General features: G+C 33.1%; 16 protein-coding genes across 21 annotated transcripts in view; 8 read left to right on the top strand and 8 right to left on the bottom strand.

Moving 5' to 3' along the window:
- LOC133189106 (poly [ADP-ribose] polymerase tankyrase-1-like) overlaps positions 1-225 on the bottom strand; it is a 2,332-nt gene extending 2,107 nt beyond the window's left edge. The window contains exon 1 of the mRNA XM_061324534.1: positions 1-225. This exon is cut by the window's left edge and continues 420 nt beyond it. Coding sequence (XP_061180518.1) covers positions 1-135 — 135 coding nt within the window. The 5' untranslated portion in view covers positions 136-225.
- A 479-nt stretch (positions 226-704) lies between these two features.
- LOC133188642 (uncharacterized) lies at positions 705-5,580 on the top strand. The gene is made up of 4 exons (XM_061324147.1): positions 705-1,036; positions 1,992-2,741; positions 4,293-4,397; positions 4,729-5,580. The coding sequence occupies exons 1-4, from the start codon at positions 863-865 to the stop codon at positions 5,236-5,238; spliced, it is 1,539 nt and encodes a 512-aa protein (XP_061180131.1). The 5' UTR covers positions 705-862; the 3' UTR covers positions 5,239-5,580.
- A 506-nt stretch (positions 5,581-6,086) lies between these two features.
- Positions 6,087-14,865, bottom strand: LOC133188643 (fumarylacetoacetate hydrolase domain-containing protein 2-like). Its single transcript, XM_061324148.1, has 7 exons — positions 14,695-14,865; positions 14,097-14,313; positions 13,926-13,985; positions 12,001-12,163; positions 9,482-9,590; positions 9,074-9,161; positions 6,087-6,233 (listed from the first exon to the last, which is right to left on the bottom strand). Exons 1-7 carry the CDS (start codon positions 14,853-14,855, stop codon positions 6,171-6,173), a joined length of 861 nt encoding a protein of 286 aa, XP_061180132.1. The 5' UTR covers positions 14,856-14,865; the 3' UTR covers positions 6,087-6,170.
- Positions 14,866-46,274: 31,409 nt separating this feature from the next.
- On the top strand, positions 46,275-52,265 carry LOC133189105 (uncharacterized). The gene is made up of 2 exons (XM_061324532.1): positions 46,275-46,452; positions 50,701-52,265. Exons 1-2 carry the CDS (start codon positions 46,422-46,424, stop codon positions 51,735-51,737), a joined length of 1,068 nt encoding a protein of 355 aa, XP_061180516.1. The 5' UTR covers positions 46,275-46,421; the 3' UTR covers positions 51,738-52,265.
- A 6,216-nt stretch (positions 52,266-58,481) lies between these two features.
- LOC133188304 (uncharacterized) lies at positions 58,482-62,576 on the bottom strand. Its single transcript, XM_061323674.1, has 4 exons — positions 62,485-62,576; positions 62,202-62,301; positions 61,894-61,962; positions 58,482-60,189 (listed from the first exon to the last, which is right to left on the bottom strand). The coding sequence occupies exons 1-4, from the start codon at positions 62,574-62,576 to the stop codon at positions 58,654-58,656; spliced, it is 1,797 nt and encodes a 598-aa protein (XP_061179658.1). The 3' UTR covers positions 58,482-58,653.
- An 8,214-nt stretch (positions 62,577-70,790) lies between these two features.
- LOC133188302 (homeobox protein zampogna-like) lies at positions 70,791-71,691 on the top strand. The gene is made up of 2 exons (XM_061323672.1): positions 70,791-71,085; positions 71,285-71,691. The coding sequence occupies exons 1-2, from the start codon at positions 70,791-70,793 to the stop codon at positions 71,689-71,691; spliced, it is 702 nt and encodes a 233-aa protein (XP_061179656.1).
- Positions 71,692-87,315: 15,624 nt separating this feature from the next.
- On the top strand, positions 87,316-100,579 carry LOC133188641 (uncharacterized). The gene is made up of 6 exons (XM_061324145.1): positions 87,316-87,477; positions 87,940-89,122; positions 97,157-97,433; positions 97,619-97,829; positions 98,506-98,691; positions 99,013-100,579. The coding sequence occupies exons 1-6, from the start codon at positions 87,448-87,450 to the stop codon at positions 99,295-99,297; spliced, it is 2,172 nt and encodes a 723-aa protein (XP_061180129.1). The 5' UTR covers positions 87,316-87,447; the 3' UTR covers positions 99,298-100,579.
- A 1,440-nt stretch (positions 100,580-102,019) lies between these two features.
- Positions 102,020-103,458, top strand: LOC133188301 (serine-rich adhesin for platelets-like). The gene is made up of 2 exons (XM_061323671.1): positions 102,020-103,362; positions 103,452-103,458. Exons 1-2 carry the CDS (start codon positions 102,119-102,121, stop codon positions 103,456-103,458), a joined length of 1,251 nt encoding a protein of 416 aa, XP_061179655.1. The 5' UTR covers positions 102,020-102,118.
- LOC133189104 (heat shock 70 kDa protein 12A-like) lies at positions 103,324-110,580 on the top strand. The gene is made up of 9 exons (XM_061324531.1): positions 103,324-103,634; positions 104,085-104,698; positions 105,050-105,271; positions 105,439-105,634; positions 107,227-107,349; positions 108,247-108,449; positions 108,561-108,729; positions 108,853-108,981; positions 109,748-110,580. The coding sequence occupies exons 1-9, from the start codon at positions 103,484-103,486 to the stop codon at positions 110,221-110,223; spliced, it is 2,283 nt and encodes a 760-aa protein (XP_061180515.1). The 5' UTR covers positions 103,324-103,483; the 3' UTR covers positions 110,224-110,580.
- A 2,212-nt stretch (positions 110,581-112,792) lies between these two features.
- LOC133188646 (pleckstrin homology domain-containing family A member 1-like) lies at positions 112,793-145,949 on the bottom strand. The gene is made up of 13 exons (XM_061324150.1): positions 145,898-145,949; positions 134,022-134,171; positions 133,807-133,866; positions 133,655-133,703; positions 131,704-131,801; positions 131,355-131,447; positions 130,328-130,450; positions 130,091-130,159; positions 129,622-129,683; positions 127,712-127,775; positions 126,202-126,267; positions 120,588-120,668; positions 112,793-115,493 (listed from the first exon to the last, which is right to left on the bottom strand). The coding sequence occupies exons 1-13, from the start codon at positions 145,898-145,900 to the stop codon at positions 115,209-115,211; spliced, it is 1,203 nt and encodes a 400-aa protein (XP_061180134.1). The 5' UTR covers positions 145,901-145,949; the 3' UTR covers positions 112,793-115,208.
- A 3,783-nt stretch (positions 145,950-149,732) lies between these two features.
- LOC133188640 (uncharacterized) lies at positions 149,733-171,411 on the bottom strand. Of its 3 annotated transcripts, none has more exons than XM_061324142.1 (6): positions 171,277-171,411; positions 163,354-163,494; positions 159,991-160,172; positions 155,564-155,672; positions 154,572-154,729; positions 149,733-150,203 (listed from the first exon to the last, which is right to left on the bottom strand). In XM_061324142.1, exons 2-5 carry the CDS (start codon positions 163,426-163,428, stop codon positions 154,601-154,603), a joined length of 495 nt encoding a protein of 164 aa, XP_061180126.1. In that variant the 5' UTR covers positions 163,429-163,494; positions 171,277-171,411; the 3' UTR covers positions 149,733-150,203; positions 154,572-154,600. The 3 variants fall into 3 exon arrangements, with proteins under 3 accessions (XP_061180126.1, XP_061180128.1, XP_061180127.1); XM_061324144.1 differs by having other exon boundaries at positions 163,354-163,459; positions 171,277-171,357; XM_061324143.1 differs by lacking the exon at positions 149,733-150,203 and having other exon boundaries at positions 154,403-154,729.
- Positions 171,412-177,603: 6,192 nt separating this feature from the next.
- Positions 177,604-185,272, top strand: LOC133188637 (1-deoxyxylulose-5-phosphate synthase YajO-like). The gene is made up of 8 exons (XM_061324138.1): positions 177,604-177,790; positions 179,245-179,378; positions 179,998-180,148; positions 181,443-181,616; positions 181,918-182,015; positions 182,730-182,911; positions 184,414-184,553; positions 185,027-185,272. The coding sequence occupies exons 1-8, from the start codon at positions 177,710-177,712 to the stop codon at positions 185,147-185,149; spliced, it is 1,083 nt and encodes a 360-aa protein (XP_061180122.1). The 5' UTR covers positions 177,604-177,709; the 3' UTR covers positions 185,150-185,272.
- Positions 185,273-192,082: 6,810 nt separating this feature from the next.
- LOC133188638 (1-deoxyxylulose-5-phosphate synthase YajO-like) lies at positions 192,083-208,693 on the top strand. Of its 3 annotated transcripts, none has more exons than XM_061324141.1 (8): positions 192,083-192,170; positions 201,425-201,558; positions 203,032-203,182; positions 206,043-206,216; positions 206,522-206,619; positions 207,025-207,206; positions 207,681-207,820; positions 208,237-208,693. In XM_061324141.1, exons 1-8 carry the CDS (start codon positions 192,090-192,092, stop codon positions 208,354-208,356), a joined length of 1,080 nt encoding a protein of 359 aa, XP_061180125.1. In that variant the 5' UTR covers positions 192,083-192,089; the 3' UTR covers positions 208,357-208,693. The 3 variants fall into 3 exon arrangements, with proteins under 3 accessions (XP_061180125.1, XP_061180123.1, XP_061180124.1); XM_061324139.1 differs by lacking the exons at positions 201,425-201,558; positions 203,032-203,182; positions 206,043-206,216; positions 206,522-206,619 and adding exons at positions 192,864-192,997; positions 194,747-194,897; positions 195,255-195,428; positions 195,673-195,770; XM_061324140.1 differs by lacking the exon at positions 192,083-192,170 and adding an exon at positions 200,530-200,730.
- A 2,440-nt stretch (positions 208,694-211,133) lies between these two features.
- LOC133189103 (uncharacterized) lies at positions 211,134-217,441 on the bottom strand. Its single transcript, XM_061324530.1, has 4 exons — positions 217,259-217,441; positions 216,207-216,315; positions 213,270-213,340; positions 211,134-212,418 (listed from the first exon to the last, which is right to left on the bottom strand). Exons 1-4 carry the CDS (start codon positions 217,323-217,325, stop codon positions 212,360-212,362), a joined length of 306 nt encoding a protein of 101 aa, XP_061180514.1. The 5' UTR covers positions 217,326-217,441; the 3' UTR covers positions 211,134-212,359.
- Positions 217,442-228,179: 10,738 nt separating this feature from the next.
- Positions 228,180-258,576, bottom strand: LOC133188636 (uncharacterized). 2 transcript variants are annotated; one of them, XM_061324136.1, is made up of 10 exons: positions 258,532-258,576; positions 242,868-243,029; positions 239,710-239,801; positions 238,754-238,897; positions 237,677-237,845; positions 236,463-237,377; positions 234,464-234,640; positions 231,260-231,348; positions 230,335-230,475; positions 228,180-230,191 (listed from the first exon to the last, which is right to left on the bottom strand). In XM_061324136.1, exons 1-10 carry the CDS (start codon positions 258,559-258,561, stop codon positions 228,484-228,486), a joined length of 3,627 nt encoding a protein of 1,208 aa, XP_061180120.1. In that variant the 5' UTR covers positions 258,562-258,576; the 3' UTR covers positions 228,180-228,483. The 2 variants fall into 2 exon arrangements, with proteins under 2 accessions (XP_061180120.1, XP_061180121.1); XM_061324137.1 differs by lacking the exon at positions 258,532-258,576 and adding an exon at positions 249,699-249,825.
- Positions 258,577-269,745: 11,169 nt separating this feature from the next.
- Positions 269,746-288,358, bottom strand: part of LOC133188635 (galactocerebrosidase-like) — a 20,498-nt gene continuing 1,885 nt past the window's right edge. Inside the window, exons 3-19 of the mRNA XM_061324135.1 lie at positions 286,455-286,523; positions 286,194-286,257; positions 285,140-285,228; positions 284,148-284,312; positions 282,550-282,588; positions 282,071-282,198; positions 280,321-280,438; positions 280,048-280,085; positions 279,492-279,616; positions 278,995-279,134; positions 278,036-278,125; positions 277,841-277,936; positions 277,212-277,353; positions 272,361-272,538; positions 271,506-271,675; positions 270,972-271,048; positions 269,746-270,775 (exon numbers count right to left, since the gene is read on the bottom strand). Of these exons, the coding sequence (XP_061180119.1) occupies positions 270,518-270,775; positions 270,972-271,048; positions 271,506-271,675; positions 272,361-272,538; positions 277,212-277,353; positions 277,841-277,936; positions 278,036-278,125; positions 278,995-279,134; positions 279,492-279,616; positions 280,048-280,085; positions 280,321-280,438; positions 282,071-282,198; positions 282,550-282,588; positions 284,148-284,312; positions 285,140-285,228; positions 286,194-286,257; positions 286,455-286,523 (1,986 nt within the window). The 3' untranslated portion in view covers positions 269,746-270,517. The remainder of the gene's footprint in view (positions 270,776-270,971; positions 271,049-271,505; positions 271,676-272,360; positions 272,539-277,211; positions 277,354-277,840; positions 277,937-278,035; positions 278,126-278,994; positions 279,135-279,491; positions 279,617-280,047; positions 280,086-280,320; positions 280,439-282,070; positions 282,199-282,549; positions 282,589-284,147; positions 284,313-285,139; positions 285,229-286,193; positions 286,258-286,454; positions 286,524-288,358) is intronic.

Raw genomic sequence — 288,358 nt, 5'->3', positions numbered from 1 at the left:
AATGGAACTGGAGCTGATATTTTCCATGTCGTAATAATACTCGTTTGCATTTGCTCCGTTGTTCAATAGTTCCTCAACTTTGACGGGATCATTTTTACAAACAGCATAGTAAAGTTCAGCAGATATATCCTCCATAACTTACTAATAAATAATCTTCAAATTCCAACAGAACACATATTATATTCCGCATAAGTTTTGCAAGAAACTGAGCAGCACGGAAGCGAGGAAGAATTTCCGATAAGCCGTTGTAAATGCAAGGGGATTGTATCAAAAGAGAAAAAATACTCCCGTGCTTTAAAATATTTCTATATGTTACTTTAACAGATTTATTATTGCATCGCAAAGATTATATAGCATAAATAAGAAAGTATTACTCTTATATTGATTTAAATGATCGCTTTGTTTAGACATATTTTGTTGTATGACACAAAAGGATTAAAACATCTTATTTTACAATTCTTCTCCATGTTGAAAAATCTTTTCTTTTAATTCATAACCTTAATTTGTAAAACTGAGTGGTATCGACTGAAAAAAAAATCAGTGTGCGAAGAGTTAAATTGACCTATAAATTAAAATATAATAATTTACAAGAAATATTTAACTCTTGAGAAAATTATGTAAGTTATAAACAGGGAACTTATCAATTATATTCCATCGAATACATGAAGAATTATTGTAGCATGCGTGAAAATTATGGATTACCCGTGAACACATGTCACCTTTAAAGTTTTTTCTTCTTTTGTCACTCACATCTGTTCCACAGTACCACGTATATGTCCAATCATTGATTACGTCGCCACGTTCAAAAGAAACAGTAAGTTTGTAAAAATAAAGTATGTAAAAATCTGGATTTGATTTGATTATGATTCGGCGGAAAGCCAAGGAGTACAGTGGTTCCAGTCTAGAACTAGGTGGTGCGGCAGATCTCACAAAACATGTCCCTATGAAGAAACTTAAATCTATGAAAGCCGTGAAATACATTATTTTAATTATGTTGGGGTTTATCCTACATGCTGGATACAGGTTTCTTACAAAGGTATGACTATTACAATGGTACGTCTCTATCAAAAAGGTACTTGTCTATGTAATACAATGATATGTGTCTATCTATTAAAAAGAAACGTGTCTATTACAAAGGTACATTTATGTCTATCACAATAGTACTTATCTATTACAAAGATGCATGTCTATTACAAAGTTATATAGTTTATATCTATTACAGACACGTAGTATCGGGGGGGGGGGGGGCAGCCCACTTCCCCCACTTTTTTTCCAAACATTACCTTTTACCGTTGAAAATATTCATTATAAGGCTTGTTCCTCCCCCCCCCCCCCTCCCCCCACACTTTTTGTTGCAGTATAGTCAAAACACGGTAATGTTTTACTGTATGAATAAAAACTGGTCATAAAAGAAGTTGGAACCCCCCCCCCTTCCATGAAATAGGATTTTAGAGCTTGACAAGTTTTCTTTTCTTCTTTTTTTTTTTTGCTTGTCAAAGTTTTTTCAGGTAAGTTGCAAAATGCTAATGTCTTTCTATTCTCTAAAAACTGCAAATTAAGGAAATGTTCCCTTTTTATTCATGTAAAAGCAGGCCCGTATAGCAACGGTTTCAAGGGGGGGGGGGGGCTTCCCAAAATAATCTGATAAGAAAAAAACTCATACAATGTCCAAATCCTGGAATTTGCCAGTGAGCGACCTTACAACAACCCCCTACCACCCTGCGTGCTGAACAGTGTCCATCGGTTTTGCACATACAGAATGAGTGAGAACACAAAATTTAGAATATGACAAAATTCATGTTCTGTTTCTGTGTATATTATCACATTAATCCAGTATATAATATCAGGACAAAACACTGATAAACATAATGGACAGACTTTATTGAAAGTATACATGAGTAATAGAATTTCCTGAAAGTAATAAATGAATAATTTTGGAAAAACTATTTTCAAAACCTTAATATTTACTCTTTTTGTAATATATTTTTCAGCCGAACTCACAGGGAGACATAATCGATATCTCTCCTGACGACATTGTAAATAGTGAAGCCCCCAGTAACAATGATTGGGAAGACGAGAAAAATCCATTTATTGAAGAATTAGAGCAAGAGTCAAAGGTCAGAGAGAAATTAGGTGATCATGCAAAGCAAGTTTTTGACAGTCATAGGACAAAGAATACTGTAAGTGTAAAAATTGAAAAAGACTCGGATAAACACAATATAGTAAAAACTGATGAACATATGAAAAAGCAAAACAAACCAACAGAGAAAGTGGGAAAACAGCCTCCCGATAGTTACCATCTTAACAAGCAAATCAAAGACAACATTGTAGATAAGAAATTCAACCCTAGGAATGACAATGAGAGGAAAGATTTAAAAAAAGAAATGGAAATAGAGAACCAGATAGCAAAATTAATGGACGACAATCAGGATTCCCAAAAATTGGACCAAATGCCAGTGGAAGACTATAAAGATCCGGAAAAACCAATCCAGAAAGACCCGGAAGTACAACAGGAATTCCATCAAAAAGCTGAACAGATAGCCCAAGTAGTGAACAGTAATATTCAGAGTTTTGTTCTGTCTGAGGGACATCACACTCACGACATTCCCGCCCTCGTCACCGCTGTCTCGCAGCAGACATTGAGCCAGATTGAACATCTCGTAACCTCCATTCAGTACTTTTATCCAAAGGAGGATATTTATGTGTTTGATCTGGATCTTAATGATGACCAACGATTAAAGGTAAAAGAATATAATAATAAAGGCAGTAAGTAGATATTTTCGCATATTCTAGAAGGTAATAAATAGAAGAATAATATTCTTTCAGTTAAACTTAAAGAATTTGTTATTATATAAAGTTTGTTGAGTTACTAGTGTTTTTTTTTTAATTTGTACACAAGATATTGTTTTGCAATTGGTCAGGAAAATGTTACTTATCCTGGTCTCTGCATATCATGGAATCATTCCTAGCACTCATACGTCTACGTGTTCTGTAAATTCTACTTTCTTTTTGTAGGATGCCAAACTGTATAATTGAATGCACATTAACTTCACCTGTTTTTATATTAATTCTTATAAAGTAGAATTTATTCAAAAATTTCCACCAGAGAATAAATGAAAGTCTTGCTGTGGTCCACATTTCGATATATCGACGACGGTTTATTAATCAACAATAATCATTTTCATTCAGATTTCAACTCGATATACTTGTATTCCAGTGAACTCAAAATAAAAGACACAATAGAAACTGCCACATGTATCTCATACTTGGATATTTTACAGCTGATTATAGACGTTAATGTCTAACTAACAACTAAACAATATACATGACAATCGGGATGGCTTCAATATCCCCTTTTAATGTAGTAATATTCCACAGTCAACTGCATATCGATACTCAAGAGCATGTTCTGAGTATAGGGTCAATTTTTAAACCGAGACAGGCTGCTGACATTTAATTTGATGTTACAGGGTTTTCAACTACCTCGTTTAAAGGTAGCGTTTGACAATTCTATGGTCATTATAATGACTTTGTTTGAATGAAAAACATATTTTTGAGTCGTACTATAACTGACGTGTTTCACACCAATTGTTAGGCCATGGTTTTTTATACCGTTTGCCTACGACTGACTACGAGAGGGCTCACAGCGGGTGTGATCTGTCGATAGGGGATGCTTACTCCTTCCAGGCACCTGATCCCACCTCTGTTGTTTTCAGGGGTCTGTGTTTATGCACTGTTCACGATTTGTATTCCGTCTGGAATTTTTAGTTTGATCACTGTTCTTTATCTTCACCTTTTTCATGTGTTGGTTAAATGATTAAATTTAGAACATTATATGAAAAGTACTAATCTTTTAGCGCGTTTTGTAAAATAAGAAATAAGGCATACAAATGTCTGTCGCATTTACTACTTCATTACTATTACTGTCACTGAGAATACATGTATTCTTGACAGTTTATCCAGTTATTGACAAAAATGTAAACTTTTTATTTGAGCCAGAGCTTAAGTTTGAACCAGATTTTTTTTATCATCGTCACATCAACTCTTTGTAAAAGTTGCAATATAGAAGTCTTGCTTCAGGTGTCCCTTACTTTATGTAAATTACCTAATGAAATGCTTTCTTTTACGCAGTTGTACGGCCCAGGTACCATACAATAATTTTGCTTCTCGTTTAGGTGTGCGAGAAAAATCTTACCTCGTTAACTGTTAAACAAATAAAAGAACAAATATGCGATATTTTTATACGAATATTAGTTTATATATATAGTTTCTTTTCAATTGATTTGTTACAGTTGTCCTCATTCTGCAATGTGCGCATGCGCGGTTTCTGGTTGAATCTTTTCCCCAGCTTTATCCATGACTTATCGAATTTTTACTGGAGACCATTAATTATCCAGGTAATAATGTCTCTTCAATCTGATAAGTATTTATATATTTTCTAATATCATAAAAAATACTTAGGTTACTTACAAGCAGATGCACATTTCCCCCATAAACATATTGTAAAAGAGAGTGTATTAGACTAAGCGTTAATGAAGATCTAAATATCGATTTACTTTATATGTAATGATAAACTACCCTGTACATTTCTGTAATATTATTGATATTTTACTTCTTGATTAGTAACTAATTGATAACAAGAGTAAAAATTTTAAGGGCAAACCACTCCTTTTTCGAATGATTTAAGATTGCTTTGATCAAATGTCTTTTAAAAAAAAACATTTTCAGACAGCCTTAGCGGAATTTGGACACATAACATGGATAAATCCGGGATTCAAAGTTAGTTCCATGGCGTTCAATGATCTCGTGCACAAATCTGAAGAGCCTGGGATCTTAGTCATAGGACAAAACGCAGATTACTCTACATTTGCTGTGACACACCCCAAAATGTACAAATATTTAACAGTGGATAGGAGAGAGTTATTCAAGTCTCCACATATTGAGATGAGGGCAATGATAATTCATAATACAGATGAAGTGATGAACAACTTTATGAAGCTTCTAACGGCGTGTGCAGTTGAGGAACAGTGCCTGAGTCCTCCTGGGGCTGCATCTAAGTGCAGGTTTGATGTGACAGGACGGGAGTATGCTGATTGTCATCGTTATGACGAGTCAGCTGTCAATATTATTCTGAAAAATTGGCTTGGACATAAATCCGCCACATATATGGTGAAGAGTAATTTCTTGCAGCCCATCAATAAGTATGACAGAGCCAATCCAAAGATATGCAGAACTTGAAATCAACTACATAGTGAATATGTTTAAATAACTGAACAACATGCATACGAGTCAGGCTGCTCAACTGAGGAGTCACATTTCTCTTTATGTTAAAGAAGTATCAGTAGTAATTATGGCCATTAGACTTTAAGGCCATGATTTTGCCAATTTATATCAAATTATATTGATTGTTCATATCAGCATTACAAACTAAAGCATTAATGTTTTGAGCCAATCTAATCAAGACATTGCAGAGAAGAGAGATTCACGACAACTTTGGAATTTTTTACAGATTGTAAAAGACAAAACATGTAGCTCATCATTCTAACCTGAAAGTTGAATTAAAATCAATATGAAGTCATAGTCTATATGATGCAGATGGTTACGTTCATCCCAGCAGCTGAGATGTACGAGTAAACCATATAGTAAAATACATTAAGTTATCGTATAGGAACTAACAGTACACCCCTGTCCTCTTTAAATAATTCTTAGAGTTTCTTTTTTTATAAATATATTTCGATGCCATTTCTAACTGAAATTTTCCAGATGTGGTTTGTTTTTCAAAATAATATTTATACCCCATACTTTTACAAAACTATCCCGAAATCAAACGATATTTCCTAAAGTAAAAGTTCATTATTACCACAACATACAAGAACACAAAACGAGAGTCACATGAAAAACGTTTTTTTCTGCATGAAGAAACAAAGCGACGGCATTTCTGTTTTGGTCTACTGATTTTCTGCTGATACATGTACCTCGAGTGTTAATAAAACGTAATCAGGTCCTAGTATTTTTCTATAAACAAAGGCTGGGGAGGGGATCCAAAATAGATCCTCGAATAGTTTAAGAGCAAAACAAACAGGTGATCAGGCAATAAATATTTATTAAGCAGTATAATGAGGACAATTCGACGCAGATCTTCATTTGTAACACAGCTGGGTAGGATCAACTCATACCACTCTGTTGGATATGTTCCCAATACCATCAATATCACATTGCACAATATCGCCTCTCTGCAAAATTGTTATCAGAGTGTTAAGGTCATTAATTTACATGAACTGTCTTGTTAATATAACCTCAAACTATAATGATATTAACAATGACGAATTAAGTTTGATAATAAATGAAAAAAAAATTAAATATAGAAATTACATAAGGATGATCTTTCTTTGTTTTACATTTTCACTAAGTAGGTAAAGATGATGCTTGACGAAGGTGATTAATTTTGTGGAGAAAGCATTTGCCTAATCTGGTCGTTAAAGAGATTAGTACAACTATTTTGAAACATATTACTTTCCAAAACACGTTAGAATACAAACACACCAATACAAACAGGACTGAGTTGTCCCTTTCATATCCGAAAACAACTATATTGTCTGAGAAGACGGGTAAAACTTTGCCTCAGTTTTTCCCCTTTTGTCCCTCGCTTTCATGGAAAGAGGGGGATATAGATTTTGGTTTGTCTTTCCGTCCGTCTGTCTGTATGTCATACTGTCTGTTTCCAGACGATAGCTTTTGCAATGAAAATTTATATCATAACGTTCTATGGCCTAAAAAAGACCCCTATTGATTTTGAGGTAAAAACGTCAAAGTCATAAATTGATACATTCTGTCTGTGTGTAACACTTTCGTTTCTGGGTAATATCTTAAGAACCTTTGAGATTTTGAACTAAAATTGTGTATACCACAACTCTTAATGGCTTAAAGAAGACCTCTATTGATTTTGACATCAAAAGATCCAAGGTAAAGGTCAGAAATCAATACATTGCAAATAACAGTTTCCAGATGATAACTTAGTTTTCATTGAGCTTTTTTCAATAAAATTTAATATCACAACTTCCTATGGCCTAAAGAAGACTTCTATTGATTTTTAGGTCAAAAGTCAAGGTCATAACTTCATACACTCTCTTCTTGTTAAACACTTTTGCTTCGGGACAATATCTTAGAAGCCATTGAGATTTTGCAACGAAACTTTATATTACAACTTCTAATGGCCTAAAAAAGACCTCTATTTTTTTTTTTTTTTTTTTTTTTTTTTTTTGAAATCAAAAGTTAAAAGGTCAAGTTCAAAAATACATACATTACAAATAACAATTTCCAGATGATTGGGTTTTCTTTAGCTTCTTTCAATAGAATTTTTTATTATAACTCCATATGGCCTTAAAAAGACCACTATTGATTTTGAGTTCAAAAGGTCAAAATTCGTACAATGCAAAAAAAAAGGCTTCTAGGTAATAACTTTCCTTGAGCTTTTTCAATGAAATATTTAGCTGCAGAACTGTAGCTCTCCGGAAAAAAAAAATTGACAGACCGGAGACCTACAGTGCTACCCATAGAAAAAACTGTATATTTATTGCGCACAAAAAGTTGCGCTCGGTTCTGGATTTATTTCTCCAAATTCTTAACTCAACTGCAAAAAAGCTCGATTTCAAAAGATTCCTTAGACCTCTGTCAACTACTCTTGCAGTTGACATCTTTACGAAGCGCTTTGGCCGAATTGTCTAGCCATCCAAAATGGCCGTAATAACAAGCGAAATTGTGGATGGTCTTAATTTCAGGCCCAGGAGGGCTATTAACAACGGTTACAGGAAATGTTTTGATGTGGGAATAGTGCAAAAATGTGTTAGGAACACGCGGTCAGTAATATTTAGAAATCGCAGATTAAAAATGCGGAGAAATAAATCGAGAAACAGCGCACTTTTTCGTGCGCAATAAATATACAGTTTTTTTTCTATGCGTGGCACTGTAGCTCTCCGGTCTGTCAATTTTTTTTTCGGAGAGCTACAGTTCTGCAGCTATGAAATATTATAACTCCTGTTGACTTTCAGAAGACCCTTTTGATTCTTAGGTCAAAAGGTCAAATTGAAAAATTGATGTCTTGCATAGAATGGTTTCCTGATGATAAATCGAGTTCTCTTTGAGCTTTTGCAATCAAATTTTGTACCTTTAGTCCATATGACGTAAAAAGACTCTTATTGATTTTGAGGTCAAAGACCAAGGTAAGAAATTTAAATATTGCACACATAGATCAGATGATAACTTAAGTTCTCTGTAAGGTTTTGTAATGAAACTCAAAGTAATAAATTTCTTTAACCTAAAAAAGACCCTATTGACTTTAAGGTCAAAAGATGAAAGGTCAGCGTTGACCTTTATTATTTCTTCATCTGCATATTTTTTTTTTTCATTTTTCCTCTCTTTTTTTCCTTAAGCGGGGGGGGGGGGGGGGCAAATTTTCTGAATAAGCATGTTCCTATATGAATTATGCCATACCCATTGCCTTGTCATCTCAAACGAATTTTTCAACATTTAATAATATTTTGGACCAGTAGTTTAGCTCCAACACTGGCTTCGCGGCAACAATCTCACCAAAGAATGTAAAGTTCTTCCTACCGGTATATAAAGAGAAGGGGGGGGGTTGCATTTTATATCTGGTACAAATAACATTGAGGATTATTTGATTATTTAAATCCAGTAGCAACTGAAAGCATTCAATCAGATGTAAGTATCATTAAACTGACTGACCAAAAGCTATCATTTATTTAATTGAAAATCCATGGAAATGAGATTCGTTTGTTGCAGCTAAGAGATTTTTTGATTGGAGCTTATACAAGCTAAATATTCTAAATGCTGTAAAATCGTGGTGATTATTCTTGATTAATGATTACAGTAAAACACGTTTAAAGCGAACACGCATATAATGAATTGACGCTTATAGCGAACCGTGACTTTAAAATATATTGTGAACTTAATGGATATATAACAAATTACGTTAGAACGAAGCAAAATCGTCCGTTCCTGGCACTTCGCTATAAGTGTTTTTTTTTTTTGTACATTGTAAGACGTAGGTTCTGACCTTTAGGAATTCTGGGGGATTTCTAGTAAAACCCACACCAGGGGGCGTTCCTGTCAACACAACATCTCCAGGCTTCAGCGTGATGAATCTTAATTGAGACATATAAACTGGTATATATACATGTACACTTCAGTTTATGTTTATGATACCTTATCAGCTACTTATTCGGTAATCTTGCTTTTAATCCTAAAATACAGGGAAATACCAGGGTATCAAGGAGAAACTTTTTTCTTTGATGCTTATTTTAGGTAGTAAATTTGTTTTAAAATTGCATAAATGTAACATATTTTACAAGACCAAAAATGACGCCGAATTTTTATCACTTACAACACAACTTATATTAAATTAACCATTTCAGAAACTTTCCTCTAGTTGTTCCTGAGAATATTGGAGAATATTTGTCGGTACCTTGAAATATGTGCGATTATTGCAGCTGACTTGTGTACAAGTTGATTTGTGTTGCTATTCTGTTTGATTATTCCGTTTACTTTGCATCTTATCCCAAGATTATGAGGATCTGTAATTAACCAAGAATAGCGAAATCACGGAACTTGTTTTTACAAAAGTAACTTTCATTTGCTTACCCAATAAGGGAGGCAGAGGGAACTTTTGATTTGATTGGTTGGTATCATTCAATCATTAGTAACTCTCGTGTTCATCACCTGTATCAGTCATTAGCACCTTAGATCACTTTTTGCGTACATAATAAGTTTTCTGCCAAATCAACGCGTTTTTAGCTCACCTGAGCCAAAGGCTCAAGTGAGCTTTTCTGATCAAAATTTGTCTGTTGTCTGTCGTCGTTGTTGTTGTAAACTTTTCACATTTTCATCTTCTTCTCAAGAACCACTGAGCCAATTTCAACCAAACTTGCCACAAAGTATCCTTGGGTAAAGGGGATTCAAGTTTGTTCAAATGAAGGGCCACGCCTTCTTCCAAGGGGAGATAATTAAGAATTTGTGAAAAATTAATGGCATCATTAAAAAATTTTCTTCTCAGGAACCACTGTGCTTGAAAATATGAAACTTATGAGGATGCATCCTCAGGTAGTGTAGATTCAAGTTTGTTCAAATCATGACCCCTGGGGGTCGGGTGGGGCCACAATGGGCGATCAAAGATTTACATATGAATATATAGGAAAAATCTTTAAAAATCTTCTTCTCAAGAACAGCAAAGCCATGATTGGTCATATTTACATGGTAGCATCCTCAGATAGTGTAGATTCAAGTTTATTCAAATCGTGACCCCCGGGGCTCGGGTGGGGCCACAATGGGCGATCAAAGTTTTACATAGGAATATATAGGAAACATCTTTAAAAATCTTCTTCTCAAGAACAGCAAAGCCATGATTGGTCATATTTACAAGGAAGCATCCTCAGATAGTGTAGATTCAAGTTTGTTTAAATCATGACCCCCGGGGGTCGGGTGGGGCCACAATGGGCGATCAAAGTTTTACATAGGAATATATAGGAAAAAATCTTTAAAAATCTTCTTCTCAAGAACAGCAAAGCCATGATTAGTCATATTTATATGGTAGCATCCTCTGGTAGTGTAGATTCAAGTTTGTTCAAATCATGACCCCCAGGGGTAGGGTGGGGCCACAATGGGCAATCAAAGTTTTACATAGGAATATATAGGAAAAATCTTTATAAATCTTCTTCTCAAGAACAGCAAAGCCATGATTGGTCATATTTATATGGTAGCATCCTCAGATAGTGTAAATTCAAGTTTGTTCAAATCATGACCCCCAGGGGTAGGGTGGGGCCACAATGGGCAATCAAAGTTTTACATAGGAATATATAGGAAAAATCTTTAAAAATCTTCTACTCAAGAACAGCAAAGCCATGATTGGTCATATCTACATGGAAGCATCCTCAGATAGTGTACATTTAAATTTGTTCAACTCATGACCCCCGGGGGTCGGGTGGGGCCACAATGGGCGATCAAAGTTTTACATATGAATATATAGGGAAAATCTTTAAAAATCTTCTTCTCAAGAACAGCAAAGCCATGATTGGTCATATTTACAAGGAAGCATCCTCAGATAGTGTAGATTCAAATTTGTTCAAATCATGACCCCCGGGGATAGGGTGGGGCCACAATGGGTGATCAAAATTTTACCTAGGAACACGTAGTAAAAATCTTTTAAAAAAAACTATTTCTTAAGAACAGCAAAGCCATGATATGCATATTCATATTCATATGGAAGCATTCTTAGATAGTGTACATTCAAGTTTGTTCAAACATGACCCCTGGGGGTCGGGTGGGGCCACAATGGGTGATCAAAGTTTTACATAGGAATACATAGGTTAAATCTTTAAAAATCTTCTACTCAAGAAAAGCAAAGCCATGATTGGTCATATTTAAATGGAACATCCTCAGCTTATGTAGATTCAAATTTGTTCAATTTATGACCCCCCCCCCCCCACTCCCCCACTTTTATATTTAAACTTTTCAACCTTTCAAGACTGAACTGATTTCTGCTTTATTCTAGCCATAGTGCTCAGGTGAGCTATGTGGCCCCTGGGCCTCTTGTTTTAAATTAGTCTCAGTCTCGTTACATGAAATGAAATTTTATTATTAAGCTATAAATTAAAGTTTACATACCTTACTCTACGAAAACGAGGAATCAAACGCTTTCTCATACATTTTGATACATCATAAACAAAAGGTGGAGTTCTTTAATTGCAAATTTTAAAAATATGGTTCTTGATTTGCAGCAAAGGAAAAATTCATTTTGGGCAGAGGTTACGCATAAAAAAATTAAATATACCTGACTCAAAACATTGACCTTATGTCCAAAATAAATATACATGTACATGTCATGCAACTTTATTTTCAGAATTTAACCATTTGACAACACGTGCCTTATACGTAAACAATCCTTTAACCATGTTTAACAATGTAGGTACAGTCTAGGAAAAGGCTTACCGCCTATTTCATCTTTTGTAACTATGGCGGGACCCAAGGGACAAAACCCATCCATGGCTTTACCAAGCAGCACTTGTCCGCCATTTTTTCCAATCTGCCAATCTCGGGCAGAAGCATCGAGTGCTACCGTGAAACCAAAGATATGTTCCATAGCACTACTTTCCTATAAAAAAGTCAACGTACAGATCTAATTATGAAAGGATCCGTGAAAATTGACATTATTTGATACTAAAGGCGTAATTTAGTTGAGTAATCGCCCACACAGTAAATGAAAATACCTATTTTGACACATTATAAGTTAAGTGACCACAAGAAAAGGATTGTCCTTGTTATTTACCTGATATTAATTAATAAAAAAAAATGGCACTTCGTTATCTTATTTTCGCAGGAATTCAATTTCTTAAGGAGGGATTCTTCTCTGGTTTCTGACTAATTAAATGAAATACTCAAAGTATATTTGCTTACAAGTCTTTTATATTTAGATGTTAAGGATTTTAAAGATCATATTTTTCTTTCTTTTTGATATTATCATCTGGTAGACCTTTTGTTGTATTAACTTTTTATGTAAAAAGAAAAAGATTAAATCTTTTAAAGGAAAAATAAGTATTACATGATTGGCAACAATAATTTCTGATTCTTAATGACACGGAAAAGATTATGACCTTGACCTTTTAATGAAACGGGCAAATATAATGTAATTGATGTCATTACTTGGTGATATTGTCTTCTTGAATCTGTGAAAATTTCATTAATTTTTAAATATGATAAACACGAGAAGGATGTCTTGTTACACGTGTAGGCTATGTTTCCTTTATCACCAAGTTTCTCAAGCTCACAGAACATCTATTAATTTATCTCACTATCTGGAGGAACATTTTGACATGAATTAAAGGGGGGGGGTAATCAGGCAATTAAAAATTAAAGTACATGTAATAACAAATTCTGTTATTACATAATACTACATTATACGAATAGATGTATAGGCAATCTTTTTTGGCCGAGAGACAAATTAAAATCAATTTGTACAAAGTTATATACGCACTTGAAAAAAATGAATAATTAATCACTGAATGAAGAAATTTAAAGCGGTAAGCGTATACGCTAAACACATTATGCCATTTATGTTATTATGGGTCTTCATCAGAGCGCTACCTATGATCTGTTTCAAAAATATCAGGTGGGATGAGGTGCCATGGAGGAGTGAGCATCCCCTGCCGACCAGTCACATCTACCATGTGCTCCTTCTCATGATCGAAAAAATCCTTAGACAATTCAGTGTGTAAATAATGGCCTAACAATCAGTATGTAAAACGTTAGTCAGCATTTGACTCAATGATAGGTTGTATTTGATGACAAGGTCATTGTATCGACCTTAAAACTTGCGAAATGATGACTTCAAACGAGACTGTTCATATCCTTGTTTCATCAACTTGTTTGTCAAAAGCTTGCCTCGTTTTAGAAATTGTTCATACGTAGAGCATGCTCTTGCATATCGAATCAACTTGCGAAATGATGACTTCAAACAAGACTGTTGATATCCTTGTTTCATCAACTTGTTTGTCAAAAGCTTGCCTCGTTTTAGAAATTGTTCATACCTATAGCATGCTCTTGCGTATCGAATCAACTGGGAGATAAAAACCCCATATGCAGGTGAAAAAGGGTATATTGCTACATAAGTAAGGGAAGCTTACGATTGAAAAATTGAATCATCACGTTTATCATAAAGCTTTGTTGTTAAACAATGCATTGAAAATGTTCTTAAAGAAAGTTCAAAATTAAATTTGAGCTAATATTAAAGCTACTGTAGAACCTGATATTTAGATATAAAGCAGCTAACAGTTCACAAAAGTCTTGATCTACTACAACAAGTAAGTTTTTAAACCATTGTCTTAGCTTCGCCAAATCAGCATAATAGGATGTAATACCTTGACATGTCGGGCTTCTTTTCCGATAACAAATGCTAGTTCCGCTTCCCAGTCTAGTTTCTGTTGATAAAAAAAAAGTCATTAAAAGGCATTTATGTCATTATAGTAATATGTAAAATTCTTACACATCAAATTTGTTGGTGTTATGCCAACATAATTTGCAGAAAATACCTGTGTTTCTCTAGGATATTCTAAATTATCTGTCGGTCCTATGATACTGGATGGAAACTTATTGAAAACCACGGGTTCCGCGGGGACGGGGGCGTTCTGTTCCTCGCAGTGATCCCGGTAATTCATCCCAACACACAGGACCTTCTCTGGGTTAGAAATCGGTGCCACTATCTTTACAGAATCTCGTGCAAGAACACATTTTCTTTTGTCAACCAAGCTAAAATATTTAGGATTTGAGATTAAAAATAATGTCATATTAATTTATATGATAGATATACAAGTATAACTCAGACAAGGCGACTTAAGCTGTTTATAATGGTAAAAACTTTTTTATCAAAATATTGTAATTGAGTGTCCCCTCCCAAATTGATTTACCTGAACACTCTGGAGTCATATTCCTGCTACAGAACTTTGCCAATAATGTAGTTTGAATAAGGACGTTATGGAACCGATTAAAATACCTACATATATGCGTATTTTACAAATATCTTACAGTAGGAAAGAAATCTTTTTTTTAAAAAAAAATTACAAGTCAAAGCAAGGCAAAAACAATGAAGACATTTGAAGGTAAAGATTAAGAATAATAAATTTAACCTACTTTTGGGCGGATCTTATGTTTTCCTCTCCTCCTTCTATAAAACTTCGTAAATCTGAGGGGATTTTTGAATCCCCTGCATGTAAATCTACGATATCCCCACCATCCCTTAACTCCACCCCCACACTTATGCCTTCGTTCCTTAAAAACTGAACAAATCGCATTTAGAACGTCGACTTAACAGCGTCCTATATATTAAGACAATAGATATGGAGCATCAAAATGGCAAAAAATCAACGATTCTGGCCTTTTTGGATAATGATTTTATTTCTTAATATTTAATCGAGATAATTTTCTCAACAGCCAATAAATAGATAGTAGTACAATTCTATTGTCACATAGCTAAGGAACTCAGTCCAAGGTAATATCTTCAGACGTGTGCTGGCTGGTACCGAAGTGTAATCTGCTCTTCTAAGTGCTACTGCTTTTGTAGATGATTAAAAATGTCACATGATATATATATATATATATATATATATATATATATATATATATATATATATATATATATATATATATATATATATATAAGCACTAAGAAATTCACTTTTGTAAAGATACCCACTTCAGCAATCCGGGGTTGAACTCTAGACCTATGGAATCTGTCTTCTAGCAGTACAGGAACAGCGCGCTAGACCGCTCGGCCACCTAGGCAAGTTAAAAAACTTGCTTTCGATGCCGATGGGATTCTCGTGGCGCTGTCCTACACTACACAGTCATTGAGAATGGAAGTGAGATACAGTTATTTGGACAATAGTTAATGAATTAATTTTATTTATAAAGCACAATTTACAACAACTCTTAAACTAATACAGTGTATAACTGCCGTAAGTGAAGAAATATTAATATAGAAAGCACAAAGAAATCCACTTATATATGGATACCCACTTCAGAGACAGAGAGTAACCCCCCCCCCCCGAGAGAGAGAGAGAGAGAGAGAGAGAGAGAGAGAGAGAGAGAGAGATGGGTCCGCTATCAAGGTATTCAATAACATTTGTTGTTTTACAAGGATAATCTGGTGTCAAATAAAAGTTGCAGAATTTTGCACCAGTCCCTAGGTGTCCTGCTGCTAAGTAGATCTTATGTCTTCTGCTAGCTGTCAATATAAGCAGTTTCCAATTTCCCTTATTCCAGATTACGTCAGTCATACTGTGTAATCTTAATGGAAAAAAGACATTGACACGTTTCCAGAAAATAGCGTAGATAATGGAATAATATTTCGTCATTGGATCATGAATCATGACCTTGAAAAATGCCAATGTAAACAATGTAAAATATGTAGAATTCATTGTGAATAAATTTACAAATTAAGTTGGTATTTGTCGATCATCTAGGACATGGGAAAACATTTTTTTAAATGAATTTAGTATTCCAATTGAAGAGTCCAAAGTCATAACCCAGTCACATTTTTGGATATGATTTTAACATTTCAAAGCTCAGTGAACTTGAGTCAAAGACAAATATGCCATAGGAAGCTACACGTACAGATATATATTGCACTAATATTTAAATTCATCAATTTATTTATTTACTCAAATTAAATTAAATTTAGCAAGACAATAGTTAAATGTACACTAAAATGTTTCATGACTTACGTACACCGATTGTTTTAAGGAAGAACTGTCTAGTTTGTTGGGTATACTAGGGCATTAAGTGCATTAATGACAGTTGGAAACGTGGGATAATTTGCATAACGGGCGAAGCCACGTTTCCATCTGTCGTTAATGTCCCTGGGATACCGGACAAACTAGACAGTGATTCCTTATACATATGTATTTATATTTAAATGTGAAATAAAAATATAAATACATATATAATCAAAAATGCTGTTTAACAGAATACAGGAAGCATTTTATGTTAATTTCCATAAGTCCCGGCCTACTGACGTCAGACAAAATGTATTTTTAAAGGCACTTGACCTTTAACTTGGCGAAATTTACATTCAGTTGTAAATACCGAGAGATTATCACACTTGACTTTCAAAGAGTTATCGGAGAGAAAGCACTCAGATATGTAAATATTTTGAAATATTTGCAAAGTATGGAGAATTGTTAGAATTTTCCATAGAAATGTATGTCTGATATGTAAATGGTGTTTCAGAATTCGCTTTCATCGTGGTTTTGACAATGCTACCCAGTAATTATTATATAATTTATAAAAAATAGAACATTTTTATGCACTGTGCCTTTGCACTTAGAGTGATGTTCTCTTAAATAGCAAATGTTAATAGATATTCAACCTTTTTTTAGTTATAAAAATAGCGGTAGTTCTTTTTAAAAATATTTCATGCAAGAAACAGGTTTGATATGAAGTGTGAAATTTATGGCCCCAGGGTCAGTGGTTCTGCGGGAAGTAAGAATGCCTAAAAGTTTGAAATTCACAACCAAGGGTCAGGGGTTTTGGTGTTAAGGTTGGGTTCTTTTGAATATATATTGTGTAAATACATTATTTCTATGAAAATCTTCTCCTCTGCACATGGGTATTTAGCAAACATACTAAATGCATGGTTATGATGAGCAAGGGTGCGTCTTCCGAAAATGTGATTTTTTTGGCCCCTGGGCTCTGGTGTTAGGACGGGGCTATGTTGAATCTAAAGTGAAAATACATTTCTTTGAAAATCTTTTCTGCTCATGGGCATCTACTAGGAGGCAAACAGAGAATAAAGTTGTAATAAGCAAGAGTATTTTTACCATATTTTTTGAAATTCTACACCACTTGGTCAATTTATTAATTTCTATTCTACTGAGAGAAGTTATTCCCCTTTGCTATTCACCTTTGATAGTTAATCACTGTAAATAATGTAATTGAAAGGTCAATTACATTACAGATTTTTACAAGAATTTTTATAATAAGTAAGTTCATAGTTTTTAATGGTCAGGTCGACTTTTAAATGATTGATAAATAAAAATGGGACAAGAACACCTTATCTTTGTACATTACATTTAATTTTCTTTAAAGACTAAGAGAGGTCAAAGTGAGAGGAAATTAAATGGCTTTACTAATAGTGATCAAGAACTATAATTGTTTTGTTTAGCCCACATGGGGATAGTGACATATGGGGGCAAGTACAGGCAAGTAAATAGATCAACTTTAAAATTTGTTACCGAGCACTAAATTAGTTACTTTGATGATCCCTGATCATCCTATTTCTCTTGCTTTTGGGCAACATAGATTCATTTATCAGCTTATTAGTCCCCTACCGGTGAAACCGGAGGGGACTATAGGTTTCCTCTGAGTCTGTCCGTCCGTCTGTCTGTCTGTCTGTCCGTCTGTCCCTCTGTCTGTCTGTCAGTCTGTCCCACTTGGTTTTCCGCACTTTTTTCCTAAACACTTGCAGATATTGGGCTGATTTTTGGTATGTGAGTGTATCTTGATGAGTTACAGATGAAGTTTGCATTTCGTTCCGCTTCATTGATTTTTGACGGAATTACGGCCTTTTCAATTTTAAGGGTTTTCCGCAATTTTCTTCTAAACGCTTTCAGATATTGAGCTGATTTTTGGTATGTGACTTAACCTTGATTAGCTATAGATCAAGTTTGCATTTCGCCCCACTTCATTGATTTTTGACGGAATTATGGCATTTTCAATTCTTAACGGGAACCAGATTATACTTGCCGGTAGGGGACTAGTATTGCTAATGCAATACTCTCAGAATGCTTGTTTGTTTTATTTTATATTCAGAGTAACGTTACATTATACTCAAGTGACCATTAAAACCCTTTGGCCTAATGTTAATAAATTACCTTTGGGGATCTTTATCGTTCTTATAAACCAGCATACCCTATGTAAACTAAGAATTTATTTTTCCGATTTCGCTAAAAGCGTTGTATATTTATTTGGGTCTGTCCGTTTCTACTGTCTGTTAGTAACATTTTGGTTTCGACGATGTCCAAAAAGTCATTTCCTTTTGTAATGAAATTTTATATCATTACTTCCTTTGCCTTAAGAAGATCCCTATTTATTTTGAAGTGGTTTCCTGATGAAAACTTTAGTTTTCTTTGATATTGTGCAACGGAATTTTATATCAAAACTCTCTTTGACTCAAGAAGACCCCTTTTGATTTTGAGGTCAAGGTCTGAAATTCATTGCATAAAGTAGTTTTCAGATGATAACATTAGTAACTGTTCTCTTTGAGCTTTTGCAATGAGACTCAAGGTGATAAATCTCTTACTGGAGAAACTTTTTAAGACACATCCAGATTTTTAAGGCGAAATGGAGAAAAATCAAGGTCGATCGTTCTGTCTTTCTCCTTCTGCATTTTTTTTTAGGTCTCCCACCCTTTTATTTCCTCCTTAAACTGGAGAAATAAATCCCTGATTTATCTTGTTCATTGTTTATCATCAGTGATTTTATTTTGTTTGAAAATATTTATAATTTTTTTTTAAGAGTTTAAGTTTTTCCTCTAAAGTCATGTTCTAAATTTTGAATTTAAATTTTGGGAGTAAATACAAAATTTAGAACATGACACTAATTCACGGTGGTTTCTATGAGTTGTTTTTAAAGTATTATTGTTACTGTTAAGTTTTTAACAATTCAACTGTTACCGTCATTGTAAAATAAGTGTTATTGAATATTTTTAAAAAATTCCAAAAATTGCCTCGAACATTTTCAGTTAATATTTTACAGTGTTTTCTTTTAATAATATTTTTGTTGTTGTTGCAATTTTACTATCTTTGTTTATATTTGTCATAATAAGACTATTTTATTCCTCGAATTTTTGTATATATTTTTTTAATAAATAGTAAGATTGTCTTTCGAAAAAGGGTAATATAACATGCAGGTATTTTTCTGTGGAGAGCATAGGATAAAAACACCTTAGAACAACTCTAAAAATATTAATTTACTTTAAATGGATTAGTTTTTCCAAATGTTGGAAAGATCTATAATAAGTGGTGTCTTCTGGAAGTCTAACTCTTCATGCACATGTAGACTAATTTTGTATTTTATCTTACATATGTTAATCACATTAAGTTTCAAGAGTAATAGTAGGTACTATTAAGCATTTGATTTTGAAAAAATGATTTTTTCAGGAGATTTAGTTCAGATTACATCAATATTAATAATTTTGTTTAAACAGGTATATCATACGGTTAATTCTCTTTAGTCAAAATATATTTTCAATAATAGTATGTACAATTCGTATGTGACAAGTCCTTAACTACGCCGCGGTTGTCTGGCTTGGAGGAATCTGAAGTGATATTGAGAAACTGTATGGAGAAGGTTCAACTATGTAACAACATTTCCAATAAATGTACACAGCTTTTATAAGGCCTCTTCTTTAATATACAGCAGTTATTTAGATAGATACTCCAAAAATGCAACTACATGTAGAATATGCCACTTACGTCTGATAGAGATTTATTGATTTAATATATCATTTCTAAAATCTCACGTGGATAACTTCATGACAAATCATTTTTTTAGTCTTCGCTTATGAAGAATATGATCAATAATTCATGACTGCATTTCAGATACGAAATTTAAGCAAACTCACGAGAAAAGGGAAACCTGTCGACGTGAACGCACGACAACGTGTATATTTTTTCAGTGCATAAACCGCAAAATACTAGTATATCGTGTAAAACGTTGTATTATTATTATAATACTTCTTTTATTTATTCTTATTCGAAGAAATCATCATTTTTATTCTAAAACATATCATTTCTATTCAACAAGTTTTTATTCCTATCCGATAAGTTGTTAATCCGACTCGAAAAATTGTTATTCCTATTCGATAATTTGTCATTTCTATTCGATATCGTGTTATTTCTATTGGAAGACATATGATTCCTATTCCAAATATATCGTTCATATTCGAAAACGTATGTTTCTATTCGATAATTTTGTCATTCCAATTCGAAATTCTCATTCGATAATTATGTGATTTATATGCAATAAAGTTATAAACATGATATTCCTATTCGAAAACATATCATTCCTATTCGAAAACATACGTTTCCTATTCGATGATCTTGTTAAGATTATCGAATAGGAACTGTATGTTTTCGAATAGGAATGATATGTTTTTCAATAGAAACAAGCATTCTGAGAGTATTGCATTAGCAATACTAGTACCCTACCGGCAAGTGTAATCTGGTTCCCGCTAAAAATTGGAAATGCCATAATTCCGTCAAAAATCAACGAAGCGGAATGAAATGCAAACTTGTTCTATAACTCATCAAGGTTAAGTCACATACCAAAAATCAGCTCAATATCTGCAAGCGTTTAGAAAAAAATGCGGAAAACCCTGAAAAATTGAAAAGGTCGTAATTCCGCTAAAAATCATTGAAGCAGAACGAAATGCAAACTTAATCTGTAACTCATCAAGATACACTCACATACCAAAAATCAGCTCAATATCTGCAAGCGTTTAGGAAAAAAGTACGGAAAACCAAGTGGGACAGACTGACAGACAGACAGAGGGACAGACAGACGGACAGACTCGGAGGAAACCTATAGTCCCCTCCGGTTTCACCGGTAGGGGACTAATAACATGCTTATCTAATATGAATCATTTAATTATCGAATAAGAAAGAGAAAATTTTCGAATAGGAATGACAAAATTATCGAATAGGAATGATAAAACTAGAGCAGAGCTCGTTGCAAAGCAACGAGTAGGTCTTCCGTTGGAGCTGCGAACAGGAAGAAGTGACCTTGAGTCAAGGTCATGCCATATTCTAAGGTTATAAGCAATCTTGTAAGGGGTATCAACTTGCAATGTCTCACCAGTAGAAAGACAGTTAAGGAATGTTGTTTCTCCGTTGATGACCTTGAACTCGTTCAAATTTAATCAACATGGCCGTAGGAACCGGGGGAGGGGGGCACGGGGGGTGGGGGCGTACCCCCAATAATTTTGCCGATATATACATTACTATAGTAGACATAGACATAGATACTATAGCTTGTGCCACCTCAATAAAAACGTTGATAACCTTCTTTTTTTTTTTTTGCTTGTCAAGGAATTTTTGGTAGTTGGTGACCTTTTTTTTTTTTGCTTGTCAGGAAATTTATGGTAGTAGTGCCCCCTCAACTGTCAACTGAAAATGTATGGCTGCCCCCCCCCCCGCCCCCCCCCCAAAAAAAAAAACTGAATTTGCTTCCTCGTTTCATTAAAAAAAAATCCTACGTGACAAGTTTGTGTGATCACACCAGTAACATTCAAACACCACTATTTCATTTCTACACATTTAAATCGACACAATCAATCAACGATAATATGTTGACGGTGCGACCGTTGGGGGGAGTGCATTGTTCACTTAATTTTAAGATCCGCCTCTTCAAACAGCACGAGACATTTGGAACGTCTAGACTTTGACGTCTCTTGACTGTATTGACTGTATGTTAGCTGTATTTCCATAAACGAATTTTGAAAAGTGCAAACATTTTAACAAAGAACGTTTAATCTACTATCTGTATGCAATTCTATTAATTAAGGTGATTTTTGGGGGTGAATTTTTAGTTGTTGTTACCGCGCGAACGAAGTTAGCAGCGTCGCTATAAACAATCTAATTCCTAACTCGTTTAATTGTGACGTCACAATCGTTAAACACGACGTTTTGTTGCAGAGCAAACATGATGGACACGTGACTTTCTCGGCCAATCAAATTCTATTTTACTAGTGATTTTTCACTTGTAAGCTAGTTTTCACAGAGGTATAATAAACTTTTTTTTTAGACCATACATCGAAATAAATTATCATAATTTCTATAGTTGTAATTTATTAGGTTCAACTCACTGCTTTAAAGGATCATTGTAAATGTTTTATGCCCGATTTGGATACTGAACAACGTGTGATTTTTGAAACACTGATGCCCCCATATGGCATCTTATGGCAAAAGTTAAAGTTTCTCAAATGCAAGTCAAACTCCATGGTCAAGATCAAAAGATAAAAAAGAATGTTATTACCCAAATAAAGGTCTTGAACAAAGAATATACTGTGAAATATATACTAGTATGAAAGCCACAGCAGCAACAGTTTAAAAGTTATGGCCAAGGTTAATTTCTTTAAAAGGTCAAACTCCAAGGTCAAGGGATCATAATTGTTTGTACTTGAGGGAAGGTCTTAATTGTTACAAGGAATACACATGTGGTATTAAAAAAGCCTTAGCACCAACTGTTCAAAAGTTAAAACCAAGTTTAAAGTTTTTCAAATGTAGGACATACTCAAAGGTCAAGGTAAAATGGTCAAAATTATAGGTATACAATGACAGGCCTTGTCACAAAAAAATTACCTATGTAATATAAAACCCCTAGTACTAGTCATTCAAAAGTTATTGTCAAGGCTAAAGTTGTTTAAAAGTTGGTCAAACTCCAAGGTCAAGGTCAAATGGTCAAACATATTTATACCCAAGGAGGAGACTTATCACAAGGGAAACAGATGTGAAGTATAAAAGCCATAGCACCAACTGTTCAAAAGTTTTGGCCAAGGTTATAGTTTGGTAAAATTTTGCGAAAGAGGATCAAACTCCAAGTTCAAGGTCAAGAGGTCAAATATGTTGGTACCTGAAGGAAGTCCTTGTTACTAGGAATACACATAAGAAATATGAAAGCAGTAGTTCCAACCAATCAAATTTTATGGGCATAGTTAAAGTTTTTGCGGACAAAGAGGCTAACACAGTCTAACAGACAAATAGACAGGTCGACAGGACAAAAACTGTATGCCCCCGGATCTTCGATTACAGTAGCATAAAAAAATGTCGGCGTCTTTGGGTTTTCGCATTGGCCTTAAATCTGAAAATCCAAAGGATTACAAGGTGCATTACGATACGCTTTCACATCATGTTCTATAACCCAGAGCATATTGTCTGCAAGGATAAATATTTAATTCAGTATTTAATTAGCTATGCATAATTATCTATGTTGTTTTAAAAAGGAAATATAAAAAAAAAATATTTGTTTTATATTTTTCGATGTAGAGATATACAGAAAATGTTTTCCAATTTTAAGTCCTATCGCAATACACATTTAAAAAAAGTGTGTGTTGGAGGGGGGGGGGGGATTACATTTTTGCTGGGATTCGCCTATGTATGACCGTAGAGAAACAAAGAGTGGGGAGGGGGCAAGCAGCAACTAAATCAAAATTTACATATTAAAACTACAGCAAAAGACTATTTTCAGAAGGTCTGCCCCCCCCCCCCCCCCGTACAATCCGCACAACGGACCTGTGAAAAAAAATACTGATCCTACATTCAGAGTCCCAGGGCACCAGGAAAGAGTGGCAAAATGAGAATATCGGTTTATATCAGTCTATAAGTCGAATCAAAATATCTTTTCCTCAAGAGTCTTCTTTCTTTGAGTCCATCCCAGTGATCGTGTGATTTATTTCATTTATTTTACGTTCTGTACTGGACTTGGAAAATGAGGACATCTTTAGGTTCCTGAGCTGGCCTTGAAGCCCGCAGAACAGATTTTTTGTGCTTTATGATAAATTCAAGTGATATGTAATTCGGTATTAATTTTGTGTTGATTTTTTAATGTTCATCTCATCAAGAAATATGAAAAATTAATGTTTTAACTGTACATAGTGAGGCATTTTTTGTGTGGAACGATTATTTTGGGGTTTTCACGATTTTTTCATATGGTACACATGATGAGTAAGCGCAATAAATATAATTTGTGGAAAAAATGTCCAACAAGCCCCGGGGTTGAATATCGGGGGGGGGGGGGGGGTCTGTCCACAAGTACCTGTTGTCAAGCCCGTAGAAAGCAATTTCAGTTTTTTGGGAGGGGGGGGGGGCAAATAGAAATTTCCACAGGTACTTGTTCTCGATTTTTTCCTATGGTACACATGATGAATAAGTGTAATAAATATAATTTGTGGAAAAAAATGTCCAACAAACATCGGGGTTGAATTGGGGGGGGGGGGGGGGATCCTGTCCACAAGTACCTGTGGAAATTTCTTGATACATAACAGAATTTAAAAGCATGTATAAGATATCAATTGAAGGGGAGAGGGCACGGCCGTAATTAAAAGTTATATAGAGACTAGGAAGGAATGAACTGTCGTTAAATTTTAATTGGTTAAGAACTACTAGAGCAGAGCTCGTTGCAAAGCAACGAGTAGGTCTTCCGTTGGAGCTGCGAACAGGAAGAAGTGACTTTGAGTCAAGGTCATGCCACATTCTAAGGTTATAAGCAATCTTGTAAGGGGTATCAACTTGCAATGTCTCACCAGTAGAAAGACAGTTAAGGAATGTTGTTTCTCCGTTGATGACCTTGAACTCGTTCAAATGACCTTGCATCAAACCATGACACACTCTGGTTATAAGCAAACCCTATCTATGTGTTACCGACTCGACAAGTTAACACATGTTCTTTCAGACCATTCATCCAGTCAAAACATTCTTTCCTTAGTGACCCTAAATTTAATCAACATGGCCGTAAACCGAGGGGGGGGGGGGGCGTGCCCCCCCCAATAATTTTGCCGATATATAGATTACTATAGTAGACATAGATACTATACTTGTGCCACCTCAATAAAAACGTCTGATTTTTTTGCTTGTCAAGGAATTTTTGGTAGTTGGTGACCTTTTTTTTTTTTGCTTGTCAGGAAATTTATGGTAGTAGTGCTCCCGTAACTGTCAACTGAAAGTGTATGGCTGTGCCCCCCCCCCCCCCAAAAAAAAAAACAAAACTGAATTTGCTTCCTATGGGCCTGATCAAGGCAATGATAACACTCTGTATGATATCAGCGATACCCTTTTGTGTGTTTCGCACTTGACAAGTTCACAGTTTGCATTTATTGCATGATAGTGAGGGAGACATGAAGATTTCTTCGCCCATAAAAAATCATATTCCCAGGTGGCAACATGAAGATTTCTTCGCCCATGAAAAATCATACTCCCCGAAGGCAACGCCCGAGGGAAATATGATTTTTCATTTGCGAAGAAATCTTTATGTCTCCCTCACTATTATGCAATAAATTGTTTATAATACCGAATTAACCAAAATGCAGGAATTACAAAGGAGATCCAATGAATAAAGCAAACATGCATTTGATGAGAACGATATGAAAGATATGTAAGTTACAGGTACACCAATAGCCTCGTTTCATTAAAAAAAAATTCCTACGTGACAAGTTTGTGTGATCACACCAGTAACATTCAAACACCACCATTACATTTTTACACATTTAAATCGACACAATCAATCAACGATAATATGTTGACGGTGCGACCGTTGGGGCGAGTGCATTGTTCACTTAATTTTAAGATCCGCCTCTTCAAACAGCACGAGACATTTGGAACGTCTAGACTGTGACGTCTCATGACGTATGTTAGCTGTATTTCCATAAACGAATTTTGAAAAGTGCAAACATTTTAACAAAGAACGTTTAATCTACTATCTGTATGCAATTCTATTAATTAAGGTGATTTTTGGGGGTGAATTTTTAGTTGTTGTTACCGCGCGAACGAAGTTAGCAGCGTCGCTATAAACAATCTAATTCCTAACTCGTTTAATTGTGACGTCACAATCGTTAAACACGACGTTTTGTTGCAGAGCAAACATGATGGACACGTGACTTTCTCGGCCAATCAAATTCTATTTTACTAGTGATTTTTCACTTGTAAGCTAGTTTTCACAGAGGTAAAATAAACTTTTTTTTAGACCATACATCGAAATAAATTATCATAATTTCTATAGTTGTAATTTATTAGGTTCAACTCACTGCTTTAAAGGATCATTGTAAATGTTTTATGCCCGATTTGGATACTGAACAACGTGTGATTTTTGAAACACTGATGCCCCCATATGGCATCTTATGGCAAAAGTTAAAGTTTCTCAAATGCAAGTCAAACTCCATGGTCAAGATCAAAAGATAAAAAAGAATGTTATTACCCAAATAAAGGTCTTGAACAAAGAATATACTGTGAAATATATACTAGTATGAAAGCCACAGCAGCAACAGTTTAAAAGTTATGGCCAAGGTTAATTTCTTTAAAAGGTCAAACTCCAAGGTCAAGGGATCATAATTGTTTGTACTTGAGGGAAGGTCTTAATTGTTACAAGGAATACACATGTGGTATTAAAAAAGCCTTAGCACCAACTGTTCAAAAGTTAAAACCAAGTTTAAAGTTTTTCAAATGTAGGACATACTCAAAGGTCAAGGTAAAATGGTCAAAATTATAGGTATACAATGACAGGCCTTGTCACAAAAAAATTACCTATGTAATATAAAACCCCTAGTACTAGTCATTCAAAAGTTATTGTCAAGGCTAAAGTTGTTTAAAAGTTGGTCAAACTCCAAGGTCAAGGTCAAATGGTCAAACATATTTATACCCAAGGAGGAGACTTATCACAAGGGAAACAGATGTGAAGTATAAAAGCCATAGCACCAACTGTTCAAAAGTTTTGGCCAAGGTTATAGTTTGGTAAAATTTTGCGAAAGAGGATCAAACTCCAAGTTCAAGGTCAAGAGGTCAAATATGTTGGTACCTGAAGGAAGTCCTTGTTACTAGGAATACACATAAGAAATATGAAAGCAGTAGTTCCAACCAATCAAATTTTATGGGCATAGTTAAAGTTTTTGCGGACAAAGAGGCTAACACAGTCTAACAGACAAATAGACAGGTCGACAGGACAAAAACTGTATGCCCCCGGATCTTCGATTACAGTAGCATAAAAAAATGTCGGCGTCTTTGGGTTTTCGCATTGGCCTTAAATCTGAAAATCCAAAGGATTACAAGGTGCATTACGATACGCTTTCACATCATGTTCTATAACCCAGAGCATATTGTCTGCAAGGATAAATATTTAATTCAGTATTTAATTAGCTATGCATAATTATCTATGTTGTTTTAAAAAGGAAATATAAAAAAAAAATATTTGTTTTATATTTTTCGATGTAGAGATATACAGAAAATGTTTTCCAATTTTAAGTCCTATCGCAATACACATTTAAAAAAAGTGTGTGTTGGAGGGGGGGGATTACATTTTTGCTGGGATTCGCCTATGTATGACCGTAGAGAAACAAAGAGTGGGGAGGGGGCAAGCAGCAACTAAATCAAAATTTACATATTAAAACTACAGCAAAAGACTATTTTCAGAAGGTCTGCCCCCCCCCCCCCCCCCGTACAATCCGCACAACGGACCTGTGAAAAAAAATACTGATCCTACATTCAGAGTCCCAGGGCACCAGGAAAGAGTGGCAAAATGAGAATATCGGTTTATATCAGTCTATAAGTCGAATCAAAATATCTTTTCCTCAAGAGTCTTCTTTCTTTGAGTCCATCCCAGTGATCGTGTGATTTATTTCATTTATTTTACGTTCTGTACTGGACTTGGAAAATGAGGACATCTTTAGGTTCCTGAGCTGGCCTTGAAGCCCGCAGAACAGATTTTTTGTGCTTTATGATAAATTCAAGTGATATGTAATTCGGTATTAATTTTGTGTTGATTTTTTAATGTTCATCTCATCAAGAAATATGAAAAATTAATGTTTTAACTGTACATAGTGAGGCATTTTTTGTGTGGAACGATTATTTTGGGGTTTTCACGATTTTTTCATATGGTACACATGATGAGTAAGCGCAATAAATATAATTTGTGGAAAAAATGTCCAACAAGCCCCGGGGTTGAATATCGGGGGGGGGGGGGGGTCTGTCCACAAGTACCTGTTGTCAAGCCCGTAGAAAGCAATTTCAGTTTTTTGGGAGGGGGGGGGGGGCAAATAGAAATTTCCACAGGTACTTGTTCTCGATTTTTTCCTATGGTACACATGATGAATAAGTGTAATAAATATAATTTGTGGAAAAAAATGTCCAACAAACATCGGGGTTGAATTGGGGGGGGGGGGATCCTGTCCACAAGTACCTGTGGAAATTTCTTGATACATAACAGAATTTAAAAGCATGTATAAGATATCAATTGAAGGGGAGAGGGCACGGCCGTAATTAAAAGTTATATAGAGACTAGGAAGGAATGAACTGTCATTAAATTTTGGTTAAGAACTATTACCTAAACTCTTCACTTTCACATTTTCAATTACAGATTCTTGTTTTTAAAAAGCTATACATGTACATTTATATGTATCTATTAGATGTATTAATTATGTTATTAATCATTTTATCTTAAAGAAAAAGTAAAAATCTCAATCAAACTTGTTCCGCATATTATGCTCTCTGATTCATTACTCAACAGATGCTTCACATACATGTAAGAAGAGAAGACTTCAGACTGCAGGTGTGATAAAGTCACAGCATGCAGCTCCAGCCTTAATTCCAACTTTGTTCCAAAATATTATTATTCAACGCGAAAAATTAGAATTAGCCGAAAGAATATTTTGAATCACTTCGGAAATGCTACCGTAGCACCAGACTGAGTTCACAATATCGAGTGATTTTGATTGACAGGTGTAGCGACGTTGTGCATGCATTTCGTGTAACTATACATGTACTGCAGATTGTGGTTGAAAATAATAAACAAACAGCTTTAAAGAAAAGATTTTGTATACTTTACATATATTTGTTAAGAACCAGTTCATTCATGAAACGAATTTAGTCGTATTATGTGGGCCCATGTTATATTTGACAGGTTGATTTACTAGTAGAAATTCAATGGACCACAGTCATTTAGGGTATTCCGAATCACCCCGCAAATCGCGACTCTCGGTAATTTACCTTAGTTACCGCTGTACCTCGCACGACACATGCACAGGTGTGACAACCAAACAGTCATTATTAGTAAGGTCTATACTTATTGCATACAACAAATAAAGAGGTAAACATAATGCGTTAAGTAAAAGAATTAATTCATTAACTTCCTATCCTTTTCGAAGAAAATGCCCGTGTGGAAACGTTGCATGGTATTTCTCATCGATGTCGTGGCGTTGTTGGTGGATGAAACATGGCATATAAGGTATCGATAGGACGGCAATCTTATAAGCTTTTGTGAGTATTATTTGTTTTTAATAACACCTTAAAAATATACTAGTTATGGCCGCATTTATAGCCCCCTACAGTTTCGAACCACGTGTGTACATGCCCCTAGCCAAATAAATTGCACACGCTACATGTATACTTGTTATATGTCAGATTATTATTTTTTTTTTATAACATTGTTTTTCTTAAATGCAAAGGGTATGAAAGTAATGATTTGACAAAGCAAGAGCTATAATAAGACTATCCCGGGTCCCGGTATACACTTGATCAGTGTTGATCAATGGTGATATGTACGAGTACACGTATGCAGTGATATACGTCATTCTTGATAATCATGAAATCTAAACATGAGTTGGTTTAATTCCTTTTCACAATTTTTTTTATCATCATTATATCATTATTTGGTAGCCCACTCGTAGAATTATGACTGTTCAATGTTAATTTTTTGCATTAAAAAAATTATATAGGTAAAAAAAATTACATAATTATCATGATTATATTTACAGGACAACAATTTACAATCAGGTAATTTCAGAAAGTAATATTCTGTTGGTATTTGCTTTTCTGCATGATCCGCCTCTGAGAACGCTGTTTTATAGTGTGTCTACAGAAGGGAGGGAGGGGGGGGGGGGCTTTAATAACTTAATATAAAAAACAACAACATTCAACAAGGAAATAATTCTTATCTTTTGGTAAACAATACCAACTAATTCATTAATCATAATGTTGTTATCTGACTGTTTTTAGCCATTTACCTGGTGATTCGAAATACCCGGAAGTGACCTGCAATACACTAAAAAGGTGATGTAAATATAACCCCTGTCAAGGCCGCTGTATCGTAGATAGACTCGCCGTGTACTGTAGATTAGATTTTTCATTGAATTGGCTTTCCTTTAATACCAACCAACCATTTATAAACTTGTTAATAAAATCGTTTACAGTCAAAATGTAAAAAGTGAATCGGAATACTCTAAATGTACCCGTTATAAAAACAACTCATTATCAATTCAGTGGACCAATAATTTACTTCAAAATAAGCTATAGATCAATAAAATTGATTTCAGATTAACCAATATTTTGTTGCAAAGATAATGTAAAACAGAGACCGGGGATTTTGTATTTCTCTGTATTTTAAACACTCGATATGCGTACATTTGGGGCGCTCTTGCATATACATGTACACTTGTACATTCGAATTCATGATCGTGCTTATAAAAAGAGCATGTTCTGTACTTGCATGTATGTATGTATGTATGTATGTATGTATATATGTATCCGTAAAACTTTTCGATTTTCCCGAGAATTCATCCTCACAATGTCAATTCAGGTTCCGAAATCACAATACCTTGACATTGTGAGGATGCCGAGAATTGAAAAAGTCACCTCCACTTACAATTATCATACATGTGTACATGCAGTTTAAAACACGAGACAGAAAAATAAATTGTTGCAAACTTAATGGTTAAGTCGGCAATTAAAATGCGTAAAACTTGAAATGAATAAATGCACGGGCGGTAAGGATTGATAAAAATAAGCGTGAGATAGAGTAAAATAAAATAATTTGTAAGATTCGAAATGATTTCAAACCCAATTTTCCATTAATCGCTATGAGTACACAATGTATTTTAACACCGATATGACCCCGACTCTCTGCGGCCACGTGTGCACGAAGACTGGGTTACAAGGCGACAGAGCAGAATGTAAACTGTGCTGTAAGAAGGCGTGAATTATTGTATGTTTAAAAGTATTATTTGATGTATATAGTTTAATATTTAATGAAAAATTTAATGAAGAAACAATTAAGAGACTGATAGTAAAAATTATACTTTACACAAGTATTAATACTTAATACTTCCATCACTAATTGCAATTATTTGCCTTAGCACCTTTTCAATTATAATTGAAATAGAATACAATTACACGGGACAGAGAAATAAATTGTTTGTTTTGTTTTTACTTTAAAAAAATCGTATTGCTGTGTCGACAGTGAACAGGCCGGTAAAAGCGATTAAAATTCGAAATGATTTTATGCACTAGTGTTTGAATTTAAGATTAAATCAAAGATGAGATTAAGTTATCTTAAACTGTTAAAGATTAAAAAAAAAAAAAACAAACAAACAAACCACAATGTTTCATTAGTCGTTGTTTCTACACGATGGATTTAAAACGTGATCACAGTCTTCACAGATATTTGTTTTGTTTACATGGTTTATGACCGCAGGTGGCTGGTCGATGGTGACCTCGGCAACGTGGGATCGCGGATTGTGTTACATAACAAAAAACATCTAGGTGAACATGGAGAACGTAAAATGCGTACAGTTAATGATCATTAATTATTCGAAGCTTAGAGTTTAATATTACTTACATAGTTATATAGATACATTTAATTCCTTCCATTATTTGAAGACGTTGTTCCCTTTAAAACTAAATTAAAAAAGAAAAGAAAGTTGTAAAAAATAATTTATGAGTGAACCACAGAACACGTTTAAAACCTTATTTAGAAGAAAATTAACATTAAATACAGTAGGGTATATTATTTATAGCAAGTTTGTTTAAGTTATACACATGAAGAGTTCTGATTTACTTGCCGAATGAAAACGCTTACCTGTTTACGGGACCTGCTTTTTACCGACATATTACGCAATACTCGAACAAAACAACATTTTTATGAGATCAATAAGGTGTTAAAGAGCAACTTTAATTCCTAAATCCATATCGAAATATTTACCGTTTTTGAGTTATAAAGCGAAAACTTTCAAGGGCTCTAGATCCCTAATTTTAGGGGCCAGCCCCTTTTAAATGATATCAAATGAAAGCTCTTGGAATTATGCACAACTTTTATTCTACATGTTTTAACAAATTATTTTTAGTTTTAAAGATATAAAGGAAAATATGTCAAAATTTTTGCTCTTTTTCGCGTTCTAACTTTTGACCCCTCTCTAGCGCCATTTTTAATGCAAAAATCAAGAAAGAAAAACCGATGTGCACAACTTCAATGCTTCTTCTTTTCAATTTCAAATGGTATTGTGCTCCAATTATTACAGTTTCCGAGCCTTTGTCTGGAAACCAGAGGCATAAAAATTTCAATCAAAGGGGAATAACTCGTGAACAGAAGGTAATTTCCGAATTGTATTACAGTATTCTGAAAGTGTTTTGTAAAGTCTAAAAGCTCTGAAAATTTGAACAAAATCCGTTCAGAAATGAGGAAGATATGAAGCTTTAAAGTTGGCGTCTAGGAAAAAAAAAAGAATAATAAGAATAATCTTAATCATTACAATCAGTAGAAGGTCTTCCGTTGGAAACGGAAGACCTTAATTATCGAATAGGAATCACATATTTTCGAATAGGAATAACAACTTATCGAATAAGAATAACATTTTATCGAATAGGAATGATTTGTTTTATAAAATTAAAATTTTGAATAGGAATAACAAAAAAGTATAATAGCGCAACAATAAATATATAACAAAAAAGTATAATAATGCAACGTTTTACACGCCATAGTAAAGATTTGTTTTATTGATTTAATGTGATATTTTGTATACATTTTAATATTTATTTTTATTTAAAACAATATAAAAGGTCCAAATAAAAGTTACCTGCAATACTTTACACATACCATACCCTCCCCCCCCAATCATCTAAATATTTATGGCATCTATCTCACCGATGAAACATCCATATCATAGTGATATGAAGCAATATTTATATAAATAAAAAATCCAATCCATTTTTGAAAATCACTTAATGCACACGGCAGAAATAAAATGCGCGGGATAATTAATCAATCAGTGCCTCGGAGTGCCATTAATGAACATTGCTGTATTTTGCTAAATACACTAATCATGTACGACGTTTTACGACATGTTGTCATAAACAAATGACACCAGCCGCTGATATTAAAGCTACCTACCCATTTATTGATTTTTCTCCGCCACTGTGAAAAAATCCCAGTACAACCTGGATCAGAAGCTCAGTAACAGCAGTCTACGGGTGGTGAGTATAGCTTGCTTTTATATTATACTAATTAATATACTTGTCACAAAAATAAATTTCAGTTTAATTCAGTGCGAATTTATTAATTTTTTTTTTCAGTTTAGAGCGACTTTCAAACTTGATTTACATTACAAACATTAACCATAATTGCAATAGGAATATAATTTATCAAGGTACAAAAATGGTTCTTACCTTAAAAGTTGAGGATAAGTAGGGATTACCTTGTTACAGTAGTTCTGGAATTTGTCGCTCAGTGTGTCCCTTTGTTTGCACGGGTTTCTCTGCCCTCCGTTACATATGTATGTTTTTTAACACCCCCTCCCCTAGCAAACATCATACTAACTGATGTATCTCTACGACCACAGTTGAGAATTACTAGATAATTCATTCTATAACGAAACCAATAACGAAACTGACTTGATATTTAACACATTCCTAAATCTTGCTCAGATTATGTGCCTTGACCTGGATTCAAAGTCATGTCTCGGAGGAAATGTTCAAGAATCAAGATTCATAGAAACATTACTGTTACTTAACCTATAATGCCTCCACTGCCTCTATAGTAAAGCTAGTTGTGGTTAACTCATAAAAAAAGCCATGGTAGACCGCCTGATGCCCTAACAAGCAGCTCAGTTTGAATTTTTGGGAATGAAATCTAATATTCTTTCGGCAATGAAAGAAAAAATTAATAATTTTCGGTTATGATAACCGACCAGTTTTCAAAATTTTCGGCAATGCAATAACGCCGCACTCGGAGTTCTTGAGTGCTTCGTGCCTTGCACACTATAACCTGTGACGTGAACGGTGTCCAACTATTTTGCTAATAAAATCATGTGATCCAGTCCGAAATTCACTCCAGAAATTATTCCTTTGAAATCTGAGTTGCATTGTGGCACGTCCAACACTAGGTTTCTGCTTTCAAATACAACTAAAAGAAGGTTGTAATAAAATCAAATTGAATAAGCTTTAGACAAGCTAGGAGAACTTGATGAACTTTACGCAGTGCGAAATATGAAATGAGTTAAAAGGCAGCAGATTAGACGGAGAAATGCATCGATAGAATTTTTCTGAATTTTTTACGAATTCAAACATAAAGAATACAAATCAAGGAAGAACATAGAAGTCTATTCCTCCATAAAGTGTGAGCACGATTTTCAGACATTTCGATAAAATCGTTCCAGTATTTGCTTCATTTAACATTAGCGGTCACGGTAGCTTAGCGGTAGGGCATTATAGCTTCGTGATCGGGAGGCCCAGGTCCGATTCTCGTTCGCTGCGCCCCTCAACCCTAAGACTTAAACATATACGTAATTACTGTTCCTTCGATAAGCGTCGGCATTAGAAGTGAATGAAAGTCACGGGTCATTTGGATGAGACCTTTAAAACCAAGGACCTATGCACGTGTCACGGTAGGTGTTGGTCAATAATAAACCCTCACTGCTCAATGGCCCTGAGTGCCGAGTAAAGGTCTAAATTTGAAGCCCTTCACCGGTATATGGTGACTTCTCAACATGAGTGAAAAATTCTTGAATGGGACATACGCAAAACAACATACAAATCAATCAATCAATAGATCATTTTACATTACATTCATTAATCAGTTTAGGCATATAAAATGCCTTATTTTTAACTATCATGGTAATATCCAGGTCCCTGATTTACCGTAACCCCCCCCCCCCCCGCCCCTCCGCCTTCTGTTCGGTCCAGTAAATCTATATCGAGACTAACCCCATGTTATAATAACAGCAAAACAAAAGACATTGCTCTCTGATTTACCAATATTAAACACGCACACACAAAATCAAGTCCATAATTGTCATGTACTAGTATATATAAACTATAATTGTGTTGTTCTGAGAGACAGGCAAAGGGTCTATTTATGCTACCCTATTCTTTGAACTTATTGATAAATTTTATATTGATTAATTTTAAATGCTCGCACATCATGAAGTTGGCATATTACATTCCACAAGCATATCACTTAATCACTATTTAATCAACTCTGACTAATATTCGTTGATCATGACTCTTACTTTTTTTTAATCCTATTTTATATTCCTTGATGTTCATTAATTCAACATGCACATGACATTTTATTAGATTTTTTTTTCCCGTGGAAGCCTATTTTTAATGGCAATAGAACTCTCGCCAAACACCATTGGTACTTTAAAGAACAAAGGGATTTTAAAGAAGTGTACTTTATAAATCATGCGGATTTTATATATTACTACAACTATTGCTAATGATTGAAATAAAACTAAGACAAATTGTTCATATTCATAAGCCTACTCATAAACCATCCTTTCCCCAAAATGAGTTATATGCTTTCTTTAGGCTAAAGTTTTGATCTTTTTTTGGCGGTTTTTAGTCCAATAAATATATAGATATACCGTTATTTCCCCAATCATGGTGCATGGACTTTACATGCATTATAAATTCAACCGACGTCGTGTATAAAATTGTCGAATGATTTTTTATTATAATACGTGGTACAGGGATAGATAATTTCTTAAACGCGAGGTCTGTTCTTAATTCACTTTAGCCGAAAAACCAAGATTAAGAAATAACCCCCCCCCCCCCCAAAAAAAAAGACCCAGACATTTTTGACAAAATAGACATCTGCCCACTTCTTTAATTGTATGCTACCCGCTGACCATCACTATATGACCTGAACAACATGATATTTTGACCTTTAAAAGATGGCCTTGAGTATAGGTCATGACTCATCCTTACGTCATAAGCAATACCATGTTTTAGTATGAATATAATATTTTAATAAAAGTTCCTAAGTTAATACCAGGACATTTTTAATTTCATTGTCCGTCGACCTTGATCTGAAAATTTTGAATTTTTATCAAGGTCATGAGACTTTAAGGTCATGGACAACAACATATTAAAGTTTGAGTCTATTCCAATTATGGGTTCGAAATTCATTGTTCAATAACCTTGACCTATAAGAGGTTTTAGTCGACCTCGTAATATGATTATAGGCTATGAGCAATTATAGCATAACTCAAGTTGTAATAAAGGGTACACGGTTTTTTTGACAGACAGTAAGACGGACAGAAAAAAACCCTCAAAATAAATATGTCTCCTCAGCTTTAGGGGGACATCATGATTTAATCAAGTTTTGTTACAGGAATGAATAAATTTTAAAAAAATCGAATTCTTGTCTTCCCTCAGCCAAATTTTATTTCATCTCATTTTCTCTTCGTACATTTTTAGCGAAAGTGAAATGGAACTTCCCAACTCATTCAAACTCCCTACCGTCAGATTAAAAAAATGCAAATGACATATATTTTGACCTTAATTCATAGTGATAATACATCTGTCCTTCACTGATTAAATTTTAATCACAATTTTCAATGTCCATAATAAGCAAGTGACTTATTATTCACTGACAATTGATTTTTTCTTATTTGTGAAAGACACTTCTGTAATCTGACAGCATTGCTGCAAATTATGACGTGTTTTTCATTTTGTTTTTATCAGATTAATCAGGTTTCATCTATCATCTAACTTCTTCGTATTTGGCTGTCGGGGCTCTCGCCAAGTCAAAGTTTTATCTGAAATTCTTTTTACAAGACAAGTATTAAAATTAAGGTGATAATAATATTGTGTAGATGCTTTCTCAGAATTGTTATTCTACAAAACTTGTATCGCTAGGGCTAAGTCAATAAAATGGTACTCATGCATCGTGAATAAAACAAGCATTCTGAGAGTATTGCATTAGCAATACTAGTCCCCTACCGGCAAGTGTAATCTGGTTCCCCTTTAGAATTGAAAATGTCATATCTCCGTCAAAAATTAATGATGCGGAACGAAATGCAAACTTGATCTATAACTAATCAAGTTAAAGTCACATACCAAAAATCAGCTCAATATCTGAAAGCGTTCAGAAGAAAATTGCGGAAAACCCTTAAAAATTGAAAAGGCCATAATTCCGTCAAAAATCAATGAAGCGGAACGAAATGCAAACTTGATCTGTAACTCATCAAGATACACTCACATGCCAAAAATCAGCTCAATATCTGCAAGCGTTTAGGAAAAAAGTGCGGAAAACCAAGTGGGACAGACTGACAGACAGACAGAGGGACAGACAGACAGACAGACAGACGGACAGACAGACAGACAGACAGACGGACGGACAGACTCAGAGGAAACCTATAGTCCCCTCCGGTTTCACCGGTAGGGGACTAAAAAACACAGCAAAGGAGTGTCAGTGAGGAAAAACTCTGCTTTAATCGGTTGTCTGTGACGTCCCGGGACGGTAAAAGCAATTATTCATCTTCATTATAAAACACTCAGCTTTCCAATCATTATTTGATAAATATTTACAAAAGAGAAAGCCAAACAAATTACTGTAGATTGAGAAATTAACACGATTGTTTTAATTTCACTATATTCACGATTGATAATTTTTCCGCGAAATTAAACCCACAGTGGTATCTGATCACACAAGTATTCTCTTAAAAGGAAGTGATCGGGAAGAAGAGTATATATGTGTGTTTCAAATGTTAAATTTGTGACCTACGTAATGGCACAGAATGTACTGAACAGTCAATTACCTAATAAAAGAATAAAATAATGTACGAGCTAGACTTACATGTACTACTGTAGAGGGAAAGGGTGTATTTGCATGAAGCTGTCAGTGCATAATAAACATAGTAGTCCGTTGCGTCTGGTTACATTTGCCGGATACCTCATATAGAAATCAACTGTGATCACCAGAGCTCACGTTTTCTTTATATGCGCAAGAATTTCATTAACATTCGAAACTGAAGGACACCCTTTCCCTTTAGAGTAACGTTTACTCGTTCATTGGTGTTTCGAGTAAATCTAACTCACACATTAGTTTATTCCTTTAAGGCAATGGACTGTTCTGTACATTCTGTGTCATTACATGTACGTAGGTCACAGGTTTTACACACTATAAGAAATAAGTATCATTTAGTAAGAAGAAACGGTAAAAAAAAATACTACAAGCATAAGTCTTTGATACATTACAGAAGCGTGTAGTTTTGTGCAAAGTGGTTAACAACGAACTGAAAAAAATTCTTGTGTCTGCTAGGCCGGTGGCAATTCTGGAAGATTTCGCAGATGATAGGGACTCTCTATGATATTTTACCCCCATTTTGTGAAATTATAATTTTTTTTTATTTGAGCATATTCTTTTTATTTTTAATTTGCTCTGAAATCTTTATTAGAAATAGCCTTATAGTTAGATAAAGAGCTGTATCCAGTTTCTAGGCTTATTTTGGCTTGTCATGTTTACATCGTGGGGACACGTCAGATCCATGTTCATTCACATAAAACAGATGGTTACTGATGGACTTCCAACTTGCCAATCTTCATTTGTCCATTGTATTCACTTGATGCTGCAATCCAATATGTGTAGTTTGCTATAGCTATACATTTGTATGTATATACGTGTGTATTTTATAGAAATGACAGCCATGACTATCACTGTGTCTTTTTTGCGACTGATTCAAGTTTTCTTGATATTTCTTAAATTCTCTTATTAAAATGTCTAATTTCTAGGGATTTAATTGACTTACATGTATTATCAGAGGAAAAACAAAAATCAGTGAAAGAAAATTTTACCACATACCAAACATCAAAGTAATGATCATGGACGTGATCTCGTTCAGTATTGTGCTTTAGTCCAGTTTTAAGCCGTGTAACTCCAATTGAGTTGATTCTTTCATATCGTTACTTTGAAGTTAGACAAAAGTATACATATAAAAGTAAATAAATAAGTCTTTTTAAATGATCTTCTTTTCATTTTCCAAATCATAAAATACATGGACTTTTTTTGATGTTTTCGATTATGCGTTTGTTTGGTTTTTTAATGTTTTTTTTTCCGTTACGGAAGTTTTTAAAATTCTTGGCCAGTGCATGAAATAAAAACGTTAGTACATGTAACTGTATAAGTGTTTCCATCTTAAAGTAAATGCATTAAAAAATTTTCTTAGTACTTATCAGATTATAACAAATTTCCATGAAGCTGTCAGTGCATTGTAAACATAGAAGTCTGTCGCGTCATGTGTGCGCAAGTGGTCACATTTGCCGGATGCCTCACATGGAAATCAACTGTGATCGCCGAAGCTCACGTTTTCTTTATATGCGCAAGAATTTCATTAACTTTCAAAACTGAAGTACACCCTTTCCCTTCAGAGCAACGTTTACTCGTTCATTGGTGTTTCGAGTAAATCTAGCTCACACATTATTATATGTATATTAGTAAGTCTTTGATACTTTGAAGATAGAGTGTAGTCTTTGTGCAGAGTGGGTAACAACGAAGTGAAAAATTCCTTCGGTCTGATAAGTCGGTGACTGTTCTGGAAGATCTCGCAGATGATAGGGACTCCCTATGTTATTTTACCCCCATTTTGTGGAATTATAAACTAAAATATTTTTTCTTAATTTGAATATACATGTATTCTTTTTTCAAAATTTCTCTGAAAACTCTATTAGAAATAGCCTTATAGTTAGATAATGACTTAGCTGTATCCAGTTTCTAGGCTTGTTTTGGCTTGTCATGTGTTCACCGTGGGGGCACGTCAGATCCTAGTTCATTCACATCAATCAGATGGTTACTAATGGACTTCCAACTTGTCAATCTTCATTTGTCCATTGCATTCACTTGATGCTGCAATCCAATGTGTGTAGTTTTCTATAGCTATACGTATATACATGTGTATTTTATAAAAAGGACAGACTGATATGGCTAGCACCGTGTCTTTTGGCAACTGGCTCGAGTGTTCTTGATATTCCTAAAATTTTCACATTAAAATGTCTTACTGCAGGGAATTAGTTGACTTATTATCAAAGGAAAAACAAAAACAGAGAAAGAAAAATTTACTGCATGCCACACGTCAAAGTAATGATCATGAACGTGAGCTCTTTCAGTAACGTGCTTTAGTGCAGTTTTAAGCCGTGTAGCACCAAATGTGTTGATTCTTTTACCTCGTTAATTTTAAGTTAGACAATAGTACACATAAAAAAGTAAATTAATCTTTTCAATTGAATTTTGTTTTCATTTTCCAAATCATAAAATACCTGGACCATTAATGATTTTATTAATTTCAAGGTCCATCAGTAAGTACATGTAGCTATAGTACTTTGTTGTGAATCACACGTTTCATCGCCTCCCAGGACGGCGTGAGGTTTCTCTGTTGATAAAGTAAATATATTTTGTTAAAATTTTTGTAATTATATTTTTATTTATTTAGGGATGTAAAATATAAATATTCGGAAAATTTTTAAATGTATCAATGTTTTGTTGTTTTTTGACTTTTTTGTTTGTTTTTGTATTTATTTTGCTAACAGCGCAAAAAAAGTGAACAGAATTAGTCTATATAACAGCATAAATATTGTAGCAGGCCTGGAGATAAGAAATAGTGCAGGAACTTAGAACTATTATAATAACCTTCAACTGGCTGAGAAGCATAACATGCTATTTCAGCGAAATAATATTACACTTGTTGGATGTAAATTAAACCATGATATTTTCTCATGGTTTGACTATGATTGCCATCTGTTGATGTGACTATTATCCTAGAATCTTTGCTCCATTCTACAATCACTAATCACGGACACTGTGCAATGTTTGACACAACACTAATTTCTCCTGTCTGTGTTATATAATTTATAATAACAAGCCCGACTCTTTGTCCAATTCTAATTCTTCAGAAATACTTACGATGAAATACATGTAAGATTTGATATTTCTTTATCATAACCTTCATCAGAATTACATCACCGACCAAATACTCATCAGCTAGTATTGATGCTACATCTTGGCTTTCTTTAATTTGTGTGCTCTTCTAGACCAATATATGTCTGCACGTAGCACACTATTGAATTTCACTGAACACCAGGATCAACCGTCTTGAAACCTGTTTGTAATTTTCCTTTTGTTAAATTTTGCTTTGATTTTAATGTCAGGAATCATCCCCAGAATGGCTCTGTCAACTGATAATGTTTAAGTTTCGAGTCAAGATAAGATTTAGGTTATTCAAAGAAGAGAGAGTTACTTATCGAGTTTCAGAGACATCATCTACATGTACACTTTCTTCTTCGCATCGTTACATGTACTGTTACTGAAACGGTATATAGCTAATTCGTAGAGCGATCGCTCCGTGATCGGAAGGTCGTGGGTTCAAGCCCCGGTCGCGACAAAACTAAATCGATATAAAATATGTAGCAACTGTTCCTTCGTACTTTGAAGTGCAAGCTGTGGGTCTTTCGGACGAGACATTAAAATCAAGAGCCAGCGTCACGGCATGCGTTAGCACGCTAAAGAACCCTTACTGCCCAATGGCCATGAGTGCAGAGGAATGGTCTAAATTTGAAGCCCTTCACCGGTATTTGGTGAGAAACAATTTTGCAAGTGACGTACGTAGAACTGCAAATAATTAATCAACTACTAATCTGTATCAGCATTTTCTGTCTTAGATTCTTGTAATTTAGGAAGTTACACTATAATAAAAAAAATTGAAGTAAAGTATTTATGAAAATTATGAATCTTGTTAAAAATTATTATATAAAAGACTTTGAAACAAGCATTATTAGATTAAGAAGGACCATGACACATCCCAAATCAGCCTACGTACGTCGTGAATTCCAACATAATATTACAATATGCATATAGAGGTTATAATAAGGTAAAATAATGCATCTCATACGAATGTGCAAGATTTTGAAATTTTCCTTTATGCCCATGGGATTCACAGTCTGACCTTCTAATGCAAGATTATCATTGTCAACGGAAACCATATAGATTTTAAGTTTTATAACCCTTGTTTTAGAACAATTATATTATTTTTCCTTCCCTCAAAAAGTGAAGGAAGAGACATTTGCCACGTCTGTTGGTATGTCTATCACAATTCACGACCTTTTTTCCTCACTCTGTAATCCCTCTCAGAAATTATTAAGATACTTATATAGTGTCATTTTGTCAAAAGTAAAAGCTACTTGGCAATAAAATGTTGAAATCTATTCAGGAGTATTACTTTTCAGCTTTTGATCGGCATTTACTAAAACATGATCCATGTATCGTTTTTTGTTTGAAAGGTCTATAATAATTTTAAATACTGAAACTATCTCGAAAAGAAACTTGAATGCGTGTATTTGAACTACCTATCATGCTTCTATCATGAGTTAAACTTTTTTTTTCAATGTTTATCGTGTAAAAAAAAGAGAAAAAAAAACTAGTGTATTGTGACCATTGAGCTCACAAAACCCGCTCCCATATGAATATAATGGTAAATTCCATGTTTTGCTTTGTGAAACCCCACATATTTGTCCGATCAAAACGTAAAATAGACACAGTGGTGCATTACACTTGTATGTAATAAAGATTCTGTGAAAGTTTCATTAAATTTCATTCAATGGTAAAGGAAGAGTTGCTGATAAAAGATGGCACCCACAATATTGTAGAAAGAATTGCAGTAGTCATATTTGCTATAGGAAACCCCCCAAAACGTAAAATAGGATGTGCAAAATGGCACTATGTAATAAATATTTTGTGAAAGTCTTAAAGTGTATTAAAGTGTACAAAATACAGTAGTTCTAAGGTGGGATGTAATTAACCTAATTGCTGTAAAAACAAATGAACTATCAATACATCTATTTTTATTTGCAAGTGGAAATAGGTGGAATTGTGATTTTTATAAAGTAGGAATAGGTGGAAGACACCGGGATGTCAAGTGTAACGGACGTACGGTCAGACATCCCATCGCTAAATACTTTTGAAGCGGAGGGTATAAAAATGTGACGACTGATTTGGTTTGGTCTATTTTATGTAATTTTACATCCGATTCGAGAATATTTCCCTCAAGTAAGGCGTTACCAGCTTTAGGTTAAGTGGCACAAATGTTGACCTACACATGTTGCTCACAACGACTAAAATTTAGAATACTTCGTTTCTGTCATAACAGATGAATGCTATATCAAACTTTTCATGTGCACAGCCAACCGATTCGAACCATGTAATGAATAAATTGGTCTACATGTATGTATAACAAAAAGACGCTACCAGAACACCAACTGGTTTTTCATTCCTAGCAAACGCCATATGAGATTTACAAGTGTGTTATTATGGCGATCTCAGACTCAATATCAATCTCCTCTGTATGTCAGTAATGATTAAATTCATCTACAAAACCCTTTAGCTACAATATATAAATATTACCTCATCGTCGCATCAGAAATGACGATGCTCATCATTAGCAATTCATAAAGAAGCATAATGCAGAAATCAAAAATGAGAACTCATTTGCAAACACAAATAGGATATTGATCCCTATTTCCTCTGTGATAGCCTTTCAGGTGAAAAAAATATATGACCTCCATCTTACCGACAATGATGCGGCTGTATTCTCCTATATCTATGGTGTCCGGATAGGGCCATTTGCAAAAGCTCAACAGCGCTTTCAGAAAAACACGCCGTCGCGCTTACAACACAACACGCCGTCACGCTATCACAAAGTTGTGTCAGCGAGTTGTGTGACAGCGCGACAGCGTGTTGTGTAAAGTTGCGTTAGCGCGACGGTGTGTTGTGTGACATCGCGACATCGTGTTGTGTAAAGTTGTGTTAGCGCAACAGCGTGTTGTTTGAAAGCGTGTTAGCGCGACGGCGTGTTGTGTATAAGCGCGCTGACGTGTTTTGTATAATTGTGTCAGCGTGATGACGTGATGTGTGTTAGCGCGACGGCGTGTTTTTCTGAACGCGCTGTTGAGCTTTTGCAAATGGCCCTATCCGGACACCATAGATATCAGTACATTTATTTATTTGGTGTTTTTCTACAACTGAAAAGATCGCTTGTGGGACATTTGCTTGCCGCACTACGCTTACACTTCTGTAGGCTAAAATGCAAGAATCCTGTAGAGCGTACTGTATTGTTTCTTAGTTCATTTTTGGATTTGGCTGTTCCACTGCTCTTCAATTTAATCAAAGTTATTTTTTTTAGATTTCAATCACAGATTTAAATCAAAGGTATTTACAATATCCGTGTTCTCTGGAGCACACGCGGTACGAAGTGCTCTAGCTTCTCCATCTAAGCCAAATTTGTTTATAAACAATATATACATACCCAAAGTCTAGAAAACCTATTTCAGGCGTAGGACTTTATTTAGGTGACCTCAGAGGTCTCCATTTTTGCTGAAACACTAGCCGTCAGCAACTAACTGAACAACTCGCTTATACACCTTAGGTCATGTGACAGGCTGAGGAAGCAAGTTTTCGTTTTGTTGTTCTTTTACGTTCCTTGCGAGAATTCTTCACTCATATGAGACGTCACCAAATACCATAGAGTGACTTCAAATAGACCTTTACTCGGCATCTAAGGTCAGTGAGCAGTAAGTCCTAATCGTGCTAACGCCTTCCGTGACACGGGGCCTAGTACCTTTTTAGAGTCATATCCGAAGGATCTGTGACTATCATTTCTACTGCCGGTGGTTTGGTGAAGACAGTCACTACCTATATGTAAAACGTCTTAGGTTTGACATGGCGCCAGGGAAGAGAATCGAACCCGGACCTCTAGATCACGAAGCAATAATAGTTCGCTCAGAGCACCGAAAGTGTGACTTCTGATTAGCCGGTGTTGTCTGGTAAACCTTTGCAAATCTTTCCCCGGAGTGTTTACTATATAGTAAGCTTCCATCTCGAAATAATTGCTATATAGTAACTTTCCTACCTGAAACTTTCCTATAGAGTAAATTTTCCCCCGGGGAAAGTTCATTACATGTATATAACAAACCTTCCCCTATGTACAGAAATCATCCCCACATATTTTCCTTTTTATATTGATAAACGTTCCTCCTTAATCCTGTTAATTATTCATAATTTGGAATTATGTATACTTTGGAAACAGCATTGTTCGTGGGGGACAAATGTTCGTGGACTTCGTGGGTCACCCTTACCCATGAATTTACAGGAACGAATATTTTGTTGACATATTGATTCATTGAACCACCGTTTAAATGAGTAACCCACATTAACCCTTAAGAAATAAAATGATTCCACATTATTCATCGTGTTTATTTGATTGTTGGTAGCAAACAAGATTAACACAATGGATGAATAGTTTCCGCAATAGTTTTTGCAATTTTGTTGTTGTTGTAAATTAAAGCTAGTATACCTTCGTTCTGCTTAAATATCTTAATTATGAAATTGTGGCGAAAGGGTATCTACATGGGCCATCTTCAGATAACTTTCACATTTACTTCAGACAACGCAATTATGTGCAAATTTTTCTCACAATTTGTCGACTAACGAAATATTTGGTGTGATCTGTTACGGAGGTTTGTTAGTAATATGCTAAAAAAGCACGTCATAAAATTTTATTAGAGATTAATTTAAACAAAGTATCTCTGATCATCAATAGTTTCACAGAGATGAAACTCAGAATACGGGTATTTATTTAAAGCATTTGAAACCATCTATTATGTTATAGTTAAGAATTTATTTCCAATTAAATATATATAATCCGAACTGTTTACGGTTAAGTGGAAGGTTAACTTTGCTGAAGAAACCCTCCACCATGGGGGAGGATTTACTAATATAGTTTCTTCCAGGAGATATTTTACTATGGGTAAAGCTCACTATATGACACCGTTGAGTTCAACGTTGTGTTACAAGTGCGCAAGCAGACTACGTGAATACCACTGGTGATTGTGGAGTGGAACCATAAGAAGTACCAACACAAGGAGAAACCAGAGATTTTCCTCAGTGTAGCAGATGTCAACTCCAGAGTACCCAGGGCACAGTAATAGGACCCCCTTTTGAATCTTGTCTACATCAGTAATCTCACTGAAGCTCCAGTCTACCATCTCTGCGGTCATTGTGGAATGGAACAACATAGTAAGCGGACATCTTCAGGTACGCAGTACTATATATAAAGCCCATCAACATGTCGAAGATCCTACATCATAAAATCGTCCACTTTTTAGTTTTTCATCAAGTTTACCTGTACATGGATATTTTTAGCCGTTCGCCTTGGATGCTAGAGTTTCAACACTCCATCACGGGAAAAAAGGAAGAAGAGATGTAAGACTAGACCAGGTACATGTATCAACAGTTCCGAATTGCACCGCCTTCTATTGAGAGATAGGTTACCTTGCATAAATAATTGTTTCATGCCGTATCTAAACGAGGCTTTTATGGAAAAAAGATGCGGAAGATATGTAAAAAAAATAGAAAAATACAATTTTATGATTGATAAGAAAAATGCAACTTTCTAGTTTTGAGGGTCCATAAGTATTATAAGCTGATTGAGGCATGCAGTAATCTAGGAGTTCATACTTACTGTTCCTATCGATGTCATAGACCCAGTCCAAAAACAAGACAGTATTTGGGGAAAATGTCTTACTGGCTTAAAATTTCAGCATAATCAAATAATGCTGATCCACAAGAAGATGTCTATAGAAAGGGCAATTATAGCATAATTATGTGATATATATAACGATACTCGTCTGTTGTACAGATATACTGTATTTTAATGAATAATAATATAGGTATCATATGAGGGACACCCTTTGAAATATAGAGGTAAAATATCGGTTAATCGAATGATTTATGCCTTTAACGCCCCTTTGACGTACACGTATCAACTTAGGATCTACCAATTTATTCTATTTTGAGAAGAAAACTTTCAATCTCTCAAATGAAATTAAAGGAAATTAAAATGGTTCAGTTCAAAATGACAACCAAAAAAAAAAAAAAAAAAAAAAAAAAAAAACAATTTAAGGCACGTGATTATGCTAAGGGAATGATGAAAGAGCTAGTTATTCGTGTTTCTTTTTAAAAAAAAATAACGAATGTACTCGGAAAATTTCCACTGTTTTCCTACATCAAAGTATAAAAATAGTATGGATTTTAACGTTTCTTTTGGTTTCTCTAATATAAAAGAAGCACAAAAGCTCTAGTATATAGCTTAAACTCTGTGAGGCCTTTTTTTGCATATACATGTAAAATATTTATCAATTAGCAAAGGAAGTGCCTTATAATAAGAAAAAAAATGTTAAGCTTTTAGCAAAGATGTAACTTAGAATGAGGAAGAACTGATTAGCTTGTAGCAAAGATGTGTCTTAGAATGATGAAGAAGAGATCAGCATGTAGCAAAGATGTGCCTTAGAATGAGAGAGAACAGATAAGATTTTGAAAGGTGGATACACTAAAATATTGATGCTTGATTATTGATTCGTTTTAAGCAGCTGGATTTCCATAAATGTCACTTTGAAAGCACAGTAACTATAATGTGTCAATGATTTGTATCTCTCCTTGAAAGAGGATGTGGAACTTTCGTAACGGCATAATTAGCAATGTTTACTATATCCGCAAGGGAAAAATAGATATGAGTTTTTCTAGCAATAGAAATAATAATCTCATGAAAAAAAAATGGCATGATGTCCGCTTTGGATTGTTGAGTACTGGCCGAATCTGCATAAGCATCTACCATTCCATGCGTTCTCTCGAAATTAAGTATTTTAAGCGAAGTTCTTGTTAATACTTACGAAATTATGTTATGTTGAAAACATAATCTATGTTAAAAAAATCTGCGTTTTCCATTGAGATTGAACCCAAACGCTAAGGCCCCTCAGTATCAGTTTATTCACCAAAACTGACTCTTTACCCCTTAAACTACATGTAATTCCATACCATTCTTAATTCTTCGAAATTACAGTCTTTAATACTTTTAACATTCCAGTCAAGGTGAGTTCGATCTACCATACCTATACTGGATTCCTAAAGTTCATAAAAATCCTTACAAACAAAGATACATTGCCAGGTCCAGCAAGTGCTCTACCAAACCCCTATCTTTACTCCTCACAAAAATATTAACTGCTATAAAGGAGAAACTCCAGACGTACTTTGTTCCAGCATATACTAGAGGTTAACGAGGTTGGATCCTGATATTTAAAGTCTTAAACTTTTTTTGTCAAGTATATTTTTAGTTTCTACACATATAGCTTAATTAAAAATCAAAACAAAAAACGGGGGTCAATACGCTTCTTTTGGCGCTACAGTACATTTAATATGACCTTTTTGCACTGAAATTTGTGTCTTAATCAAAAATCACAATCATCTTCGACGTTTTCCCTCCAATGTTTTTATTCAAATAAATCATGGGACAAATTAAACTTTTAGTCCATTAAAAAAAAGACACTTCAAAATTGTGACTAAGAAAAAGTTTCAAATTGCTTCGCATAATCAATTATTTGACCTTTCTGCACTCAAAAAATGTGATTTTTCTGACATTAAAAATTTAACAAGCAAGAAAATTATTTTAAAGTCTTAAACTTTTTCTGAATTTAGGCAGATTGATCAAAGTTATCTTATATATTCAGAAAATAAAAACAAAAGTGGGGGTCTATGACGTAAATTTTTAGATATTACTAAAAAAGTGTTAATTTTATGTTAAAATTGGCTATAAATTTTCTCCTGGACTTTCAGAATATATTTACTATATTTGTCACAATATATTGAAAGAATTCATAAGAAATAATTTAATAGATATTTCAGAACCAGCATAAAACATTTCACTGCAAAAAACAGCTCTGTGTGCAACCAGCGTGGAAAAATAGGAATATAAAATTAACAGTACTGTATATATTTCAAAAGGAGACAAAATGATCATTTTCTCCTAAAAAACCTTCCGCCACAAAATATAGTTCCTGGCTTAATCCTCTTTGAATGGAATTTAATCGTGGTTTTTTCATTGGATATAGTTTAATTTGCATTGTAGAATTCAGATTTAATGTTTGAACTTAAAAATGATGCAGAATTTTATAAATAAAGGTCCAGACCAAAATCTGCTCAAAAGCTCAGGATCGAACCTCCTTAAATCTGTTTGTGATATCTAGGGTTTAAATATTTCTCGGAAAGAATACAAATGTTGTGTCATAAAATTTAATGCTATTTTTTAAAGTAAAGTGGGTCCTTACGCCATGGTTTTGTTAACAGAAAAAAATCAGTCTTTTTACAAATACTTTGAAGAGATTCATCTACTATCAATAAATAAATAAATTTAAAAAAAAAAAAATAAGAAAACTGGAGCAAAGAGGCATTCATATAGAATTTATTTTGCCCTATTTGATTTGTGCATCCTATTTCATAAACGAATAATCTCAATACTTATGACATCGTAGCAGATTTAATATGCATTAATGTTAATGAAATATCAAACATTATTTTTTTTTTTACATGTATGATTGAATTCTATATGTTTTTTCACTTTCTTACTTGTCGAATCACCTTTTTGTTATTCTAATATTTGACTTTCATGCCATTTGGTCAGTTATTTACGTTCAATGTGTATGGAATTTTGATTAATATCTTTTTTTTTCATTGGATTAGATACTGTCTGGCGTCCGTCTGTTGTGTGTCGTCTATATTTTTTTTCAATTTCTGCAGAACCATGTACTGTCCCAAATTCAACCAAACTTGCCACAAAGCATCCTTGTTCAAATGATGAGTCATACCCTCTTTCAAGGGGAGATAATTAAGAAATAGGAAAACTTTGATACGGTCATTTCAATATTTTCTCAAGAACCACTGCGCTAGAAAAGATGAAACTTATGTGAAAGCTTCCTGGAGTTATAGACTAAGTGTATATTCAAATTTGATAAAATCATGACCCTGGGGTGACTCAGATCATTGATGAACGTTTTGGCCCATGGGCCTCTTGTTTATCAGTCGGCAGATTCTAATACCTTTGATTACGAAGTTCTAGTTCATGTTTCGAGTCACAACAAGCAGTGCTTCGAAATACCAATTTTTAATAGCAAAATCATGCAATCACTCTTTATTGCATTATTTTCTTTGTATTTAAAGCGTTATTTCCCATTGTTCAACCCTTCCTCGCAATTAATTTTTGTATATGTTTATGAGCTACCCCTATTTTAAAAGTTCTGGTTCCACTGATGGTTTGCCATGTTAAACTAAATTATCCTATATTCTCATCCTGTACTTACATCCATATTCTCTAATGAAAATAAAGCTAAATTGAAAGTTAAACTCTCAGAAGTAAGTCTAGGTTTTTTGGCCACGATCTCACATGACAAGATAGATAAGTTAATACCCTATTTATAAAAGGTTAATGTGCATATGTATGTTCTTCATTGTCAGATTCAGCAGTTATGCCGAGTGTGATGACAGATCCGTTCGAAATGAATACCACGATGCTTGGTAACACATCTAGCGCTCGACCTTGGCAGGACTACGTAGAGATGACTTTTCTGGGAATCGGTAGTTTGATTGGAGTCATTGGAAATGTCCTGGTCATCAAAGCAGCCTGCAAAGTTGAGACCCAATTTGCTCGACAGATAATGACTCTGTTCTTTACTCTTGCCATTACTGACGGTATAATCTCAGGAGTCAAGATACCCTTGCTTATTTCGCTCAGATTCAAGCTAACGAAACCCATCCTTGTCATTCTGAAATACGTATTTCTGGGACTAAATGCAATTCTTCAGATTACGCTTTGGAAACACTTTTTTGTTGGATTTCAACGATTCATGATCATGTATAGCTTTCCATTTTACCGAAAGTATTTCACCTTAAGAACGACCGTGTCCATCGTGGTATCTCTGTGGTTAATTCTCTGGGTGCTGAACATCGTACTACCAATCCTTGCTCAGATGAACGTAATGTTCATCAATCTCTACTTTGATCACGGATTTCATCGTTCTGCGGTTGAGATAGCTGTGTATGAAATCATTACTGTTGGAATTTTAAGCATAGTTCCCGTTTGCTGCACAGTGTTTTGTCACATTTGGATCGTTTTTAGCATCGTTAAAGCTGGTCTTACTCATCTAGAGAACATCGAAGAAAGCTCCACCTTCATCAGAATCAACATCACCTCCATTCTGCGTATTTTACTTCTGATTGTTTGCGTTTCGCCATTTCTGATCGCAAATATGGTGGATCCCACACACTCATCCATCTCGCAGACTGCGTTCCTCTGGACTGAGTATTTCCTTTGTGCCCACTCTGTGCTAAGTCCCTATCTTACTCTTTGTGACTCGGATTTCAAAGATTCATCGTCTTTTAAGAACTCGACTCACAATCGCCTTAGATCTGCCGGTAGTTTGCGTAGAAGTCGTAAATTTGCCGTCAGTTTCATTACGTCAGGGGATCTGAAAACGGTTAAGCACACTGAATGATACAAAGATTGATACAAAGATCGATTGAAAAGTTTGTAAATGGAAGAAGGTGTACACTTTTAACAAAAAACATCTTGACTTTTTTTGTAGTATTGTGTAAAGATGTGTTGCTTGTTGTTAGGAGTAACGTAAGATTTCGTCCAATATCGTGTAATATCAATTGTAATCAAGAATATTTTTATTCAGCAATTAATCCCAAACAATTAAATTCAAGCATATGTCTGATAAATGTTGATGCAGTTTTGAAGAGCTATTCACACCAATTTTAAACAGTTTTTTTCCCCCAAAAACTCTTGGTTTTTTTTTTTTTTTAAAATAACGTTGTTTACAATATCATCAATATATTCAGAACTGTGATTTTGTAACAATTATAGAATCAAGTAACGATGAATGGGAACACATTTAAAATTGTCGCCTGTAAAATTTATTAATAAATTGATACATTCAGGACATATTACCTTGTTAATGGTAGGTTTTAAATCGTCCAATCATAGCGTGACGCTACACAACATGACTGCTGGCAATTGATAAAACTTTTTTTTTTTTCAATCTAAAAATGATTTTGAAAAGTCTATATTAAGTTTATTTAAAAAAATCTTTTTTAAAGTTTAAAATATTTTACACATACTAATTGTTGCGGATACAATTGCGTGTTTAAAATACTTAATTCCAGACTGCATCAAGAATTGTTTAATTTTCATTATTCTGTGTTTTATAAGAAGTTTCTATTTCCCATGTACTGGGAATTACTTGTTTTGAATTAAAATGGAACAATATTATGAAAAAATTATGTTCATAGTTTTTAATTCATTTACAATGTGAAAGAAAATGCCTCCCATGCAGTTATCAACTAAAATCTCTATATCCTGTAATTGGGAGGCCAGAACTTTATTCCTCTGGTAAGCTGTAAAACCTTTATATTTTTAGACATCAGGGGTCACAAATGAGCTTTTTTAGCCATTAAAAATTCAGAAAAATTTAACGTTTCAATTTTTTCAAAATATAAAGCCAAAATTTAAAATTGTTCTTCAATATTTGGAATGGAGCACAACCTTTGTTCAAAACGTTTATGAACCTATTGAGATTGATAGAACTCTTAGTAATTTCCATTGCAGATATTCAATTTTTTTTTTTGGATCGTGATCTGTGCTCGCATTTCAAACCTTTGTTGAATGTATTCAAACAAAAGTTTTTTTTAAATCAATCAAGAATATTGCAATTTTTTGAAGCTTGTTCTCTATTAAATGGATCTTCAACAGGTGACAAGTTGCTAGGTGACAAGTAAGTAATTGATCCATTTTATGCATAAAGTGAATCTATCTCTTTGTACATCCAGCCAAAACAACAAAGATATAAATACATGTAGCATCGATCTGATGAAGGTGCACATTTGAAAAAAAAAACTGTCTACTAAAGATTTTATTAAGGTTTCTTTAATCAGAAGTTTCTCAATTGGTGTTCACGCGTAAATGTCACATGGAACAGCTAAGATCACGTGATAAGATCAAACCAGTGAGAAACAATACTCATACGTACGAGTACTGTACTGGCTCTGTAAGAATCTTGGAAGATCAAACATATAGTTATTTTTAGTGTAAAAAATTCAACTTTCGATATGCAGAACAAGACCATCGATCTAGAACATTTTTTCTCGTGGATTATGTTACATTGATATATTTGCTTTATTATTAAAACAGATGCACAAATTATTGTCAGCAAACACAAGTAATAAATCTACAAAACGATATACAGGTACTTTTTAGAACTTCATAGTCATAAATTAGGAACAGGTATTATTAATAGAACAGGTATTATTAATAAAACACCAGTATTAGTGTGTCGGCCTGACATAATATAAACTTTTCCATTATCAAATGGTAAAATATACAACAAATTTAATTCCTATTCAATCCTTTTTTGAAAGGGATATCCCCTTGTCATACTCTTACAAAGGTCTTTGAGAGGTCGCAAAGAAAATACATAATATACGTTCATCATAACATGACTGTACTTTTGACGATACAGAAGCATATAAGAAATTATATCACTGTTGAATGACCTGCTAGGAAACCTGTCTGCTTTTTATTAAATAATATTTAATTTGGTTTCTTGTTACCAATAACATCGAATACATGTATTTAAAAATATAAGTACAAGAGGTCATTCTTAGACAAACAAGCTTTGAAATAAAATATCATTCCAAATTAACCTGTTTGTTAGTGCTATCTCGTGAAAAGCTCATTCTCGCGTATATTTGTATTCTTAAAGATTTACATTTCCAATAATTTTCCTTTATAAATTAGAAAACAGTTCATTTTCTCATAAACTACCATTGATAAGAACACGCTTATAGCGAACTGCCAGGTACAGACACTTTTGCTTCTTTATACACTTAAACGCCAAAGCTATAGTGCAAACCGTTTTGTTAAATGGTATAAATAGCAACTCACATAAATGATGTTTATATAAGATATGAATTTAATTTTTGAAAATTCATGAGATACATGAACTACAACGCTTCACGCCTGCATATTTATCGTTTTCAAAGTAATTATAGTCAGATTATATACCTGAAGATCTACCTGCACTTTTCCCGTTTTTACAATAAATGAAAGAAATATTTTACAGAAAGTATGTATTTAGAGAACTGTTGGAAGACAAAATAACTATTTGAGTCTATCAACTCGTTTGTTAAATTGTCTCAACACATTTTAAGACTTTACATCAACTTCCGGTTATGCTTACAGAGTACGATAAGACCAGAGACTTAGAGCATTTCATTCTGAACTTTCTAGTTTTATCCTATACTGTAAGCATAACCAGAAGATGATGTATCCTCTGTAAAGTCTTAAAATGTGTTGAGGTAATATTCGAGGAATAAATGAGTGGTTTACAATAAAGAGGCTCGAAGAAGGACGTCTGGAACATTAGAAAAGAAAAGAAAATCTCAAAGCCTACCATGTCTTGTTAAAGTAGGTTAATGATTGATAGTTAATAAAACACGAGTTTGAAGTTGGGGTGTTTGAAATTGAGTAAAGAAGGGTGACCCCATGTACGAAACAAGTGCCTGTGGATGGTGCCTGAGCAATTTCGTGTAGTGTACTTTATACCTGCCAGCGCGAGAATTCGACCTCACAGGTATTGTGCCATATTGTAATTTTTGTATTTACTCAGCTCTGTTACTCCTCCCGCTTAATTAAAAAATTACAATATGATAACTGCATGTACAAAATACTCGTTTATAATATCTCTTTGGTCATTGCAAATTTCCAAGGAGATATAAAATGAAAATTGACCATGTTATGTAAACATGGCATATTTAGGGAATTGAGAAAAATTGTGTAGTTAAAAGAATCTTTCCCCCCCCCCCCAGTATTTTTATATTTTTCACAAAGACATTCTTAAAAAAGGGAAGGGGTACCCATCTGTCCGCTGTCCGAGTAACCAAACATTGAGCAAGTAAGATCAGTCAGCGTTTGTTTATACTTAAAGAACACTTACTCGCTCCAGGAAACCTGCTGATCGAATACAAACATGGGTTATCGAACATTTAGCTGATTGATGCATACATGTATTTATGTGTTACGAACAAAAGCATAGCTGATATATCATTTAAATGAATATTTATGTGTTACCTCAAGAGAATATACATGACTTTACGTGTGCCTGCATAGACTATCGCTCTACAAACAATGTAACCATTTTGTCACCAATGACAAAAATGCATGTACACTTTCTTGGCACTTATTGCCATTTTAAGATTTGATGGAACATGAACTCAGTAATATGCTGTTGCTCAGCTGTTTCTTGCATCACGTCAAAGAACACACCTCATATATTCAACCCTAGCTACAACAATTTGACTTGCAATTTGAAAAGTCCTATATCATTGAAAGCAAACTCAATTTGGCAACTTATGTTATTTCACTGTCTCGTTTCAAAAACGAAACTGTATTAGGTAATATTTACATTTCCAATGTCTTTGTCCGAGATAAAATTACAAATTGTAAAAATACTTTATTTCTACATAAATCTACTGGTTCATCGATAGGCGCGGTTAAAAAAATCACGTGCGGGGCGGGACAAATAGAGACAGAAGCGGGGCTATTAGCATGGGAATTTGCAGAATCAGGAGCATGTAAATATAAGGAATAACTGTCAGATTTTTTGGATTCATGACGATGATCAATCGATTGGCTTGCGTGATAATTTTATGCATAAACGCCTTCGGCGTTTATGCAAATTATCACGCAAGCCACTCGATTGATCACATCATGAATCCAAAAAATTAGACAGTTATTCCTTAATTAAATATCTGTTTTTGTTGAATTCTTAAATAGTTGTGGTCCGACAAAAAATTAGTGCATTGAAAATTGCTTCAAAAATTTGTTTATTTCGTCACTTTTCAGGTGTCTGTTAAATGCATATAGGCAGTGTCACTTTATGTCATTTTTTTTTAAATTTGTCCAACACTGAAGATTATTGAGTTATTCTTAAAAGTTTTGTGTTATTCTTAGAACAAATGGGGATACCCAAGTCACGAACTATTTCTAAATATTCAAACGCGTCAGGGTATTATATAACAAATTGTGAAAAACAGACTTGAAACGGAAATTCGACACGGAGATCAACATGGTTAAAGACATTTGAAGTGATCACGGAGACGTATAATGGTAATACATATATAAGCAAGATATACCGGTATTAGTAAGTTATGATGTCAGGGTTTTTGCAAAAATATGATAGGCCAAGTCTAAGTCGAGCAGTGAGGGATCTTTTTCGTGCCAACACCTACTGCGACACGGGACCTCGATTATACGGTCTCATCCGAAGGACGGGTCTCCACGTCCCGCAGTGGATTCGAACCCGCGACGTATGGATCATAGGGCTGTCACGAGTACCCGAAATAACCGAGAACCGCGGTCCAAGTTGTTCGGTTCGGTTCCATTTTTCCGGATTTCGGTTCGGGTCTGGTTTATATATAAGAGTCTGTTCAATACAAAAAAATGGCGTCGAAATCGAAGGAATGATGACGATAATGTTCAGTGATAAATAAACATCACAACTGAAATCTACTTCATTCCATGACAAAACACTTGTCACAGAAGTATTAGATAATTATCAAAACGAGCAGGAATTGTCAGGTTGTGGCTAATATTAGGCCAAGTAGTTCTACACACCGATGTCTAGACGTTCGCACGGTTAAGTCTTTTTTTAAATATATTTTAATGTAACAAATAAAGATTTTTCAAGTTAAATTCCTGAAATTAAGGTTTAAAATAGACGTAAATAACCGAACCGAAAAACCCGAAACCGAACCGAAAATTTACAGAACCGACCCGACCCGAAAAATTTTGGAACCGTGACAGCCCTAATGGATCAGCTCCTTACTTTGCGACTCTAGAGCAGACGCTCTAACCACTGCGCCACGCGTGCGACATTGGATAAATGATAATATTTTAAATTTGTTTGAGGAAAATAAAAATTATGAATTATAATTGTTCGTGAGTAAAAAACATTGTAAATGCTGGAATGGATTAAAAAAATAAACCATACAAACACAGCAAGTGAAGAACTTATCAAGTTGATTGACCAGATATGCAATTAAAAAAGTGAGAATTCTGGAATACATGTACATACACTGAACAGGATCACAGAAACGGTAAAGATCGAGGGCAATAATGTTCAAGTGAAGTTGGTCACCATTAAGAATGCAAGAAGTTTCTCTCTAGAGAGATTTGGAATCCAGTACTGTTTCTTTGTTGTTTTTTTCTGTTCAAAGTGCTTGTTACAAGCTTCGTTGAATAAGTGTCTGTCTCCACATTAGCAAAGACAATTGTTGAGGTATTTATAACAAGGAAACAAGATGTGTGCTCGTGATATTTCACTTTAAACAGCTGTTTTGTAAGTTAATTACCTACATTCTCACATATACTCATAAATAAATGATGTTCGAAAGTTACATGTAAGGTAATAATTATCAAAAGAAAACTTTATATTATTATAATATATTTCGGTAAAGAAACGTGCATGGTTTCTTTACCCATGGACTCATATCCTCTTCTAAAAGTATCAAAAAATCATTAAATTGCCATTTTGTGAATCGTTTTCAGGGTTGTATTTTACTCAGATGACCGATAAAAGCCCTTGGGTCTCTTGTCTTAGCTATATTACTTTTTTATGAGAGTGAGTACCATTCACAGTCGCAAAGCGTTTCTATAATTGTTTTTCTTTTCATATCACATACATGTATCCATGATTATTAGCAAAAGCCAATAACGAGATTTATATAGACTGTTACACGTATTACTTGTGGCTGCATGTGTATCATATATATTACCTTTTTGGTAGAGAGCATCTTCTGCTAAATATCTATGAATATATATATACATTCAGGAATGCGCTAAATCAGATCTACCTATGCTAACTTGTATGAAAAATCAATATCTGCAAAATATAGAACACGCTAAATATAATACTTTACATAAATTGTCTCATAAACAAGGAACTGGGCATTAGAATACCTTGGAAAAACTAATTTTTTTCTCTAAACAGATTTATTGTATTTTGTCATCATAAAGATCATACTTTTGACAATCATATAAAGATGACACGAACATCAGATGAGGTTGGAAAGACCGTCAACTCGTATCAGTACTTTGATTATTTAATGTACACTCAAATGGACTGCTCTAGAAACTCTCTCACCAGTGCAATGTTAATTAAAGTATTAACATGAAGAAATTTTCAAAAGTAAAATTGTTTATTTAAACTTCAAGGAAAGGCAACATAAAATTTATTTTGGGAAATCGAGGATATGATTTCATGCATACAAAACATGTTTAATATAATCAATTGCGACGCTTTCGACCATGGCAGAATCGTTTTAAAATTAAAATTGCAAATACCTTATAAACTAACAACGATTTTTATTCTTCTTAATTGAGCATATATTAGGATGCCTAGGAGGTTTGCGACAAGCTGCACAATTTTTAAGTCGCCATGTAGCAAAGTAACTTCCGCACCCAACACATTTTGGTACATTCTTAAATAGATCTAAGTTTGGATCAGTTTGAGAAGGGCTCTCAAATGGTGCACTTAATAGATCTTCAAAATCATCATCTAATGTTGGAAGTCTTCGCCCTTGGTTCAACACATCAGTTTCATCTTCGGATTCATCCGATTCTTCACAACGAACCAAGTATTCATCATCGGGATCGATATCCTCCGTAAAAATTTGCTGTAATGATTCTTTCCTGGTAGAGTCGACACCATTGGAAAAGGAAGATTCTGTGAATTCTAATGCACTCTCAGAGGATGGAATCGATAGTTGTATCTCATCTCCCAGATCAGTATCCATGTTTTCTATCGCAGGTCTTTTGGAGTCAGCAACAACTTCATGAATAATATCTTTACATTCATCCTCATCTTTGTGTGGTGGTGAAGATGACTCTGTGTTACCCTCGACAGCAAGAGAAGAAAGCCATATAGCTTCCACCTCGGCATCTGTTTCACTTCCACTGTCTTCAGATGCATGAGCAATATCATCATCAGAAATATCCGATGTGTATCCAAAATCAGAATCATTTCTCATACTGGGAAAACTTCGAGTTTCGCCTTTGTTCTCCACCAATTGCACATCTAACAACAGGTTGTTCTCTGTAGGATTTTGGCAAGACACATTGACACTTGTTTCCTCTAATCTTCGCAATGTCCCAATGTTCTCGGGCTGCATGGTTCCCTTCTCAACGCTCTCAATCAAGGTTTCCCTGCCTTCTTTGACAGATCTGACATCCAAACAATGCAATTCAGGTTGACTCCATTCTGATTTACCTTTTTCATTAGGACTACCCTCATCTGCACTAGTCTTTGTTGGAATCCATAAGACCTCCTCGTCGGATTCTGTGGATCCTTCGGCAAAATCTGAAGCATACTCCACATTATCATCACTATCCTCGGAATTTTCTTCTATGTATTGACTCCAGACAGTTGGATTTTGCTGTAATGCACCAGAGGAATCGAATACTTTATCTTCCATTTCTTCCACAACATCTTTTGTGATTGAAGCCTGAATTGATTCAGTAAGAATGTCTTTCTCTTGGATAGAGTCTGAATCTTTCTCTGATGTTTCAAATGTACCATTCTCAATGACGATATTGCTGACAGATACATTTGAAGTTTCTCTCGCCGATTCTATCCACGAAGATTCAACTTCCAAAACAGTTTCAGTGTTGCGGTCATCTGATGCATATCCTGCAGTATGAGATGAAGAGGACAGATCGATCACATTATTTTTCACACAGACAATGTCTACAGATTCATTTTCATAAATCTCTCCTTCTGAAACACAGGTTCTAACTTTTTCAGAGGCACCATTTGCATCAAAGGGCGAAACAACAGTTACACTACTTGTATTTGACTTGGAATGTTGTAAATTCCGAACCACTGTGTCCTGAAATCAATAAATAAACAAATACATAAATAACATAAATCAACCTTTAAATTTCTTCAAGAGCGATGAGGTAATACTTTAGCAATCAAGTTATTTTTTTTAAACAAGTGTAAAAAACATGGGTAATTTTAAGGGTGCATGCTATTTTTTATTTAATCGCTCACAAACTCGGTAAAATTTTTAGTTAAAAACAGAACTGGGCTCCACCATGTCCCTTCTCCTTGTGGTTCTAAAACCCAGATCATGCAACTAAGTTTTATGTTATACACTGCTGCCTAACATTTTTTATCAGAATATTAAAGTACGAGGGGCATTTGAAAAGTTCTGAGAACTGCTTGCTAAAATATTAACCATTTCACGGAAGTTTATAAGTTTGATACCATTGAAAAGAGCTGGAAAATTTGCACTTATATTGACGTCACTTTCTTATATTTATGACGTAATAACTCCAAAAATGACGTCAGAATCTCGAATGTTTAGCATACTGAAAAGTCGCGTTTTTTGTCCATATGAGAACATCGAAAAAGTGCTGTCAAAGGCTTCTTTGAAAGGATATTTCAAAGAAAATTTGCATGGATGTAGAGAAAGACTGTAACGATGGTACGGTAAATCAGCAATTCCATATCTCATTTTTTGCTTGGTTAATAAGCACGGTAATTTTATCTATGGCGTTCATAAAAGATTTTTATTTATATGATATAGATGGATTTTCGATCTATTTAATATATAGTTCTCCCCTATATTAAATAAAAGATATTCTATATAAAACTGAAGTGTAACAATGCAGTTTTCCACAAATGTATCTTGAGTATCAGGACTCTTACCGTTTACGAATAGGACGTACAAAAGTCTTCCCCTGGACTTGTTTCTGTGCATATTTTTTTCACAGTATTTCAACTTCGGCGATCCAAAACTCACAATTGCTTTTGACTTTCGACTCAAAAAAATAAAAAATAAAAAATAATTCTGAGTTTCATTGCCATGTACAATCTTATTTATTTTCCATGATTTAAAATTTTCGAACATATCGAGTTACGGTGAGGTCAGAACTACACCGGCGCCATTTTGATTTTTACGAGAAAATATAGGACACCCTTCGCTTAACCTCTCTTGAGCTTTAATCGTTCCCGCAAAATTGGTCAAAACACCTGACGAATTAATGCCAGCAAACTCTGTAACACCGTCCACTATTCTCCTGTTATTGTCAACTTTGTGATTTTCTCACTTTAGCGTTTTTTTTACCCAATGTTTTGCGCGCGATTCGATAATAACATGCTATGTTTGACACACTCTTAAACCATCTCAGAACTATAGGAGCCCCTGAATATAACTTCATATGATAGACATTTTTCCAACTGGCAGTTGTATCTGTTAGCTTGCATCCGAGTAATGAACAAAAGTTGACTTTAGAATTTTACTTCACTGAAATTGCGTATCTTGTTACGTCATTTTTATGGTAAGTATGCTAGACATTAGAGATTCTGACGTCATTTTCGGAGTTATTACGTAATAAAAATTACAAAGTAACGTCACAATATGTGTATATTTTTGTTTTCTGTCCAATAATAGCATATTCAGTAATTTCCATTAAAAGGTTAATATTTTATCAAACTGTTCTCAGAACTTTTCAAATGCCCCTCGTACTACACTTAAGCTACAGAATTAAAATATTCATGAGTAAAATCCTATACGTAGAATACTTACGCTCAGCACGCTGTTCTTTCTGTAGAAAATTACAACAATTATCTGTAGTACAATCCATCCGAAAACAATCTAAAATAAAACCTCCAATAAGAATATTTCTATAAAATAGCACTGCAAAACCACTGCAGAAATGTGTAAAAATTGATGATATTTTGCAGTTTTTCCCTAAAATTTATTTTCTTTCATTGTATTCTCGAAAAAAGTATGAGGAAGAAAAGTAACATATTATTTGAAATCCAGATTCTGATGACATTTGTAACTAATTGTCCTAAACTTGAATTAAGTGAATGAAATGCCGAACACTATACCAGAATGACTCCACAAGACGTGGGGCACACAGATTCAGGAACTCTTCGCAGGCCAAGAGTTTGAAGAATTGTCTCCAGGAATGACTGATCGGGTTCCCGACTGCAAATAAAAATGAGAAAATCAGCTGTTAATTATTTTCTTTAACTAAGTTCTAAGATACTAAACAAAAAAAAGTTTTGAAATAAATATCTATCACTCTTTTCAATTTTGTTTCAGGATTGTTTGTTTTCTTGGAATTAACTCCATTTCATTCTTAAAATACTAGTACATGTATATATTTACCAGTAAATGTAATCCACAAGCTTGTGAGTGGTGACACCAGTCAAAAGAGCATCTGCGCCACCAAAATAAAAAATCTTCCTTTTGTTTGACATTTTCCCTGCTTTGTTAACCAAGGCTGGAATCTTTTACCCGAAATTCGCAGTTTAACCTTTGTGACGTCAAATAATTGTTCATGACGTTGGATTCTTAAAGCTTGTCTTTAAGATCCATTATGACGTCGTAATTGATTTAAACTTGCTTTTCCCCGCACTTTATGGCTAATTGAATTAGACTGTTTGACGATAAGACTTACGTAAAAAATGAAGCATTTTCATGGAATGCAATTTAAAATCATGTGAAAAGTAATCTCATACCAAAATTTAATTTAGTTATTATTACAAGTAATAAAACTAAAATTTGGAGGAGGACGTATAAATGAATTATACAGATACATGTACTTGTAATATCAATTTCAAAGTGTACCGAAAACAATGATACATATATTAAGGATAAATAAGTTTTTATTTCATAAATCAGCAATATTTCTCATAAAGTTATATTCAAATAGGTAACCTGAATAATGTTTACCAGGTAAAGTGAAAGAATGTAGGATTTTGTTGCAATGATAAAAAAATTGTGCCAAATTTTTATAGAATTACATAGAAAACGACAATTTGTCGATTTAATTTAATTTTTGTCATTTACATGTAGGGAGAGGGCTTAATAAGTTTTTAGAACTTGTGCCCAATCCCTTTGTAATTAAAAACTACAATAAAATATGTTCAAACCAGAAAACGACACAAAATGGTCTAAGTACCAAAGAAAACTTACGATTTCTTTATATTTTAAGGATTTGTTATTAATGTCATTTCTATTCAAAATCAGTCAAAAAATATATACCAAGAATGCATCAAATTTTTGTTTGTGTAATGTATCCTTAGTTAAGTTTTAATAGAGTATTATTTTTTCCATTAATCGTGGCGACTTTTGAGGATTTGCAAAAAGCAGGGATATTGGAAAGAAAAAAAAACGATAAATGAATTACGAGGGTTGTTCGAAAAGTTCGTGGACGATGTCAATCTTTGTTATACTACTTCCAAGAAATTTAAAATAAGCAAAATATGATGTGTAAAAATATTTGTTTTGTTGATCTGCGAAATTTCATTCCATTCGATTTAATAGAAATTAATTTACTTCATTTTAAAATCAACATGTTTTGTAACCACGGCGCACACTTACATGTGAAAAATAAAAAAATAAAAAAAAAATGTTTTTTTTAATAATATGTACGTATAAACATTATTAAATAGTTTTATGAATAATTCTCACAAAATGCTTGTTCTTTCTTAGAAGCACGGAACATCGGTAGCAAAGGGATTTTAATCCACCCCTCATCCCGCTATGGGTCAGGGTTAAACCTTGAATATTACATTGAATAATGTTTGCTATATATACATATTGATAGAAAGTGCCGATTTAAGTTTTAGCAAATATCTACATGTAAGATGAATTTTTTTCTTCGATTAACTGTTTTTCTGTTGTTGTTTTTTTTTTTAATTTTATTTACTGAACTTATTTTAAAAAAATTCGATCCTCTCCCTGGTACATGTAACAACATAATGCGCAAGCGCCTGAAGATTACATAATTAAAGGGTAAATTCAGGATTTTAAAGAGTCATTGTCGTCGATAATTGAATAAGTGAAAAAAAAAGGTTCAGAGTAGAAATTTTTTCTACCATATAATGTTTAAAGTATTCAAAGCCAAGCTCTCTACCGATTCGCGGATAATCAGTGAAAATTGATTCCATACTTCTAATTGTTATTTTAAAAAGTAGTAGTAGTATATATATATATATATATATATATATATATATATATATATATATATATATATATATATATATATCTATCTAATCTATCTATCTATCTATCTATATCTATCTATCTATATATATATATATATATATATATATATATATATATATATATATATATATATATATATATATATATATATATATATATATATATATATATATATATATAATTTTTTTATTATTTTTTTTGGTGCAATTCATCAACATAATTAATATCTTTCAAGGGATAAAATTGGTCTTACAAAATTAAAAGTTGCATATTTTGTTCATATTTTGGTTTTAAGTTGATTTAAAAAACATACTGAGTATGTGCTTTTCAATAATATTTTGGGTTGAAAATAGCTTCAAATTGAAACTACATATATCTATCTTTGCAATTTAACACATCTCACAAGATATATGTTCGATGCAAACATTGAATGGTATGGAAGGAAGCTTTTAGGGAAATTTACAAGGTTTCTTTCAAAATGCCTTGTGTTCCTCGTATAATTTTGAATTTTTCCTGCATAGAAATAGCTTTAAGAGATTAAAAAATAAAATAAATATATTTAGAAGCATAAAATAAAATTTGTTGCACAAAACGATTTAATTTCAAGTTACCTTTTAAGTATAATGATACATCAAAATTTAAGTTATCGTTCCATAATTTTCTTATTCTTATTTTTTTTTTAAATCTGTTCCGTCACAAAAAAGCAATATTATAACATTTTAAACTACATGCTTCAAACCCCAATATTTAGTGAATCCTGTTGAGAGAACTTGCATTGGGTGACACAAAGTCATGTAAAACAAGGCACCACTTGTGCTGTTTTTGAATCAGAGGGAAAAATCGCACGGAGATAACATGTCAATGGATATTTTCCTAATCTTCATTCCTTGAGATTTTTATGATAAATTTCTTGACTACAGGATAAAAAATAAGAATGGAGTTTATATATTTTTAACCTTAATATATTCCATTAAAAAATCAATGACTATACAAAAAAATAAATAAATGTGAACGTACTATATTTAAGAAGATGAAATATATGGTAAAAATACCTGTGGTTTGAACATATTTTATTGTATAAATGATATACAAATGGTTTGAACACAAGTTCTAACAACTTACGAGGTTCTCACCATAAATGGCTACAACTGTCAAGGTCTATATATAGAAAAAAAAATATTGATATACAAACATGTTTGTTTTAAACATACATTAATTACATGATAAATATATAACTAACTAGAGTTTTAGAAATACCTGTCAGGTTCTACAAAATGAAAACTATAGACAGTACCTCGTAATAATTCGTATCTTTATACAATCACCAATGACTTGTTTGTAGACATATTAACGATTTAGAGCTTCTCCTTCTACATAATCCACGATTCTTTATTTTACAAACACATTCTTTGAGAGTAAATGACAAATGACGTCTGTTGACCTGGTGTATGACCTTGACGCTTATAATGATCCGCCACCTAGGGTAGGCGCTCGTGGGATAGCTTTGAGTTGATAGCCCCCACAGTAATACCCCAAGTAGTCTGTTGAAGTTTCATACATGAATCATCGGATGGGTACGTATATCCTTGTTCCTTTAATCTCAAAGTAAACTTCGAATAGTTTTACTAAGACACACGTTTAAACAAAAGGGTTAACAGCTATTTTAGCTAGACTTGCTCTTGCAGATAATTAAATATCTCGGAAGATGTTTTATTTGTAAGAGAATATGAGCTTAAAAAAATCGCGTATATAATTTTCTGCACAGAGTTCATTTCTGTGAAAAAAGAAATAGAAGTAATGGACAGTATTTTTATGACCCCGTAATCGAAGATTCGGGGGCATATAGTTTTTGCCCTTTCCGTCCGTCTGTCTGTCTGTTTGTCCGCAGAGGATCTTGCTCATAACTTTCGATTGGTTGGAGCTATGGCTTTCATATTTCACACATGCATTCCTTGTGACAAGGCATTTCTTTGGGTACCGATATATTTGACCTTTTGACCTTGGAGTTTGACCCACTTTTGCAAAATTTTACCAAACTTTAACCTTGGCCGTAACTTTTGAACAATTTGTGCAAGTTATATTTCACATTTATATTCCTTGTGGCAATACCTTCCTTTGTATACCAACAATTTTGTCCTTTTGACCTTGACTTTGTAGTTTGACCTACTTTTGGAAAACTTTAACCTTGGCCGTTACTTTTGAACAGTTGGTGCTAGAGCGTCTGCTCTAGAGTCGCGGTGTAAGGAGTTGATCCTTACGTCGCGGGTTCGAATCCCACTGTGGGACGTGGAGACCGGTCCTCGGATGAGACCGTATAAACCGAGGTCCCGTGTCGCAGTAGGTGCTGGCACGATAAAAATCCCTCACTGATCAATGGCCGTAAGTGCCGAGTATTGGACAAAATTTGCAGCTCTCCGCCGGCAAGTGGTGGCGTCTCCATATGAGTGAAAATTCTCGAGAGGGACGTTAAACAACATACAAACAAACAAACATATTTCACATGTGTATTTCTTGTGACAAGATTTCCCTTTGGGTACCAACAATTTTTGACCCTCGAGTTTGACCTACTTTTGAAAAACGTTAACCTTGGCCATAACTTTTTGAACAATTGGTTCAAGAGCTTTTATATTTCATATGTATATTCCTTGTAGCAAGACCTTCCTTTGGGTACCAACAATTTTGATTAATTTTGACCTTGACCTTGGAGTTTGACCAACTTTATGAAAACTTAAACCTTGATCATAATTTTTGAACAGTTGCCGCCAAGGCTTTCATATTTCACGTTTATTTCTTGTAGTAAGTCCTTCCCTAAGGTACCAATAGTTTTGATTTTGATTTTTTTTTGTCCTTGACTTTGGAGTTTGACATACTTTTGAATGATTGACGCTAGGGCTTTCATATTTCACATGTATATTCCTTGCGACAAGATCTTTCTGTGTGCACCATTAATTTTGATCTTTGACCTTGGAGTTTGACCTATTTTGAAAAACTTTAACCTTGGCCATAACTTATTAATGGATGGTGCTAGGGCTTTCATCTTTCACAGGTGTATTCCTTGTGACAAGACCTTTAAATTTCTTTGGGTTCCAACATTTTTGATCTGTTGACCTTGGAGTTTGATTTGCATTTGAGAAACTAACCCTCGCCATGGAATGCTGTATGGTGGCATCAGTGTTTCACAATCTTCTTTTTTTTTCATTGATCAAATCTATTGTACAATCATGATAATGTTGTGCTGAAAAAAAATCTTGCAGGTCATATATCCATTTAAAATTTGTTTATGATACTAAAACAAAGCAATATTCTACAGTCTTGGAGTTCTTTTAAATGATTATCAGAACAACAGAGTAATTCTTAATACACGAGTAGAATAAAACAAGAGAGGGTGATTTACAAGTAGTGATAGAGGTATGTTCCCAAATTAACAGAACATCTGCTTAATGCAAAAGTGAAAACAGATTGATTTTACTAACCCTTAATATGACAAAGCCTTAAATAGAAAGCAGAATATATTTTAATTGATACCTTTTCGAAATTTTTAATCTAAGAGTAACAAAGAAGTGTTGACACTGAGATTAATCTAAATATTTACAGGTGCTTTTAAGCAATTCAGTCCTCATAGCAATCCCATTTGATCCAAATGATGACAAAATATTGGAAATTTTAATTCCGCCAATATTGAAACTACACCAGCTAGGTTTTTCTGATAGACCTCCAAGACGTTTGTCTTCCAGGGCGAATTTAAGTGGGGATCAAGTTAACTAAGCATAGAGGATATATATGTTTTAGACTTGTTTTTGAATATTTTTGTCTTTGTTCTCCTATGGTTTTACTGAAAATCAAATTTAAGTTACATAATAAAATAACTGTATTTGTCTCTTGTGTTGTTTTATAAATTCTTAGCAGTCTCTAGTGCTCGCATTATGAACATATATATACATGTAAGTGTACATAACGAAACAGAAATGTAAAAGAAATACGTGTTTTTTTTCGCTTTTGTACATTTTGTTTGTAATATACTTTCAATTTAATCCAGAGGCACGTAGTATCAAGGGTGATTAAAAAAAATTCTGTCGAAAAAGTGTGAGGTTTTTTCTTACGAAAAAAATCTGCAACGCCAATCCCATTTATTCTTTATATAAGGCCAAACAAAAAAAATATGTGTGGTTCCGGTTACACTTCCAAAAAAATTTGGGTAGGTAGGTAGGGAATTTTTTTTTTTTTTTTTTTTTTAACAAAATGATTTTCTTAATTTTTTTTAAATAATAGCCTACCTAACACTGCTTTGCAAGTGGCATTTAGATGTGATGTGATAATATACTAGTCAATATTGGTAGGGGACACCTACATGCTAGCTCGCTTTGGACTTAATACTATTAAACACTTGCACTATGTTTTGCAAGGAGGCCGTCATTGCTGAAACTAAAACTTAAACCGGAGCCATTGATGGAAATCGGGGAAAATTCCAGAAAAAATATGAAAATTGCCCAAAAAAAGTTTAGGGTCGGGAGGTATAAAATAGGGAAGGTCGGGTAACCGGAACCACACATATTTTTTTATTTGGCCTAAGTATGAATTGAAACATACTATAAAAAAAGCAATGGCTGACGACTAAAGATTTCCAAGTGTTGAGTATATCAAAAGCTACACTATGCCTAAAACATTTTACTTTTATTAATCTGAACTCGCCCTTATCTGGAAATTGTTCAGCTTCCATTAAAGCCGTCACAATTAACAGCTTCACAGGCTTAATTGACGCTTAAGCGATTATTTGCCTACTCAATGTAATTAGAGTTGTTGATTAGCAAAATAAAAATCACCAAAAGGTCCATGTAATCTGCATCTGGTTAAAGTAAGATGAAATCCACTACCTTCCTCGTGTCGTAATCATGTGATAACAAACCCGATGTAAATAAAATTCTGTACTGAATACTCACAAATGGGGGGATCCTTCCCTTCCGCTGATACGAACAAAGGGCATTAGATGTCACCATTAAAACAAATTTATTGGTTTATAAATGATAATCTGCGATCTTGAGTTTAAGCTACTTGATTTGTTCACATTTTGAAAACGGGAAATTTTGAAAATAAAACAATAAACATTTTAATACATAAAGGTTTTTAATCACTTGACTCGATTAAAGAAAATTTTACATAGCATCACATAGATGATTGAATTAGAGTTGAAAATAAAGTTCTGAGGTTTGTATTATCAAATTCAGAAGTACGTCTAAAATTTATAAATTGATTTATTCATTTCATTCAAAGATAATCAACTTCAAAGTAAATCAAAATAATGCCCTATATAGATTAATATGTAGCTATAGGATCATGTTTGACACAAAAAAAATCTAAATATCATGACTGAATTTTCATGACTTCTGCAATTTATTAATTTATAAGATATGAAAATAATAGGACTTTGGCACATTAAGTTCGGTCCGTATTACATAATACCTTGGCTCTAATGTGTGCTCTTACAGATAAATACTTAAAATAAAAGCGACAAGTGCCTGTTATAGAATCACTACAGTTCTTATCTGATTCCACGGACCTCTCTCTGATCCTGCATGTCTGAGAGTTCGGAATTCGTCGGGAAAGGTTCGGGACCCCGAGCTGACCTCCCACTTATTTGATGATAATCTTTTGACATTGAAACACGGCACTCGCCATTTGGAATTGACTCGTTTATACGTCTATCAAAGTGACATGTGTACTGACAACCCCTTATAGTATCTTCACCCAAAGAGAAAACCTGATAACCATCATAGTTTTATTTTTCGAAGAAGTTTTTAAAACAGGAAAAGCGACGGCCGCTAATTTGTCCAAACAACACTTAGAGAAATGGGATTGAAAGTTTGTCGAGATATCTTCATTATTGCAAGTTAGAAATATACACACAGAAATTCTGTAAATTGTTTCCAAGATAAATTGTTTATATCACATGCTGCGCCTGTTGTCGAACAATCTCTACAAATTGTAAACAAATTAACCCTGAAGGATTAGGACTTTAATCAACACTTATTAATCCATTACAAATTGTTCTTGTAAATTATACCCTCACTTTATTAAAAACCTGCTTGTCTGTTTTCCGACTTTCATCCCACGATCATCAAATGATTTATATTTATTTTAGTTTTCCACCAGAAGGGAAATGTTGAACATTTGTGATCCCTAACCGTCTGCGAAGGAGAAAAGGCATATAATCTTGACGTTTTGAAACTTTTTCACCCTTCTGGATTTCGATTACATTCCATCTTATCTCTAACGTTATATAAATCCCTTTTAGTGGATCGTGGAGCCAATCAGAAAACAGATAAAGCGAGGGGGCGCGGTCATGGCTATTTCTGAAAATAAATATGCAATACACAATTTACTTCTAAAGTACCTTGGAACAATATTAGAAAATTAACAGACTTAGTGTAAATTTTTGCTGTGGTTCAAATTCATTCTTCTGAAAAATGCAAGGACTTCAAAATACGCCTTTTACGATTGAAAATATTCTAAGTGGAAGTGTATTTTCTAAGCCTAAAAAGAAGGAAGAGAAAAGTGATGAAATGTCCTTCAGCGAAATTTCGGATCTACGCCTGAGTTCTGCGAGTCCTGAGCCTGCAGACTGTGTAGATGTGGAGGGTACGGATTCGGATTCAGAAGTGTCCACAATGTCACACGTTACTTCTGTTTGGACATCAGATGTTGAACTCCCCAGGAAAGTATCTCAAGAGACAGAATCTAACCAAGATGCTTTACAAAACCGTAAGTTACATATCTTACATTCTTAAAAGTAGCTTATTTTCTTCTTTTTCTGTTTTCTTCCTCATAGAATGAACTAGATAATTAGGATTTTTCTTTTCCTTTTTTAGTAAGAAAAATACAAAATGTGAAGATACTTATAATTAAGTTACTGGCAATAACAATTACCACAATCAGAAAACCAATATGTTTATAATTTTAGAAGAGAGTGACAGACTGGACGAAGTACAAATAAAACAGATCCTACCATGTAAACCAAGAAAGAAAAGATCAAGAGCAGCGTTTTCGCATGCGCAAGTTTTCGAGTTGGAGCGGCGTTTTCGGCACCAGCGCTACTTGTCCGGCCCTGAAAGGACCGATTTAGCCAATACCTTGAAACTGACAGAGACACAGATAAAAATATGGTTTCAAAACAGACGTTACAAGACAAAACGGCGACAAATTCAGGAACAAACGTGTATAAACACTGCCAAAAAAGCAGACGTGACATTGCTAATAAAAGACGGGAAGCGGATTTATTCTAACGGAGAAGGTCAAAGGTCAATGATATACCCATCAGTACCAATACCGAGTCATCTAGACTATCGTTATTTTTACTTTGTGCAATGATTATAGTTTTCATTCAGTTACGTATAATTTGTTATATAATTCACGCTTAGTTCCACGTGCTACAGACAGTTGCATTCTTTGCAATTTGTGAAGGGAAACATTAAATTTGTACTAGGATGTTTTGCCCACAAAGTTCGATCGTTAAAGTTCTTCACAATGGAGTACCGACTGGCTCTTTCAATGCAGTTCCGGAAATGAAACACTTACTTTATGGGATAACAGAATAGCCTTCTTAATTCCTTAATAAGTTAAGTGAAATCTCGGAAATTAAGTTAGTACCACACGAAACGACAAAGACTTTTTACACTTTGTCACCTTCATAGTTCTCGATGAAAATGAATTCCTCCTGCTAATTAATAAGAAAATTTTAAAAACATACTCTAGGATTTGCACGCATATCTGAAAGAGAAAAAAATGAGAAGGAGATTATACACCGTAACAGAATATTTCATTGTATTTGAATCATGTGTATCGAACGTGACATTTGTTGTTTGTTTGTTCGTTTGTCTATATTCATTCATTTTGCGAAGTAAGAAACACTAAATAACATTTGATTTGGGCATCTTTATCTGTTCAATGTAAGATTATAATAAATAATTTGTGATGCTATTTTTGACACAAGAAATAACCGAATCTCTCTTCAAAAAGGTGATTTCCCTTTCTTTTGGTAAATTGACTCAAAGAAAATTTACATATGTTAAATCATAAAAGTGAATGAAAGATTTATGCTATAACTTGAAATGAGGAAACTTGAAAATATGCGGAAAACACATTGATGCTTTTCTCACCCCACCATTTACAGACACATTTAGCTATATTTCATTGCCACGCCATGTGGTTTCCTATTTATCGTTCCTTAAGAGACTTAGAACGTGTTTGTTTAGCATAATTGAGAATTTTTGCAATAAAAATTTGATTATCTAGTTAAAATTTTCTCATGTAGTATAGTTATAAAGACATGATTGCAATAAATTACAATATTACCGTAAAATGACTTACATGATATATATTTAAACATTAAATATTAAATATATTCTATACAAGAGACATACTTCCGGTAATTTTCTTTTTGGTATCTGCATTTTTTGGTGTTACTGATTAGAAATTATTTTTTTATAGCTTTGTTTGAAAGATGAAAAAAAATTATATACATGTATACCTGAAAAAGAAAGAAAAAAAGTTGGGAAAACTTCTACAAATCTTCAATTTTTACTGTCCTAAATGTTTTGATTATCATCTTAACTGTATCGATTATCGTCCTCATTTTTTTACTTCTATTTTTTGTTGAAAATTAAGCGAAATTCAATGGATGTCAAAACTACAGAGATATTTTACGTTCTTAAATTTTAAAACCATTGCTTTCATTTTCATATTTGCACTCATTAATGAAAAATTTATATTCATTTTTGAAGAGAAACATTAAGAAAAGAAAATAATGACAACAGCAGTAATAATAAAAAAAAAATTCTTCATTCTACATTGAAAATGTTACAATATTTGTTACATTTTGAATGTTACAAATTTATACGCTTATTTCAGCATAGGAAAACTTGTATTTGTAAATATACAATTCAAGATTGTCTGTTATCGGATACACAATTTACGATAATTTTCCTCCAAAAGATATAATACATGTACTATATAAACTTAACTACCCAAAACTTTGTTCGAGGGGCATTTCAGAAAAGCATGTTCTTAATTAGTGTTCCTAGTGCTAAACAAAAGTGAAAGCTACTGATCTTTTAATTTGTATGGGCATATCAGAACTCCGTCATATCTTTTTAACTAACAAAATTTCCCAGGCTTTGTCGTTATGACAATCTTTCTGTGTCATTATAACTTGGGGGAAAATATTGGTAAAGCACTCTATTAGAAACGTTATGAACTATAGTTTATCCTTTATTATGTGGACATGCAATCCGCGATTGGATTTTTAGGATGCTGATAATTTTGTCATTTACAAGGGATTTCAATAATTTCATACTCATAGGCAAGGATTATCCACATTAAGTATAAAAATATATATATAATTATAAGTACTTTTAATTATCATAATCTTTAAATGTTTTTTCTTAATAGGATGCCCAATGTAAAAATTGTATCCTATTTATTGTAATCCTATACATTTTTTTTTATCACGTTGTCAACGCATATGTTACATATACTTGTAACAGAATTCAATGCATTAAGTAGATTTTTAAAGAATGAAAATCGTACGTGATGTTTCCTAGCCATGAAAAAAAAAAGAGTCGAGAATTTTATTTTGTAAGTGTATAGCATACATTATAGTAACTCAAATATGGGAACATGCATTTTTATCTTAAAGGTATCCAATAATGAAAAAATCATGAGAATGTCGCAACATGCTAACATATTTGCTTATCAGAAAGAAGAACATTAAACAAAGAGCAATGTGAAGCCTGATATCAAGCTCCTTCAGATAAGGGTATCCAAAGTCAGTTTGTCAGAAAGAACAAGAGTTCTATATTTCCATAACGTCATTGTCATGCGCTTCAGTTCCCAGCAGTTATCACCTATTAATTATGGATGTTAAACATATTTGCCACAAAGTGGCTCTTTAGAAAGGCACAGCTTGATTGATGGCATGTCGTAAAAATACTTGCTTCTGTAAAGAAGGGTCATTAATGCAAAGGATGATGAAACAAGTTTCAACTCGCAAGAATTTTCAGAAAAATTTCGTTTCCTGGAAACTGCAGCCTGCAGTGATATCTTTTTACCAGCGAGGTACTTTATTTGATATGATTAACAAACAGGGTAGCACATCGAGTATGGTTTTAATATTTACTAACGACGATAAAATTACAGGATAGGATGAACATGTATTTTTGAGTATTATCAAGCACATGACATAAAGATAGGTGAATTTGTATTGTCAGTTACATCGATATTAAATTAAATTTTTAAACTAAACGAACGATGCAAAAACAAAGAAGAATTAAACATTACTGTGATTATATTGATACAAAATGTCCTTAAGTATCAATATCTACTCGCGGGTAATGAACCAGAATTGTGTACGCCTGTTGAATATAGCAAAGGGTTGTATTTTTACATGAAGTATCAGCATACGTTAACTTTTCTTGCAAACTTAAAAATTTCTTATTGATACTGAGGATGAAAAAGGTGAATTAAGATAACGAACAGTGATCGATCTCCAAAAATCAATTCTGTGAAGGGGGCATAAAACACGGACCCCTGGAAATTCCAGAGGTGGGATCAGGTGCCCAGGAATAAATATCATTAATTCTTGTATGAATTCTCATTCAAGTAAGTATTACCATTCAACTGATGGTTTTGTCTTTTATTGTCCTTTAAATTAGCTGCAGTTGTGTACATGTACGTCATTGATACGAAAATCAATTGGACTGAATGATTTTTGGAGATACCTTAATGCAGATTGCAAACATATAAGTCAACTTTCATTCCCCTTGTTATTGACGAATTGAACTCATTACCTCTTAGTGTAAGAAATTCTTCCTCATTGTCTATCTTTAAAAAGTCCATTTCTTTAAACCTATGCCACCCTCTTATTTCAGTTATGGGATTCGACGCTTAAATATATTACATACAAGGCTTCGACACAACTGTGTGCTTAATATAGCGATCTTTTTCGATGTTATGTAATTTAGAGTCCCCTATGTTCTTGTGGAAGAGTGGAGGATACTCATCATCATTTCTTTTCATGCAAAAAATATAACAGAGGCCAGAAAAGAATTTTTTGACTCATTTCTGCGAATGGGAAAATTACATACTGTTGATACTCACACTTTACTGAGGGGAGATGAAACGTTAAACGATGTTGAAAATGAATACCTATTTTTCATTGTACAAACATTTATTAAAATGTCAGGTTGTTTTGGTTGATATTATTACTTTTACGAATTCTATTCAGCTTGTGTGTTATATAAAAAGTATATTAAATTGAATATTGTTCCTCTGATTATTATGTTTTTCTGTGTTTATTTATTTTAAGCTGAAACCCATATATGTAAATATGTTTGGTATAATTTATATGTAGGGAAAGGACGTATTAATTTTTTAGAGCTTTTGCCCAATCCCATTTGTAAAGTTAATAGACAATAAAATACGTTCAAATCAAAGATGCTTAATGGTTTAAAATTTGCTATTAATAAATGCATAATATGAATGTCTAATAAAATGTGACATTTTAATTTTTTAAATTAAATATTATTTATGAATATAAAACACAAAATTTGTAAATATTTTTGTACATATGGATAAAATCTTCATAAAACTAGTTACAACTAGGGAGAATATGTGAGTCAATCATATTTTAAAAAGAAATTGAAATGAAATTGTTTAATTGTTATTTTTTTTCCTATGAAAAATTGGGGAAAAAATCTTATAAAATAAATTGAGAGCTAATATCGGCCTTTTAATGCTGAAACCATAGTTTAAAGGGGATGTCTTAAAGATCTATGAAAAAAAAATTGGTGTGGCATTCCTTCTTAAATTCTTCCTTCAGACTTAGAAATAAATGCTTACTTCAAGTGTTTTACAATTTATAAACTTAATCTCTATAATGTTATGTACAGTACATGTAGATTGAGGAGGGTTCCTATGCACGACAGAGGCGACTTTGGTACAATTTTTTAAGCCCTCAATTTGCTTGACTTTTTTCTTTTTGATTGAATGGCTCTATTACTTACGTGAATGATTTTAATTTTCCCAGAAGTTTTGCTAGGACCTGTAATAAGGTGAACATTTACTCAAATTGCGTTGATAGCCCAACGGTTAATCATTTAACACTGTCCATTCAAAACCGTTTAGTACCTGTAGAAATCTATGGTTAGCAGAGTAGAACCCTGCAACAAGTAAAGATTATACATAGTTTTATTAGTGTTTATTAAGAGTACGTATTTGAACAAACACCAAACGAACGTTTATATGCAATAAGAAAATATGAAATGCCGGGTAATCCGTAGAACAACGAGTGAGTCATGATGCAAGTGCATTTTGGTTACCATTGAAAGTAACGACACGATGTCTGAACAAGATAAAAATTATGAAAATATAGTAAACTGAAAGCATACAAGGGAAAAGGATAGTGAATGTCAAACCCTTATTACATACTAGATCAAATAAAGAATATTTATCTTTTCTCTGCATGTGGATAATTTAGGGCATTAGCCGCACATCTATTTTTCATAACGGTACAACAAAAAATATCCAACTTAGATTTCAAGCTGACATACGTTCCTTGCATGTTAGTAAGCATATAAATATTGTTTTCTGAGTATATAAAATTAAATGCGCAAACAAGCTAATAACGGAATGAACAAACTGTGAACAGGGAAGCAGTATTTTCTGTTGTTTGAAGTTATCGCCCTTATAATTTTAAATTACATTCATTTTTTTGCAAAAATAAACAAATTTGCCAAATCCAATTTAAAGTAAAAAGATCAAGAATAAACATTTTATAATTTTTTTCTACTAAAAGTAAGAATTTTGTCTCTATTCTGGAAAAGATATTTTTTCCATTAATTTTATCATAAATAACTTTGAAACATATATGTATTATGCGTATATATTATAGTTTTTTTTCACAAGGCCTAATAATAAATGAGTCAGACGGTCAAAAAAAAATAAAGAGAGAGGGAGAGAGTGGGAGAGAGAGAGTTTGGGAGAGAGAGAGAGAGGGTTGGTAGAGTGAGTGGGTAGAGAAAGAGACTACCTCTCTTCTACTCTCTCTCTCTGCCCACTCTCACTCCCTCAGAGAGTGGGGAGAGTGGGAGGGAGAGAGTTGGGATGGGAGTGGGGAGAGAGGGAAGGAGAGAGAGTGTGGAGGAGGGAGTGGGGATGGGAGAGTGAGTGAGGAGAGAGAAAGTGGATAGGGAGAGGTGTGGGGAATGGTGGGGAGAAGGATAGGAGATGACATTACCGTGTATAGATTTGTGTTAACGCCTCTTTCTTTGTAAAAACCCTCATTTTGAGAAGGCTTTGTTGACACTAGCAAACAACAAAAGACACTAATCAATCACGTTTTGTGCCCCTGATATCGAAGGTCAGAGGCATATTGATTCAGTCCTGTGTGATATTTTTAAGATTTATATATTTCACATATTTAATCTTCCCTATATTTTTATGAGAAGTTTAAGACTTCATTCATAGAAATTAAAAGATAATTATGAGATCAAATTTTCTTAACAATCGCTATTTTTAAAACTAATTTGGAAGAGTTTTAAAACGTTAATCTTTCTAATAACTTATGAAGAAGAAAGAAGACTTTATTTTGATTTTTTGCACATTAAGATAATTAAAACTGTGGAAACTGAAAATTTTTAAGTTATTATTATTAAGGTATTCCATCCCTAATAGCAAAAGCTTCAATGAAATTGAATACATATCAGATGTGTAGGTGTTGAATACTCAGTATATTTAGACATAATTCCCATTTATTACTATAAACACGGAAGGGTGGGATCTGTCCTTATTTATGATCTTGAATTTTGGTAAGAGTTATCTGTTTTTAATTAATAAAAAAATTAATCTTAAAAACTTATCTGGTAAAAAAAAAAGTTTTCAATTGTCATTCTATTTTTAAAACATTTCTTGTCCCCATAGACTTCAAAGCAATTTTTGTTAATTAATAACTGCTTAGTAAATTACTTTTTTGAAACTTTCTCTCGGTAAATCCTTTTGTACTATAAAATGCTTTAAATTAATATCAAAGTATTCTGTACATGATGAACATTCAAGGATGGAGAATTTGGTCCTATTATGGATGGAAAACCTTAAATGTGATAAAAGAAATCAAAGAAAGCGCGTATTCTTGTTCTAATAGTCAAAGAACATCATTAAAACCTTGTTATGTTTTCCTTTAAATAAGATAAACCACCTTGTATTATTTATGTAAAGTATAGTAATAACCTTTAATTTTGTTATTTAAACTTTAAAGCTTTTAGAAATGAACACTTCATATAATAATACTTTGTGATTTTAATGACCCCTATGTATTTGCCTAACAAAAAAATTCTTTACAAAACCATATTTTATCAAAAAAATGACAGAGGGTCATTATTCTATGGTGTCATTTTTCTACAATCCACACGGAGAAAAATAACCCAAAGGCCATAATTTCTACGAAAACGTGGGTCATTTTTCTACGTAGAATATTGACGGGGGGGGGGGGGTTCAAATTTCTACATAGAAAAATGATCCTCGGTCAATATTCTGCGGGGGTCACTTTTCGTCGTTACATCGGCTCAAGTCGGGTGTACGGAAATTTACACCCGACTTTGTGACCAATCAAATCTCGTGTTACAAGCTAGATAGGAAATAACAACTTTTATATAAGCATTTAGAACATTTTATGTTCTGTCGCTACTATAGGGTGATATTTCGAAAAAATAAGAATAGTTAATTTGTATGTGTATACTATTTAAAGTCATATATGGTGTATTTTTTATAAGTTCAGATTAACTAAAATTAAGGAGATCTTTCTATTTGTTTTATTACTTTATATAAAGATAAGACTTTCCTGTAAATTACACAATTTAAATCAATCACGTTTCAAAGACATTAGAAATTTAAAACAATAACCGATTTATTTACCGACTCCTCATTTAAAAAACAGACACAGTTTAAAGTCAATCTAACTATGGAAACATGAGGTTATTCAAGTTCAAAATCGGGAAAATTTTTTAACTTGAACGTTAATAACATTTATCATGTTTATCTATTATAATACTCAATTTCGTATTTTTTTTATTTTCTAGCTCAGATACGCCATAAATTGCTTTAACTGATATCTTACCTACATTTTTATGCAGTAATACAGATAGTTATTTATCAATTATTTTACAAGTGACTGTGTCATTTTTGTCATAATTAGCGATATTTTATCATGTGCTTGTTGTACTGAGTTATTTAATTATTTTAAAATATAGATTAATTTGAAAACCATTTATTTTACCTTATGCCAGGTCCTTGATCCAGGTTAACATATTTGCGGAATCGTAGTATAATGTCATTTTGGGCAGTTACAATTCGATCCAACATCGTTTTGGAATTTGTGACATAAATTAGATTAGGTCAAAGTTACACGAAGGATTGTTTGTTAAACTGCAGCTTGAATTTAGAAACTCGTAAGATACAAAAAATAAATAAATAAATAAATAGAAATATGCTGCAGAAAATGTCATTTCTGTAATGGTCACAGTATTGAAGATTATTATTATAATAAAACAATACACGACAAAGAAGCAGACACAATCAAAACAAAGATATAGTTTCGTTAAGACGGAAAGCAGTCTAAATTAGATCGTTTGAATATATACACTGTATACCAAGTCTACATTATGTGTACATTTTCGAATATTAAACGGTTAGATATGTTTTTTGAGAAACACCACCAGCAAACGAAAAATTAATATCACTCTACAGATAGGGCCCACACTTCGTTGTCAATTGTTGACAAAGAAACAGTTTCAGTTGGGAGGATAACCCCTCCAGTACCCCTCGGTTTCTATGGGCCTGTATAAAATGGGATTTCCCGAGATAGCTATTTGTCAAAATGCTTACATGCATTCGATAACGAGAATATTTGTTAATGATGCACACCTTTGTGAGGAACATGCAATTTGCTTCTAACGACTGCCTTTTGTATTAAATTATCAATGATTATATCGACTAAATGTTTTTTCCCCACGAATCCTATATATTAAACTTCTACGAGTTGTCGGTCTTCGACTTTGATATTTGTTAAGACTTGGTCATTCTACTGTTGTGAAATATTGCTTCATTACTTTTTTGCCAACTAATGTATCATTAATTATATACTGTTCTTTCTTAACATTCTTAACAATCCATAAAATAAAGTGAACTTTAGTTTGTGAATAAGTTAAAGTTCAGAAACTTCAGATCGAATGTAACATTATTGTGAGAAATCACAGAAATACTGTTGTATGCTGAAACTATCCTAATCACTTAATCGATATTTGCAGCATGGTATTTGATGTTTTCATATTTCCTTCTTTACCTATTCGTAGCAACTTCCTATTTAATGTCCTTTATTCATTTCCGGAGAGAATTAAATAAAATATGTTAAATTGCAGGGAAATCGATTGTCTTAAATTGAATAGACAATAAACATCTGTTGCGGTCATTTTTTCATTATATTTTGCTGTTTTTATATTTCAACACACGGGTCATCGACAATAATGTCAGAAACAGGAACCACCCTGCCATCAAAAGAATTCTTTTACACGTTTTGGTTGTAAACTTTTCAAACACCAGGCGACTGCGAACTTTGTAAAAGGAAACACTTGTATGTTAATGACAGAAGAAGAAATAAGTGAAAATGTTTGATGTTTTATAACTGTGGACAACAAATTTTGATGTTGACATGAAACTTGGTTTTCACAATAACGCTTATATTTAAGTGCGACATGAGATGTCTTTGTTAACGAGAGGACTAAATAATTGTTTGTTTTTAAAACTGAGCCAAGACTTTCTTTTTATTGATTACCTCCTTTATTTCTTTTTGAAGATAAAAATCAAAATTGTTTTTCGTTCTAGGGCGATACATGTTCTGTGTTCTGTGTGTTGTGAAGTTATTGGTACTCATGGTTCGTCCGCTCCAGTAGCAATTTGACAAAGGTTAAACGATTTAGCAACTGTACAAATAGTTCGGGGCTACAGCATTTCTGTATTTTCTTGTGTTTTAATTTCTTGAAATTTTTCGTGAAATCGGCTGTTATAATAACATATTGCCATAAAAAGGAGTTTTAAGTGTTTTCACACATTAAAATGGATAATATGTTTACATTGAGTTAATACTTTTTATGAATTTGTCTTTCTAGTCAGACTTGAATTTAAAGTCTGATTCGGTTGATTGTTAAACTAGGACATTTAATAGCAGCTGAAATGACGTTGATGACAATAGCCTTATATTCAAAGCGGACTATTCAAACCTTGGTCATGTAAGCTATCGACCCAATCTTAGACAAGTGTATGTTAAAGTGGTCGGACAAAATATTTTTCCATATATGTGTTTGTAACACGATTTCTAATTTCATGTTGATGCCTTGGATTTAAGATGCCAGGTTACAACTCTTCTGAGGTAAGTGTCTAATTATCTATCATATAATCACTGTATCTGATCTAGCTAACTTTAGGTACTCCATTCATGTAAGGTTTCACAGATACCTATTTTTGCATTCTTCCTTTGATGTTTTAGTCATGGAATACTTAATTCTCCGCCGAAGCAGTTTCATTGATTGTGCCACTTAGTACCGCAATTTTCCTACTTTTCAGTAAAACTTTCTTTGAAGTTCTAACCGTTATAAGCCGATTTATATTTTACACTTATCTTGATTCCCCTTTTCTTTATATTTCTGGTCGTCCAAGAATGTGAGGTTAAAATCCCCGTCGTTTTCAGCCTCAACAATGTTATCGAAGTAAATTTTTGCGTCTAAAATTGACGAAGAATTTTCAGTCTTTTTATTCAGGATTTAAAGTCAAGCGATTCCTTGTAGACCTTATGCGTATTCTCCTGCAATTATGTCCAAGGTTGTGTCAAAACAAGGCATTTACAAGTTTTGGATAATTTCTAGCTAATTATTTTGTCGTGAACAATCAGGGTCCAACATACAAGAACTTTTTTTCTCAAGAAGATATGGTAGGCATCCGTATGATTTTATTTAAATAATATGTATGATGATAAAGCTATGATTCCATTTCTAGTTTTACATGTATATATATTTTTAAATTTTTTTTATTTCGAATTACAGTTAAAGATAAAGGTCACTGCGATAATTTAAATTACATGTATCAAAGTCGAAACATGGTCTCTATTGCAATACAAAACCTTGTTAACATGCATGCAATTCACCAGTTTTAAAGTTTATACAATCATTATGCATTCAATTAAATGACGACAGAAAATCGACAGAGTTTGATTATAAACTGTATATATTGTAAAGATTCAACAAAGGGCTAGATAGACTAGCCCGAACAGTAGCATCTTTTAAAAGGATAAAGCGTAGTTACGGCAAATTTTTGTCTATTGTTTGATAAAAAGTCAAAATATCAAATTGTGATACAGCAGTTCGTAGCTTGAATAAAACCCCGGATTCAAACCAGTAATGATTTGTATTCAAAGCATGAGCAGAGGTTACAGGAGGGTGAGAGACTTTAATGAAATTGCATCGTTTAAGATTTTTTTTTTAAATTTGAAAAAAAAAAAAAAACCAAAATACAAGCAAATCTATGTCTAATTGTCGTACACAGGATGTGTACATGTAAATACTAAGACATAAAGTAAATTTTGTTAAACTAGCTTTCACTTTTTCTCTCTTGATGCAAAATTTGCCTTAAAATGTGACGAAAATCAATTAAAACTGTGGTAAATTGGAAAATGAACAAATCTGTAACCCTCCCATGATCTTTATGAATGCTAACGATTTAAACAAGTATCTGTTTTTCAAATTTGCATAGCGAAGTATGTATTACTGCCACATTTTGAAATACATTCATATGTAGTAAGTAAAATTAAATATTCACTTTAAATAGTAAATTCCTAAAAGGTGCACGATCTAGAGCTCTTGAGAGGAATCTGGCATTGTATCAAGCAGCAAGTCATTTTATAAGTAGCAAAGAAAACAGAGACTTTAATTTTAGTATTTAGACAAAAGTCATTTTTGTATTGGTGAAGTATATTGGATTTAAACCCTACAATAATTCTGTATAAGTAACGTGTTAAGAAGCTTATACGTATGGTCCACTATTTACTTGTGTTTTTTAAATGAACTCTCATTGGTAAAAGACATTTTGTATATTTGTCTATTTCTGGAGGGACGAATGTCATAGCTAAGACTTCTCAAGGTTAAAAACATTTTGTGGTGGCTCTTATTGTTAAAGTATCCTTCTAGGTTCCTATCCTCTAAGGCATTCGATATCAAACTATTGTTGAACAATGTGTTTTAGAAAACAAAGGCAAATGAACGTTGGTCAACAGTTACTGAAATTAACTTAACCTTACATCACAAAATTCCTTATGATTCGCTTTTCCATGGCCAGATGAAAAAGTCCTAGCTTTTTGTCTCAGTGATATGTTAGACATTGAATTTGTACGACTTGCAGTTTCTAGATGTTGGGAAACCGCATAAAGCACTTCAAAAAGAAGTGAAACTTTATTTTGAGGAAAATTTTAATTCTCCTTTACCAAGACTGCTTTGTGTCATGTTTGGTTGATATTAACCCAGTGCTTCTGGTTAATTTGCTTTAAAAAGTACAAAAGTTTGAAGAAACAAAGACGGCAAAACAAACAGACCAAAGACCGACACTCTGACAAAACCTCATTTAGCACAGTTGACCTAAAGCGTAAAGACTGTAGCCTTTAAAACAAATATCAACAGAATTTATCTTTTTGCAAGAATTTTTATCCCCCCCCCAAAAAAAAACCTTTACCCTTGACGAATCAGAGCAAAATTTCAAAGTACACTAGTACTTAGATTATAATGATCTGAAGTTCAGTAAAAATCTACATCAAATGATAGCCCAAGCTCAAAATTATGAATATTTGGTGGAAATTTTATCCAAAACACAGAGTATGCTAAAATAACCAAATTAATTATCTTTTGATTTCGCTTCAACAAATTATTGAATTATTGTCATTCTATAGGAACTTTCTCACACTTCAAAATAAAAACTTCATGCAAATCAAAAATGTTTTAGATCCCAGAAGAAATTTTATTTATTTACTTTTAAAAATCCCTGTAGTACAAAACAACAAGGTCACCTTGCACCTTAATCATAAGTATAGCATATTTGGATAAAAAAATATTCTTATAATCTTTTGTTGAGGGAATAATTTTTCTTTCGTGATAGATTATATTCTAAAATGGCATCAAAATCATGTAAATTGTTAAAGGTTTCTTCAGGTATTCAATTGTGCTTTTTATAAAATGGCATATTTCAAATATCGTTAATCATGAAACATAAAAGATAAAAAATCGAATTACTCATATCATAATGGGTTATTTTCCATAAAACTTCATAAAGTAGTCGGTTGGTTTTTTTTTTATGCTTTGACAGGAACACAAAAGCATCTAATCATTACAAAGCATGTCTAAACTTTCACACGGATTTTCTTTTTTAAAGAACTACAATCACATTCGGTAAGATCGATGAACAAATTATGAGACGGGATTTTACGTTCCGCGAAGGAAACAAGGTGTATTTCATTTGTTATTATGCGAACAGGTGCGTGTAAACATTTATATAGTGTAAATTAAAGAGTAGAAATTTATTCTATGAAATTTTACCACTAGGAACTAACGAGGTGAAAAGATCAGTGAGATCTGTGTTAGCTCAGAGGACCACACGCTATATTAGAAAAAAATAATAAAAAAAACCCCCCAAAATATTAGCAATAAAACATGAAAATCGAATAAGAATTTAGATATTGTAAGCTCGAAAAGCATTCCGCATCTGTGTGTGTGTGTCCCTGACACGCGAGATATCATCACATTAGCGAGGGAAGGGGCCTTGGTTGCCTGAATGGAGAAACGTAAAGAAATACATACAGCATGACATTATATATACGTATATCTTGACTATGTATCTTAATTAAAGTCAGCAAAATTGAATACCATCTAAGAAACAAGCACTTACAATTGATAAAACCATTCTAACGACCTATGGGTTTAATCTTCCTATACCGCAGTACGTGAATCATCCAGAAGCTAGTTTTATGTCTTATCTTTAAATTGTTTTATTCTGTACGATGTTTTTATCGGTCAAAGTTTTGAAATTATAGTTAATCGCCTGCCACAAAGCTCTGACCGCTGGTCACTTAGACAACAACTTATAATAGATACAAAAGAGAGCAGATTAGCCGGGCTTCTCACCAAACAGCTAAGATCTCCTAAGATGTACACAGTAGTCCTATTCACAAATCTAATCCATTTAAACATCCAAAGACATTAATCGGAAAAACCGTTTAAAATACACAAACAAATAGCCACCACTTTATGCATGTTAATCGCTGGTTCATGCAAACTTACACCAAACTCTCTTAATCCAGTACAATTCATACGCTGGGTACTTGACTGACCAGCTGGTGAAAATGACCAGAACTTAGTATATTAATGTGAGACAAGCAGTCTGGTACACAGTCTCCTTAAGATGGGACCTAGTAGTAAGGATTCGCGATCAGGCAGCGAGAGTTCTGATAAAACCGAGGTAAGACCAGTTTCTTAGAACTCTGCTGTATTTTATCAAATATTAACTCAAGGGGAAATTGAGTAGCTAACGTACATGTAAGTACATGTAGCTTGAGCAATTTGATTTTGAATTTCAATTTGATTTTCCAATAACCTGTTATCAAATCTGTTCCTTATTGTTTCCTGATGTCCATTCTCTATTAAATGTTAGTCCTGCATGGTAGATAAAGAGTTGATCTCTTATGTACTCCTGCTCCTGGAGACTAGAGAATTGATCTCTTATGTACTCTGGAGACTAGAGAGTTGATCTATTATGCACTCCTAGAGACAATAGAGTTGATCGCTTATGTACTCCTGGAGACTAGAGAGTTGATCTCTTATGTATTTCTGGAGACTAAAGAGTTGATCTCTTATGTATTCCTGGAGACTAGAGAGTTGATCTCTTCTGTACTCCTGGAGACTAGAGAGTTGATCTCTTATGTACTCCTGGAGACTAGAGAGTTAATCTCTTCTGTACTCCTGGAGACTAGAGAGTTGATCTCTTATGTATTCCTGGAGACTAAAGAGTTGATCTCTTATGTACTCCTGGAGACTAGAGAGTTGATCTATTATGTACTCCTGGAGACTAGAGAGTTGATCTCTTCTGTACTCCTAGAGACTAGAGAGTTGATCTCTTATGTATTCCTGGAGACTAGAGAGTTGATCTCTTATGTACTCCTGGGGACTAGAGAGTTGATCTCTTATGTACTTTTGGAGACTAGAGAGTTGTTCTCTGGTTGTATGTACAGTTTGGATCGTGGTGTGTTTTGCGAATGCTCCCTTGCTATCCGTGTTGATTTGAGCCACAGACGAATATTGTGAGTGCATAGTGCTAACAGTCATCCTTTGAAGCTTATCCTTTAATTATAACATATAAGTCCTCTGTATGACAAATAAAGTCGACAAGAAAGCTAACTTCTGATTGCATACCTGTACATGTAAGCAACTTTCTACGAAAGACATGCAGTTATACATAAAAAAAGTAAATAGATTTCACTCTAACACCTCATTGTCTTTTGATGTTAATTAAATCAATGCCTAGAATGAGATGTCATTGTCGGTTAGATATGCCTTTTACCAAGCAACACGTGGTGTTTGGTCGATAACAATTGCATTTTAGAACAATTGATAATGGGTTCATTCACTGTTTAAATATTAAAGTTTAAAACATCGTAGAGTATAACATTAACAGACAAAAGAATGATTTAATTAAAAGGCATTTTTGAAATTGGAGAAATCTAAACCTTCGAGAATCCAATTTACAAATGAAAACACAATTAAAGTCATTTCATTTTTCAAATCAAACAGTCAATATTTTCTAAGTATTGGATATATAGCAAAGTCATGGCATTTGATAATATCAAGGACCCTAAATTAAACTACCGGGAGAGGGGTAGAGATTTGTTTCTGTGAAGTCTAAATTTGACGTAACATAAACTCCGGATATTTAAACGACAAAAGAGGCAGTAAGTGGTGCATACGACCAACAGTCCCTCCAGTCTTAGGGATGTATTCCTTTAAATACAAGTTTGTACCGGTAAGAACACTTTGGTCTTTAAGAAGAAAAAAAAAACCCAGGAATTGATTTTTCCACCAGAAATTTGAAGCGGTGATGATATAATCATAGACTGGGTAGCTGTTCCGTAGACAGCACCGTAAAAGCCCAATGACACGTTTTCTGATCAATTTGGTAGAATCTGGAATGCAGCTACCCGAAGGAAACAATGTTGGATGTTGTTATTCAGGCCATGTATTCGAAAACATTTATTGATTTTTTCATTGTGTATTTAATTTTTGAGATACACATCAGTTTTAGCGTGTAAATGCAATATGCTGAATCTAGATTCACAAATATTGACAATTCATTCGTCTTGAAATGGAGATTAAATCTGTTTGTATATATAAAAAAACAGGGTTTTCTTGATTAAAATTTGTCGACATATTATTAGAAGCCAGGGTAAGTTCATGATAATTATGTGCATTTTTTAAAAATTTCTAGACGGAGAGTTCCAGTTCCGGGTCGGGGAGAATGGAACGCATACGGCCGGAGAAAACGCCTCGACAAAGAGTGCAGTCTGTCTGGCGTAACGTTCGCTGGGCGGAATCATTTCCTGACGAATCTCTCAGCATGGAATCTTCGGAATTAACTCCAAACTTTGCCTTACGAAGGATAGTATTACTTTTCGAGACCAAAAAATACGACGAGTGCGCCACTCTCATCCGTCGGTTAAATTGTGTTACTTTTGGAAATATTCTTCAGGAGGTTCCGATGGAGGTCCTGTTAGATTCCATGCCTTTTAGTCTTTCTATTTTAGAGGCCCTCTATGTCAAACTTTATGAAACCACCCTGGAGACATACCCAAAGGAGCACCTGCACATGGACCTCCTCATCAAACGGATGGTGGCTTGTTTCGCCAGAATGTCCCAATCTGGTAACAGAGCTGAGAAAAACTGTAACAGCTTCTATCCCTCGTGCAGGAATATCTTACGTGTTGTTTCTTATGTTGAACCGAATGTAAAGCAACAATTAAAACAGAAAAAGAAGGCTTTAGACAGGTGTTTAAAACACATGGGGCAGCATGGCCTTGTCGAATCGTCCTGTGGAAGCCTCATGAACCTTCACGATGCTTTAAAATTGGAATTAGATAAAATTGTCTTTCAGTATCGAAACGCCTTACAAAAACTCGATGAGCTCAGTCTATCAGCAAAACACCCGACTAGCAGTTCTGTCACGTCCGGTAAAGCTCCTACCGAAGTTAGCCACCAAAGACTCGTGCAAATGACAAGAGCAGACGTTCAAAGCAGGATTATTAAAAACAAAACCTTATTCAACATTGTAGAACCCGCAGTGACAAATCAGTGCTTGAAAAAGTTATTCCACATTTTGGAAAAACGGATTGAATACGATAAAATTGCATTGTTTCATGACACCGAGCTTCGCAAACATTGTGATAATATTTCAGAGGAGGCTTATCTGTCTGTTATCATGAAGCAGTTTTCTCAAGGATACAGCATAGTTTTGCAGCTTTTAAAGGAGGTGTCCGAAATTGATGAGGTAACTTCCGAGGATGATGACGTAGGTATGATTTCCAGTGACGAAGACATAATGACGCCTATCACCCGAATGGACCGATCAAGGACATTCAATGGATTTACGCATATTTTACCCCACAAAGCAAATGGTAAGTGATTTGTAAGCCCAGTTTAAATATATTATATTGAAATTGAAGTCGATTTTGGCTTTGATGACACTGTTGTAAGTATTTTCGGTGGCACAAATATATTTCAAAATTATGACCGTCAATTCATTATTAAGGAGTAAAAAACTGGGGGCAAGAGTCAGTCGCATTGATGTTGGTAAATTATTGGTCTTTATTATATCATAAATCATCATTATATAATTTTCGGGGGAATCTTTTGGGTTGATTTAAAATTCTAACGACCATATCACATTTCAGATGTATTCTTATTCTCTGATTGAAATATCACATATAATGCATGCTTTAACAAAAGTCAGATAGTACTTTAAGACAATTCACCGTAAGACTTGTTTGAATTTCAATGCTTTGTACAACTATTGAATTAGAACATAGATTTGATGTGAGTCAGAGAAATTCCGTGAACGAGTGCAAACACGGATCTCAAACAGTAAAGGACCCTTAAAATTTAATGCATTGAAAATAATAACTAGAAAAGAACTAATAGCGTAATTTCTTTCTTCTTCCATTTAAAGATATGTTGAATTTTAATAATTTTACTCAGGTGAAAATAAACCTAAAATACATATAGATTTATATATAGATTAAATCATATAAGCTAAATTGAGTGCATCATTGACTCAATTAGATAAAAAAAATCACTCTAAAACACAATTATAAGCTTATATCAACAGAAGGAAATTTACAACCAACTAAATCAAATAAATTCTATAGAAAAAGAAATGAGAAACTATTTCAATATATCTCGGTAGCAGGGTAGATTACGTTGTATGTTAAGAGAACAAACGGAGTAATAAATGTAAATAATAAAAATAATACGTGATATATATATATATATATATATATATATATATATATATATATATATATATATATATATATATATATATATATATATATATATATATATATATATATATATATATAATATTAGCGGGGGGGGGGGGGGGTAGATCATAATATATAAATTCAGTTTAACTCAGATTAACTTTGACGTTAATGACGTAATTAACTTAAATGACAATCTAATACCCCATTCATACGACGAAAATTTGCTTATGTGTGCAAATTTACAGATGAGTAAATTTACACACATAAGTAAAAGTTAATTTGCTATGCGTTCAGACGAGATTTATGTACCGTTAGTAAATCCTCAAATTGTCATTTAAAATAAGGAGATGGACGGCTTCATACTTGTGAATTTTCACAGAATAAGGGTATTTCTTTACTATTTGGGTATAGGACTAACTTTTGGATGTTCTTCAAAAAATTAGAAGAAAAGTCCGATCAAATGATTGGTACGACAGAACCGTTCTTAATGACTTAAAGGACGACGATTGGTATGAGAATTTTCGAATGATTAAGGAAAATTTCGTAAAATTTTGTGAGAAGTTGGAAAATGCTTTGGTCCCGGCCCAAAGACTGTAAGAGAGCCGTTGGATGTGAAGAGGGTGGCTGTTGCCATCTACTGGTTGGCGTCTTCAGCGGATAATTAGGCAAAGATAACACAGTTTTTCTTACGAATATATGTTAACAAAGGGTTCCTTTAGTTCATAGGTTTAGTAATTTTAAGATTTTTGCCCTTATTTTTCTGCTCAAATACCAGTTTGATCTCCAAGATGGCGGCCAAGGGAAAATAACTCGAAGGGAAAATGCGTCATATGAAATATATCTATTTACCAAATGCTGACTTGAAACAAGATTGTTGAAATCCCTGTAACATCAATTTATCTGTCAGTAGCCTGCCTCAGTTTAAAAACTGAGAAAGGATGAAAGTGATCAAAGCTAAAATGTTTTGGAGCAATTGATGGCACACATATTCCTATTATAGCCCTTAAGCATTCACACGGAGAATACTTGAACAGGAAGAAGTTCTACTCATTGAATCTGCAGGGTGCTTGCGACCACAGCTATATCTTTAGAGACATAAACAGGTTTGCCAGGAAGGGTCACGATGCCCGCATTTTTCCATTCGAAAATTTATTTCAGAGTAATGGCTCCTTTTTTCCAGAGTGGAGAAAGGAATTTTGGAGAAAGTACTATGCTTGTACTACTTCTCGGCGACCCAGCATATATCCTTTGACGACCTGGCTTTTGAAGCCATACACCAAGAGATCTACCATTACAGAAACTCAATTCACTTTCAAATTTTGTTTACGTTGGGCTAGAATGACCCTTGAAAATCCGCGTTTTTTAGAGCCGCCATGTATACCGACTGATATTTTACATGCCAATGCATATACAACGCTTAAAATGGAGATTGATGCAATACAAGTGACGAAAAAACTTACATAAGTAAATTTGCTGCGTGTTCATACGACAATCTTTACACACGGGAGCAAATAATTTGCGACGACGTAAAAGTTAATTTGCACCTTGTCCTGACCAGGTGTAAATTTACTCAACTGTGCAGAATTTGCATATGAGCAAATCAGTTTATACAACAAAAATTGCACATGTAAGTAAATTTACATATGTGTAAAATATACTGAGGTATGCAAATCGTGTCGTATGAATGGGGTATAAGATTCATTCTTACCCAAAACAAGATATATTTAGACTACTCTGCTATGCAGTGTCATATTACTTTCAATGAATTATTGATGACAACGGGTAAGCGGGCAAGTTTCTACGTTTCAAAACCATTTAACAATTGCATGCATATCTTTAAATATCTGAAAATGAGACATACAATTCAAATACCGTAATTATATATTCAGTGTTCTAATAAATGTAAGGTATTAATCATATACTTAGACAGTTGTAAACGATTATGCAGTATACAAATGAACAAAGGAAGACAGAGTGTACGGCGAACCGATACCTCCGCGAAGGAGAGAAAAATAGTGTACTGGGTGATACACAGAGGACAGTAACTTGCTTTCTCTCTTATGCAAAGGATCGAGAATGCAGTGATTACAATGCATTTGAGCAGCTAAGCTGGCCTGAAGGGCAATAAAGCGAACAGCAAGAGAGCGAGATCAATGCATTGCTGGCCTAGCTTGCTTTGTTCCTCCCTTGCAATATCGTAGTCATACTCTATAGTTGAGTGGTCCTAGGCTTCTAGCAGTGCATCACAGTAAACTATGTAGAACAAGTTGCTAAGTTGCGGAAGGTTCATGGGATTAAGGATATATGAATGTTACAATGAAGACCGAGTTCAAGCTTAAGGATTTTTGGATGATGGTAAAAAGAATCAGAAAAGACAAGGGTACTAGCATAAACAATCTCACATGAATTGCGTTTTATTATAGCTTCATAATACAGTTTACCTCTCTAGGTCTAATAAGGAAGTTTGGGAATTTAAAATGGCTAGTTTAGATTTTATTCCCCTGTTTCTAAATTTGTTAAGAATTTGGCAGTATAATTACATGTAGTGAATGACAGAGTAAAAAAGACTTCTGGAAGACACGCACTGCGCTCTTCATTCCTATATTTCATATATGCCCTAACTAACTCGTATCAAAGAAAAGGCTCGAAAAATGTAAATTTTAAACATTTTAAACATTAAAAATTCTGTCATTAAAAAAAACTTCGTTTTTTAAAAAAAAAAAAACAAACTCTCGTTTGGGTGACAACAGTCCTGATTAATCTTTATCAAGCCTTCTGGTCCATCGATCACTTAAATGCCTCTTAGCCTTCTTAGGCAAGACCGTTGTAACTTTGTAATTCATAAAAGTTTTTTTTTAAAAACTCAAATGCAAATTGAAACTAGTTGCAAAATATATTTAATGGAATATGCATTGCATGTGCAACAGCCTTTTTTTGTGCAGAACATAAAGATGGCTTTATCGTTAACTACATTCTAATATAAATGGAGTCTGCGTTTTAAACGCAAGGAATAAACGTAATTTATGCCTGCTCTCTGAAAGAATATTTATAACATGATTTTTTTTAAAGTTCGGTTAAAAGATTTTCAAATTTTCTTATTTGATAACAAAATGAACAGCTTCTTATTCGTAAGTCACATAAAAAACAGAAAATAAACGAATGTACATTCTAAAGCAGTGTTTTAATGCGAAAAAAAAAAAAGAATTTGGGCAAATAGAAATACTACGACCCTGTTTTTTTATGATGATGAAGGTTCACAAAGTTATGAATATTACATCCGAATGCCTCATTAGAAAGTCGATCACAGCTATACTGGAGTGCCATATTCATAGCAACCAATGTTCCTTTCTTTACGTGAAGTTTATCCGCCACTTCAAAAGAGCTGTTACCTTTTTCCTATCTCCCACGGTGTTGAAGAGAATCTCCTTAAACAATGTTAAAGAACTGTATATAAAAAGTGATATTACATAACCACCCTAAAAATGTTCTAATTCACGTCAATAGCTCTGATTTAGAGACTTGGTATGTTTGGACATTCACTAATAAAGCATGCTTTATGTGCAGAGATTAAGTTTTGAAGTGTCTTTGTAAGTAAAATGAAGGATTTGTATTTGCTGAATTTAATAATATATCTCCATTTTATGTACCCTCGGTAAAGTTTTGCGAGACAGAGTCATTTTATGCACATCTCCAAGTTTGTATACATCTCACTTAATATTGACAGGCAATACAAATCAATTAAGTTTAGGTCACTTAATTAGGGCATTAAACGTCTCTGACTGCGTTCATACGCGGCGATGAAATCTGTATATGCTTTGTTAAATTTGAATTCATGTCTTTGTCATAACCTGCCTCCATGCACACTGAGCAGAAACAAAAGACGTGCGGAAATAAGTGTCTTCTGCTAATATCTGTCGTCTGTGATAGTCATCTAGGCCACAAGACGAGGGTGTTTATCTTTTTCACACTTTGGCGACTTGTCTAAATCCCCTATTTCATGCTTTAATGAATGTTTTCAGCATGTTCAAACTCGAGTAAAATGAAAAAAAAGGAGGTTATATGTTTTTCTTAAAATTTGATAAAAAAAAGTATATGTTAATGACACCAATTAATGAAAATTTAATGAATGATGTCGTGGAATACTTGGGGGAAATGTCGTTGTGTGCATGTATTGCAGTAATTGCGCAATTCTTGATTTTTATTTTTTTGCTCTACATTTATGATCTAATTTTCTCATTACAATACTACGATATACGGATATAGAATTATTGTCTAACTAACCATATGCGCATTACACTATATATCACATATCTATGGCTAAGCACAATTTGAATAACTCGATGCGGGATATCATATTTTTGAAAAGAAACACGATTCGACGAGAGAATCTCAATGTCATTTGGTACATTGCATTACCACACTGAAACAGGTCCGCACTGATGATAAGTACTTCATGGCGTGCTAGCTCTGGGACCCTCGCCCCTTCACTGTTACAATAGTGTTGATTGATATCCGCGTGGATTAATACCAATATTGGTCCAGTGCCTGCGTGAGGATATTTTTTGCGTGTTTTATCGTCGTACAAAGGTACATATGTGGTTAGCATTGTGGCTGATTCATATGGGCTTTGTTAGGACTTCTTTCTCTACTGAAAAAAAATTGTGCTGGAATAAAATGCCACTTTGGTTCACAGAAAGAAAGACCAGACTTGTAGTCCTTTTTTGTGTGAAGTAAATTGTTACGGATTTTAAATATGAATAGGAGAAAATATTATACGTTATCCTCCGCTTCTTCTGAAAAACTGTCGATGACTCTGTGTTCTAAGCTATGTTCTAATCCTACACATGGACATAAAAAGAGCAGTAAGTATGCTATAAGAAATAATACTGGTGCATTTACAGTAATAAAATGTACACTTAAAACATATTGCTAAAATACAAGCAGTATGTGTACAGTCTTTCATTTCGAGTTACTGGGAATTTCTTTTTTATTCGATTTGAAGGGCATCCATGAATGTTAATTCGACCTTGAGAAGAAAAGTGATATATGAGCTTCTATAATTTTTTTTTTAATTGAAGATTTGGTCCATTTAGCAGATACCAACCTTCTGATGGCTATAGATATAATTGTTGATAACAAATGCATATCATAGTGATGTCATAATGGATAATTAGATTTTATTTAGAAGTCAAACTCACATGGAGTGCGTACATGTAGGTTTGGACAAAAAATATTGATCAAGAAACCTAAAATTTGACCATTCATATTTGCAATTTTACTATTACAACGAATTCTTTTCAAACACAAGATTTATGGAAATTATGAAATTTATTCTGGAAAAAGAAATGGGATGCATGCTCTAATGTATCATCGGTTCATGCATATATGTATTTTTTATATAGCTATCGAAACTGAGGGTTTCAATGTAAAAACAAATATGTGATGTCGCTGACTTAATTAAGAATTTACAGGGACACCAAAATAAACCTTTTCTACAGACAGTCTTATGGTCATATACAATTGTAACATTTCAGTATGACTTCCGTCATTGTGATTAAAACGTACAAAAATATTTCTGTTTCTTGTCTCCTTCAACAATGTTTAAATATTAAGATATTTTATTATGCGACAACGTGTATAAGTGGATTTGTATACAATTAAAATGAACAATAACATTATTTCTAAGCTATAAAATGAATAAGGCCATGGAATTGTTATTCAGTTTCTTTATTTATTTAACGTATTTAGACAAACAGGTGTTTTAAAATGATGTTTTGTTTGTACAAAAGAACGATAACTTTGATTCCCCATGCACAAAAAGTCCTGTCATGGAGTTATCGTTAATTATTAAGGTCTACCTTTTTCATTTGTTTGCTACTGATGTGGTATTTAAAAGAAAAAGAAAGGAAATTTCGACCATTCAATATTATATATAACAGTATATAATACATTCAAGACAGAGACTCCTGGTTTCTTCGAACATTATACAATTAAATATAGTTATGTTAACCTTTATATTTTCAAAAGCAGAAAATATTTTTTGTGATTTTGTAATCTTTTCATTTTGCATTATTTATAACGCTGAAAAAGAAAACTTTAATCACTGTAGGGGGCAGCACAGGTCGTAAACTTCCGGGCATGCGTGGACGTAAGTTTGTGAGAAGGGATAACGCGTGTGACTTGATTGATAAACTCAAATTAATTTATGGTTATGGTTGTGTGACCGGGTTTACTAATTAGTCTTTTATTTAAATTAGATTGCTTAGATGATGGATGGATACATAATTAATCACTCTTAATATGTAACCACTATGTCCAGTCAAGGGATTATTATGATATGGATTTAACAGGATTATAGTCTGTCCCATGAGCACCTTCATCCCAGTTTCGACGATAGCAAAAATATTTTTTAGTTGCACTGAAAAAAATTAAAGTTACAGTGTATATCATTTACAAACAATCTTTTCTCAGACTGGAAACTTAAATAAATCACAGACTACAAACACGATTTTTAGTCGATCTTTGGAAATCTACATGATTATGTCATGTTGTAAATTTTGAATTTACCGGGTGGCAGTAAATACAAAATTTACAACATGTAAATTTTGTATTTACTACCACCCGGTAAATTCAAAATTTACAACATGACAACTCTGGCAATTGCTAAAAAGCAAAGACTGACCAGAGATCGTTCGAATGTGTCCGAAAAATCGATTCTGAAATTGTTTTATGACGTTACTGACAGAAAGTAATAGAATTTGTTTTATTAAAAGGATTCATTTACGATGTAGCGGCCATCTTATCAAAGTTACATGTACATGTAAATCCCCGTAGACTTTGAATTTATTGCTGTGTCAAAAGGTTTTATGTATTTTGAGGTGCAAGTATGAATGCACAATTTAACAATGTTAGTACCGTGAGACAGACTATAACAGCCTTCATAATGTAGAACAGAATTAACTATTATTAATAATTTCATCTATAACAACATATATGTATCATGTTGGATTCAGATACATGAATTGCATTGATATTCATGTTTTTGCGTGTTTTGAAAAATAATTTTAAATTGGTGATATGTAGCACTTCAATAATTTTTTGCAAGACTGATTTTAAAACAAATAACACACCGGGAATGAAACAAACTGCAATTTTTTTCTCCTACAGGGCTTCGCCCTTCAATCATTTCCAGTCCATTTCCATGTAAACCAGTAACAGCGGGCTCTAACGGCCTGACGAATGGTCACGCCACAGTAACCGCTTCACCCCTGTCTTCCCTGACGTCCGTCTTCCTAACTAATGGTAGTCGCCATACCAATGGACATGGACATGCGGACACCGTGGAAAAACTTGAACAGGAAGTTAAAGCTTTAAAGTCTGAACTACAGAAAAGTCAAGAAGCAATCAAGAAACTGCAGGAAAGAGAGAGACAACTGCTAGAAAGGTAAACTGGTCTTGTCATCTGTCATTGGTGAATGAGATATAACTAAATGATTTATGTCATGGAAGATAATAATATTATATAATTTTTATTTTAAGGTATTATGCAATAAAATTAAAGTACTTCAAGTATTTTGTCTTTTCCTTGTCAGCAGGACTAAATTCTCACATTTACTACTCATATTTCAGAACGCCATTGGATGCTCACAGTCTTTATAATGGAAGTTTAAACAGTCATTTTGAGGATCTGTCAGTGACGAGTCGAGCCTCAGAACTTATAGGCCAGTACGGAGACCTTTATAGTATTACCCGTCTGGAAACATTGGACGCTCTAGATGCTATAGGACAGCTCAGTGACCTCTCAGTACTTAAAGAAAAGATTCTGTTCTCGGTAGTTGTGGTAGGTGAATAATCGAGAATCATTTAGCCTAAGAGTCAATTATAACCATTCGAGCCCCTCTGTGAAAAATCAATTAACTACAAGTAGGAGATAACATTTATTTTCCTGTTTTCAAAAAATATAAGACATGTACACTAAAGAAAATATATTACTATATACATATTATTGTTGAAATTATAATAGGTCATATCAAAACAAAGCATTGCTTTTTACCATATTTATAACTCTCCCAACCCGTAAGTGCTAGTTGCCTTCTAAGCTCTTGAGCGATTTTTCTCTTCGACTATTATTAGATTGCTGTTAAATCAAAGTCAAAAATTGGTATAAGTTAGATGTAAATATTGATTTATATATCTAGTCAATATTCGAGAATTTGTTTTATTAATTTTTGGGCATTAGAAGTGGGAGGTTAGGCTATATACTTGTAAGAAAGATGAACCCATGATTAGATGTACTCAGTATTTGTTCTTATATGGTTTCAGGGAGACTTTAGCACAAATCTTAGTTTAAAAAAACCCTTATCGCATTTTAAAACAAACTTAGGTCTACAAGAATTGGATAGCGTGTTGTTTAAAAGCTTCACTTCCTTTTATACATGACAGTTATAACGCTATGTCTTATACGGAAATGACCTTACCAAATAGCCATGTTCTTCACGTTTTTTTCACCCATACAGTTGTCCTTTCGTGGCGCTCAGCAGGCTGTCCATGAGCTTAGGGGCAAAGTTCGACATTTACTCAACCTTCCACATCCAGATGCCCAAAGGAATCATTCTGATCCTTTATCAAATCATATGGAGACACAAATTGCTCAATACCTCTGCAAGACAGCAGGAAACTTTGATGTTTCTAAAACAATTGACGTAAGATAGACTTCATTAAAGTTATAGTGCTTAATGGTGTAAACATTCAAACTGAATATATATAAAATATATAGCTCGTATGCGAAAAAATATGTATGCATATGTATAAAATAATATTTTTATAAATACATCTTTAAACCATATTTAAAACAAAATTAATTTTATCATGCAAAATGTATACTGCAATCATACAAATTTTAGCGGTTATCATATTTGAGTGTCTTTTGCTTATCAGTTGTTGAAAAAGATTGCGCTGAATTTTGAGCGCTCTTCTTTTTGTATTCTTAATATAGTATTTTATACGTTTTGTTTTAATTATAGGAAGTTTGCTCACAAATCTACGCAACATTGTATGACTATCCAGTTTTGAAGGACTGTCAAGGATTAAGGCTTTACGTATCTTCGTGTGTTCAGATTGCATGGGGACTGTTTGTGCAAAATCCGCCCTTCCTAATCATTTACGATGCACGGCAGTTTCATCCTGAAATGCATACCCGACATCATTCCTCAAATCCCGAGTCCGAGGAAATTCAAAACTTTGTGTGGCCTGCTCTCACTGAAGGCTATGGTGGTCCATGTGTTTATAAAGGAGTTGTGATCACGTGAGACCTAATCCCAGAGGTTGATGAGAAAACAATGTGCGAAATTTGGAATAAATGAAGTGTAAATGAGATATGCTTGCTGTATCATATGTTAAAACGGTGTATATCCCTCGGTATCAGTGAAATGTAGCAACTCAACATACGGTTTACATATAATATTTCAGATAATGTTGATATAAGAAAAATTTAAACTGAATTGAAAGTTACTCACAGTCACCGTCGGGTATAAATTTGATACCAGAACGTTTCACATATGAATTCGGGTACCAAGTTTGAACAAGACAGTCCTAAACAACTATGATTCGTACATGTTGCACATTACGTTACAAAACGTTTAATGACCCTCCATGCACTGCACACTAAAGAGTTCTAATTCCATGGTATTTTCCTGCAGTGAGAGTGATCTGAACTTATATATAAAATAAATGAATTGAAATCTTCATCATATTACTCTAACTGTAATCAACTCAAGCATTTTTAACAATTTATTAGGCCAAGATAAATTAATTGAACTCCGTATTTGCATGACTGCAATCTGTTATTGATAAAGCATACCCGTGACATAGGATTATGGGTGATATCCACCACACGCATGAGATTATTAAACACTTTATTTGCATGTATTTTCCCTCATTTAAATAAGCATCAGTGATTTGTGTTCATCAATACTATGTTGTCTTTGAAATTTTTTCGTGAGGGCAAATGCATGCAGGTTCCCTACGTTCAAAATGGAATATATAGGCCCAGTATTTACATCTCTACAGGATATATTTTTCTTATTGTCCAAAAAACATTTTTCATTTGTGTATAGAGGGTCCTTAAAATGAAATTTATCAAAATACGCGGAAATGTAATTTGGCCGAGTGACTGATGGGGGATATACAACGTTCATGATATAAATATACTTGCATTTATGACATTTTCAAAAGTGAAAAACCGTAATTTATTTCATCATTTGTTAACAGGTACATATTCTTAGTGCTATTAATTGATTAATACAGTGACTTCGAAAATTATGGAGGGAATTTTGCAATAGCCAGCATGATAAGAAGTGAAATGGCATTTATTGTTATGAAGGGAATCCGTGCATTTATATTGTTTACAGCATTTACATGTAAAGCTTGAGATCAGAAGGCTCAACTATCGCGAACACCACCACCATCTTCCAAACGTTTATTTTTTGAAAAGCTTAAAATTGCATTATTTATTTGTACTGTTTGATTCTAATTTATATTTGTAATCATTTTCAAAATACATGTAAAACGAAATAAATAATCTACATCTAATCGTGTTTTGTAGCCTTAGCGATATTAAAGAAAACAGTGATTAGTATTGACCAAGAATAGCATTTGAATCTAATGAGTGACCACGTGATACTTCAAATCAGCTATAATATCAAATTTCACAGTATTATAGTAAAAAAAAAACAAAAAACTAGAGGACAGAGGTTATGCTTTAGTATGACTTTCATACACCCCCTTTTCTGTCTGTCCATTTTTAAGAATGCGCCCTCCTTGCACTTTTTAATCTAGTTCTACTACTAGGGTGCAAGTGGCCTGTCCATGATTTTAGATTTAATGTTGCCAATGTTATTAAAAGTGGAATAGTCAGCTATGTAATTTCAAATTGCTCTTTTTACCAGATACCTGTCCCATGTCTATTTAATGAGGGAGTGGGAGGGCGGGGACCCAGGGGTCATCAGATTTTGCCTGAAACCAATAAAACCTCTAGTGGTTACAGAAGAGGCAGTTTCAAATAATATGATATATTATTTCCCATTGTGTTTTGTTTGATTAAAATATCAAAAATCTTAGCATAAATAAAAAACAAAAGGTCCATTATCCTTGAGGGTCTGCTGTCTATTATATAATACATGTAGTACATGTATATGTGTCAATAGTGTGTCAAGAAGAAATATTATGTTTTAATATTTAATATATTATATTTTAATAATACATGTACTACATGTACATGTACCTAGTATATTATACAAGATCTTCCATAAAACATTACAATCAATTTAAATTGAATTCAGAATCACCCGGTAAAAAAAAATTAAAATAAATAATTAACATTTGCAAAGTTTGACCTTATATCTGGAATTCCAACACGCGAAGGTATTTAAAGCCCTGGTCATATTCGGTGGTCAAATGGGGGAACATAAAAACAAACTATGAATATTTGATAAACAGAGAGGAAATATTCTTTGACATACAACCATAAAACAAAGTATCATCAGGAATTACTACTTTCCAAATTTGTTCAATGTTTAAAATCTGCTGATAAGACTTTTATGATCACCAGTCGCCGAGTATTAAGAATGAACCACTGTGAATAATAAAGTGATAATTAGAAATAGGTAGAGACGGTTTGTTTTATTGCCGACCCATGAATCTCAAGAGGGTGAATTATTACTATCTTATACACTTTCAGGAGATTTATTAAGTGAAAGAAAAACAGGATCATAAAACTAATCTAATTATTGGCTTCTTAAAACTGTGTCAGTTTCTATGTGATCGTGGTATAAAATCAGAGCCAACCAATGTAACTTCTTTACTTTGTTTAACCTCACCGCTACCCCTGTTAAATTCACTTAAACGGCACAATTTATGTCGGGTTAAGATTTTGTTTTTGGTTAATGGAGTTTATCAAATTAGGAATTTCTACTCATTGTTTATACTCAACCGATGGATGTGTGTTTTTGGATGCTTCGTGAGCATGCATGAATTTATTAGATGAGATTTGAACATTAAAAGTTCGAATTTACCAATGGCTTTGATTTGTATGACATAAGAAAATCGTGAGAGAAATTGACACGTAGGATCATGACAACACATAGGAAACTAAAATACAGCGTGTCCGATGCTAGCCGTCGCATGTATAGAGATGAAACCAACGGGATTTATAGAAAGCTCGGCAATCCATGGCCCACAGAAAACCAACTGAGACAACAAAAATTTGAGGCAAGGCAGCGGCCACTTAGTCACATTTTGGCCTCTAGTTCCTTCAGAGAAGACTATAACAGGGAACCAATAACCAGGGGACAGAGTTTAAGCAATTTGAAGAAAGCACGGTTGAGAAATTCACTGAATCTACCCCATAGTTTTTCTTTGGATTTAGAGTACGATGTGGATGCAAATGCAAAAATAGACGACGGCTTCTTAGCTAAATCTGGGAATCTAAGAGATGTAACAGTCTCTGGGGATTCTGCTTTTAATTTTGTTCCAGAGAGGGATATAATATCTCTAGGAGACATTTCATCCTCTCACGTTACAAACTGCCGTGCCCTCCAAAAGACCCCAAGCGTTGGAAGTAAGAGATCTAGCCTTAGATCTGACAGAATCCGAAAATCATCATCATCATCATCAACATCCTCTTCCATATCGCGAAGCCAATCATCTAAGTCACGATCGTCCTCGCCAAAAACCAGGTACAAAACAAAGGACATTGAACATGTACTTGATAACGCAACCGACAGTGATAGCGATGAATCATCCAAAATCCACAAGGTATTACGCAAAAGGCCTTCGTTCAAGGAAATATTTCCAGAACCTGTAAACCAAGAATTTATGGACAAATCTGTTGAAAGAAAATCATTTGGTAGATTGTCATTCTCGGAGCAAGATACCAATAGAATTTTCGATTCGGAAGTAAGTATCCAGACAACAGTCAAAAATGATTCTAGTTCTTTAGGAAAAACTAAGCTAAATACATCCCTCTCAAAAGATTCCGGGGAATCAGACTCTTCGGACTCTTCAAAAATTGCACGTCAAGTATTTGACTCCACTGACCATTTCCAGCCTTCACGTAGCTTCTTATTTCCTGGAACTGTAAACAGACCAGAGACGACAACTTCAGATTCCGAGTCTTCGTGCAAAGAAGGCAGTTATATTTTGGACTCTGAGTTTTACCCGTCAAAAGGGCCGTGTGTCTCTGTCAACTCACCTCATTCTTTACCGATTTCAGCTGATTTGCCTTCATTGAACAACACTGATAGTGAGGATGATGGTAACTCCGATATCAAAACACACAACCATAAAGCTTTGAAAGGAAACGTCAAACTGGACAGGTCGGTGTCCTCGGAGGACGGCTCTCCTCCACTTCCACAAAGTAACCCTCCAGACGTTATAGAAAAAATAAGTCTTCATAGCTATGCAGGAAATGATAGTGAAAATTCTGAAGTAAAACAAATGGCCTCTGAAAGTTTTGTGAGCGTTGATAAAAACCCAGGTTGTCCAAGGACGGCAGTTGCTTACTATGGTCCTATCTACGCCAGCAATAATACCCTCATTTTACCAACACAGTCATCACAACTGCCCTTCGATCATTTTGGAAAGCAAGGTATTGCTGAAGTAATGATATTTTAAAAGCAGTTTATATACGGATTCCCATCAGTAAAAATATAAACTTTTGATATTTTATGAAATGATGTAGTAACTATACGACACACACTTTGGTTCCTTCATAGTCTTAAGTACTGTAAAATTACTTATTTTCGTGGAGTCGAATTTTTGTGGTTTGAGAAAGAAATGTAGGCTCAAAGGGATTTGATTTCGTGGTGGAACAGTTGAAGTGGTGTAGAGTTGTATTATTTTGAAATTTTAACATTTTGAGGTGTACATGAATCCGTGGGTGCCTTCATAACAAAAAAAAAAATTTACCTCCACGAAAATTAGTGATTTCACAGTATTTAAAGATTTGATTAAAAAAGAATAAGCAGCTGAAACATATGGAAAATTGTCTTAATAACAAGAAAAATTGTCTTAATAAGATCAGTCTTTCAAATTCCAGAAACTCTGTCAGATAAGGATACCTCAAGCAACTCGTCTGGTTCGTCTACGTCATCAAACCATGAACACAAGGTTGCGCTCGAGAATCAAATTTCCGAAAAAGAAAATGACAATGTAACTGAAAATGTAATATCTGAAAAGGTAGGCTTAACCGAAAACACTCCAAACCGAAGTACTGCAATTGAACCACAAAATATATGTACACCAACTGGTTCAAAGCATGAAAATTCACGCAGCATTAATGCAGAAATTCACCAGGTGCTGAAGACCTTAGATAACGCCATATTGGGTGTTTCCGCGGATACTACGGAGCAGGAGACTTTAAAACACCGCGGTCATCATGTCGTGGTGGCCATCGACTTTGGTACCACATACAGTGGGTATGCCTACAGTTTTACAAGAGACCCGTCCCATGTCCATTTAATGAGGAAATGGGAGGGCGGGGACCCAGGGGTCATCAACGAGAAGACCCCCACCAGCATCCTCCTGACTCCAGAGGGTCATTTTCACTCCTTTGGCTACAGCGCTAGGGATAACTACCATGACCTTGGCAAAGAGGAGGCAAAAACGTGGATGTATTTTGAAAAGTTCAAGATGATCCTCCATAACACGCCAGTAAGAATTTATACGTAGACTTTCCCTTTATTCAATAATGTCATATGCTTGCTTTAACTGTTTAACCAGTTATATCCTAATAAAAGTATTACATTGTATTATTTAATTTGAGACCATGGAGTTTCTATTGAGATAATCATACAAAAATGCACATGTGAAATTTAATAAGATACATGCACTTTTAAAATAATCATATTTCTTAAAGGTGTAGCTCAGATGTGATGATATTAAATATTTTTGTATTTAGAACAATATCGAAACTTACCCAAAAAGTCGCATTTATTCTTATTTTATTCGGGCATTTTTTGTTATGACTTCTTGATTAATAAAATCGCCCTTCTATATTTCAAGGAATTAAGCAAGGATACATTACTTAAAGCCTCTAATGGAAGACTTTATCCAGCAATGGCTGTATTTGCCCTGGCTCTGAAGTTCTTCAGGGACCACGCCCTACAAGAACTAAGTGACCAATCAGGAATGAAGATTCTCAATGAAGACGTGCGATGGGTCATCAGTGTACCCGCAATATGGAGAGCTTCGGCAAAACAATTTACCAGACAGGCTGCTTACGAGGTCAGTAAGCTCTTTCCATTTATGTCAAAAAGTTTTATCTTATATATGTAGCTGAATGAGATCGATATGGTACCCCTATTAATGATTAATTTAAAAATTTTACGCATATTTCTAGTGCTCAAACATCGATAAACTAGACCAGTTAAACATAATTTTAATTCTTGTAGGGTGGTTTGGTTTCCTCTCAATGTCCGGAGCAGCTGATCATTGCTTTAGAACCCGAAGTTGCTTCTGTCTACTGTAGAACGTTAAAAATGTACCAGCTTGTTCCGGAAATAAACGAAGAGCGCCCTCTTCAGTCACCAAAATTTGCCTCTGTTGAGCCAATGAATATGAATCCTGCTTGTGAGGATTTGAAAGAAGGTTAGTATATTTTGTACACTTTCTAATTAGCTGAAGATAAATTTTATTTCAAATGTACAGAAAAAATACAAACCTAATGTAAACAATAGAAATCCATATTCTGTGCTGTTTTGCGATGTGCTGAAATTGCGATTTTACCAATTTGATGTTTTGAGGAACAGTATTGGAAAATGCTTTCTTGTCCTCCAGATGTATCAATTGTAGGAGTAAACGAACTCGTTAAAGGTAATCCTCTCCCTTGCCAATCCCCCCTACTAGATGTGCACGTCCTTATACATCAGTCCTTATCGGTTTTCCAGAAATATAACCACAAATATTAGATCAGAAGGTGTTGTAACTGTTACCTTTTAGATGTCAATATGAATATAACAGAACTAGACCAGAAATAATTCTTTACCAGTTTTGATTTGTGTTGTTTGTTGTGAAAGCAAATAGCTAATGATGTCTGCATGATTTTTCATATCCAGGGGAAATATTACTTTTCATTTACTAGTACATCTTTAATGCCAACCTCAGACTTTATCCATAAATTCAAGTCATATCACTAACTGCGCTCCGTTATTAGCCGACCTGTTTTGTATTCTTATGAAGCAGAATTTTACATTTAGATATATCGACAATGTTTTATCAATTAGTAATGTTCATTTTCATTCCTACGTCGATGCGATATATCCCTTTAAACTCCAAATAAATGACATTACAGAGTCTGACACATCTGTTTTCATAATTGGATGTTTTACTACAGAGAGACATTGATGCCAAATTGACAGCTAAACTTTATGATATCACGTGATGACCTCAACTTTTCTATCGTCTTCTTCCCTTATTAATGTAGCATTATACCATTACATTGTACCATCTGCATATAGAGTTTATGTCTCCCAATTGATTCGATACACAAGAGCATTATCTACGTACGAACAACTTCTAATCTGAGCCAGGCATCTGACAAATAAGTTCATGATACAAGGACATCAACACTCTCGTTTAAAATCAGCATTCTCAAATTTTATGGTCGATGCAAGGACCTTGTCTGCAAATACAATTTATCGTTAAGGCAAATGTTTCGTAAGCTTGTTAGGACATAATTTTCACACTTGTCTACGAATTTTAACGTTTACCCGATCGTGACAAGGGGTATACGGCTGGTGTGACCGGTCGACAGGTGATGCTCACTCCACCATGGCACAGATCCCACCTCTGTTTTCAGAAGTCTGTATTTGCTCTGTTCACAATTTTTACTGTTTGATTGGACTTTTGAGTGATTATTGTTCTTTATTTTAACATTTCTATTTGCTTTTAAAATTAATACATCATCCAGAACGTCATGACAATTTCCAAGTTGTATATCCATATCAGATGACTTAGTTTATATAAAAAAATGAGATACAGTTGAACTTCAGTATCTCGAATATCTATTTTGAGATGTTGAAGCGAATTTTAACTTCAATATCAGGAATCCTCAGATAGATTTTTAAGATTTTTTAAGTCTCAGCGAGTTCGAGATATTGATAAAGTTTTATTTACTTTACTTCGATGGTTTTAAAATAAACCCCTATGCGTACATTTGATATAATGACTTCTTGTTTTAGGCAGCCGTTACATGGTTGTAGATTGTGGAGGGGGGACTGTAGATATAACTGTACAACAAGTAGATGAAGACCAGAAGCTGGTAGAGTTATACAAAGCCTCAGGTGGCCCTTATGGGTCAGTAGGTAAGGTCATCTGGCAGACTTATACAAAGCCTCAGGGGGCCCTTATGGGTCAGCAGGTAAGGTCATCTGGCAGAGTTATACGTAGCTTCAGGGGGCCCTTATGGGTCAGTAGGTAAGGTCATCTGGCAGAGCTATACATAGCTTCAGGGGGCCCTTATGGGTCAGTAGGTAAGGTCATCTGGCAGAGTTATACATAGCCTCAGGGGGCCCTTATAGGTCAGTAGGTAAGGTCAGAAGCTGGCAGAGTTATACAAAGCCTCAGGGGGCCCTAATGGGTCAGTAGGTATGACTAGAAGCTGGCAGATTATTAAGAATGTCATGAGGCCCTTATGGGTAAGTATATGTACGTGGGTAAGGCAAGAAGCCGACAGATGTATACAGAGCCTCAGGAGGCCCTTATCAGGCCCGTAGGAAGGAATTTCAGTTTTGGGGGCACAGCCACATTTTCAATAGTGGGGGGGGGGGCACTATCAACTACCAAAACTCTCTTGACAAGCAAAAAAAAATATTTATTGAGGGGACACAAGCATATAGTAGCTGTGTTTTCTATTTGTATTCTATATATCGGCAAAATTTTTGGGGGATCAGGGGTGCCCCCCCCCCTGGTTCCTGGGTAATGCCAGAAGCTGACAGAGTTATAGATAGCCTCAGGAGGCCCTTATGGTTCATGAGCTAAAGCCAGATGTAGTGGAGATGTAGAATGTACTTCACATTCATAATTATATTTATAACATTCACGGTATAATTTTACAAATAAATATATGCAATTATTTTTGTACTTGGAATGAATCATAAAAGGAAATGTTTGCAAGGAAATAATATTGCATGTTTTATTTGTAGTGATGTACTACTAGTATATTGTGTCTAATTATTTACTAATTACACATTACATTAAAGGTATCGATTTGGAATTTGAGAACGTTCTTGGTAGGATATTTGGTAAAAACTTCATGGAGAATTATCGTCAGAAGTGTCCTGCTGGATGGGTCGATTTGATGATTGCTTTTGAGTCCAGAAAACGCTCAGCCAGCCCGCACAAGTTATCTCCTCTTAACGTGGCCCTTCCGTTTTCATTTATCGATTACTGCAAGAAGCACAAGGTGATCTAACCAAACACTTCTGCTTCATGAGTATTTTACCAAATTCTATTACTGTCATTTGTGCTACATTAAATGTTTTACAAATATATAAAAATCTTCTTTAACATATAGCTAATTAGTATGGAGCACATCATTAAAAAATATGGAGATAAAGATATTCAATGGTCACGTCTGGGCATGCTCCGTCTGACACCGGAAGCGATGAGGAGACTATTCCTTCCAACAATAAATAAAATCAAACAGGCTGTTGGGGATGTGCTTAACGCCAGAGGAACTAGGGGTAAAATTGTACATCATCAGTTGTGTTTGATAGCCTGTCGGGCTCTAAAAATTGTGACATCACTCAAAATGAAGCATATACTAAAATGTGTTATATTACAAGAAATGTATTCATTCGTTATAGATCTAAAGTATATGTTCCTAGTCGGAGGTTTTGCTGAATCAGCAATTTTACAAGACGGAATCAGAAAAGAATTCGGTTCACTGTTAAAAGTGATCATCCCTCAAGGGGTGGGGCTAACGATTCTGAAAGGTAATAGGGGTTTCATGTGGACTAGGATAGGCAGGATCAATATCAATAATTATTATTGATCTTGTCTAGACATGACTACCACAGACACAATCTAATTAATACAAATCCTATAATGATATTTGTGTGAATCGGGGCCTGTTTTACTAAAGAACTTAAGACTAAAAACTTAAAGCAATATGAGCTGCATTTTTGAGAATTTTATTTTGCTGTTAAAATGTGTTATTATGATAAATTTGTATGTAATTTAAGCCTTTTTGATCAACTAGACGGAAATAAAGTATCAAATTGTTTCAGAATTTTGGATTCTGTACAATCAAATATATAGGATTATATAAGAAATCAATATTGTACAGGACGACAATAATGTAATTTTGCTTCAATCAAAGCTTATAAATATATAGTTCTTCCATCGTAAATATAAACAACAGAAGTTTATAAACATTCTTTTTTTTCTGTCATTGAAAAAGTTATTACAATTTTGCAACAAACATTTCTGACATCAAAGTTGCAGCTCATATTGCTTTAATTAAGTTGATTGTAATATCATTCTGTTAAAAATTGCATGCATAGATAGATACATCTTTCTAAATGCTTTTTAAACTTCAGAACCATATTCAGATTAATGATTAACAGAAAGCTATTTCCAAAATGAGAAAGTGACAATTTCTTTTATAAAACGGGACCCTGGACTGTATTTTAAAAATATCATTTTGATATTTAGCGTTTACTTGTTTTATGTTAACTAAATGTTAATTGTACTTCACAGGCTCTGTGCTGTTTGGATTGGATCCTACTGTGGTCCACGTTAGGAAATCGCGGGTGACGTATGGACTGGGTGTTCTGAACACGTTCAGACCAAACCTACATCCCGTGGAAAAGAAAATGGTCAAAGGCGATACAGAATGGTGCATGGATATTTTTGATAAATTTGTTCTCGAAGACCAGCCTGTGGCTTTGGGCGATGTAATATTGAGGAGTTATAGGCCAGCCTGTCAAAATCAGAAGAAAATACAGATTAATATATACTCTGCAGAGAATCCAGACACTACATTTATCACGGATACGGGAGTTCAGAAATGCGGCATTCTTTCCTTGGATTTGGAGGAAGATTCTGTGTCCGAGTTATCTAGGAGGGAAATTCAAACCAGGATGGTGTTTGGAGAAACGGAGATCCGTGTTAGTGCCCTGGATGTGTGTACAGGCCATCGTGTCCAGGCGGTTATTGACTTTCTGAATTACTGAATTATCATCCCTCAACTACACAATCTCAAACGAAACTACTTGGTAATTACACATTCAAATTGACATGGCTTATTAAAGGATATATAGCCATGGATATATAGCCATTGTGTTCATGAAGATGTGTGCAAAGAAAGAGATCATGACTTCGACATAATTTCAATGCCATGCTTAACTCTTACTAGTATTTCAAATAGTTCTACCTCAAAAAAGTTCTTTGACTGCTTAATTGGCTGCATTAGATAGACGATGTGGAACAGATTGTTTTAAGTCTGGCCGTCTAAATATGAAATTACATGTAAACGTGAACTTTAAGAAAAAGACTTGAAAATACGTAGTCGAACACGATAATTAAAGGTGACTTACATGTAAAGAAATAGGTCACGATCTAGTAAAGACTTGAAAATACGTAGTCGAATACGATATAATTAAAGGTGACTTACATGTAAAGAAATGGGTCACGATCTAATAAAGACTTGAAAATACATAGTCGAACACGGGGATTAAAGGTGACTTACATGTAAAGAAATGGGTCACGATCTAATAAAGACTTGAAAATACGCAGTCGAACACGAGGATTAAAGGTGACTTACAAGTAAAGGAATAGGTCACGATCTAATTACTTGTGTTTTGTAAATCTTGTTTCAGTTACTCATAATTAATAAATGTGTTTCCCAAAATTTTCAGTATTCTTGATCATGTACCATAAGTCATTTCTTGATCGGCTACAAGGTCACAAAAGATAACCAATGTACAATGTAAAGAAAATATTAGCTATTAAAAGTGTGACAGTATATGATGGGGGATAACTAATAATTTTTAAAGGTTTTCAAGAGAAATATATTTGTCGTTGACTAATACTATAAAATCACTATTAAAATAAAAGTTTTCGTGGAAATATAATCATCCCCTCGCAACGGAATTGGAGGGGATATAGTAACGCGCTTGTGTGTGGGGAAAGGTTAGTTTGTCCTTGTGTGCGTAACGGAAGTTACGTAATTTGCATCGGGATCGATGTCGAATGCTGCCTTGATTTATAGATATGCTCTTTTGTGAGGAGATGCTGCGCTTTGCAGTGTCCTTGTTTTCATATCATGGTATGAAGGGACACACGAATTCATGTCCTCCATGAAATTTCAAACACCTCAACCACGAAATCAAATCCCCCTGAACAAGTGTTTTTCCTCTAACCACGAAAATTTGACTCCAAGAAAATGTGATTTTACAGTATGCGGGGAATACTCGTCTGTCTAAAATATTTCTCATAAAAGAATGCTGCTATAAATTGCCTAATTATCGAAATTCACAAAGGAGCCTAAAACCACCAGTATATATGGTTCGGAGTCGTTTTAAAAGCATTTTAACTCGCCAACTTTCTGGTCACCCGTTGTCCAGCGTCCGTCCCATATATTTAACTTCTTCCACTAGGCCAATTTTAACCATAGTTGGTACAAAGCATCTTGGGTAAAGGGGAATTTAAATTATTCAAATGAAAGGTCAGACCCCCTTCTAATGGGAGATAATCCAGAAAAAGCAAAAATAGGGTTGGGTCGTCAAAAATCTTCTCAAGAACCACTTGGCCAGAAAAAAAATGAAACTTATGTTGAACCTTACTGAGGTAGTGTACAATCTAAATCTATTTTTTTTTTTTCAAATCATGGACCCCCGGGTAGGGTGAGCAACAATTTTCACATGGAAATAAATAGAATTTTTGAAAATAAATTCTCAAGAACCACTGGACAGAAAGATGAAACTTATATGGAGGCTTCCAGACATAATGTATGTTCCAACTTGTTCAAAACTTGGCCCCAAGGGGTAAGGTGGGATCAAAGTTGTACATGAGAATAGGTAAGAACAAATCTCTAAAATCTTCTGAAGAACAATTTAACTGGATCAGTAAAGATAAAACTTACGTTAAATCTTTCTGATAAATTGTAGATATTAACTTGTCCAATAAATGGCCCCCGGAGGTAGGGGTGAGGCCACAATAGGAGATTAAAGTTTTACATGGGGCTTTATTAGAAAAAAAGAACCACAATAGCACTAATAATTTGCAAATATTTCGCAGTTGTGTAGATTATTTTTTTTTAATTATGGACATTGGCTTAGAGTTGGCCAAAGTCTGGATTAAAGTTTACATAGTGCATGTATAGAAAAAACTTTTCTTCTCCATAATTGCAAGGCCATGTTAGTCATATTGAGATACATCTATAAAGCATCTCCATGTTGTGTGTTCAGAGACCCCTTATAGTTAAGTCTGGGCCATATTTTTATAAATATATAAAATGTCTTAGAAAAATCCGAAGAAGAATGGCAAGGCTAAAGTTACTCAGGTAAACGTTGTAGCCAATGGGCCTCTTGTTCTTGAACTTAAATCTATATTAGCTGTACATATCTTCCACTAGTCAGAGAAATGTCATCATGTAATATTAAAGCTACATATAGGTCCTTTATCTAGAATAAACACACACTCGAGATAATTCAATAGTCAGGGACAGCTTATTTCATGCAATGTGCAAGAAATTATTTTCATTAACCTTATTCGTTGTTTGTAGAGACTGACAAGAAAGTGTTCATAATTTAGGCAAATTTATTTCAAATTAATAATATATTTGAATCCATAAAAATAAACTTGTATAATGCAAGTCATAAGCAACAAGAAACAATAACACGTGATAATTTTACACAAAAGTTCTAAATAAGCTATTCACATTATATTTACAGCTTTGTTATCACAATTTACATGCAGAATTTGCACAATAGAAACAATATACATAGCATGGCACATACAAATATTTATTTACTGTCTTTAGACACTGTAATCACGGATTAAGTAAAATGTATATTATCAAAATAAATAAATCCTGTAGGAATCATTGAAAGAGTTTTATCTCTTTCTACAAAGAAATAATAAAATGTTTGGAATTGAAAGAAAAGTAAAATTAGCCACAATTTGGGTTACTATTTATATCTTAGAGAGGGCAGTGTTCAAAAGTTTTAAAAAATGTTGGAAGAACTACTTACAAAGATATACTGGATCACTTTATAACATTAATCTCGATTACAAATATTGGCACCCACGAAGACCTGCCACGACGATCTGCAATTTGATTTAAATGACTTCTTTCTGAATGAAACATCCTTGGCAAAGTTTGTTCTACATGTATACACTCAGTGGCGGATCTAGGGGGTCGGGGGACCGGACCCCTCCCCCCGGGGGCCCTGCAATTTGCAGTTTTTAATTTCAATTTAAAAGTAACGAAAAAAATGTCCGTGAACCCCTCCCCCCTGAAAAGACGGACAAGTGTAAAAAAAAATTACTACAGAGACCCCCCTCCCTAATGAAGAATGGTAAAGTTTTAATTATTCTTTATTTTTATTTTTTATTTAATTATTATTATTATTACTTTTTTTTTGCTTTTCAAAAGTTTTCCCGAGTCCGACACATGGACCATCCAGGAAAAAAAATACTGGATCCGCCCCTGATACTTAAATCTTTGAAAATAATTTGGAACACAAAAAAATGTGCATTGTGTTTTGCTGGTTCCCTCATTTCGTAAGGCTATGTTTATGTTACCCTGACAGTCAGTAGGCTAGGTTTACGGTACTCTGACAGTCAGTTGGCTAGGTTTACGTTACACTAACTGTCATAAGGCTACGATTACCTTACTCTGACAGTTAGTTGTCTAGATTTCCGTTACTCTGGCAGTCAAAAGGCTACGTTTACGTTTCACTGTCTGGCACAAGGCTTTATCCTGACAGTTAAAGGTTACGTTACTCTGACAGACGGTAGGCTTTGTTTACGTTACACTGACTCCCACAAGGCTACGGTTACGTTACTCTGACAGTAAACTAGATTTACGTTACTCTGACAGTCAGTAGGCTAGGTTTATCTTACTCTGACAGTCAGTAGACTAGGTTTATGTTACTCTGACAGTTAATTGACTAGGCTTACGTTACTCTGACAGTCAGTAGACTAGGTTTATCTTACTCTGACAGTCAGTAGACTAGGTTTATGTTACTCTGACAGTTTATTGACTAGGCTTACGTTACTCTGACAGTCAGTAGACTACGTTTACATAAATCTGACAATCAGTAGGCTAGGTTTATGTTACTCTGACAGTCAGTTGGCTAGGTTTACGTTACTCTGACAGTGAGTAGACTAGGTTTACGTTACTCTGACAGTGAGTAGACTAGGTTTACGTTACTCTGACAGTGAGTAGACTAGGTTTACGTTACTCTGACAGTCAGTGGGCTAGTTTTACGTTACTTTGACAGTGAGTTGGCTAGGTTTACGTTTCTCTGACAGTCAGTGGGCTAGTTTTACGTTATTCTGACAGTCAGTAGACTAGGTTTACGTTACTCTGACAGTCAGTAGACTAGGTTTACGTTACTCTGACAGTCAGTAGACTAGGTTTACGTTACTCCGACAGTCAGTAGACTAGGTTTACGTTACTCTGACAGTCAGTGGGCTAGGTTTACGTTATTCTGACAGTCAGGAGACAGAATAGGGTTTACGTTACCCTATCATAAGTCTAGGATTATTTTACTCTGTCTTTAGGTTAGGTTTACGTTCTCCAAAAGTCAGAAGGCTAGGTTTATATTAGACAAGCTGTGTTTACTTGACTCATAATGTCAAAGCCTAGGTTTACAACAGAGAGCAAATTAAATCACGACATCAATTTACGTTTAAAAGTTTTAATTTTTGTCGTTATTAGAAAACAGCAAAATAAGAACAGTTCAGAAGATCAGAATGAGAAAATAACTGCTGTTACATGGAAGACTGTACATTGTGCTCTTATTCCCCAACAGTGTTCTCAGCCTATAGATAATTTACGTCATTCTTGTTAAAACTTTTAAAATTCATCACTTATTTTAGGTATATTAAAAGGTAAATAACTAAATCAAAATTTAATTGGTAAAAAAAGCACATCTTCACAAAGAGGGGACTTCTTACATTCTTGAGATGGTTATACTTTTTTCTGCCTCTACCAGAGAAACCAGCTTCGTTGCTTTGTGAGAGGAGGCTTTGCTTTGGATTCAGGTTTTTCCACTTTCCGTGACTTATCTTCTCCAGGAAGGGTAACTCTGCTAGGTACGTCCTCACTGGGGGGATTCCCTGGCTGTCGTAACTTATGAGGAAAGTAGACCCCCATTCTTGGACCCCTCATACTTTGACTGTGCACAGCGTACGTGGATGATGTGCCTGCCTGTCTGTCTGCGTTAACGGAGCCTGGTTTCTTGACAAACATTGACTTACTTAACCGATCATCCTGTAGAAGAAACGGCATTTTTTATGATGATATACACATATTTTCATTATTTTGCTAAAAGCACTGTTAAGTTTTTGCAAAGCACTTTAAAAATTTAAAAATATACCTTTCAATAAAGCTGGGATTTTTGCCTCATGAACTGAGCAGTTTATTTTTATTTTTCTCTCTTATTAGCATGATTAGTGGTTGTTTTATCTGACATTTTTTTTACATGTAACGTTAGAGATGAATACATCATTCAATCACCACAAGTCCTCAGTGGGGCATGAGAAATCGAAAGTTCAAAGATTTTGAATCCAGCTTTAGTCTCCAAAACATTCTGACCAACTCGAAAATTCGGTTTGAAAATTGCGAATTCGAATACACGCACTTCATCTAATGCATGTTTCCGGCGACATGCCAGATCATTTGGTACTTAGTTTAATTACTCGTTTTATGAACCGCGTCAGGGCTGAGATACCATTGTTTACACACTTCTTTTAATTTTGATAGGTCTTTATGTCAAGAAAGACTGAAATACATTCAATTTGATAACCAAGTTATGACCCTGAAATTCATTTCATATTTTCAATACCATGAGCCTTGTCCAGAGGACCTCTTATGAGTGTGTGTCAGTCTTTTTCACCTCTACCCTACACTTCATTGTTTGGCAATGAACAGTCACAATGACTCTTTTCTCATAATAATCTTTGTCAAGAATTATCAACTTCTAAAAACCATTTCCTTGACAAAACTTCATCATCAATCCTACCTACTGAGAAAGAAGTACCATATCTATTGGTATGTTTAAAAACTTTTATTTGATGAACGAAAACTGATTCTAATCATTTTTCTGGAATCTTTAACTGAACCATAAAATCAAAGTATTTCTACTTACAACAAAATGTAACAATCTAAAAAGATATACATAAACACAGGAAGTAAAGCATATCAAAGCTTGAAAAAGGTTTCTTTGTAGGTAAGGACAATAAAAACTTTAGAAAATTTACATCTTGTAAAATTTTCTAAGCACAAGATTATTCACAAACAAATTTTCTTATCTCCCACATAGAAGAGTTACATTGCTACTTCTTCAGTATTTCTTTGAATTCTTTCAATGGAAATCTAAATAGGAATTTTTAATTGTGAAAATATAAAAATAAGACTCTTGAAAATGTTCCCAGAAACTTTATAGTAACAAAACTTTATATTTTCTGAAAATTTTCAAAAAGTATACTGAATTGTAAAGTTACATCATTTCCCCACTTTTCAAAATTATGTGGCTTGGTCAAACATAAAGTTGTTGAACTTATAAACAGAGATCACTTCTTAAGTGAGAGAGGTACCTATTTAAGCAAAGATGATTGAATTTTGGAAGAAAAAAATTGTTTTGTTTTATATATCCTTCAAAGAGCAGGTAACTTGTTTGTAAACACTTTTCAATGGCCTACATATGTAGATTGGATTTCAAGTAGTGCTTTTTAAACAAGAAATTTTACTTGCACATAATTATGTATACATAATCATGTATATGTATATGCTATACTATGTTTCTTTGAAAATCTTTTATCACGTTATAAAATCTATTCTAAAAAAAAGTCACAGATACGAATTTGAGTCAACTGAATTTCTGCATAATTGTCATTTTAAGATATCAGGTCTTTCTGCGTATTTTATGAGGGAAAAAAAAGTTTATCAAACCACATTTCAAAGCAACATTTACACAAATTTCATTCCAGTACTTCTTACTTCTAACACCAGATGATTTTTTTTTGTGACAACCTGATTTGCTTACTGATTTTAGTTCTGCAGATGATTAAGAAAAAGCTACAGTACACAAACAAACATATACCTACATATACATACAGAAACATGTGTATACAAATACAACAAGATAGCCTGATAAAGTGCATATACAAGTATATTGTAAAGACTATGCTAGTTCTACAATTTGTACACAAGTTGTGCATAATACACATAAACATACAAGTACTTACAGTATCTTAGAGAAAAAAGTATGGACATGCATGGCACATGTATGTAAGTAGTAGATTTCTCATTTTTAAGTCATTAATGGATTTTTACATACATATATATATTTAAGCTGAAATTTTTACATCCAAAAAATTTTATGTTTACTTTTTTCAGAAAAAGAAAACATCTAAGTACTAAGTGTATAGCTGTAAATTCAATGGGTCAGGAAAAATTATCTACCTACAACTACTGTGAAATCACTTATTTTCATGGGGGTTAATTTTTGTTGTTTTTGTGGTATAAGAAGACCAACAAATTCCTGACCTCCATGAAATGATGTTAATTTTTAAACTAGATTATCCTGTTCATTTCTTCAACCAGGTGATCAAATCCCCATGAACCAATAATTTTTTCTCAAACCCCGAAAATTTAATTGGTCCCACTAAAATAAGTGATATTACAGTATCGTGAAACTTGTACACTAGATACATTCATACAATTATGAAAATATAAAACATATTAACAAAATTGAAAAAAAAAAATTATTCATGCATGATATAAAAGTGCAAACGTACAAGTTATAATAAAATATAAAAATCTAACAGTAACGAGCAGTTTGTTATTAATAACTATAAAGGAAAAACCCTCTATATTTGTACATTCATATATATCATCACAAACAGAATCACATTTCATTTTGTTGTCAGTTTCACAAATTAAGTATAAAAGACATTTTAAAGCAATCAATTTGTGGGTAAAGCTAATTATAAACTGTACATACATTGTATCTGAACGCTCTATACATTCAACATAATGTACGTACATGTATCAGCATTATACACATGTAGAATTGGAAAAATATATTGCCTTTAAAGGTTTAATTAAGATATTTTTGTAGCACATAAGAATAGGATAAAGCTGCATTGATTATTTATGGTATATTCATACCTCTAAAGTGAGTATCATCTGATAAATTGTCCAAGTTAAGCAATAATATTTTAAGCTGTAACATTTATTTTTACTTGTAAATATGACTTTAATCAAAAGATTGTGACTATTTCGTACATTTTTTTTTTTTTTTACATAAATCTAAACACTCGCAATTTCGCAAATATTTGGCAATCGCTTCATATCGCACTTTATATGGATATATGGGTTTAATGACATGTAAATTAATTGAGATCTGAATGGTTTATGGCAAACTTACACCATATGATGTAAATACTGATCATTAAATAAAAAGTTTGATACTGAAAATATGAATAGAGGTTTAGCATTTAAAATAAATAGAACTAAAATGAGCTTTTAAAAAAAAATAGAGCATGCTGTTCTTAATAATTTTGTTACCTCCTATTTTAGATAAAATTCATATTCTAAACCTTTAATATGATTTTTGTCCTCATTAATTTTTTTTTTTTTTTAACTTTTTTCATATGGGACCTGAACAACGATTTAAATGCCCTGGTAGTCAGGTCAGGTAAAAAAACAGAATTTAAAAATTATAACCTATGAGAATTTAATCTTTAATAATATTACAATATTTATATACATAAACAGTATTTTAAAATGCATTAATTAAAAATGTGTCTCTTATTAAACTGTAAAAGTTTAAGATTGATCATCAATTAGATGATAATTTTCCATGTCTGTATGATGAAATACTGAAAAAAGTACTGTTTAAGTCTTATTATATTAGCTTACGTTGCTAAAATAATTTACATAACATAACAGACACGTTTGGGTGTAACTATTGAAAATATTCTACAACATTCATGCACTGCTGATGCCATAATATAACAAATCAAAGAAGAAATACAGGTTATATACACATGAATGTTTATCTGCAGTATTATATTGTAAAACACATGAATTTTGGATGCACATTTTCTTATTTTCTTTGTTTAATGTAAATTGAATTTTTTTTTTTTTATCTTTTATAAAATCCCCGTATATCAAAACTGAATTGAAAACATCTTGCTTGTTACATGTTCCGTAAATATAAAACTTAAATATTTGTTTTAGACTAGATGACCTAAAAAATTTGGACTAGTATACAGAATGCTTTCATTTGCTGCAGAACACCATCATTTGCTGCAGAACACTATCATTTGCTGCGAACCCGCTGAAAAGTCCTCCTTAATCTACTTCCCTGTCTTTTAAGCCCTGACTCACTTTGATCTTTAGAAGGAGATACAATAGCTACCTCTTGACTGTTCACGTCATAAGTTACTGTTGGACCTTTCTACGAAAAATAGCCAAATTGTTTTAACAGGAAAAAAATGTATTTTAGAACTACATGTATTAAAATACAGTCTACTTGCTTTTTGTTTGGCAGATTAAAAGAAGGGAGAATTTCCTCAATATTAACTATACCCTGTTATGCATAAACTTTAAATCCAGAATAAAAAGGTTTATTAAATTAATATGAAGATTAAAGTTAAAATGATATTAGTTTATGATTTTCCCTGTTTAATTATGATACAAAGTAGATTTAATCATTAATGTATTGCAGTCATTCCAATCTGGTAAAATGTTTAAAGCTTACAGATAAAAGTGAATCAGAAACCAAACATATTAGCACTTACACTGGTTAATTCAGAATTATTGCATGTAATGAAAATAAAAAAAAAAATAAACACTTAAACATAAGGGCACTATGTTATAGGTTTACAGAAATGACAAGATGGGGCAATGGAGGGTTGGCTAAGACAAGTATTTTGTAAATTAATTGTTGAGTATTTAGCTAAACGCAAATACACACACTCACACACACATATGTAATCAAGTTATGGGTCAGCACACTCTCATTGGGTCTAGAAACACAATGTACTTATATTGTTTGTATAAAATAATAAAAAAAATTTGTGTCTTTAACATACTGGCACTTAGCAACAAGATAATTCAGATATACAAATGACATCACTCTTTCAACAATTATGCCAGCATTTCCCATGCATATATATGGAATTATACAAACAAAGTTTACTATATAATACATCATTCAGGGCTATCAATATCGGAGAACACAATGGTCATGAGGACAGAGATGTGTATGATGAAATATTTCAGTCATGCCAAGTAGAAAGTTGATAATTATTCATGCATGAGGAGGCGAATGGTCCATGCCGTTATATTTCATACCCATTTGTTCTGGGGGAAGACTTTGGTTACGGATAGGTCAACTTCACCCGGCTCGAGGTTACCTCCGCTTTTTCTCTGTGACTGAAAGGAACAGAATCATTGTCAACATCTTCGTTATAATCGTTGTTATAATCATGGTTATAATCGTTGTTATAATCAACTACTGGAATTAGTGTAGAATCTTATAAAGAATGACATGGTCATACATTTTGTAGAAAGCCTACATCATTAACATTTATCTAGAAGTTTGTTGATTTAACTATTGAATGATCAAAAGCAATGAAAAAATATTCCATATAAATATATAAATAGGCAAAATATTTATCTACTGCAGATGCATACATACATATGTTGCTTTTTACATGTGTAGAATGCAAGCATTAATTTATATAATTTTATAACAATTAAATCATTACAGTACAAAGTAATATATGCTCCTATTAAAAATATTTTAAAATTTCCTCTACAGAGTCTCTGTCTGATAACTTTTGTTGTAAGAAATATCTTTATTTGTATAATGATCAGGTCCCTAACAAAAAAGTACTATAGTTTACTATAGTATCAAAGTTTTTTCACTACAGTAAATCAAAGTATTTTTACTATGGAATTCAGATCGTTTTATTTTTTGTTCTTCAATTCATACATGCACATTTTTATATTAAATTTAAAATATTATTTGTATATTCACACATTATTTCCAAATTTTACATTACTGTTATTGAAATTTTAGAGATTTTAAGCTTTGAAATTTAAAAAAAAGTTCCAGAGTAAAGTTTCATAGTAAACCAAAGTAACAAAGTTTTCACTATAGTAAACTATAGTTAACTATAGTAAATTTTTGTTAGGGATGTGTAACATTTTTCCTTTGATGGCTAAATTATTGTTAGTTAATTTCTCAATGGCCACAGTAACTGATAAACAGGCACTCAGTTTTTCCAAAAGTTGAGTACATCTGCCATTAAAATTTACAACCACATACAGGAACATGTAAATCATGTCCATCAGTGTGCTGTGTCCTATTTCTATAGATAAAAATTATAAATACGTAAATCATGACCCTCTCTTTCTGTGTTAGGTGTCATAAAACAGTAAATACCACAAATTCCTTTCACTTTATTTTAGATCAGAATGTAGCTACAAGTAAAGTCATCTCTGAATATAAACAAAAAATCAAACATGCACTGTCACAATGTGTGTTTATCCAGGTTACTCTTAAATTTTCATTGGAAATTGTTATCATGTTAATTAATATCAATAATTAAGTAAAAACATTTAAAAAATATCTTTTAAGATATTTTTTTTTCTGTAAGGGGATGGGGAAGGAGTCAGTGCATAACTACAGTACATGCTCTTCAGCTTAATTAGCTACATGTAATTAGCATATTCCCAAACATTTTAACTAAAACTACTGTAGCCATAAAATCTTAAGTAATTAATTTGATCCCCTCCCCCATTTCATTTTATTCTCATTTTCTACAAAAATAGCAAAACTCATGAATTTCCTTAACATTTATTCTGCGAAAAACCAAATGCTTTTTTTTTTACAGCAAAATCAAGTTTATAAAACAATTGTAATATAATGCTAGCCAGATGATTTCTGTAGCAAAATATAACTGATTAAGCAAAATATATACACTGTACATGTATATAATTATAATAAGGGAGTTACAGACAAAAGCAAAGAAAAATGAAGATACTTTAATTGATGAAATGGGATATGTGTGTATTGGAAATGTTTGGATTTTAAACTTGAGAATTAAACACTTCAAATTAATCTGTAACACATGCACACAAAATCACAATACTCAGAATCGGGAATCATGAAAACCCCACAAAAAAAACCCGCAAGCAAAATCTAATATGACTAAAGCATAATTAAATCCTTAATTAGCTCTTTCAAAATGGAAATCTACATGGAACTTACATATATCGAAATTATATGCACTAAACAAAAACATTAACATGCTTTATCATATAATATAATAAAATAATTCTTAAATACTTGATTACATCCTAAATAAATTTTCCAGTTGCACCAAATATTTCAATTGGATACACATGTATAATTATATTATATCTTTATGTGTAAAATAAGTTAGATTCAAAAACTTCAGAAAAGCCAGAATGCCAGCTCATTTCTCATGTTAATCCTAAGTACCATCCCTTGAATATTGAACGGCTCCCAATATCCATAATCCTATCCAATACTTATCCATATGTACTGTCCCTGAAACATTGCACTGCTCCCATTAATCCTATCTGATACTGATCTACACTGAATACAAACCTTGAAATGTTGCAAGTAAAAACCCTGAAATGATGTACTAATCTACACTTAGTGCAATCTGACATGGTGTACCACTCATCCTTTCCAATACTTATACGATCTACATTAAGTACAAACCCTGAAATATTGTACTACTCCCAATTAATCTATCCAATACTCATCTATACCAAGTACAGTTCCTGAAAAGTACTAAATTACTAACTCCCATAAATCCTATCCAATACTGATCTATACCAAGTACTATCCCTGATATTTAGTACTGCTCCCATAAATCTTATTCAATACTGATCTACCTGAAATGTTGTACTAATCTACACTTACAATGCAAACATGGAGGTGCTGTACTGCTCCCATCAATTTTTTGCAATCTTTTTTTTCTGAGAGTTTATTCAGTTCAATCAATCATTGAATACATGTACTAAAATAAAATTTGAACAAAGGAATGTCTCACCAATTATGTTAATATAGTTACTACATATCCTGAGTATTATGCTCAAAACCACCTACTGGTACACAGGTTTATATAAAAATTCACTTTAAAATAGAACCACACAAACAGCTTGTTGATACTAAAAAATACTTTTATGTTTTTTTTTTATCATCACACTTTTAATAAATTCCCAACATCTTAAGATAACATAGTTTATTACTGAAATGTGAATACTTAAGGAAAATAATCTTTTTTTCTCCTTTACATACACCTTATTCACTATGCAAACATTGTTAACTCACTGCACTCAGCCTTTGCTATCCATATTGTTCACTGAATTAATTTTATGTTCACTGTTCATTCATTAATCATTCAGTGTTCAAAAAAGTAGACTATTAAGGGGCTGTGGCCTACAGTACTGCATCTTAGATCAAATCACAAACTGTCATTAATTTGAATGAGTAAAACAACCTGTAGTTGTCTCAAGAATAGGGATTGTTACTTGTATAACGACCTCAAAATATTGAAGATTGCCAGGCAAACTTCTAATTGTCAGACATTTTTTTTGTATTTGACCTTGTCTTTGACAAATAATAAAACAAATGTGAGATGTTAGTTTTGAAAGTTTAAAACATGTGGACACACTGAAAAAAGTGGACAGCTCAAAAACAATCCATAATCCTCTTACATGTACATATTCCAAATGTCAAGGAAAAAAAAGACAAAACTCCACAGCAAAATTCTACTCTTGCTCCCAATCATTTCCTTCAAAAAGCTGTGGAAAATTATAAACAATCAAACATCCCCCTAACCCCCCTTCACTGTTAAAAATGAGGGTAGTATATTACATGCAAGGATGAACATGAAGGATTACAGAACTGCAGTGACTACTGACTAGAGTAATAAGTGCACCATATCACACCAATAATCAACCTTGTTTTGTGTTCATATCATTGTCTCATACATATGTAACCGAATTGTAGTCGCTGGATCCTGAAAAAACATGCAAGCGTATTTCAGACTAAAGGCATGCACGAAACAAGAGGCCTATCAGCCACATTGCTCACCTTGTATCAAATGACAAATGGATCACAATTAAAATCTCAACCAAAAGAATATAATAATATTAAGTCTACTAAAAAGAAAGTGCTTGCACAATAATTTGGGAAAAAAGTGTTTGTTTGAACTTTTACTTTGACCTATAGCTAATCCTTTTTTTTATCATGAAAAATTCATCAAGTAGCTCAAGGAAAATTGAAAAAAGTTGATACCAAAACAAACCATCACAGAGAAGAGATGGACAGACACAGACATTGATCATCATAGCTAACTCTAGCCTAGCTATGCTTTAAAATAAGAAAGATTGGTCATCTGGATATAAACAAGTCATTTGTGTACAACATGCACAAGATTTCCCTAGTTCTCTGTTAAAACCTTTGACTCAGGCAGACCTTGATCTTGTCAAATTCATCAAGGACTGTAAATTTTTTGAGGTTATTTACAAGAATGATTAAACTGATGTATAATGGAAAGAAAACAGATCAGCAGCATTTTTTTTATTTGCTACATTGTTTAAATTTATTCTCAGAATGATGAGATGATAATAGAGATAATTGACTTCCACACAATAAAAGCATGCCAGATCAAGCGATTAAATTTCCACGTTTAGTAGTTTTGATAAATATTACAATAGTTTGTACTTGATAGTTCTCTCTTGATGTAATATGCTAAAATGTAAATGGCAGTTGTATTTTACATAAATTCTTCCAACATCTTGAGATGAACCTTATCTGTACTTGGACATCAATAATTCGTGGTTTGGACATTATTTACAATAAAGCAAATGGAAATATTTCATACAACCTGAAATCTTGAAAATAAGTTGCTTGAGGCTTATCTTGAATTTTGGTAAGAAAGCAGGCCTGGGTTTATTTTCAGGCTTGGCTCAATTTGGGGGGGAGGGGGGGGGGGAATCCACAAGTACTCTACTTGTAAAGTAAAGTAATTTTAATTCTATACAAGTAGGCCACAGTGTTTGAATAAACTATTATTGTATCTACAGATACCCATTTACATGGCTAACAAGATGTTTTTGTGCAACTTGTTGTTTGTAAATTTTCTCCCAGACCATACAATGGTATATGAGGTATATACTCAAATACTCCTGATTGAGATCCAGTTGTTTGACAAATTCGATCAAAATAGGTCTCTTGTGGGTTGTATGTTTGAAAATTGCACATAAGGACACAATACATGTACACAAAAGGCTTTTACTTCCTGTCATAAAAAAATATTTGTGAAAAAAAAACCAAGTTTATAATCTTGCAAAATTGTTCACCAAAAGCTAATTCACACTATGACCTTGATCAAATGCCTGGATGAGAAATTTGACAAAACTCTGCAACCATAAGCAATATTTCTGTCTAGTATGGGTTTCTTGTGTTTTACATCAAATACACAATTTTCACTTCAATCCTTATGACCTTGTCTTATCGATTCTATTTCAGGATCATGGTACACATTTGTCATACAAGTGTTAACCTGACAGTATCCCATATTCATTCATAACAAAATCACGGCCCAGACATGAACATGTCACTTCCCATCACCCTGACCCTAAACAACAGATTTTAACATAAAATATAACAATTCCTCTGGTTGTAGACTACCTTATTGCCTTTTAGAGTTTCACCCTTCCAAAAGCTGTAGACTTTAGCAATGTGCCTGACAGTATACTAGTATCTAAATATCTCAATTAATATTTTGAAGAAAGAAGTTTTCAAGAGGTCAAAAGTTGAGGTTATATCATTAGATGAATCTTTTCAATGTGTCAAATGAACAAATATTGTTTACCAAGTATATATGAATCTTAGACATAAGTAAACAAGAGAACTCACTGCCTGGTTATTTATAAGTTTTTCTATTGCTGATATCCATTCCTGTACATCTTCTGGGGTATCACACTGCAATGTTCAAATACATTAATACTTTAGTAATCGCTTCAGTCTACCAATTAAGTGTATCTTAAATGCATATATCCTCCCCATTAAGGGCCCCCATGTTTCACAACAAATATGAATTAGTAATAATTTAGATGCAGCTTTAGGAAGGATAACTCTTCAAATCCAAAAAATGAAAAAAAGTCTAAATTAATAAATTTGCTGGGGTCTCATTGGTTTAAAAATATTATTACTTTATCTGTAAATGGTATGGGAATCCCCCCCCCCCCCCCCCCCCAATAATGAAGACAACACCTGCCTTGATAGAATGAAATCAAAAGCCTGAAAGGCTTCAATGACGTCGAAGAAGAAAAACAATTTCAAAAGATCATTTTGAACTTGAAGATAGCAATAAGTCAAGTGAGTGACTCAGGAGAAATAATAAAAAAAATAGTTTTAAACAAAATATCACAATTACAGTCTGGGGCCTTATGTCATGGTCCGAATGGAGCAGGGTTCGAATTGACCAGACACCGTCGAACATGTTTCATGCTAAATTCTTTTCAGTCAGTTGAAGAACTATGAAGGATTTCATAAATTTATATAATATTTTTTCTAATTGCCAATGTCAAAGCGTTGTATTAGTGATTGCATCTAAACTACAACCAAGACTGTTCTGTTACAATTACGATCGAGTTACGATCGGGTGTGGTATACGGTATACTGGGAAATGGAGGAAATAGAGAAATACAGTAATACTGGTCAACATCATCGGTTTTTAGGATAAAGTTGGTCAGAAGATTGTAAAAGTAAAGCTAAGATTTACAAATTCAATCTTTTCAGTCTTATAGTATTCGTGTTTATGTAATTTTGTAAATTATTTTACCGCCTGTTGGGTTGTTTGTGTTCCACGGTTATCGTTCCAAAATGTTATTCATGTCATTCGACGCACCTTTCTGTAGAAATTCATCCGCAACAACCATCACGTTTTTATTGTGTGAAAATAAAACATAATATCGTTTTTTGTAAAAGAATTAATTGTAGATACAATTGATGCAATTTCATTTTCAAGCTATAATTATTCATTGTGAGCGTTTTAAAAGAAATTGGTTTATAGCTATTGCTATTTTCTATTGCGGATGCATCCACTGACACATTCGGTCGCGTACATCCCTTGGCGATTTCACTTGGCCGATCGCTAGATGCCGTTCGAGCTCCAAGAGCTCGACGTCATAAAAATACATATACATGTACTTTCCTCTTCTCAACATTATTTTTTACATCATCAATATTATCTCCTAGACTTATCGATATCTGTAGCATCCCCCCCCCCAATTTTTTAATATCAGATTTGCACTTTGCACTGAACTCAGGAATGACCGTTATGACTTTCAAATCCCAAGAAATCCTCTTTTCCAAAGAAGCATATCCCTGTTCAGATCTAACCTTTAAGACAAGGAAAACTTACCTGTATGTAGAATGTCCTTTTAGAAGTATGAACTTCAAATAAATTGTCCCTGGCTCCTGGAGACCTGGCAAATACAGTGAATGAACATTTTATTGTCCAAGTTATTTTCAGAAATTACTTAAGATTGTGTGCATTGGTGAGCATGAAAAAAATTGATGTACATGTATCAGTACTCTGTTATATCACAAAAATAGTATCCATTTCAAAAAGCTGGATTTTTTTTCTTATTACCAGTTCTGAGCTATCTTTCCCTCTATTCAACCTGATATAAACATTTCTTACCCCAGCAATATGACATTTCTTATTGACTCAGTACTGTAAAAGTGGTTATTTACACGTGGGGGAAATTTACACTACTTACGCGGTAAGCTAAGAACCGCGTAAATTACCCCCGCGCGTATGGTCACAAAATTTCAAACTTCTGGAATCATTCTAGACCACGACTTATACTGTTAAACCGGTCGAACCAGTCATATATTAATTGTGGTATTGAACGCACGTAAGTAGATAAATACATCACAGAGAGTGATGAAAAAGTAACTGTTCTTTTTTTTTTAAATGTGCAATGAAAAATGCATCTTCATATTAAATATTTTAAAGCAACGTCACGCAATTAAAGCTTAAAAACATCGATACTCATTTTCATTTCCTTTGTATGTACGTGTATGTCCCTCTTAATTTCAAATAATTAGTCCAAAATGTTACCCAAACTCACAGTCACTAAAAACATACCTATTGAATTAATTGCCAACACTCGCCGCACAGATACAGGTAAGTAGATCCCACTTTGAAGTTTGAGCTTGCGTAAATAATTACAATAAAGCGCACACCAGTTGTTCACACTTCATCGCTTTCGACTGTGCAGATCACCGTTATATTTAGTAATCCAACAGTATAAATTCTTTTGTTTAGTTTGTTTGTACATGTAATTATTTCTATTTTTTTTTCTTATTCATGCGTGTTAACTTCTTGACCTTTTCAAAGGGGAACAACTCGATGTTAGTAAACGATGACCGCGTAATTTTTTTCCAGTAACTCGTGCGCCGCGTATATTACAACCGCGCGTAATGTTTGATGGTCACAAACGCGTACTTAACAACCAGTGTAAATAACCACTTTTACAGTATGAGACAGCACAGTCATAAGGTTCTCTCACTGTATCTAAAGGATTGTTGTGCCAATTACAATATTTGACTATGACCTTTTGACCTTTACTGCAATAGGCTTTTTCCTTTGGCCATTTGATAACTTGCAGGAAGTATTTATATATGACTTATATATGTGGTACATTCAAAACTGAAAGGTCAGTCATGGTCACTGAGTCCACAACATTATTCAGGCGTATCAGTTTTTGACCTTGACCTGACGACTTATTGATCCTATGATGGGCTTCTTTTTCTAACTACTATAACTGCTATCTGATGCAAATTACCAACTGAGAGGTCAAACAATTCTCTTTATATTGTATTCACATGTAACAGAGGTATGTTAGTACCTCAGAATGGATTTGCACCTGGGACCTCTGGTATGCCAATCCAGTGCTCTACCAATTGAGCTAAAGGGTTAACCCACTAGCCCAAGCTATATGTAGTAGGATGCCATATATCCAACACCACCATATTGTCCCCCCTCCAGAAAATGAGATTTCCTCATCTCTTATGGAGTGCAAACACCTATGGGGCAAAGTTCTGGGGGCAATCATTTTCACCCACTAGAGAATACCCCAATCCCAATGTGGACACCAAATGTAACAGAGAATGTTTGTGCCTCCGAATGGATTTGAACCCAGGACCTCTGGCATGCCAGCAGTGCTCTACCAATCAAGCTAAAGCGTTAGCCCTTTCTGATGTCTGTGATGTCACCTTTGGTAATACAAACTGACAATGTTTACTAGGGATACAATAACTTACATGGTGGCCTTTCTGACGTCAGTGATGTCACCTCTGGGTATATGCCTTAGAGGTTCATCTGACTGAAACAAAAACATTACATCAAATTAAAACCTACTTCATAAAGTAATTCTGACAGTTTATATAAAAAAAAACATTTTACAATTTATTTCTATAATGTTTCATGTTTAAATAAAATTAAAGTATGTCTGATAGGTCAATTTATCTTCCATTTACCTTTATTTAGATACGATACACGTACACATTTACATGAACAATCAAAGTTAAATCCTATCACCAAGAGACTGTATATTGTACAATATTTCACAAAAAAAAAATTAACAGGAAAAAAAGAGCAGTCAATCAACAGATATGATTATTAAACTAGGGATTAAGAATTTAAAATAGATGCATATTTTTTTTTTTTTCAAACTGTAGTAGAGACATTTCATCTCACCATGATCAAGGCCAACTTTTTTCTCGTGCTAACCTGTTCATTGCTATAATAGGCCAGGCCACCATCATTCACAACAAAATATCTTCTCTTCCAGTTTTTCCTCTGAAAGAGCAATACAAGAAATAAATATTACAGATACATATATTCATCAAAACTGATAAAACCTCTAATGACAGGAAAGAAAAGCTAATTCAGGGAATTCATGTGCCATGCCACACTACATGTATTGCCTTTTTTTGTCAAGATTAAATCAAAAGCTGTTATACTGACCACGCCCCCCTGCTTGACACAGTAGCCTTTTTTGAGTGCTGGCTGAGAAGATGCCATTATCTTTTGATTTTCCATACTTTCTTCACTCTCACTTGAAGCACCTGATTCATTAGTATTCTCATGCTGTCAACATAAACAAAACCAAGACATAAAATTAAGTAAACTCCTATAATCATATTTCCTGTTTATCAAACATGAACTCTTTTGTAATGATTCAGAAGTTTATGGCCGTCATCGCCATATAAAAAGTGGCATCATCTTTCATCATCTGGGTTTTTTAAAACAAGTTTTTATCTGATAAGAATTTCCTAAACCTCGGAGCTTGGACTGTGGTGTTTTAGAATGAAAAACACTTGCTTTTTTTATGCTAAGACAGAAAAAAAGGACATTCTAATTCTTTAACAGAAAAAAAAAAAAAAAGAAAAAACCCTAATATTATCAGAAAGAAAAATATGTTCCATCTCAAAGCAAAATCTGAGTTCTAGACTTAATCTATGGCATTGGGTAATATTTCACTTACATACATCTTCATTTATTACCAGCCCACTGTTTCTCCTACTACCCACATGTATCATTGTTTTATAAATAATGTTTAAAAAAAGCATTTTACTTTTGTAGCAGGGTTCTTCACCATCTAAAAGTTTCACTGTGGCTCAAAGTGCATAAACAGCATTTTTGATTTGGAGATCAATGACATTTTGTTGTAACGTCAGACAAAACCAAATGTTGGGGTAATATATATAAAAGTTTTATGGTAATTTATACAAAATTTTATTCATTCCCGTTTTCCAGATCTTAATGAGGGGCAGAGAAATTTTACAGTAACTAAATATTTAACTGTGGGGCAAAAAGTTTTCCAAGGTGCTTGTACATGGAAACAGGCTCAAGAAAACACTACTACACTGATTGTTCATATCACAATACTCTTCAATAAAGTACCAAATAAATTTAAAAAAAAACATTGCACAGATTACGCCATAAGTAAGTATATGAATTTTAAGTAAAAAAAAAACAGCAAAGCATATACCCTTATTGGTATTTTAATTGGTACTCCTCCAGCAATCTCTGTTTTGTAACCAGCTTCTGGGTCATTTAAATTCTTAGATTCCTCCACTGGAACCTGCAAGAAAGAAACTCAAAGTTGAAATATTGTGGTTCAGAATTCACACATAATATAAGATGCACTGTGTAAGTTTTGTTACATTATTAGCCTTTTTCAAGTTTGTTTTTAAATTTTGGGGGTGGGGTGGATTTTCCATTCCAATTTTATTACGATTCATACATTGCCATGTAATAGAATCAGACAATTATTTTCTTGGTATGATTACATGTACTGTTATTTTCACTATGTTATTTTGTTATATTATTACACCTACCGTTATTTTACTGATGTTATTTAATGCATATATCCATCCTTGCATATCCTCCGTACTCTCAGCCTGTAAATATTGTGTTTTCCCTGCATGGTTTATAACTAAAACAAAAACAAAAAATTTGCTCAGATTAGTTTAAATTATATAATGATGATATCTAAAATAATCTTATTTAGGATCTAAGAGAGTTTAATATTAAACATTTTCCACAAACATCCCCACCCTTCCTGCAAATATATATTTTTTTTCAATTTAGTCATATTACATAATGTTGATATTTAAAAATAACATTATGAAGAATCTCATTTTCTGTGAGGGATTGATATTAAATATTTTCCACAGATACCCCCACCCTCACTATAATTCTTCCTGAAAAAACTTTCCTATTCAACACTAATCCAAAACTATTACTTTAATGTAATGGGCAAAATTTTCTGACCCCTTTACAATCTTAATATTTACTCAGAAAGTCATAATGGTCTTCAAACAATTAATGACAAAGGATGACTGTACTTAACGCCTGTTTTGAGTCTTTTTCAGTTGCTTCTGTTGCTTTTATATCTAAACCTTATCTTACTTTTGTATGTTTATGAAAGAATGCTGTCAATTTGGAACCAAATTTAAATCTTAAAATGACTTTAGACTGTGATACAATAAAATGATTCAATGTTTTTTGTCCTCACTTCTTTCCAGATATAGTGAATTTACACTTACCTGCCCTTGATTGAACATTAGATATGCATGAGATGTGGAGCTAACATTGTAAGAATGGCTCTAAAATTAGACTACATAAATAACAATGATATGTTTGGAAAAGTGAACGTGATCACTCTTTCCAATCTCCCTCTTTATTCTGTATGGTACAAATACACTTCTGACAAAGGTTTCAAAACGAAATTAACAATATGAGCACGTCAATGTAATTAAAGCAGATTTTATATCAATGCCAAATGACTTAACGTGTTCAAACACAATGTCCTAGTTAGCACAAAACATGCTTCCTTACAAGTCACGTGACGGAATTTAGTATTCACAAAGTTACCTGAGTTAAGAAATCACGTGGTGAATTATAATATCCAACATGTCACAATCCTTGGTTACAACACAGAGAGCGAATGTAAGAAGAAGCAGCTTTTTCTCTTTTTTACCATGAGCGCATGTTTGTCTATTAATCTCCTTTTGAAACATTATTATTTATGCAAATATACAACGACTGTTAAACGTAGAACAATTGACAAACATGCGCTGACTATGTACAGTCAGTAAAAATGTGGGCGTCCTCATTATCGAACGGAGATTCAAGAAATTGTGATGACCCCTGCCTTTGAAAACAGATTCGAACTGCGTAAATACACACTTTTATTAAACGTAATTACAGAAAGTTGTAGATTGGATGTTGACCATTCTTGCAATGAAAAGAAAATGCTTGTTTTGAAAGTTTATTTTGTCGCAAATTCCACATGTCCTTAAGTGCAGTCATCCTTTATGACAAGATCTTCCTGTTTATACAGGCCTATGAATGATAATGATTAATGTTGTATGCTGTATATGTATAAATCAGTGCATATAAAGAATTTAATGAAGTATTCTCTCAAACTCTATTATCAATCTCTGGCCCAGTCAAATCACCCTTACTATTTACTAATCATTTCATCATGCAAAAGATTTATTAAATCAACAATGATATGCCTGTGCATTTACTTGGAAACTTTTTTTATCACAGAAAAAGATATTAAATATTGTAGTCTTAGACTTTTTAAAATATATATAAGAAAAATGGTGACATGGTTATGTATAAGAGTATAAATGATGTTAAATTGTATAAATCTGTTCATTATAGTAAGCTAACACAATGATAAGTATCCATGAACACCTTCAATGGAGACAGAAACAATTTAGTATTTGGATGATAATTACCACAAATGTCAAGGTTATATTTTTTTATAATACTCACCAAAGCAGGAATTCAGCTTTGGCTTCTGTTTCTTTGAGACTTCACTAACCTAAACAAAGAGGATAGCATTGACTATCAATAATTCAATACACTCACTGATTAGCTTAATCATTATGTGTTCAAATCTGTACTACAACACAGGAAATATTTACCTTTGAAATAACGGCTGTTCTGATTTCACCACAAGGACTCTGTTGATTAGAGGGTAAGTTCTGAAAAACGACACAGTATTTAAATTTTTCAATTATGCATTACCATGTAGAAAATTGAAAAAGAAACAACGTTGACATTTTTTTCAGTCTGGATGAGGGATCAAAAGGTGATTTCATTAAAGGCACACATCATGTGATTTTATTTAAAGGCATACATTAGGGTTGTCATTGTAGAACTTAAGTGTCTCCTCGCAGGGATCAAGTATGAAATATCTTCGTTTTGAGTTGGTGGATGACTCCTTCTCAAGGATGTTCAGAAATCCACAGGTTCTCCCTTGTTTATCTTGATATGGCATGTTATTATCCTTTAAAGAATTAAGAGAGATTAATCATCAAGAAAAACTGAAATAATTTTATTACAAAGAATAAAGACACCCAAATTAATGTTCATTGTCCAAAAAAATTATCAAAGTTTTTCTAAAATCTAATATTTTCATTTCAAAGAAATGAACTTGACTGGAAATCCAACCAAATATATTCATAATATTAATACCTAGGCTAATTACATAAATACATGTACATTAAACAATGCAATACCTGCCTTATAGACAGATCTAGTATTCATACATAGAGACCATATTCAGATTCATTTAGGCAGAATGGGGGTTTCGTTGGGGTGACTTACATTGGGATAAAGAGACACTTTGTGAACTTATCCCTTAATTTTTTTTTTTAAATTAACATTGCACTCTGTTCAAGGATGACCTTGCAATGACACAGATTTTCTAAGGTTCACACAAATGCCTACAGTGTATCCAGGTTAAAGAGCTGATCAAGAAGTTACATGAAGTATGCAAACAGGTAAACAAACAAGGAAAGAAAAAAATCCAAATTTACACCTAGTTACACGTGCTACAATATCAACTGTAAACAACAGATACACAGATACAAATAACAACCTTTCAAACTGATGCTTTAACCACACGCCATCCCAATTATTTGGTTGATAAAGTTTCTCTGAAGCGTGAAACAAGGAAGTCTGACTTCGACGCCATTTTAATGGAAACCGGAATAAGATTATATATGAAGAAACCCTTCCGATTAACCCACTTTATGCCGAATTGAATTAAAATGACGCAATTTTGTACCTCATATATAAATGTTTTTCTCTCCCCGAAAAGAAAAAAAATTAAGGTTAAATTTTTCACCACGGAGAAAAGATTGTCTCAAGATATCCCCATTCAATGCATAAAGTTTCTTGGATGTTTTTCAAGACCGACCTACCCAAATTTTCAAGAAATTGAACAAAAAATTAAAATTTTGGGATTATTTTTAACTTCCGTGTTAACTTGAAAAATGAGACTTTTCTAAAGAAAAAATGAAATGTAAAATCTGATAAAATTAGAAATATCGCCATTTGCTATATATAATATCCAATTTTCATTTTAAAATGCAACTCCAACACACTGTCGCATGTGAAGCTTTGTCTACCAAAATACAACTGCATGATGTGCAATTTTCCAACACTTAGAACATTCGAATTCTGTGTAGAAACCCTAATTACTCTTTTCAACTACTTGACTATACTGTTCATATAATTTGCAATATATACACATAATGATATTTCATATTGAAGAATAAATATAAATTATTTTGGAAAATAATTGGAATTATTGCTTATTCAATGGGGGGGGGGGGGTAATTATAATTTCTAACATAAATGCACTCTTTAATTCTATTTTTTTTACCCTCTTACCTGTCCAATGTTTGAAAAAAAAGTCTTGAAAAACAATCAATAAAAAAGTGGCCAATTCTTGTTTTGACAGGATCTCTAATTTATACGTATTAGTTTTGCCACAATTCATTATACAAAGTTGTAACCGTTAGTTGGGTTTTATTCAACATCATTCAACTGTAATTCAAAAAAAAAAAAAAAAATGCAGATCTTTTGCTTTTTAAAATTGCATTGTAACTTCCATCTACAAAAGGAATACTTTCAATGTGCTTTTTGGTACAGGTCACAACGTATTTCAACTAGTATACGTCCCTGATGTATTAATTTTTTTTTTCTATTAAATAATAATCACAGTTTATTCACGGAGTTCAATAACATTCAATTATCGAAGAAAGAAGAAAATTCTCGAAACAATATTACTTTTGCCAAAACTATGAGCAGTTTTTGTTGTTGGTGTGTATGACGTTGCGTCATCACTAGCTGCACGGACTATCATGATCTCTGCATGTACAGTACTGTTGATTACCTGTATATTGTGTGCGCCCAAACGGAAAGGGATTTCGCATGGTGACTGTATATTTCACCTCTTTGTGTAAAACAATGGGCTTGGATAGAGTCGCATTTATGCAATATATTGTTAAAATGACACTTGTAAAAAAAATTTTTTGATCGGGCGGGGTTTCCCGACCCCCCCCCCCCCCCCAACCCCCCTGAATCCGCCACTGGTCAGCATAATTTTCATGGAAATATAGAGGAAAACAATCTTTTAGCAAACTCTGAAGAAGAGCAGGACCAAGGTGATTCAGATGAATAAAGGAACGAGACAAAGAGAAGACACACACAAAGGTGAGATTGTTAAAAATAATGAAAGATTGCCTTTTTCTGTTTTCTACCCTTCTTGTATACATGAGAATTTTCTTTGTATCTTTATAAATAGGGATTTTTTTTTTATCGAGAATGCTGTACTCGGCAACATCTTCGTAACTCTTTTCAACAGAAGTCGGTAAAGAAAGAGAGCGTTACAGAGTACATCGATTAAATCCCAACTATTTTGAGATCACTGCTGATGACAAATTAAAAATGGCAAGTATTTTTATAGTGTACCTATTCCAGGGATTTTTACAGAATTATACAACGCTAAAAAAATTATATGATATTAAATTATGATTTTAAATCTAAGAATGATTGTGCTCTTTTGCAGAGGGAGTTTGTATCTCAAAGAAAGGTTCAGAAAACTATTGGAAATATTCAGTGCATTATTAGACACAATGCAGATGTGAACGTACATTGTAGGTACCAATAGTGAATACAGTGTACTCAAAAGAATTCTATTCTACACAAAATCTTCATGTCGAAGTTCAAAGAGCTACTATTTTCTCCATCAAAAAAGAGAAAATAATTTTGCAACAGTGATAGATGATGATCTAAAGTAAAAAAGAAATGACGTTACCAGATTCAAAATTTATTTATATAGGATGAAAAAAGTTGACAGTCACTCAAATGATTTTCTTTCTCAGGACTTTCTACCGTCCTGGGCGACTGAGAAATATTTTTTAGATTTGCACAGGCACAAAAAAGTAGGGATGTCAACGAATAGTCGACTATTCGACTATCAGTCGAATGGACCGACGATAGAATAATGAAACGACATTCGAATATTATCATAATTAAATAAATACAATAAAAGAGTGATAACGTGATGGAATTCTCATCAGAAAATTGAGAAACCGTCTTACCCAAGAGACAGTCGATAAGAACGGTTGATTTTCCATGTACATATAAAAAGTACAGTGATTATAAGTGCTTCACTACTGCCGAGTATACTGCGGGAATTATTTAGCAGTAACTGCCTGTGTTGTTTTGTAATTTAAAATCACTCACCAATTTACTAGGCTTTGTTTGTAAAATTATTAATTGGACTTGATCTTATACCATGTACCAATTATTTTTTGTTATTTTAAGATTGCTCAAACGCAAGGAAGAAACCATAACTTTGACATGTTTTGAAACTCCGATAATTATTAAAACAATTCGCTTACATTTTAAACTGTATAAGGCCATTTTGATAGCCAGAGCAAACAATAATCGAATAAGCAGTATCTAACTGTTTAACAATTTCACAGGCACTTGACGTTTGGATAGTGTGAGATTAACCCCCCTCCCCCAATTTATTTCATAATAAGCTCTAAAAAAAAATCTCCTAGCATTTTTTTTTCTTTGCTTGCTAAAATAAAAACTGACTGCATGCACAGATCGATTTATGAATTCTATTGACGGGGAAATCATACATTTTGGAGAATTAGGAAAAAAACATGCTATCTACGCGTTACGTTGCATAAATTTTGATGTTACTTTTTAAATAAATTAAGTAAAAGGGCTTTCTGAATTCTAAATACGTCATGTACCAGTGAAGTTTGATATACAGTTTTATTTTCGGAAAATGTTCCGAATATATTCGACTATCGTTCGAATAATGCAATCGAATATTCGACTAAGGAAAATAAATATTTTGACATCCCTACAAAAAAGTGAGTAGTTTTCTATTGCATTATGCATGCAAGTGTTTAAATATTTCACGAAAACTCTAGATTCGTTTCTTAGTGAAGGTAATTTTAGTAGCATTAAAACTCAGTAGTTTTCCTAGCATAAATAGAGGGGGGAAAATGAATTCTTACAAAAACAGAAAGCTCCTAAATTATGAAGTTTGACAAATTACATTGTATTTCAATTTAAAGAAATGCGTTGCTACGCATGGCCATTACAGTAAGCATTACCCCAAGACTGGTAACAGGTAGAATGTTTTACTTTCAAAAGATAAATTATTTTTCTTAAACAAAATTATGACTTTCATTTTTTTTTCAGACCAGAGACTCTGATGCATCAAATGTAGAAGCGGAAAGAATTAAGGTATTCCAAAAATTGCTACAACATAATTGTTGTGCTTTTCATAATCTAGCAAATTCAACGTTAACTAATGAGGAATAGATGTATACTCATCGTGTGTATCTCTCTCTCTTAATTGGTATATACATGCATTTTCACCAGGAATATATTCAGAGCATCATTGAACGAAGATACTAAAAAACTGAGATTGCAGCAACAAAAGTGAGTAAACAGGTAAAGTCAAAAGTTGTTCCTTTTTCTGAAAGATATAATCATCGTGTAATTACAACGAAATGGTTCTGTATCCTTGAGTAACACCGTACTGTTTACTAACTCTAGTACTTTCAGCACATGCAGTGATGATTCTTTTTTTAACGGGAGACAATTTAAGAATGTATGAAAATTTATATTTAAATTCTTGTTCTCTTATCGTGTTTTAAGTTTTATGTTAGGAAAAACTACTTAAAAGTCCATGTATTTCCCTCTTGACAGATTATAGAAACTAATATAGAGCACAAGACAAACGTTGACAATAGAAAAAAAGGGGATCGAAAGAAAAAATAAAGAAATGACTGCACATGAGAAAGTGCTTGAGGTAAGTCATTGCGAGACTTGTACTGGATTGGAATAAACTGACGTCATAAGCCACGAGAACAGACACAGTGTGCACAGAGCCTATAGTCTTGGAAAGCATGGCTCTCCGTTACAATGTAGATGGTACAAGCAATATTCCATAAACAAACTGAAATACTTTTTTTATGCTTCGATCACATTTTTTGTTCTTATTAACAATCCGTTTATATAGCTTAAAAACTTATAATTTCTATCCTGAAAAAAAGAGAGAAAATTCTCAAGCAGAAACTACCAAAAATGGGAAGATGGATTATAAATAAAGTGTCTTGCACCAAGTAATTTGTGCTTTTTTATGCAATATGTACTCTAAAATTCTAGATGGAGATAAAGATTAGAACAACGTCTAAAGAAATTATAACATGTCAAGAAAACATTAGAAAAAAGAGGGAACTAATGTATGCAATTCACGAAGATTTGAAGGTACATGTATTTGTAATGTTAGATTTGTTAAAGAAAATCTTTTATACTTTAAAAAAAAACCTAAGTATTAGTCATGATATCTGTTTTTGACTGAAAGGTTTGATCTACATTCAGAGAGCACAATCTATCAAGAAACTCGAAGAATATGAGTTTTTTTTTTTATGTTCCAAGGAGTCTCTTTATGTTTAATGTTGAAAGCTTTAAAGAAAACTCAAAGGTAAAAAGAAATGTATTGGGAATCAATATTTAAAAAACGACCGAGAACCAATTTTTATCGTACATGTTTTGATTCATGGCTCCCCTTGTGGTTGACATTTATAGAATGGAAAATGTTGGATGTTTTAAAAAAAGCCAATAAACCTTTTTTAGAAATAGTTGAAATACATGCCAACAAGATGATCAACGATGTCATGAATCAAACTTTTTGAGCATTGTTGGCCAATATTTAATTACTTCATTTAGACTGAGTGTCGCTCCACAGAGACCTATATAAATACCAGTGCATCCCATCCTTTGATTTCCACACAAAGATGTTGAATCTAAGGCGACAGAAAAAATGGTATGCATGAGATCTGAGGCAATTCAATATCATGGAGTTGTCATTGTTTACCATCAATAAAAAAGTTGCACTATAAGATTATAAATCGGAAAAAAAATCTTCACACTATGACCAGGTTTACACAATGTTTTTTGTAGGTTGTTAATGAGAAAAGAAGTACATCTTTGAGAAGACGAATTCGTAAGTTCCTTGGATTTAAGTAATGACAAATCGTAGCAGATAGTACACAGAATGAAGACTATCACCATTAAACGGTATATGTATTTTTATTTTGTTTTTGCTGAGATTAACGTAATGGGAACAAAAGACATTGCTGCACAGATACAATGCGATATCCATGCAATGCACATATTAAAAGATTGATTTTTATTACTTTCAAAATGTCAAACTAGCCATATAATTGAAATTGTTTTATGCCAAATAACTTAAATTTAAATTTTGGTTTGATTTTTGAATTTATCTGTAATAAGTTAGATTGAAAGTGACACAGAATGAAACAAGTTATTAAGTTTATTCTTGGCTCACTTAATTGATCAAAAAATATACACATTAGCGTTCTAATTCAATTTTGATTTTGATACTTTGGTTTGATTTAATTGGAGATATCTAAACTTGATAGACGAGATTACAAACAGTTTCCTTTACACTGCCATATCATTTCTAATAATGGGGAACACGTCTGTATAATTTACACTAAAAATTTCTTGAAAACATCAGAATAAAGGGAAAAAAATATTCCTAAGGATGAAAAATATTCTGAAATATTTATCCAGTACTGTCAGTTTTTTTTTATAGAGATCATAAAATAGCGCCTATAGATCAAGACCGAATTTCCACGTTTCACGAACGCTCCAAAATATATTGTAATAAATAAACAAAGCCTGGATTCTTCCTAAAGTATGTGAAAGCTCTTATGTGAATATTTAAAGAATTCCCATTGTCTAATTCTTATGCAGCAAAACCTCGTCGTTTTTTCCTAGCTTGATGTTTTCCAAAGAATTTCTCTTGAATGTTGAGTGTAGAACTGCATGCAAGCCTTGCACAAATGAATGAAATTTGTAAGGAATGAGGGTACCATTTGGTCCCATTTGGGTGGGAGTAGGTGAGCGCTGTCTGGGGAAATTTAACGGTTTCCCTAATTAATACAATTACATGTAGCAATATATACCTATTAGTTGATTACATCAAAACAGGGCTTCTGACTATTCTTGCCATAATACAGTGATTGAGAATCTTCTCAAGAACATGTATTTGGTCACCAAACTATTGCGAAAACTTTCTTACATAATGTATATTTCAGTTTATGGAGATGATAATCGTAACATACGATTAATTGTATTTTCTCATTTGGATAATGATTGAATCTCTGCATCAAGGTCACGCAATTTCATAATCTTCTCGGTTTTACTGTATATGTAGAGTTCAGATGTGACTACACCTGAACTCTGAAGCTTTTTTCTTGATGACATTTTAATGCATGCCTGATTAGGCAATTTCCTTTATGCCTAGCAGAGACATACCACGTATGCTCTGGTGCGGATTTCATGTCCTACTCACCAAACTCAGCAGTCCTCATGCATCTTTTGATTAATTGTTTCTTTTGTTTAACTGTTGCGTTCTTAAACCACAAAAGATATTGAGTTTCTATAAAATCTGTGAACAAAATCACACCCTCCACACCGATGTTTGGTAATGACTTTAGAGTAGCCCTTTTCTTTAATCCTGTAATATCGGCGACAAACTGATATGTATAATTATGTACTGTACAAAATTAAAGGATAACAGTTCATGGAATCTTCTTTGTGCATTTATTCTCCTATGTTCAATACTTACGAGCATTTGAAAGAACATACATATCCAAGGAATTCTATGGAGAATAAATTGAATTTTCCCTACCATTCATTTAACGCACAGCAGGATTAACGACGGAGGTCAAATATTTCGTCTAATTTTTGTTTGAACTTCTTCAAAACGAACAGAGAAATTCCCGAGCTTGAATGCAGGCATCAATTGAAATTGTCCCAAGGATAGAAATTGGCGAAAAATACTTGAAATTTGTTACAAATGTTACAAATGAAAATCAAACATCTTATTGCGCTTTATATACTGTGAAATTTATTACCGTAGGGGACTAGGGGTTAAATTTTCGTTGTTGTTTTGGTATAAAGAGACCCACAAATTTACGTCCTCCACGAAATGATTAAATTAAAAACTAAGTATTAATTTAAGTCTTCAACCACGAAACTTTTTTTTCTCAAACCTCGAAAATTAATTCCCTCGAAAATAAGTAATTTTACAATAACTCGTAGAATATAATATAGGTTGTTAACTGCAGTTTATATAATGAAGGAAAATTGAGAAAAAGTTGAAGAATATAGAATGAATGATTGCTGATGTAAAAAATAGAAAATTTGTTTTCAGAAGAAAAAGTAAGGTTGCTGCATAAAACGATTTTTTGAAAACTGCATTTTCTCATTTGCAAAATGTTGCTTTAGAAACCCGATTACCAAGGCCAAAGTAGACTTAACTTGAAATCGTGATACGATGTTTTATTTTTATTGTAACATGTGTTTCCTTTAACTAATTTCATGCACTTTTTACTAATTTCTATTCTTGGGCGTCGCCCGCGTGGCGCAGTGGTTAGAGCGTTTGCTCTAGAATCGCGGGATAAGGAGTTGATCCTTACGTCGCGGGTTCGAATCCCACTGTAGAATAAGGAGACCGTTCCTTCGGATGAGACTGTATAAACCGAGGTCCCGTGTCGCAGTAGGCACAAAAAAAGATCCCTCACTGCTCAATGGCCCTGAGTGACGAGTATACGTCCAAATTTGCAGCCTTAAATTCCACCGGCAAGTGGTGGCGTCTCCATAAGTGAAAAATTCTCGAGAAGGGCGTTAAAAAACAAACAAACAAAGAAAAAGAATAATCTTGGTCCAAGTTCAATGTTGATGCCTGCTTTTAAGCTTGGGAATTACGCTGTTGCTTTTGAAGAGTTGAAACAAAAAATTGACAAAACCATTGACTTCTGTTGTAACTCGAGATGTGCTTCAGGTGCATATTAAAAACTTAATCTATGCTTCATGGAATTCCTTGCATATGATAGTTCTTTTCATCTGATCATGAATATTGAGCTCTATTACATAAATGCACCAAGTAAATTCCTTTAATTTAGAAAGTTTATATAACTGCAGATGATTTTTTTGTCACGGGTGTTACAGGGTAATAGAAAAGGGGTATCAAAAGTTATTGTCAAACATTGGTATGGTGGATTTAATCCTCTACAGATTTTGAGAAAAAAATATGTCAATATCTTTTGTAGTTTGAAAGCGCAACAATTGAACAAAAGTAAAATTAATTAAAGGAAATTTGAGGACTGCTGTTCTTGGCTAGAAGAGCTTGAAAATCCGCACTAGAGCTTACATGGTATGTTCCTGCTAGGCATGAGGGCATAAGTGCCCCCACTTATGTATTTCAAATATTGACCCAAAACTGTATGAAACTTTTCAATTTTAGAGTCGAATCTGACATCTTTCGTTTTGTTATCTTAGGTTTATATAAAATGACAAAAAAACGAGAAAAAAAATTGAAAAATATAAAAGAAATGTGAAATCTTATGTGTAAAAGGTATTTTTTTTTTTTAGGAGAAAAGCAAAGCTACTTCCTAAAACAATTGCTTCAGACACAAAGTGTATCTCTTGGAGACAAGCAAAGAACACACTAAGTAAATTAGCGTATCATCATGTAATAGTTTATATATGAGGTAAACTCTCTCTTTTGAAGTTAACATTTTGTAATTAATCATTCACAATAAATACGTTTGACATATTGAATCTTCCATCTAAATTTGCTTAATGACATTGAATTTAACCAACGAGAAGATGACATATATACTACATATTCTTATTCGAATAATGTTTTGTGTTTTTTTAGGAATCTGTGCAGTTCAAATCAAGTTCATCATGATGTAAAATTAAACTCAGTATGAACCTTGAATTGTAGTCGTGACTGGAGGTTTGATTTACATCAGTAAGGTCTGGTAAAACGTTGTGACACGCGTCCTCTCTAAATGTACTTTATCTGCTTCTCGCTCATTTTATATTTCCTTGTATGTTCTTGTTAAGTAAGTATATAATTTTTTATTATTGTGAGTCAATGGATGAAGAAAAGGGGTTGCGTGTAATTAATCGTTTTTTGAAAAAACACGCATTATATAGAATGCCTGTTAAGTTGTTTTTTAAAAACTTTACCCATAATAACCGTATAATGTTGAAATTGTGTTTGTAGAGACGTTGCAGCATGTAAAAATAAAAAAAAACAAAGAAAGATAACTTCTGGGAAAATTATATTGAAAAAACTACAATTTGCTACTGCAGAATATCTAGAGCCTAAACATTAAAAATCAAAAATTAAAGCAATTTTAAACATTTGCTAAAATTAATTTTTGGAGATTGACTGAGTATGATATTGAGAGTCTAGCTTATGTACCTTTATTATGAAAACTTGTCATATTTCAAACAGAATTATTTGCTTCAGATGTGTAAGCTTTCGTTGTAAATCATAGGTGTAGAATTGAAATCAATGAATTTCCTCTAATGAAGTAATCACTGTCGTCGAACCATTAAATTTACTTTTAAACCGACCCCATACAAAAATATACCAATTGAGATTCATAAAACCATTGAAAGAAAAATCTGAACTCTTTATACTGGTTCTTTAACGAACATCATACATGTAAAATTACAGGAATAAATTCTTAAAAGAACTCATTATCATTTTCAGTACTTTTTAAATAATATTTACGATAAACTAACGTATGTAAGCAGAATTGAAAAAAAAATTATATGAAAAGCATTTTATTACTGATATTAAGAAAAGGAAATTTATCTCTTAAAATAAATTCCTTTCAATCACCTAGTTCAGGACTACTTCCACGTGAGTAGAAAAAGCTATAATGTAAGAAGTGGTATCCTCTTAATAAACTACTTAATGTACGAGTCTTAATCTGTTTCAGGAAACATGTATTTTGTACTTTTACTTTACAATAAAGTACTTTATAGTGTTTTTTCCAAAAATTAAAAAAAGCTACCATAGATAAACTATGGTAGCTTTTTTTAATTTTTGGAAAAACACTACACACACATGTAACCACTGAGATATAAACACAACATAGTATTTAATACATTTTTTTTTTTTGCAAGAAAACAATTAAGAATGAAAATAAACCTTATATTTTTAGTGCTAATGTCACTGTACGTATTTCCTACTTAATGTAGTATAGGTGCCTTTCTTTTTTCATTTATGCCTGTAACATTAGAGTCTGGATGGCACAATTGGTTATTCCTAATTTATTGTACATATATATGTCATTTACTTGTATATCGAGTAATTTAAATGTTCCAACAGGTACCTACAATTATACTCTAGTACTTGTTTGTTTGAATGGGCATAATATATAACGCGAAGTACTGAGTACTTTAGTTTCCTGTTCGAATCAAGAACCTTTGTTACCATGTTCAAGTACCTGATTATTCTATACCATTTTCTGGTTATCCTCTTCCTCCTTTTTTTAAAAATAATTTTTTTGGTTGAGAGAGTTAACTAACGGTAATCAGCATATTTTATTGACATGTAAAGCAGAGGAAAAAGAATTATCGTTACATACATGTATTTGTGAAATATGTATTTTGGCTGATGTTAATATTTATACGTAACGAGTTTATCTCTTCATGAATATTTATATAAATTACACTATAACATGTACAAATTCATTATGGCCCTGACTGCAAATTAAAGAAAACATTTGACGAAGCTTCCATAAAGTTCAAACCGATTATGTGAAAGAATAAACTGAAGGTAATTACCATTTCGTTGTCATCATACCAGTCAATTTTTGATCTTTGACACCAAAAGTCTGGCTGATAAACTCTGTTGATTTTGAGAAACAGAGACTCTGCACTTCCAGTGGTGTTTAGATTCGATAAGCAAGTTATCTTCGAAATTAATAAAGGGGTCTCAAATCACAATACTGTTAATTATATGCATGGATAAAGAACGATGATCACAATGCTCCTTTCACATTTCAGAATGTTTCTTCTTTTCCTCTGGATATCTTATATCATAGTCAGTAAGTTAAACAATTTTCCTAGTGGTATATAAAACAACTCATTATTATAACAACTTCGAAAGGTAGAATATTATATCAGTGTATGGTCATCTCAAACTACGTTCACACAATTTTATTGTAAAATAAAAGGAATTTCCTTATTAAATACAAAAATAAAATGCTTAAACTGGAAGAGCACTCAAGTATCTACTTCCAGTTGTAACCTGTACATTTTTCTCTTCCTGTTTCAATATTTCATGAAAAGGAATAAATCGTTCCGAACTATTCTTTCGTTAATCACGGGTGTTTTTTATGAAGTTGATTTAGTCAAAATAGAATTTGCAGAATTTATCAGATTTAAGTCTAGTTTGCAAAATGTCTGCTAAATGACCACAAACCAGAGTGTTTGTTTATGTTTTTATTAGGGATATATCAATTATACTCGAACAGCTTAGTCGAAGAGTCGGATGCGTTATCGAACGATAGTCAAGCACCCATTAAAATAGTTTTTTTTTTTTGGTTTGTGTCAAGGTTTTGTCATTTCCAAACTGGTACAATATTTATTCCACGCTGCCATCACATACTTTGTGTTTTCGAATCAACATTTACTTAGAAAAAAATATTAACTTAATATATATTTGATTTTTTCAAATTTATTTGTTTTGCAAATATGTTATCTAAATAAGTTTTTTCAAATTATTTCGCTTGTTCTCTCTAATTACATGTCGTTGATCCATCATCCGAGACCATTTACACGTGTCCAGTTCCAGCTAATTCATTAAACGATATCTAGAAAAAAGTTAAATGATATAATTGACATAAAATATGAATAAACAGCAGTAAATTAGGCACAAAGCTGTTTCTTTAAATACATGTACATGACCTTCAGTGATCTTACTCTATTGCGATTTGGAATTTTGAAATCTGAGGCTAGAATCCAAATAATTCTTCAAAGTTCTCTCCATTTACAGCACCAAGAGGTAGAAAATATATTACGTTCATGTTTGTGGTAGGTGATTTTTTTTGTCGGACTGTGTACCTTGGCCTTACCTTTACTGGACGAGGATCGACCAGAAGAGCTTCTGTGATAGTAGATTAAGTGTCCATTGTTTGTCTGTCTCTCCATTTGTAAATAATTGAAACATTACTTCTCTTTAAGTTTTATCCGATTTTCAATACATGATACAAAATCAGAAATCAAGCAGACAAAGATGCATAATTCTGGATATCGGTTTTTGATAGTTTTGTCATGATTATTAAGGTTGCATCAGTAAAATTCATTCAAAATACTTTTTCCTCGTTTAAGGTTAGTCTGATTTCAGTAAAATTCGACACACAATGAAAGATCACGAGGTCTGTCATTCAATTCGTCGACTTTTGAATTGAAATGCCATGGCTACTTCATTTATACCCTTTCCACTGTTTTTGTCCAATTTCAGTAAAACACGGAACATTGATAGACTATATCGCCATATACATAATTCTTTAAAGTGTTTTTTTTTTTTTTTTTTTGAAAAGAAGTGTTTGGATGATTAAAAAAAATAATCAGAGTCTACTCTCCCTACAGTTTAAGTACGATTTCAATATTACCTTGTATACAAACTGACAACAACAGTACCGATACTTTGTATTTCGTTTTGTTTTGGATTTAATTGGATGAAGGGTATAGTTATTTCAAAATGCTACGCTATCTACGGTAACATGAGAGGTCTTATTTCAATGAAACCCGGCACACCTAAAGTCTACATTTAGATCAAAATCATATTTATCGTTCTTTGATTCAAATGAACTTGGTTGCAATTACAATTACTACTAAAAACAGAACAGATCAATGATATCCTTGAAGAGAGAGAATATATATACGTTTCTGTTGCTTTGGTTACTGGGAATACATTGAATTCTTTGGAAATACCAATCCTTCCTCATTTTTAGTCTTCTTTCATCAACTTTTGTACAAGATTTAAAAATATCAAGTCATATAATTCTGTAAATTGCAAACTTAAGACAAAAAGAGTACAATTAAGTCAGATTGATAGACAAATGAATTCAAACCGGTAGAGACTTTATATGAAATATATGAACAATGCACGTTTTGTTTTATCCTGATGCCAGTGTCTAGGATTTAAGTAAGTTAAATTATTTCCGTAATATACGGAAGATTTCAAAACATATTAAAGGAAATGAAATTTTATATGACCTAATTTCACCTCAATTTAAAACGATTTTCTTTTTTCAATAACTGTATGTTTAATTTACAATTTTTTGTACCTTTCATTGAATCTTAAAGTTAGCACTTTGGTTCTGAATTAGGATTTGAAAATATAAAAATTACTCAAAGAGAAGGCCAGAGATTCTCATAGATTTTAATCTAAAAAAATTCTTTCAATCTGGCTAATACACGATTTTTGTTGACCATGTTTTGACAGATGCATAATTGCTTTGAATTTTATTTATCCGAAATTGGTTTTCCGTTTTTTTTCTTTTTTTTTTAAATCTCAACATAGTGTTGATACGTGACTATATGGGAGTAAAATGATAACCCCAACTTCATATTAGCATTTATCTTTCTGTAAATAATATTTTTAATGATAATTCTGTGTTTTATGATGAAATGAATATAAAATTTGCAGAGTATTTTTGTAAAGTCTCATCTGATTTTTTTTCTTGAAAACTGTTAATTTACAAGACCCAATACTTTGTATGATCTAAGTTTTCAAAGTATGTACTGTGAAGATGCAGTTTTTCCTTTTTGATCTTTTTTTAAAGGACATCTCTCTTGCAAGATGTAACTTAATGTTCAATATTCAAGAATGATACATGTAATAATACTTATCACCAGTAACTTATGTCGATATGCATGAAATTAAATTATGCCAACATGCAATATATTTCATTGTTCAGGATGGAGAGTTAGGAAAGTATTTAGATATCTATTGATATTGTTAGACCATTATTTTTACACTGAAAGATTTTTCGTTTATCCGATCATGACCAGGGGTATATGTAACTGGTCGACAAAGGATGCTTACTGCTCCATGACACTTGATCCCTCCTTTGTTTTTAGAGGACCGTGTTAGATCTTCACAATTTGTATTGTTTAAATGAACTTCTGAGCATGATAACTGTTCGTTATCTGAACATTTCATCTACATATTTATGTTGCATCCTAACAACTATCAGCTTCGTTGCCTCTTGACAGAAAAATGCATTGGGTAACAAACTCTGCATTCTGTAAAAGATTTGGGTTTATAATAATTTTATATTGCTTGTTACATGAAGCATATTCATCTCTCAAGTTGACAGAGATAAGTTGGATGCTTACATAATTGTCTTGCATACAGATAATTATTTTTGCAGAAAGGAGGCATAAATTCAGTGCGTTTTGGCAGAGTATAAAAATCTTTCAATAATCTGATTCAGAGGTCGTAATATATCAAAAACATTTAGTGATCTGACTGTAACCAAGCCGATAGATAATAATTATACGAATGAAAAAATTAGATTGACAACGTCCAAAATGAATTCTTTCAGTTTGCGTCGCTACGCTTTGGATTGCTTTCACCACGATATGGAAAAATAACAACTCTAGAATGTTTAAGTTTTTGCTTTGATGTTGATAATGATTATTGATACAGAAAATAAAATGTGGACATAATGCAGATAAAATAGGATAAGTTTTAAATTATTAAAATATTCGAAGACCAGTTCCCATATTTCAATGGAAATAAAATTTTCTTCAAGTTCATGTAAAAAGCATTTCAAATGATAATCTATGAGAAAGATTAATCTCAAAATAATCTTTCCGTTTAAAAAGCATTTAAAATTAGATTAGCCTGTAGAAATACTTACATATGTTGTAGAGGAATGTGAATACAAAAAAGTGATCCTTAGCAATACCACTCTTATGTATAGTACAGCTGGAAATAGCGTGGTCATATGTACACAAATGAAATTGAACAATAAAATGTCAACAACAAAACTAAGTTTACAAAAATTGCCATCATTTTCACCAAAATCTGGAAATGTCCATCATGTTTGACGACAACTCCCCTAGTTTTTGCCACCTAATGGAAAAAAAAAAAGAATTCATTACACACTCAAACAAAACATATCTTACATATGAAATATATTTGTAATTTAATGTACTGAAATTCACGAAATCGACGCTCAGGTCTCAAATGGTATTGACTGTCTGTTTGTCCCTCTGTTATCCTTTTCATGTTCCGGGTTGTATCTTTCACATTGTGGGACCCTAATCAGTTCATGGAATGGGTGGAAGGCAAAGCCAAGAGTGTCATTTTTGTGTCGCCTGCAGAGTAGAGCTGCACTTAGGGATCACTTTACCCAGCGTTTGTTTAGCTGTCCGTCTGTCTGTCACAACTTGTATCTCAAGAACTGTAAGAGATAGGGATTTGATATTTTGCACATATAATTCTTGGCACTATGGCTTTTGTGCAATGCCATGGTTACCGACCTCATGACCCTTGACCTACTTTACAAAATAGTTAATAGTCCAATATACAGCATATTTTTGACATTTAAGAGGTAAGTCTATGCTATTTAGCATGTGCACTGATAGTCATAAAACATTATGAAAAATACCAGCGTTACAATCCACTTTGCCTTGACCTTGACCTACTTTGCAAAATATACCGCGGAAATTTTAAATTAACTTATGTCATTTGAATTCTGAGAGGTGGAGTGTTGATAATAAGTATTTATACTTTTATGAGCTCATGATAGTGTACTTTTGAAACTGTATGATATTCAGTTACCACACAAACTGATATTTAAATACTATGAAAATACATCGAGATCGGTAACCTACAATGGATCTTGTAGACTGACAATTGGAGTAAAGACTTTGAAACACGTATTTATACATGTAAAATGATAAATAATAAATTATTAATTTAATTTCGATTTACTTATTCAATTGAGGGTTGGGAATCATATTTTCTTTGATTGTCAGATTCAATTTTATACTATCCGTGGATGCCTTTTTCTGCATGAACTATCATGCTAGTAATAAATAAATAGCTAACTTTTCACATTTAATGAGCTACAAAGCAGGCAACACATGCGTTCCGTGCAACACTCTAGTTTAATTTTGTGGTAGTTTATGAATTTTATGGTAGTTTATGAATTTTATGGAAATTCAGAGTGTCTGGATCATAGCTGGCACTGGGTTAAACTGAGAATCAGTTGATGTATCTTAGGGCGGGGGTGCATTGCAACCCAATTGGAATTTTATGGCTATTTATTGTCAGATTGTATTCTAATCATATCAAACACACTTTGAAACATTATTAGGACATCATATCTTGTCAGTTGATACAACTTGTATATGTAGCAACCCAAAAGTAGGCTACCGTGTGACCTCATTTAAGAAATACATTTAATTTTTGAAATTAGGACGCTTTAAATTTACGCTGGCATAGTTTATGAAGCGCGTTAGCTGAATTTAATTTATGCTATAATAAATTAATAATCAATTAAACGCGAACAGATGTTCCTTTTAATCTAAGCCGATCTTTTCGGATAAGATCCATCCCGGCCTTGCAAATTTTCCATATACTGTACTAAACAATATCGCCTCTATATTTCTTGTATTATGCCATCTGTACTTAACGAATTACATATAATGTATTTCATCTCATTCAGAACATCAAAAAGGATGACTTACATAAAGACTTGCTTATTTATTCGAATTATATTTATTTTCAAGAACGTAAAGCTAATGTAAAGCTACAAAATAAGTAAGAAAAACGACCAACACACAGGAACCAATAATTAGCTAAAAAAGGAAATACTGATACTTTCCTCAATGCCTTTGTCTTTGATAAATAATGCAATTTAACTGTATAACATTCATCTGAAATATAAGGCCACAGTCGTTCATTAGTGTTTTTTTGTTTTGATAGTGCTCATTTCGCGTCCCTAAAGAACGCGGTAATTATATGGTACGTTGATAAACTGGTTTTCTAGTGAAACCAATCAGGACAGACAGGGCGTGTAACACCCATCATACACTAGAAAAGTAATAATTAGGATCGGGCACGTCATTCTTATTATAGTCTTTAACTTAAAAATGTTCTCCGAGAAGCATGCATTCGATATTTAACTTTTTAATGTGGGTGGGGATCCTCTGTATGATAAAAAACCTATACAGAAATTTATCACACAGATTTGATGGGTTGAAATCCAAAGAAATATCACCTCTCTTTATTGTCAAAAAATGTTTTTATTTCCTCTAGAGTCCTTGCAGTGTGCGTTTCCATCAGCATCGCTCGACCACAGACATAAAGAACATTGTTATTATACCCCTGCTTGAAAAGCGTATGGGGGGGGGGGTTATATTTCGACAGCAGTGTCCGTCTGTACGTCCATAGATCTGTACCTTTGGGGTAGCATCCCTTATCCGCAACTTCTAGTTTATCACTGAATAAAGATTTATGAGAATTTCACAGAATCTTCATTACATATTGCAATTGTGACCTTTTTTCATTTAGATTGGACAGATATATAGGGTTTCCCATAGCAAAAAACGAACTTTGACATTCTTTACTCAACGTAAGGGGTTCTTATCTCTTATCCGCATCTCCTTCAGTACCACTGGATAAAATTTTTTGAGATTTTCACAGAATCTTTATTTCATAGTGCCATTGTGCACCTCCTATTTTATTTTCTAATGGGACAGATATTAGGGGTTTCTCATTGCATTGACTAACCCATTAAACTCGATAAAGGAGGCACTAATTTTGTTAACGCAAATTCGCCTAAACCACTGAACAAAATTCAGAGGAGCTTTTATAGAATCTCAGTAACATACTGCCAAGAAGTATACTTTACCGTTATAGCATATGAGAGTGGGAGTATCTTTTTTTAGTTCAGTACTCACAGCACCTCTGGTTAATTTCTCTGTTACAGAGAGTATTGAAACTTGTGTAACTTAGAAAACTTATTTTAATCTTTTGGATTAAAATGTGTTGTTTTTCTTTTTTGTCTAATCAAGATTCAAACACATATCAACTAAAGATCATCATACCACAAATCGTAATTAGATTCTATCGTGTACATACTACAAGTGAAAAAAAGATTGTGTGACAAAACCGATACCATATTTATACCTTTACTTTAATCACTATAAGCTTGGAAATATAGGGATTTAAAGTACAAATTGAAACTAAAGGTACTTTGAGCACTGAGCTCACAAAATAAAATCCCCCGCTCCCACAAGAGTATAATAGCGAACTCCAACTTGTGCTATAGGAAACCCCAAATACCTGTCCAATCATAATATAAAAATAGGAAGTCTCACTATGTCATAAATTCTCATTAAATTTAATTCAGTGGTATGGGAGGAGCTGCATATGGGTACCTCCAATATTATATAAAGAATGAAAGTGTGCATGTTTTGCGAAGAAAATTTCCCCAAAACCTGTCTGATCGAAACGTAAAAAAGAGGTCACAATGGCACTATGAAATAAAGAATCCATGAAAGTTTCAATACATTTTATTCACCGGTATAGGAGAAATTGTGGATAAGATATGGGTACCACCCGTATTATAGAAAGAATTACATTGTCGATGTTTTGCTATGGGAAACCCCAAATATATGTCCTACCAAAATAGGAGATGCACAATGGCATTATCTAATGAAGATTCTGTGAAAGTCTCATTTGATTTTATTCAGTGGTATAGGAGAATAAAAAAGAATGACATTGTCCGTATTTTGGGAAATCCCAAATATCTGCCCGATCGAAATATAAAATAGGAGCAGCATATCGCCACTATGTGATAAAAATTTGATGAAAGTTTCTTTAAATTGTAATTAGTGGTGTAAGAGGAGTTGCAGATAAGGGATGGATACTTCGAAGTGTTTCGGACATATTGACTGACGGACATACGGACGGACACCCCAATCACTTTATACCTCCAACTTTTCAAGCGGGGTATAAAGAGAAAAAAAGATTTGAAAAATGGAAGAAACGCGAATTAAAATAAAGAATGCTTTTTGGAATCTGAAAAGTTACATGAACATATTATGTTTTCCATCCATATGGGAAAAATACTTTTTTCTAAAAAGTTATCGCAGAGAATCAAAATACTGTATGCATCTTCAAGAAAAGGTTTCTGCAACAGCATTCAAGAAGACCTAAACTCTTTCCTTTTGCCATTGACTGTTATACACTGTAAATCTTGCTAGATAAGGGATGGCTACTCTCCTTCTTTAAACGTTGATATTGACTTTAAATGCAAATTACTATTCCTTGATGTTTAATGAATTTAGATTATCTCTGTGTTTTGGATAATTAAAAAAAACGTGAACTATTATTAAAATAATTCAGTGCTGCCACATAGACACAGTCATCTAATATAATGGTTTGGTCATCTGTTAATGTGAATTCCCACCCGGACTTGGCTATTACCTTCACCTAGTCTTTTTATCGTTTGTGTATTATTCTTCCTCGTTACACTTGTAATTATATATCTTGTCAAAGCCGTTCAACTGAAAGTTACGATACACTGTAGCCTTCACGCCGGGTCGAAAACTTGGTACTAGGTTCAAAGGACAAATGCATCTTATCTAAAAAAGAAGAGAGAAAATCTTAGAATAGCATATGGATAATTAGATATGGTCAGTAATTATTGATCAGGGTTGTACTCTTCTATTTAAGTCATATTTAGTGTTTCTATTCTATATTTACCTGTTTATCAATATTTTTATAAACTTTGCGAACAAAAATCCGAACAAAAATCCGCCCTTGTATGTGTATTCAACCCAAAGTCTCTTTGAGCAGTAACATTATTGTTACTCCTCAGTAATTGTTTTTTTCTTTGGCAACGAAATAATAAAAGAAATTCTCACACATGTACCATGTCCTACAGTTCTATATCAGCCATTGTATATACCAGTCACCGTACGTCTCAGTATTTTGTACACATAGTTTTGTTTATTTATTTGTTTGTTTGTTTGTTTTTTTTTTTTGTTTGTTTGTTTTGTTTTTGTTCTAATTGCTATTAAGCATGGCAAAAAGTAGACACCATTGAAGTTTTAAAAGCAAAAATGTACTCACTTTCTTCTTTCATGAACATTGTTTTTTTTTTTTTTAGAATTTAATGTATGGTCAGTGACAGTTCCGAATTCTAATTTAATATATATATATATATATATATATATATATATATATATATATATATATATATATATATATATATATATATATATATATATTTACAAAAAATTTTGTAGAAACACATCCCCTTGAATCTTGACGGCCAAGAATGAAAGGTGAAATAAAAAAAGGTCATTGTGGTTAACTGACACAAAACTTGTCTTTCAGAAAACCATTATCCTACAAAATAAACTTTTTACCAAAGTGCAAAGATTCTCAAGACTGTTGCCGATTGCGATACATACTTCATAGTACGATTTGTAGTTGAAGTCCATGGAGTCCACATACATACGACGAGAGATATTTCCCGGACTACAGCTAGGAAACAGGTCGACAGGCTCGCACACAACCTCCCTGTTATCAGAACAGCAGACATCAATGCAGACATTGCAATGAGAGAAGATACTGGGTAATTTATAATACAGGTGAGTATCGGCATGAATCTTGTGCTTATCTATTCCTGTATTTCACTCATGCTTTACATGGGAAAAACACACGAATCTACTTTAAATTTGATCTATTTAGTGACAAATTTGTTCAACATTTTCAACCTCTATGATACCAGAAGTGAGATTTTAGGTTATAAGGTTGAAGAGTTAATTGCATTCTCAAATAAGTAAAAATATTTTTATAATGAATATCCTTTCATCTGTGACTCTCGCAGGGGCTGATGCAGGATTTCCAGTTAGGGAGGGTTTGCAACTTTTTAAAAAGTTATATGGCAACATAAACTCACAATACTTTTAGTTTGATATAATCAACTTACAATACTTCGGTAATTTGTATGAGTTTATAAAAAAAAAAATCAAAGATCTGAGTCATAATATTTTTTTCCTGTACGTCTGTCTATTGAAAAAACTTGGCTTTTTAAAAACTTTTGAAACTCTTGAAGTTTAGTAGGCATCTTCAGTTGTAATACTCTTTCAAGTGTATTCAAATCAAAGACCCCCTCTGTTTGTCTGCTTGTTCATAAGTATATAGAAAGGATCGGTATTTCTTCCTCTGACTAAAATGACAGTAGATGGAGAATACTTGCAAGTGTTTTACTGTTTACATATATATTACGTTGTATAATTATATGAAAATATAAACATGCTCATGCATGTTTATATTTTATATACTTTTTTGGTTGCAAACTACTATATTATTAATATTTTATTAGCATTAGGGTACGATTAGGATTGAGTGTGCAAAAGCCCTGACATTCGTAAAATCCGGGAATAATACAGCGATAATAGAGTTAAAATTCAATTGTATGATTATGATTCTTTGACTTATTTTATAAAGAAAATATTCATTTAAATCAGAAAATTTTCAAAGTTTATGACATTTTCACCCTGAGCCGTGCGTACTATCTGCGACCTTTAAAGATCGCGATTTTTACAAATTTTACAAATCAAAACCAAACTATTCTGACTTGAATTTTAAGAACAAAAATTTTTGTATACAATGAGTTTATATAGGGCAATTCATTTTGAAAAACACGTCATTGTCCACTAACTTTATGGACAACCTTCGTAATTATATTATGTAGAATCTCCATTATCTACATTAAAAGACCTCATTTTTGAAATTTTAAGTGCAATAAATAAAAATGACTTACTCCAGTCTCTATGACATATACTCGGCGCTTATAGCCTGAGGGTGATGTTTCTTTTACGTGCCACTTTATAGCCTGAGGGTGAGGGTTCTTTTACGTGTCACCTTATAACCTGAGGGCGAGTTTTCTTTTACGTGTCACCTTATAGCCTGAGGGTGAGGGTTATTTTACGTGTAACAGTGACACCTGCTTTAACGCTTGTAAAAAAACTTTTAAGAGTTTATGTTATTTATATTTGTGTTGTGACAAATGTAAAGCCTGATTCCCAAGTATACTGATATAATGCATTCACTTCTAGGATGTTCCGGAAACTCTTGACCTATATTGTTCTCGTCTCAAATTGGTCACATTTGAGGGAATTTGTATCTTGTTTCTGCATACCGCTGTCTAATCAATGTAACCTGTTTCACAAAATAATGTAATCAGGCTTTTTCTGTGGTGTTTTGCATATAAGGCAATGCAATGACAATTGTGTTACTACATCGATGAAACTCATTGAAACTTGTCATTAGAACAAAAATGCAATCATACTATTAAGCGAAAAATGTTGTTCTTCCCTTAGATTTACTTGACTTTTTTTCTATTTGTAATTTTACTTTTTGTTAACTTTGTTTATTTAACATGAATGGATGAATTTCTCCTGATACAGAGATTGCAATTCCATCATGTCTGGTCTTGATTTGGCTGAATTAATAAGGAGTCCTGGCGGACGACGATATTTTTGTTTTGTTATCTTGGAGACTTCAGCACAAAGGATCACGTTTGGGGTCTGTTGGATCCATTATGACAGGAGTGAATTGCATACGAATGTCTAACATGCCAATACTTAATTACATAGGGCTTGTATTGGTCACAGTGACTATACAATGAAACCCAAAGCGAACAGGGCAATTGCACATAAGGGAATAGATCACGTCCAAATCCATTAGGCAGCTTCAAAATCATTTGAAAGGGGATTCTCATTTTCTTCCCGTCATGGATAGTTGGCAATGTATCGAAGTCAGAATCTATTTATCAATGCTCAAAGAAAGAACCCCTGGCTCTTTCCCCGAAAACAACATTATCTAAACAATGACCAACAATATCCATAACAGATTCCAGGTCCAATGCAATGTTTTCCTTTGTGTATCAAAATTTAAAGATATTAAGTATATAGAAATAATTAGCTAGAATTTCAAGATTTTTTTATAAGGTATAGTAAACGTATGCGTTGAACTAATACAGATGACTGACAAATTGCCATGAAGAAGTATCAATGGCAAAAAAAAATTCTAGGAATTCGTATATTTTGCAGGATTTGACATTTAAAAATTATCTCTACATTAATTAATAAAATTACGGATAGATTTCCGACTGGTAAGTAAAATGTATCATCACAAGTTATAAACTGAGAGAGAAAAATGATAAAACTGTAATGAAATAGTGTTTGTTCAGATATCTTGTTCAACCGAATTCGTAAAATGTACCTGACGTCTTAAGTTGTTTTATAGTCCCCTCTTTATATATATATATATATATATATATATATATATATATATATATATATATATATATATATATATATATATATATATATATATATATATATATATAAAATAGCGCTTGATTTGATGAATGTAAATTGAGGACAATGCATCTCGATTGAAGACATGAACATGCATATCACACGTAATGATAAGGAAACAAATGACCACGATTTTGATTTTTCTACTGTAAGAAAGTGCACATTGTGCAATGAAAATTATTTTTTTTTTATTTTGGTAACTTTAAATTAATAAATCAATACATTACATTTTGTACAATAATAAAACTAAAAGATTAAATTTTTCAAGTAAAGATAATTTAGAGCATGTCAATTACACTCTTAAAAGGATTATCGCTATGTCCTCTGCTAGTTAGAATAAACATGGGTTCAGTAGCTGTAAAATGATGTATCAAATGTAATGTATAATCTATATTCTATAGGAAATGGTATACATTTTGTTATTGAAATGGTATATATTTTATAAAGGTAAAGAAAATGATATCTGTATTAAAGTGAAGAAAAAAGTGTTAATGACATGCAGTGCCAGTTCAATTAATAATACAGCATAGACATCACTCTAGACATCACTCTCAAGAAGAGTCCAAAAGACAGAACCAAACCAAGCACATAGTCTTAAAGATGGACTTTTGATTGTTTGATTGAAAATAAATGGGAAGAGATTATTATTTTTTGCATCACTGTGTTTGTTATCCGAAAACAGCATCAAAGTTGGGCGGAATAATGAACGTTCCGATCGATGTCTTGCAGCCAACATAACCGCACTCTTTGACGATTATCTTCCACTTTTTCTTTCCCGACGCCTTTTACTATTGCGCATTAGAGAGGTTTCCTATGATGTCTTTTATTTTCAAGATGATTCTCCTAGATGAACAGGCACATGAAAGCTATTTAGCTCTTTATCTTGTCATTTATAATGATGAATATAATCTGATATGTTCCACATTAATAGCTTTTCATTTTTTTGGTGATTTAACTCACAAACGAAATCTTCCTCATATTTCAATCAGGTACAGAATCAAGAAGAACGATTTACGTTAAAAAATTAATCTCGATTTTTTCCATGTTTGCGTGTCAAGGATTTCTGACACATTTGATGGATTTAAGGGAGTGCATCTCCTCTAAAAATTTCGATGATAAAACTTATGTTATTAAACTAATAATTACAAGTACATGTATTGTGAGTTTCTGTTGCATTTAAACCTTTTCAAAAGTTTGCAACATCACCTGGGAATTCTGGATCCGCCCCTGTGTCTATGACGTAGTTATTGAGATTTTTTTAATTGTATTACAGTGTAAAGCTGCAAAATAACTTATTCATAGTACATATTTAGTTTTCAATATTTTAAAATTTATTTCGTAAGTAATCGATCAAATATGAAGAAACAAGATAATTAAAAGATCGTAGCAACATCTTTCAAAACAATTTCACTCGAAGAGAAACACATGTAATTGAACTTAAGCTTATAGAACTTGTGCACAATCCCATTGCATAAATTTATTACTATCCATTACATTCATTTCCTCACCTCTGGGTTCTGCTCTGATAGATCATGTGTTCTCTGTTGAAGTTACAGGATCTTGTGTTGTTACAGAAACAGTTGGTGATGTGTCTCACCTCTGGTTCTACTGTCCCATCATCCCTCATCCGGTCAAACTCAAACACATCTCCACACACAGCTCGCGGGGGACAGACTGGGGAATTCGATCTCTAGAACATGAAAGAAACAATTGCCTATAACTATAACTGTGTTTTCATACCTATTTTTCAATATTTTCTTCTTTTTATATGTTCCCTCCGTGTATGGGAAGAGACATTTAGTGCCAAGTCCATTTTTCGCTCTTCCGTCTTTCCGTATATCCCGTTTCTTACAAAGAACTGTTTTGTTTTTCCCGTATAGTCTTAACCTCATCTTTTCCTGATTTGATGTTTATAGTTAATTTATAGAATTTGTATAAATGTTTTAATCAAACCGCATACTATTTTGTTCTAACAATAATCACCATTTAAAAACAGGAGCAGAAGTCACTTCGTTAGGGAAACCTAAATTGTTATTTATTTGGATAAACTTACTTTTAAGAAGCTTAGGCGAAGAACTTGGTTTGTTATAAATTTCATATCGTTCTGTTACACCCCCACCCCCACACACCCCCATATATATATATATATATATATATATATATATATATATATATATATATATATATATATATATATATATATATATATAGTCCTTTTGTCTTCTACTGAACTTAGCTCTCCGTATTTCCAGGAATAATAGGGAGACTACCATTCGGGTGATCACCCTCTTCCGGTCCGATAATAATTACCTTTTATGTTTAGTGCTTAAGAACTATTTCTTATGACAACGTCATCTGACCCACGACTTTAAAAACAAGCTGGACAAAAATAATAGCAGAAAATCTAAATTTTAAACAATCCTGGATTATTCTTTCAAAAGGAAACGAACATTAAATTATTACATATTTAATAAAAATAGTTTTACACCTTTTTCTACGTTAAGCGTCATGGTTTTAGATTCCAAATACAGGGGAAAAAATTCAACAGAAAATCAGAAGTGGATTTTCATTGTTACACTGATTTGAATTTGATTGAATTTTTCTATACTTGTCAAGACAAGAAATCATTGCATTTAAAAAGGGAAATATACAAATATATGTATTCAAAATATTTACTACCTTGATTGTACATGTAAGTAGATATATCTACGTAATATTAATATTTAGTGTAAGCATCATATTGTTAACTTTTTTGTGTACTGTATTTATGAGCAGGAAGGAAAGTTTTTGTATGATGTACAGACACTTAAAAGGGAATGAACTTTGAATGTCCTTATTATGTTCAAAAGTCCATTTTATGTAATATGTAGCCTTTATTGGCAAAATTATTGTACTGTACCAGTCATACATTAAAACTACACTTTATCACGGAACTGTTGAAAAACAAATATCAAAATAAAACAAGACAAACTAGATGTGTTTGTTATGAACAAATGCCCCCAAACGTAGCTATAATAATAGTTCGTGGACATACTATTTTGGGGCATTACACAGCATTTTAGCGGACAGAGAGCTACAGAGTTTTATAATGTCAATCCTAATCTTAGCCAAAACTCATAAAGTATAAGCACAAACTTAAACAAAAAAAGTATTGTTTACTATTAAATGCTTTTTTAACTTTGTATTACTTTGTTAATTCTTTTGTAACACACTCATTATCTTTTTACCAGATTTTTTTTATTTTCATTAAAATAAATTCTGAAATGTACATGTATGCCTTTAAAATCCGATACTTTTATCATTTGTTTAAGCAGGTATGGACTGAAACACAATAAATTACAATATATCAAAATGGTTGCATGTTCTCTAAAAATCGGCATGCTGGTCAAACTTTGAGAGTTTAACTACTAATGTCAAACGCTAAAGACAGACAATCATATAAAGTTTTCGTAGGCAAAAAAAAAAACGTCAAAAATCTTTAATCTGCAGAAACATAAATATGAAGTACATAATAGCAACATTACAGCTCAAAGAAGCTTACAAAAGGGACATTTTGTAAGCCAGTAATCGTGCGAACAGAACATAAATTTATATCTAAACATGTACAATACAATAATGCAGATACTCTAGCTACTATAATTGACCTTTAATATCAAAGACTCTGAATAAATGTACATGTAACATAAGATGATGCAACAAATACTCTAGCTTACTGAACTTTACCATCAAAGACGCTGGAGTAATACGTACATGTACATATACAATCGAATCGACGTACGGGGCATTGCCATAACGTACGGATTGAGCTAGCAAAACTTGTACAGTGAACATCAGACACTGACATCAGTACTAGTATATATGTATATACGTGTACATTTATTTAGTCTTTGATATCAAAATTTAGCAACAGTGGCTAGAGTATCTGCATTATTGTATTTTACATATACATTTATTTAGAGTCTTTGAAATAAAGGTCTGTTAGCTCAAGTACGGGATTACATAGTGTTCTTTCTTAAAGCGTCTCTGACGCAAACGTTTGTTTGTTGTATAAATCACTTTGTGGTGTAGGTCCAAAATTACCTGTGTGAAATGTTCAATTATCAATCATCTAATTCCCATCATCTTAGATTTTAATCTAATTCTGACTTGTGTACTCTAAAACTCAAAACTAAAATAGGTCAAAATTCTTTTCAATATTCTGGTGCAATACTGTGGAATTATTTACCTTTGCACATAAGAATGTCACTTTTAAGCTAAAAAAGATCGACTATCAACTTAAACTTTGAACATTGAAAGTCTTTTTGTGGATTTTATGACTAGAATTACATGTATTGTTCATGTATAGCGTGTTTACATTACTACTATAGAATGTTTGTCAATTTTTATTATGTATATTTTATAATTTACGTAGAGGGCCTCAAGAAGGAATAGTGTTAACACTTATTGAGTCACCCCTTTAAAATGAAATATTATTTATTATTCTTATTATGTAAGTAAGTAGTACTAGTATCAAGGTTCTGTTATGTTTGAGATTACTAATATGTGATGGAAAATAGACTCATGTGACTACTGAAAAGCATTTTAATGAACTAAAATATGTTCTTCCTCTATAGAACTGATATTTTTTTTAAAGATCAGAAGTTTTTATAGTAAACTACTTCTATTACTTGTCACTTGCTCCTTTTTAATTTTTACCTTACAATTTTCTACTAATGCAAAGCAAGTGTAACAATTTTTATCAATTGATCTGTTAATTTTGCTTATATTGATAAGTAAAATTATGTTCCTTTTAAAGATTTAAAAAAAAATGGATTTTGCATACTTTTAAAGTAAAATTAATGTTTTAAACCAGTGATGATAAATGTTCCTACCGTTATATAAACGTCCTTTCCCTCAGCAGGGGTCCACATCAACAAAAACGTAGACGTTAGAATCAGAAAAAGCATCCTTTGGGATTTGCTCCTTATCGGCAACTGACTGTATGGAGAAAAGACACCCGAATATATACCAATCTGAAACCAGAGATATTACAAATGATCTCCAATAGTCATATCCTGTTTTGTTAGCTGTCTTTGTCTTAGGGTGTTGTATGTCTTTTAACAGATCGATGAAGTTCAAGTCAAACTTGCAGAGGTTTTGAGAGAAAATAGCGATAGGTCGCAAATTTGTCCCTTGCACAGGGCAGCGTGAACAGATATCTTACAAAAAAGTGTCTTATGTTTGCTCGTAATTAAGAAGATGGACATTGGTGATACCATAAATCTGAAGCCAGATAATTATTCACACCTCAGAACGTTCATAAATCCGATATTAGGTTGAAATCTGAGATCACAACTAATGGACACGTTTGTTTCATGTTTTGTTTTAATGTGTCATTTTTTTCATTATTTTAAATTGTTTATTATAATGGATATCTGATCCATCAAAATTCACTTTTATGAACATTAAGTAAACGCTCCAGGGCCTCGAGATCACCGTAGTACCATTACTATTTCTGTATACTCTTATAGATAAAAACCAGCTTTATGTCAAATACAAGTTCTTGATGTAGAGCTCTTTTACACATTATTGACAAAGATAAATTTCATAATCAGGTTCCTCCCTAACAAAACTTTGAAAACATAAATATATAGATAAATTTATGTCATCTATATTATTACTTTAATAGTATTTTGTGCATTCATATTTTGTTCGTATTTCATGTATATTCCTAAAAATTTGTATTTAAGCCTTCCAGCTGTGGTGTGTCTGTGTATGTGTATGTATGCTTGTTTATGTCTAAAGTCAATAAAAAAACTTAGCTAAAGTTAACTTAGGTTTTCTATAATAGTTAACAATAATAAATACTTTGATATTTTAATTTACTATGAAACTTTACTGTAGAACTTTGTTTTGGGAGTTTTAGGGCCGCATTTTAATTATACACCAATGATGTAGATTTTAGAAATAATATGTAACACACCAGTAATATTTCATTTCAATGTAAAATAAATTGCAAGAATCGTTGAGAAAAAATGTAATATTTTGAAATTTACAGTAAAAATACATTGATTTACTACAGTAAAAACTTTGATATTACAGTAAAACTATAGATAACTACAGTAAACTATAGTTTACTAGACTATTTCTTATTAGGGTTGTTCTGGTTACCTTGATGTTGTCGATGAGTCAATTTCACTTCCACAGCAAGCTCTTGCTATAGGAAGTTTTTGTCAACAATTCTCAAGTTAAACCGTTGGCAAGAAGACTTTCATACGTTTCCTTTCGAACTTACTTATTCAAAGGATGATATTATCGAACTAACAATACAGAGAGAGAGAGAGAGAGAGAGAGAGAGAGAGAGAGAGAGATCCTATTCTTACTTTTCAGTTTGTTAATTTATATTCCTTAATATCATCTCACCAAATTGTGTGTCTCTAGCATGCTTTAGTTTGTTGTATCTGTATATTTTTTGTCCTAGTTATGTGAAATAGCTTGATAAAAAACAAATTCAATATAATTTTGCAATCTGGAAGCTGTAATTTGATATCCAAAATTGCAGTATTCCTCATAAAACGAATAGTGTAGCGAAATTAAGAGCAATACCACAGTCACATGAATCTTCATGGCGTCCAGTTCTTTTTGATTTAATAACAAATTGTATATTTTATAAAAAGAGAAAAGATGCATAATGGATATTAGAAATCAGTGCTAATTACTGCCGACAGTGGACATTAAATAGAAGCTATATATCAATTATCAACCACAACAGTGTTTCAAATCAGATGTAAATGGAGCTCACGATAACAGAACAAAACTGCCCGCATGATATTTGATTCTCAGACCAAATGAAATTATCATACATATATAACTGTCACCTCTTGTGAATCGATTCGATAGTTAGAAATGAATAAAGGTAATTCGTATCCACTTTCCGTTAGTTAACCATTTGCATATAGACAGATGTATCTGTTTGGTTGTTTGCTGATATGCTACGGGGTCATAAATTTGGCATATTTTAGGTTTCAAATGAAAATCGTGAAGAATCCATGACTTATATCGATAACCAGATCTTTTATGAATGTTTATGAAGTTACTCAAACTTTTCTTTTTGAATATTATCATTTCCATCAAAATGAAATATGAAAATAAAGAACCTTAATTAAGCTCAAAATTCCATTGGAACAATACAAATTGAGAGCAGAGCAAACACGGACCTCTAAAAGCTTCAGAGGTGAAATCAGGTGCCATGGAGGAGTAAGCAACCCCCGTCGACTGGTCATGATCGAGAAAACTGAAAAATCCGTACACAATTCAGTATGAAAGTAATGACATAGCAAATTTTATGAAAAACGTCATTCAACATTCGACTTAACGATAGAATTGTATAAATAAAATACAACAAATTATCCCCCATAACACGTTTTGAAAAACGCATATTTTTATGAGTTGGTGGGTCTTTTCATTTTAGAAACTTCCAAGATTATAAACCAATTTTGAGTTCAGTGTGTTATTTTGAATTACTTAAAGTTAATAGATTGATTATGATCTATATTTACTTTGTAAATCAATGTACATATTTATATAAAAATGATTATTTTCTTCCCATAGTTAAATTACATTAAAAATCGTAATTAATGTGTTTTAGATAGAAAATTTCTAAGGATCAAGGTATGCTATGGACGAACTGACAAAAGGTGGTGGTAAACCAAGTATAATATGAACACAAATAGTCACAAGGTTTCTTGACATGGGTACGGGAGATGGTATGGGAGCAGAACCTCTCCCCTAAACCATAATTTCATTTCTTGTAAATGCGTACCATTTTATCGGTACTGGTGCATTCTGGAAGTCATTTTTGTCGAAAATAAACAAAAACTAGCAGCATTACTTTAAACAGGTGAATTATAATTTATTCTGCTTCAAATGGATTTAAAAAAAAATTGGGGGTACCCCTCCCCTTCCAATGTCCCTGGATAAGCTTTTTCTAGTTGACAATATACTAGTACTCGTAAGAAACATATGATTTTTTTTTTATTAGATAATGCTATGGGTTATTTAAGTATCATGTGTGTTCATTTGTATTTCTTGAAATAAATTAGAGAAAGTTAACTTTTACTTTTGACTGAATACTTGACGAATGACTGATCATATTTGTATTAGAGAACCTTTAAGGTAGACTATGATATTGGTGCTATTAAAAAGTCATGAAAAATAAATATTAATCACGCATTCATAGTTGCATAAAACTAGATTCTTAGCAAATCTGATGGAACAATTATTTCAGCATATTAGTGTTTAGGAGTCGTTCTTATAGATTCCTAATTCTCCAGATCAGAATTTGGTGATTCTTATTATACTTTGTATATCGCCAACTGATCCGTACTTGAATCCGTACAAATTTGAATAAATATTATTTGTGATATATTCCTCTTTGCTTTTGATAAATAAGGAATTTCCAAGTTCTGATTAGACCGAGAAGTCGGCGTAATTACGGAGAAAGAAGGAGGGATTATATTGATGCGATCAATGACTGTAAGTGAAATAAACTGCGTTTCCCCTTCGATTAATAACAATTAAAGGCTGAAAAGGATTTTTCAATCAATTTTTATTCCTTTTTAAATGACCTTTAAAGAAGGTATAATTAATTTTCCAAATTACACACTAGAGCAAGAATGCTAAAATATTTGCTATCCATGTTTACCCATATGCTTCTTTTACAATCAACTAAAGAGTTACTGTACATACTCGCGAGTAAAAGATGTTGTAGAAGGTTAAAGTTTTGACAATACCCCGAAGTTTCCAACTAAACAACTAAATTTCTGATTAACATACGTAACATGTAAATGTATTTATATTAATGCAATAAGTATTTTGATAGCCCCGTTACCCATTAAATTGCTTATTTCTTTCCATAATCCTCTCATCACTAGAACACCATATCTTATCCTCCTTCAATGAATAAAAAGTCTGTAAAACAGTTTGTCGTGTGTTGCCACCTTTGTGACGTTTAATAATTTGCTTGAAATTCTCAAAAGTATTAATAACAATAGCATATAATTTTAGCAGACACAAAATATAAATATGAGAAATAAACCAATTTTGTAAAGGGAGATAATCCAAATTTCCAGTAATTACAACTTAGACTTAAAAATCATGAAAATGGGCCTGAAAACGCTTAAAATATAAAATTACAACCAAAAATTTTGGCGGAGGCGGGTGGAAGGAGGTAAATAACAAAATTGAAAAAACGTCCGTCCTCCAAGGTTGTAGGTGGGAGAAGAGGCAGAGTGACGCACCGCGTGGCCGGAATTTTAATTGTTTGATTTTGATTGGTCAATCTTTGCCTCTCCTAAGACATGAAACAAAATGACCATTATAATACATCACTATACTTAAATGTACTTATGTGTGTTCGCAATAGACGCAATAATGTTTCCTGCATAAACGTGTCTGGTATTTTATCTGCATGGTATTCAAACTAATAAACATTAATTTTGTATTAGCTTGTATTCAGTGCTGAGGAAAGAGTGTGATGTTACAAAAGTAATAATTAAAAATCGATTGATGAAAGTTGATACAGGACAGAAAATTAATGGCTTGTTTGAATGTGAGTACATTTATTGAATGTTTCATTTTATTGCAACATGTATTTGTGACCTATTGATTCCTACTTCAAATGGGAGACTAAAAATGGTGAATCTTCCTTTGAAATAAAGAATTATAAAATAAAACTAGTATTCCGGAACAAACAATCTTACAGAACTGTCTTTTAAAAAGGTTTAAGCCATGCACCACGTGTGTCGGAATATACTTTCAATTCAACCTGTCGATTCCTTAAACTTAAATTTGCCATCAAAATATAGATACTGTTAACATAAGTAACATGCTTAATTTTCAATTATAAACAAACCTTGCAGTGCCTAGATATCGAACATCTAAAACAAAATCTTCTTTAGTGTTCTTGCTCTTCTTCCTCTTTCAACTTCAGTCTCGCTGGACACGTAATTACCGGTTAATTAATTAACATATAGTTTAAATTGATGACCTAAAAGTATTTATCTCTAAAGGTCTTAAATACAGGGAACCCCAATCTTATCTTTTCTATTGTCGATAGAACTTCATTTCTATTAAGAATTCTGTCAAAGATTATGCCAGACGTTGGTGTAAATAAGAAAGGGAAGACCTGAGCACTTTGTCAGAATGGATTAAGTATTTTAGAAATATAATTAATATAACTAAAGGCCCGTATTAGAAAGATAAAAGGCAATATGCAAACCATCTATTTTTTCGTTTTCACTATATCGGAGGTGATAAAAGAATTAGAAAGTTAACCTGAAAAATGTGTTACACACATGTAGTTCCGGCAGACAAGGCCTTTAAACAATATCATCTTAGTTTGTAAGGTTCATTATTATAACTGTATTTCAAAAGTACTTGGTTTTAATTCTACGTCTGGAAATCCAGTTTATACTCACAAATCACTTTCTAAGGATGAAATTCTTCAAGATCACATGTAAGTGTTTTAACATTCCAGTCAGCCAAGATGAGTTCAATCCACCTTTATAAAAATCCTTACAAACAAAGATATATTGCCGGTTCCAGCAAATGCTCTATCAAGCCCCTATCTTTACTCCTTACAAAATAATAACCTCTGTAAAGGAGAATGTTTAGATGTACAGCATATTCTAGAAGTGGTGTAAATTTTTTAAATCAACAACATCAAAACGTACGAGTTTTCTACACTTTATAAAACCATTCCTCACGATAAATAAAAACTAGACTTTTTGAAATCATAGACAACATCTTCTTCAAAAAAAATGGATTTTGCAATTTTTTATCTTGATTGGTCATCAACAAAATTACTTTGTTAAAATTCACTCTGATTCTACACCAAAGTACTCTAAAGTTGATATTAAAAGGATGCTTGAGTTCCTCATTGACAACATTTATATAGTCTTGGGAGACCAGATCTTCCAACAAACTGTTGGAAATTACGATGGAAACAAATTGTCCTCCTATATTAGCCGACTTTGTATTTGTATTTGTTTTTGTATTCCTATGAAGCAGAATCGAATAATTAAAAAAACTTCAACATTAGAAGTCAAAGAAGAAGAAAAAAATTGTTGTGGCTTTCAACTCGGCATTCAGATATATCGACGACGTTTTATCAATTAACAATAGGTGTACTTTCATTCATATATCCACTCGATATATCCCAGTTAACTTGAAATAAAAGATATCACAGAGTCTGACACATCTGTTTCATATTTGGATATTTTACTAGAAAAAGACATTAATGATAACCTAACAACAAAATTTTATGATAAACATGATGACTTCAACTTTTTCATCATCAACTTCCCTTGTTTATGTAGCAATATATCCTTATCACCTGCATATGGAGTTTGTCTCCCAGTTGATTCGATACGCAAGAGTATGCTCTACGTAATTTCTAATACGAGGCAAACAACTGACAAACACGTTGATGAAACAAAGATATCAACAGCCTTGTTTAAAGTCAACTTTTGCAAATTCTATGGTCGATACAATGACGTTGTCGGCAAATACAATCTATAATTAACTCGAATGCTGACTGAAGTTTTTCATACGAATTGTTAGACCATTATTTACACATTGAATTTTCTACGGATTTTTCCGTTTGCCCGATCATGACAAGGAGCACACGACCGGTGTGACCGGTCGACAGGAGATATGTACTTCTCCATGGCACCTGACCCCTTAGAGGTCCGTCTTTGCTCTGCTCCCGATTTGTATTGTTTCAATAGATTTCTGAGCTTGATTACTGGTCATTATCTCCTTATTGCATTGTGTATACATGATAAGGAAAGGATCTACTAAATTGAAAGAACTAGTATCTAATCCTTTTGTATATATCATATAATAAAATTCTACTCCCCAAGCTTCACAACAAAAACAAACAACTACTAGTATACCATGCATACGTTCTGTAGAAAATAACACTTTAAAATCAGTCATGCATCCTTTACGTTGCAGGATTCTTTTCTTGCACACGTTTTTTTTTATATTTGTATGCCTCTAAGTATTTGTCATAGGTTGAGAATTGCAGTGATATAATTTGAACATTTTTTTTACTTTTTTCAGAATAAGATTTACAGATTTATAAACACGTATCCGTTGTATATTTCATTCCTATTTTCACCTTTGTCCCACTTATGCAATATAAGAATGCCAAGACAATAAAATAACAATTGATAAGTTGATGATGTTGGATAAGTCATTAATATTAGAGTTACAGTTTTAACAAGTGACATATGTAACCAGAATGAAAGCAGATGTGTAAGTTAGATTCTAATTCTAAAAAGATTCATATCAAACATATTTACTGAAATTAATGGAAAACTTGCTAGAAAGACAAAAAAGTAGTACATTACACAGATTAAGACAGAAGTGTAAAACTTGTGTTCTCAGATGATACAGTTATTGCATTTCTATACAAAACAGGGCAATTTTGCGACATGACGTGCAAAATCTGGTCTAAGGTTGCCAATATTGCAAGTTAATTGCATACTAAAATATCTCTCCAATGCTTGTATATTACACTCTAATATCTGAAATTATATCAGCTCCCGTACAAGATTAGTCTCATTATTTCAATGACCTAAACACACTTAAATACAAAAATAGGTGAAGAGAGGCGTTCAAATTTTTTTTAACCAAAATTAGGTTTCATTTTTATATCAGAAATAAGATTGATAAGCTTATAACACTATAACTACAACACTATAACAAAAATGATGAACAAACTAAATATAGAAGCATTAAAGACTTACTTGCTAGAGTTTATACCAGGCTCAATTGATAGCGCTGGCCTCCGCTGTGTCGATGCTATATGTACGAGCGGAAATTGAGAAGATTTTTATGTCGCATTGCATGGATCTACTTCCGCCGCAGTGCTTTGAGTCTTTAGTGCCGCTCACTAATAGCTATTCAGTTCAGGGGATAAAGGAAATGAATCGGTAAGTGAATTTCACATTAACGTAAAGAATGGCAAAAGAATTCACAATGAAGGTATTAGTCAATAATCGAAATTATTATCATTTTCCCTTTTTCGGACATTGTGACTTCACAAAGGATTTACACAAAACTCAGTTTATCGTAATAGTGTTAGTTTAATGTCATTTCTTTTTTCAAGGCTGAAACAATGACGTTTAATTTTTGAACTGGGCAGAAGAAAAAAAAATATAATTTTTATATCGCAAAACTTAAGTTGCTACATCACAGAATGACGCGTCAAAACCGTATCAATCCGCTTGACGTTATGTTTAAAGAAGATGGGTGACAGAATAAGACGTACCAGTGCCTATCTGTGAAGTTAGTGTGGTATTTGAAAGTATAATCATACCAAAATTATATTTACTGGATTTACCTGTGTGTTACGTTTAGGAAAGAGTAGAAAAAAAGATGTCGTTTTGTACAGAAATACACTAGTCAAAATCAATGCAGTCTTCAAAGTGTAATAGTTCCTTTATGTTAAATATTCTAATTCACCAGGAGAAGTAATAAGAATCTGTTTGGAATACACTTGCATTGTTATTAATTTTATTAATCTATTAAATGATTTTTCATAAGCACTAGATGAATAACTGCATTGAAAGCGTGAACTACTGGAGATACCTACATTATACCAGGCTACAGATATAATTACAACTCCTGACAGTGCAATCGCCAGATTTACATTGACTGTACCAACCACACACTTTGTTGGCATTGTGCTGTGTTAAAGAGATTGCAAGTGTACTATATTGTATCAGCTGCACATTCGAAAAGCATATTTGACAATTTTTTTTTTAATTTTGTAATTTTGTAATTTTGTAAGAGCAAGGTACAGTTTCAACATGAAAATATAGGAGAGTGTTCAAAAATATTCTAGAACCACTAAGGAAAATGGTATTCTAAGGTTTACTCCCATTACACAAATCTTGCCCTGTGTTTTTCTTAAAAAATGAAAGTGATGTAAAAAATTAAAACTCATGCTTTCTGAATCATTGAAATTCCATGCAGAAAAATCATACAAATCATTTTTCTCACATGACCTTCTAAATGCTAATTGTGACGTCATAAACTTGTGCATTTTCCATTATTTTCTTAAAAAGTTGCAGAAGACACCTATATTCAATGGAATTTTCATTCAGATAATATTGTCTTCAGGCATCGCCCACAAAGATTTTGAGATACATGTATGTGATTTTTCAAAGAATTTAACACAACATATTCAAAAATTAAAGTGGGCGACAGCTGTGGATACTATTTTCTTAAGGAAAATAACCCTTGAAATGAGTCATTTTGAGGCTTTTTCTGTTTAAAATAGAGAAATGCATCAAATTAATGACGTCATATTACCAGAATGGTACTCCTTCATGCCATATTCTTTCCTGATTTATCACAGTCACATACTCAACTAATATTTAAGCCAGTTTCAAAACTTTTTGAAAACATTAAATTTTTAGGGCAAATTAGGGCTAAAACCATACCCTCTTCTTTGTAATTTTATATTTGTATTTAATTTTATATTCCAGGCAATTACTCTTGCATAATATGATAGAGCATCTTTTTCAAAAATAGTAAATCATGCAAAATTGTTCCTGGCAACATATTCCAAATGCCAACGTAAAGACAGTCGCTATTTACCCCAAACGTTTTCTCCAATAAGCTAAATATGTCAGAGGCAAGTTTTTAGTTTGATAAGTGGTATAAATTCTATATGGAATAAAACGTACGCAATGTTCGATCTATGAACTGATTTGCGTTCAAGATTCATCTAAAAATGGAGTATTTAGCAATATTCATCGCAACATAGTTTTCCTCATCCAGACACAAATTTGCGCAAGACCACTTAAAACTGGATTTTTTTCTTCCTTTCTTCAAAGAGATTTAATGTTATACAATGTAACAAAATAGCCTTACCTCCACAGCATTGAGAAAATCACCCCCGGTGCCAAACAAATGAGAAATAATGAGAAAAAGATTTTTTTACACAGAGTCACGATTTCCAATTCAAAACAGCAATATATACACTGTAATGTGGGACCCCGACAAGGTAATCATCAATAGACATCGATAGAATTCTACAATGAGAGAAATTAGCAAATTATCTTCTGAAGTCTTAAAACAGGAGGATGAGCCATGAAAAAATAAAAGATTGAACCATTTAAACCTAAATAGCGATTTTTTTTCTTTGATAATGCAAGTATCAGCTGACATCTGTATATTTCGTGTACATGTATATTTCAGTCCAATATCATATTTATTTTCGGCAGCACGATGTGGCTTCATCTTAAAGTGTAAGTTCTTCTGAGACTGAATGTACTTGCTACAAAAAATGAAACTTTACAAACACGACCGTTATTCATACGCTCGTGTGCACAAACTCATTAGTTTGTGTTATATCCAAATCTGAGAATGAAATTGAATGAAATTTTAAAATTGAATGACTGAGATTGATATGTTATTCCAAGTCTCTCTTAGACGCTTGATTATACTCTTCAAGAGTTGTCATTCTTGCTTCGCACCAATCCAACTCTTTGGAAAGTGGGATTCATACACATGACTTACATTTACAAGATATTAATTCCTTGTACTTCTTAACCCATAAGTATCCAGCTATAGATATATAGCACGGACGATTGTACTTTATACGTCACATTACATCTTTTATTAATACAGATCTTATATACCCAAAATTATACCAGAATTGAATTGGGATATCATTTTTTATATAAAAAAAAATGTGGTCTCCGTTATTGCTTGAATTTACACAGAAAAGTATCAACCCCAGTCTTGGAGACTGCGAGTGTCCAACATCTGCCTGGCGTCAAGGACTTGTGGACATCTGGAGGTACATGTACATGTAAGACCTTTTATACTGTAATTTCCTAATACCGACAGGGCATACTTTAAGGGTAAAATAAAACAACTGTTTTATTCTAGAAGATTTAAACTAAAGCTAATAATAATCATTGATTGATTATTACATGTAGTACAAATATTTACTAATCCGACTCCATGACTTTAATCTTTAACAAATTAATATTGACTTTTTGTAAGAGCGTTTTAATAATGTAGATAGTTGGAATTTGTTGAAAGACAGCACCATTAAAAGAGGAGTCGAAGAAAAAGTTAGAATATAAATATCAACTATACGAAGTACATGTAAATTTGTTTAGTAATTATATATTTTTTCATAACAGTTTCCGCTTTTTTTTTTTTATAAACCACTTCGCGGTTTATAAAGCGTGAACTGTCCCAACCCATGTTATACAATATAACTTTAGATATTATTCCTTCCTGAAATGTTGTTGGATGGTGACAACATGGAACTATTTGTGGCTCCTTTTGTATTTTTGCTAAGTATTACATTTACTTTAATTTTAAAAATGCAACATTAAGAAGCTTCAAATCAAATTTCTTACTGCTGCAATGTGTTACTTCATTATTGTAAATGTCTTTGATTCCACGTGTATAATATTTAACGATTTTCCTTGAAAACAAAGTTATGGTGAACTATTTATAATATCTTAGGAAACTAATCTTAATCTTATCAATAGTTAATATTGACATTCAGTAAAATTTTTCTTTATGAAATCCATTGGAAATCTACAACTTTCAATCTCCTATAGAACACACGAAACCTTGTCACTGCGCGGTAGAATACACAGTGAGAACTAAATGCATTTTCAATATTCTAGGAACACCAGAATGTATATTGTTTTGGCTCAATTTAATTGAAAAAAAATTACCCTATTAAATTATAACTGTACGTTTAAAGTCAATCTGTTATTTTTTCCCTAGCAATATTCATTTGCGTTATTTAACTTTCCACCTAACAACGGCTCTTACGTTTATTAAGCACATGAGTTCCGAAAGGCACCAAATTCATAATAAAGATTAATGAAATTAACAATTATGAAGAGAGGAAATTAAAGTATGAAATATGAAGATAACCAACAGAATTCAATCTCGAAAGTCCAATTAAACGATACAAATTTGGAACATAGCAAACACAGGCCTCAAAATTTAGAGGAGGGATCAGGTGCCATGGAGGAGTGAGCATCTCCTGCCGACTGGTCACACCCGCCGTGTGCTCCTTGTCATGATCAGAAAAAATGGAAAAAATCCGTAGACAGTTCAGTGTATAAGTAATGGCCTAACAATAAGTATGAAAAATGTCAGTCAGCATTTGACCCAATGATAGGTTGTATATGCTGACAAGGTCATTGTATCGACCATAAAACTTGCAAAATGCTAACTTCAATCGAGACTGTGTTTATATCCTTGTTTCATCAACTTGTTTGTCAATAGCTTGCCTCGTTTTAGAAATTGTTCATACGTAGAGCGTGCTCTTGCGTATCGAATCAACTGAGAGACATAAACCCTATATGCAGGTTATAAGGGTATATTGTTACGTAAGTAAGGGAAGTTCAATTAGATTGTTGGGAATATTAAAAATTTCTAAAACGGACATATGATTTTGAAGAATTTCCTCCTTAGAAAGGGAGCTATGGATAAAAGTATGTAAATATAAGCATTAAATTCTTATTTTGGATTCTCGTCGGTCCTATAACAGCACCTGGCCGTGCCCACAAATTATCATACAACGCTTAACGGGCGTTTCTCAGTTTGTCGGCACGGCCACGTACATGTACTGTTATAGGACCGACGACATCCCAAAATAAGAATTCAATGCTTAAATAAATACAACATTGATATGTCAACAATATTCACGATGAATTAATGTTCTCGGAAAATTCTTTGATCGCGAACATCGTGAAATTAAAACCATCGCAATGTATTCCACTTTTACCATAATTTAAGTATCAGTGTGATGTTTCATTTGATTGGATTACGCTTCTTAACATAAATTGCTTTGCGTTTATGAAGTATAAATTGCCCAGACCCGGTTACACTGTATAACATGGGTATCTATTACATTCATTCTTTATATGTAGCATGGCATCTTTTAGAAGGAATTGGGATGATTTAGCACAAAGTATTCAGAGGAAGCAAATTAATTATAACTTTAAAAATAAATGTAAATGTTGATGTAAAAGGTGAAGATAACGAATAGCGATCAATTTCACAAATCCCAGTAAACAGTACCAAGTGTGAAGAGGGCAAAAACACAGACTGTGTCTGTCTGCAAATCCCAATAAACAGTACCAAGTGTGAAGAGGGCAAAAACACAGACTGTGTCTGCCTGCAAATCCCAATAAACAGTACCAAGTGTGAAGAGGGCAAAAACACAGACTGTGTCTGTCTGCAAATCCCAATAAACAGTACCAAGTGTGAAGAGGGCAAAAACACAGACTGTGTCTGTCTGCAAATCCCAATAAACAGTACCAAGTGTGAAGAGGGCAAAAACACAGACTGTGTCTGTCTGCAAATCCCAATAAACAGTATCAAGTGTGAAGAGGGCAAAAACACAGACTGTGTCTGTCTGCAAATCCCAGTAAACAGTACCAAGTGTGAAGAGGGCAAAAACACAGACTGTGTCTGCCTGCAAATCCCAATAAACAGTACCAAGTGTGAAGAGGGCAAAAACACAGACTGTGTCTGTCTGCAAATCCCAATAAACAGTACCAAGTGTGAAGAGGGCAAAAACACAGACTGTGTCTGTCTGCAATCTACAATAAAAAAAATCTGTTAAGCATACAATATTTATGGCTTCTTACTTTATTTAACAGAACAATGTGTATAACATAATGGCACTGTCTTATATCACCAATTCTATATTATGGTGAAATACTTGACTACATATCTGTAAAATGCAGAACTTTTTTTTTAAATCATAAAAATAATGATACATGAAAAGTTTAGAATATCCACCAACTACTTATCATGTACATTGTATAGTAAATAATCATTCACTGAGCTCAACTAACAATTTATTACACGTTTTGGAGTTTCGCTTGACAAAAGAGGAATTTAACTATTTTAAGAAATATAAAGCTTGAAAGAACAAATTCCACTGAAAATTAAATTGAAATCCCACAAAAACAAAACTGGCTATAACATGCTACATGTAACTGAGAAATACTTTAAGTAAACAAATGGCTCGCCTTAGAAGATAAATAAGATTAGATATTGCCTGGCATACATGTAAGGTATCTTACAGAGGATCTGGATAAAACTTTGTCTAACATTCTTAAACTCTCTATAAATCTTGAAAAAGAAAGTTCGAAGTCCCGTCCTAAAGACGTGTCAAACATGGAGTACAATTACCTCGGTCGCTCAGGACTTCGTGTGTCCAACATTTGTTTGGGGACTATGACGTTCGGTAATCAACAGGTGGGTATGAACATTACTTCAAAAAGTTTTTTTTTTAATTTCCATGTACTCCTTCATCTTATCATTTTGCATTTTGTGCCATTTTAGAAGAATTTGACAGTGTCATATTCAATAAGTAACATGAGGGTAGGAACAAATTACCCTCCTCAATCGGTGGTGATTCAGGTATTTAACACTTTAAAAGTATGGAGGCTTTGTTCAGTCTACATACAATTTTTCTCTCACACTCAATCGAATCGCAATGAAAAAAAATGTGCTTACTGTTAAAATGTTGAAAATATAAGCAAATAAATAAGTAAGGAACAGTGCTAAAGGGCTGAGATCCCTTCTGCCTTAAATAAAATGTAATGCACCACAGATACTTCAATATGTTGACTTTTTGCTAAAATCATGTCACATTTTTTAAATTTGATTTTATATAAATCTTCAGCGGTTTAACTGAAGTATTCTCATATGAAGAAATACACGAAAGTTATAACACAAGTTTTTTTTTTCTTTTTTTCTTTTTTTCTTTTTTCACTTAAGAATATCTCAAAATATTTTTGTGAAAAGGAACCTTTAAGTAAGTTTTTTTTTTTTTTGTTTTTTTGTTTTTTTTGTTTTTTTGTTTTTTTTTTTTGTTTTTTTTTTTAAAAAAAAATATTAAAATTGATCGTGACATTTTCCTTTGTGTAGAAAGACCAACTGCAAAGTAGTTTTCATAATTTCAAATCCACATTACAACAAAAGTCTATTCCTTCTGAACCGAAAGCGTAATTTACATGGTTTTCCTAAGAGACAATACATCCTTGAGATTTTCCTTACTTTCTATGCACCTGTAACGTGTTTATCTGAACATATCTTAACCAGGGTTCTTTTTAAGGGATCTGATTTTCCTCGTACTCTGTTTGAGTAAAATGATTAGGCGATAATAATTTTCCTTAACTCTTCCTGAGTTTAATGATTCTGTATATATAATTAGAAGACAATTAAACTATCAGAGGTTTTACCGGGTGCTACAGTATTTTTAAAGGACTAAATGTGACTGGGTAACCCGTCACCGCGTATTCTTGGTATAAGGGTTCCTATTAATATAGTGAATCAGGCGCCTCGATCTAATAAGATCTACTACCTCCTGAAACACAAATTAATTCCCCAAATACCACTACCGCTGGAGAGCTATTATAAATTCCTACCCTAGCCCTACGTCTTCTATTCTTTTCGTCCTCTCTAAGTACTCTGCAAACTTCACAGCAATTCTCCCTCAACTGCCCGCTGCACTGACTTATATACCCTTAGAACAATCTATTTCCAAAGGGGTGTCAGGTTATTCCATTTCATGGGGGTGTTCTATTACGTTTCTACTACGTTTCACAACGTACATTTACTTAAAATTTGCATTTAGTCATTTTCATGTGAAAAATTGTTTACTTAAAAGAGGCAACATTTTTATCTGAAATGTTTTTTATTTCTAGATAGGGAAATTAGACAAAGATGCCTCACATAAAGTCCTGGATCGGTTTGCTGCTCTCGGAGGAAATTTTATCGATACTGCAGATGTCTATTCCAAAGGAGTCTCTGAGAGTATTATTGGCGAGTGGTTGGTGCGGTGCGTATTTTAGCTGAGAAAATGTAGTTAAATTATCATAAAACACGTAATACGAGAGGTCGTTTTTGATAAAAGTTTGTTTGGAATCCCTGATCGTCTGCAATTAATGAAAGGTGACGATTGAAATGACATAGCTTGTTCAAAGACAATATTCAAAAACAATGTTATTTAGAAATCCTACAGAGCATAGAAAATTCTGTCTGAACAAAGGTATTTAATTTTAAAGAGGATAAAATTTATAGTCTAGTATATTGTAAAGATCATGCCTGATATAATTCTTTTGGAGTGATAATTTTTCTTTAAATTAGGATTTCTTATTGAGTTGTACAGAAATAAGACAAGTATACAATGAGTTGGACATTTGTCATTGTCTCCGTTTCCTACATGTAACAAACTTAACGTCATACAACGAACCAGAACTAAAGCTTACTTAAATACATGTATGTACAATGCAGCGTCACACATTTGCAATTATGAACCATTTAAAAAAAAAGGTTTTAGAATTTTAGAGAATATGTTTTTTTTTTTTAAATATGGATTTATGTGAAAATCATATAAATTATGAAGTCAAGCGATAATAACGTTAATTAAATTTTTCTCTAATTATTTCCTTTAACAGACAAAAAAGGGAAAATTTTGTGATAGCCACGAAGGTGCGAGGGGACATGGGGGAGGATGTAAATAACGTCGGGTTAGGAAGAAAACACATCATGAAGAGCTGTGACGCCAGCCTTAAACGTCTGCAGACAGACTACATTGATCTCTATCAGGTTACTAGGAATTTATGAAGCAACTTTTCTTCTGAAAATATAATCAAAAATTTTATAAGATTAAAGTGTTAATTTCAACCATGTCATGTTATTTCATTTTCACAGGCCCATAAGAAAAATACAAATATAGAAAGTTTCTCCTCAATGCGTTGGGATTTGCGTACGTGCTAAATTGTGTCCATAGTTTATACATGTATATCCAAAATAAGTAATAAGATTGATTTGATCAAATAATCTATAAAAAGGCATTTGAAACACATCAATTTTGATTTGAAATATTATAATTAAAAAAAGTCAAATAGCATGTACATGTGGTAACTTTTTGAATTTTGATTTGAAATAAAATGAAAAAGTCAAATAATTAAGAAGCATGTGGGAGCTTTTTAAATTGACAAACGGATTATGGTTCAGGTATTTAGTTATTTTTTTCTATTTCTTTCATATACACTGGAGTTTAACGCAACCAACAACTTTCTAATAAAACGTCATTATGATAATGAATATCATTTGATTAATTTATTTGAAGATTACAAGTGTACTTTTTTCTTTGCACATTCAGCAAACAACAAAAATCATATTTGCCTATAAGCTTAAATAAGTTTTTTTTTCCAGATTTTTCCTGTAAAGCATACTTGTCTTTTTTGACACTTTATGAGACAGAGCTATTGCATTATAATTAGATAAACTTGAGAAAAATTAAGAGGATAAATTTAAAGATGATAATACACTGTACATGTATTTAATCCATGTATTTCAGTCGTAGAATTAAAATAATACACTATTAGAGATAAATAATCAGAAGCCTATACCCGGACCACAAATCTTTATTTTTTTTTTCTTATTCTGTTCAGCCAAAGGGAAAAATCAAACGTTTCAAACGTTGCAAGATTTTAGCGCTGTTGCATGCAAGGTTTGATGTAAATAAAGAACACACTATTTAAAAAGCTAATCCTAACAACCCAGCGAGCATATTCCTTCCATAATAATATGGAAAATATGCTTTCAATGGGTTCTGTATACATGTATAAATAAAAACTTCCCTCTCTTGCCTGTATTAATAGCATCAGGCACCTTAACTTTTAGCTTAGCTGAGCCAAAGGCTACAAATTCTACAATGCCTGAAGTTTGGTATACTTATCTTGAATAAAACTGATGGCAATTAATGATTTCAAAATATTTAGATTTTAACCTTTCTCTCTTGCTTCTGTCTTAATCATAGTAATTACAGTTTGAGAAATAATTTGGGTGCCATTTGCTTTTTGATGATGAATATTTTACGATTCATGTTCAACAGGTGCACGTTTGGGACAATGCTACTCCCCCCGAGGAGTGGTTAAGGGCGCTCAACGATCTGGTAACATCCGGTAAGGTGCGATACATCGGGTTGTCTAATCTTTGTGGCTGGCAGCTTCAGAAGGTGGTGGATCTCTGCAAGTCTGGGAATTACCCCTCAATAATCAGTCTCCAGGTATGTATGGTGAAACACAAACAAGACATTTACAGGGCATATATTCCTTAGTTGCCTTTTTCTTGAAGGTAATCATAAAAGAACATATCTTAAATTTTTATATTCTCATTTCAAGTCAAAAGATTTTTGCAATACCTTCATAAATTGGAAAATACAACTTTTAAACAGAAAAACAACAAATAGCTAGAGCTCATATACATAATACATGTCTTCCAAATGGTTGTCAGTAGTTTTGTCAAAAAATGCCTTTGTATAGTGATGTTTGAAAGTAAACTGCTATCATCTTTCCTCTTCTGTACAGCAACAATATAGTTTACTTTGTCGGCATCCGGAGTTTGAGGAATTGCAAGTCTGTAAGAATGAAGGTCTTGGTGTGTTACCTTGGAGTCCTTTAAAAGGGTAAATTATTTTATAGCAGTCCTTATTTAAGAACTGGATTTAATCTTTTCTTTTGTCTTCTCATGTTCATGAAATAATATTTCAATCAGCTGAAAAGCGTTTTTATATCGTGATCAGTATTAAGCCAAAATTCATTTTAAAATAATGAAACGTTAAGCGAATATATTATACCATGGTTTGAACTCCATTCTGGACCTCGCTTCATATCATTGGCATACCAATTTTAAGGTGAATGACTTCAAAAAAGTAATAACCACTGTTGACATGAAGTAAAAATCTAAAACTCAAAATATCTGTTTCCCAAAGTTCTTGCAAGTTCTAAAACTTCAACTCAGGCATTTTTCTTTAAATGTTTAGGGAATAAGTAACATTATAGCACGTAAGTATAGTATAAGTATTGATTTAAAGGAAATAACATTCCTTGATACTTAATAAATAAGCTAGTATCTTTTATCAGCAATGGAAAACCTGTATTTATATTTGTTTTGTCTTAGTGATACCGGTAGTGCGCTTCTATTAATTGACACCTATGATTAAAATAATGATTGAAACATAAATCAAACAATAATTTTTGAGAAATATCAGTTTTATGAAATTGAATTACGTTGTCTTTCTGATTCTCATGAATAATGATAGTATAATGATAGTTCTTGTATTAAAATTTAGGATTGTTTTGAGCACAAATGAATAAATTATATGAAATTCTTTTCTTAGTGGAATGTTGACGGGTAAATACAAACGTGGGGTACGGCCACCCATGGCAGCTGGGCGAATTGGGCTTGTGGCCCAGGACGAGTCCAAGGCATTACAGTGTGCTCCTGCTTGGAGTCAATATGACGAGAATGATAGCTTTTGGAAACTACTGGAAGCCATGGAGAAGATTGCTAAAGAACATGGTACAGTCAATTAATGTTTATGCAGTATTGCTTAATTTAGCGTACATTAAGGTAGTCCGATTCCCAGGTTCTGAAAATCAGGAGTTGGGTAAATGAAAATGCTCACAAAAATCTCTCTGAATTCTCAGAGTAATGAGTATTTACCTGTGGTATTTCTTATCGCAAATCTTGCTTGAAAGTATAAACTACAACCGAAATAGTGATGTGTTGAGTGACGACACTGTTGAGTCAGACTGAAATACAATTGAATCTGACATACCATTGCAAAATCCAACAAAGAATCTGATTGGTGCATTTTTTATAGGGTCACATTCTCAAATGTATTGCCGAAAACGTGGAATGTTTCCAAGAAAGATAGAAAACGCGGAGCAAATACATGTAGGATAAAACAGTTTTTGTCATTGAACAATATACATACTGTATCGTATGTGAAAGGAATATCACATGCTGAAATATGATTTATGTATTATTTTTTTTTCAAAAAGTCAACATAAGTTTCCGATCTTCAGACATGGCTACTGGCTAGGCCGTTGGACGAGTTTCAACTATATGTAGGCAAAGGATACCACACGAGAGTGGGCTGGTCCTAATCAACCAATTAAAACGCATGTTTTATAAAGTGTAACCCGTGATTCAAATTTTTCAATTGTCAAATCCAATAGTTTCATCACTCAATGCAACGCTATTTCGGTTGAAGTGTGTACTTTCAAGCGAGATTTGCGATAAAAGTACATAATTATAGTTAATCATATTATTATTCAAATTATCAAATCTCAAATATATTTTCAGGAAATGCGAGTAAAAGCACCCGCTATGCATTTTGTAATTGAAAATTGATCAAAAAATATATTTAAGGATAACAAAATTATAGGTGTCCAGGCATTTGGAGAAAATTGCATATCTTTTATACTTACACGGTACTTTAGTACTTCTATTTACATGTATTTCAAAAAAAGTATTTTCATAGTCCTCATCAAGTGACAATCTTTAATGATTGTAGATGTCACAAATTTTGAAACAAATATTTGAATATTATTAACCAACTCTATAACTAAACCACAAGAAAGTTTTTTTTTTCGGACAGAATAAACTCTTACTTAAAATGTTCTGTTGATTCGATCGAATCACAACGTGCAAAATTTATATTCTTACTTTCTATTGTTAATCAAAGTTATTGTTCGGCTTCAGTGCACGTATGAAGCCATGACAAATATTAAATATTATGATCAAAAAATATCTTTTTAAAAAATTTAATTATTATAAACAACAATGATGTAATTGTCAAACTGATATCCAAACATTGTCAAATCAGAGGCCTTGGTCCAATTGTTTGGCCGAACAGGGGTTCAAAGTTGTTCGTTGAATTTTTTAGAAAAATCCTCATAAATTATCTTCTTAGACTCTAATTTGTTTAGTACACAATTAGAAGGTAATTCTTCACAAGATATAACAATCATGCGTATGCGTTGATGAAATAGAAGATACTTACTGTGGATTTTCAGGTAAGACCATACCTCAGGTGGCTATCCGGTGGTTACTTCAGAAGGATGTGGTTCCGTCTGTTATTATCGGAGCCAACTCAATCGAGCAGCTAGAAGACAATGTCGGGGCGGCTAATAACTGGAAACTCTCAAAAGAAGAGGTAACGTTTATTTTCACAGTAGTGGGATTCATCATTTGAAATCTGCTTCGAAAAAAAAGGAATTTTTTAAATCCATCTTTATTAGATATGTTTCAATTCAGTTACAAGGAAGTTATATCAGAACAATGAAGCTGTCAGTCCTCATTAACGAGAGAGAGAATATTTACCAACAGCATGAACAATTAGAAACTATCAAATTTAAGAGGTTTTCATGTTTGTTTTATCTGGTTACGAAAAGTGCCTGATTTCTGCATGACACCAGCGAGGAAACGTATAGGCGACAATACGTTTCATAAAAAAATGCATGCATGTGCAACAATATTCGTCATGTGTTCATTAATTTAACAATTCACGTAGGTTTCCCTGAAATATTAATATGGATGTATTTGATTTTATTTATAATGCAGTACATTTGATAGTCGTTTGTTATTTCTGAGATTTTTGAGATCGATTTCCAATCTTTTCATTCATAGATGGACGAACTAGACACCCTCTCTAAGCCAGAAACTCCATACCCATACGAGATGGTATATCGCAGTAATATCAACAGAAAAAATTCCTTCTACCCTTATCCATTCGTTGAGAACAAATTTTAGATATTTACTTGTATTACTTGCTTGTGAAGAAATGTGAACTACTAAATATCAAGCCTTCATTAATAGCTGAGATACTTTGTATTTCTGGATGATTTTGATTTTTTAAATTTCATGTTATAGTAGAATCAAGTATATTAATATAAAACTTCATTTTGAATAATATATATATATATATATATATATATATATATATATATATATATATATATATATATATATATATATATATATATATATATATATATATATATATATATATATATATATATATATATATATCTTGTTGATTAGAAATTCAAAATTCTTGTCCTCAAAGTTGAGGAGTTCTTGCGTGTTATTGATAGAATTCCAGTATAAGGAGATTCATACGAAGGTATATGTAGACTATTTAAGGCGACTCTTTTATTTCATAGTTTGATATCTTTTACATTGATCATTTCCCATGTGGGTTGTATATGCTGATTAAATTCAACAGAATTCTAAATTAAAATAAAACGTTGCCTACAATATACAAGTTTTGGAGTTTCAATTTAGAGTGACATTTTGGAGAGTATCTTTGCCTGTTGTTGGTATTGTGCTTATTTTAGATGATAATATTATGTGTACTAATATGTATTTCAATTATCAGCATACGCTTTATATAAAATTGTTTAGTAGAGGAGGTTTGTTTCCGATCTTTGTTCTCAAACCATTGGTCTCTTTCTTAAACTACAGTTGCGGATGTAAGGACATACGACAAAAAATTTTGTTACAAAGATTTGGAAAACAGATTATACATATTTCATGATTGATAAAACACATATTTATTATTGACGTTTTTTATCGAACCAGCCCTATTTTTCCATTTTCCCAACACCTATAATTTTATATCTTTTTTAATATCCAATGCATGTACATGAAAAAATGTAATTTCCCATAATAAATATAAATTTACTCTAAAGTAGCAACTTGAATCAAAAGAATTAATTAATACGAAAACTATGATAAAACCCTATTTTTTTCTGGATTTTAAGTATCTTATGATCTCTAGGTGGGCACACCTTCTCCTAAAATTGTAGAATTCAACAAAAAAATATCTTTGAAAAAAATAAATTATTTGATAAAGGGGTATAACGAAAAGATTTTATTTCTGTATTTTTGCAAGTCAGGGGCTTCTTTGGGGTTTGACTCCTAAGCTTTGTTTACAGAGACCTAAAATTATTCGTAGTTAAATATTAATTCTATTCATTAATCATGATGTCAAAAAAAGAATAGTAAAAAAGTCCTTTTACAACACTCCAATTTTGCCCTAATAAGGAGCTTCCGAGAACTTTACAGACCTCTGTCTCTTAGTTGGCTCCCCATCGAATTTCAAATCCTGATTCGCCCTCTGAAATATATACAAAGAGAGAATGTTAAAAAGTTAAAATTGCATGGCAATTCTATTATATCCTTTTATAATTGACAAGACTAAATGAAACATCCTTGCCCGTCTTTAAATTGTAGATTTATATCCATCTGTTGAGTAAGGAGAAAAAAGTGTTAAATTCATAAAATATATCCGGTTAAATATTTGGAGCCATCATTTCCATCATCACCATTATAACTAGTGTAAGAAAGCAACTTGGTAGCTTATGATTTTTAGATTTAAGTTTGTTCAATGGCGGATTCGATTGTGGTTCATATTAATGAGTAAAGACATCTTACAGATACATGTGCATGTGCAATAGATAAAAGGCATATTGAGCGAGCAGAAGCTTATCTTTGATAAAAAGATAGGTAGGTTTTCGTTAATCTCTTCATAGAAAAAGAAATAAAAGAAAAATGTACACTAATTAAGTTTTCTTCCATCATTTTTATCCTTCAATTACGAAACACGTAAAGCTACATGTATTTAACTACAGGCCAAGAACAAAAGGGTTTACATGGGCTTTTGAACTTCCTTTTTTTCCCTTTTTAGATATTTAAGAACACAATACAAATATTTGTTCGACATATTTTCATTTAGAGTCAGAGTCCTTTAATAAATGTCCAAGAAATTCACTTAGAATGTATTACATTGTCATTTTTTTTTAACATTTTATTATGTAATACAAATCTATTTGTTTATTAAGTCATCAACTCCAACAAGGCATAAGTTTAAGCAGCTCAAATGTCATAGATAAAAAAAAAAAAGCGTTATTATTGTCTTATGTCGTTACTCAAAAATGAAGCTGGATAGAACAAAATGGAGTTATTTTGTGTCCCTTGAACCAGTTTTTTGCTAAATATTACAGCAAATTTTGCCAGCTTTTTAGAAAATACGTATACAAATCATTTGTGTAAGAATTATATTATTGCAACAAGGTACCTTTTCTTACTGGCTTCTCTATTTGGATACGAATGGTGCATTGCCAAAATTACACTCTTACTCAATAAAATGTACCAATTCAGAGTATAAAACATGAAAAAAAAACCCAGTTTTTTCAAATAGCAAAATGAACAGTATAATTCTCTACTTGACATATCAGTGAACTTGAAAACAAAGAATTGTTCACAAATCTGGTATCGTTAACTTTTTACAACAATTTCAAGATACCATTGATTTTAAGGTAATGTTACGGAAGTTAATGCTTGATCAAGCCTTATTATTTTTTAAATAAAGCTGAACTTGACCAATTTTTAGGTCACCTGAGTCACTCAGGTGACCTATTGCTATCCGTTCTCGTCCGTCGGCGTGCGTCGTGCGTCGTGCGTCGTGTGTTAACATTTGAACATTTTTAGCTTCTTCTCTGAAACCGCTTAACCAATTTCAACCAAATTTGGCATATAGCATCTATGGGTGAAGGGGAACAAAAATTGTGAATTTCATGGTCCCTGCCCCCCCAGGGCCTGAGGGGTGGGGCTAAAACCACCAAAAATAATGCAATCTTTAAAAATCTTCTTCTTTACTCCAGGACATCAAGCAGTCAAACTGTTTACATCATTGTAACAAGCATTGAACCCTCTACCAAAATTGTGAAATTCATGGCCCCAGGGTCAGGGGTTCTGGCCCCAGGGTGGGGCTATATAGATCATATAGTGAAAGTGCATTATTTCTTTGAACATCTTCTTCTCTGCTCCTGGGTATTAAATAAATTAACTTAGTACATAGTTATAAAGAGCAAGAGTGCCTCTTCCAAAATTGTGAAATTCATGGCCCCAGGGTCAGGGGTTCTGGTGTTAGGGCGGGGCTCTATAGATTATATAGTGAAAAAGCATAAATTCTTTGAAAATCTTCTTCTGTGCTCCTGGGTATTAAATAAAGTAACTAAGTACATAGTTATGATGAGCAAGAAGTCCTCTTTAGAAATTGTGAAATTCATGTCCCCAGGGTCAGGGGTTCTGGCCCCAGGATGGGGCTATATAGATCATATAGTGGGAGTGCATTATTTCTTTGAAAATCTTCTTCTCTGCTCCTGGGTATTAAATAAAGTAACTAAGTACATAGTTATGAAGAGCAAGAGTGCCTCTTCCAAAATTGTGAAATTCATGGCCCCAGAGTCAGGGGTTCTGGTGTTAGGGCGGGGCTCTATTGATTATATAGTGAAAATGCATTAATTCTTTGAAAATCTTCTTCTGTGGTCCTGGGTATTAAAAAAAGTAACTAAGTACATAGTTATGATGAGCAAGAGTGGGTCTTCCAAAATTGTGAAAATCATGGCCCCAGGGACAGGGGTTCTGGCCCCAGGGTGAGGCTATATACATCATATAGTGAAAGTGCATTATTTCTTTGAAAATCTTCTTCTCTGCTCCTGGGTATTTAATAAAGTAACTAAGTACATAGTTATGAAGAGCAAGAGTGCCTCTTCCAAAAATGTGAAATTCATGGCCCCAGGGTCAGAGGTTCTGGTGTTAGGGCAGGGCTCTATTGATTATATAATGAAAATGCATTAATTCTTTGAAAATCTTCTTCTGTGCTCCTGGGTATTGAATAAATTAAATAAGTACATAGTTATGATGAGCAAGAGAGCCTCTTCCAAAATTGTGAAATTCATGGCCCCAGGGTCAGGGGTTCTGGTGTTAGGGCGGCCGGGGCTCTATAGATTATATAGTGAAAAAGCATAAATTCTTTGAAAATCTTCTTCTCTGCTCCTGGGTATTAAATAAAGTAACTAAGTACATAGTTATGATGAGCAAGAGAGCCTCTTCCAAAATTGTGAATTTCACGGCCCCAGGGTCAGGGGTTCTGGTGTTAGGGCGGGGCTCTATTGATTATATAGTGAAAATGCATTAATTCTTTGAAAATCTTCTTCTCTGCTCCTGGATATTTAATAAAGTAACTAAGTACATAGTTATGATGAGCAAGAGTATCTCTTCCAAAATTATGAATTTCACGGCCCCAGGGTCAGGGGTTCTGGTGTTAGGGCGGGGCTCTATTGACTTTATAGTGAAAATGCATTTATTCTTTGAAAATCTTCTCCTCTGCTCCTGGGCATTAAGGTGATAAACTAAGTACATAGTTATGATGAGGAGGTGGGCCTCTTCCAGAACTGTGAAAGCCATCGCCCCTGGGTCAGGGGTTCTGATGTTAGGGCGGGGCTCTATTGATTATATAGTGAAAATGCATTAATTCTTTGAACATCTTCTTCTCTGCTCCTGGGTATTATTTAAACAAACAAAGTACATGGTTATGATGCATAAGGATGCCTTTTCAAAAATTGTGAATTTCATGGCCCCAGGGTCAGGGGTTCTGGTGTTAGGGCGGGGCTCGATTGATTATATAGTGAAAATGCATTGATTCTTTGAAAATCTTCTTCTCTGCTACTGGAGATTATTTAAACAAACTAAGTGGATGATTATGATAGGCAAGGATGCTTCTTCCAAAATTTTTAAATATATGGCCTCAGTTTTTGGGGTTCTTGAGGAAGGGGGAGGGGGCTCTATTGATTATATAGTGAAAAAGCATTAATTCTATTAATTAATCATTAATTAATCCTGTCTGCTCCTTAGCGTTGAGCTGATAAATAAATTGCTTAGCTATGATGAAAATGGGAGCTTCAAACAGAATTTTTAAATCTTGTGGTCCTAGGGTCAGGGGTTCTGGCATAACGAGGGGGGGGGGGGGCTTTTGATAATATAGTGGAAAAGTGTTAATTCTTCGAAGTCCATAGTTATGGTGATGAGGGTAACTCTTCCAAATTTGTAAATTTGTTGACCCTTGGTCTTGGGTTCTGGTGTTGGGTAAGGCTTTGTTGAATCTGTAGTGAAAATGCATTGTACCTGTGAAATTCTTCTCTACTTCTGGGCATATTGGAAGAAAACTGAGTAAAAGTTTAAATGATATAAGTAAGCGTATTTCTACCAGATTTTTGAACATCTGGACCATTTGTCTAAGCATTCTAGTCCTGGGCAGGGCTCTATTAATTTGTATTCTACTGAGAGAAGTTATTTCCCTTTTCCGTTCACCTTTGATAATTAATCACTTTAAATAATGTATTTGAAAGGTAAATAGAATAAGATAATTATGCAAGAATGTTTATCATATAATTCAAAAAGTATTTTCTTAGTTTTAATAATCAGGTAGACTTGTAAGTAATAGATAAATAAAAATGAGACAAAAATAACTTACCTTATTAAAAGTTCTTCAAAGACCATAATAGAGGTCAATGCTTGAAGTCTTAATATGGGTTTAAAAATAGTACAGAAGCACTAATAGTTTGTTAACAGGCTGCCTGATGATAGTGTTAAGTGGGGCACAGATTAGAACTTAATTTATGAGTTGATACTGAGTACTAGACTAATTATTTTGTTGATCCTGATCTTCCTACTTCTCTTGCTTTCGGGCAAAAAAGCTTCATCTATCAGTGTATTTAACTTCTAAATTGTTGTATTATACTCGGGTGACCGTTAAGGCCCTTGGGCCTCTTGTTCGTTTCTGATGTTCAGTAAAGAACGCTTAAGTATGATTCATGAAGTCTCGCATGAATTTTAACATTCATTGCAATCTATTTGGAACGATTTTACGGCTGAAAATTTCATCTTGAAATCTGTAAATAAATGAAGCGACATTAAGGTTTGCAGAGGAATACGTTTTTCAACATTACTTTATGTTCATATCAAAACTTTAACTACATATATATCGGTGAATATTTACAAAACCATGTGTGCATGTTAAGTCTTAGAGTTGAAATCGACCTTAAATTTATAGTTAAGATATTACAACGGTAAATTTGTAAGCGACATAAAAAATTCTTAATTGGTCATGTTTTTGTAGAATGACTTTTTTTTATTTTTCATTGGTTATATCGGTTTAGTACTGTTTTTATTCTAAAGTACTGTTAAATATGTTGCTTTCCATTCGGAATTGACTAATTATTATTTTATATAGGGGGGTCAGTGAATATATATATATATATATATATATATATATATATATATATATATATATATATATATATATATATATATATATATATATATATATATATATATATATATATATATATACTGTCTTGTGTCGCCAATTCAACATTGTGATAAAGTAGCTAACCGCATACCTGTCAAGGTATAAGCTTTATTTTTAATTTTGAAAATGCTTAATAATAATACAATGCCAGACAAATGTGCCACATTTCATGTAATATTCGGGAAAAAAAGCCGTCAACAACTTGTCGCGTATTCTGTTTAGTACATGTATAATAACATTCACAAGGCTAATGTTATTAATAAAAATGATGTATAGCTCGAGAGAAAAAAAATTTATTGGAAAATTGAAACTTGAACGATGTCAACAATAGCACAGGGGGGAAAAAGAGACCTGAGATATATCATTTATCAAACCGCCCTGAAAAGATAAGATTAAGTGTCACCCGGGTTGAATAAGTAAGGTGCCTTACATATATATAATCACCATAAAACATTGGTTCTAACATCCATAAGCTCTTCTTCAATCTAGAAAAAGAAAGTTAGGTCGGAATCCAGTCCTTAAGGATCTTCTGACATGGAGTACAATTACCTCGGTCGCTCAGGACTTCGTGTGTCCAATATTTGTTTGGGGACTATGACGTTCGGTCATCAACAGGTGGGTATAAAACTTTGCTTGAGAAACATATTTTTTGCGCTTTACATACCCTCTCAAATTATCATGTATTAATTAATTAATCAATTAATCACTTGCAGCATAGTAGACAAATTTAACTTGACAGTTTAGTCAGTAACATAGGCATGCACAGTGGTGATTTGAACTCTGATAAAGTCGGTATTTAGGTATGGAAGCTTTGCCCGGCTAAAATATACTAGTATAATACGTAAATGCTAACAATCATCACAAGTGAATGTGCATACAGAAATATTCAGAATTATTTAGAAAAGATTCACAGACTTAGATTCCAACTTCATCAAATTATCCAACACAAATGTTTCATATTCTAAAAAATATATTTACTTTTTTCACTAAAAAGCTCTCTGTTAACGAATTCTCTCAATGTTTTTCCCCAATTAGATCAATTTTTGAAGCAGTTTCACATAAGTATTCTTTTGGTCAACTTGATATTAGCTATCACTATCTATCACTCAAAACAAAAGCCCATTCCTATACATTTGAAAGCAATGCGCAATTTCCCTAGGGAAAAAATCCTTGAGAATTTCTCTAGCAAACCTGATGCAATTTATTAACAACGTACAGTTTTGTAATTTTCTTGCAAATCACTTCTTTACTTCAAATGTTCGCATAGGACAGTGTTTTGTTTCAATTCTTTATCATACATGTACATAGATCGGGAAGTTGGACAAAAATGCCTCACATAAAGTTCTAGACCGGTTTGCTGCTCTCGGAGGAAATTTCATTGATACTGCAAACATGTATTCCAAAGGGGTTTCTGAGAGTATCATCGGCGAGTGGTTGGTGCGGTGCGTATTTTAGTTTATCAAAAACTATTACTGATTACGATTATATTATAGACATATATATTTTTTTTATTTAGTTTTTTTTTTTTTTTTTTTTTTTTTTTTTTTTTTTTTTTGGTGCCATATGTATTTTACATTTAGTTTACAATACATATTAAGATTATATGAAAAATACCGCACATTTGTAACCTCGAAATTATTTGTTAACGCTTTTTTTTTTAAAATTGATCATACTAAGATGGTGCTCTATGCTATTGCTACTGAGCTTCGAATAATTTTGGAGACATACATGTAAATAAACACATATGCGGGTGATTGTAAAATATTAATACATAAAAAAGGAAAGTTGACGATTGAAAAACTGAAGTCATACCGTTTGTCATATTCATTGATCTATCATATTACGTGGCTATAGTCTGTAAAATATCAAAGTAAGGAGCAGTTGTGCTAGCGCGCATTATGATATATGCCTACTTGACAAATCTGTGTGATTTACATACCATTAATTCACACAAAACTTAAAAACATTCCATAACTGTTGAATTGAAATCCACAACAAGAGTTTTGTTCTTCTCACATAGTTTTTTTTTAAAATAAATTGTTTCATTTATGTATAAAGCATTATATTTTAAGCATTTATTGGGATATAAATTCGGATTGGTCACGTAATCAAACCCAATAAAGCCAGAAGTGCTATATGGTAGATTTGTTCACGTACCTGCCGTATGTATATCCCAATAAATATATAAAAAATGAAACCTTGTTACTTATATTTGCATTTGTGACCGATATTTAACGAAAATTTTAGTGTTATAGATGTAAACCTATTAATTAAGTGATATATTTTTTCAAACCTCAACGGAATAAATTGAATGTTTTGAACGGTCAACTACTGATGAGGTCACTGAGAAATTCCGTCGATCGCATATGACTAAGCAATAAATTTGTGGTCATGTTACGAACCTGTTTAATAAAGGTTTAAAAAAAAGCGTAAGCAATAAGCAATAAATTTGTGGTCATGTTACGAACCTGTTTAATAAAGGTTTTAAAAAAAAGCATTGCTCAAATAGTGTTATATAAAGAAAAAAATTCCAAATCTACATAAAAAATATATAATAGGTCAACTAATATAGATGCACAATTAGTTCCCATCGTAAGTCCAACAGATTGTTGGAAGGCCTGGTCTCTAAAGAAAACATAATATCCATGGAGAACTCAAGCATCTTTTAAATATGAAATTCAGATTATTTATGTCTAGAATTATAATAATCTTTAATAAAGTAATTTTGTTGATGACCAATCACGAGATATGAAAATTTACGAGTAGCATTTTCATTAAGGAAGCTGTAGTTTATGACGTCAAAAAGTCTGCTCTTGATTTTTTTTTGTGAGGAATAGTTGTATAAAGCGTTGAAAAGTCACATATCTTAGTGCTATTGAACTTAAATTAAAATAGGAATTGTAAGGAAAATGTGCACACACAGCAACTATACCTTAAATGAGAGAAAATGAAAAAAAGTCATTATTTCTGTTTGTTAAACAATTAAAATTTTGGAGAACAATTTTCAGTCAAATATTACGTTTAAAACTGTGTCAGTCATTGTTGTATGTGATCTACTAAATGTATTTGCCTGCTTGGTAATAACTAAAGTCAGTCGCAAAGTAAAGCAATCAATTTCATATACATTTGTATGTATCAATGAAGTAGGATGTCGAAAGATGTTTTTTTTTTATAATACTTCCTTTCGCCAGACAAAAAAGGGAAAATTTTGTGATAGCTACGAAGGTGAGGGCAGACATGGGAGAGGATGTGAATAACGTCGGGTTAGGAAGAAAACACATCATGCAGAGCTGTGACGCCAGTCTTAAACGTCTTCAGACAGACTACATTGACCTCTATCAGGTTACTGGAAACTTAGCAGCTTTTCCTTTATTCACTCAAAGTAATGCTTTCAATAACACTCTATGCCACAAGACAAAACAATACAACTAAGCTTTAATTTTATTTTGTTTTTGTTTCATTTCAGAATTCCACAAAGATAGAAAATTTGTAAACGTTATAAATTTAATGGATGGCAAATAATGATTATGAAATTAATATATAACTTTTTTTCCTTTTTATCAAAAAATGAAATTACTTCTTTGAAAATAATTTTTAATTATATGAAAAGACAATGGATCAGCAAGTTAATTGGATAAATGGACTCTATGTCATTGTTTGCTAGTGAAATTAATTGTATCTTAGATTTTTATTCAATAGGTGCACCTATGGGACAATGCTACTCCACCCGAGGAATGGTTAAGGGCGCTCAACGATCTGGTAACATCCGGTAAGGTGCGATACATTGGGGTGTCTAATTTTTGTGGCTGGCAGCTTCAGAAAGTGGTGGATCTCTGCAAGTCTGGGAATTACCCACCAATAATCAGTCTCCAGGTAAAACAAACAATAAGACATCCGGAAAGCATGTTCCTTGGTCAACTTGTTTTCGAAAAAAGAAAAATCAGGAAAGCATATAAGTCATGTCACTTGACAGTTACTTCATTTCAAAAATCTCCTTTCAAGTAAAGTTGGTCTGATGATATATATAAAAATAAGTATTAGGCAAAAACATAATTGCATATTATTGTTTGCTTGCAAAAAAGTAAGTTACTGCTATTGTTTTTCATCCACTGCTCAGCAACAATATAGTTTACTTTGTCGACATCCGGAGTTTGAGGAATTTCAAGTCTGTAAGAATGAAGGTCTTGGTGTGTTGCCATGGAGTCCATTAAAGGGGTAAATGGTTTCAAAGACTCCTTTATGTCAGAGTTAGGTACTTTTATAGGGTTTGTTTTCTTTTATTTATTTATTTTTTTTTTGTATTGTATTTTTAGAGAAAATATATAAAGTGGGAGGGGGGCTATGCTTTCAAATGTAGACACTTAAAAGTTCAAAAACATTTATTTATCAACTATTGTATAATGTAAATAAATATATAATAAAAATCATATTAAGAAAAGTCAAATAGACATTTAATTTTTTTTATCTAGTAAGCTATTTTTAGCATGTTTAAATGCAACGAAGAAACTTTTAAATAAATATGAAAATAATACGCTTACCTCTGTAGTTAGAAGAATTCAGGCATGACAAAATAAAGGAGAAAATTATGATCACAGGATAACGTGTCCATCTCTTGTGCTTACTACGGCCAAATTGACCTAATCAGCACGTGTATTTAAATTCATAACCTGTCCAATGAGTTTGAATGCAGATTTATTTGAAGAATGGAGATTAACAATTGTAACAAAAAGTGATTACATAGTATATCTAGATCTATATTTCCTATTAGAAACCCATGCAATGTCTCTCGGATATTAGCAGATGCATTGTAAGTTAACAAAAGTTTAAGTTATATACAATTAACCATTGTATAATTAAATTAAATGCAGATACTTAAATTCATGATTTAAATAATAGAAATGTTATTGAAAGGAAAACCCAGTTTTACTAAAATCAATTATGTCAGTTTTGTTGAGTTCTGAGAAAAATGGTTTTATAATTACACTTATCCTTGTATTGAATTTTAATTTTTGGTAGAATTATTTTATGAAAATCTATTATTAGTGGTATGTTGACGGGTAAATACAAACGTGGGATGCGCCCCAAAGTAGCAGATGGACGAATCGGTCTAGTTGCCCAGGACGAGTCTAAAGCATTGCAAATTGCCCCCGCTTGGAGTCAATATGACGACAATGAAGGTTTCTGGAATCTACTGGAGGCAATGGAGAAAATTGCTAAAGAACATGGTACTGTCGATTAATTCCTTTACACTATTGTAAGAACTTATTTGACGTGTGTATTTAACTGTCTTCTTATTGATTTGATATTCATATGAATTTTTAATTTTTAATTAATTTTAATGCAATTACAACATTTGCTTTATTTAACTTGATTTGGAAAAGATTGTTGTTTTGACCTAGTTTGGGGTTATAAAAGGGGTTTCATTTATCAATATACTCCTTAGTAAGTAAAGAAAGGGAAAAGGGGGAGCATTGTGGCAAAAAGTCTCTTGTTCAGTATACTATTGAAAGGTAAATCGTTAAAAAGTACAACAATCAAACGTCAAGTAAAACAGTGAATTAATGATATATAAAATAGTAGATGTAAATTAATATTCAGCGAAGACAGTACCTCAGGTGGCTATCCGATGGTTACTTCAGAAGGATGTGGTTCCGTCTGTCATCATCGGAGCCAACTCAATTGAGCAGCTAGAAGACAATGTTGGAGCGGCTAATAACTGGAAACTCTCAAAAGAAGAGGTAATGTTTGTTCTCACAATAACGAGAGTCTTCAGTCAAACTCTGTTTAAGTAAAAATGCAAGTTTTCTCATCCATCCTATTAGTGGATTTGTTATAATTATATCGATTCTTCTCAGGTAAAAATACGCAATCTCAATTAAAAACGTATGTTAATTTTTTTTTTAATTTTTGAAGGAACAAAGAAAAAATACTACACACACACACACACACACACACACACACACACACACACACACACAGAGAGAGGGAGAGAGAGAGAGAGAGAGAGAGAGAGAGAGAGAGAATTGTATCAACTAAATGGAAAATTGTAAAATGTCCTCTATCATGTACCTTTTCCATGAATAATAAAGAAAAAGAAATGAAAAAAAAACTTTAAAACCAAAGTAATGTTACTTTATAGGATTTAGGCTGAATTGATATGTAAGCAATTGGACGTGTATAAAGAAGGATCTAGACTATAGTCAATTGACCTACATGGTCAGTTGGGTGTATTCTATTTTTTTCAAAATTTGTGCTCGTATATATTGTCGACTGGCACATATTATCGCTGACATTTTTCCAAAAAAAAAAGATTTTTAAAAAAGAAAGTTGTTTTCCACAATCTTCATAAAGTTTTTTTTTATTCTCTTGTCTACTTTCTTGTTGGTAGTTGCAACAACATATAGTGGTATCAGGATGGACCTTATATATCGATGTAATGTTCGTAGGTGATCAAAAGTGCAAGACAAAAGAATATGCATTGATATTTGGTTCCTGTGAAACAAACTATTCGATTGGTATTCTTGAAAAAAAAAATATCCCGAGTGAATGCTTTTATATATATTTGTTATTTCAGCATTTCCTTAATGTTTTTATTTATAGATGGATGAGCTCGACGCCCTTTCGAAACCAGAAACCCCGTACCCATACGAGATGGTATATCGCAGCAACATCAACAGAGTGAATTCTTTCTACCCTTATCCATTCGTAGAGAACAAATTTTAAAAATGTACAATATTAGATACATATGGAGAGATATGAACAAATAAATATTATAGCCTATATTGAGAGCTGATATTCTTCATGTTTTTCTGCAATTTCTAGATTTGACTTTATGGTAATAAGGAAATATAAAACATTTACGCTTTGAAAAAAAAAATTAATAAACTGAAACAAGAAAATGTGAGAATTCGGCAGACATACCAGTAACAAATCTTAAAGATAAAAATACCATTAATGTGTAAACACACAAGTACTCTGAAGTTGATATTGAAAAAGTGCTGTAGTTCCTCACTGACAATATTCTTTTAAAAGTACATATACTAGTATTTAGAGACCAGGTCTTCAGACATTTTATTGGAATTCTAATGGGTTCTACATGTAGCTGTGCTCCTGTTTTTATATTCTTATGAAGCAGAATTCTTTACAAAACTTCTATTTGAAAAAGAGAAGACTCTGCCTCTCGTTATGGCCTTCATTTAAACTTTTAGATATATTAATGTTTTATCAATTAATACTCGTAATATAGTTCATTTATATGTTGAATGGATTTATCGCAGTGAATTTGAATTAAGCTACTCCACAGAGTATGTCACATCTGTTTCAAATTTGGATGTTTTGAATGTTTTACTGTCTGTAGACGTAAATGGCAAACTAGAAATTAGGCTTTTCCATCGCCATCTTCCCATATTTATGCATTAATATTGCACTTTTATCTGTATATAGCGTTAATGTCTTCTAACTGTTTCCGTACTGAAAAGCATGTTCTGAATACGATCAATTTTTAAACTAAGAAGAAGAAAACTTGCTGTGGCCTTCAAGTGAACATTTAGATATATCCACGTTTTTTTTCAATTAACAAAAGTTATACTCATTAATATGTCAACTTAACATATCCCAGTGAAATCGACATAAAAGGCGCCACATCTGTTTCATTTTTTGGATGTTTTATTGAAAAGAGAAGAAAATGGCCAACTAACAACTTTTTATCAGCATTTTCCTTCGTCAACTTTCCTTATTTATGTAGTGATATTCCACTTTCACCTGCATATGATGTTTATGTCTCACAACTTATTCGATACGCAAGGGTATGCTCTGATTACGATCAATTTTTAAACTGAGGCAGGATAATTACTGACAAATATTGATGTAAAAGGGATTTCAAATGTCTTGTTAAAAGTCAGCATTTCGAAAATTCTATGGTCGTCATAAAGACATTGCTTGCAAATACAAACTACCGTATGTTGACTGGCATGTTTCAAGTGCTAGGCCTTTGTTTTTATATTAAAAATTGACCACAGATTATTGCGTCTACTTGATCAATACATATGGCTCACGGTTGCTTTGACCGGTCGACAGGGGATGCTTACTTCTCCTATGCCCTGATCTTACCTAGAGAATTTCCATGGGTCCTTGTTTTTTGCCCTGCACAAATTTGCATTGTATTTAGATTTTTAAGATAGATTACTGTTCGTTATCTTCACCTTTTTCATTGCAAATTCAACCTATTGTTGGATTGTTTATAATTGCCATGCTTCATACCAATATTTTTGCTATTTCTTTTTTTTTTTTTTGATAATTTTGACGAGGAACTACTCGTTTACCTGATCAATACAGATCTAGAGGGCTCACGATGGGTGGGACCAAGGAGAAGGGATACTAAATACTCCTCGGCACCTGATCCCACATCTTGTGATTTGCCTTGTATTGTTTATAGGATTTATGTTTGTTTGTTTGTATGTTGTTTAACGTCCCCCTCGAGAATTTTTCACCAATATGGAGACGCCACCACTTGCCAGTGGAGAGCTGCAAATTTTGTCCTATACTCGGCACTTACGGCCATTGAGCAGTGAGGGATCTTTTTCGTGCCAGCACCTACTGCGACACGGAACCTCGGTTTATACGGTCTCATCCGAAGGACCGGTCTCCACGTCCCACAATGGGATTCGAACCCGCGACGTAAGGATCAACTCCTTACTTCGCGACTCTAGAGCAGACGCACTAACCACTGCGCCACGCGGGCGACTTATAGGACTTATGAGATTAACATATGTTCGTTAGCTCACAGAGAACTCAACTATTAAATATAAATTTTTTTAAAGAAAGCTAGATAAAACATATTATATTGGCCAATTGAAATCTAACACGATATTTAAAATGGTGTAGAGCATTCTACCTGAGATATTTCATTAAACAAATGTTTTGCCTTAACACGATTAGATTTAATCTGACCCGGATTACGTATAAGGTGTCTTGTATACGGTCTTCATCAAATTTAGGATTTAACATTCATAAACTCTTTATTAATCTAGAAAAAGAAAGAAAAATCTAGAAAAAGAAAGTTAGGTCGGAATCCAGTCCTTAAGGATCTTCTGACATGGAATACAATTACCTCGGTCGCTCAGGACTTCGTGTGTCCAATATTTGTTTGGGGACTATGACGTTCGGTCATCAACAGGTGGGTATGGAACATTGCTTAAAAACAATTTTTCCCTCTTCATGAACCCCTTCCCAATATCACATAGCATATTAGAACAATTTTATTTGATTATTTAATTGTCATTCAGTCCGTAACAGGTTGTCATAACAAATTTCTCGAAAAACATAAGCTTTTCCTACTTAACATTTTCTCGTGAACTGAACTTTGATAACGTCAGAAAGTATGGAGGCTCCTCCCAGCCTACAATATACAGTATAAGGTGTAAATGATCATAGACTTTATGGCATCTAAGTGCATACTACTGAAAAAAAAGGAATTATTCAGATAAGATATGCACTAAGTAACTTGATTGTATAATGCAGCACAAAGTTTCATATTTTAATTACCTATTAACTATTTCATTGAAAATCTTACAATTTGCAATTTATCTTAAGATTTTCCCTTACGGTAAGTTTTCATTCGGTTTTACCAAAGTATTCCCACATGAAAAAATTTACAGGAGAGTTACAACTTCCATTACATTATTCTTCAGTCAGTATAAGAAAAATATCGCTTCCGATAAAACTTATTTTTTTTGTGGAAATGTCAACTGATAAGTATAGCTGTTGTTATTCAAATTTTTCATTTATTAACAAAGTAAAAATTTGTAACCTTCTTCAAATATTTTCATAAAGCAATGTTAAGTTTAATCTGAAAGTTTTATTATTTATAGATAGGGAAGTTAGACAAGGATGCCTCACATAAAGTTCTCGACCGGTTTGCTGCTCTCGGAGGAAATTTTATTGATACTGCAAACTTGTATTCTAAAGGGGTTTCTGAGGGTATCATTGGCGAGTGGTTGGTGAAGTGAGTAGTTAATCTGACAAAATATATTTAAATCATCATTATACAATATAGTCGAGCCTTGTTAATCCAAAAGCTTGTGTTCCTCGGCAAAATTTCCGGATTAATAAATCGTCCGGATCACAGAATGTAAATCATATACGGTACCAATTTTTGCACCAGATGCGCATTTCGACAATTTATTTCTTCAGTTATGCTCATGTCGAAACGTTGATAATCCAAAATATTTCAAAAAGAAACGTTCCTTTCATAAATGGTAGATATAAATGCAAATTCTATTCTCGAAAAACAAACATCGTCCGGAAGGTAAAGCGCCGGATTATTGATGTTGAGGCCCCACTGTTTATATTAAGAATGAGAGACGTTTTCTGAAGGAAGTTTGATTGTCGTCTCACTGAATGTTTGTATCCAAACCCTTGCTCATATAAATATACGTCTTTTTGAAAATACAAGAAAAATAGTGAAAAGGCGTTGTTGTATAACATTTACATTTTATTCCCGAAATACTGGTTTCGATCACTGCATATAACTTTTTTCCTCTAGCTTACAAATTGCATTTTTGTATTCATTTGGTCAATAAGGAGATAAAAAGTTAACTCACGGTAATTTCTTTAGTCTTAAAATAAATTAATGCAAGGTAACGGCTTGGCATACTAAGTAGTTTAAAATGAAGTTTATTCAAAGGTAGCATTTGGTATGAGATGGTTCATAATACTAAAAACAATATCGTATAGACTTCCAGCATATCTGTTCCAAAATAGTCACATGGAAATCCAGTAGATATTGTAATGTTATAAAGAGTTCCTACAGATGGCTATCTATTCAGGAACAAGATTATATAGAAATCCTACTGATAAAAATCTACCCATTTCTTACGAATTAAGCTTAATGTTCTCATTCCATACTGATGGAAATCTTTTTTAATATTTTTAAAGTAAGTTTTTGTTTACTGATAGAAATTGGAAAACCATTGGTATCACCGGTCACGGTAACCAGGTGGTAAGGTGTTCGCTTAGTGAAAGGGAGGCCCGAATTCGTGTTCGTTTCTCGTTTGCCGCGCCGCGTCAAACTTAAGACGTAAACATAGGCAATGACTGTTCCTTCGCCAAGCGCACAGCACTTGAAGTGAAAGCCAAGGGTCTTTCTGATAGACCTTAAAAACCGAGGCCCCATGTCACGGTAGGCTTCGGGACGATAAAGAACCCTCACTGCTCAATGGCCCTGAGTGCCGAGTATAGGTCTAATTTTGAAGAAATGGCGACATCCCAGTATGAATGAAAAATTCTCAAATGGGATTCAAAACAACAATCAATCAAAACGGCATCTGCTGTTGTTCTACGTGATTGCATTTTCTTGTTTGCCAGCTTAGTAATACATGTTTACTAAAGACAAACGAAATTTTCATAACTTTTATACCTGTATATCTGTAGTTGGACTTTGAAAGAAATTTTACTCTGTAATGATTTCTTTTAACAGACAGAAAAGGGAGAATTTTGTGATAGCCACAAAAGTTGGGTTTGATATGGGAGAGGATGTGAATAATGTCGGGTTAGGAAGAAAACACATCATGCAGAGCTGTGACGCCAGTCTTAAAAGTCTTCAGACAGACTACATAGATCTCTATCAGGTTATTGGAAATTTTTGAATCAGCTTTTCCTCTGATAACGCAATATTAAAGTTAGTATCAGCAATGTATTACTGTTTTCGTTTCAATCAGGACATTTTCTTTTATTTTGAAAACAACAATATATTGCGATTTCAAGTTATTCTTCATTGGGGAAAAATGCTAGTAGATTGCATATGATAGTATGTGTCCATTGTTTATAAAACAATATAATTTACATTTTCAAAAACTAGGAGTGTAACCTAATTTTTATGCCCCCGTAATGGAAGATTTGGGGGCTTATTGTTTTTGCCCTGTCCGTCTGTCTGTCTGTCTGGGTTTTTTTGTCCGCAAAAACTTTAACCTTGCCCATACCTTTTGATTGGTTGGAGCTATGGCTTTCATATTTCACATGTGTATTTCTTGTGACAAGACCTTTCTTTGGGTACCATCAAAATTTGACCTTTTGACCTTGTCCTTGGAGTTTGACCCACTTTTGCGAAATTTTATTAAACTTTAACCTTGGCCATAACTTTTGAACAGTTGGTGCTAGGGCTTTCATACTTCACATGTGTATTCCTTGTGACAAGACCCTCTTATGGATAACAAGATATGTTTGTGAAACACTGATGCCTCCGTATGGCAACTCATAACAAAGGTTAAACTTTCTTAAATGCAAATCAAATATGTTGGTACTTGGCCAAAGTAAGGTCTTGTCTCGGGGAATATACATGTGAAATATGAAAACCCTAGCAGCAACCATTGAATAGATATGGAAAAGGTTAGAGTTTTTCAAAATTAAGTCAAACATCAAGGTCAAGTTCAAATGGTCAAAATTAATGGTGCACAAGGAAAGGCCTTCTCACAAGAAATCCACATGTGAAATATGAAAACCCTAGCACCAACCGTTCAAAAGTCATGGCCAAGGTTAAAATCTTTCAAAAGTAGGTCAAATTCCAAGGTCAAAGGGTCAAAGTTGGTATCCATAGGAAGGTATTGTCACAAGGATACATATGTGAAGTATGAAAGCCCTTGCACCAATTATTCAAAAGTAATGGCCAAGATTAAATTTTTTTAGAAGTAGGTCATACTCCAAGGTCAAGGTCAAAGGGTCAAAGTTGTTGGTATCAGAAGGAAGGTCTTGTCACAAGGATTACATATGTGAAGTATGAAAGCCCTAACACCAATCGTACAAAAGTTATGGCCAAGGTTAAAGTTTTGCAAAAGTAGGTCAAACTCCAAGGTCAAAAGGTCAAAGTTGTTGGTATCAAAAGAAAGGTCTTGTCACAAGAATTACATATGTGAAGTATGAAACCCCCTAGCACCAGCCGTACAAAAGTTATGGCCAAGGTTAAAGTTTTGTAAAAGTAGGTCAAACTCCAAGGTCAAGGTCAAAGGGTCAAAGTTGTTGGTATACAAAGGAAGGCCTTGTCACAAGGATGACATATGTGAAGTATGAAAACCCTAGAACTAACCATTCACAAGTTGGTGCTAGGGCTTTCATTTTCACATGTGTATTCCTTGTGACAAGACCTTCTTTGGATACCAAAATTTTGACCTTGGAGTTTGACTTACTTTTGAAAAACTTTAACCTTGGCCATAACTTTTGAACAATTGGTGCGAGGGCTTGCATATTTCGCATGTGTATTCCTTGTGACAAGGCCTTCCATTGGATACCAACAATTTTGGCCCATTGACCTTGACCTTGGAGTTTGACCTACTTAAAATTTACCTTGGTCATAACATTTGAAGATTTAGTTCTAGGGCATTCATATTTCACATACATGTGTATCACTTGTGACAAGACCTTCCCTCCCTAGAAAAAATTACTATAGGTAACTATAGTAAATATTTTGATACTTTGATTTACTATGAATCTTTACAAAAATAGTATATTTTTGTTAGGGCTTGGGCACCATTTGACCTTGACCTTGATGTTTAACTTACTTCTGAAAAAAACCTTTAACCTTTGCCATAACTTTTCAACGGTTTGTGTTAGGGTTTTCATATTTAACAGATATATTCCTCGAGACAAGACCTTTCTCTGGGTGCCACCATTTTTGATCTTTTGACATGGAGTTTGACTTGTATTTGAGAAAATTTAACCTTTGCCATAAGCTGTCATACGGGGGCATGAGTGTTTCACAAACACATCTTGTTGTAAATTACGCTCTATTTGGTAAATATTACATGTATATGTACAGTACCATGCAGTGACGCACATATAATAATCGAATGTGGTATTTGAAGAATATGTACATGTATCAGTAAAACGTAATAAGATGCAAGATACAGTTTATTTTTGTTTTTAAAATTTATCATTAATATCACTATTATTGCCATTTTTAAGCAGGTAAAGATTAGTCTTTACTCATACTTTTCTGAGAATTTTTTTCAAAGTTTATATTTTTTTCTAAAGCAGCCTTGTCGTTGGGACATAATGAAAAAACAAACAGGCTGAGTTCTCATTTGACAAGAACTGGCATGATACTGTCAGAAACTTTCAATATTAATGAAGATTAAAAAGTTGAGCTAATGCTTAGGACAATCTATTATCTTAAGATTTTTAAAATGTTCTCTTTACTGTTACTCTTTCCAGAACTTTATTATTTTCTATTTACCTGTGTGTTAAATTCCCTCAACGTGATCCTTTTAAACTACTTTTCGTGCCATAAGAAAAAAGGCCTCAATTTAATCGATAGCAAATATTTTATTTAATAATATTTTTACTTTTCTTTCTTTTTTATTAATGATGGAAATTACACTACATTTTTGAAATAATTTTGATAATATGAAAAGACAAATGCAAAGTTGATTGCGTGAAAGGGCTCTATGTCATTGCTTGCAACTGATTATAATATATTCTACGATTTTCGTGATATAGGTGCACGTTTGGGACAATGCTACACCTCCCGAGGAGTGGCTAAGGGCGCTCAACGATCTGGTAACATCCGGTAAGGTGCGATACATCGGGGTGTCTAATCTTTGTGGCTGGCAGCTTCAGAAAGTGGTGGATCTCTGCAAGTCGGAAAATTACTCACCAATAATCAGTCTCCAGGTATGTATGATGATACACAAACAAGACATTCACCTCTAGCTGTCATTTTTTTAAAACAATATTGGAAGCACATAAGTCATTCGACTCGCCATGAAAGTTTCCTGATCCCTGAATTCTTCATTCATGTAAAGTTGATTTGTTGATACGTTAAAAGTTACTTTTAGACAGATGAACATCAAGAAAGCTATATTACATATTTGTTTTGCTTAATACAAAGAAAGATCAGTACTGCCGGCTTTTTATTTTCTGCACCTTGTTTAATACAAAGAAAGATACGTGCCGTCGGCTTTTTATTTTCTGCACAGCAACAATACAGTTTACTTTGTCGGCATCCGGAGTTTGAAGAATTTCAAGTCTGTAAAAACGAGGGTCTTGGTGTGCTACCTTGGAGTCCATTAAAAGGGTAAATTATTTTATAACCTCCCTGTTGTTAAAACTGGATTTAATTTTTCTTTTACTTCCAATGTTCATTTTTTTCTTAAGTATAATCAGATGCAGAGGAAATCTACATTTCAATTTATAATCAATCGCAAAGCAAGAAATCATTATTTTAGAAAGTGCGAACGTAGAACATGCTCTTGCGTATCGAATCGATTGGGAAACATAAACTCTATATGCAGGTGATAATAATATATTACTATATAAATAAAGGAAAATTACAGTAGCTATAAAAAGTTTATCATAAAGTTTAATTGTCAGTTTGCCATCAATGTCTTTCTCTAGTAAAAAGTAAATAATAAATAGTAATTATATGATATGATATCTTGACCTATATATTTGCAATAAAGGTATTAAATTTCTCTCGCAGTGGAATGTTGACGGGTAAATACAAACGTGGGGTACGGCCAAAAGTAGGAGATGGACGAATCGGGCTTGTTGCTGGGGACAAGTTCAAGGCAATGCAGATTGCCCCCGCTTGGAGTCAATATGACGAAAATGAAGGTTTCTGGAAACTACTGGAAGCCATGGAGAATATTGCTAAAGAACATGGTATTGCCTTACTTTCTTTTATAACAACTTTTCTTTCTGTTGGATTAAAATTGGTTATATCCTCTCTTTAAAGAAATATTCAATATCCGATATATAAATATGAATATTTATATTCATTGAAAATGGGTCATACAAATACATGTATAATCAAAATGCGAATAGAAGTAAGAGCATATGGATAAGGATGGAAAGCCAAAAGGTAAAAAATTCTAACTCTGTAATCTTAATTTGTAGATTGTAAATCATAATTTCAAAATTTGTCATTTGTTTCATCATAAAATGTTGTTTGTAACTATCCAGCATAACTAGTCACGTGTAAAATGTGATTGGAAGTTATGCAATTTGTAGACTTACGATTTTTAAACTTGTAAAATTTCAAATGCTCACTCGAGATTTCTAAACTATGCAGCGTTAAAATGACAGAGGGCGAATGGATTGATGAAACAGAAATTACTTGGTATAAATTCTTTTCAGGTAAGACCATACCTCAGGTGGCTATCCGGTGGCTACTTCAGAAGGACGTGGTTCCATCTGTCGTCATCGGAGCCAACTCAATTGAGCAACTAGAAGACAATATTGGGGCGGCTAATAACTGGAAACTCTCAAAAGAAGAGGTAACTTTTATTTGTTTATTTTCATCACAGTTATAGTATTCTTCATTTAAAATCTGCTTAGGCCCAAAATAAATAAATAAAATACAAAAACAAAACAAAAACAATAAACAAAAATAAATAAATAAATAAAAACAAACAAACAAAACCCAAATGCACATAACTTTTCTCATATGAATACTGGTTGTGTTATTGAATTAGTCTTCATTTACATGTGTACAACATAAGTTTTAGTCATTTGAATGACCAAAGTTAAGATACTACAAACACATATACCCAGAGAAACAGAAAGAGCAACAAAATGAACAATGGAAATTGTTTAAATTCCTGTATCATTTTCCTTCTCCAAGTTTATTAATATATGTGTCGTTTGAAATTGTCATCTCAACATTTCCGTGATTTTTTCCTTTAATTTATAGATGGACGAGCTAGACACCCTCTCTAAGCCAGAAACCCCGTATCCATACGAGGTGTTATATCGCATTAACATCAACAGAAAGAATTCCTTCTACCCTTATCCATTTGTGGAGAGAAAATGAACATTTACATGTACATATATCACGCAAATGAAGAAATATGAGCAACTTAATTAATATAGCCTTAATTAATAGTTACATGTAGTTATAGAAGTAAGCTCTGGAACGAATCGAGATTATAATGCGAAACCAGAAAATGAAGATTTTATTACATATTTTTATATGCATTTGTACCAAACCCATCAATTAAACAGAATGTCAAATTTGTCTTCTTTTTCTCTTAAAAGGTTTCACATTCTATTAAAACGTGCATGTACATGTATTCTTCGCTTATTATTTTGATTTCTTAAAAGTTATATTCACATTTAGAGGCTTCAAAAGTAAGTGAATGTTGAATAAAAATTACGACCTCTTTATTTTTTGTTCTGCTTTTCATTGATCTACTGTGTGCTGACCATTGAAATAAAATACCCTGTACCTTGAAGTGACACTGTGACAGAAAAAGGGGAAAGCTGACAAAAGTAGAATTGATGGATAACACATGCAAATTTTGTTCAATTCTAAAAGATATAAGGTTTCAGAAAATTACAGGTTTCAGAACCTAAAAAACTACTTTTTTGGAGAAAAATAATAGTCAAAATAATTTTAGTTTGCCCCAACGCAAAAATATTGCTTTACTTCTTCCTGTTTATTGTGCGCATGCGCAGAAAAGTTGAAGAATTTACCATGGTGTCAATTTCTATAGATATAAATGTCGGATGAACTAGGATTTTGATACAATCTTAAATAAAGATGCTCATAACTTATTCCTCACTTTTGTTTGCTCCAAATCAATGTTGTTTACAAGTTTCACGCTAAAAATGAAAGTCGCGTGACCTTGACATTGTTTTTCCGGCACTTACATTTTCTTGCTTTACAGTACAGCTGAGTTTTCAAAACTTTGCTATATTCATATTTTACATAAATCTTTTGTTTTGTGATACAATTATCTTAAAAGAAACACATGATTTTGACTCATTATGTAAATTTAAACAGCGTCTCACTCAGAACTTTTTTGATGAAATATGGAGATAACAAACAGTATTCAAGCTCAAAGTTCATTTAAACAATACAAATCGGGAACAGAGCAAACACGGACCTCCAAAAACATCAGAGATGGGATCAGGTGCCATAGAGGAGTAAGCATCCCTGTCAACCGGTCACACCTGCCGTGTGCTTTTTGTTCATGATGGGGTAAACGGAAAAATCAGTAAAAATTTCAGTTTTTTAAATAATGACCTAACAATTAGTATGAAAAACGTCAGTCAGCATTTGACTTAATGATAAATTGTATTTGCTGATAAGGCCATTGTATCGACAATAGAACTTACAAAAATGATGACTTTAAACGAGACTGTTGATTTCCTCAACTTGTTCGTTAATACATGTAGCTTGCCTCGTTTTAAAAACTGATCGTACGTAGAGCATGCTCTTGCATATTGAATCAAATGGAAGACATAAACCCCATATGCAGGTGATAAGGGTATATTGCTACATAAGTAAAGGAAGTTGACGATAGAAAAGTCGAAGTCATCACGTTTAAAATTATCATATAAAGTTTTTTTTGTTAAGTTACCATTAGCATCTTTTTCTAGTAAAATATCCAAATATGAAACAAATGTGTCAGACTCTGTGGTGTCAAGTTCACTGGGACATATCGAATCAACAAATGAATGGAAGTAACAAATGTTAATATTGATAATACGTCGTCGATATATCTAAATGTTAAATAATAAAAATAATCAGCAAAAACATTATGCCGAAGAACTAATGAATAAAAAATTGAATTTTAATAAATGTATAAAAGAATAGATTTTGGGAATATGAATAAAATTTGTGGCTGTTTTGATAAGGAAATTTCATGAAAATATGTTTTTGCAATAAATAAACCTGCCTAAATTGTTTTACATATTTCTATAACATATTTTTTGAGTATCGATGTCCTTAAATGGCCGACAGCATCTTTTTTTATTGTAAGGTAGATCATCACTTACAGAGATCAAAGAGCTTTATTGTTTTATGATTCGGAGAGCCTCGGCTGCCGTGTGGCATGCTTAGTATTAAAATATACCCTTAGAAAAAATCTCATTGATAGATTGAAATCTTCTAGGAATTTTTTAAAAAAAAATTCACAAATGAAATAAATCTTAAAGAAGATTCTCTCTTTATGTAGGTATATAAAGAGAGTATATCACACGTAATACATGTTACGTGCCTTTTACGAACACATTTGTTTAATTAATAGTCTACTGGACTTGAAAAGAAAGGTAGGTATATGTCTCTCGCCGTTTTGGAGAGTGTTATTGGCGTGTGGTTGGTGAGATTCCTAGTTTCTTCATCATAGGTTAATGTGTTTGAATTATAGTTGTCCTCTTTAATTATATGCGATATATTTGTGAAGGAATCTCCCTGTAGTCTGCTCCCAAACATTTGCTAATTTATAGACTTACCCTTTTTTCAATGTACATAAAGAGAAAATAAGGATTAGTGTTAATTTTATTTCACTCACATTCTGCCCCTAAATCATTGAAATATCCTTGCATATCTTATAAATTGTAAATTCATATTTGTCTGGTCATTAAAAAGAAATGTTTAACTCATTACTTTGAATGTACTGATAAATTATGTTGAGCCATACAATATACCATGCGACTTGTAATGCCTATGTTTTATTGATTTAAGATTTTTCAAAAGCAGATATAAGCGAACTACTGTTAACTAAAGGGCTATTCTAAAAACCTAAACTCACTGTTGTAAACTATAAACTATAGTTTATTTAAGAGTCAAAGTACATACTCTGATTGCTATAGTAAAAAGTTTTTATTTTTTTTGTAGTAAATCTCTGATTTTTATTCTTTGATTTACTAATCAAAAGTGAAAACTATTACATTTGATGATACAAATATTTGTTATAAATCAATCACAAATGCATATACACTGGCGGATTTAGAGGGGGCAGCCCCCCCCCCCCTCTTTGTGTCCAAAATATACATAAGATTTAATAGTTAAACTTTTTTTGGTGTGGCCGTGGGCCCTACCCCGACTTCAAACTGCCCCCTCCTTTTCAAGATTACTGGATCCGCCACTGATACATGTATATTAGCAATAACCAAGGTATCATTTTTTTTTTAGAAATAAAAACATCTACCGGGATATAAATATAAATGATCAAATCTACCATAAAGCCTTGGTATTTATTTTTAAAAAATCGTAAGTAACACTATGTTACCAAATTGACAATGATGATTATTTATTTGAAATGAATATTCTTCTCACAAGCTATAATTTGTCAAATGAATAACCTATGCATCGAGTTCATATTTGACCAACATGCAGGTACTCTAGAATTGATAAAACAATAATATAAAAAAGTTTTACTATTTACCATTTAATGTTTGAAAAAGAACATATAAATATAAGAAAAAAATACAGATGTAAGTACCTCAAATAAGTACATAAATTGATGACAAATATTCGAATAAAAGAATAGAACGTCTTCATTTTAGTTTATTACACACACAATTACTACAGTATTGACAAATTCTAAAAGAAAAGTACATTTAATTATGACCATATAAGGCATATTCCTCCTTCATCAAAATTGATGCAAAAATTTATATTTTAAATTATTGTGAAATTCCAAAAATAATCAATTAATCACCCGCATGAAAGTATATAGCACCAAATAAACAATAAAATGAGTAAAAGGCCATCGCGCTCACCTGTCGTTCATTGATAAGGCAAAAATATGCACATTAATTCCTTTCCCAATTTATCCCCACCCCTTTAGATTTTTCTTAGGTATTCACAAACCTTTGTCTTTAAATTAGACGTGAAAAGTGAGAAACCTAGGTAGATGACGTATATGTGTATAGATGTCGGAAGAATTTGATCAGTAAAGCTATAACGGCTACAAAGGGTTAGCTACAAATATATCTAAAAGGTATAGGAAAGGCAACGTCACATTTTTAAGTACATAAAGTCCTACAAAGTCTTGTTTTGCATACATATTAACTAACACGAATGTTTACATTTGTCCCTGTGGTGTAGGACTGTATACCACACCGGGCGTGGACCGTCTTCGCCCTGAAAAATGACCAAAAAAAAAAATATTGAGAAATTGGAATAATTCATTTACACAATATCGTATTATATATGATATATTATCAGAGACATGTCTCTGATATTATCAAGAACCAAAAAAACAAATCTGTTCAATGTTATAATATATAATTTTATATATTATTATTTACAGTAAATCTACTATAAATTGGCGTTACTTAACGTAATAAAGATCTCAAAAAGCAGGCCTGGTTAATATAATATTAATAATGAGGAAAATTGTTTCCCCCGAATTGGACTGCGCAGGAGTGATGAAATAAGGTTGAAAATGGGAGGATATGATTTCTTTTCTTTATTTACTTATTTCATTGTTTATTTAAGAAATGAAGTTCGCGTTTTCGTGAATGTTTGCAAGATAACTGAGGATTTTATATTTCAAACAATATTCGAGACCGAGGAGATTATTCCTTCACGACAACAGGAACTTTATTTCTATTCTACCAACAGCTCTAAAATACGGCTGATCGTTTCCTCCGTAGAGAAACGAATTTAACTAATAGAAAAATGGAATTATGGGCCTAATGAATTAGGTCACAAATTGAAAGGAAAATTTTCGATGCTGAACTAACTCAACTGATGCAGTATTTATATAGTATTTACTGCAGCAAATACAGCAGACGTCCACACAGATACTTCTTACTGCAGCAGATGACCACACAGATACTTACTACAGCAGTTGACCACACAGATACTTACTACAGCAGTACAGCAGACGACCACACAGATACTTACTACAGCAGACGACCACACAAGATACTTACTATACAGCAGACGAAAACACAGATACTACAGCAGACGACCACACAGATACTTACTACAGCAGATACAGCAGACGACCACACAGGCTATGAGGACCACCAGACCTACGATAGGACCGATAATGACTCTACAAAAAAAATCATTGATTTCTTCAGTAACTACAAAACTGACAATCATGAGGAATATACGGGAAAATAATACTGTGAGTACTTGAATACGAAGAAATATCAAAGGAAATTAGAAAAAATATCAAGAAGGTGAAACAACTGCTTCGGAAAATTTTAAGATATTCCAAAACACTAGTATCCTTGTATTTACTCTCACCCTCAGAATCAATGGATCAATGTTAGTTAGTCATTAACAAAATGAAAACAGTTGTTTGCTAGCGCTTTACATAAACATTGTTTACTTTCTGCTTACATGTAGCATATGTCTTAGGTAATCATGATTGGGTGCAAGTTATAAACGTACTGTTAATGTGTTATTTTGATGAGGTCCACAACAAATGTGTGTATTTCAATTTCTAGCTTTCCCAATTTTTATAAGGGCAATAGTTTTAAAATTAAAATAAAACCATTCAAACATATTCAGAAAATCCAAGACGTACAGTATAAATATAGAATAAATATTATATCTTTCTGCAAGAAAAGTAAATTCACTTATCTGCGATCTGCCAAATTAACTCGTAAACTCGAACTATACGTAATAGTACGGGTTTACGAGTTAATTTGGCAGATCGCAGATAAGTGAATTTACTTTTCTTGCAGAAAGATATATTTATTCTATTATACTTTTTAGGTCACCTGAGCCGAAGGCTCAAGTGAGCTTTTCTGATCTGACAAAGAGTGTCCGTCTGTCGTCTGTAAACTGTTCAGATTTCGACTTCTTCTCAAGAACCACTAGGCCAATTTCAACCAAACTTACAACAAAGCATCCTTGGGTGAAGGGAATTTAAGTTTGATCAAAGGAAGTGCCACACTTTCTTTCAACTTCTTTCAAGGAGAGATAATTAAGAATTCGTGAAAATTTGGTGGCATCTTTTCAAAATCTTCTTCTCAAGAATCACTAGGGAAGAAAAGATGAAACTTGTGTGAAAGCTTCGTTACATACTCTAGATTCATGTTTCTTCATGTCAAAGTTTACCATAGGAATACATAGGAAACATCTTTAAAAATCTTCTTCTCAAGAACAGCTAAACCATTATTAGTCATATTAATACAGAATTATCCTCAGGTAGTGTAGATTCAAATTTGTTCAAATCATGACCTCTGGGGGTAGGGCGGTGCCTCAACAGTGGGTCAAAGTTTTACACTGGAATATACACGTATACTATTAGGTGTAATGGTCAAGGGGCATTTGAGGAAAACGTATTGAAAACTTCAAAAAGTGGAATGACCTGACAACCCTCGTAATGGACTAGCCTAAAGTTATATAAGGCAATGCTTTGGGATAGTCAGGCATTTAATAACTAGAAGAAGAAGATAGATGTAGAATCAGCAAGAAAGAAATTAATAAAGGGTACGAGCAAAATAAAAGTATAAAGTTATAAACACCAGTGACAAGTTTTCTATGTAATTGATGTTAAGTTCTGGTTGTAGTAAATCTGAAGAAGATTGAGACACCCGGTTCTTATCTATCAATGGGAACCTAGGGGAGAAACCCGGTGCAAGTAGTATCTTACCCAGTCCCTGTCTCTAGATAAGAGAAAATTAAAGTACCGTGTGATATACCCCCAGATAGACTGATAGAGATGTCATAATAATCATTCCAATCATTAACTCAGACAGAGTGGAAGAAAAACCTAGAATTTATTCCCTTGTAAAAACCTGATCATACACGTTACATATAAAATATCTTTATAATCTTCTCCTGAAGAACATGTTAGTCATTAGTCATATTTATACAGAAGCAACCTTAGGTATTGTAGAATCAGGTTTGTTCGAATTATGACCCCCAAGGGATGGGGGACACAACAGAGGGTCTATGTTTTGCATTAGAATATAAAGGAATCATCTGAAAAAATCTTCTGTTCAAGACCAGCAAAGCCATGATTAATCATATTATTATAGAAGCATCCTTGGGTAGTGTAGATTCAAATTTAGGGTGTGTAGAGTGGGGCCACAATGAGCGATCAGAGTTCTAATGGGAATACATTGGAAAAAAGTGTAAATTTAATGCCCCCCCTTTCAATACTGAACTGATTTCTGCTTCTTCCTAGCCAGTGTGCTCAGGTGAGCGATGTGGCCCATGGGCCTCTTGTCTTGATATCTATTAATTTTTTTAATCTTGCATTTTTGTTTCTTCAATATGCTCAATCTTTTGTTAAAATTCAAAATTAAGAAAAATTATCAAATGAATGCTTAAAAAATAAATAAAAATAATAACAAATCAAAATAATTAAATAAAAAAACCCTGCTGATAAGCAAGTTAATGAAATAAATTGATGAAGATGGAAGTACACTCGATGTGACTGTATTTTCTATACATGTAATAACTTTTTACTAGTGTTTGAAAAATGAATTACCCCATACGCATCATTATAAATCAATAGACTAAACGTCGATGCCTTGAAAATAAATCTTATTCTGTAAATCCTCATTATAATGAATTATAGTCTAATGTCAAATTTCTAATTTAATTGTACTTTAAAGCGTAACTAAAAGAAAGATATGGACATGAAATCTAAATTGTCCACAGGCAAGCGGATGGACTTATTTTAAAGACAGGCAAAAAAAAAAAAAAAAAAAAAAGAAAAAAAAAAAAGAAAAGAAAAAAGAAAGAAACAAACAAGGCATGTCTAACTAACAAGCTGTTGAGGAAGGAAGTTGTAAAAACAAGACATGCCTTGTTTAGTGTTCATGTTAAGAACTGCAAAATCTAATAAAACTTAAGATAGTTTTCTGATTATATATAAATGCTTATAATTATATTCACAATACACGCATATAAATAGTATTTAACCAATTTTCAAACGCGCCCTGAGGAGAACTTACGCTAGGTGAAGACATGTAGCTGACCCAATACAGATATAGCCAGATGGACAGCAGTACAATGTGCCGTCGCAGTGATGATAATTAGGCGGACAGAAGATGTCACTCAGGCCTGTAATTACAACAAAATCCAACCATTTCATATTCAGATATATAAATGTCACTTGCACACAATCGATAAATCATATTGCAGTTTCTGACAACATCAACATGGGGCGTGTTAATTATCTTTCACATTTACCAATGTCATGAAAATCTCGGGGGTAATTAATTTTACGAATATTCACCAATGGTTGTCATGGTATTTTATCTAGAGTCAGCTTACATTACGTCTATTATTCACTCCATGATAATCACCATTCATCTTATCAAGCAAGCTCCGAAACAGATATACATGTATACGCGGTAAATGGTGTACAAGTATAAGAAATGCCTTCCCTTTAGAAATTATTTTACAAATAAAAAAATTCTCAAATTATTTCCAAACTTTTACTTTTTGCTTAAGTAAATTTACATTCAATAAATATGCGATATTAATAACAGATGTATGTAGTGCATATTTTCCAATTTCCCATCATGTCCATTGAGCTACTCACTGAAAATTTCGACATTACCTCAGCGTGTGTAATGAGAGCTTTCAAGATCTCAAGCCATGTCTTCTTTTATATGTTATTTTTTATTTATAAATTTTTTGTGTGAGTTTTTTTCCTGGAAATTTATGACATTTTTGACGTTTTATTTGTAAGATTAAGAACTATTTTCACATGTTTACAGGCGTGTGTGTTTCTGCCTACAGTGCAGATGTTGACCTACTAACCCCTCTCTGATCTTTGCGCATGAAGTGTTGTGTAGTAATAAATCAATTATAAATGGGGATCAATACAAAAAAAAATCATTTTAAACACAGAATGAGGAACTTTTAAAATATTTAATCCCTTTTCTAATTCTATCCACAGATACGAATAGGTAGTACGAGGTATATCCATGTATATTGTAAGAAACATTGCGCGCATCAATTATCTCATATTCAGTACAAAAAAACGAAGCATTCTTACCTTTAACTCCCCCACTGAATGAAATGGCACATGCACAAATGAAACTGAAACATGTAACTATCTTCATTATTGAGATTTTAACCAATGATCCGTAGAATTTTTATTATTTATTTTCCGTCAGTAGCAAAAGAGAACAGCACATACACCTGACCATCACTAGATGGCGCCCCAGAGCAATATGTGGCTCCTCTACACAGAGCAAATTTATTATCATGCCTGCAAACGCTGAATGTCCCACGATCGACCCATCATATTGAGAAAATGATAAACCCAACGTATGTAGCATTTACAACAATACATTAGAGAAATGAAGAATAAATGTTAACAGAGTAGGGACAATTCCTGTTGTTTTTTTTCAAACATCGATACTATGGAAAAGGGTTAATATATAATCAACAAATGAGGTTAAAGCAAGTTACATTCTAGAGAACTATTTATTGGAATATTAATAGTATATAACCGTAGACCACTCAAAGATGGAGAAAAAGATATGATAAATAAAAGTATTGATTTCATCGAAGCTCATTATGTAAATGCAGATATGGCTTATTGCTTTGAGAAAATCATGTAAGTATTCATGGTATGTATGAACCGAATTTCCCTAAGGCATCAAAATAACACACATTTATTTACGATCGTAATTTGGATTGTACCAAATAGAAATTTTATTTGAATGTAGGTAATGTGATTAATCATTGCTATCAATTATTTCTTCCTGAATAGATTATTAACAACTAAGGATATAGATGCAGGTTGTAGAATTGCAGATATATCATAAAATTAATGATGGGTGAAGGATTTATACCGTACAATGAAATTCAGTACATTCTTAGAAACAGCGTAATGAATTTGCCTTTTTTTCAACTACAGGATATTCATATATAGTACACTATTCATCCTGTTTATTTTCCCCATCTAATTTAGGACACCCCAAAAAACCAAATCCTTTCTTCTTTTTGATCGAGTTACTGTTACACAATGATTCCCCCTCTCTTTGTATATTGCTTCCATTTGTTAATTCCGCAGGAATTATTTGATTGAAAAAGCAATAGTTAGGTGTAAAAGATTACCCACTTGCCTTTATTTACATCCAAAAAATATCTAAATTTACGTAATTTCTCCATGTTACAAATAAAGATTTATACACAGTATTATACTGTCTATAAATGCGTTCTAGCCTGTTATACTACATGTAGTTGATACTGAGATGCGAAATTATATAATTTAGATGTTTACAAGAGTGGTAATAGAATGGTATGATAGTAGTAGTAACTTGTTACATTGTGTGACGTGGCAGATGACAGTTTATGCTGAAGGGTGGGCATATACATGTACATGAGGTCAGTAAAAACAGATAATTGGGAACAGTTTCGTGGGGGCTGATTGATTCCACTTCATCTACCCAGAACTCAAAAATATGTCTACGCATATACAGTAGCACAGAATCTACACCTAAAGAGTCCAAAAAATGCACCAGGGGTAGAATTTGACTTGTTTTTCCAAGATTTAGCCCTCACCCGCACCCACAAACCCTTGCCAGTCCCGAGCGAGGGGACTAAAACATCCAGAATTATGTAGATCAATGCATGCCCTAATGAAAATTCACCAAATCATCAGGAGTCGATCACGTACCCCCTGAGATACCTTACATATCCCCACTAATAACTATCATTTCATTTAAACAAAAGAAGTGTATGTTGTCAATTTTTTTAAAGGCCTTAAGATATATTTTTTTTTTTACAACCAAGTGTTATTAGCAGATATTACATCAATACACATCACCCTGGCTTATACCTTGGTAATATTACTCTGCGAATCATCAAGTGATGGTGCTGATTGTTATCAGGCGTTCTCATTCTTGATCCTAACATATATCCCCACTAATAACTATCTGAAACAATACGCGCTTCTGTTAGAGTATCGGGTAATGTCAATTACACTAAAAGACATAAGTGTGTTCTAGCCTTAATAATTGTAAAAGGGTACATCCAGTTAAATTTCTCTACCCAATACTTACTCAAATTAGATAACACAACAATTTTATTTCCCTCATACTTTTTATATGCAAGTCTTGAAATTTAAATACATATTAAGCTATTACTCAACAGTATTGACTTGATCATATCAACTTAGTAATTAGGTTATTCACTCAACTAGTAAACGTACATAAAATATTAGCATATTAGGTTGACCACATCTTATTCTTCAATTTTTTGTTGGTGTAGAGGCTGGATTTAGGGAGGAAAAATTTCCCTGTGTTTTGTAAAATCCTAAGAGATATCCTAGACTCAAATCCTCCTTATTTTCTTTTGACCAGGCATAATATTTCTCGAGACCTAAAACTGGACAGATTGCCATCTTTTGAGATCTTTTAACGAAAAAGGTGTTCGATTTTTCGTTCTGTCTGTAGCGTCTTCCCGTATAGGTAATGTAATTTTTGTAATTTTTGCTACCTTTACTCTATACAAAAATATGAACTGCTGTAAAGGAGAAACCTCAGACGTAATGTGCTACAACATATTCTAGAAGTGATGTAAATCAAATGTGAATTCTCAAAAACTTTTAAAAAATTAAAATCACAATTTTTTTTTCTTCAGAAGTCAGTAACGTCAAAACATTTGACTTTCCAACACAATACAACCATTCCTTACGATAAATTGAAAACTAGGCTTTTGATATCACAGATTACTGCTTCTTCAATAAATATGGAATTCTAGAAAATTTTCATATCTTATGATTGGTCATCAACAAAATTATTTTGTTAAAAATCACTGATTCTACAAACCAAGTACTCTGAAATTGATATTAAAAGGATGTTGGCGTTCCTCATTGACAACATAAATGTATTTTTTGGAGACCTTGTCTCTTAACAAACTGTTGGAATTGTGATGGGCACTAATTGTGCTACTTTATTAACTGACCTGTTTTATATTCCTATGAAGCAGAATAAATTCAAAAACTTTTACATGAGAAGAAGAGAAGCTTGTTACGACCTTCAACTCGACATTCAGATATATGGATGACGTTTTATCAATTAACAATTATAATTCCTTCTGTTCATATGTCGATTCGATAGATCCCAGTTGAACTCGAAATTAAAGATACCACAGCATATTTGAATGTTTTACTGACTATGGACAATAAGGGCCAACTAACACTAAACTGTATGACAAACGAGATGACTTCAGTTTTCCATCGTCAATTTTCCATATTTATGTAGTAATATATAATGGTGATTATGTCTTCCACCTTATTTTATATTCAAGAGCATGCTCTGGGTACAATCAATTTTTAAACCGAGATAGGCTACTGACTGAAAAGGTGATGTTACAGGGATTTCAACAACCGTTTAAGTCAGCTTTTCGTGAATTCTGTGGCCGTTATAATGACTTTGTTAGCAAATAGTAAGTATTTCGACTGACATATTCATAACAATTGCTAGACCTTTGTTTTTATATTAATTTTGACTACGGAATATTTCGTCTACCTGATCACGGCGGGTGTGACCGGTGAAGAGGGGATGCTTACTCCTCCTAGGCACCTGAATTCACCTCTGTTGTTTCCTGGGGTCCGTGCTTTTGTCCTGTTTATAATTTGTTTTGTTTACTGGATTTATGAGATTTATCATTGTTCGTTATCCAGACCTTTTTCATGGTAAATTCAGTATGAAAACAATAGCCTAATAATTTGTATGTCAGGCATCTGTGAACATTTGATCTACAGACAGATTGTATTTTGCAAGCAAGATTTTTGTATCGGCCCTAGAATTTGCGAAATTTTGACTTCAAACGAGAATGTAGATTCCTTGTACCATCAGCTTGTTTGTCGGTAGGCTGCCTTATTTTAGTAATGAGGCAGGAAGAACATTCATACGAAGAACATGCTCTTAATTGTATCACTTGTGAGACATAAATCCCATTTTAGGTGATAATCATATGGTATATTGCTACATAAGTAAGGGAAGTTGACGATAGAAAAGTTCGTCATCATGTACATCACAACATTTAGTTGTTATCTTAACACCATCAATGTCATTTTTCTAGTAAAATATCCAAATATGAAGCAGTTATGTCAGATTCCGTGGTATCTTTTATTTTGAGTTCAATTGAATATATCGAATCAACGTATGAATGAAAATGAATATTATTAATTGCTTTAATGTCGTCAGTATATCTAAATGTCGAATTGTAGGTCACAGCAAGAGACTCCTTCTTTTCATGAAGAAGTTTTTGAAAAAAAATCTGCTTCATAGTAATACAAAACAGGTCTGCTAATAATGTGGCACAATTATTACTCATGGAAATTCCAACAGTTTGTTGAAAAACCTGGTCTCCGAAGACAACATATAATTTGGCATCAATCAATGTCTCTAATTTACGTTTTATTTCTCCAAGACCTGTTCTCAGTTCGTCTTAAATTTATTCATGTGAAAAAAATATTTGCCAGCAAACTTCCTTTTTAGAGTTATCTTTCCTGTTACCCAGGACTCAAATACTTTGGTAAGTCTCCACATACGTCATCATATTCATGATACTCAGTATTGACAACTGAACTGGACAGATATAAATGAGCACAATATTTGACAATATTTATGAACATACAATGCGACAGGTATTATTAAAACGCACAAATCAGCCTCAGTGTGCTAAATAATTGACAATCTTAACGTAACATTTAAGTTTATAACATATTTTTTAACGTATCATCTTCAGCTTTAATTCTTTATATATCATAATGGGTATCAAAATAATTGTCTTTTTGCCTACAATCATAATTTATAATTTGTTATATGGTTACGTTAAATTTTAAGTTTTGTAAAAATCTGTTACTGTACGTTATGTATAGTTTCCTGTTAGCTGACCGGGGACTGGTGGGGACACCTAATTAAGGTCTATTGTCTAACCAGTCGATATACAGTACATTGTTTATTTTACCCTGCTTTCCAATGTGTATAAATCTGGTCGGATGTCATACTTAATCTGATCGGCTGTTCTTCTGAAAATTGAATTTGAAATAACAATGATTGAAGACCAACTATATTTTGATAAATTCTTACTTCTGCATTATTTCAAAAGAAAAAAAAATAAAGGTACTTAACCACGAATTAATTCAAATTATTCATGATGGAATTTAATGATTGGCAATATAACCTTAACCTATTTATATTTTTAAATCTTAAACATTTCCCTGCCCAAAGAAAAATTGAGAGACTTAGAAGTAAGCCTTAGCGGCTTTTAATTAATTTAAAATTATCTATATTCCTGTTCTTGTCTTTTCTTCTTAACACTGGCTATACACTTCTTACTTGTTGCTCTGCGAATCGTCAAGTGATGGTGCTGCTTATTATAAGCCGTTCTCAGTGGGGATCAGATCTTCGTCTAAGATTGATTGATGTTAAGTTGTTTTACGTCCCGTCCGAGAATTGTTCACTCATATGGAGAGGTTACCATATACCGGTGAAGGGCTTCAAATTTAGACCTTTACTCGGCACTCAGGGCCATTGAGTAGTAAGGGTTCTTTATCGTGCCAACGCCTACCGTGACACGGGACTCAGTTTTTAAGGTCTCAACCGAATGACCAGCAACTTTCACTTCAAATTGCCGAGCGCTTGGCGAAGGAACAGTTGCTACCTATTTTTTTTTTATCGACTTAGAACAGTCGCGGCTGTGATTCGAACATACGACCTTCCGATCACGGAGCGAGCGCTCTACCGACTGAGCTACCGTGACGGTACTTCTTCTTCTAAGAAATCAATATGAACGAGTTGATTTCTTGAACCAATATTCACTACGCATGCTCTTGAACATAAAATAAGTTGGAAGACATAAATACCATGTAAAGGTGATAGCGGGATATTACCGATACTACATAAATATGAAGAGTTGACGATGGAAAACTGAAGTCATCTCATTTGTCATACAGTTTAGTGTTAGTTGGCCCTTATTGTCCATAGTCAATAAAACTTTCAAATATGCTGTAATGTCTTTAATTTCGAGTTCAACTAGATATATCGTATCGACATATGAATGGAAGTAATAATAATTGTTAATTGATAAAACGTCGTCGATATATCTGAATGTCGAGTTGAAAGCCATAATATTTTTTTTTCTCATGTAAAAGTTTTTGAATTAATTTTGCTTCATAGAAATATAAAAAAGGTCGGCTAATAAAGTAGCGAAATTAGTGCCTATCAAAATTCCAACAGTTTGTTAAAAGACCCGGTCTCCAAAGAATACATTGATGTTGTCAATGAGGAACTCCAGCATCTTTTTGATATCAGCTTCAGAGTACTTAGTGTGTAGAATCAGCGATTTTTAACAAAATAATATTGTTGATGACCACTCACAAGATATGAAAATTTTCGACAGTTCCATATTTATCGAAGAAGCAGTAATCTATGATATCAAAAAGCCTAGTTTTCAGTTTATCGTAAGGATCGAATGGTTGTATAAAGTGTTGAAAAGTCAAATCTTTTGATGTTACTGACTTTTGAAAAAAAAAAATTATGATTCTATTTTTTTTTTTACGCTTTTCAGAATCCAAATTTGATTTACACCACTTCTAGAATATGCTGTAGCACAGTATCTGAGGTATCTCCTTTACAGCAGTTAAATTCATATTTTTGTGTAGAGTAAAGGTAGCTATAGGGACTAAGTAGAGCATTTGCTGGACCCGGCAATGCATCTTTGTAAGAATTTTTATTAAGTTTAGGAATCTAGTATAGGTAGGTTTGATCGAAGTCTCCATCGTTCACTGGAATGTAAAAGGCATTAAAGACTGAAATTTGATTTTGAAGAATTTTATGCCTGGGAAGTGAACTTTAAGAATAAGATGGATTTCCAGCTGTAAAATTAGAAGTAATTCCCAAAATATACTTAAAATAACGAACCTCACAAAGACGATGTTTTTACAAGCCTTGTCTGCTGGAACCATAACATATTGTTTGTATAGTCTGTCTAATTCTTTTACCACATTCGATGTAGTTAAAACGGAAGAATAGGTGGTTCGCATAATGTCCTTTAACTTTCTAACATGATTCTTTTAAATCAATATATTTCTTAAACACTTAATCCATTCCGATAAAGTGTCCAAGTCTTCTCCTTTATATTTCGCCTTACGTCTGGCATAGTTCTTCGACAGAATTCAAAATGTGAATGAAATTCTGTCGCCAATTTAAAGATCGTGGCTCTATGGATATCTCCGTTTACTCGATCATGACAAAGAACACATGGCGGGTGTGACCTGTGGACAGCGGATGCTTACTCCTCAATGGCACCTGATCCCACCTCTGTTTTAGATGTTTGAGTTTGCTCTACTCACAGTTTTTGTTATTTCAGTGGACTTTTGGGCGTGATTCCTCTTAGTTATATTCATATTTCATGTTCACCTTAGAACCCGTTAGAAACCCAGTGTTTCTTGTAAAACGTATGAATTTGCTTAACTGTTCAAAAAACCTTTCTGTTCAATAATGAAAGAGTTTCAAAGATGTTTATATTAAATTCAGAACCACTGCATGTATTGCAGGTTTGACCATAACTTTTTGTTTTGAATCTATTTGTGTATGACGTCACGGTCTTTGCATGTAAATGATTGATTTTATTTTGTCTTTTTCAGAAGATATCAGAAGGCATTTTGCTAAATACCGATACAATACCTTAGGGGCTAAAATTTGAGCAAATTGGAATATATATGTATACATTTCATGAATATTACCTAATCTGATCAGTTGCATCCTTGCTTTTAAAAATGCTAAAATATATACGTAACTATTATATTTCTATAGCTTTTGTAGCTTTTATAAATGAGAATGCTTGCAATCAACATTGTTGTCAGAATGGATTAAATGTATCAGATATATGTTAAAATCTCGCATTAAACGATTGAGGGGCAGTATGAAATCCATCTATCCTTCTGTATTGAACAATTCAGAAGTGAAAAAAGAATTAGATAGATTACACGATCAGTACGAACTTATCCCTGCTGACAAGTAGGTAACAACATTTTCTTTGTTTGTAAGGCTCATTATATAAATTGTATTTTAGAGGAACTGGGATTCAATTCTACAAGTGGTAATCCAACGTATGCCCATAACTCCCTTTCTAAGGAGGAAATTCTTCAAAATCATATGTCAGTTTTGAATATTTTTAATATTCCCAACAACCGAAATGAATTTGAATTACCATATCTATATTGGATTCCGAAACTTCATAAAAAATCTTACAAACAAAGATACATAGCGGGTTCCAGTAAATGTTCTATCAAGCCTCTTTCTTTACTCCTCACTAAAATATTGACAGTATTGAAGGAGAAACTTCAAGAGCACTGTGCAACAAAATATTCGAGAAGTGGTGTAAATCAGATGTGGATACTAAAAAATTCCAAGGAACTTTTGGAACATTTGAAATCACAAAATTTTACCGAAATCAACAACATTAAAACGTACGACTTTTCAACTTTATATAGAACTATTCCCCACGATAAATTAAAGTCCAGACTTTCTGACATTGTTTACAGCTGCTTTGTCAATAAAAATAGAACTCGCAAATTTACTTACCTTGTCATTGATCATTTGCAAAAATACTTTATTAAAAAACAATCTGATTGTACACACAAGTACTCTGAAGTCGACATTAAAAAGATGCTCGAGCTTTTGATTGACAATATCTATGTGGTTTTTGGAACCATGTCTTCCAACAAGCTACAGGAATTCCCATGGGTATCAATTGCGCCCCGTTATTAGCAGACCTTTTTTGTATTCATATGAAGCAGAATTTGTTCAAAATCTTTTTTGTTAAAAGAAGAAAACACTTGCAGTGGCCTTCAACTCGACATTTAGATATATCGACGACGTATTGTCAACTAACAATGGTTATTTCCATTCTTATGTCGACACAATATATCCCTGTGAGCTTGAGAAAAAAAGATACCACAGAGTCTGACACATCTGTTTCATATTTGGATATTTTATTAGAAAAAGACGTTAATGGTAATCTAACAACAAAACTTTATGACAAACCTGATGACTTTAACTTTTCAATCGTCAACTTCACTTACTTGTGCAGCAATATACCCTTACCACCTGCATACAGGGTTTATATCTCTCAGTTGATTCGATACGCAAGAGCATGCTCTAGGTATGAACAATTTCTAAAACGAGGTAAATTATTGACAAACAAGTTGATGAAACAAGAATATCAGCAGTCTCGTTTAAAGTCATCATTTCGTAAGTTGTATGGTTGATACAATGATCTTGTCAGCAAAAACAATCTTTCATTAAGTCAAATACTGACTGACTTTTTTCATACTAATTGTTAGGTCATTATTTACACACTGATTTGTCGACGGATTTTCCCGTTATTTCCCGATCATGACAAGGAGCACACGGTGGGTGTGACCGGTCAGCAGGGGATGCTCACTCCTCCATCGCACCTGATCCCACCTCTGATGTCTTAGAGGTCCGTGTTTGCTCTACTCCTATTTTGTAATGTTTAATGGACTTTTGAGCTAGAATACTGATCGTTATCTCCACATATTTCATTGTTGCGATTTTAAAAAAATAGGTATTTCATCGTTTGCTGATTTCTTTTGTGCTTTCGGTTTGTTTGCCTTTTCGAAAAATATTACTTTTTCGTGGTTTTTGTTAACTTACACTCTTTAAATGTTACTCGCCGTCCTCAGAAATGCTACTTATATGTACAAGCATTCCATCCCAATAAAAATACCAATTCAATCCCATTAATTGATTAACCTGACCAGGACCTCCCGAGTTACTTTCGCTACAATGATATTTAATTCCTTTGTAATCTTAATTGTAAATCCATTTAGATATATAACTTTGATCTCTGTCTGTGACACTTGTTACATTTGATGTGCTTTTCCTTCATATTTGCCAAGTCATTCAAAGAAGGAGTAGAAGCAGTAGAGAAAAAAATCATGATAGTGCATAAATGCATCTAAGAAGTATTTAAGTGAATTCTTTGTAGTCTTTCTGTTCAGTAAAAAATCCCGTTAACATTTTCCTCTGAAGTCATTTGTTACATTTTTGCAAATTCACAACCACATCCTGGTACAAGGGATTTAAGGATATATATAACGTAGTTTTGAACTTTATTTTCTTATTCCTTGTATAATTGACCTCTGTGCGATTTTAGAATGCCTGGTAAGGCTGTACACCTCATTCGAATAAAATTTTGAGGAAATACCAGCTAAATTTTTTTTTTCAATTTTTCTTTAAAAAATACAAGGATTTTCATCATTTGATATGTATCGAAACTCCTAGTAATGTTTGCTTATTATTATTTTTTTATCCAAGAACGTCTGATGTATTATGATTTTAAATTAAGAATATCTAGGAAAATTATCAGTGGGAAAGGTACATTGTAGAGTACATGTACGTTGCGTTTTACCTTAAGCACAATTAACTGTACATGTATATATTGTTTAAATAGAGGTACTTGCCTACTCTAAAATCACTAATTATCTTGGGGGTTAATTCTCGTTGATTTTGAGGTATAAAGATGTCCTTCACTAAGTATTCAAATTGTAATCAAGACAACGCTACATTTCTTCAACCACGAAATCAAATCCCCATAAACCAGAATTTTTTCTCAAATCATGAAAATGCACGTAAATAAGTTATTTTACAGTAGATTTTTAAATGATAAACCCTTCGCTCATTATTCCTTATTGATCTTCCTTTGATAAAAGCCTAGCTTTTCACATGAAAATTAAAATTTTCTATAATCAAGAATGCTTTGTTGTAATTAATGTTGTTATTGACGCAGAGTTCTGGATTTTTGAGAAAAAAAAATATAAAACGTGAAAATTTCATATACGGCGAAAAACTACTCAAAAAGTTTTAATCCTAATATTTCTCATAAGTTTTCAGCTCAAACAAATCTGGTATTAACCATAAAAAGCCTTATAAGTTGTAGTATTTTATTTTATCGTATTTTGAGCTCACATACATATTTATCCTTGAGAAAAATTGTTTCAAAGTTAATTTGTGAAAATAAAAATGACCAAACACAATTCCTACACTTTACGGCTGTATTCTTCAGTGTCAGTCAATGAAGGTTTAAGTGTAGTGAAAACAAAGACAATAGACCAGTGTCAATTCATGCTGTATAAAAGTAGAAAACAAGATAACGCATTATGCCTATTCTACAATCTGACATATAAAGTAGTATCCGTAGTTATTTAGCATAAAAGTTGAGATACAAGGTCTATACACTGTACTCCAATAGTGTTGCATACTTGGACTGATCGTCTCCAAAACTAGCCACAAGAACTGCTTTTGTCCCCCCTTGCACAGAGGGTTCGATGTGAATATCTCCCTCCCAGTCCCCATTCTCATTATGATTCAGAGGTGTCCAGTCGTTATTAACGACAACTGCAACTGTCGTCGCTCTAGGGATTCGAACCTTAAAAGGAACAACTCTTGCTTGTTCAACTGGTTTAAGAACAAGTGGTTCTATCATGGAACAACCCTCCTTCCAATATCCGTACTGTTTTGGATAAGGAAAGGCAATGACTTTCACTTCTTTACAGTGAATCAAATAATTGAAAAGCCCTGGAATCTGTTGGCTATTATCACTTAAAAGGTTTCCATGAACACATAATGTAAAGAATCCAGTCTTGGGAAGGCACACAAGAAGTGTGATAACATTTGTTTCAGATTGAATGAAAACGTACTCGGAGTATTCAGCTTTGGTCTCTGTTTCGAAGAGACTTGTTGTAAATCTCATGTTTTGAGAAGTTCCGAAGCGTAATTTTAGAAAATTTGTATCCGTGTGAATAACTGGATCAGAATGAGTGATCGTGCTGACGCCATATTTAACTAACATCGGCTGCAGACCTAGGAACCCTGAGGGCAGCTTTGGTAGTTGAACTGTTTCTATCTCCTCGTCACAAACGATCAAATATTGGGCAACATGTCTCATTTTCTTGCTGTCTGTATCCGGGTCCTTGGCGTATATTTCTAGACCAAATTCACCTTTACATGGAGCCGTAATGGTAAACATCGTCGTTAAGCCTTGGATTTTGTATGTAACATATCCCTCAAATTCTGAGGTCTCTTGATGTTGCACAAGACGTGTTCGGAACTGCATTGGCTTCGGTGAGACAATTTCGAACTTTGCTACACCATTCATAGTTTTAATGATTGCAGATCTGGTTTCGGTGGACATATTGAATTGATAAAAAGCAATGCCAGGACCCCAGCTTTGGTAGGCACAAGGAGGATATGGACTGGGTACTGGAGATAATACATCGTCCTGTTCAATTTGGTATTCACAGACTTGGGCAAACATGTTGTCAGCTTTGTTTGGATTATCTTCCTTGGCATATACAAAAAATGAATACTTTCCTTTCATTGGTAGTCGTAGAGTGAAAGTTACTTTGCCATCGTTTGCTTCTAACATGGCATACCTGTTTAATTTGATTCCTTCAAAATCTTCGCTGCCATTATCAGAGTGAACACTAAATGTGAGATGCAGTCTTTTTCTCTTTGGGTATTGAAGCTCGATGGTAGAAATTCCAGAGCTCTTTACGTATGCCTGTTTATGGCTTAATAGATCCATCCCCAGCGCAAAGAAGTGTGGTGTCATTACGGGCATGTTGCAAAATGTCTCCATAGTAACCAGTGGATCTAACATCTGCCATTTTGATTCGTCTGGGAAATGAGTGTATATAAACTTTTGAGGATTTGTCATGAAGAAATGATTGTCTAACTCGTATTGCACGTTGGATCCCCCTCCAACACTGCTCAGAATCGGTCTTCTGGCAAATCTCGTATCCACCAGTTCCCAAACTCCATTCAGCAGAACTGCGTTCCAGGTGTGGTGATTAGATCCCGGGATAAAGGTGTGTCCCGGTTTATAGTCCATACCCTTGGCTACTCCAAATATTATCCGGGATATCAATCCACAGTATCTACAAAAAAGTTGCATACATGTACTAGGATCACAATTGAACTGCTACAACTTCATTTTTCGCAGAACTTGGAAGGCTGAAAAGTTTAATTACTGACTTGAACATATAAACACCAATTTCAGCTGAATAATTTGATGACATACTTGCAGAGCGTGTGGTAGGCCATTGCATAAGTTGTGCGCTGTGTTTGTAGGCCACGCAGCGTTTCCTCTGGAGTCCCAATATCCACCGAGTCAAAGGTCAAATTCTGGGGTTTCATCGTCGCCAACCATTGAAACAGAATTCTGGGGAAAATATTTATGTAAGCATCATATGGTACTGTACAAAATTTAAAAATAACTACATTGAACTATTATTAAGGGTTACAAAATCCATTGCACTAAAAGCTACAGGTCTTTGCAATGATTTGTCAGACTGCTAGAAAAACTTGAAAACAAGAGGCCTATGGGTTGTTAGGCTCATCTCTGTCATCTTGACCCTTTGTTCTTCTGAAGATTTTTAAAATATTAGTCACTTTATATTCTCATGAAAAAAATATGCATCCCATGTTGTGGTCTCATCTTAACACCAGGGGATCATGGCTTAAACTTGGTTTCACATTGCGTGTGGATTCAAAATATCCCTATGATTTATATGGCCTTACAGTATTGGAGGATTTAAAAAAAAATACCCTAAATGTATTGTGAATGTATTATATATGTACAATTGATTTGAACAAACTTGAATATTGACTACCTTGGAATGACTGCATATTAAAACGACAGATCATAACTCTGCTGTTCTTGAGAAGATTTAAAGATTTTTTTTTTTTTAGAAATCCACTCCGTTTTTACTCTTTTTATTTATCTAACTTTAAAAGGGGTATATCTCTTTATACGAAAATTATGAATTCCCAAAGTTGCTCTGAGCCAACTTTTATTGAATTGGTCCAGTAGTTCTGAAGAGGTTAGAGTTAAGTTTACAGACGGAAAGAGAAACGGACGGACGTTAGACAACTGGTGAACAGAAAAAAAGTTCACTTGAGCTTATAGCTTCGTCGAACTAAAATATATGCTTTCAATGCATTACCTTGCTTTAATTGCATCACTTTTTATTTTCCTTGAAAACACAAGATCCCATAACAGCTGGTCGAATCTTCTGTAAGTCTTTTCACAAACCTGTAAAACAATTATACTAGGATTTCAACACAAAGCGATAGAATGAAAATTAACTGGCATTTCATTGTCTTTATTACGAAGGTTATTCTTATTAATTTTTACTGTTAATTGCGTAATTTTGAATCGTATGAACTAAAATCCATAACAAAATCATAAGATCTGTTCTAACAATATATTTACTACCACCCTCGAGTTCTATCGTTTTTCTGTAGTGCGCAAACTCTCTTGAGAACATGCCCTTTTCAAATCAAATGCAAAAATGCTTAAGTTTAAATCGATGCTTTGATCCTTCTATTTTATAAAGAAAACCGATCTTCTACCAGGATAACCGAAGGTTTACTCAATACATTTATTCTACTGTTTGCAGTTTCCATATAGTTTTAAAAAAAAATTATATTAAAACCGAGACGCCTTTTTTATAGGTAGTGGTAATGGTAAGGTAATGCTATTCAAAGATTAAATCGTTTTCTATTTTTCCATTCTCTGTCACTTTTTCCTGTTGGGTTTATTTTTCTTTTCCTCTTCTTGTTTCACAAATTACCAATGTTTACCTGTCAGTGAGTACAAGTCAATGAAATCTCACATCTTATTGTACTGCACGGGTAGTACTGAAGCTGGTAGGAGGAAATACAATGAAAATAAGTAATAACTTTTAAACGTCCGTTTGAATTTATTATATATTAAGAAAAGTGTACAACACAGAGGTTTCATAGAATATCTACGGAAGGCTTTGACAAAGAAAGCCTCTAACCATAACCATTATACAATTACTGTATCAAAGGAATTCAAAAAAACAAAATTCAAATTATAAAAGTATATAATTGAAAATCATATATATTCTCCCTATTCGAGTTTTAAATCAAATATCGAATCTCTTCAAATAAACTCATGTGAATAATGAATAATTACGTAATAATATATAATTACATGAAACATTTTTTTAAAATACAGATTACAATTTTTCTTTCTCCAGTCTGGCAATATACAAGTCCTACCAATAATAGCAAATTGATACATGCATATATTTAAATTCCAAAACACTCGTAATTTTTTTTAGAAAAAAAGCTGCCATCCACATCAATCAAGTTAAGATTATAAAAAAAAATTAAATATGGATATCAGAATTAAATAATATAAAACTGATTGAATATTTTAAAAACAATTTAATTTCAAGCCTACAAACTCATTTATGTACATGTAGCAGGGCAAGATAGGTGCATTTTTCCCTTATGGTCTCATGTATTTATTTTTTTAACAATATTTTTACTGAATTTCCTACAGATTACTCGGTTTACCCGATCAAATAAAAGGTCTGAGGTCAGGCGTGACGTCGACAGGGATGATTACCCCTCCCTGTAACCTGATCCCACCTCGGATGTTTTCAGAGGTCCGTGTTTGCTCTGCTCTCAGTTTGTGTCATTTAATTTCACTTTTGGGCATGATTACAACTCGATCATCTTCACATTTCACATTACTCTATGATACTGGGCGATATAAACTGCACCAAAAAGGTCTGAGTAAAATGTTGTTTTCATAAACATTGCAATTTAGGGAAAACAACGAGATGAACACCAAGCAAAACACCCTCAAACTAACAGGCTATTGACGTGAAGTATTTCTCGTTACACCCTGAACCTTCTCCAAACACAACTCATAATATATCCACGTGTTTTTGTTTCCTTGGATAAATATTTAACTTGGCTTACTTCTCAATCTTTAAGAACCATAACTTAAATTTAAGAAATAAATCACGATTGAGAAAAACATGCATTATTATAAAACATGGGTATAAGTACAGCCGCTACTTCATCTTCAGAAAAAATGTGCATGTTCAAAATACAGACATAGTTTTAAAATGTTTACTCGTTACGTAATTCTGTTTGGCAACCTTCTTGCATGCATTTAATTAAGAAATGTACGTTTATTTTAAAAACAATCGTCCACGAATGTCCTTCTTAGCTCCTTCATTCAAACGTCAAAACTTTTTGTATCCTTTTTGTCTTGTTACTGGATTGTATCATACAAACAGAAACTCAGTTCTCATTAAACATAGGTAGCATCGTCAAAGATTTCCTGCAAGGAAAAGTAAATACAGATCATTGAATGGTTCGAAATAAATTTGAAAATGAGTAAAAATGTAGATAAGTTTTGGGAATTGTGGTAAAGTTGGAAATGCAAAAGCATGTGAATGAAGTGTGTGTGCTCTATTCAAGACCCACGATGTGCATATCATTTGTTTTTCAAAATTGTTTAATAAGTTTAACTTTAAAGTACATTTTTATTATAATATACACGTTATGTAAATTGCAATTTTCGGCATGAAGATGATATTCATTTCATTTTGTAAAAATTACGATCATTATTTAAATTTGTTTTGAAATATTTTCAGTATTTTAACAATATGTCCTGACCAACAATTTCAAAAACCAATATAGCTACTGGCCACTTCTGCGTAAGCAAATCGTTAAAACACACAAGAAAATTACCTTTTGTGGTGACTTCCTCTTCTTGTAATGGCCGCCAATTGATAAAAAATGCATTTGATGATTTATTTTGATGCTTGCATTGTGTATTGACATTCGCAGCAGAACTTCAACCAATGCGCTGAGTTAATACACGTATTTCACATTTAGATGAACCAAAAAAAAAAAAAATAAGAAAGATAGTATCACTCAGCTGTTGAAGCTTAAAAACGGGTTTAAATATTCAGTTTTTCTTAGCTTAGCACAGTTTTAAACAACAATTTATGTACGGGGGGATTTTATGCTTCCACAAAGAGTAATTTGTTTTCTGTATTCTGCACCATTTTCGCAGGTAACGCGTTTTCGGTCTACCACGCTCTCTATGAAAATGGCCGACGTTAGCGAAATCTTCTTGGCGTACTAAAATCTAGCCAATCAGGTAACAGCTTTCAAATTGCAACCCAACATCCATTGGAAACAAGAAATGGTCTAATGCTTAAAACTTGAATGGAAAAAGCAAAAAAGGAAATTAAAGCTCAGTATCTTAGCAGACTGCAGGGCATGTTCTACCAGCACACAACGCCCTCTGTCAAGCGGTGCAGCAACAAAGGGGTCACAGGGAAAGGAAATATCTTATACTAAGGAAATCTTACCGACTTAACGTGATCCTCCAATTCAACGGTCCAACCAAAGTGAGCAGTTTTTGGTTCGAATCCATTCGGTCGCGGTGAAGGTTCTGGCAAAGAAGATTCGTCAATCTTTATCTCAGGCAATTGGAAGTTTTCAGAAAAGTTTGCTGTGATTACATTTGGTTGTTGGTGCTCCAATGCCTGTATAATGACCAAAACCTATGAATTCTCATATATATTTTAAGCTGCACTTCAAACATGGCTAACATACCGTTTTAAGATATACTGTACATGTACTGGTAAAAAAAACTAAACTGATTTATTGGGTACTCGGTTTTCAAAATCTATACTTATAAATTAATAAATTTTGCAAATAAACTCCGAAACGGGTGCACCAGAGTTCTTACTTACTCCTCTAACAATACACTAGATACAAGCTGATGTCCGTAAACTATATTTAGATTTCACTCGCATAGTAAGTATCGTACATTAAATTAAAAGTCTACTTTCATTTTCTATAAACAGCCATGAAATAGCTAAAACGTGAGTAAGGTGGCGTTTCCGGTTGGCGGATCTAAGTTACTGGCAATTTTTAATGAAACTGACAACAAGCAATCGTTTATTTATTACAGAAAACGTCATCACTGAATTATTCAATCAAAACTCGATTTAAATTATATAAAAGAAATAAGCTGTGATAACCGATTAAAAAGGGAAATGTGCAAAATATTTTTGTCATTCACCGATCTTCATATTGACGGAAGCTTCTAGAACATCATATAGCATCGAGCCCGATGTTAAGAAAAAAACGAGGCGATTATAGCTACATGACCATAAAAAAGCTTTTGTGTAAATGGTCATAATTGAAATAATGGTAAATCACTGATAACACTATAAGTTGTGAATATGATTATATGTCGAAAGACTATTACATATACATGTATGTAGTAGGTTTTCCTAAAAATTTGTATGTATTCCTTACTGAGAGCATCGTGGCAACGAACCCGAAGTACAATTTGTTCTTCGTAATAAACTTGCTTACATGAAAAGAGAAAATTAATGAAAAAGGTATTGTTCAAATACAATTAAAGATGTAATATTTTCCGCTTTAATCAATGCACAGTTAATTTCTGAATACAATCTTTTATAGCTGCAATAATGTAGCCCTCTCCTTTTTTGAAAGGGGGGGGGCAGAGAGAGAGAGAGAGAGAGAGAGAGGCCAGAAAATATCAGATCCAAAAAAAAAACAAAAAAAAAAAAAAATAAATAAATAAATAAAAATCGTAGAGAGCTACATTATTGCAGCTTAGTCTTTTGTATCAAATACTCAGCCTATTCATAGGACGTTAAAAGCTAATTTTTACACAGGTACTTGGTTCTTGGTTTATAAATATGTATGTACAATGTACCTATTATTGATAGGTAAAAAAGTAAAATACATTTTTACATATCAATAAGGTACAAACATATTTATAAACCAAGACCCAAGTACCTGTGAATTTTTAACCCCCCCCCCCCAATCAATTTATTATAAAAATGTGCATATTCGTTGCTTTTATCCTTGACGGAAATGAAATAAGAGCATCCGAAGTACAATATCCATAACATAGTATAACAGGTTTCACAATAAACGTCAATTAATGATTTTCAAGTTAAAAAAAATAATAATAAAATAAAACAAACACAAAAACGGGGGTTGGGGTGGATAGGTAAATCTACTTCCTGCGGGATTTGAACAAAGTATTTGTTCCTACTATAAGCCTGTAGGCTGTCAGTAGAGAACTACAATATATTTTCTGTCGGTAGTGGTATAAATTCAATTCCCCGCGCTTGCGCGGGATTTCATCTAGTGTAAAAAATGAGAAGAGCGCTGCTTGGGTTGTTAGTTTAAAGTATAGGGGAAAATCACATTCTTTCTATCTCAACTTTAGGTAAAACACGCATATTTACTATACGATCTCACTTTTGTTAGTTTGTCACTGGTATTTTAAATAACATCTGACTATATATATATTGAACCAACCATATCTTCAGCCTCAGCTGTTTCAAGATATTGCTCAAAATCCTCTTGTGTGAAATTTTCGTCCCTCCAAGAACAGTTGATAAGATACTGACATACATGGTGGTATCCAGATTTCTTCCTGTTTGGAAAGCAACCATAAATTTCCAACCCATACTCTCCAGCATAAGGCAAAGACACCGTCAAATAGGCTTTTGTGTCATTATCCTCTATTTCAATGCACTTCTGTAATTTGGATTCCTTCCATCCGTTACGGCACAAACGACATAAAATGTTGACCGGTCTGGTTTTGTTAATTTCAATGTCGACCGTCTTCTCGTCCGTGGTTATCTGGCCTCGTTTCTGTAATGGGTATAGACAGAACTTGTCAGTCCTTTGACCCGGGCCCCAGGTGGTGTCCCAGCAGTTGGGTAACGGGTCATCCTCAATACAAGGGCTGCTGATTTGGACCTTATATTCTAGCACCTCCAACATCCGGGTATCGCCAGAATGACTATTTCTCTCTTGTAAGCTTTTGGCAAATATTTTTAAATAGTATTCTCCGGGAGCAGGTGTGCGCAGCACAAACGTTGCTCTGCCATTTTGTATTTCGTGAAATATAAAATTTTTTAACAACACACCATCAATCATGTCACTTCCGGTGTCAGAGCAGACCAAACGATAGCTGAATTTGGCAGGATGTGTCACCCCTATATCCCATTTCACTTGGCCTCGCTTCGTTTCTATCAAACACTTCACGTTCGAAATGAAATTAAGTCCCACCTTGAAAAAGTGTGGTTTGACAAATGGATAGTTTTCGAATTCATTGATGGCGATCGGCCTGTCAACCAACTGCCATCTTGGTTCATCGGACCAGTGACTAAACTGCAGCTGCTCTGGGTCTGTCAGAAAGTAGAACTCACTGCAATCTGACGAATTCTGTTAAAAATAATTTTAAAAAGCGGACTCAGCATTGCATGTAATTCTACCTTATTATGGGTACATTGTACGCATAACAGAAGTCATGATTGTTCCAAAACAACATTTACATGTAATAAAGCAATTAGTATTTATTTTAGGAAACCATCCACACACAGTTCTAAGTGTTTTATCCAACCATTGCATATTTTTTTTCAGTTTGTTCAAAATGATGAAATTTGTATATAAGGGTATCACCCACATAGTCAATGTTTATTAAATTATGGAAGAAACCTTTAACAGACCAAACACATAGTTACATTATTTCCATTCAGAGCACCCCATTTAGCATCCAGAAAAAACCAGTTTCCTTCAAAATGTACAGCGTTCCAGCAATGTCTAAACTTCTCCTCAGAGCAGGAATCTCCAGGGCGAAAGGACCTTCCCTTGGCATAACCCGTCACTATCTTACAATGGAATCCCGCAAAGCTACAAATAGGATGCAATTGATTTCATTTCTCTTTAAAGTATTAAATTAAAGAATTAAATATTATAAGAAACTGGAAAAGCTAATTTCAGAATATATGCTGCAAACATATGCACTTGTTTCTCCAAAAATACAAACTACACAAAGTTTTCGTATTCTCATGTACGGAAGTTCGATTACTTTTATTTTGTTCCGTCTGGTTTATTCTGCGGAACTCTCTATTTGGTACCTTCAATAAAAACTAAAGACACTGTTATTTTGCTCACAAAATGATACCATTGTTACGCGTCATCCCCTCCCCGTATTGTCGACCTTATGTTCAATGTAAATAAGCTTTGGTCAGGTTCATGACACTCTTCAATTAAACATAAGGTACAACCTACAGATGCGTCCACACTTTTTTTGCCAGAGAATGGCCGCTGGTTAAATAACATTTCACTTTTAACCTTTCAAATGAATTATACCTACATTACAACACTGACTTCTCCGGTACCACTGTGCAGTAAAGCAGATAAATTATATCATTTTGAGAGTTTGCTAGATTAGAAAAGATATGTGTGCTTTCATAATGTCATACTAGTTATAAAACAAGCAAATTCAGAGGAATGTGGTTCGATCCCGCTTTCTGGGTCTCTTTGAAAAGTAGATCAGAATCAAGGTCAAGGTCATGAGTTCAGAAACATCTAACATATGGAAAGGTCATGCCGTTATTGCAAGTCAAATATGAGAGCCCTATTTTGTCATTTTTAAAGTTATGACCAAGGTTAAAGTTTTTAAGACTGACAGACGGACAGACAGATGGACGAACGAATGAGTTTTAATGCCCCCTGCTTTCAAAAGGTAGGGACAATAATCGAGTTTAACGCAGTGTTTATCAAAAAAAAAAAAAAAAAAAACTTATCGTGCTTACGTGCATAACAACTGTAAAATTTGGGAATGTGTGGTTTTCCCTGCCTGGAACTTATTAATGTATTCTTCAGCAGTGTTTGCACCTGGATTATTTTCAAAGCACTGCTTTACGCCTCCATTCAAGGTTGCCCATCGGTAAATGGCCCTGAAATATATAATACAGAGTTCATTCAGCCATGTCCTTTATATATCGAGTCTATTTTTCTGGACTCTTTTTTCTCTTTTTCCCTTTCTGTAGGTATCCTTTTTAATTTTATTTTTTTACGTGAAAATCAAAGTCTCTTTATTCTGTTTGAAGCAGGACGAAACATTTACAAACAGCACGAGAAATATTTTGTCATCTTTATCACTGAATCAATCAATCGATTTTTTTTATATGCGTCAGAAAAATACACTCGACAAAATAAGTGAATAAAGAGAGGTTTAAGGTTCACCATCCCCCTGCTCACTCAAATAAAATTTTTCTTAAACTCTTATGATTTTCCAAAAGAAATGTCATTTATAATCAAAATGAGAACAATTTCGGCATACCTTGGGGTTGTCTAGATTTGATATGAATGACCTTTTAACTTGACATTTTTATACTTTTAAATTTTATAGGAATACTAGTTACGTATCCCAATTAGAGTTATCTCCCTTATCAGTGGATCGACCTTAACAGAAAATAGTATGGACGTGAATTACGTTACCACATTACTGAATTTATTCTGATTTCTAGGTGTTTTAAAAATGACTAGTTTTGATATGCCTCAGCATCAGCAAATGGTGGTATCACACGTACTAATTTTTTTCTGTGACCACAGAAAATCATAAATGACAACTTTTTCAGAACAGTGCTGATTTTTATATTGTCCCAGAGGATTTTTTGTAAAACTTTCGATTTGCCACAGGCCTAGGCAAGTATTAATTGGAAGGAAGATACAGGAATAAATGATGCATCCGAGTGTGTCATTTTACCTGATTTTTTCCAAGTCAGACTTGATGTTTTTGTCACAGTAGAGAAGATGCCACAACAAGCCACGGAAAGATCGGTGATTGACAGCTGCCACCTGAAAAACAGATACCCTTGGTATTCCTAAACGTTCCACAAGTAATTTGAGAATATTTCTGGTATAAAACTATACAATAAGCCTTTATTGGGCATTCTCATTAGATTTTGTACAAAACAGTATACGTTTTAAACGAGAGACCTTGGGGGTCATCTTTGAACATGTATATTGTAACAATTTCTTAATTTAAAATTTTCCCCTTTTTTATCTATTGCAAGAAGTCCCTGATGTGGCTAAAACCATCTCCAGCACCATTACTAGTATTTACTATCTACTTTGAGCCCACTCACATATAAAGTCTCCCTAAGCGTCCTGATTTGAATAATTCGAATCAACAATAAACCACTACACGAGTTTTTCATATTAATTTGGTCTTATCCTTTCCCCTCAAGTCTAGAACACTAAATGGATATAATTGAATGATAATTCCAAAAAATATTGATTAATCCCAACAAAAGAAATTCCGAAATATTTCTCCCAATGCATAATTTTATTGTAATACTTCTACTCCTCACATTGTGTGGCCCCTCTTTTGTGGGGAGGGAGGGGGGGCAAAATTTAAGTGATTTGAATCTTCAGAACATAGCAACAGTTAATTTTAGCCTGTTGCTTTTAAAGAAAGGGTTTATAAAGTTTATTCCTATCTGCATAATGAAGTCGAACTTTGACCTCTGTTATTTCCTTTTATATATATATATATATATATATATATATATATATATATATATATATATATATATATATATATATATATATATATATATATATATTATTAACACTTGGATCCTTCCTCATTCATTTTGAAACTCTAAATCTTATATATACAGAAAAAATTTTGAGAGAACATTTTTCAGGATGCCATCGTATTTTTATTTATTTATTTATTTATTTATTTATTTATTTATTTATTTATTTATTTATTTTTGTAAATAATCTGGAATCATTGATTTTACCGAAGTCTTTTTTAAACATATTTTTTTTGTAAAACAAAAGGAATAGATACAAGTTCTTTAATCTTAGTGAATCTCTTCTTTGTAATATATATATAATTATTTCAATGAATGTCGAACAAATAAATTAAAATTATATTCAAAATTTGAAGTTAATCCTGTTATGTTCATAAAATTCTAGAATTTCAGACACATATTAGCTTCTCTGTCAGTTTTATTATTTCTGATTCTGTTGCAGGGATTTCTTAAAGTGAAAACTATTATCTCTATCTTTCGTTTCTTTGAGCTACGAGTAAGCTTAGTAGAAAGTCCATCGGTATTTTAATAACACATGAGGCACTCTCCCATGACGCAGGGACCTCGGATGTTAATTATACGAAAACAGATAGCAATATGTCACCAGAAGTCTTTAGACTGTTGGGACATCATTATAATTTGTTTTAATCAGAACAATTAATGAGAATTAAGATGCAAAATAGAGAAAATAAATTATGTTTTCATGTTTACACATTTTCACAGATTTAGTAAAGAACCAGATGTGTTACCCGGTAAATGTTTCTAAAAAGAGAAAGCCGACGACTATACGACCCTGTGAAATGATAACCAATTACGGGACTAATATACTTTCCGTGAAGACTAGATCAATGTAAAATTTCATACAAGAACTCAGTAAATTGATACTTTGTAAATTTCTCTGATCTGTAGATGACCTTGATTCGGAGTCACGTTACATCGCCATCATAAGCAATTTTCTAATAACGATTATGCTTTCATTTCTTCTCAGTCTCAAAGTCATGGACCAGTCCTCCAAATAATTGATTTTGACCTTGTCCAAATGATTTAGTTTCAGATTCATGGTATACTACATGTTCATAATTTGATACTTTAAACCCTTTAAACTTAATGTATCTGAGTGCAATGTTTAAAAGATAATATAACTTTCATAATATGTATCATGCAATTGTTTAAAAATCAAAATCAAGGTGTTATGCCACATCCTATGGTAGTAATATATAATCAAAACAAATAGGAAACTTCTAAGTTTAAAACTTCCAAATTCATAACGAAGGTTGAAATAGAAAAAGATCAAGACAAATAGGACAATAAAACTATTCTTTCCAGAAGATCGACAAAGGGAGCATATTAAACGAGAGGCCCAAGGCCCACACGCTCACCTAAATCTTGATGTTTTTTTAAATTGGTTTTTAAATGATTTTCCATTTTTATTGACCCCATATTGCAGCTCCATCCAAGCCCCAAGAGGTCATGACGAATTAGGTTTGATGGGTATTTTTTCTGGCACATTGGTTCTTGAGAAAATTTTTGAACTAACGGATATAGCCAATGAAAATTACTTTGTCATCATCTTAAATGACCAACTGGAGGAAAAGCGGAATAATTTCTAGTAACCATAGCGACACTTTTTGTCAAAATCATAAACTGATGAAAAGAATTACGAATATTAAAGTCATATATGGCGTATTTTTTGATAAGGTCAGATAACCAAAATTAACAAGATCTTTCTATTTGTTTTATTACTTTATATAAAGATAGGACTTTCCGTTAAATTACACAATTTAAATCAATCGAATTTCAAAGACATACAAAATTTAAAACAATGACCGATTAATTTACCGACTCCACATTTAAATAAGACAAAGTTTAAAGTCAATTTAATTATAGAAACGTAAGGTTAATCAAGTTCCAAATCGGTGAATTTTCTAATTGGAACGTAAATAACATATATCGTGTATATCTACACTTATTTTCGTATTATTATTTTTTTAGCTCAGTTACGCCATATATAGCTTTAATGTAGTCTACTTATGTACCAAATTTTGCTAAAATCGGATCTGAACTATAGGATGAGTAGCATGTTGAAAAACTGTTTACAGACAGATGGACGACCGACACCTTACCGTCACATTGAAGGCTCTTTCTGGTGTTAGACAAAGCTTAAAACAGAAAACATTATCTGATAGAATAAAGAGGTAGAGTAAAGGTAGACTAGAAGTCAAAATCAACATTTTGCTATGTCTATTTATACAGCCTTTCGATCTTTCAGCAAGTATACTGTACAAAAAATGTAGATATATTCTACTTAACAAAATCCTACTTTTTGAACGTGATCATCAACATTTCGAAATCGAGAGGGTCCAGAATAAAGGTCAGATTTTCTTGTCCGGGGTCTTTTAGGTTGAGGAAACTCCGATGTTTTCTTCAGAAAAGTCTCCGGCTCAAAATCCGGCGGAATCTTCATATTCTCTGCCAACTCAATCTGCAAAGATGAAATCCTTCAAAACTAAGTTTTCACGACCACTTTGGTATGCACTGGATAGCGCTAGTAAACTTTCCTCTTTAATCTTAAACCAAATATCACGGTTGCATGTTACGAAAAATAAAATAACCCTTGAAGGCTTATTTATGACAGGCGCTAGTTATACAAAAATTACAAATCGACGCTGTCTTTTCAGAGAAATGTGTAGCAGTATAAAAGTTATGTGTTTGTTCATACGTGTTTCTAATACGTTGATTTCGAGTTGTAAACATTTAACGACGACTATAAACCTATTCTTGCATGCATTTTTATTCAAATTGAGCCACTCAGCTGTGTATCTGATAATTGAAACTCTATGATTTATTCAAACGTAAATCTTCAAATTGAAAGTAAGGCAGTTTGTGAATATGATAAACCTTTCAATAAATTTTCTATTTCCTACAGAGAAGTCCTGGTAAACATTTTTGTTTGTAGAAAGGATATCATCTGAGCTGTCAATCAGAGGAAAACATTTCAAGGTGTTCAGCTGTCGCCATTCATTAACTTTTATTGATTGAAGGTGTCTAGAATCGTGAATCGTGATGGATAATGATAGGTCGACATCTGAGACGCTAAGGACAAAATTCCATCACAAATGTATAGTCAATATCAATATCATACAAGAAAGAGATAAAGTTTTTATTGCAATATTATACCGAGACACCAAAAAAAAAAAAAAAAAAAAATGAATAAATAAGACAACAACATCCAACAAAATTTTTTAAATCCTTATTTGTGATTCCCTTCTGGAAAGAGAGAGAGAGAGAGAGATTTGAGTTATTTTCTTTTCGCTTTTACCCTTAGACCAAGTTCCTTGAAAAAAAAATGAATCAAAATTCTCGTTTCAGAGTCCACTTTTCAAGAAAGTCTGTCATAAGGAAAAAGAACAAAATACACATAATTATACCTATAAAGTATTTAATGTACAAAATTATCTACATGTACAAAGGAGGATCATAAGGTCTGTTTTTCGTGCAGAAAGCAGCACATGTTTGTTACCGAATTAGCATTGACATTTGTGGGGTTTTTTTTCTATTTTGGTCGTGTTTTGTTTTGTTTTGTTTTTTTTAAAAACTTTTATTCATTTTTTTTTAATTTTGCGTTTGAGTGCTTCGCTTTATTTCTTTTTTCCCTGTCATTGCTTTTTCTCTATTTTGTTGTACTTAATGTATATACGTATAAATGTGTGTGAGTATGTTTTATAACTGTCGATTTGTGTTGACTTTTTATTGAGTTATTGGGTATAAGCTTATTGAGATGCTCTCCAGCTTACTTCGGCACAATTAGCTACACTGTACATATACATGTATTTCCCCTCTGTCTGTCGACACCTCTAGGTTATACTGAATGATTGCTTATGCCGAAAGAAGAGGAACGTTTTCTGCTTCACTTCAAACATTCAATTAGAACACGTAGCTGTCACTATCCATCAATCACGTGACTCATCCAGAATGTACACTTATGTTTTCCATAACAGAAAATATTTATTCTTCATAACTTCATTTGCAGATTGCTAAAAAACATTGTTTCAATAGTTAAAATAAATCCTCAAAATTTTTATAAGGGTCCATGGGCCTTGAAAGTCACCTGAGTATCATCAGATTCTCACCAACCGCTTACATGTAGCCCTACCTTAAAGGCATCAACTCTGGAGGAAGGGAACAAGAATGTAACAATTTTGGTTGAGGGCTAGCTGCTCATTATAATCATGCTATCGAATTTTCTAAATAGATATCCAGGAGTAAAGATAAAAAAGTTTCATTCAGGGGTGTAATACATTTTCAACATCGATATATAACATAATATAACAAAATAATTTTTGTGGATTATGTCTAATGAGAATGATATATTGCTTATCAAGCTGGGTAATTTTTTAATCAATATTTTTAAAATAAGAAACAGTGAATTATATAATGTTAAAAAGAACCAAATAAATGCAGAAGAGCACAGGTACTTGTGGACAGGACCCCCCCCCCCCCCCCCGAATATACCCCACGGGTCAAAAAATATTTTTATGTATTTTTTTTTCATAAATTACTCTTCTAGTACACATTTACAATGTATTCCATAAGAAAAATCCAAAAAATAACGCAGAATTAAGGTATTACCGCGGGTATGATTTTTTAAAGTAAATTCTGCGTTATTTTTTAGATTTTTCTTATGGAATACATTGTAAATGTGTACTAGCTATAGAAGAGTAATTTACGAAAAAAATGCATGGAAATATATATATATTGACCCGTGGGGTACATATTCGGGGGGGGGGGGTCCTGTCCACAAGTACCTGTGAATCCAACCCAGGGGAAAGGAATGCTATATTTGGTAGAAGACTCACTGCTTGTTATATTCATACCATCAACTTGTCAGCTAGACTTCCATGAGCAAAATGCCAAAGGAGAACATTTTCATAGACGTTACGAGTAGTTTCATCATAAGCCAAATTAAGTTAGTTTCACTCCAGGTCCAGAAATCAGAAGATTGCATTAATTTTCCGTCCCTAATAAGCATGGGCTAGAACTATATGAAATTCACAAAACTGGCTGTTCTTTATCTGTATATCAAAATTGGTTGACATTAAGTCAGCTTTTTCAGAAAAGTTTACTACGGACGATCGAATGCTAGACGTCGGACGAGGACGAACAGATACATATAGCAATAGGTCACCTGAGTGACTCCGGTCACTTTAAAAAATCAACAGAGAAACATGTGACTGGTTGTATTTGACGCCTTAAAGCCATAAAAATAAGACCTTATTAAGGAATTCAGAAAAAGGCGAAAAATAAGAGTATTTAACAAAAAAAAATGTCGAACCATTTTATACAAAACCAAAGAATTTTGAGCTCTTTATTTTGTCGAACGAAAAAGCTTTATTATCTGCTCGTGAAGACTCAACAACTTCTTAATCTTCTGTATGAATTACAAATAATTTAAAAGACATATTGGTTCATATTGTGACATACAAGTTCACTGGAAATCAGATCCACGCAAATTATTACGTACATTTATTAATCCATCGAATTAGAAATTCTGCACTTCACATATAATCATCTACTAATTCTTCCAAACAGTGTAAGAATATGTTTAAATTTGGGAAACCCACGTTTAAAATACTTTTACATTTGAGAAAAATAACTGAAAACAAAATATTAATTAAGCAATCTGTCCCACACTACGTTTACTCTGACATTAGATGATCCTCCCAGGATAATAAATATAAGCCCTGACAGACTCCCTGTCATACATATAATGGTTAACTGTTATCCATGAAATTGCCGCACCTCCCAAGACACTGGAAAAGTTAATAATACCGGAGAAAACGGTGATTATTTTATGCGAAATAGTGTAAAAACAGACTTGCAATTATTGGCATGTGCAATATCTAGTTTATAATCTCCACATAATGGAAAGAATTCATTTAATTTTTTATTGATAAATCGTTATAAAAGAGCCATAAACATTGCACCAAATGACACAAACTAAAGGCAAACACAGTCTAGCTTATGTTCTGTTTTTTATTTTACCGATACCTCTGGTTCCCATTGAAGAAAGCCACTAAACATGTTTGCAAATACACTCAACATGCTCAATCTGCGCTACATGTCTGCAATTAGTACAGATTTTTTTTTAAACAAACATATGGCAATCATTTATCAGCTGTTTATCAAGAGTAAAAGGCGAGAATATCTAAGAATGAACATTTGCAGAGTTATTGGGTTCTTGAGTTGCTGGCTAATTAGTACTCAAGTTATTCAAATAATGTTGAGCGATAACTATGATTTGAGACCTAGTGTAACATTATATAAGCTGCCGATATTACGGGCTATAAAACCAGTCGCGTAAATGATTTGCAAATACATGCAATATGGCATCCAGTATAATTCTAGCTCAAAGTACACAGTGTGTGGTGGTAGTATCAGGGAGACTAATTCATCTCATATTTATGTCTACAACGCCTAAGAAATTCATTTTTTGTAAAGTCAAAACATAGAAAAAGAAATCTGAAAATTTGAACCAAGACAGGATTTCACATGAAAGTCTTTAAATGGACATTTACCATAAATTATCATATTTTCTATATCTTTTTTTATTTTGTTCGCTAACTCTATTAACATTTAAATAATTTTGCCAGGAAAACATTAATGAAACTTCAATTTTTTCGGCTCTCGAATGAAAAAAAAATTGTGCAATACAGTTCCAAAGATATATGATTATATCAAGTGCTTCTGTAGTTTTAAATATTACTTTATCACAGAAATACATGAAATAAAATTTAAGAGAAAATAATGCTTCTTTCAACGATGAAAACCCATTACTTAAATTCGTAAAAAATATAAATTTGGTATCTATTAGGCAGCAATTATAGATACATATCAGGGCCTTATCGGCCACAGGCATACTCCGCATTCTGAACCCTATGAATTATTTTTCCTAGACCAGTATAAGGTAGTTATCAGTGAGGAACACAAGCCATACATATCATGATGAGAAACACGTGCAGAAACTTGCACGACCATCGAGAGAGTGGGATATTGGTTTCTGCGTTTGCAAGTGTCGATCTTCTCGTGGTAACGACCCCATGCTATGCAGAGGTCATTTTCCTTCAAGAACTGTGCAATGTTCTCTCGCAAACACACCTAAAAGCAGTTTTTGGATAGTCATTTTGTTTCAGTAATGAAAATGGAGGATTATTTCTACAGATAACCCATTTAACATGGACATATCGTCATTTTTTTTTTCGTATGAAAGCCCAAAAGTCTGTCTCAGTACCTAAATCTTCACCTTGTTGTCTGTATCATAAATTGTTAATATAAAATTTAAAAAAAAAACAATTTAATTCTATTATTAACATATTATTAACATTGGATACGGTGTAAAATGTCATGTTTATTGATTTAGATTTTTTTCTTTTTGTTTCCTTTAATAGAAATTGCTAAATATTGCTTCATTATGGGAAGGCATATGGCAGTAAAAGGGACGGTTTTTGTGCTGACGTAATTATGAAGGATGAAAATTTACATACTGATTAAAAACTGCAGAAATTAGTCACAAGTTATGATAACCTATATAATTGGACATTAACAACGCAAAATGAGGACTTAACAGTTTAGAGAAGACAATCGGAATAAACAAGTTTAATATGTCTTACCTTAAGTTTAAAATTTTTATGTTAATACTCCAAGTAGCTCGCAGAGTCACTCTTCACTGAATCTATAGTTAATGACGAAAAATGTGAGAACACCCCCTTAATGACTATAGGATTGATAATAGTTTTAACTATCGAAAATTATGGGAGCTAGCGTAGTGCAAGATTCGATATCTCATTGATTGGAGGGAACTTATCAGTCAAAAATAAATACCATGTCACATGGTCTGACGATAAACACTTCCCCATCGTTAATTGCTTCTCACTTTATGATGGGTTCATTGAAGTTTTATGTGAGAGAGCCAAAAGACTCGAAAGAGAATTTAGAAATAGGAGACACGGTAAAGGATGGAAGAGGCACGTTGATAAAGATAAATAATACAGCTCTTATACGTTAGAAAAGAAAACAGATTTTAATGATAAAGAATATAAAGGATTTATGGAATACAGGGACCCATTGTGCTCTTAATGCTGTCATAAAGGGGACTTTTAAATACATAGAAAGTCAAGATACGCTTTATGAATTTCATACTGCTAAAATCAGAGTGTTATATCAGACACCTGGAGCTCCATTATACCGGCTGAAACTTTAATTTTTCCACACCTTATAAGAGAGTGATAAATTTATGATATTTCATGAATATTATGAATTCCGATATCCATAATAATCTTAAATACGCGTGTTATTATATTCATAACGTCTTTTATTTTGGAGTTGAACATAGCGCATTCCTATTATTTTGTCATAATGAATATTTAAACCTATTTCTTGAAAGATATGTTGTAGAGTTTCAAAAGGAATTAAAAAAATAGGGGAACCAAAGTTGAAATCATCGACTACGACTTTCGTTTCATTATTATACTATGGGGGTAAACTTCTATTACTGAAACAAGTGTCCTTTACATGTACATATGTAGGCGTGTATCCAGGTACAAAACTGTTTAACCTGATAAAGGTTGTGTTTGATTTAGGATCAATTCACACTATAGGAAAGACATTTTAAGAAAATGAAAGGAGTCTGGTATTTAAGTTTCGTTTCTCTCTTATTAATCTTTTTCTTGTTTCGTATAAACTAGATGGAGATTATGGCATATTGTCTGACATCATGGCACTTAATGTATTTGTATTGACTTTAAAAATGCACGGTTTCAATTTATACGGTATTTTAATGTTCAACTAAATCAAAAAATGAATTCATAGCTTTAAACAATCCGGAGTATATTCTACATGTACGATCTTCTCATGAATATTCATTTCTGAGTCATTTTTGTTCAATACCGTCTGTTACATTTTTGTTCTATTTTTAATATTTTAAGCAGAAAAAACAAAAAGTAGAATTGAATGAACAGCAATCGACCCCTTAAACTGTTAAATTAGTCATTCATACAACTTTCATTTCGTTTTGTTTGCTATTTAAAATCCCTTCGTTGAAGCCTAACCCCTTTTATGACAGAAGAAGGTTTTTATGTACAAATTGTTTTCCTACCTGTTAGATTAAGTCTCTGTTACTTTCAAACAAGTGTTCTTCGAAAAATAAATTTCCAGGTATACTTGACAGGTAAAGACTGTCAAACCGGTATTTTGTATCACAGTATTTACCTCTGGGGTCACGGTCACAGACGATTTGTAAATCAGGATCGGTCGCACACTGTTCCTAACACATGTAAAGACCTCAGGTGATCGTAGACGAATTTTCCGTAAAAAGATTCGCAGAACGCCGGAAACCAATCATGAAACCTGATATTTTTAGTTCGGTTTTAACCTCATATGGCAATTTTTTTTGGTCTGAGAATAGTAATAGAACGATATACTATCGGCAGTGTCAATCAAACGAAGGGTTAACGAACCACCGAATCCTTGTTTTGACACCAACTGGAAAGCGATAACACGATACGATACACAGATTACCTCCTAAGTACATGTAGCTTTTACACGGTATGATGATAATCAATTCTCTATACCCGGGATAATTAGATACATATTCCCTCTGCTTTAATTGATAAAGTTGTCCTAAGATACATTTACAACATTTGTAAGTCAGTGGTGTTGTATGACAGACATTAACGAGTTCTTGACGGTTGACCATTATACTCGCACTTTCTAGAGAAAGTTCGGGTAAATGTATACCGTCATCTTCGCTAGCCAAGGGTTTTCGGTGGGGAGCAGAGCGGACCGAAAACCCTTGGCTAGCGAAGATGGTATACTGTATCACTTGTTACATGTATCTCTATCCGTCAGTTCACTGCCCATTTCAGCAAATTCCTCTTACATTTTTTAAGCAATAGCCAATTCATCTTTTGGAGTGATTGGCGGTGCCCTGTAGATTTGCAAAATTATCCTGAGGGCCAATTGTTTTCTGCTAAAACCTGGTTCCCAGATTTTTTTTTTTTTTTTTTTTTTTACATTTTACGCAGTAGCCATATCATCTTTTGGTTGTACCGTAGATGTGCGCTAAGGTTTCCAATTTTTTTATTTCCATCCTAAGGCTAATAATTGAGGTTTAAAAAGATGTTTTTCTTTTAAAAAAAAAATCCTTTTCCCAGAACTCTCTAGCCAGATCATCTTTTGGATTATAAATGGTGGTGTCTTGTAAATGTGCAATTAGGTGTCGAAATTATCTTTCTTTTTTTATCCTTGAGGTCAATTATTGGGGTTGAAAAAAAGACATTTTTCAGCGAAAACCCTGGTTCCCAAAACTCCTTTTATATTCTATGCAGTAGCCAAATCATCTTTTGAAATGTGATTGCAATTGGTTATATGGATATGAAATAGGGTTTGCAAATTTTCATTTTCCTGAAGGCCAATTTGAGGTCGAAAAACGAGGTTTCTCTTACTGTAAAGAAAAACTCGTTCCCAAAACAACTACACATACAGTTTACGCATGCAGTAGCCAAATCATCTTTTGGAATATGATTAATAAGCATCGATATTTATACCTTTCGTCAATATAATCCAAGCCAATTCTGACGAGACTGTAGCTCTACTGGTTTTACTCAACAAAGCTTGAGATAAGTACATGTAGCACTTGGACTTGAAACTATTGCAATCCAATAATATAAAATAATGATCCTTGGTTTAGTATCTTTTTATGACAATTTTAATTGCAATCAGACAAAAACTGCACATTTCTATTTTTATTAACTGGCAACACCATTCTTAAAATTCAAAAACCAGTATACCGGATTATGTATCTTAGTGAAGTCTATTTTGAAAGTTTTATTGAAAGCAAACCAAAACTGTAGAAGGAGTAGCATATTTGAAAGAAATTCACAGAATTTTCTCTATTTTTAGTAACCATGCAGCACCATTCATCGAAATCAAAAGTGATAAACAGAGTAATGTGTTTGAGAAAAGCCTACTTTTGTGAAAAAAAGTTTTTTGGTATCAGATCAAAACTGTAGGAAAACGAGAGCTTTTCAAAAGAATTTCACAGAAATTTTTAGTAACCATAGCAAGACTATTCATCAAAATCAAAACCCGATACGCATAACTATGTATCTTATTGTAGTCTACTTGTGTACCCAGTTATATTGGAATCGAATCGTAGGAGTAGTACTAAGCGTTTTGAAAGAAACTCACAGAAATTTTCTATTTTAGAAACTCACAGAAATTTTCTATTTTAGTAACCATGGTAATACGATTCATCGAAACCAAAAACCGACACAAAAAATCGTGTATCTTATCTAAATCTACTTGTATTGTATTGTAATCGGACAAAAACTGTAGAAGGAATATTGTTTTGAAAGAATTTCACAGAAATTTCTCTTTCTAATAACTATGGTCTTTTTCTAATAACCTTGGGAACCCCGTTCATCAAAACCAAAAACCAATATACAAAATTAGATATGTATAATGTAGTCTACTCGTGTAAAAAGTTACATGTATATTGAAAGTTTTAAATGACTCATTTATAATTAATGGTCATAATATACTACATGTATAAGCTTTTACTAAGCTTTTACTTTTCATGAAAAACCCCTTTCATTATTCATATTAATCTTTTCATACAATTATAGCGATTTTGTCCTATCGGAAAAGAAAGGAAATTAAAAAAAAAATACAGCTAATTAAGCTTTATATAATTATACTGTTATACACATACTTAGTGCTAAATTCTACCTTTTAATAATTTTGTTAACACTTACAATATGTTAGAGAATATTCATTTCATGTCAGTCAGTAGAAAATGTAGTAGAAAATGTTTCTAACACATTTCATAAATCATTTTCCTTTGAAAGGGTTTCGGTCAAGTTAAAATGAAATTAAGTCTTTCTTTTTTTATTATTGAAAGGTGGAAAATATAGAAATTCAATAAATAACTCAATTAGATAACTCTGCAAGAAAAGCTTTCTTGCTGTATTTCTTCTTCAAACTTGAACAAATTATCCAAAACTAAATAGAAAACTGTTATTTTTTTGCATTTTTTATTTCCTTAACATTGTATTTTTGAAGAAATATCATCATTCCTTCTTCGTAAATACCGCTGCCATTCTTTGCAATATGCGTTTTCTGTTAGAAACATGCAAAAAATTGTGTTAAAGTGATTCAGAAGATAACAGGATTTTAGGACCTAATGATTACATCAGTTCCCGTGTTTGTCGACGTATATTACGTCTAATGTGATCACATGTCAAAGCTATAATGAGAAATTCTACATACATTACGTGGTTTTATTGATTTTATGTTAGAAGTACAGGGGGAAAATATGGTTTTAGAAAACAATTGCAAGGTTTAAGGAAACAGAAAATGATTTGTATATCAGATACTGTTGACAAGCGCATTTGAAAGCCAAGGAAGAAATTGCAGAAAAAAAGATGTGCATTGTAAAGCTTAAGAACATCGAATCATGAATTGGTAATTACAGTTTTTGTCTTCATGATTTCTCTCAGAATCAGTGTTCTGTTACGATCTGGAAAATCTCACACTTTGCATTATAGATAAAATGAATAATACCATAATGTTTCTTAAATATGCATGGTAAAAAAACAAAAAAAAAAAAACAAAAAACAAAAAAAAAAACAAACAAAAAAACTAAAGGGGCCCGTGGACATTAATGGTCACCTGTGTAAAACTTTTTCTTGACCTAAACATTACATAAGTCAATTGCATGCTTCTCAATTTACAATTTCAGTAACAAGCTCATGATCAATGCTACATATTATCCTGCATATATGCTTCGTCTGGTAGAAGTCTAGAGGCAACAGACAGAAAGAAAGAGATTTAAAGATTTCATGTACTTAAAATTAGCCCTATACATCAGTATGAACAAGAGGAGAAATTTCACAGTTTAGTGTAGAGCCTGATTTCTCAATATGTACATGTTTACCCATATTAACAATTCGTCTGCTAAATGTCTAGGAGCTTTTTTTCAAAATTTATTTACTGCATTTATTTACTTGGTTTTTAATATTAATCAAGGTCTGATTGCGAATTTAACAAATTTAAACAAGGGTTAATTGCTTGGAATAATGAATTATTCCAGGGTTTTGTCTACTAAATGCCAATTTATAATCTATTAATAAAATAGAATTCGGTTTTAAATTTATCTTCGCCCTGAATGAAAACCTGCACTTTGGGGACAAAGATGACGTACAGATTGGTGGAGGATTAGCTCTAAGGAAAATGTTTGTCAACAAGATGTCAATGTTTAGAATTTTTTTTGTTGAGGAAATACATTTTCAATTATACTTTATCCCCACACTCACGGGATCTGGACCAATGGGGGAACCAAAAAATAGTTTGGTAGTAAGATAATCTCTCATTAAAATTATGCTAACAATCTGTAGGCTAAGATGTCCAGTAAAGAAGTTCTATTTAAAAAAAAATAATTATTCATTTTTATTAACTTATCCCCGCCTTTGGCCAAAATTCATGATCGAGGGGAATGGAAAAACATTTTGGTAAACGGCTCTTTGTTATTATCGTGCAAACAATTTGTTTACTAGATTTGCAAAAAGCTGAGAAAAAGAGTTATTTTCGTGATTGACTCCATACTTTAGACCTCAAATTGGCGGAGACCTTGAAATTCAAAACATTTGTTTCTGCAATTTGATTCCTAATTCAAAGATGCAGTATGGAAAATTTGATCGAAATTGGCTCAGTAATGTCAAAGATGACGCATAATATTACAATTTAAATAATAACCTTGGCAGTAGGCGATGACTCTTATGTAATAGATATTTTTTATATTACAATGTGCATTATCATAACAGAAGCTTGATGTAAATAAAATGTTCACATGAACATTTATTAAATCGTAAAATATATCTTACAGTTATTTAAAAAACTCTTTTTGATATTCCAATTGTGCGCCCCCATGCACTTTCGTCTTTCAGTTCCACCGAAATATTTGTTTGGTCATTTCGTGTTCTTCGCATGAAAAGCATATTTCTGTATTTTTGTTGGAAACTTTGAATATGAGACGTGACAAAGACTCATAAGTGACAGACTCATTTGTAAACTGCGAATGAAAATTGTCGAGGAGTTGATTGAGACAGACGATCATTATTACTTTAACAGATTTTTCTTCTTCAAAGCAATAAATGCAAAAATGACCTGGGTGCACTTGCGCCTTCATGTACATGTACTTAATTCGTGTGCTGATCTTTGTACAATGTATACGTATTGTCTATAAAATGCACGTTCACACCTCAACACCTTAAACATATTTAGTGCGTTGTAAAATGGGTATTCGCGCTTTACACAGATTTATATATTTTAGCTACATGAGCTATATGTTTTGGATCTTTTCTGGTCAAGGTTTGTCTTGTTTTGTTTTTTCAGTCTAACTACATTTTTATATATAAAAAAACATGTACGAGTGTACCCTTTATCTTTTCCAGAACCACTTGGCAACTAAATTTCACCAAACTTGCTAAAAAACATCTTTGATGAAGGAATCGAAGCTGTTTCAAAAGAACCAAACAAAGGTGGAGATGAATAAGAAATAATATCAAATAAAGAAAAGATGAAAAATTATGAAAATAGGGTGGTGCCATTTAAAACAACTGAACCAAACTAACATTTTTAAATCGAGAACGTACATCAAGTTTTCCTATGTACAGTGCAAATCTAATTTTTAATGCCCTCTTTAAAGCCCTACTCTCCATGGGTAAGGGGGCTAAAAATAGGAACACACAGTTTCACACAAAAATATAAATGGAAGAAACTTAAACAAAATTCGAAAAGCAATGTTTTCAATATCAACTCTTAAATTTGCCTTGTCACTGGTCATCTGAAAACTTAGTACATGTACTATTTTGTCAAAAAAAAAGTACTCAAAGGTTGATATTAAAAAGGTGCTCGAGTTTTTCATTGACAGTATATCTTTGTAGTTTTCGAAGACCTTGTTTTCCAACCCATGGATACTAATTGTGTCCCATTATAAGAAGATCTGTTTTTGTATTCATATGGGGCAGAATTTATTCAAAAACTTCTACATGAAAAGAAGAAGTCTCTCGCTGGATCCCTAAATTAGACATTTAGATATATCGATGACGTTTTATCAATTAAGAATATTCATTTTCATTCCTACGTTGATTCAATATACTAGTATCCCATTAAACTCAAAATGAAAGACACCACAGAGTCTGGCATATCTCTTTCATATTTTGATGTTTTACTAGAGAAAGTTATTGATGACAAACGGACAACTAAACTTTTAATAAGGGTGATAACTTCAACTTTTCTTTCATCAACTTCCCTTATTTATGTACCATATAACATTTATGCCTCCCAGTTGATTTGAAACGTAAGAGCATGTTCTACATACGAACATTTTCTAGAATGAGGTAGCTATAGGCTATTGACAAATAAGTTGATGATACAAATATATCAACATCTCTTTTAAAGTCAACATTTCGCAAATTCTGTTGTCGATACAATGATCTTGCTTGCAAATACAGTATGTACATGTAGTTGTAAGTCGACAGTTGACTGACACTTTTCATTCAAATGTTAGGCCATTATTTTCAAACTCAATTGTCTACGGACTTTCTGTTTACCCGATCATGACGTGGAGCACACGGCTGGTGTGCCGGTCCAAAAAGGGATGCTCAATCCTCCATGAACCTGATCCAATTTTCAGAGGTCCGTGTTGGCTCTGCTCGTAATTTGTATTGTGTGAATTGACTTTTGAGAATAATCTGTTCGTTATCTTCACTTTTCATCCTATGTACATTCGATGTTTGTTGAAGTCATGGCAATGTGGAGTTTAGACGGAGCAAAAAAAGAGTTCAATTATTTAAGAAAAAATCTAGAAAAAATTTTAAATGTAAAAAATGACATGTACATGAATAGCCAATTCAATAAACCAGCAATTACATGTGCAGATCCAAATTAAGTTCAAGACATATCCTCTGGGATCTAAAATGGGGCGACTGCAAGGAGTCATTTTGACATAGAATTTTTAGATACCTTTCAATGTTTTCCTGTAGAATATCAAGGATGAAGTAGTCCAATTACTTTGTTAGTTTTCCATCCTACTGCAAAATGAACTGATGTAAGTTTATTCAAGTCATGACCCAAGGAAGGAGGTATAGGGGTTTAAATCAGAAATTAAGTAGGTATTTGCAAATGGTTCTGCATGGGAATAAATGTTAAATCAAATCAAGAATAGAAAACCGTCGAGTGTACTAAATAAAATACTATTTATTAGGCAGATTCATTAAAGTTTGGAAAGATAAAAATATATATAAACTGCAAATAAGTGACCTTGTGCAATATTTCAGTTAGAAAAACGAGTCTCCATCACAATACAATATCCTTCGTTTAATCTTTATCTGTAAATTGTTGAGCCCAGAAAGTAATGTATCAAAATAAAAAAAAGTACTTAAACTTACTTTTATCAATAAAATTCAATTCATTTCAAAAGCACTTGAAACAAAATTACATTTTGCCTGTATGTACCGTGTACAGTAGCAATGACAGTGAATTGAAACTTGATGAAACACATTCTAGTATTATTTTCTGTAATTCTGATAGCTTTTAATCCTTACAGTAAACTGTGTTGTAACCTTGTAATAACGCATCAAAATCCTCACTTCGAATGGGATCTGTCCGATCTGAGATCACCAAGTTTTTGCTTGAATCATGCATGTTGTGTAGAGAACGAGAATGCGCAAGTTAAATTGAAAAGAATTCAGGATTAGAAAAAAGTCAATGTCTCCCTTACTTTACACCCGAATAAACATACCATCCTTATATATTTATTATACATACACTGTAAAATTATTCTGGGACTCAAAAATGTGCATTTTAAGGGGAACAGTTTCTTGCATCCTCTTTGTACGATTTCTAAAAAAAAAATATGTGCCTCGGTCTTGCATATAGAGAGCTATTTGGACATTATCCCTTACTTAACTTAAAAATATGATGGGGAAAAATCAGTATGTCTCATAAATCTCTCAATGGTTACCATGGGTAGTAATCAAGTCATAGTCTTTTGATATCATCAGGGAGAAGTCATTTCCGACAAGCGAGGTTTCAGAATCAGGAAATATCCTCCCATACCATACCTTTGGTTCTGACTTCAGACAAAATTAAGCTTGTCATTAGTTAATTACATTTTTGTGATGAAATGTTCGTCTGGTTCATATATACATCACAAAAGACTAACTTGATAAAACAGTTGCTGTATTGTGGATTTCTATATGATGACAAATTTATCTCATTCCTGGGATTATGATATACTCGTTCAGGGATACTCTAAATATTACTTGTTATTTACACGATGTTATTGGAAAGTTCAAATTTAACCCTTTCAATACTTTACCATAAGAAGTGTTCTTATTCAAAAGGCAAAACTATGTCATGCCATATCTTTGTCATGTGCTAATATTTAAAAAAAATTACTTGGATGAAAAGAAAACAAAAAATAAGGTAAAGTCTAAATAGATGATTCTTTTTAATCCGTTTTAGAGAAATCCTTCTTATGTATCAAAGATGTATTTCAGTCATCATATAATACATTTCAATAACAGTAGTATTCTTTACTATAAAAAAGAATAAAGGTTCCTTAAGAAATTCGGGGAAAACTGAAATCATCTTCATTTGTATAAATGTAATACATTCCAATAACAGTAGAATTCTTTACCATAAAAAATAATAATACAGGCTTCGTAAGAAATTCGTGGAAAACTGAAATCATCCATAATTTAGTTGAAATTCGTGGAAAACTGAAATCATCCATAATTAAGCTGAAAAAATTGTGTGCAAACATATGAAACACATATGAAATGTTTTATACATGACGAATAACTATCAAGATCAAGCAACAAAAAAATGCTCCCTAAATGCGTATAGATAAAACATGTCCTTACCTTTTTTCTACTGAAATGTAAAGCAACCATAATAATCCCACAGTAAAAGATTTTGGGAGACGAGTTTACAAAAGTTCAGAAGTATGCGAACCCGTACCTTATCGCTCCCCCATCAGTGCAGCACTCCAGAGCCCATTAAAGCGGTGTTAAGAGAGATCGTTATCATCCATTTTCACTTCCTATCGTAAAGGTAGACACAGAGATAAAAAAGAAACATCTTACTACGAAATGTTTAATCTTAGGATAGAAGGAGATTCTCGTTGTATGATTAAAGTGATTAAAGAAAATCTATCAGAAGTAAGGTAATTACCGCATTTCAAAGAGATGATTGCTATGAATGAGAGAGTACGAGGTATTTTGAATTTGTAAAACAGAAACTGATTCCCTAGCTGATTTTATGTTTTTTGTTAATCAAAAATTGATCAGATTATTTTTTCAACATACATTGCTGAGATACGTTTGATATATTTTATGTAAAGTAACATTTAACCCATTAGTAAAGAAAATTCCTTAGAAATGAGAACACTAAAATTGTAGATATCTAAGCAGGAAATGAAATTATAAGGAAATAGAGGTGACATAAACAGAGTAAAAAATCAGAAAAATTTGCGAAGGGATTGAAAAGAGGAGAGGTTTTGTGCAGAAACGCATATTGTAAATGCACCTGTGCCCACATTAGTGATTGCACGCAGCGTATAAAAATGTTGAACTTTTTTTATGTGATAATTTTTGCTTCCCCGTGGGAGGTGAAAGTAGGATTTCAACCCCATTTAAACTACACTTGCCTTTAATAATATCAAATGTTAAAAGTTTCGGAGGGAAAAACATACAAGTCAACGGAAAAAATATTGACGTATCAGAATAAAAACGGTTTGTTAGCAAGTTTTTCTTCTGTATGGATATCCTCTGTTATATAGTTAACGGCGTGTCCACTTGAGTAAAGCTCGAAGTTTGCAGTTTGGATTATAACTTCATTATATCGATGAATTTAATTTTTTTAGTGACCGTGATGAAAAATAGACTGCTTAAATCACATAGCACAAAAGTCGAAAATGTTGCCTTCTCTTCCACAAAATGTTTTACCGAGAAGCTATCAAATGTAATTTGCAAACGCTTAACCCTTAATTTAGTATAAATTCGCACAATCAAGTTATTTTCTCGCTAAAACTGAGCAACACAGTTAATTAGTTAATAGAATTGGTTAGTTAGTCAATAGACAGTCACATAGTTACATGTAATAAGCAATAGACAGTGGTTTTAAGCCTTTTTAAATTTTAGGGGGAACCTGATGAGATTACATTAGAGGTATAGTAAATGCTTTTGTTATATTCTCAGATTGCTTTGTTTTGTAAAATCATGAAATAAGCTACGCAAATAAATACTGACAAATTTCTGCAATATTGCCTTATACATGTACGAGGTGCATCCCATGGATCCATATATTTTTTCCATGTTTTTTTTTATTGTTCATTTTTCATACATTTTGTATTTTCTTCTGCTAAGTTATAGACTGCACTTGAAATGTGTTCATTTCATGATAAATGGCCTACCTTTTAATGAATTAACAGCCACTTGTATTTGGAATTAAAATGCTCTGCAACAAAATATTTGTATTCCAAGCTTAAGAAAAGACAAAAGCAATTTGCACAGTTATACAAACAAGGGCACCGCAAAGTTGAGTATCTCTTCGCAGTTCTAGGAGCAAATTTCTAAGAGACCTGTTATTAATGCTGTTACGAACACACTATCATCACATCAAAAGCAAAAGTAATCGGTTGTTTGTAAAAGACACTGTCGTTCTTTTTCTTATCATTTTTTATGTTTAACGTTATTGATTCCTGCTTCAATCTACAATAGAAAGAATATTATTCAACATCAACAAGCAGATTGAAAGAACGGTGGTCACCCGCTTTCGATGTCTTAGTTGTTGGGATGCATTTATTTATGGGATATTGTAACTGTCTTATTTGTTTGTCCTTCAAACTTCTAGATTAAGGTCATGAAGTCAACAATGATATATCTTTCTGGAAGGTGTTGTCATAGGAAATGTACATGTAAAATATAAAAAACTTTTATTCTTTCATTCTTACGAATGTAAAAAAAAAAATATGAAAAAGACTGTAGGTTAAACTTATAAGTCAAGATCACGATGTCAAAAATCAGAGTGCATTCAGAGTCTTGAAACAGGTAATGCAGTTGTCAAGTATATATGCCCTACCTTCTCTCATTCAAAAGTTGCATATCAGCAATGTTGAAAATTTTGAAAATTTGGTCAAACTTTAAGGCCAAAGTCATTTGGTTAAAAATCAAAGTACATTTGAAAAGGTCTTGACACAGGCAATGCACATGTCAAATATATATGCCGTATTTTCTCTCTTTCAAAAGTTAGCAGCAATGATATTTTATTAAAAATTAGGTCAAACTAAAAGGTCAATGTCATGGGGTCAAGTATTATAGCACTGTGTAGAAGCGGACTAGGATAAAGTGCGTTACCCTAGTCCAAGATGGCGACAGGCAAATACGCTTCGATTATTTTGCACAATAGTTTACGCATTATACAGACTTACATTATGTAATGGATGGTTTTATTTAAATTATTTTAAACAGAAGTACGTAGCTATTTCAAAAATTTTGCATGATCTGTGCTGGTTAAAGCCAAATTACGGGTAGAAAATTTGAACAAGATTAGGTTAACGAAAATTTACGACTAGGGTAAAGATTTTGTGACCCATTTGAGTGATTAGGGTAAAGTTTTGTAAAATGTTATTTTGCTTGTTTCAGGGTTTAAAAATGCTATTTCAGCAGACTCAAAACGCACTCTGCCAGTAAATTCATTGCACCAAATACTATGTAATTGAAAAATTCTCAGTGTGCTGACAATTTCTGGAAGAGCACAGTGGTCTTATTTTGTTCAAATCAGTTTAGGTTTCTGTTTATAAAACAAATTGAGTCTTGAAAAACAGTGATCTTTTAATTTAGATACGGCGAAAAACTTCAAATATCTACAGATCAATTAAACATGTTAAAAGTATCATCAATGACATGTGAATAAAAAACAAACAGAAATCATTCCCAAAATCCAACTTAAACAAAACAATTTATGAGCAGAACAAACATGGGCCTTTGAAAAGTGAAAACAGTGGTGGGATAAAGAGGCATGGAGGAATAAACATACCCTGTCCACCGGTAAAAACTGCCTTGTATTCTTTGTCATGATCAGGTAAATGTAAAAAAAAGGGCCTAACAATTCATATGAAAAAAATCAGTAAACATTCGACTTAACGATAGATTGTGTTAATTTTGCAAACAATGTCATTGTATCAAACATGGAATTTGCGAAATGTCGACTTTAAACGAGATGGTTGATATCTTGTGTCATCAACTAAAATGTATACTCTCTCTATCTCTCTTACTTTTTTGCATTTAGATTTGCATATTATACAGAAAATGTAATTTAACTAGCGCTTTTACGCCCTATCTAGATTGAAAAAAACGGGCAAAATAAACTTTGCTGTTCCTGAGAAAATTTTGGTAAAGCATTTGTCCAAGAGTAAGATAAATGCAGATTAACCCGGGCTTAGATTCAGAAAATTTGTGTTAGTTTTTTTTTTTCATAAAAATTGCCCTTAAGTAAAAATAATATTAACTCAGAAAAAAAAACCATTTGGTATTCAAGCATTCAATTAATTATTCTTAGAAAATCAGAACACTTAAGTTCAATCCTTCGGCAACGCATAGAAAATCTTTCCGAACAAAAACTGCGCTCATTTGTGATGGAGGTGTTTAGTTCGACTACTAAATTACATGTACATCATATTTGTTAAAATCATTTTGTAAATAGATACTGATAGAGCTATGTCCTCATCATTGCACATTTGTCAATACATCTATATGTTTCGTTTTGTTTACAGATTTATGAGATTTATCAATGTTTGATATCTTCACAATTTACATTCTTATACTTTAAGGTCAGATGACACGTTCCTCAAAAAATAATTTTTCTCGCTAAAAATTGAGGTACCTTACCAGGGCATTTGTGCAAGATACCAAAGGGTGGTGTTTCCTATATATTCTATTTGATATTTTTTTTTTTAAATAGCCAATGTCACAATTTTTAGTGTATTTATTTTAAAGACATATTAAAAGAACTCGGAAATCACAAGAAAATGACAATTATGAATATTTTTATATAATGCCAAGAGATACAATTGAAAACAGATATTCGAGGAACGCGTCGTCAGACCTTAAAACAAAATCCGGCACTTGTTTCCATGTTTGCGATCTAGTGTAAAGAAAAAAGTCTCTTGCTGTGACCTCCAGTTTAACAAGTAGATATATTGATGACGTTTTGTCAATAAATATTCACACATTGATCTCAATAATCATTACATATTTGGATGCTTACTCAAGAAAGACATTGATGGTAAACTAAAACCTAAGCTTAAAAGCTTATGATAAACGTGATCACACCAACTCTTCTTTCATCAACTTTACATAAGCAATATATTATTTTTCCTGCATATAGGTTTATTTCGTCAGTGGATTCGATAATCAAGAGCATAGGATTCCATCCAGTTTCCCAATTCCATGGAAACCACTACGCTCCGATTCCACGTAGTTTCCTAATTATGGAAACCAGTGGAATCTTCAGGTTTCCCATTACGGGAAACTACATGGAGGCTTGGGAAACTTCAGGTTTCCCGAGGTTTCCGTGGTTCGGGATACCTAATGGAATCGGAGCGTAGTAGTTTCCGTGCCACGGAAACTTGACGGAATAACCTGGCATCCGCTGCGGAAACCACTGGGAAACATGATGTAAACTTGAGGTTTCCATGTGGTTTCCATATAGTTTCCCATGATGGGAAACTGCTTATTTCACCCAGTGCATGTTTTCGAACGAACAATATCTAAAACGAGGCAGACTGCTGACGAATAAGTTGATGACACAATGGTATCAACAATTTCGTTTAAAAGCCAACATTTCGCAAATTCTGTGGTCAATGCAATGATCTTGTTAGGAAATATAGTATGTTGTTAGCTTAAATGTTGACTGATGTCTTTCATATAAATTGTTAGATCATAATTTTCTAACTGAATTGTGAACACATTTTCCGTTTATCCGATTAAAACGGAAGATACATCATGATGGCTGAGGTGACCAATCGAAAGACGATGCCTACTCGATCCCCACGACACCTGATCTCACCTCTGATGTTTTCCGAGGTCCTTGTTTGCTCAGTTCACAATTTGTATTGTTTAATTGGACTTTGAGCATAAATACTGTTTGTTATTTTCGCATTTCAGATGATAAAAGTTTATTTCAATTACCCGCAATGCGGATTTAATTCAGTCAACATTCCGTTACTGTCGAGTACCAACAACTGCAAATTAGACATAGGTTGAGGAGTCATTTTCGATGATTTCGCCCAAAGTGGGGATTAAAGGATACAACGTAGATTTAGATTCATACAGGAAACAATTCTTAAAGTTGAATCAAATAAATTAATTACATCATTTATACATATACATATATTTATTTAACAATAACATAATACATGTACATGAAACGGAAAATATAACGATCATAATCAGAGTAATATTTTGTATGAAAATCATGGTTATTAAAAAAAAATATTAACCGGTATAAATTCTTTGTGGAAGCAACATTTCTTGAACACGTTCGAGAAAGCCTTTTCCAACTATATTGATTGTATAAAGCAGTTAAAAAAATCAAAATCGTGCACTATCAGGTTGTAAAATAAATAACTTTACCCTAGTCTCGAAAGAACTTTACCCTAATCGTAAATAAATAGCTCAGAAACTTTACCCTAATCTGCAGCAAAACTTTGAAGTGCATTTTCTCTTTAATTACGCTAAAGTTGAATACGATCTCCATGCGAGCATGTAAAACTGAAGCTGTCCGACAGATTGGTGCAAAATAAAGTAAAACTTTAAGCTAGAAATCACCAATATTTGTACGAGAAAATTTGAAGCGGTTTTGCCTTTCGCCATCTTGGACTAGGTTAACGCACTTTACCCTAGTCCCTTTCTACACATCTTGTCACAGGTAATGCACTTGTGAAATATGAATGCCCTATTTTCTGTCATTCGAATGTTATCACCAATGTTGAAATTTCTAAAAATTAGGTCAAACCTCAAGGTCACGGATTAAAAAACAGAGCGGAAACGTCTTGTTACAGGTAATACATATGCCAAATATGAATGCTCTATCCATCGATATCACGGGGTGAAAAATCATGGTATATGTTGAAAGGTCTTATCACAGGTAATGTACATGTAAAATATGAAAGCCTTATCTCTTCTCAATCAAAAGTTACGTTCAAGGTAAAAGTAATAATTTTTTTTAAGGAGGTCAAACTTCAAGGTCAACGGGTTAAAAAATAATAGTATATTTTGAAAGGCCGTGTCACAGGTAATGTACATGTGAAATATGAAAGCCCTATCTATTCTCAGTCAAAAGTTATGACCAAGGTTGAAGTTTTTGTGACAGACTGACAGACGAATGAGATTAAATGCCCCCTCGCTTTCGCGAATTAATTGTTATCATTATAGCAATAAAAAAAACCCATTTTATTGGTAAGAATACACTTCAATAAAAAAGAAAAAAAAAACCATACTAGTATTCAATATGTCATTTTTGTCCCCCGCTTTCACGAAAGTAAGGTGGCATTAAATCTTATTCATCTGTCAGTTTGTCCGTCTTTCAGTCTGTCTGTCACAAAAACTTTACCTTGGTTATAATCTTTGAATGAGAAAAGATAGGGCTTTCATATTTGACATGAGCATTTCCTGTTTCAAGACCTTTTCGAATGTGCTCTGGCATTTGACCTCATGACTTTGACCTTACAGTTTAACCCACAGTCTTTTTCAATTATCTATGCCCCCGTATCGAAGATTCGGGGGTATATAGTTTTTGCCCTGTCCGTCCGTCTGTCTGTCTGGTTTGTCCGCAAAAACTTTTAACCTTGCCCATAACTTTTTATCGGTTGGAGCCATGACTTTCATAATTCACATGTGTATTCCTTAGCCATAACTTTTGAACAGTTGGTGCTTGGGGTTTCAAACTTCACATGTGTATTTCTTGTGATAAGACCTTCCTTTGGATACCAACAACTTTGACCTTGGAGTTTGACCTACTTTTGAAAAACTTTAACCTTGGCCATAACTTTTGAACAGTTGGTGCTTGAGGTTTCAAATTCAGATGTGTATTCCTTGGGACAAGACCTTCCTTTGGATATCAACCACTTAGACCCTTTGACCTTGACCTCGGAGTTTGACCTACTTTCGAAAAACTTTAACCTTGGCCATAACGTTTGAATGGTCGGTGCTAGGGCTTTCATACTTCACATATGTAATTCTTATGAAAAGACCTTCCTTTGGATACCAACAATTTTGACCCTTTGACCTTGACCTTTTAGTTTGACCTACTTTTGAAAATCTTTAATCTTTGCCATACCTTTTAAACATTTGGTGCTACGGCTTTCATACTTCACATGTGCATTCCTTGGGACAAGACTTTCTTTTGGATACCAACAAATTTGGCCTTGATCTTGACTTTGGAGTTGAACTACTTTTAAAAATCTTTAACCTTGACCATAACGTGAACGTTTGGTTCTAGGGCTTTCACATTTCACGAATATGTGTATCACTTTTGACAAGACCTCCCCTTGGGCCCCATTTGACCTTGACCTTGACATTTTTTAATTTAACCTTCGCCATTACTTTTGAACAGTTGGAGCCAGGGCTTTCAAATTTCACAGGTATATTCCTCGAGACAAGACCATTCTTTGAGTACCAACTTTTTTGATCTCTTGACCTGGATTTTGACTTGCATTTGAGAAACTTTAACCTTTGCCATAAGCTGCGATACGGGGCATCAGTGTTTCACAAACACATCTTGTTTACTTTGGAAATAACTTTTGATTGAGAGAGGATAGAGCTTTCATATTTTGCAATACAAGTACACTATCTATAAGAACACCTTTCAGAAAGATATATCATTTTTGACTTAATGATCTTGATCTACAAGTTTGAAAAACACAAAACAAGACAGTTATAATATGCCATAACTAATTGTATCCCAACCACTAAGACACCGAAAGCGGGGGACCTCAATTCTTTGAATTTGCTTGTATTCTCACAACTTGCAAAATTAATATTTGGTCTGACAACTGGGATTCTCAGTCGGTACAATCTTTACTATGATTACTTGCATGGCGATACACGTCTTTATTAAATTGTAGCCCTGTTGTTCTTCAAAAGATTTTTGTCCCCTACTTTCACGACATAAAATCTCATTCGTCTGTTAGTCTGTCCGTCCGTCTGTCACAAAAACTTGGTTATAACTTTTGACAGAAGATGTGGCTTTTATATTTCACATGTGTTTTACCTGTGACCTTTCCAAATGTAATATAATTTTCCCCGTGTCCTCGAAGTTTGACTTTTTTTTTTTTTTTTTTAAAAATTGATATTTCTTGGTAAATTCTTTTGAAGGAGAGAATATAATTCATGTACATTACCTGTGGCACCTTTCAAGAACTACTACCATTTTGACCTCATGACCTTGAAGTTTGCCCTACCTTTCAAAATTTTTCATCTTTGGCTATAACTTTTTCACTAGAAGAGATATATGTATGGCTTCTATATTTTTGCATGGCCATGGCATGTGACTAGGCCTTTCCCGATATGATGATTTTTGACTCATGACTTTGACCTTCAAGTTAGAGCTACATTTCAAAAATTTAATATTAACCTTAACTTTTACACCTGAATAGACAGGGCTTTCATATTTTTTTTTCTTAAGTACAATACTTATGACAAGACATTTATTTACGAAATGCAGTATGATTTTTGACCTCATGACCTAAACCAGTTTGACTTTCAAGAATTTTAATCTTGGCCATAACTTTCGCACCAGAACATATTCCTTTCAAAATAAATGTTGGGATGATAGACAGACAACAATGACAGACGAGACAATTACGATATGCCACAAATCATTGCAACCCAATAAAACCTCGAAAGCGGTGGATCACTATTCTTAAAGTTAATCTATATATATATATAACCATGTAGATCTTTCGCCCTCTGTTGTGGGCTATCCTTGCACTACGATTTGGAGAATCTTGATGTACATTAAATAGGAAAGTCTACATGAAAAAAATGACCCTGCTGTTCTTGAGATTTTTAAATAGTTTTCCCATAAAATACTGTGTATACCTCCAGAAGTATAGAAGAACGATAAAACGAAGGAGAAAAGTAGAAATTCAGATTAGTGGATAGATATGTTCTCTCTAGAATATTCAGAGATACTCGGTACACTAGACGAGAAAGAAACTGACGAAATTTAGTAATTTAAAGCAACAACCCGTAAAACCAACTGGGAGAACTGCAACAGAGTGAGACTTCACAAACACAAGTAAGACCATTGAGGAAGCACTTGCTCAGAACAACGGTAGAAACAGGAGAACATTTGAGTATCACCAATCAAAGATAGAGGAAAGTAAATCAAAAGACAACATTCTGCTCAAACAGTTCTGCGTTGTGTCTACCAGAACAATAATCACAGAGAAGCCATCAACGACAAAGAGAGTGCCAAATGGAATAAGTGGCATCCTAGATTATCTCAGAAAAGCTTCTGGAAATATTGAACATTTCTAAAGCGATCAGATCTTATAGCAACCCTATCGGGGTCCTCCTCCAGGACTTTACCGACAGGAACCCAGAAAATTACAGACCTGCGTCTTGTACCTGTTTTCTTTCCAAATTCTTGGAACATAAACTTAATAAGGGTTCCGCACTGAAACGTAGCTCGCCAAACAAACCTTTGCCGATGATTATTTGTTATACCGTATATCAAAACGTAATCAATATCATAAATCCTGTAATTGATAAAGATCTTGAACAGGGAAAAAACACAGACTTTTTAAGGTCTCATCCGAAGGACCCGCAACTTTCACTTCAAAGTGCCGAGCGCTTGGCAAAGGAACATTTGCTACCTATTCTTTACCAGTCGGTAGGGCGCTCGCTTCGTGATCTGAAGGTCGTGTGTTCGAATCGCGGCCTCGACTGACCTAAGTCGATAAAAAATAGGTAGCAACTGTTCCTTCGCCAAGTGTTCGGGTTGAGGGTCCTTCGGATGAGGCCTTAAAAACCGAGGCCCCGTGTCACAACAGGCGTTGGCACGATAAAGAACCCTCTCTGCTCAATGACCCTAGGTGCAGAGTAAAGGTCTAAATTTGAAGCCCTTCACCGGTTTATGGTGACGTCTTTATATGAATGAAAAATTCTCGAACGGGACCTACCGGTAACAACATTCAATCAATCAATCAACCTTACGCTGCCTGCGCCACAACAAACATCACTATTTTACCCCATGTAAAAATGCTTATATCATTCATTGGTACAGTCGACCTTACAGTATGGCATTATTATCCGGAAATGATGCCATTAAACTGAACCATCATACTAAAGCGAATCCAGATAAAGACTTGAATGTGTACAATGCTGAGCTGCCCACGTCATTACTCAAGACTACAAATCTAGGAAGGTCAGATTCATCACTAAGACTGATTTAGAACTCCTAACGTTCCAGGAATGAAGGAAGGAGGTTTGACTGACATTTCCAGTTCCATGTAGAACCAAAGTGCTCATAGTCTGAGAAACTCATGATTCGTCAAGGACCATAGACATCTTGTTGATAATGTTCTCGTGATTAAATTCCAGGTTTGTTGTGGAAGTATTTTACTTTTTAGTAACTTCCAGTTTCAGATACCTCTTTATTTTATGTCATTAGACATCAATTTAGTTTATGTCACTATACAACAATTTAGTCTATGTCACTAGTCAACAATTTAGTTTATGTCACTAGACAACAATTTAGTCTATGTCACTAGACAACAATTTAGTCTATGTCACTGGACTATTATACTAAATTTGAAGAAAAAGTATTTTGTAAGTGATACTGTATACAGGGTTATTTTTGACTTATGTTATTTTTGCCCTTTCACACTTGCACACAATTTTAAATTTGTCCAGTTACAGTTCTGTGTAAGAATTTATACTGTGTTCTTTGAATTCGCCCTGTTTTAAATTTACCCACCTGTGAGTAGGGCGAAAGGGGCCAAAATAAAACAGGGGCAAATATTTCCCTGTATACAAGTATTCCACTTTGGGAAAAAAAATTTAATTAAAATCATGGTACAGCACCTTTATTTGACAATAATCAGTCTTCAACATATTAAAAATCTTACACAATGTGTGTAAAATTACCTATATAATATTTCTGAAAATCAACTACAAAATTGCAAAGCTACTTGAGTGATAGATGTCAAAATAATCTTCCAGTCAGACATAACATGCTTGTTTAGTTTTTGAAACACTTTACATTCATAATGAATGGAAGCTCTAGAAAAGTGTGCAGTTATTATACATGTATATACCCAGAGATCTATAAATATAACGTACAAATAAAATCATGTCATACATTAGCATAATAACATTTCATAACAACAATTATAATCAGCACTCATAAGTTCACTGGGTTTCTCCATATTGTTCTACAAATGGCACATTTGATGAGAAAGAGAACATCACAACTAAGTCTTTACATAGTATCATTTCTTGCAAAATGAAAGCTTTCAGACATAAATGATGTAAATGCATGTTATGCTATTTGGAACGTGAAATCAAATCATCTTGAAAATGAGTGTAGCAATTGACTCAATCAATGTACCACATTGTCTCATTTGAAATATGAGTTTTATTTGCAATGTGCTATAACTACGTGCTATGGTATATTCCTTGAGCTAAAAAGCATGTGTTTTAAGTTTTGTGTTTTTGGAATATATCAATTTTATGTGTAATCTAATATAACTTTGAGCAATGGTGCATGTGTTTTGATTTTATGTTTTGTTTGTTTGGAGTTTATATTTTTTTTATATATGTAATATTATATAATTATATATCAAACTATGGTATATTTCCTTGAGCTATGGTGCACATGTTTTGATTTGAAGTACAGTTTTGTGTCTTTGGAATAAACTTTTTCAGGTAACTTTATTCCACTTAAATCAATGTCCTTAGAGCTCATCATTTTAAAATTATCGAAATTTGCTAGGCCATAGGAATCTGTTCCCATGGCTACAAAGCCATTGGCTGGTTTAGGAGGCACATTGGTTTTAAATAAACTCACTCCATTCAGACTGCCAACAGCTGTTGTATTCTGTAAAATAAATTAATATCATTACAAAACTTACGTGTCAGGACTAATATTAATCATTCTTAAACTAAAATGAGCTTCATTGTTACACCTATACCCAGACAGCTGTTTAAATTTTGTTCCATAGGAACCCATACATACATGCATCTTTAGTGTTTAAGATATTTGTGTTGCAGTTACATGTATATGATATACTTACCTTGACAATTAAACTAATTGTATTCCAACCATTGACAGAGAAGTTGGCTATTCCCTCTTGTATGACAGAAGTACGAGCTGCAAAAAAAAAAAAGAAAATGTTCACTCTTAATTAATTATATGATCATCAAATTATAGTCAAATCTCATTATCTTGAACTCAATGGAACTGAGAAAAAAACTTTGAGATATCCAAGGATTCCAGATATTGAGGGTAAAATACTAAGAATATTAGTAGTTGGGAATTCCTAATCATTCGACTCATCCATGGTATTCGAGATATCAGTGCTCGAGAAACCAAAGTTTTATATTGTATATTATCATTATGACTTGAAATACACCATGTTACACTTGTGTCAAATCAATGGAATTTTAAATATGTGGATCATCATTGACTGTCTCACTGTAGATCACCAAATTTATACACGTTAGCAAGATGAAAATTTCTAGAATTTCTGATATTGTTGCATATAATTTCTAATTATTAAAATAAAATTTAATTTTATTTGCATAGACTCTTTTTTGGTTGTACTTACACACATCATTAGATAGAACATATTTCTGTTCACTGGGGAGGATGAAAAAGAATATTCCTTTGGCTTCCCAAGCATTACACCCCCCTTGATCCACCCTTACTGCAACAAACGACCCTGAACTCCCATTGACCTTTGGGATCTGTGTCTCAACACTCACTGCCATGTCAGTCCTTTTACAATGAAATTTATAATATCAAATATTGCTGTAAATCAGTTGTAATTTTTTTTTAAAAATATTAATGAAGAATATGATGCAAATCTTTAAAAATAAAATTGAAATGAATTAAAAATAGAGCAAATAAATACTGAAGCAAGTCTGAAGAAGTTTAACAAATACAGCTCATAATTAATCTCTTTATATCTGTGCTTTTATTACAATTCATCTGTAATATAAAGCAACTAATGAAAATCTGACATCTTTTTGGCAATAACTGAATATCAAATTTCACATGCCACTGAATGAAATGGGTACATATAAACTGGAAAGTTTTCAATAAATCTTAATGCTTACATTCTCCAAAAATACTCAATCATTTGAAATTTCTACTGAGGATGAGCGAAACATTTAGTACATGAAGCAAGCTATGATATTCAATGAGGATGAGGTAGATTTTAATTGTGAGAATGCATGAATGAGACACACAAGCAAAGTCCAACCTGTTTATCTTAGATGTTCCAAAAACCATGTACATGACACAATAGAAGCGATAAGTTTGTTATGTGCACATGATGCATGTAACATTTACTGGTTAATATGATATGTAAGAGAAGTGAGATTTACAGTCCTGAAAATGCCAGGAATGGAATGTGAAAGTGGATGCATAAGACGTACCAGAGCAACAGGAAGTTACCTACCAAGTGTTGTTTCCAATAAGATCTAGGGGAAACACAAGATTAAATATACACCAATAGATAGGAGGGAAGGTGACAACCTGGGTGAGCACCATGCCATGACTGGGATCATCTGATTTCCTGGTTTCAAACACACCCACTTGCTGAGCAAAAAGTGTTGGCTCTACATTTTCTGCATACCCTGTTTATATATAAACAAACAATACTGTGTTGCAGATGTATAAGTAACTGGTCTAACGAGTGGTTCATTTATTTTGTTCATGAGTTGTATACAATACTGTACTGTAGACTTAGGATAGAATGGTAGTATAAACACTTCTCTGAAAGCAAAATATGTGAAAATGACTGCAATGCTGGGGAGGGTCTACTTACATATTTAATTTGGAGTTGCATATCTTGTGTTATCATTATACTATGGTGGTAAACTTTTATTACAGAAAACAAATGCCTGTGCTTAAAACCTCTTAACTGACCCTGAAGCTAGAGCACATATTTTATAGATTTTAATATTAAGTTTACTTGATAAGGAAGACGGTGAACATATAAGGATTTTGCTGCAGAAAAAAAGGAATTAAACAGCCAGTATGAGGTGGCAAATGGAAGTCTATTTGGGTGCAAGCAAGAAAACATGAGTTTTCAATAAAAAAAAGTTTCTAACATAGAAAATAAATTGCATCATTTTTCTTGCCATACAACACTTTCACAGCACACTGCCAAGGACAAAAGGATTCAAACTGAAGAAACAAACCTGTACTTGACACAGATTAAACAACTGTTTCAGCTCATAGGAAGGAATAAAGATGTATTTGCAATAGCTGAACTTAAGAAAAATAAATATCCTGACACATTCAATCCTCACAAACATGGAGCTGCCAGAAAGCACATTACAATCAAGTCTCAGCAAACACCAACTCTCATGATAGGGCAAGTGTCATAGACTTCAGATTTTATTTCAAATTGCAAATACATTATTGCAAAGTTCATATATTTTGACTGTAGTCTTAAGTTTGAGGGTGGTATATTGTTTATTGAATATTTTAGACAATATTTTGTTTCATTACTCTTGATTGATATTCAGTGTATTCAATATGATTATGAAATACACACTTTAAAATATTCTGTTACATGACCATAATTAGAGGTAGAATTTATCAGTGTGTATGCAAGACAAGAATTAATAAGGATTAATTAAATATATTTTATGGTAGTTCTTCAGAGAAGTATATACTCTAACTGCTTGGGATGTTAGATAAATCAATTTGCTTGAATAGAAATTACTCTGCAAAGTGGGAAATAGCCTTGCGGCTGACCTGCTTTTCTGCGATTTTATTTTCGGAACCTTGTTGCTTTTCCACGACTACTCTATACTGCTTTTGCACAATTGGTTTTTACTACCAGGTATATATGTTATGTGTTATCTCCTTTTTAGCTCAAAAATCAAGTGAGCTTTTTTGATCAACTGTTGTCCGTCGTCCATCCGTCTGTCTGTAAACTTTTCATATTTTCAACTTCTTTTCAAGAACCACTGGGCCAATTTTAATCAAAGTTGGTAGAGCATCCTTGGGTGAAGGGGAGTTTAAATTTTTAAAATGAAGGGCCAACCTCCCTTAAAAGGGGAGATAATCAAGAAAAGACAAAAATAGGGTGGGGTCATTAAAAAATCTTCTCAAGACACTGGGCCAGAAAAGCTGCAACTTATATGGAAGCATCCTAGGATAGTGTAGATTCTAAATTCTTCAAATCATGGCCCCTGGGGGTAGGGTGGGGGAAACATAGGGAATCAAAGTTTTACATTGAAATATATAGGAAAAATCTTGAAAAGTCTACTTTTCAAGAACCACTAAGCCAGAAAAACTGAAACTTTTATGGAAGCATCCTGGGGTAGTGTAGATTCTAAATTGTTCAAATTATGGCCCCCCAGGGGTAGGGTGGGGCTACAATAAGTATTTCATGGGGGGATCTGGTGAAGAACAGCAGGACCAAAGTAACTCAGGTAGGCGTTGTGGCCCATGGGCCTCTTGTTTTTGATACGTCCAATTTTTAAATGGTCGTGCTTAGCATTATATAACATCAAACGGCTACTGATATTTACCTGTATTTCCCAAAAGCGTTCTACTAGGCAATGAGTACTTACTCACATGGTAATATAAATTGAATGAATCTCGCACTTCACACTTTTCGGTAATAGGTTTAGATGTTTTAAGCAATATGGAAATTAAATTGTGGGAATAAATGTATAATCTACGATGGATTTACATACAAAAAAGAAAAGGTTTTAAGGAATGGGGATGTGTCATTCCGAGGCAGCATTGATAAAATCTGCAAAGCCAGGATTACAACCTTCCCTTGGTAAGCAGGGGGCAACAGGTTTTACCTGGCTAATTAATGGAAGACATATGAAAAAAAAGTTGTGGAAAAGCTAAAATTGTTATCGCAGAGAAACAATAAAACTTGTCACAGAAAAGCATGAATTTTTTCGCGGAAAAGCTATGTCAAATCACGGAAAAGTGAAACTGCGATCCTTGAATGTGTGATAAATTGAAATTCTAATGAGATACATGTATATGGGATACAATTAATACTATGGCTTGTTCCGAGCACTTTTCAGCTACACTATGATACAATGAAATCAATTATAAAGCTGAAAGTATATAATAAGTTTAATCACTTGTGCTGAAGCAATTACATGTAATGTACAACATTTGAAAAAAATGTACTTGACCATGATGAACTGCACAGGTCCATCTTCACAAAATAGAGAATTAATTACAAAAATGATGTATTTGTTAAACTTCTCCTTGCAAAGATACCATGATATTTACCAGCTATAGTTTCCTATAATATTGATGGACTTATTAGCTTTCTCTGCCTGACACCAAGACACAGGTAAATCCAACACTGTCTGCATAACAACTTTTTCTCTGGCAGAATCTGAGGATTTAACTATTTCATATGCCCCAGTCTGCTGTGCAAAGTTGTTAGGTTCAAAAAAATAGGCATATCCTATACATGATGATTAAAAAAATATCTTCCTTTATATCAATATACGTGAATTTTCTATTAACAATATTCTTTATCATAAAAAAGAATCCTATGAGAAACTTTATGGCTATAAAATTATAGAAATCAGTATGACTTTTGGAGAAACATAAAGTCAAAATATATTTTAAACTAGATGGGGCTGAGGGAAAACTTGATATTTCTGAAGATTTCAGATACTGAAGTTAAAATAATTATTTGAAACTCAAACATACGTAATCAGAGATTACAGAGCTCACCTCACTGAATGTTGTCTTTAAGTAAGGCAAAGTCCCAAACTAATAATCTAGTAGTGTGCATCCCTAAATGTAATATTTATGCAATTATGGTCCAATAGGGCTTGCAGTTACTTGGGAATGGACTTACCTAAAAACTTAAAACTAGTCACTCATCCAGAAAATTTAAGTCATATCCAGCAACCAAAGCAAGTTTGAGAGTGTTCATCCCATGATACATCATCCATGCAAGTTTGGTTCAGATAGCTCTATAGTTTACTTTAAACTGGTCACTCTTCTAGAAAATGTAGGTTAGATACTGGATCCGAAGCAAGCCTGGAAGTGTGCATCCTCAGATGTATCATCCATGCAAGTTTGGTCAATATAATGCTTATAGTTACTTGGAAATGAGACCTGCTCCAAAAACTTTAACCTGGTTGCTCATCCGCAAAATGTAGGTCAGATCCAGCATCTGAAGCAAGTCCAGTAGTGTGCATTTTCAGATGTATCATTCATGCTAGTTTGGTCAATATAGGGCTTATAGTTACTTAGAAATGAGACCTGCTCCAAAGACTTTAACATGGTCACTCATCCGAAAAATGTAGGTCAGAACCAGCATCCAAACCAAGTCCAGAAACTTTGACCTGGTCATTCATTCAAAAAATGTAGGTAAGATCCAGCATCTGAAGCAAGTCCAGTAGTGTGCATCCTAAGATGTATCATCCATGCAAGGTTGGTCAATATAATGGTTATAGTTACTTGGAAATGAGACCTGCTCCAAAAACTTTAACCTGGTCACTCATCCGGAAAATGTAGGTCAGATCCAGCATCCAAAGCAAGTCCAGTAGTGTGCATCCTCAGATGTATCATTCATGCTAGTTTGGTCAATAGAATGCTTATAGTTACTTGGAAATGAGACCTGCTCCAAAAACTTTAACCTGGTCACTCATCCGGAAAATGTAGGTCAGATCCAGCATCTGAAGCTAGTCCAGTAGTGTGCATCCTCAGATGTATCATTCATGCTAGTTTGGTCAATAGAATGCTTATAGTTACTTGGAAATGAGACCTGCTCCAAAAACTTTAACCTGGTCACTCATCCGGAAAATGTAGGTCAGATCCAGCATCTGAAGCAAGTCCAGTAGTGTGCATCCTCAGATGTATCATCCATGCTAGTTTGGTCAATATAGGGCTTATAGTTACTTGGAAATGAGACCTGCTCCAAAAAATTTTACCCTCTCCAAGAACTTACACCTGCTCTTAAAACATTAACCTGGTTATTGCAGCATCTGAAACCTTGACTGGTACAATGAAACATACTAGAAGCATCCTCCATGCTTTTCTGATTAATAATGGGCATAGAAGTACATGTACTTGAAAAGAAATCTGGTCCAAAAATTTTAACCTGGGACACCGACGCCAAAGCCGACGCCGAGGGTATTACATAAGCTCCCCCAACTTCGTTGAGGTGAGCTAAAGAGTGGTTCCGTCTTCCAACTCACTTTGATACATGTATATCCGTGTTATTTGAGATATTGATGTTCAAGATACAAAAGTTCAACTGTTTTTAAGATAAAAATATGAAACAAAGTAGTACATGTACCATTAAAGTTGTCACTATACGGCAAAGGAAAGGGTTTATCATCTGGAGAGTTTGGATACAGTCCCTTCTGTCCTGTTGAAATGGTTGTTATGGTGATGACCTCATCAACATTGAGAGATATACTTAGAATTCCACCAATCACCTAAATGCGTTCAAATTTCAATGCATATATCATTAAAACAGTCCTAAAAAAAGAATAAAAAGCAAAATTGATATAATGTAACAACAGAAATATGAGCATGACTTTGAACAAATCATACTTGAATCTATAACTCAGTAAGGCAGCATTCAAATAAGTTTAAATTTGTGAAGAAAAAAATTGAATGACAATCATAGCTACACTGTATTTCTTAACACCCTATGTTCATAGCATTTCATTTGAGCAAACTTGAACCCAAGAATATTTTATGCCAAGTTTGGTTAAATTATTGTCCTCTGGGTTTGGAAAAGATGTAAAAAAAAAATGTCAAAAGTTTACAAACAAAATAACAAACAGATGCCATGTACTCTTTAATCAGAAAAGCTTAATTAATTAAGTCTTGGCTCAGGTGAGCTAAAATTATTTGGCATTCTACCTTTCTAAGCCACAGTGTAATACTTATTATTAAGTATTTATAGCAGTGCCTTACCTTGATTTGTCCAAATGATCTAAAGAAATCAGATTTTGAGGAATTTTGTCCAAACTGAAAACTGCTCTTCCATAAATAAAGAGATGATATATTTGCCTGTAGAAAATTCATTACAATAGTGAAATGCCATATTCAAAAACTTCTTTCACATGTTAATGTGAACATATTTTTAAAACTAAAATCAGTATAACTTACATATGTTCCTTTGAGTTGTAATGTAACATTCTGGGGGTTTACAGAGTAAGGAGGGAGTGGGGGTCTAATGCAGACAGAATGATCATGGCTCTGAAAGGGAAATGTATGGTTTCTTATTCATACATAGAGACAGAGTCTCATTTTTTTAATATCCTGCAAGGCTATTTCCATAATGAAAACTCATAAAAGAAGTCATTTCATTACCTCATTTTCATTTTGCTTTATACATGATTGCCTTTTTTTTAAAGTTACATAGAGAGTTAATATCATGTGTTTCTTTTAAGATAATTGTATCATAATTGTATCATAAATCTAAAGATTTATGAAAAATATGAATAAGGAGAAGTTTTGAGATCTCAACTGCATGGTAAAAGCAAGAAAAGACTGCAAAATGTAAGTGCTGGAAGAAGAAAAGTCGTATCTATGGCGTGGTTGTTATCGTCAATGTCAAGGTCATGTGTCTTTTATTTTTAGCATGAAACTAGCAATCAAAAGTGTGGAATAAGTTCTGATCATCTTTTTTTGAAGATTATATCAAAATTCTCGGTCGACTGACATCTAAACCTATGGAATTGACACTGTGGTAACTTCTTCAACTTTTCTGCCCATGCGTACCTTGAAGAGGAAGAAGTGAAGCAATATTTTTGTGTTGGGGCAACCTAAAATTATTTTTACTTATATTTTTCTCCATAAAAGTAGATTTTTTAGGTTTTGAAACCTGTAATTTTCTGAAACCTAATACTATTAAGAAGTGAGTAAAATTTGCATGTGTCTTGCAAAAATTCTACTTTTGTCAATTTTCCCATTTGTCTGTCACGGTGCCTCTTTAAAAAAAAAATCTCTGTATGTAAAAATAAAGTTCTCTGGAAAATAAAGTTCTCATGAGTGAAAGGTGATTTAAAGTAGAAATACATGTAGATAACCAATTCACTATAGCTAAAGCTTATTTACTCTCTTACCATGCTTTCTATAACAATGGTGAGATCCTTGTTGTCAGGGCTGACTAAAGACACCATACTCCCCCCGCCCTGTAATCTACTGACCCCCTTATCATGGGGGAGGTACTTCCAGCCAGGTCGTGTAAACTGTGTTGTATGGGCTGAAACAACAAGACCTTTCTGAGGAGACTGTAGCTCTACAGGTCTGAACATAAAAATGGTCTGGGAGAAAAAAATTGATACACAGAAATTGTATATTTATGTTGTATTCTAGTTGTATGTTTTATTCAAATCAGAATAAAAAAAACTGTACTAGGAGCAGTAGCATATTAAAACTGTTCACAGACAGACAGATAGACAAAGAGATGGATGAAAGACACTTTACCAAAACAAGAATTCTTATGGATCATTACTGCTAAAACTAAATACTTGCTTTCAGATATGAAAATATAATGAATTTAATGTTATTAAAAAAAATTCCTGCAACATAGTATCATACCTAAATACATGTACCTTACCTGTGACCCAGATAGGACTTTCTACAACGTAATGTCCACTCCAGGGTGTCTCAGCTGTCATCAGACCATTACGGGGAAACGGTAAAGCTTCGTAATAACTGGCAATCAGGTTCCAGGAAATGGTACTAGGACAACAGTATATCATAATATGTAACACACACAAAATAATAATAATTTTAAAATATTTATAACTCCACTCTGAATGCATTCTCTGAATTTCCAGTGCCTCCCCAAACCAGGGTTCTCCAACATAAATTTTTTTTTTACTATGGCTCAGAGTGGGTAATCAGCATTTTCAGAGATAAATTTCTGCATAATGATAGACAAAACTAAATGGTGAAGTAAATATACAGAAAGTTTTAATTACCCGGTAATTTTTAAAGTGATTCTTTTTTCATGACTATAATTTTTCAGACAGACAGATGGACGGTGCCAAGAGATATAGCATAATCTCTTTTAACCTTATTGAGGTGAGCATTAAATTCAGTTCCTTTACAAATGTTGATAAGTATTCCAGTACTACGGCGTATTTCTAGCCATTGATTTAAAATATTACCTCGTCATAAGTCCATTGACATAATTTTGGTTTACAATCTGAAAGAAAAATATTTACAACATTTAAATTTACCATAATACAACCACATACATTGTACATGTTATTGACACAGATAATTTTGCATTAAAACAGGCTGAAATTTATTGGTTTGGTTGATATCATTCCTATCTGACTATAAGTGTTCTGCCATTTGGACATGCTATGTAGCTCTGCTCTTCAGCTTTGGAAGATAAGAAAAGCATTGCTTCAGTGACAAATGTTCCCCTGACTTACCCTGGCCCAGCAGCCTCCCCCTACATTGTCATTGAATGTGGAATAGTCTTCTGATGACCAGAGTTGTGTCCCTTGTTTCTTAGCAAATTCTGGAGACAGAGTTCCTGGATAATGTACCCTAAAATTAAATCGATTACACTATCCTTTATCAAAAAGAAATTCTACAATTTGAGATTTTCTTCTCAGAAGATCTCAAAAACAGTGATTGTCTCTTTTTATGCACCTTACAATATGTATTAATTATTTCTTCTTAAATTTTAAGGACATTGGCAAGGTTCCTGGTTATCGTATAGAATTTTTCAAGAACTCTAGAGTTGGTTTACTTGTACTAAACAGGCTATATTCTGGATTGTTTAACCTACCAAGCCAACCTTCTTTTTTAGATTTTGTCAAATCAGTTTTTTTGCAATTCTCAATGCATTTCCTAAGTATAATGTTGATAAAAGGGACCTACATAATTTTTTACCAAATATTTCTCCAAAACCCACTTATTTCATATAGTTTTTGTATTATATACATTATTGTATCTTTATTTCCTATGACTTCTAGATATTTTGGCTGAAAATATATATAGAGAAACAAGACAAGGACATACCGGCACCGATCTTTATTTTTGAGTTACTTCCCTCAACAGCTATAATTACATATTATTCATAATGGTCAAGAGAGTCAGACTGGTTGATTGTTTCTATCATGCAATTGACTGAAACTCATTGTCATAAAATATTGGCATGGATTTATTTTAATTTTTATTCGTAGTTACTAAATGCTGCTTCCTTCATCTGTTCATACAACCCAAGAATTGATCTTCGTCGGTCTACCTTTCAGCATATGTCACATCTTTGCCCATCCCAACATACTGAGCATAACTATAGTAAATGATGACCTGTTGGCTCTTTGTCCCCTGAATACAATGTACAACAAAGCTATTACTACATTTCTTTCTTGCTGTATAGATGAAATTCTACCCGATGAAGGAAGTACATGTACATGTGCTTTTGTTTACCTCTGTAACATATGCTTTATTGGTTTTCACCGCTAAGAGAATTCTACACGGGAGATCACTCTCAATCACTATTTCATAAGTGAAAAAACCCATGTATTAAACCTTTTTCTACGGAAAACCCTGACTTGCCAATGTCCTTAAATGTCCTGATGGACACTTGCTTCCACAATTATTTACATATACATGTAGTTCGATCTAAAAATAGTAATGCATACATGGACATCTATAATGACTTTGCAGCCATTACAGATTGCCACATTATAATTTGTGAGAGTTTCATTTATTTGAATTTTGTGGACATCTGTTACAAAGTCTCAACATATTTATATACATGAATATATTCTGTATGAAAGTTACAAAGAAAACTCTTGGCCTTGAAGATATTTTACATTTTTCTTGCATTCAACCATGTTCAAAATAAAGCAAAATTGTATAAAATATGGTCAGTCTCCTTAGCAAATGAATAATGAAGAATATCAGCCTTTCATTCAAGACCATAAGCAAAGGTCAATAAAAAGACGGATGTTTTTGTGTTAAAATAGAATTTTTTCACCATTAATATACATGTATAAATATCAGTGGGTTTAATTTCATACAAAACTTACATGCTTTTCTTCTATGACTAGGCCTACTAGTGCAGTTTATCTCAAATAAAATGTACCTATATATTTTTCTAGCTTTTCAGCTCCCATACCTAAATATCAATTCTGAAATATAATGTTATAAGGAATGTTGATAATTTACCCTACATAGTCCACAATTTTAGCCAGGTCCTGGTCTTTGTTCATATCATTAATTATCCCCCAGCCACTGTCTGAGGCCACAATCTTAGTCTGGACAAATCCACGGGCATCAAGGGTCTTTCTAAGAGTCTGCAAAATAAAGCAAAGCATATGTAAGAACCAATTGATTTCATATTTTAAATAATTTCCTGAAGGCACCTGGTGACAATGAAATTTCTTTTTTCCATATGAATATTTACTTCATTGCAATTAAACTGTAATAAAATGTTTAAAAACACCATAGCCATGAAAACATAACTATGGTATGGAAATGTGAAATAAAAATTTCTGAGCTTGGTTTGGGCTCTGTCATACTTTATAATAAATGTAGATTTAATTGTTGACCTTGGATTTACTGCTATTTGTGAGAAGCATATTTCCACTTCAAAACTATTATAACTTAATGAAATTTCTAAATAGTACTACAGAACCTGTAAATACCTTTATATAAGTAACATCATATGGTTTCTCATTCCAAATCTAATCCATGTAGAGAAAGAAAAAAAAAATATCAAATTCAATCCAATTTTTAAAAAAGATATACAAGTACAGAGCACTAGCTGTAATGGGAAAAATGTGAAATAATTCAATTCAATTCAATTCAGTTTATTGACATCACCATGTTGGCATACAGTCAAAATAAGAAATCAAATGACAGATACATGTAACAGAAAAAAAAAGAGAAGAATGTTATAACATAATTGCATGCAGTTCAATTTTTACACAGTTCCTTATAGACCTTGGCATTGTTTCCTCTGCATAAAGCATTTATATAAGTAGATACATAAACATTTTGTAGTATTATAATCACATGGGGTAACAATTTCTTTAATGGGATCAGTACCACAGTATAATTTATCATCAAAAATATCACAATATTGAAATCGAAGATCGTCATACACAGGACAGTAAAGTACAAAATGTTTTTCATTTTCAACCAATAATTTACAAGCATAGCATAAACATTTTTCCTTAGGGATTATTGGTTTACAGTATCTACCTGTTTCAATGAATAGTGAATGTGCACTGATTCTTAATTTTGTTAGCTGTGAACTTTCATGCTTTTTTAAAGGAAACTTTAAGTAATCCTGTAATTTATAATCAGTGCAGTTTAAGATTTTACTATAAAAATAAAGTTTTCCTGGGTTAGAAGATGAGATTTTGCTCAATTGTTCAAAGGTCATATCAACAAAAGTTTTATTTAACTTAAACCTCAAATCCTTATGGGAAATATTTAAAGAAGTCAAGTTTAGTTTTTGTTGAAGATTGTAAATCTTGCTTTGCCATGAAGTATAACCCCTTTTTCAGAGCTAACTCTTTGTCCTCTTTGAAAGCTGATACTAAAAGTGCATTATTATATGTGGTATTTGATTCCATATTCCTTAATCTGATATAATATTTAAACATGTTTTCATAACTTAAATAGTAAAGTGGATAAGAACCTAGTTCAGCATTAACTGCTAAATTTGATGCTTTTCTATGTACACCTAGAATATCTTTGAGAATATGATTTTGAATTTTTTCAAATGGAAAATATTCTGAAGATTTAATATCTAATTTATAGTCTGTGATCCATATTTCAGATCCATATGTTATAATTGGAACAATCATTGAATTGTATAGTTTAAGTAACACTTGAACTGAAAGATTGTTATTTCCAGGTATACTTGATTTCAGTGCAATAAAACATACTGCATTTCACAGCTTCCACCCAAAAAGATCATAGAGATGTTAGAGTTGTTGATCTTTTATTGCATTTTACCACTTTGCTTCGAGAAAATTTATGAATTTAAAAGAGCTAAATAAAAATTTAAAAACTGTGTGTGTGGTATAAAAATTTAACACATAATGTAATGATTTTTTTATGGACCCAACCCAGATTCAAATCCCAACCAATAAACATGTGATATATGTACATAGCACGTGCAGGTTGAAAAAAAAATCATTATTTTATTTTTTTCCATTTGTCAGTTCCAATAAGGACATCTAAAATTCTTAAATAATATTATGTATATAATTATACAGTTGATAGCACCCACCCCTATGAAGTCTATGGTTAAGTTATGGACTTCCTTAGCCCCCGAGATCCACTTGACGATGTAGTCCGCTGTTAGTGAGGGGTTGTGATAGGGATCTCTTGTTCCATTCCCAATCCATCCTGGGAATGCCCAAGGCAGTCCATAGAGAAGAATGTCTGGATTTCTCTGGAAAATAAGGTTTCGTTTTAGTAAAAATTATTTACATTTTTTTCTTAAATGATGTTGGAGGGGGGAAGGGAGGGAGGGGGATGTAATTTTTCTTGTTTCTTAATGTAATGATTTATAGAGATTATTTCAAAGAAAATTCTGTATCACTTACCATGTATTTGATTGTGTGTGTTTGTTTGTAAAAGAGGTCTGGGAGTACAGAAAAACAAGATCAAAATAAAATGTTGTTTCAAATAAGTTCTGTGACCTTGGTATGGGACATAAATTCTAGAATTAAGGTAGCAGAATCATTGCTTGTTTTCACCATGTGTGCAGTTTGACTCTAAAATTTTATGAGGTAAGGAAAAACATTTTTGAACACTTCATTTATTTTGAAGATTTTGACTCCAGAATTCCAGGGATTAAATTAAATTTACAAGTTTTATTCCCAATACACATACCAAAACTGGCCATAAATGTTAATGAAAAAGCTAAAAATTAATGTTAAAAAGTTTGATGACCCACAACAGACAAAAAGTATAGTATGACTCATGTGACCTATAAACAGTTTGACAATATGAAGATGCAACTAATGATGATTTTAGAATTAAATGATTGTCAGAGCACAGCAGAGACTGTGCAGAAGCAGATAATTACATTTGATATGTAAACAATTTTTTTCTGGAAACTACAAGAATTTTTTTAAAAAAAATTATGAACAATATATGATTGTCAGAGCACAGCAGAGACTGTGCAGAAGCAGATAATTACATTTGATATATAAACAATTTTTTTCTGGAAACTACAAGAATTTTTTTAAAAAAAATTATGAACAATATATGTACCTTTTTAGCTTCCTTTAAAAGCCACCATTCATAGCCCCTATTAAAATTCAGGTCACTTGGATGGTGCATATGAGATGATTCTGTCCCATCTGAAATTGTATAACATTCTTTAGGTCAAATACACTGTATTTGTAAAATAAATTAAAAACTGGTATCTCTAAATTCCATATGTTATTTCAATTACATTTGTATAAGTCAATTATTCCAACTGCCTGAAGAACCTTTATATTTCTGTCTAAATTTCAGCTTTCTTTCTTTTTTTCTTTAATTAAGGAATGAAGCTTAATTTAACCTATGTTATAAGATATAACATAACTTGGGGCAGTTTACCCTTTTGGCTGCTTCGCGGTTTATAAAGCGTAAACTGCCCCAAGTTATGTTATATCGTATAATATAGGTTAAAATAAGCTTCATTCCTTATAATTAATTTCAGTGTAGACATAAGACAATTTTTCCCCCCAAAATGGCTTTTAAAAGTAACGTCAAGCGGAGTAATAAGTTTTTGACGTAACTCATTGTGACGTAGGCAACTTATGTTATACGATATAAACGAAATCTTTTATCCAATCAAATGACTTGTTACAACTAAAATTAAATTATTCAAAAATATCATCAACTAAAACAAGAAAAAGAAAGAGAAGACAGTCAGACTCAAGTGTTTAAAAAACACAAATATTTAACATATTCAGTGGAGATCTGAGCAAGCTAGTCCCTAAGCAATGCTGAGTTGCTGACAGTGAAGTAATTTTCATTCACTTTTGTTTTTTAAACATATTGTTAGTTATAACAAACTAGTTACAACAAACTTGTTAATCCTTGGCAGTTCATTATAAGTGTGTTTTAGTGTGCTGTGGTTCATAAGAAGAAGATTCTTAAGACCAAATCCTCATTTTCCTATTTCTGAATTAACTCCTATTGGAAAATGGATGGCCTTTCATTTACATAAACCTGAGTTCCAAAGCTCAATGATTCAAAAGTTTTCACTCAATGATGGACTAAAAAGAAATAGTAATTGTATACCAGAATTACACAAATTACATTTAAAAAATCAAACCTGTGCTCTGGGCATCTCCTCCTATTTCCACCTTCAGTATATGTAGTGATGCAGCAAAATTAGGCTAAAATGAAGGCAGAAACAAAATGTTAACAAATAATGGTCAGTGTTTTATTTTAGTACACACTTTTATGTAGCAAATCTGTAATGCTTTGAGATATCCCTATGATTATAACCAGTGATGCAAGGCATAAAATATTCCTTATTTCCAAAAAACTTTTGTTAATTGAACATAAACTAAAAACAGTTAATAAAACTTACTTTGAAAAGGTAATCCAATATTTCATCCCTCTGTTTCTGAGGATAATTGACAAGAAGCCTTGATGTAGCCTGCAATGTACAATGATAAAAGTTGACATAATTTAATCAGGAGCATACATATATTAGCTGTGGAAAAATTATACGTATGTAAATATAGCAGCAAGGGTTCTGGGAGCTGCCTTTGGCCCATAATGGCTCAACCCCAACCCCCCCCCCCCCCCCCTTCCACACACTCACACACACAAACAAAGCTCTCCTAAAAGCTACTGGATTTTATTTTAAAGACAAAACTTAATTTTATCAAGCATTTGTTATATTGATGAATTTTTCGTCTTCCAAAAAATGAATTTAACATCTGTGTTTTTAGTGGAAATCAGAATCATTCAGAATAAATTCTACATTCCCAGTGTAATGTTTTTATCTATAAGTAACAATTTTGAATGATTGATTAACATCCTTTGTTTAGACCTCTTACTTAAGGGGAGGAGGGTATTGTTTAGTAAAAACACAGTTTTGAAATATATAGTACTGAATATGAATTCGATTCGTTTCATATTATTATTCTTTTCATCCAAACAACTCAGTAACATTTAAGGTTCACTGACCCTCTGAAAAGAGAGATAACTCCAACTGGTATCAATGACTATTATTCCCTTAATAACTGTCAAGAAGTGAATTTCATCAAAGTGTATCCTGATATTATAAACATTAATTTTTAGTTATAATTTTATTTCTTTTAGAAAATCATTATATAAATTAAAGTATAATTTTATATCAGTGAAGAAAGGGATGATGAATCTTAATATTTTTTTAATATTTCATAATTTTAAAATTTTAATCATAGGATCAATAATCATTTGACCCTCAGTCATGATTTTCATAACCTGAATACATGAATTTCATATTTTAGTTGAGGAATTACTCTTTTTTAACCATCATGAAAAATTTTTATCTGCTTGGAATCCAGGAGTTAAGATGAAGAATTTTAAAGATGAAAAATTTCTTTTGGAGGTTTTAGTCCCATTCCTTAAGTTGCAGTGGAATGGGGTCCATGAAATCCAAATTTTTGTTTCCCTTAATTTGCACATAGATGCTACATGTACATGTATTTAGCACAAATGGTTATAGCTCATTCAGTTGCTTCAGTATAAAAGAAGTTGAAAATGTCAAAAAATTCATGAATAATGGATTTCATATGACATGTACATACATGTAGCAGTAGATCACCTAAATGACTTAATGGGTGATCTAAAATCAAGTAGGTGGTTAAATATTTGTACATGTATTTATAAATCTGTGACAAAGATATAATATGTAAACAGTATAGATACTCTACATGTATATTAAGATATCCTAAAGGCAGTTTACAGTGTATATTTACATTTAATGGTATATCTTGTCCTCTCCAGTCAAGAGTTAGATACATGGCAATGAACTTTGGCCCTTGCTATCATTTCATGTTATGCAAACTTCAGTGTACTTAAGATACCACTTAAATACACATGCAACCAAAGCATCAATGTACTCATGGCAAATACAAGAAGTTTTCAAATCTAACTAAATTAAAATAGCTTAATATTTGATTCAACACTAGACACTGAGACAGGGATTTATAAGTGAACATTTGCCTATGTTATATAGATGTACATATACAATTTGATAATGATAAAGGCAAAGAACTACAAATATTGATTTACATTTTCAAGAAATTTAACATTATATTTTTTCTGTAGATTTCCATTTTATCACAAATGGTGAAAGAGCATAAATAATGCCTTAATGATACTGTCTAGAATCATATACAGTTGAACTTCATTATCTTGAACACCAATATCTCTAATACCAAGGATATGTCAAAGTCATTTGGCAGTCCCAACTAATTTTTCTTTGTGTTTTTTAACCTT

Source organism: Saccostrea echinata, unplaced genomic scaffold (genome assembly GCF_033153115.1).
Source record: "Saccostrea echinata isolate AGI-Se365-2 ecotype Australia unplaced genomic scaffold, CSIRO_AGI_Sech_v1 ptg000016l, whole genome shotgun sequence".
NCBI lineage: Eukaryota > Metazoa > Mollusca > Bivalvia > Ostreida > Ostreidae > Saccostrea > Saccostrea echinata.
Note: the sequence above shows the minus strand (reverse complement) of the source record. Positions and strands in the feature narration are given on the sequence as shown.

What these genes read in the sequence shown, in the direction of transcription:
- LOC133188642 (XM_061324147.1), top strand. Translation starts at nt 863, where the DNA reads ATGATTCGGCGGAAAGCCAAGGAGTACAGTGGTTCCAGTCTAGAACTA. An exon ending in GATACAGGTTTCTTACAAAG is followed by an intron (nt 1,037 to 1,991) that starts GTATGACTATTA and finishes TATATTTTTCAG; the next exon opens with CCGAACTCACAGGGAGACAT. An exon ending in ATGATGACCAACGATTAAAG is followed by an intron (nt 2,742 to 4,292) that starts GTAAAAGAATAT and finishes GATTTGTTACAG; the next exon opens with TTGTCCTCATTCTGCAATGT.
- LOC133188643 (XM_061324148.1), bottom strand. Translation starts at nt 14,855, where the DNA reads ATGCGATTTGTTCAGTTTTTAAGGAACGAAGGCATAAGTGTGGGGGTG. An exon ending in TACAAAAGATGAAATAGGCG is followed by an intron (nt 9,591 to 12,000) that starts GTAAGCCTTTTC and finishes GGTTAATTACAG; the next exon opens with ATCCTCATAATCTTGGGATA. An exon ending in ATCCCCCAGAATTCCTAAAG is followed by an intron (nt 6,234 to 9,073) that starts GTCAGAACCTAC and finishes ACAATTTTGCAG; the next exon opens with AGAGGCGATATTGTGCAATG.
- LOC133189105 (XM_061324532.1), top strand. Translation starts at nt 46,422, where the DNA reads ATGGAACAACATAGTAAGCGGACATCTTCAG. An exon ending in TAGTAAGCGGACATCTTCAG is followed by an intron (nt 46,453 to 50,700) that starts GTACGCAGTACT and finishes CTTCATTGTCAG; the next exon opens with ATTCAGCAGTTATGCCGAGT.
- LOC133188304 (XM_061323674.1), bottom strand. Translation starts at nt 62,576, where the DNA reads ATGTCAAACAAAAGGAAGATTTTTTATTTTGGTGGCGCAGATGCTCTT. An exon ending in CGTCTTGTGGAGTCATTCTG is followed by an intron (nt 61,963 to 62,201) that starts GTATAGTGTTCG and finishes GTTTTATTTTAG; the next exon opens with ATTGTTTTCGGATGGATTGT. An exon ending in GAAAGAACAGCGTGCTGAGC is followed by an intron (nt 60,190 to 61,893) that starts GTAAGTATTCTA and finishes TATTGATTTCAG; the next exon opens with GACACAGTGGTTCGGAATTT.
- LOC133188302 (XM_061323672.1), top strand. Translation starts at nt 70,791, where the DNA reads ATGCAAGGACTTCAAAATACGCCTTTTACGATTGAAAATATTCTAAGT. An exon ending in CCAAGATGCTTTACAAAACC is followed by an intron (nt 71,086 to 71,284) that starts GTAAGTTACATA and finishes TTATAATTTTAG; the next exon opens with AAGAGAGTGACAGACTGGAC.
- LOC133188641 (XM_061324145.1), top strand. Translation starts at nt 87,448, where the DNA reads ATGTATTCCTTTAAATACAAGTTTGTACCG. An exon ending in TTTACCCCACAAAGCAAATG is followed by an intron (nt 89,123 to 97,156) that starts GTAAGTGATTTG and finishes TTTCTCCTACAG; the next exon opens with GGCTTCGCCCTTCAATCATT. An exon ending in GAGAGACAACTGCTAGAAAG is followed by an intron (nt 97,434 to 97,618) that starts GTAAACTGGTCT and finishes CTCATATTTCAG; the next exon opens with AACGCCATTGGATGCTCACA.
- LOC133188301 (XM_061323671.1), top strand. Translation starts at nt 102,119, where the DNA reads ATGACAACACATAGGAAACTAAAATACAGCGTGTCCGATGCTAGCCGT.
- LOC133189104 (XM_061324531.1), top strand. Translation starts at nt 103,484, where the DNA reads ATGGCCTCTGAAAGTTTTGTGAGCGTTGATAAAAACCCAGGTTGTCCA. An exon ending in CCAGACAGGCTGCTTACGAG is followed by an intron (nt 105,272 to 105,438) that starts GTCAGTAAGCTC and finishes TAATTCTTGTAG; the next exon opens with GGTGGTTTGGTTTCCTCTCA. An exon ending in ATTACTGCAAGAAGCACAAG is followed by an intron (nt 108,450 to 108,560) that starts GTGATCTAACCA and finishes TTTAACATATAG; the next exon opens with CTAATTAGTATGGAGCACAT.
- LOC133188646 (XM_061324150.1), bottom strand. An exon ending in ATAACATCAGTAAAATAACG is followed by an intron (nt 131,448 to 131,703) that starts GTAGGTGTAATA and finishes TCTTTCTTGCAG; the next exon opens with GTTCCAGTGGAGGAATCTAA. An exon ending in GTGTCAAGCAGGGGGGCGTG is followed by an intron (nt 130,160 to 130,327) that starts GTCAGTATAACA and finishes TTGCTCTTTCAG; the next exon opens with AGGAAAAACTGGAAGAGAAG.
- LOC133188640 (XM_061324142.1), bottom strand. Translation starts at nt 163,428, where the DNA reads ATGCTTTTTCTGATTCTAACGTCTACGTTTTTGTTGATGTGGACCCCT. An exon ending in TATCAGAGCAGAACCCAGAG is followed by an intron (nt 155,673 to 159,990) that starts GTGAGGAAATGA and finishes TTCTGATAACAG; the next exon opens with GGAGGTTGTGTGCGAGCCTG. An exon ending in ACTACAAATCGTACTATGAA is followed by an intron (nt 154,730 to 155,563) that starts GTATGTATCGCA and finishes CTTCTTTTTTAG; the next exon opens with ATAAGATGCATTTGTCCTTT.
- LOC133188637 (XM_061324138.1), top strand. Translation starts at nt 177,710, where the DNA reads ATGGAGTACAATTACCTCGGTCGCTCAGGACTTCGTGTGTCCAACATT. An exon ending in TGACGTTCGGTAATCAACAG is followed by an intron (nt 177,791 to 179,244) that starts GTGGGTATGAAC and finishes TTTTATTTCTAG; the next exon opens with ATAGGGAAATTAGACAAAGA. An exon ending in GGAAACTCTCAAAAGAAGAG is followed by an intron (nt 184,554 to 185,026) that starts GTAACGTTTATT and finishes TTTCATTCATAG; the next exon opens with ATGGACGAACTAGACACCCT.
- LOC133188638 (XM_061324141.1), top strand. Translation starts at nt 192,090, where the DNA reads ATGGAGTACAATTACCTCGGTCGCTCAGGACTTCGTGTGTCCAATATT. An exon ending in TGACGTTCGGTCATCAACAG is followed by an intron (nt 192,171 to 201,424) that starts GTGGGTATAAAA and finishes TATTATTTATAG; the next exon opens with ATAGGGAAGTTAGACAAGGA. An exon ending in ATTGGCGAGTGGTTGGTGAA is followed by an intron (nt 201,559 to 203,031) that starts GTGAGTAGTTAA and finishes TTCTTTTAACAG; the next exon opens with ACAGAAAAGGGAGAATTTTG.
- LOC133189103 (XM_061324530.1), bottom strand. Translation starts at nt 217,325, where the DNA reads ATGAAGATAGTTACATGTTTCAGTTTCATTTGTGCATGTGCCATTTCA. An exon ending in GCTACATGTCTTCACCTAGC is followed by an intron (nt 213,341 to 216,206) that starts GTAAGTTCTCCT and finishes TTTTTTTTGTAG; the next exon opens with AGTCATTATCGGTCCTATCG. An exon ending in CGTCTGCTGTATCTGCTGTA is followed by an intron (nt 212,419 to 213,269) that starts GTAAGTATCTGT and finishes GTCATTTTTCAG; the next exon opens with GGCGAAGACGGTCCACGCCC.
- LOC133188636 (XM_061324136.1), bottom strand. Translation starts at nt 258,561, where the DNA reads ATGGTTGCTTTACATTTCAGTAGAAAAAAG. An exon ending in CAGCTGAGGCTGAAGATATG is followed by an intron (nt 234,641 to 236,462) that starts GTTGGTTCAATA and finishes GTCATTATACAG; the next exon opens with GCATTGGAGCACCAACAACC. An exon ending in TGGAGGATCACGTTAAGTCG is followed by an intron (nt 231,349 to 234,463) that starts GTAAGATTTCCT and finishes ATTGTTTTACAG; the next exon opens with GTTTGTGAAAAGACTTACAG.